The sequence below is a fragment of the Prionailurus bengalensis genome, chromosome A1 (genome assembly GCF_016509475.1).
Source record: "Prionailurus bengalensis isolate Pbe53 chromosome A1, Fcat_Pben_1.1_paternal_pri, whole genome shotgun sequence".
NCBI lineage: Eukaryota > Metazoa > Chordata > Mammalia > Carnivora > Felidae > Prionailurus > Prionailurus bengalensis.
In genome coordinates, this window is record NC_057343.1 from 218,435,751 (window position 1) to 218,724,108 (window position 288,358).

The window sequence follows — 288,358 nt, forward strand, 5'->3', positions numbered from 1 at the left end:
ATAAATTTATAACCAACTAAAATCACGAATTTGGATAACTGTTTTGTTCTGTTAAGGCTGTCTAAATTTTCCTTTATTTTATAATCAAATAATAAAATTGAAGATATTTATAATATATATTTATAATTTTTTATAATTTATAATTTATAATTTTTATAAATCATAAATTTATAATTTATAATATTAAATTTATAATATTTCACTTAAATGCAATTCTGAATTTATTCAAACTACAGTTAAGCTATCTTAGGGTTCTGAGAATTCCAAGAGGGTATTTCTCACATATTTTATTAAGTGAATTTAAATTCATTCGATAAAATGTCCTTAAGAAAATATGTTACAGAAGAAAATATTGAGTAGGAATGGCCAGGAACAAAGGTCTGTTGTCCAGTCTCCACCCATAGATCAAAAACATTAGATCAGTGTATTAAAATCCAATGCTCAGATGAGAGGTCCCAGTATGTAGATTTGCTTTGGTATGACCCAGTGAGTGAATAGAGAGACACAGAAATAGCCATGGCAGGTCCACATATGTACTGAACACAGAACACATGGCAGAAATTCCTTCCCCAAGAACAAAGGCAGATAGCATCAGTTTTACAGTTTTAATTTCTCTCTTCCTTCTTAAAAAATTACACTGCAAAGTACACAAGAAAAGCGAGATTATATTCTATTCTGTTGTCTTAATTTTTTAAAATATTTTTTGTTTCTTTATTTCTTTTGAGAGAGACAGAGACAGCATGATTAGGGGAGGGGCAGAGAGAGAGGGAGAGAAAGAATCCCAAGCAGACTCCGTGCCGCCTGAGGTGGGGCTCGAACTCATGAAACAGCAAGATCATGACCTGAGCTGAAACCAAGAGTTGGATGCCGAACCGACTGAGTCACCCAGACGCCCCTCTGTTGTCATATTAATAGAGGTCAGTTATATTAAAAACCTTTAAACACCCTGTTTGTTAAAAGCTATTTAATTGTTATGTATAGCACTTTCCAATCATACATTATAATTTTAGCATATCTGTGGCATGTATGGAAACTGAAAGCTACAATAAACATTTCCCCATCAAATAACCTAATGTGACATGAAAAACATGTTATTTTGACAGGCAATGCATGTTTATTTCACATTCTGTTTCTGAGATGAGCACATTCAAAACGTATTGCTCTTCACCAGACTGGCATCCGTAAAATACATCTTTGACTATCTCTATGTGTCAGATACAAATCAATATAGTCTTCTGTTTTAAGAATGTATATATGTTTATAGGATGACCTTCATTATTGGAAGTCCTAAATAATTTTTTTATAAGTTAGAAAGAATGAGCTTATTCTTACCTGCATAGATCTCCTTACTGTTAGAAAATGAACTCTATCCCATGAAGTTTGAGGTTCAGACCTTATTTGCCAGATAGAGAAACTATCCGGTTTACAGGTTTCGGTTGGATGCAACGAGACTGGGAGCTTCAGTTAGAAGTAGCTTCTGAGGAATGCCTGGTGGCTCATGTGGTTAAGCATCAGATTCTGGATTTCGGCTCAGGTTATGATCTCACTTTTCATGGGTTCCAGCCCGGCGTTGGGTTTTGCACTGACAGTGCAGAGTCTGTTTGGGATTCCTTCTCTCTCCCTCTCTCTTTGCTCCTCCCCCAATTGCACACCCTCTCTCTCTCTCAAAATAAATAAATAAACATTAAAAAAATTAGAAGTAGATTCTGGATCTTTTCCTTGACGTATTTCTAATACTTGCTCCTAAATTTGCTGCACGATGTATTCTTCCACACCTTACCATTTTCTTCTCCCACTGAACCTCTTATAAGCTCTGTCTGGACCCAGGGTATTGTAGACTGATGGCTCTGTGCCTTGCTATTTCTGCAGCCTAGTCGAGTGTGTGGGTGTAAGGCCAATGAAGCGAATCAATATTTTATTAAACCCATCTTTGTAGCACCGATTACCAAGAAAGGTAAGAAAACTATGCATGTATCTATTTTGCACGTTTGATCCATTATACTTCAATATGGTTTTATTATTATTATTATTATTATATCATTTCTGCACGATTCTCACAACGCGAATGAAGTAGTTTCAAACAGCAAACATTCATTGTGTGGTTCAGGGGTCGAGCGCTTTGGTCGGCCCTGGGCTCAGGGTCTCGCTAAAGCTGCAGCCAACGTGTCGGCTGGGCTGTTCTCATCTGTAGGCTTGACTAGGAGGGATCTGCTGTCGAGCTCATTCAGATTTTTGACAGAATTCACTTAACGTGTGCCTGAATGACCAAAAGCCTCAGCTTTCTCAGGGGCTGCTCAGAGTTCCCAGGGGGCCTCCCTTGCCGTGTGAACTTCCTCAATACGGATGTTTACTCCAGGAAGCCAGCAAGGAGAACCTTTCATTCTAGTCCATTGAGGTGGATTCTGGTGTATAACATAATGAAATCATAGCAGTGGCATCCCATTTCCTTGGCCATGTAATGTAACCACGTCGAGGGATTCATTAGAAGTCAGTGAAAGGCCTTGCCTGCATCCAAGGGGAATGAAATTACATAAAGAGACAGATAGTAGGAGGTAGGATATTAAAGATCACCTCAGAGTCTGTGAGAGGATTATTTTATTATTTTAGTAAGTTGGTTGGCTAGAGTTCTATTTTTTGTTTGTTTGTTTGTTTGTTTTTAACTCTCTGGTAAAAAGGACTGCAGATTATGAATCAAAGAATTCAAACAAAGTGTGTGGTCCGCTGCTACATCAAGCCCGTAGAACTTCTTGTGTGATTCCATGGCCAGAAGAAGATGAGAATCAAAAGGGACACTGTTCCAAAAGTATCCATAACTGTAGCACCCACAGTGTTTGTAGGCCTATAAATATGCAAAGATCATTTTATAAACAATGCAGAAAATAGTTCTGCCTTCAAAATGGGGATGTTTCATTATTAGGTTTGTCAAACTTCTATAGAAATACAAGATGCTGTTGTGGTCATAGGAATGTCAATAAAATTTTACATGCTGGTATTTTCCTGGTACTAAAAAAGAATTCTTATTGCACAATTTTTGTATTATGTGACCTATTTCAACGTATCTACAGATCTCAAAAAAAAAAGATAAATAACAAAAATATCTTTGTCTCAGTCATTTTTTTTGTTTTTTAATTTCAGAGGAAATTTCTTTGAGCTTAATTTTGTGACTTGACATACATTTGGCAGCAGGACAAGGTAAAAATAATTGAAATAATGTTGGTGAATACGCTTGAATAATACAAACTGTTACTGAAAATAAAAAATAAAAATGGTAATAGCCAATTAGTTATCCTCAGTTCTCTTAGAATTTCATATTTTTCCCTTGAGCTTTTATTTTATGTAAAGCCATATTAATTATGCTAGTTACCCAGCATTGAATTAATTTATTGATTGTAAATTCACTTGTCAACATAATTAGTATAATACACCTCTACATTTACTGCTCAGTTAGACATATAAACAGTTTTCTTTAGAAATTTAGCTCGACTAGCTTTTGAAGTTCTAAATATAGAAAAAGGCTTTAGCAGAAAAATGCACTCAGAGAATCAAACAAAAATCTATGTAATTATTCTCAGTTGAAAACAAGGATGTTTACCTCTTTACAGATACAAGTATGAAGACAAGAATTATTAAACTACTAATGAGCAATCATAGAACAGGGGAGAAGAAAACGGGACATTTCTCTTTACTATTTTCTCCTAACAGTGAATGATAGTCAAATGACCACTTTACAAATTGGAAGAGGCATTTGGGCATGTGCTTGATGGTGAATGAGTACAATACATAGATGGCTACAGCTGTTTCCTTCTTAACACTAGGCAAAGTGCAATGTTTTCAGATAGAAAGAGCCATTAAGAAAACATTGTCCCAATTTCAAAAAAGACCAATTGTAAATTACCTTCATAGTGTTATAAACACAAGAGAGAGGGCTTTCTCAATGGATCAGATCATGTGTAAAAGACGTTTCTCTTCTGTCACTAAGTACCTTGTTATTTGCCTAAGTGTAGCCAGCTTGGGATATCACAGAAAAACTCTGCATGTGACCTGATGAGGTTAAGGGGATGGGTCTTTTCCCACAGCTGGTGAAGGTAACAAATGAATATAAAGGTGCCATGTTTGACTACATTCTCTACAGGCTTTATGGTGTTGCTTTCAATTGTCTAAATTTATTATTCTTTCATCAGCCTTAAAATTCGTGTCAATATTTCACCTTTAAGAAAGTATTGAAAAGACATTATTTTGAGAGTATTGAATTATGTAAATTCTCATTTCCACTTTCTCCTTTCTGGCAACTCTCCTCCTTCCTGGACCTCCCAACACACACTCATTATACCTCTGCACTGGTAAACTGGAATCATCTGGAATCATCTTGTCTGCTCACTTGTGGATCTATTTCTAGAAGATAACAAGGACTACCAAAAGATATGATAAGGCCACCATGATTGGTTGAAAAAAAAAACTGCTGAGATCAAATTATCTGGAGTGATAAAAGACTTGAATTTCCAACATCTTTAATGGATTTATTATCAAATGATAGAAAAATCTTAGGAAAAATTTTAATCTAAAATGGGAAATTTCATTCAATATATGAGCAAATGAGGAGAATGCTTGGGGAGAGAGAGTAATAACTAAAATGAAGATATACTAGTGGTTCAGAGTCATCATCATAACATTTTTAAACAAAACATCATTAAATTTCTAAATAATATGTGCGTTCTTATTTCTTATGTTTTTTGAATGAATACATCATATCCTTACTGCAGATACTCAAAATTAAGCACAAAGTCCCCAGTTACGTGCTACATGTGGACATTACCTGTATTCACTCAATAATATATATTCAACGAATATTTAATGGCCTCTTCCTTTATGTAATATATTTTGTCTATTTCTCCTGAGAATACAAAGATGAATAAAGTATTATTTTAAACAAAATGGTCTCAAAAACTTGTATGGAAATAGAATATTATACAAACAACTATTGTATTTAACAGAATACATTAATTAAGTATACTGCAAAGTACCCTTTGGAAGCCCAAAGCAGGTAGCAAAACTTTGGTCTGAAATCGTCAAAACAGACTTTTGGAGAAATTGATGTTTGCTTTTAGCCTGGATAGTGAATTTTAATGTAAGAGGAAGGTTAAATTTGAATACATAATGAAATACCAACTTAAATTTTTAAGTAAGGAAGAAAATGTTGTAGCCTATCTTTATGTGTCTTTCCCATGTAAGCAGGCTTAAAGATAAGCTATTATATTTCAAATTGCTGGCTTAAGGTATGAAAATCAACTATTATGGAGGTTTCTACTTTAAATTCAAATAAGGTTTTAACTTTTTTTTTCTCCAAATTTTGTCTTTCTTTGAAAGCATATTGCCTGGTCAACCCTAAAGACTGATAGATCTTAATATATCTGGGCTCCAGGATTTTTTAAGGCAGGGTAATTTTATTTATTTATTTATTTATTTATTTATTTATTATTACCTCATTTGCCATGAAGTTCAACATCAGCTTAATTTTCAATAACAATGTATGACTGTATGCATCCAAGTGTATTGTCTGAACTTTTTTCTCCTTTTTAAAAAAGCCACGAACCATGGTTGTGAATATACCTGAATATAATTATCTTTCTATTTTGAAACATTTTCATTGATGTGAAAATATAAAAACTAGGATGTCTATTCATCTGTCAAAAACTAGGTTGTCTGGGACGATCCTGATTTAGGTTTGTGATTTTTGAATAATGATTACTTGCATCCCATTTCACTTCTGGAAGTGGCCTAATTGAGACAATTATTTGATCACTCCAAATAAAATGAATGAATATGTGCCATCCAGTCAGCTGAATGATATGCATGAGACATACCTTGGCCACTATCCAATCCCACCTTCCTTTCTTTTCTACATTAAAAAATATATGGAAATTACAGACATACAATGTTGTGGATTGAAATGTGCCCCCTCCGAAACAGAATGGTGAAACTTCCTTTATTTGTGAATGAGAGTTTTTTGGAAGTAACATCTTTGAGGTGTAATCAAGTTAAGATGAAGTCATACTGGATGAAGCTAACCTGCATGCAATGACTGGTGTCCTTTTAAGGAGAGAGAGAGAGAGAGAGACACATATAAAGTGAAGATGGCCATATAATGGTGAAGGCAGAAATCAGAGTGACCCAGATACAAGCCAAGGAATGCCAAGGGTGGCCACCAATGACCACAAGCTACAAATAGGCAAATAAGCCTAGCACCTTTAGAAGGAGCATGGCCCTGCTAACACCTTAATTTCAGACTTGTGGCCATCAGTATTGTGAGAGAATAAATTTCTGTTATCTTAAGTCACCTAGTCTGTGATACTTTGTTACATCATCCCTAGTAAACTAATAGAATGGGTATGTCCATGAATGTCTTTATAGTTTATCATATGTACATGCTGATCACATAGAATATATATACACTACCATTTTCATAAATTAATGCTTTATATAAATGGAATCGTGTTGTTTCTATTTTTCTGCTATTTGTTTCCTGAAATACTATGTTGATTTATTTTAGCTAAACTGTGAGATACTATCTCTTTTCATAAATAAAAACATACACGTGTAAACTACAGGGCATATATCACTTCTGTTGTTCATGAATATTTATACTAGCAATTTATTGGTATTACAAATATATCTTACGCTTGTCTTTTTGTATATATGTGTGTACAAATGAGTAGGCAATGCAATTCTTCAAATTTATGTGGTATCCTAAACTGTTCCCCAAATTGGTTTAGTAATATTTAACCCCATTCAGGAAGGCATAATAAATCACTTTGCTTCCTGTTACTGCCAAGGTTAGCATTAGAGCAACATTCCCGTGGTCAACATTTCTTTCTCTTTTTGTTGCTTTGTTTTGATTGGTTGGTTGGATGGTTTTGCTGAACAGTTTTAAGTGAGGACTTCTGCTTCTTCCTTGTTTTAATTTGCAGTTCTCTGATAACTAGTGAAGTTCATATATTGATATGTTCATTGGGATTTCAGATATTTTGTCCTGTGGATTACATGATCATTACTTTTCCCCTGAATGCACCCCCCCAAAAAAGAAACAAAAGATAATCATGGTACCAGGGCTGGGGAAATTGCTGCATATGTATTCCGATTAAGAATGCTGGCAAGTTGGGGCTCCTGGGTGGCTCAGTTGCTTGTACATCCAACTTCAGCTCAGGTCATGATCTCACAGTTGGTGGATTTGAGTCCTGCATCGGGCTCTGTGCTGACAGCTCAGAACTTCAGATTGTGTCTGCCCGTCCCCCACTCATGCTCTCTCTCACTCTATCGCACTCTCTCTCTCTCTCTCTCTCAAAAATAAACATCAAAAGAAAAAAAAAGAAAAAAGAGAGAATACTGGCAAGTCTTTATTACTATATTTGGTAGCACATTTAAATCCTAATGCCTTGGGGGCGTCTGACTTCATCTCAGGTCATAATCTCACGGTTTGTGAGTTCTAGCCCCGCATCGGGCTCTGTGCTGACAGCTCGGAGCCTGGAGCCTGCTTCGGATTCTGTGCCTCCCTCTCTCTCTGCCCCAACCCACTCACATTCTGTCTCTGTCTCTCTCAAAAATAAATAAACATTAAAAAAAAATTTTAAATCTTAATGCCATTAAATTTTAATGTATTTTTTTTTTTATTTTCATTTGAGAATCTTCAAACTCTCCCATATGGCTCAGCTGCCTTTCTTATATACCAAAAGGGTATGTTGTGAGCCTAGGTAGGATAATGAGCAAAAGCTATCTGTGAAAATGTTCGAAAAAACCTGAGGATTATGTTAGTTATGTAGTTCAAATTAGCGGTTTGAAGCAATGATTGAAGTCACTTCGTATTTATTTTGGAATATTTAAGTTGAATAGTTCCTCTAAGACTGCTAGAAATATTAGTAAACCTCGTTCTTCTTAATTAGCCTCTTTGTATCTTTTATTTTCAACGTTTATTTGTTTTTGAGACAGAGAGAGACAGAGCATGAACAGGGGAGGGGCAGAGAGAGAGGGAGACACAGAATCTGAAACAGGCTGCAGGCCCTGAGCGATCAGCCCAGAGCCCGACTTGGGGCTCAAACTCACGGGCCGTGAGATCATGACCTGAGCCGAAGTCGGATGCTTAACCAACCAAGCCACCCAGACGCCCCATGTATCTTTTGACGACTCACATACATAGCAATGGAAATACTGGTTTTTTCTTCCCACGAACCTTTACAATTGAAATGCACGAATTGTTCTTGTTACTCACACTATATGTGTGTCATTTCCTTGACGATATGCTGACGTGTCATTAAGACTGAGATGGAGAGTATACGGATTAGGTCCCATGAGACTGAAGATCTCACTTGGCCAATTATCTGCAAATAAGTAAGCATTACCCCCCTCCCTTCTTTCAAAGTTTCTATGGCCTCTCATATACGACTTTTATAATGTAAAAACTAAAATAATATATTTCAACACCCATCTAATTATGGTTGAAATTTAATATTTTAAACATAACTTAACTCGATATTGGACCTTAATAATATATAGGAATTATATGAATGCAGAATGTGCGAGGTGCATAAATCAGCCTTTCTTTATTAGGAGGCAAGATTGTTGCACATTCACGCATTAATTAGACTAATGTATTTTAATTGTTTATCCTTATTTATTTCAGTAATTCATGGTGTTCACTACCCATTTTGTTTCCGTTTCAAGATGTACTATTACAGTGCAAAAGAAACATCTGTCTAGAGAACACTGGGTGATATGGATTCAAAAACTGGGACATATACTTCGTGATATGTGACATATTTTCTTTTCCACTCCCACCTTTCTGATTATGACTATGCCAGCAAAATGGCAGAAGAGAATCGATTATTTTTGTTATGGTGTTTTTAGACAAATCATAAATAACTTGTTATATATATAATAGTTCAAACACTTGTCAAAAGTGTAACACACAGATTTCCTCAACTTCCAGTATTAGCATAATGTGCCAAAAATATTTCTATAAACATGAAATCTAATGATAACAAACCCTCTTAGCATGAATTATGTGTAACAGTCATAATCAAGTGTCTGTCATAGAGATCACATCATGTTCATTCAGCACATGTTTATAAAATGTTTTAAGCCAAAATTTAATACTAGTAAAATGGCAATGGGCTTGAAGGAGATGGCGAATTACAAAGTGGACACAATTTTTGTATAACCAGACAGTTGAAGGCCATTAGGTATTCTCTATGGTACATATCCATATGCATACGCATGTACAAGGTAAATCCTACTAATCCATGAAAGAAGGGACTGTAAGAAAGGCCCAGAGTCAAAATAATAATGAAACTATTTAGAAAGGGAGGCTCAGTAAAGCGGCTGTACATATAATGGGCAAATAAATAACATTTACATTTTACTTGTATAGCTACATATGTTAACGTTACTTACTGTAGAGCAGTCTGGTCATATTTTATGAAATTTTTACATATATCATTGCAGAATTTGTTTTTCATAACTATGCTTGCAAGTAGAGTTTTATATCCCCTTTTGCTAGCTAATCAAACTTAGACACTACGTGGTACTAAGAGACAAAGTGGAGACCAGAACCCTGATGTCACATTGCAAAGTTGTTTTGCATTCTGCATTGCATTTGCATTGCTGCAAGCTTTGAGATAGGTATATCTACGTGTATATTTATATAATACTTACTAGCTAATTAAATTAATTATATGTATCTGTGTATATGTACATATGTATATCTAATTAATTATATGTATCTGTGTATGTGCACATATGTAATAAATGAAATCCTAAGTGTTTTTATGTGAATGGTGAGTTTGGAACATTCCAGTAGAGATCTGATATTTGTATGTTAGAAGAGAGAGCATCAAAATGCTGCCCTGACATTATCTGGATTGATTATGATATTTACACTGAAGGTCAGTTGCAAGTGACTTGTGAAAATAGACTGCATGACAAACAATAATAACAAAAAACAGTGTCCAAATGAGATCATTCTTTCTTGAGAAGCGAACAATAAATATTAAATAGGTGTGTTCATCGATACACCTAAGAGACATATTAGATAATCTTTAAAGCCCTAGGTTCTTCTGTAAAATGATTTTGCTTTTTGCCTACATATATGCTTGCAAATATACATGCTTCACATTTCCAAGAACACTCTCACTTAGCTACTATCTACTTGGTATGCCTTATTAACATTTTATTTCACTCTCAAAAGAAACCTGGTTTAGATAATAATTTATAGAGTTCCCCTACAAATCTAAAATATAGTCAAAACACTTTCGCCTTTAGTCATTTTTTATACCAATCAAAAAGGAACATTTAGTATCTTTTGCCTGCAATGTTGAAAGCAGTATATTAATTCTGAAATTTCACTAAAAAAGTAAAGCTTTCATTTATGACATATGATCGGAAATTGTTCTAAGACTGAATATTTTCAAGTACATTTTAAGGCTGGTAAACAACAACAACATAAATTAAAGTCAAAAGAAATTTAGAGAAATCAGATGACATATCTGATTAATATTTTCAAATCTGTCTTTTATATAAAAGATAAAAATAGATCAATGCTTGGGAAATACTTCAGTAACATGGAGATTTAATATTTCAGAAATAAAACAGAGTTTGGAAGACATCAAGTGACATCATGGTCAGTCATACCAGAATCAAGATTAGAAGTTAATTAGCATGACCTTGCCAATTTACTTTTACTATAGCACCCAGCCTCTAATCATTAATTATTAGAGTAAATGAGCCATAGCTATGTGCATTATTTTAGGGTATAAAAGGTACGGATCATAAGAAATTCATCATAATTAAAATCAAAGTTTAAATAAAAGAATCAAAGTTTAATATAAATGTGTATTTAAAAATGCATATTATAAATATATAAATATATATTATATTTTTTCCTGCATAAACATTTTCACTTTCCTCTTGTATATAATATGGTAACCTATAGCCTGCAATTGGAATGCAATATAAATTAGGCATTTTTCTTCCAGAACGTAATTATTTCTAAACACTATTCGTTCTTAGGAAGCCATATAATTTTGGTATGTGTTTTAATTTAAGTTACTCCCAGTCTGCTTCTCTTCTAATTATTTTAAAATGCTGCGTTGAGATTAATTTCAGTGGTACTAATGTATATAATTTAAGTGAAAACATGAAATCAAATTACCACAGGCTTATGCAATATTTAAGAAAAGCAGCTTAAATTGAGGAAAAGTGGAATTAGGTATTGCATATTATTGAAACGTACAAATTCATTCTTTCCTGCTGTGTTAAGTAAAGGGATTGGCATGAAATCTTTAGTTCTGAATTAAAGTGTCAGGGGGTTTTACATGAGCAGCAACATGAGTGAGCGAGGAAGGATTATCAAAGGAAAGAAACAATAGTTGGTCTTTAGAGAGCTTTGAATAAGGTTTAGTAACCACACTCCAATTGTTCCTTTTCCTTTTTGCAATATAATGTTTTACTGCTTGATATTTTATTTTGTAATAGTTCTATTTACCTATTTCTCCTTGTAAAGTATAGGAAATAGTATACCTTTTCTTCTATGTATATAATTGTGCTAATTTGATTTAGTGCAATGATTTTCTTTGGACTCATTTGAAACAATCTTTGAACAATAGCCAGTGTTGAGAAAAGAAGGTTTTTTTTTTTTAATTTTTTTTTTCAACGTTTATTTGTTTTTGAGACAGAGAGAGACAGAGCATGAATGGGGGGAGGGGCAGAGAGAGAGGGAGACACAGAATCGGAAACAGGCTCCAGGCTCTGAGCCATCAGTCCAGAGCCCGACACGGGGCTCGAATTCACGGACCACGAGATCTTGACCTGGCTGAAGCCGGACGCTTAACCGACTGCGCCACCCAGGCGCCCCGAGAAAAGAAGGTTTTAAAATAATAACAAAGCCAGAACAGGTAAGCCCAGAGGGACAGAAAGTAGATTAGTAGGCTGCCAGGAGTTGGAGAAAGGAGACAAGAGAAAGTAGTTGCTATTGAGTACAGGATTTCTTTTCGGGATGATGAAAATGTTCTAAATTAGATTGTGGAGATGTGTGCAAAACTCTGAATATATTAAAATGACTTAATTGGGACACCTGGGTGGCTCAGTTGGTTCAACATCCTACTCTTGGTTTTGGCTCAGGTCATTATCTCACCGTTCAAGTTCTAGGCCTGCATCGGGCTCTGCGCTGTCAGCACTGGTCTCTTGGGGTTTCTCTCTCCCTTTCTCTCTGTCCCTTCACCCCCCTTCTTTCTCTCTCTCAAAATAAATAAATCAACTTTTAAAATGACTTAATTAAGAGCAGTTGTACATATTTTAAGACTATATACTACAATAATATTTGCCTATTTATATAGTAAAATCATCAAAAAGTTTTCAAATGCTTATACCCTTTAAGCCAATAAATCCTCTCAAACTATACTCCAAAAACATAAATAAGGTAACAAAAATTTAGCTATAACTTTAGACTTATATTGAAGCCATACAAGTATTTGCACCACTGGTGTCTATGATGAAAATGTCCAATAATAAATAACAATAATAGTAAGGATAACAAGTATTATCTTTCAACTTTCACAAACATGACACATTTAAGGTTAGACCCTATATACCAGTGCTGCACATAACTTTTCTTGATATTTCACTCTATATATTGCTGTGAGCTTATAGGAGAATGTACAAAATAGTTTGAATAGTAGTTGCACAAAGTTCTATATTAAATGATATCCATTGAAGAGAGGGTCCAATATGCCTACTTTGATAAATGTGTATTTAATACATGTCCTAGTAAGTATTACATTCGATGAAATTTGAAGATTACTGTTAGCGTAAAATGTAAATGAAAAGGTTGCAAGTTAAGCTCTGGGGCCCAGTCTATATTTAAGCTTCTATATCTTCTGGAGAATAATTAATTTTCCCATCTGCTCCCTGACCTGGGATACTCTTGAGGAGGAGAGATGGTGGAGGCACCTTCAATTCTATGGGACGTGTATGGTCTTGTCTGCATTTAGAAGTTCTGAAGTGTGTTTAGCCCCTAAACAAGTGATATGGTAGTTTCTGTGTCTATCCTTGAGGTCCGTTCTAGCCTGGGAGTCCTAAGAGAAGGCTTCAGAATTTGAGGAGGACTTTTAGTCTGGAAGATCATATTTTTCAGCCTGAGGGTGAGGAGAGCTAATTTGCCCAAGACAGTCTTATTTTAGGAAGCGATAGATAAATTACTTATTAACACTCAGTAGTTATTTTAGCCTCTTCCTTTGCTATCACCTATCAGGTGCAAATGAAAGAAATATGTTCATCCTGTCAAGGCCTATCCTCTTGCCACTTTGAAAGCAGTTCATCTTCTCTGAGGCTTTTGTGTTTTCCGCTAAAATTAATCTAGTTACACCTTTGGTAGTCTGTGTTAATAGTCAGATATTTTTGGTGTACTATCCATCTTGCATTAGTTAAGACTCCTTATACAAGCCACTTCCCTCCTTCCTCTTGGAAACAACTCTACAGTTTATTATTGACTGGGTCCTCCTAAGGCCTTCCTCAGAGTCTGGGAGCCTTTGGTGGGTGTAGTACCTTCGGAGCCACACAAGATTTGACTCTTCTCCAGAGTCGTATTAAGTGTTCATCAAAATCTATAGTTTTAAAACTAACCGGTAAATTCAGGGAGGCATATAGGGGAGTGTTTAAAAAAAAAAGTGGGAGTTACAAAATTGGGGTTCCACGAATCTTATATAGAATATCTCAATCTACTCTAGGAAAATGTTATAATTGTTTGTCTTCTTTTTGTCACCAGTGAGAATTTATGGAAGTTATCCCGTTTTTGGTGACAGCAATGATAGGCAGAGGATTGTACTCACTAACCAAGAAATAACCTATTTATGAGACCAAATGCTTGCTCACAAACCATCAGCTTCTTATGGCACAAGAGTCTAAGTGGACTGTACAAATATTACTTCATCAATAAATTTTTTGTGTATATTTGAATTAACTAAGCATTTGGTTACATGCTGCACTAGGCTGGCTGGCTGTGAGATCTGTACAAGACCCTCCTCACTATCTAGCTAAAAGGAACTCTATCTCAGGCCTACTTTGCTAAAATCTAAGGCATAGCCTGAATTTGGGGGGACCCAGTAAGTTACCTTGGTCCACAATTTGGATCTGATGTGCAAGATGAATCCAGAAGATTCACAGTATGTTAAATACTTCATTGTGCAAGAAATCTGCAATTGGGAATAAAGTCACTTTTCATTTAGCATTACATGGCATATCATTTGAAGATTTCTCATGCTTCTTAAAGTAGGTATTTGTGTTTGTACTAAAGCCCTCAGTTGGGGTATTGTGGGTTCATCTCTCATAACAGATTTATAATAGAAAAATTATAAAAAGTAACTTTGAGAAATATGGGGGGGGGGTGGAGAATAATCTGACCAGGGTTCAAAGTAGTAGAGGGTTATTTGCTATCTGTGACCTCCTGGTTGCAAATTTTCAAATCCTGAGGTAACAGAAGAATGCTATGTTTTCAAGGTCAAGAAGACTATGCTGGTATTTTCAACTGCTTGTAAGTCATACATGTATTTTTAGTGTTGCCTTTGTATGTGACTTTACTTTCAAAATAGTGATTCAACTAATACTTTTTAAAAGACCAACATGGTATATAAATTTAAAAAATTATATAATCACCAAAAGTTTCATCTAAACTTTCTTATCCACATTAAAGTTCCTGCCAAAATTTGCATTTTAAGTAAGTACTGTTGATAACGTATATTTCTCATTCACTGAATTTCACATCTTGGATTACATAAAACTTGGCCTTTAAATATTAACCCCCAAATTAAAATAAAACAATAAATATTAAATAAAACAATAAATATTAAAACAATAAATATTAAATTAAACAATAAATATTAAAAATATTTTTAAAATATTAATATTAAAAAAATTAAACAATAAATATTTAAAAAATATCGTGAGAAACAGAAAAGTAAAGTGTTTGTCTCACATGCTCATTAAATATAGATTTTCTGTAGCCTGTCATACTTTTCTTTGATGTCAATGACTATGAAATCATATTGATCTTGATAAACACAAACTAATATCAGCACCGTTCATATTCATGCTCAATGTAAATTTATAGCTGTAATGTCTATTGCTTTATTGTGTATGACATTAGGTATCAGGCAAATATATGACTTTCCTTATTTTCTTCCTGCCCATGTTTATGTATTCCTCTCTACTGGTAAATTCTATCTCTCAGACATGGTAGCGAGCTGGTCTGAAATCCTATTGATCTGAGTTTTGATTTCACTTTTTCCATTTAGTCCACATATAACTTGGGTAAGTTATGTAATCTCCCAAAGACTAGATTCCTGATGTATAAAATGAGGGTAATATTAATCTTAAACCATGCCCTACCTTGGGAATAATAAGAAAGTAAAATATAAAATACTTGGCATATAATAAGGGCTCAGTAAATTTTATCTGTTATTATTTTTTTCTCCTCAAATTCTAGCTAAATATTTCCATCAATTCTTATTAGATACCCTTAGATGAGTGCATATTTTATCTCCTTAGATCTATAAATTGTATATATATATATACATATATATATATTTAATTTTTTTAACGTTTATTCACCTTTGAGACAGAGAGAGCCAGAGCACAAACGGGAGAGGGTCAGAGAGAGAGGGAGACACAGAATCCAAAGCAGGCTCCAGGGTCTGAGCTGTCAGCACAGAGCCCGATGTGGGGCTCAAACCCACGGACCGAGATCATGACCTGAGCCAAAGTTCGACGCTCAACCGACTGAGCCACCCAAGCGCCCCAAAAGTAAATTATATTTTTAAAAATAATTTATTTTTACCTGCCATCAGAAGTACCTAATTTATTGCTGTTTTATACCTATTATTTTATAGGTATATACCTATATTTTACACCTATTTTACCTATATTTTACACCTATTTTATATAGTTGATATATTTTTTCTTATATTCAAATAATGTAGTCATCAATAACATTCTCAGGTGAATGAAAAGTATTCAGAACAAATTAAATAACAAATATCCTATTCATTTAAGACTATAACTTTCAGAAAATGAGAGACTAAGAAAAGGATGTTACTCAAGAGTGAAAGGTGGGACTTCTAAAGTCATCCAAATATGATCCAGTGGTAGCCAGTGTTCAGGTTATCTGTCTAGGTAGTCATCAGTGATGAGCTATTGATAAACCTAGAATGTCAATGCCAAAGCCTTAGGGTCAGGATCCTTGCCTTTCAAGGAATACATTGAGAAGATTGCAATTGATGTCAAGATTTACAAAGTGAACCTAACCATGTTTGCTTTTCAAGGGAATCAAATAATACCAGGAACTGGTACAAAGCCATAGTGATTGTGAACAAATTAAATCTATAACTAAAGAGAAGAAAACAGGAAAATTGGGCAAACAGAATGGAGTCTGGATCAGCAACCTTCAAGTTATTTTTTTCCTTGAAACCATAAATGATTTTTTATATTTAATGCATTTTCAAGTTGACCCATGAAATTTTTATCATTGATGTAAGAGTAGCAAAGGATGTATTTCCCACAATATTTTAAATTGTTTTAATTTTACATCATTTCTAAATGTATTGAATGTAATAATTTCAAGTCTGCAATCACCTTTTGAAAGAATAAAGAAGCTCTCCTTTAACAGTCATATGTTTTGCATTAAATTGGTCTCTAACTTTGATTTCAATCTCACTTCTACAATGAATTTTTACAATAAATATTTTTATACATATGTTTATATACATATTTTAAAACCAAATGTATTGTAGATATTTGTATTTAAATTATTTATAATTTACATATACTTTCAAAAAATTTTACTATGCTGATAAGACTTTATTCTGACTTATGATATAGCATTTCATTTATTGGAGATTCACCACTGACCACAATAATATTATAACATTATAGATTACAACTTTTGAAAATGTTTATCATAAAAGTAAATTTTATTAGAATTGCAGCTAATTAAGATGTATGGCAGGATTATAAAAGCTTGTATAAGGATAATATAATTATCTCCTTGCTTAACAGTCCTGAGATTTTTAGAGTATAGGGTAATGCACCTGACTGAAATGCAAAAAATGTGCTTGTACCTGTGAAAATGACAGAAGCTTAATTGTGAAGGAGGCAGTTCGAATAGGTAATGGAGCTGTCAAGCAGGTCACACTAGGAAAAAGTACATACGGAGGTAAAGGATCTGGGAGAATATTACTTTAAAACAACCCGTGCATGAGTTTTCAAAATGCTTTTCCGTGATGCCGGAGGTACGTGTGTCATAGGATAAAGACCACCGTTTTATATGATCTATGTGATCTTTACCATCTCCGGTTCATTTGTGTGGTCATGCCAATTCACATTAGAGAAACACATGGCCATGGAATGGGAACTCCAAGAACACAAATGGTAATGTATTGATTAGAATGTTGTAGGCAGGGAAATAAATTAGCACCCTCTCCATTCATATTCAGGAAGCCTTAGGAAGAAGTCCCTGTATACCCACTCCTTCCTCAATTCAGGTGTAAGCATGCCAATGAACATATCCTCTGAGAATACCTCCTAATTATGTAAATTTAGTTATAAGAATTTGCTAGGGAATGTGGGAAATCACAATTTACCAAGACACTCCAGGGCCATTTAACAAAGAAGTGCCTTTGGTAACTATGGTTAAATTTTTATAGCCATTTCTTAAGTTTCACAATTAAAGAAAAAGCTGTTAAATACTCCATGGCTAATTACATACCATAAATAATACCTGGCCACTTTGATGAAATGTTTTCATACACATAGGTCTAATTGAGAGATACTTAAGTTGGTTTGTCTTGTTTATTTGTGTGTTAATTTAGTATATTTTAACTTCCTGGATTGTGTAGTTGATTTGAGAGCTTAAACTAACGTTATATACATCTTTTGCAAACACAGAAAGTGAACACAAAACTGGGTTTTTATAAATGTTGAATGCACTTTGAATTAAGAATCCTTGCCTTGCTCAACAGCTTACTAAAAACATAGAGATATTGTTCTCCAAATCACACTTCTTATTCATGTAAGCGTTATTCATGGGAATCGTTATAGTCTTCTAATATGTTCTTCCTTATGCTTTATAGATAATCCATTTTAAAAACATGTTTTTCATACTCAGATAGCCAGACCCTAGTTGGTCATACTGAATGAAAATCATTCCCTAGAAAATCAATTTTACTTACTCACAGTACCAATGCCAAAGACTCAAACAAACAAGGCTATTCAGTCGGTAGTCTTGTAACTTAATTAACTCAAGGAGATTTCATAGATTGAACACAATCACTTTTGTAAGTAGCGTACAGAAAGTGAGTCTGAATAGAAATTCTACATTTTTCCCCCAAGAATATATTCTTTAGAATCTTCTAGTAGTATCTTATCTACAATCTTCCAATTCCTTTAAAATTATATTCCATATTATCTTTTGTTAAAAAGAGCATAAAACATTTAAGATTTAAGCTCAATGTAATTTACTTTAAGTTTAAAAAAAAGACACTATTTGGACAAATATTATTTCCTTACTGTGAACAAAACCTATCTACTGATTTCAAAATAAAATAAAAATATTAATCTCAGCTTTAAACTCTTTATTGTATTTACAATTATGTTTAGGAATTTTACCATAAGATAATCATATAGAATTTTATCATTAAAAATATTGAGTGATACAAAGATATAGTTGAAATGATAAAAATATTAAAATTTTATCATTACCTTAAATATTTAACTTTAGGAGAATAAACCGAATTTTAAAAACTACAAGAATAGGCTTTATGTTACCTGCTGTGATGTTTTATTTCTCTAAATATGTCATATTTTTAAATAACTTATAGTTTTAATGGGTTTAGTAATAGGCACTATGTTTGTTTGTTTTTTCATTTTTGTTTTCTTAATCCTTTCTCAGTCTTTATTTATTGTTTTATTTCCTTTTTTATTCTGAACCAGCCTCTTCAATTACTATAAATCAAGTAAGGATATTAGCACAATTTTTAATAAATGATGAAATGGATGGAACAATTTGCCCAGAATGTTTGGATACAGCCCCCCAAACATTGGTAGAGGAATAGAACTCATTCCATTATAACTGGAAGAAAGAAGCACATCGTTTTGGGTTGGAGGGTCTAAGGTAGAAGCAGTTGCAAAATGACTTCAGTGTTGTGACATTAAAGCCAGAAAGACTAGGAAGAGATGTGCAGAATCAAATTTCTTGACATTTAAACATCAATAAGAGCCAACATCCTACAAGAAAGAAAACATCAGGAAATAATTCAGAGTAGAATTAGACTCATTAGATCAATGAATTTTAATCAAATGATGAATTGCTTTGGAGTAAGAATTTCTTACAACCTAATCAAGCTATAAAAAGTAAGGAGATTATATAAAAATAGGTTAAGTGCTTAAATTGATCTCAGGAACAGGGTATAAACACAACCCATTGACAGAGTATAGACTTTGAGAACTCTAGTATAAGAATGACTATCAATGGGGTTGTAATAGTTCCCCTTTTGTTTGTGACAAAATGGTTTATATGTCTTTAACTCTGTATCTCTTGAAATGTTCACAATTAGTCAAATTCCAGTCCACAAGAAGAAATACACACACAAAAAAAAGAGAAATTGGAGATAATGTAGTAAATTAAATTCTTAGAGTTTAGAAATCAGTTTATTATTTTCTAGTGCAAATGCCTTTTCATATTTAAGGATTTTACACACACAGACAGCCAAATGAAAATCCAATGCAAGTACTATTTTTTTTTAAATAAGCTTACAAATTAGAGCCTAACATTGTCTACATGATTTTAAATGTTTAATCTGCTAATTTGGTTGTGATTTTAACTTCAATGGTGTAAGAGATTGCAACATTCTAAACAATTTTGCAACTTTACAAATAGACATGCTTTTAGTTTAATTTCTTGAATTTCCTATGATTGCTTAGGTAACTGACAGGTTGGTTGGTAAGAAAATACAAAAGAGTTGAATAGGAAATTCAGACTGACAGAGATTACAGATGTAACCAGAGCCAAATCTTACCTGTGATTTGAAGATACAGTACATCAAAAATGCCAAATAGAGACATCTGGGTGGCTCAGTCGGTTGAGTGTCCCACTTTGGTTCAGGTCATGATCCAAGTCCATGAGTTTGAGCCCTGTGTCGGGCTCTGTGCTGACAGGTTGGAGCCTGGAACCTGTTTGGATTCTGTGTCTCCCTCCTTCTCTGCACCTCTCTCTCTCTCTCTCTCTCTCTCAAAAATAAATAAACATTAAAAAATTTTTTAAAATGCAAATCAGTCTTGCCTTGGAGAAGTCTGAGATAATCAAAGCAGCCTGTCATACAAGCCCATGCTTGGATATAATACTAATTTAAAAAAAAGTTCTTGTATTTACTAGGAGGTTGTCCATCAGGAACTTTACAACAGGAGAGAGACAAATGGGTAGTGGGTTCTGAGCTCCAGGTTAACATGTTTCTTCTTATTTTTTTTTATCAGATGCTGATTAGTAATTCTCCAAGATGTTTGAATTACATTAATAAATTCAATAAAATTATCTTATAAAGATTTATCAATTTTGTTTATGCAATTCAAACATTTGATGAAATTTAATTAATTAAATTTTAAAGAAATATTTATGATTCCCTGCATCCAAAGGCTATTTATTCAAATGTGCTGGACATATATCACAAAGTAACCTCTCTATTCTTGAGGAGCTAACACACAGTGAGTAGAGGGAGAAGGAAACAATTAAAAAAATAATAAAATAAACACATGAATTATAATTGGTAATTACTTTGGAAACTATTAGGCATTATAAATAATATCAGAAGTTCGGGCTGTGGTTGACAATGCAGCTACCTTATCACCTCAATTAATCTTTCAAAGACTTTTGAGTAAAGACCTGAAGGAGTTGTATACGTGTTGATCGTGTGAAAATCTGGTGGCAGAATGTTATAGTAGGATAACAGATCATGCAGAGATGTTAAGGAAAGACCATTCCTGATGTGTTCAGATTGGCCTCGTGGCAGGAGGAGAATGAAGGAGAGAAAAGCACAGATACTCTTAGAAAGGTAACAGGGGATCAGATCATTTCAAACATGAAAATAAGTTGCCATGGAAATCCAATTCACTTGGTTTGAAAAGAAAGATGTTTCACTTCTAACTATTTACTCCAAGGTTGAAGGATGCTTTGGACTCGGCATCGTTAAGAGTTTTGTGTTGTTTTGTTTTGTTTTCTAGGAAATGTCTTCATCTTTTTCCTGTCCAACGTCAGATCCCTTTTCATACACTGGATCTGTTAGAGGACACAAGACCAATTGAATTGACTTTCTAACATTCCTTTTAAAAATTATTTCCAAGAAATAAAGGCCTTATACTAATTTAAGTATCTAATGTCTGTAATAGAGGTTCCTATTTAAAAGATGATAGGGAATCTCCCTTTACAACTTGTTATAGTATATTTTAATTTTTTTTTATTTTTTAATATGAAAATCAGGTGTATTTCTATATTCCACAGCAAACAAATATTTTTTTTTTAATTTACATTCAAGTTGTTTAACATACAGTCTTGGCTTCAGAAGTAGAACCCAATGACTGATGCCTTACATATGACACCTAGTGTTCATCCTGAAACTTCCCTCCTTTAATGCCCATCACCTAGTTAAGCCACCCTCCACCCACACCCCCCTCCAGCAACCCTCAATTTTTTCTCTGATTTAAGAGCCTTTTATGGGTTGCCTCCCTCTCTGTTTTTATCTTATTTTTCCTTCCTTTCCCCTATGTTCATCTGTTGAGTTTCTCAAATTCCACATTTGACTGAAAGTATATATCGGTCTTTCTCTGACTGACTTATTTCCCTTAGCATAATATCCTCCAGTTCCATCTAATTGTTGCAAATGGCTAGACTTCATTCTTTTTCATCCCTGAGTAGTATTCCATTGTGTGTGTGTGTAATATATATATATGTTATATATATATATATATATATATATATATATTACATATATATTGTAGTATATATATACTACATATATATATACATACTATATATATACTATATCTATCTATCTATATACTACATATATACTACATCTTCTTAATCCATTCATCAGTTGATGGAAATTTGAACTCTTTCCATAATTTGGCTATTGTTAATACTGCTTCTATAAACACTGGGGTGTATGTATTCTTTAGATAAATTCCTAGTGGTATCTCATTGTGGTTTTGATTAGTATTTCCTTGATAATGAGGGATGTTGAGCTTATTTTCATGTGTCTATTTGCCATCTGGACATCTTTGGAAAAATGTTTATCCATGCCTTCGACAAAGGGTCATGTTGGAAATGGAACTCAGCTTCATAAAGCATCTTTATGAGGTCTACCACAAGTGCATCAGTACCAAAAGTAAATGAGATACCAGTGCTGGTAATGGGGTAAGAAAAGTGAGATGCCCAGGACCTAAAGTTTAAGGAGGCATTTACTTTCACTCTAAACTTACACTTCTTTGTTAGATTTTTAATTTAGGAATAAGTACCATCACCTCACAGACAGCAAAATTAGAAATTTTGTCCAGGACACATTTCTATTACTCCCCCATCCACTGAATAATGACGTTTAAATATTCAGATTTCCTGATCTCATTCATAAACGCACCTTTCTCTCAATCCACAGTATTTCAGCATGATTATTTCTTGTCTAGACTATATTAAATCATCTCTTAATTTATCTTCCTGTATCCAAATCATTCTTCTAAAATTAACTATCCTCACTTTGACCTACTGAACTGATCTTTCTAAAATGCACAACTAGTCCTTCTGCTCCCATCTTTAAATAGCTCCTTTTGGCCCAGCCAAGAAATAAAGTTCACATCATTATCTACTGCTGTTTACTCCACCACCTTATGTCTCTTAGTCTATCTGGGCAGTTCCCAAATGCACTATGCTATTTTTCTCATCTATGTCTTTGTTTTCATACTAGACATTTTCCTACCACTCAGTTCCTCTTGGGAGGAACCCACTAAAGTCTCAGAACTGAGGTCAAGCATCACTTACTCCATGAGGATTTTCCTCACCTTCCCCAAGCCCAACTCAAACTCTTTATTTATTCCGTGGCCTGCCCAGATGTCTGTCACGGCATGCTTTATCACATTTATTCTAAAATTCGAAGCTTCTTATGAGTCAGCACATACCTATTCTTTCCCTTTATTCCCAGTTTTGATAGAATTATTTAAAATATAGTAGTTTTTCAGTACGTGTATGTGGATGAATAAATACATATACTATAGTACAATGTAATATAAGCTAGGAAAAGTAAACCATTCCATTTATACAAAGTTTAAGTCATCCTTCACTCTCTCAGAATTTCCTATAAACACCTGATGTGAGCTTTGACCTTCTTTGAAAAAAAATGTTTATTCCTGAGAGAGAAAGAGAGAAAGTATGCACGCACCAGCGTGAGCAGGGAAGGGGAAGAGAGAGAGGGAGACAGAAGATCCAAAGCAGGCTCTGAACTGACAGCAGAGAACCCAATGCAGGGCTTGAACTCACTAACCGTGAGATCATGACCCATGCTGAAGTTGGCCACTTAATCGACTGGGCCACCCAGGCGCCCAGCTGGCCTTTTAAAGTTATGAGTAGATGAACGCGTTGTATTAATACAAATTCTTCCTTTCTGAAAGTGGCTCTTTTGGCACCCTAAAATTCATCTTTCACTCCAGGCCCAAGAGGCCTCCTTACTCTGAAGGTTTACCCTCTGGGATATTATGGAAGTCTCACATCCAAAATCAATTCTGCTCATGACTCAGCTAGGTTGTCAGCTAACAGGTTTCCCAAAGAGAGCTGTAAACCTAGCTCCCAAGATAGGTTCGAAGACTCACCAGAATTGTTTTCTTTTCTCTTCCTCCCCGCTGTGTCTACATAAATTCCACAGAGAGCATCAGTTCAACTAAAATTATAACTCCTAAATTATACATAATTTCATAATTTCAGCCCAGAGTGGCAATTACAGAGAATGATGCTGGCTTTTTCTATGCAGAGGCTGCCCTAGTCCAATTCAGTCACTCGACATTTCAGTTAGCATGTGCCTAAAACAATCAAAACTGAGCATATGTGACTAGCATTTACTATTGAACAACTTTCAGTCCAATTAACCTGAAACATTTAATTATATAGATGTAACGGTGTCTCTATCTCAAGGTAATCGAGAATAAATGGCGAGCTGTTCTCAGAAATGACAATGATAGTATTTTAACTCAACAAAAATGACATTTTTCTCAGTACAGTATTGCTCTCTTATCTATAATTAACATCTGTAACAGATATTCCTTGGAGAAATACAGCATTTAGTTATAATCCAAATGATTGCACATCAACTCATATTACACAGATAGAGATAAACACACACACATATTGAAAGGTAAAGCCTAGAGTCTGGCTACACCAAGTTGAATTTGCCCTGTTCCGGCAGATTTAGAACATTAACAGAGAAACAGACAAAACAGCATTGGAAACACCCTTAAAAAAATTTTTTTTAAGGAAATGTATGCTGTGTTTCACAAAGACATGTATTTCTGTTTGACAGAAACCTGCTGAATATAGTTGGTAGTAAGGTGCAAGTCTGAACTTGGAGGAAGTCAGCTTCATGAAAGACTATTTTTAGGTGAAACAAACATGGGCTTGTTTCAAGTACAAGAATACGAGGGAGATAAGAAAGAGGAGAAAATGGTTGAGGCTATAGAGTAGAATAATGAAATTAAAAAGACATTAGTGCACTAGCTAAAAGTTGAAGGTAAACCTTAAAAAAGAATAAAGAGGTGAAGATTTAAAGAAAAAGAATGTTCTAAGCAGTGATTACCTCATGTGAACCCCATTGCCCCATGCATGTATACACATCAAATGATAAAAATTTCCCCTGTTTTTCTCCTATCTACAGACTAGGGCATTCAAATAATCAAGAGTAAAGTTTCTACTAGCGGGAGTATGGAAGAAGTACAGAGATGACAAGCTTCAATGGCATCTAGAGTCAATGGAAGGGGGTTTTACCTCTTTCTTTGCTGACTACTTTGCATCAGACCCTACAGGGTGAGGGGATGACTCCATGCCCTGCTTGAATCAGGAGAGCATCACAGGTAAATGCAATGCAGAGAATCTCAAGAAACGAGAAGGAGAATGTATACAGACACTACTTTCCCTTTTAAATTTGATGTACTTTGGGGACACCTGGGTGGTTCAGTTGGTTAAGCATCCAACTTTGGCTCCAGTCATGATGTTACAGCTTGTGAGTTCAAGCACCATGCTGGGCTCTGGGCTGACAGCTCAGAGCCTGGAACCTGCTTCAGATTCTGTCTTACTCTCTGCCCCTCCCCACTCATGTTCTGTCTCTCTCTCTCTCTCTCTCTCTCTCTCTCTCTCTCTCAAAAATAAATAAATATTTAAAATATTTTTAATTTGATGTAATTGTTACAGCATCAACTTCTCAAGAGAGGTAAATTATTTTTAAAAATAAAAATATGGGATGCCTGGATGGCTCAGTCAGTTAAGTGTCTGATTTCAGCTCGGGTTATGATCTCGCCATTCGTGTGTTTGAGCCCCACATCAGGCTCTCTGCTGTCAGCACATGGAGCCTGCTTTGGAACTTCTGTCTCCCTCTTACTGCTTGTGCTCTCTCTCTCTCTCAAAAATAAACAAACATTAAAAATTTTTAAAAAAGAAAGCAAACTATTTTTTAAGCTTTTACATCTTCCTTCCTTTCCTCAATGCAAATTTGTGCTATCAAATAATATTCCTTTCCTGTTAAATAATTTAAATTTTTTAATGTTTATTTATTATTGAGAGACAGACACACAGTTTGAGAAGGGGAGGGGTAGAAAGAGGGGGAGACACAGAATCCGAAGTAGACTCCAGGCTCTGAGCTGTCAGCACAGAGCCCTACGCGGGGCTCGAACTCAGAAACCGCAATATCATGACCTGAGCCGAAGTCGGTCCCCTAACCAACTGAGCCACCCAGGCACCCCTCCTGTTAAATAATTTTAAAAGAACTTTCACAGAAAAAGTAGACATAAAATTTAATTGAGAAAATTAATTTAAAATATTGTCTATATTTTCCAAAGGGATACATGTTACAAAGTACAAAATAATAATAATAATAATAATCACTACCTTCTTTTAATATAAAAGAGGCACTGAAAAAATCAAGGAGAAGTGATCTTCAAAGATAAATTAGACATGCTTCTTCATAATATATGCATACATTTTACTTCTGGCACTATATGTTCACAATGTTAAGATAAGATAAGATAAAGTTCTTATTTTAAAAAAGAATAAAAGAGTGAACTGTTAAAAATCCCTTTCTGTCTGAATCAAGAAGATTGAATTAAAGGTATGAGATAAAGGTGTTTCTAAATCATACGAGTTGTTTGGTTGGAACCATTTTTTTTCCTGGATGCATTTTTTAGACATGATAAGAATTTATATTAAAACGAGTTGTGAAAAACTGTGTAAACATCCCTAAGTGATTAAAACACCATTTAGCTTACCACAGACTGAAATTACAGTGTAAAATGAATAAATGTTAAAATATTATATACTTTTAAAAATTTTTTAACGTTTATTTTATTTTTTGAGAGACAGGGAGATCAGAGAAAGAGCAGGGGAAGGGCAGAGAGAGAGGGAGACATAGAATCTGAAGCAGGCCCAAGGCTCTAAGCTGTCAGCACAGGGCCCGCCCGACGCTGGACTCAAATCCACAAACACGAGATCATGACTTGAGCCTAAGCTGGACACTCAATCAACTGAGCCACCCATGTGCCCCAAAGTATTATATTTTAAATCTGATATACGTCAGATTAAAATACACAGAGAGGGGTGCCTGGGTGGCGCAGTCGGTTAAGTGTCCGACTTCAGCCAGGTCATGATCTCGCGGTCCGTGAGTTCGAGCCCCGTGTCGGGCTCTGGGCTGATGGCTCAGAGCCTGGAGCCTGTTTCTGATTCTGTGTCTCCCTCTCTCTCTGCCCCTCCCCCGTTCATGCTCTGTCTCTCTCTGTCCCCAAAATAAATAAACGTTGAAAAAAAAATTTTTTTTAAATACACAGAGAAATGGAAGAGTATTTTTACAAAAAAGAAAGGCATAGTATTTATTTAAATGAAATGTGGTACAAGTGAAATTAGCAAAATTATTAAAAGTCAGATGAGATAGAGCTTGATTACTCTTCTACTTCAAAGTTGTTTAAATAGAAAATTTTACTCAAACACTCACCAATTAAGATACAAATGTCATTTTGAATTATATATATATATATATCTATCTCACTTAGATAACATTCAAAGACATATAAAGCTCAAGACTATCTAGTTTAAGATTACATATGTATGTTGCACAGTTTTTTTAAATGTTTATTTATGTTTGATGGAGAGTTGAGGGAAGGGCAGAGAGAGACAGAGACAGAGAATCCCAAGCAGGCTCCCCACTGTCAATGCAGAACCTGATGCAGGGCTCAACCTCACAAACCTAAGATCATGACCCAAACTGCAATCAAGAGTCATAGGCTTAACCGACTGAGCCACCATAGGGCTTAACCACCCCTATATGTGGTAGATTTTAAAAATTAATTGAGGGGCACCTGGTGGCTCAATCGGTTGAGACTCTGACTGTTGATTTCATTCAGCTCAGGTCATGATCACAGGGTCGTGAGATCGAGCCCTGCGTGGATTCTCTCTCTCTCTTCCTCTGCTCTCTCTCTCTGTCTCTAAAGTAATAAGTAAGTAAATAAATAAATAAATAAATAACAATAGAATAACATAAAATTTAGCAAAATTGTTATTTCTTGAATAACATCATAAATGGGTGGGATTAAGCAAGGATTACAAAACAAAGACATACTATAAAAGAGGGGTCATAGATGTGGCAAAAAGAGTATTTAGAAGGGCGTTGGGCAATAATGTCAATTCTTTTAAAGAGTCAAGTAAGGTAGGGAGTTGGAAATCCCATCACAATGAAGTTGGTTGGAGAAAGAGAAGTCTTAGTAAAAGGAATGAAGATTGAAGGCGAATAGCAATATATTAAGAAGTGATTAAAAAGTGATGTAGTGGCTTTAGCCACCTCCCAGTCTAATTTAGACTATAAAAGGGTGAACAGTTCTTTTGCATTAGGGGAGAATTTGAAGACAGATGGCAACTGGTGATGTATAGAAAGAGATCTCTGGGAAGTCTTTATAGGACAAAGTCCTCAGTATAGATGAACACCCGGTCTCTAAACATAAATAAAAATAAATGAGGAAATAATTGATGTGGATTATGTTTTAACTTCTATCTCTCTGTCTCTGTCTCTAATATACATATGTTAGAGTACATACAAGTTTGTGCAATCGGCCCTGGCCTATCTCAGGGGCGATAGGCAGGGGTGCCTGTCAGCCCTGCTACAGCACACAGCCAACAGGCCCAAGTGGACTTGGTTCCCTCCCTGGCAAGGGGCTCCAGCTGGAGCTTGGGGAGATGCTGGTCCCCAGGAAGATGTCCATCAGTCCCCTGGAGAGCTGGCTGAGCATCCATCTCCTACCCAGAGTAGCTGCTGGTGGCCCAGGAACCGTGGCTCCAGCCCAACTCTGTGAGTGCCCACCTAGCCAAGTGGGGGAACAGGCTGAGCAGGGGGTAGAGGGGGGTCTTGGATGCACCCCGGATGCAGTGCAAAAATGTACTGAAGATTCGCCACCGGAAGATGAATCATCACAAGTACTGCAAACTGGTCAAAATGGCCCGGTTCCTGCGGCGGATTTCAGAATATTTTGTTCACCACAGCAAAAATGCTACAATCCTTAGCAGTCACTCTTGATCTCTCCCTTCACCTAGCAAGCCCATGACCAACACTACTCTACTTTTTGTCTCTACGAATTTGCCTATTCTGAGCGTTTCATATAAATATTTTATGTCTTGACTTTTTTCACTTAGCATAATGTAGTCAAGGTTCATTTATGTTGTGGCATGTATCAGGGCCTCATTTTTTTATGGCCTATGTTGGTTTGCTAGAGTTCTTATGACAAAATGCCACAGACAGGATAACTTAAAGAACAGAAATGGATTTTCTCACAGTTCTGGAGACTGGAAGTCCCAGATCAGCGTGTCAGCAGAATTGGTTTCTCCTGAGGTCTCTCTCTCCTTGGCTTGCAGATGGCCATCTTCTTCATGTGTTCACATGGTGATTTCTCTGCACATTCTTGCAAGGAAACTTCCTCTTCTTGTAGGGACACCAGGGTCCACATTAATGATTTAATTTTAACTCACTTATCTCTTTAAAGACCTTAACTCCAAATGCAGTTGCATTTCTAAGGTGATGGATAGGACTTCAACACAAGGATGGGAGGGGACACAATTCATCCTCTAACGTGGTTGATTAATATAATGTTGTCTGGGGGCATGGGGGTGGCTCAGTTGGTTAAGCAACCAACTTTTGGTTTTGGCTCAGGTCATGATCTCATGGTTTGTGGGTTTGAGACCTGCACGGGGCTGACAGTGTAGAGCCTGCTTGGGATTCTCTCTCTCTGCCTCTCCCTGGCTCTCTCTCTCAAAATAAATAAATAAGCTTTAAAAAAATGTTAAAATATAATGTTTTCTGAATAAACCATATTTGTTTTCCTTCCATTGAGTGCATGGGGGATGGTTCCATTCCTTAGGTAATATAATTACTGATGCTAAGAACATCTGAGGGCAAATTTTTGCATTACATTTTTTGCAACTTCATATCTGGGTAGTAATAATTTCCTGCTACTCTAGGTCTTGATAGAAGCCTGGATAAGAGAATGCTAAACCTCTCATGTGGTGTTTTGGTTTTTATTTTCATTAAACTTAATTTTTTTAAAGAATAAAATTATGTTTTATCAAAATATCAATTTTAAACACATTTAAAATGTGTTTTTGAGATAATTAAGGACAAAATAAAATTTAAAAATATGACAATGATCACATATATGGAATTTAAGTTCATAGAAACTGACTTCATAAATTATCTGTAAGCTTTGTTAATAGTTTCTATGCAGAATCTTTTTTACTTAGTTATTGTCATTTTCATTTTATCTTAGATGGTTATATTTAATTTAATTTATGTGATATGTTTAAGTGACCTGCATGAAAATGTTGTAGGACTCTTAACACTATTTATAATAAGCTACCACAATGTTAAGTGCCTATTAGCAGCTTAATAGCTACTTTAATGATATAGTGACATTTTTAAAAAGTAAAATTATCAGTTAATGTCAAAACAGGAACATTTTCAAATATAATTTAGAGAGGTAGTGGGTTTAATTTTTACCTTAAAAAAATAATAGTGTATTAACTTCTGAATACCTTGTATTTTTCTAACATGTACCAGATACATTAATTTACAGTAGGTCACAGCAGAAAGGTGGATTATGTAAAATGCAAACACATTTTTTCAAATTAATTTATAAATACAAAATAAGAAAAAAGAGTGTTAGAAATTCTACTAAGGTAATTACCTGAAACACTGATGGCCAATCAATTCCTGTTATTTATTGTTTCTTATTTAAGGAATAAATCTATGTATCTATCTGTTCATACCATAACCATTTTATAAATTATAAATATTACTATACAGATATGGCAATTTAGATTGCTTACTCATAGTTTAGGTTTTCCTTCATTTTTTTGAGAAAATTTAACTACAAACTTGTATATTTGACAAAGATTACTTTGTCTCCTAATAATTTTAGACAACGTAAATAATTAGGCATCAAAATATAGGGACAGAGCAGCATTCAGAAACTCAATGAATACATGAAAATGACAGAGTTGGATACAAGGTGTACTTGGGGCATATGCACGGGTGCACAAATGAGCATCTAGCCCAGGGAATCTAGAGAATGCTAACCAAGTAGAGTGTACTTAAGTTTTTGGCAACTAGCATAGACTAGGCATAAAGGAAAAACATTTGGTTATGTAAAAATTATAAATATAGTCTGGAAATAGAGAAGGCCTTCGGATAATTGTAGTTAGTTCATTGTGCTAGTGCTAGGGCATGTTGAGAAGCGATGGGAGATGAGGCAGATAAAAAACATTAAGCAGGACTCATGAAAGGTTATGTCAAGCTAAAGAGTATAAAATTAATCCTAAATGAGAATAATTAGATAATTTTCAATGGGACATGTCATAACGCAATCTGCATTGTTTTCTTGATTTATATATTTTTCATCTGTCCATCCATCCCTCCATTCACTTATCTTTCCATTCATCCATTGACTTACCTACTTGTTAATCTGTGACCAAATACTCCCCCCCCCCCCACACACGCACAGTGAAGAAGAATATGAGATAAAATTTGCAATTTAGAACAAAAATGTAGTGACAACTTTGGAAAATAAATGATAGAGTTACTATTTTATAAGCGAGGGAGTTGACTTTTCTGTGGTTTCCTATGGATGGTGAAATAATACCACTGGGTATGTCTTGAGGCCACCTTTGTCTCTGGTATTTGTAACTCTTTTCAATGACAAGAAATGTATGAAACTTGTAGAAGTATTATCCATTAATGAAAAGAAGTTTGCTATTAGCTAATTCTAAATACAGAAGAGAGGGAGAGCCATTTCTCTGCTTTTCATTCTTTTCACTGAAATCGTCTCCAATAAGCATCAGGTTCTAATGAGTGCCTGAGAGTGACTTTCTGTGGTATTCATCCCATTTGCTTTTCTCGGCTTCATTGTCACTTTTAAAGGGGAGAAAAGAAGCAAACTTTTACCTTAGGTCGTCTTAAGATAGCCTTAAATAAATGATTGAGAAGTTCCAAGAACATTAGTAATATCACTGCAATCAGATAATGCAAGATTTATATACTACTCTGTGTAATAGTCAGAATGATGTATTACATGAGTACTGTAATTGAGGGGCATAAATATAGAGTTCTGGGAATGAGTTTAATTTGATCACATAATTTTAAATGATGCACATTAATAATTAATGTATTATGCTCAAATATAACTTGAGTTATATAAATTCCCACAGAAATGCCATACTAAATGATCATGATTAGCATTACCTTAATAAATATCAAATAAATTATTGTCAGACCAATTACTTTGAAAGCATTCATGATTTATAAATACTGCATAGAGTATGTCAATAATTAATAAATATTTTTAAATAACTGTTTCTTAGTATGGTAGAGTGTTTGCACAGAAGGCCACAATAATTCCTCTTTCCCTTTGTAATGTAACTTTACGGATTCTCCATCAAAGATTGGAGTCTATTTTTTCAGTCCTAGAACTTGGGCTGGCTTTGTGACTTGTTTTGCCCAATGTAATGCTACAAATTGACTCTGGAAATCTCTGGGCCTTGAATATTTGCTCTTAGCTTCATGGAATGTTTTCCTGAAATAAAAAGGAAGATTCTGCCTCTCTTAATAGGGGAGGCTGAAAAGTCTGATGGAGCAAATGCCAATGCTAGAGGAGCTAGAGTAATGATATTTGACCACCCGGCCACGGGTGAGTCACAGGAGAGACAGACTGAAGTGTCAGCTGAGCCCAATTTAGTTGCTAAAAATCATGAGCAAATGATAGAGTTGTTGTTGTTTTAAGGCTCTAAATTTTAAGGTGGTTTCATATTCAGCGATATAAACAGATAGACTTGAGTAGCAGGATAAATAATCATTTTCCATATTCATCTTTATTTTTTACAATCAACATAGATAATTCAGGTTTAAAGGGAAATAAATCAGACAAAAAAAATAAGATAATACAATAAACTATTTAGAACAGACACTGATGTTTGGGAGCATTACTGTGTGCTCAGGATATTACTAAACGTGTTTTATATATATATGTTGCATAATACCATATAACATAGACATATAGATATTATTATCTATAATATGGAAAGCTACATTTAGTTTACTTACAGAGAGAGGAAGACATGGTAAACATGAACCAATGTCACAAAACTAGAATTGAAAAATAAGCCCAATTGTGTTTGATTTCAGAAGATACCTTTTTCTCAGTAAAGCATAGTATAAATTCAGTAGATAGTTAGATAGTTAATCAATAGATTATTAACTAATAGATAGTTAACTAGATAGATAACTAACCAATAGATAGTTAATCAATAGATTATTAACTAATAAATAGATTAATCAATAGATATTGTGAAATAATAGAAAAAATATATATATTTGTCTCTGTCCTGCCTCCTGGCACAGAGATCTTACAATCTTTATAATTTCCTACGTGATAAGAGTACTAGGAGTAGGTTTTGTTCTCAGAATTGATCTTTAATCCTAGTTCCTGACACAGTTCATGAATTCCTTGGTATTTCCTGGGTGACAGGAGTGGTTTTTGTTCCAATGAGGTGGCCCTCGATGGGCTCCTGGAAAGCTCCAGGGTGGGGGCTGGTCACCAGAAACATTAAGCCCTGATTAGAAGCTTTGAGCTTTCAGCCTTACCCCCCACCCCCTGCCCATCTTCTAGGATGGAGAGAAAGCTGGAGATTGAGTTCATGATTGATCATGCCAGATGATGGGAGGGTTTTGGGGTGATGGCGGGGGGGGGGGGTGGTTAGTGAGGTCTGATTCAATGTCCAAGAAAGAATTCTTGAAGACGTCTGTGGGGCAAGAAAGTGATTTTACTAAAGCATGGGCACAGGACCCATGGGCAGGAAGAGCTGCACTGGAGTTGTAGGGGGAGATAAAGTCAAGAGGGAGTTTCCAAAGAGAATTTTATATGCTAAAGACCTACTGGAGGCCTAGTTATTATTAAGCTAAAATTGTTTTTCCCTCCAGCAAGGCATTAACATTAAAATAGTAGGGAGTTCCTGCTGGACTTTGAGCTATGATGGGATTGTCTTTTTCTAGTAAATTGATGGAGACTCTTACCAGTTTAACCATTTTTTTTTATGTCCTTTTTGTTTTGGGGTAGCCAGGAGTGTCCAAGGAATATCATGTATGTCCCACCTTGGGGAGGGTGCTACTAGCCTGCACTTTGACCTCAGCTTGCCCCATGCTCCCTCATCAATGCTTATATGATGAAGCCTTCATAAAAGTCCCAAAAGTACAAGGTTCAGAGAGCTTCTGTCTTGGTGAACACAGCCTCCAGTAGGGTGACCAGTAGGGTGCTCTTCTGGCTGTTCACTGTATCCTTGGTCATATTCTCTGTTATATAGTAAACTGATAAAAGTGTTTCTCTGAATCTGTGAGTTGTTCTAGCAAATGATCGCATCCAAGGAAAGGGGGTCATGAGAACTTCCAATCTGCAGCTAAATCGGATAGAAGTTGTGAGTAAGCTGGGGACTTACTACATGTGTTGGGGTCTGCAAGTGGAGGATAATCTTGTGGGACTGAGTCCCTAACCTGTGGGATCTGATGCTATCTCCAAGGAGAAGGTGTCAGAATTGAGTTAAATTGTAGTGACAGGGTTCTTGAGCAAACGGCTAAGAAAGGATTCTTGAGATTTCCTTGGTGCAAAAAGGTGATTTTACTAAAGCGTAGGGACAGAACCTGTGGGCAGAAAGAGCTGCCCTGGGGTTGTGAGGAGTGACTGATTACATACTTTCAAGTTATTGTGGGTTAGGGAGAGTGTACGTCTCCAAGGAGTTTGAAAGCAAGACTCTCAGGACCTTGAGGGGCTAGCTGTTGTTCAGATAAGGTCACTATTAGTCTTTAATAAAACAGAAACATTAAGGAAGTAAGGCAGCCATGAGTTCCTTGAGCAAGGTCACGCCCCGCATGATTCAGGTGTCTATCATTGGGCTGCAAGCCATAAGGAGATTTAATTTCAGCTACATTTCTCTTGCCTTTGTTTCCCCCACAGTAGGACACCATGCTGGTGTTTACAGAGAAAGGCTTGTTGTGGGAAAAAAACCCACATATCTGGTGTCAGAAGTATTGTGATGTGGTAGTAATGATAGAAGATGGGATTCAGTGAGGCAGAGACGGAAAGATTAGAGCCTGAGGTCCCTGGGTGGGGAAAAACACCTATTTTGGAACAATGTTGGGAGTGCCTGACTACAGCAAGCCCCTTCAGGCATAAGGTTTTGCTTAAGAACCTAGTACCCCTCAGGTTCCCCTCTGAAATTTGACAAAAGACCTAACTATGACCATAGACTACCCCTTATACTGTGGAAACGAGCCAATTAGAAAAGGACAACCCAGCCCCTAGAACTATCCAACCAATAAAGGTAGAACCTGAGAAGGAACAAGGGGGAAGGAAAGAGGGAGGGCTGACCAGAACCTTAAAAAACAAGGAACTTGCTTATAGTCCTTGGGCATTTGTTTTTGAATGTTTTTGAATGTCCCCACTCTGTAAGGAGAGCTTCCCTACTATTCTTCCTTTCTAACCTTATATTCCAATAAACTTTTGTCTGCTGCTGATTTTGCATCTACCTGTTCACTCTTCGAAGCAATGAGACAACGAATCCCGGGAATTGTGGTAAAAAATCCTGCAACAGTAATGTAAAAGTAAAAGAGAGGCATGCCTGGGAGACTTAGTCAGTTAAGCACTGACTTCAGCTTAGGTCATGATCTTGAGGTTCATGAGTTCAAGCCCCACATCGGGCTTCGTGCTGACAGTTCAGAGCCTGGAGCCTCTTCAGATTCTGTCTCCCTCTCTGTTTGCCCCTCCCTCACTCATGCTCTGTCTTGAAACAGAAAGAAAGAAAGAAAGAAAGAAAGAAAGAAAGAAAGAAAGAGAAAGAAAGAAAGAAAGAAACCCAGGCAGTTTGCTAGGTTTTTCACATTTTTAGCATTGCTGCATAATAGCAATTACATGTCAGGTGATCCTACCAATTTATAAACTCACCAATAGTACATGAGTTATTATTATCTCAATTTCCTGTCAGCAATTAGTATGATGAGTAGCTTTTAATTTCTATTCTGACAGTAATTAAATATCAACTCATTTTTAACATTTTTCTTTTCCTAAATGGTGGGGATATCGAGAATCTCAATATTTTTTTGAACATGCAGGTTTTCTTTTAAAATTTTCTCAATAGAAATATTTTCATCAAGAAGTTTTTTTTTTATTCACATTTAGTAGTTAATCCACATAGGAATGATTTTTGTGCACAGTATGAGGCAGAATAAAATTTTCTTTATTTTTACTGCATTAGATAGCCAATTTCTCCAATATTACTAGACTAGCTGTTTTCAAGTATATTAGTGTCTATTTCCCTGTAACAAATTTTCCAAAAGTTTAGGGGCATAAAGCAGCACACTTTATTATCTTATAGTTCTATAGGTTAGAAGTCTTACACACATCTCACCAGACTAAAATAAAAGTGCTGGCTAACTGCATTGGCAGGAAAATAGCTGTGCAACGGCCTGCTGTTCAGACATGCCTCCCTCACACTGCCACCTACAGGCAGAAATGTCTAGCGCATCCCTGTGGTTCCTAAATGAAACCCTAACCCTTTGGGCCCACCCAGGAGCAGGCTCTGGAATCACTTTGGCCCAGCAGCACCTTAAAACCTGTTTATATCCCTTTATCTGGTTTCAAGTGATGAATTCTTACACATGGAACCAAAAGTGTGATCCTTTTTTTTTTTTTTTAAGAGATGGATAAATCAGTCTTTAACAAAACCAAAAATGCTTCTTTGTGAAAGTGTTGAGAAAACAAGAAGGCAAGCCACAGGGTAGAAGAATATATTTGCAAATAACATATCCAAGAAAGGTTCTGCATTGAGAATATATAATAGACCCTCAAAACACAACAATAAGGAAACAATACATAAAAAATTGCTAAAAGATACAGACAGCATTTCACTAAAGAGGATATAAAGATGACAAATCAACATGTAAAGAGATATCCAATATTAATCATTAGCCCTTATAGAAATGAAAACTGAAAAAAAAAATCCAAAACACATGAGATGCCAGTACATGACCAGTAGAATAACAAAAAAAATAAAAATAATACTGATAATACTAAACACTGAAAAGGGTGTGGAGAAACTAGAATTCTCAAACATTGATGATCAGAATGCAAAATTGTACAGATGCTCTGGAAGACAGTTTGGTGGTTTTTATAAAGTTAAACATACACTTCACAGCGTGACCACACAATCCCACTGCTCACTATTTAACCAGAAGTAAACTTATACCTATACAAAGAAATTCACCTGAAGATCTGTAGCATATTCATATTGCTGAAAACTGGAAACATCCCAAATATGTTACAAGAGGTTAATAAATAAACAAGTAAAATACTATGAACAATGGAATGGAATAGAATACCTTTCAGTAATTAAAATGAGTGCGTTTTTCATAGACGCAACAATCTGGATGGATCTCAAATGCATCGTGCTGAGTCAAATAAGTTGGTCTCAAAAGGTTGCATATAAACTGTATGGTTCCACTTATGTTACAGCTTTGAGAATAAAAAAAAAAGCAAAAATTAGAACTATAAAAATTGGGAACAGGTCAGTGGTTGACACGGGTCATGGTGGGAGAATGGGATGAGAATAAAGGGATAGCACTAGGTTGCTTTTTTTGAACATGCAGGTTTTTGAACATGCAGAGATGATGGATCTGTTCTACATCCTAACTCTGGTGGTAATTTACATGAATCTATACATGTGTGAAAATGCATAATTTTTTTCACAAAGCAGTCCATTTTAATCCATGATAATTAAAAAAAAATTGAAAATGAAAAATAAATACAGTATGTCAGATCAGACATTTAGGTCACCTTGTTGAAATGTTAGTTTTGGAGTTAAAGTTGAAGCCATTTATTCCTCTGGATTCAAAGGCTTTTGTGAAGAAAGTTTTTAATTAGACTAATGGTTTGCGATTGTCTGTTGTGAAGTTTTAGCCACAAGTTCAATGATCTTGAAGCCATTCTTTTGTTTAAAAAAAATTTTTTTTAGTGTTTATTTATTACTGAGAGACAGAGAGAGAAACAGAGCGTGACCAGGGGAGGGGTAGAGAGAGAAAGAGACAAAGAATCCGAAGCAGGCTCCAGGCTCTGAGCTGTCGCCACAGCGACACTGAGTGTGAGATCATGACCTGAGCCAAAGTCGGCCGCCCAACCGACCCAGGCCACCCAGGCGCCCCTAGAAGCCACTCCTAATAACAAAAAGGTTGGGAGATTTAAAGAGCAGAAGAGGTGAGGATGGGATCTTGAATGGAGGTATAGATTCTGTTAGAGAAAGCAATTGCTTCAAATCCCTTATTATGTAAACATTGTCTATTTTTTTTTTTAAGCTACAGTTTTATTTTTAGATTATTGGTCATTTTCATAACTTACAGTCAAAAATCAGGAGTGATTCTTTTTAATTTGTTTTATCGTTCACTTCTCTTATTTTAATTTTTAGGCTGAAAATTAGGTTTAAAATACTTTCTAGTTTCTCTGAGGATTGGGAATGCATGTGTCTCTAGTCCTTGACCATTTGTCTTGTATTCTTTGTTCATTTCTAATTCTCTTTATTTTTAAGATATGCTACTCTATTAGCCCCAAGCTTTTTGTCTTAACATCTATGTTTCGTTAATGATAATGCCAAATATTTATAGCGTACCTGTAACCCACCAGGTGGTCCTCACAACACAGATAGAGGCATATAATTTCAAATTGTACCTGTAAAGAAACTGAACACACACACACAAATATTTAGAATCGATAGGTTTTTAGAGAAAATATAAAGCATATTTGGGTTATAGCAAATCATTTTCAGTCCTCTGTTCACAGATGTATAACTAGGATGCTATTATTCTAGATTCTTTATAAGACTTAGAAAAAATACATTGTTTTTTTGTTTGTTTGTTTTACCAGAGAACTGGAAAAAGAAAGTAAAAACAAAGCAAAGCATAGAACTGGAAAAAGAAAGTAAAAACAAAGCAAAGCATTCGTCTAAGAAAAATAAGTGTTAAAGATAGTATAGTGATTAAATAAATTTCACGTACAAATTTTAGTATCTTTCCACTACTGATCTGAAGTCCAAAATACGTTCATTTTGTAACAGCTAAACCTTATTCCGTGAAAAAAAATTAAGTGATGTAAGGTTGCTGAAATCAGGATGAGCTAGTGCATTTCTTGAGCAGTTCAAATTGAGCTTTCTAAAATCCTCTAAGCAGTTCAAATCTAAAAATAACCTAAATTATTCAGATCTTTAATAATGTGCAAATACAATTCCATCCTTTCTAAGCTCTAGGTATGTGATAATTCCTATCATTTTTCATTAAAAGCTGTTGGATTTTGAACATTTAGAATTCTAATCTCATTGCCACAAAGGGCTGAAATGGCACTTATATTGATCTCAAAGGAGATCACACATTTCATGGGCTAAGAGGAAGGAAGGCACTCCAGGAGTCTTTGGAGGAGAGAGGAGGGGGAGAGAAACACCACCCTTATATCATGAGGAAGATTCTGTCTGGCTAAAATGTTTGGGCATCTCCAGTACAAGATATCAAAACAAAACTTTATAAAAATAATTTATTCTACTTTGATAACTATAAGTTGTTTTTGTAGTTTGCCCTCAAGAAGGTTGACCTTTACAAGACTATTCTATGTTCTAACCTAAAGAAAAACTAAGAACTACATGCATAGTATATTTAATAATATTTGACAGTTTAAATAAGAGGGAGAAAAGTGTTTTCTACACCTGAAATCAAGAGATTTGAGGAATGTAATGTTATCAATTTAAATGAATAGGAAAGGGGTGCCTGGCTAGTTCAGTCGGTAGAGCCTACGACTCTTGATCTCAGGGTTGCAGGTTTGAACTCCACCTTGGGTGTAGAGATTGCGTAAAATAAAATTTTTAAAAAGAAATAAATAAATGGATAGGAAAACAAATAACGCTCTTTGTCAGACATAAATTTACTTTACAATGATAGATCCTTGAGATGTAGCAATTATGTAACTCAAATACGGTTTTGATGGGAAGGATGAACTCAGGAAACACTAAACTACAGAAATGACAGTAATCACAGAAATCACAGTAAAACACGGAAGATCATCATATTATCAAACTTAGAAAGTATGTACATTATATCTTTTTATTTTGAAATTTAATTGCACTAATCTTTAGCCAATATATGAGTAATGTATTTATATTAGGAAAACATTCTTTATGGTTACATTCCTGAGATTAAGATTCACACTCCTTATGTTAGAAGCAACTTCCCTTACTCTGCCAACTTTCAAAACTATGATTCCACTCTTTTTCAAGAATCTTTCTTTCTCTAACTAGATGAAAGGTAATGTGAGGCCACCATAAACTCGGTACAACACAGAAAAATGTAGTCAATTCAGCTTGCCTGCAATTTTAGTGCCTTCCGCTTTCAAACCATGGAAACCTAAGTACTCAGGAATTTTCCATTTCAGTTAACTTTTGTCAGCCTTGTGATGTGGCCTCATTCAGTTAGTACCTATTATTGACTTACTATTATGTGTCTTCTAGTATTGGGCACAACCTACATGATTAACAGTGGTTTCTCTTAGCGTCTTCAAATATTACATAGCAAATATTATGCTTTTTGAAATATTCTGAGTACATGAGGAGACAGGGATTCTAACCGTCTCAAACATTGATCAGAGACCAAACCTTTGCAAATGTTTCAATACTTCTAAATGGGGAGTTCAATGAACCTTTACCATAAATAATATTAAATTGGTATGTTTGTTACAATGCAGATTTCTGGGCATCACAATAAAGGGAGTAAAGGGGTGGATTCCAGAAATCATCTTAAAGGATTATGAGAACCCCATGAAACACTTGCCAGAAATTAACATCCTAATCTGTGACCGGATAGGACTGGTGGACTGTAAATTCAGGACCTTTAACAGGAGTCACCCAAAGAAGTTTACCAAAGTGGTTACAATTTTAAAAACTCCCTAAATGACTGACTCTCAAAATATCTTTCCATTCTCTCCCTCAACCATACACACATTTACCAAAGAAACTGCCTTTCTCTTTGTGAGAACCGCTGCTGTATTTGATTCATAAGCTTCCCTTCACCTCTAATATTCTCTGGTGGTTCCTTGTCACAATTTGTTTTGCTTAGAGCAAAAACAATGGACATGGACATTGCAAAGACATTTCTATCGCAGATTAGTTAAGATTCAGAGAGATTTAGTGGGCAGGGATCAGGGTTTGGGTTTAAACCACTCACTGACTCTGTGACCTTGGACAAATTACTTAACCTCTTTGAAACTCAGTTTCCTGTCCTTGGAAGTTGAATAATGGTACCTAGCATTCAGGTTTATTGCATTGATTTCACAAGATAAACTACAGGGAGTAGAACTGCAGTGCCTAATACATAACATGTCCTCAAAAGTAAGTTATTTTTATGTTTATTATTATTATTATTATTATTTTACTTTTTAAAGAGAATTGTTACTCATCAAATTGCATGACGCACAACAAATACATAAACATGATTATAATCCATTCTTGAAAAATGACTATAGTGTTAATGATTTGCGTTTTCTTCTATCATCTATCTAAAAAACTACTTTATTGGGGCGCCTGGGTGGCACAGTCGGTTAAGCGTCCGACTTCAGCCAGGTCACGATCTCGCGGTCTGTGAGTTCGAGCCCGCGTCAGGCTCTGGGCTGATGGCTCGGAGCCTGGAGCCTGTTTCTGATTCTGTGTCTCCCTCTCTCTCTGCCCCTCCCCCGTTCATGCTCTGTCTCTCTCTGTCCCAAAAATAAATAAACGTTGAAAAAATAAATAAATAAAAAATAAAAATAAAATAAAAACTATTTTATTTTCAGAGCTGACATCATTATTACTTTAAAGTAAGTACATACCTGGGAGGCGGGTCTCATCTAATTTCTGAGAAAGTTTTCCTTTGTTTATCTTTTCACCCTGCCTTTCAGATTAAGTAATTAACATTCTAGTGAAGATCTTATAATTCACATATTAATTTAGAGTCAGAGGCTCAAATGCTGTCAATATCGAAGTCCTATTCAAAACCAGAACCTTGCACCCTGTTCTAGGGAAGACTGATTCCCACTGCCCACCGCTATTCTTTTCCGAAGGTAACAGCGCATTTTCTTCCGCCTCCCATATACATCCCCTCTGATATGTCATGTTTTGCAGGTCTGCTTGTATCCAGGCCCTTGATGTCCCCCGTGGACCTCTGTGAGCTTCAGTTTCGAGAGTTCCATGTGATACCTTCTATCGACAATTTTTGGCCTTAGGGTACATCTCAATCAGAAGCCCGGCAGTCCCTCAGACCGTAACGTTAACGATTCTTCATTTTCACGTTCGGAGGGACACATCACATTTAAATCACTGTCTGGATAATTCTCAGGCTACGTTGATCTGAAACGTCTTCATACTGCGTATTGTTCAACCCGGCTCTACATTTTTTGAGGAGTCAGCCCTGGGAACACGCGGAGAAAGGACAGAAACCCATTTCACCAAATTGAAAGGCCAAACTGAAACGGGTGGCGGTCCAGTAACAAGTAGAATGCTTGGCTGAGCAGCATGTTGACAGTGACGATGGCGGCTGTGGTCCAGAGGGCACTGTCATCGTTCCTCAAACAGCCTGTTATGGACTAAAGTTTGTGTCCCCCTCTGCCCCGCAAAATTTGAAGCCCCGACTTCCAGTGTCATGGTGTTTAGAAGTGGAGCCTTTGGGAGATAATTAGGTTTAGATAAAGTTATGAGGGTGGGGCTCCCATGATGGGATTAGTGTCCTTATAAGAAAAGAGAGACCGGAGCTCTCTCTGTCTCTACCATTTGAAGACACAGAAAAAAAAACAAAACAAAACAAAAACCCAAAAGACATCCATCTGCAAATCAAGAAGAGGGCTCTCACCGAACACAGAATCTGCTGGCACTTTGAATCCTGGACTCGCAGCCTCCAAAACTTTGGGAAATAAATGTCTGTAGTTTAAGCCACCCACTCTGTGGTGTTTTGTGATGGCAATCTGAGCTGAGACACAGTTTACCCAACATTCAGACATTTTATGGTCGATTTTGGCTCTTCAGTATGCCCTTGCCTGAAATGCACTTTCTGGTCCCTTCACCTCTCCAAATTCTGTGAAAAATTTTTCTTAGTTTAAAATTCACATATAAGAATATTCATATCTCTTCTGAATAGAAGAGGGGTCCTAATCTCATTTGGAGGGGTCGTCTCTTCCCTGGTTTACTGCAATATCTTCTGACCTGGTCTTTCGGCTTCTCCCTTCATCACTCAGTCTGTTCTTAATTCAGTCGAAATTATCATGTTAAAACGTTAGAACGTATTCTTTTGCTCAAAGTCCCCCATTGTCCTCATTTACTATTCTGAGTAAAGACCAGCTTCTTTACATGGCCCATATGTTCCGTCACTGCTCTCTGTAAAATGTCTGACTTCGTCTCCTACTACTTTACCCTGCACTCCTGCATCCAAATTAGACCCCTTCATTTTTGTGAATATTCCAGGTGTTCTGCTGCCTCAGGACCTTTGCACCTGCTGTCCCTGCTGGCTGGAAGGCCTTTCACCCAATTACCTACATATTTTGTTCCTACCAGTTCCTTGTTCAAATATTATCTTTTCAGTGAGGATTCTCCTAAAGTCTATGATGAAATAACCCTCCACCAGCACTCCCTTTCATCTGCCTGCTTTATTTTATTCCTATCAGGTATATGACATATTCAACTTAGTTAATTGTTTATTGCCTGACTTCCTTCAAAATACAAAAACGTAAAGGAAGGGATTTCTCTGTATTGTTAGCTGCTGTATTTCCAGAAACAATGGGAGATAATGAAAAATTAGTACTGAGGAAAATTTACTTTTAATTCATGATCTGCTGAAAATGCAAAAGCAATTTACTCATCTTCCCGATCTGATAAACTTGTGTCTCAGTGAAAAATGCTTTTGGCTGAAATTGCCTTAAAACATACCAACTGGACAAGAAAGTTAGGGCTAACGGTGCTGCATATGTGACAGAGGGGTTGGGGGTACAGAGTCTTTCCGTCTTTGCACTCTGGCCTCCTCAGAGCATAAAAATGTCTACTTTTATGCTTCCTATAGGGCTGCATAAGACTTTTTTCTGTCACATCCATTTCTTTTCTAGGATGTAAATATTTCTATTGTGAGCAATAGGTAAAAGCTCACTCTTAGACCAAACACATCACAAAAAGAGTAAGATAGGTTAGATAAACTTTGAGTCATCTTGTGGAGCTAGATGCCCTGACCCCAGAACAAAAGTGGGAATCTCTTTGGAGGAGGATAAGGCATAGCTGTTAGGTAGATAACCTACAGTGTCTGACAAAACTTGTAAATATTACGGCTCACTGATTGGTCGGTTGTGGGTAAAGATTGACGTTCATATTTGTTTGAAAAATTTGACCAGGGGGCACCTGGGTGGCTCAGTCAGTTGAGTATCTGACTCTTGATTTCGGCTCAGGTCATGATCTCAGGATTGTGAGATCAAGCCCCGTGGTGGGCTCCATGCTGGATATGGAGGCTGCTTAAGATTCTCTCTCTCCCTCTCCCTCAGCCCCTTCCCTACTTGCATACATGCACGCACTGGCTCTCTCTTCCTCCCTCTCAAAAAAAAAAAAAAAAAAAAAAAAAAAAAGAAAGAAAAAAAGAAAAAAAAATTGACCAGGACCCACTTGGTGATAGTGTCATTCAGTAATCCATCAAATAGCAAGTCTGGAATGGAAGAGATTTGCCTAAGATATCCGTAGGGTACCATGACTGGAAATTGAAAAAAGGAGGTCTTGATACCAATGAAATCAACATTGCCACTAGTTTTATGGCATTTATTCCATGCAATTTATTGACAATATACAATGGTGACAATTTGGGTTTGGGTTTTGAGTCGGACAGGTATGCGTTAACCTTAACTCTGCCACCTTGGAACTACGTAAACTTGGGCAAATTACTTAACTTCTCTGGTGTCTTAAAAAATAGAACGAGAGATCCAATCAGTACTTGCCTTTCAAATTTAATGAGAAAGAATGAATCAATATATTTTTCTAAACATGGAGAAATCAAACACAAATAAATAAGCAGTAAAAATCCTGGAATAATTATTAAAGCACTTCAATGCACAACTTAATCAGTAATCAGGGTTTAAAATCTGTGTTCTCATTATAATTTTGCTCTGAGCACTGAATATATATTATGATCAGTGAGGTGAATGTTTTATTCTAGTCAAAATATTATCATATATTAGAGAAACTGTAGGACATAGGGGTCTTTGTTAGTAATGCAGTTACAGTTTATTTTCTTTGTAATTTTTGGGGGGTAGGTAACAAATTACAGATTACAAATGGAAGAAGGTTTTATTTTTGTTTTTGTTTTTTGCAGTTACATTTTAATAAGTGGTCTTTTGATTGTTTTATTACCTGTGCATATGTGTGTAAGAGGTAAAGTTGCAGAGGGGAAACACAATTGATTTTAGAATTCAGAGAGTTCTGAGTTCTAGTCACTTTTTTCTTGTTCCTACCTATACATGTGTGGTAATTCAAAATTTCTGCATTTCAGTTTCATCATTTTTACTCAAGACCTTCAGATTATGACCTTCATCATTTTTAAAATGGGGAAGAGAATTCTATAAATCTATTCATCTATCCAGATCTATTTGTTTATTATCTACCTATCTATATCTATAATAAAGCACCCCAGCATATTGTAAGAGTCGAATAAATTGTAGCTTTTTAAATTAATTACATTATTTCATATAGCTGTATTAACAAGAAAATCCATGAAGACATATGATAATATTGACAGCAATAATCATAACAAGAATTAAAAATATTTAATGGACAGAGATGATAGTCTGTTAACTGGGAATAAAATATATTTTGAAGGGATTGTTCTCAAAGATTATTTTCATAATTAATTTATAACTTCATGAAAACACCTGTTTTATTCCATCTGACAACTTAGGATGGGCAAAAACTTAAATGATTCCTCTCTCTGTTTCTTTATCTAGGTCACAATATCTGGCAGAGAGTAAGAACTCAAACGTATTCATTCTTTTTCTTGCTTTCTTTTTTTTTTTTCTAGCACATTCACCCTTGCTACACTCAGAGCTTTGCTTGCACTATTGAAACCCAGGTGTTGCTTATCTAGAGTTCCATTTGTTTCAGAATATTGAGGAGAGTTTTGTACAATTTGAAAACTTCACAATTTTGCCTCAATAAAACCCAATGGCAAAGTAATTTTAAATAGCTATTGTATAAACTAATTGATCTAATTACTGATACTATAAGTCTATTAAAATAATTCTGATATCCCCAATGAATTCTATGCAATTAACTGCTTAACTATTTCATTTTAAATTCCATATTAAATTTTAATTAATAGCTTACATTTCATGTGCCTTTATATAATTACATGATAAATTGTGCAGGTTTTGATCTTATAGACAACTTTAAACAGATGTTAAATCAAATTAGTTAATAACTGAAATGAGTTCTAAATGATTGTCTTCTTCTTCTTCTTCTCCTTCTCCTTCTCTTTCTTCTCTTTTCTGGTGTTTTAAATTCTTGAGGGCTTAGGTTTTTTGACTAGAGTTCTATTATAACCATTTTCTTCAAAAAATAATTTACATTACAAATATTAATTGAATATCCAGAACAACTCAAGTACTTTTCTGGGAGATGAGTGCAAAGTAAGAAAAACACAAGGTAGTTTCAAAGAGTACAGTAGAGTGATCTAAGTTATTAGAGTCAGAGAAAGCTTTGGCTCGAGGGTGAACATGAACTCCCTGGATGAGAGTGGAGAAAAGGGAATTCCATTTGGAGAAAAACTGAGAAATAAATTACTTGTCAAATACTGTAAATTACTAAATAAAAAACAATAATAAAATAAAATTTGAATTAACATGGCAGAAAGCTAGAAAGATAAGAGGAAAGTGCACGGAGGCAAGTTGGTAAATATAGGCAGAGAAAAAGATGAAGTCTTATGGAACATGTTAAAGATTTTGGAGTGTTTATATTAAGCACTTTAAAAAAGTTACTTCTTTTTTTTCTTCTTCACTACTATCAGGAACAAGACAGGGATGTCCACTCTCACCATTGTTATTTAACATAGTACTGAAAGTCTTAACCTCAGAAATAAGACAACTAAAAGAAATATAAGGCATTCAAATCAGCAAGGTAGAAGTCAAAATTTACCTATTTGCAGATGATGTGTTACTCTATGCAGAAAACCTAAAAGACCCCACCAAAAAATTGCTAGAACTGATACATGAATTTAGCAAAGTCACAGGATATAAAATCAACGTATAGAAATCTGTTTCTACCCACCAGTAATTTCTACACACCAATAATGAAGCAGCAGAAATAGAAATCAAGGAATTGATCTTATTTATAATTCTGCCAAAAACTGTGAGATGACTAGGAATAAACTTAACCAAAAAGGTAAAAAGATCTTTACTCTAAAACCTATAGAATACTTATGAAGGAAATTGAAGAGGACACCAAGAAAGGGAAGAACATTCTGTGCTCATGGATTGGAAAAACAAACATTGTTAAAATCTCTTTAGTACCCAAAGCAATCTACACAACTAATGCAATCTCTATCAAAATACTACCAGCAGTTTTCACAGTGATAGAACTAACAATCCCAAAATTTGCATGGAACCACATAAGACCCCGAATAGCCAAAGCAATCCTGAAAAAGCAAAGCAAGGCTGGAGGCCTTATATTCCAGACTTCAGGCTATAGCACAAAGCTGTCGTCATCAAGACAGTATGGTACTAGGGCAAAAACAGACACATAGATCAATGGAATAGAATAGAAAACCAATACATTGACCTACAACTATATGGCCAACTAATCTTTGACAAACCAGGAAGGAATATCCAATAGAAAAAAGGCAGTCTCTTTAACAAATGGTGTTGGGAAAACTGGACAACGACATGCAGAAGAATGAAATTGGACTACTCTGTTACACCATACACAACAATAAATTAAAAATAGATGAAAGATCTAACTAGATGAAAGCTAGGAAACCTTCTAAATCCTACAGGAGAACACAAGCAGCAACCTCTTTGCTATAGGCCTTAGCAGTTTCTTACTAGACACATCTCTGGAGGCAAGGAAAACAAAAGCTAAAATGAACTGTTGGGTGAGGCTTCCTTCTGCACAGTAAAGGAAACAATCAATAAAACCAAAAGTCAGCCTATGGAATGGGAGAAGACATATTTGATAAAGCGTTAGTATCAAAAATCTGTAAAGAAGTTATCAAACTCAACACCCCCAACCGAATAATCCAGTTAAGAAATGGCAGAAGATATGAATAGCCATTTTTCCAAAGCAGACATGCAGATGGCTAACAGACATACAAATATGCTCACCATCAGTCATCATCTGAGAAGTAGAAATCCAAACCATGATGAGATGCCACGTCATAGCTGTCAGAATGGCTAAAATTAACAACACAAGAAACAACAGGTGTTGGTGAGGATGTGACATTGCACTGTTGGTGGAAACGCAAACTGGTGCAATGACTCTGGAAAACAGTATGGAGGTTTCGGAGAAAGTTAAAATAGGATACCCTATGATCCAGCAATTGGACTACTAGGTATTTGTCCAATGAAACAAGAATGTATATTCAGAGGGGTACATACTTCCCAATGTTTAAAGCAACATCGTCAACAATAGCCAAACTATGGAGAGAGCCCAAATGTCTATCAGCTGATGAATGGATAAAGAAGATGTGGTATATATTTATACAATGGAGTATTACTCAGCCATCATAAAGAATGAAATTTTGCATTTGCTATGAAATGGATGGAACTAGAATGTATTATGCTAAGTGAAATAACTCAGTCATAAAAAGACAAATACCATATGATTTCACTCATATGTGGAATTTGAGAAACAAAACATATAAACACATGGTAGAGGGCAAAAAAAGAAAAAGAGAGAGGGAAACAAGCCATAAGAGACCCTAAGAGAACAAACTGAAGGTTGACGGAGGGAGGTGGGTGGGTAATGGGCTAGGTTGGTGATGGGTATAGGAGGGCACTTGTGATGAGCACTGGGTGTTGTATGTAAGTGATGAATCACTGAAGTCTTCTCCTGAAACCAATATTTCACTGTATGTTACTAACTAGAAATTAAATTAAAATTTGAAATGAAATAAAAATAATTGAGCAAATAATGGGAAATGTGATTTTACTTATGCTATATTTTAAGTTTTAATCAGAATATTACCTAGTAATCCTTTAAAATATCAAAAATTGGGGGGAAAGAAGGCAGAGGGGTCTTGTGTAAGAGCGTTCAGATTTTCCAAAAGTAGCTTATTCTCTTTGTTGAAAATAAGGGAAGGGATGTGACTTTTCCTAAGTAATTTACATGAAGGAGTTTGTACTTCTAAATTATTTGTCTCTTTGAAATGTATGCAAACTTGTTTATAAAACTAAATAAGCCTCTTAGCAGCCTTACCACCCACGAATATCTTTCTCAAAGAAACTGGAACCATCTCTTTGAGAAATAAGCATCAAGGAGGATGCATCCCCTATCTCCTAGTTCTCATGGGTGGGTAGGAGCCTGACTTCAGCAGACGACTTGCTTCTAAGTTGCAAAACTACATTCTCTCATAAAGATACAGAAGTTTATTTTTCCTGTGGAGAAAACCAATTAGCTAACACAGATGGTCACTCCAAATACCAAGTGAATTTAGGATGAACTGTTTGTGACAAATGGTGCTGTGAAGTCCTCTCACTTAAGGACACATATGTAATGGTCTGTAACTTGTTGGCTGTTTAAAGGGGTGGGATTTCTTTCTGTCTTAGCCTGTGATGCACATCACATTCTAGCCCAAGGCTTAGTCAATAATAAACTTGGTTCTTTCTCTTCTACACTTGTGGAGAGGTTTTATGGACTGGGAGGAGATTTTGTTTTTAATTATCTTTTCCCAAAACTTGTGACTCAGTGGATCATACCTGACAAACAACTGGTTAATGGCATTTCTTCCAGAAGATAAAACTCCTCAAATACTCCTTTATGACATATCAGTCCGTACGGGTTGCTTTCTAGGTTTTGTACATCGACAGGTATCCATGATATCCTTTGCCTGAGCAATATAATATCAGTTTCTGTGTACCTTTTCTCTGCTGTAGTTCAGTTTTACAAACAAACAAACAAACAAACAAAAACAATCAATCAGTCAATCCATTAGTAAATAAGTACATCCGATAAGTCATGTCTTTGGTCCCTAGTAGACATAATCTTCAATGCTGGTTCCCAGTGTTCTGGACTTGTGGGAGGGTTTGGAGGTATTAAAATTCTTCTTGAAGAATACGCTTCACTCTTCACTCAAGAATGATCTCACTCTTGCCCTCAATTTACTACCTTCAGTCAATCCTTACCATATAATAAATGAAATGCTCTGATTTCATTCACCATATTTTTCTTTCGTCTGTTCTTTAACTATGTATGTGTAAAATCCTAAGGATGGACTTATTTTTCACTGGCTTCTTTTGATAAAAATCATGTTTTTTTTTCATTGAGATATAATTAACATATAAACATATTAGTTTCAGGTATACAGTATAACGCATATTGCAAAATGATCATCACAATAAGTCTAGTTAACATCAATCACCAGTTACAAATTTTTTTTCTTGTGATGAGAACTTTTAAGATCTACTCTCATAGCAATTATCAAATATACAACTATATTATCTATAGTCACTATGCTGTACATTACACCCCAAGACTTATTTATTTTGTGATTGGGAGTTTGTACTTTCTGATCCCTCTCACCCATTTTGTCCACTCCCAACCCTTCACCAGTTAGTTCTCTGTATCTTTAAGTTCCATTTTTTACTTTTTGTTTTGTTTCAGTTTTTAGATTCCACATATACATGAGATTAAATAACAAGTGTTGGTGAGGATGAGGAAAAAAGGGAACATTTGTGCACTATTGGTGGGAATGTAAATTGGTGCAGCCACTATGGAAAACAGTATGGAAGTTCCTCAAAAAATTAAAAATAGAACTACCCTATGACACAGAAATTGCACTACTAGGTATTTATCCAAGGGAAACAGGTGTGCTGTTTCAAAGGGACACATGCACCCCTATGTTTATAACAGCACTATCAACAATAGCCAATGTATGGAAAGAGCCCAAATGTCCATCGATGGATGAATGGATAAAGGAGATGTGGTATGTATACACACACACACACACACACACACACACACACATGCAAAATGGAGTATTACTCAGCAATGAAAAAGAATGAAATCTTGCCACTTGCAACTATGTGGATGGGACTAGAGGGCAATATGCGAAGCAAAATTAGTCAGTCAGTGACAGGCAAACATCCTATGACTTCATTCATATGAGGACTTTAAGACACAGAACAGGGATGAACATAAGGGAAGGGAAGCAAAATAATATAAAAACAAGGAGGGGGACAAAACAGAAGGGACTCTTAAATGTGGAGAACAAACAGAGGGTTACTGGAGGGGTTATGGGAGGGGGGAAGGGCTAAATGGTTAAGGGGCATTAAGGAATCTACTCCTGAAATCATTGTTGCCCTATATGCTAATTAATTTGGTTGTAAATTTAAAAAAAAATAGAATTAAATAAATGATCCAGCAATTCCAGTTCGGGGTATTTATCTGAAGGAAATGAAAACACTTGCTTGAAAAGATACATCCACCCCCATTTTGACTACAGCATTATTTACAGTAGCTAAGAAATGAACAAAATATGTGTTCATTGATGGATGTATAAAGAAAATCTAGTATATGAATACAATGGAATATTATTCATCCATAAAAAGAAGGAAATCATTCCATTTGCAACAGTGCAGATGGGCCTTGAGGGTATTATGCTAAGTGAAATAAGCCCAAGAAAGACAAATACTATATGATCTCATTCACATGTGAAATCTAAAAAAATAATAGTATTTTTGTAATTCATCCATGGTGTTGGCTGTATTAGTACTGGTTTGTTTTTTCTTTTTATTGTTTTTATTTATTTTTATTGTATGACTATAATTTCATTGCATATCTGTTCTCATGTTGATAGGCATTTGGGATATTAACAGTTTAGGGACTTAGGAGGAACGTTACTATGAATATTTGTACAAGCTTTATAGTGGTCATGTTATTTACCTTGGGTAGATACATAGAAGCGAAATCACAGGGTCATAGGGTAGTTTTTAACCTTATAAGAGCTGCCAAAAATGTATCATTTTACATTTTCTAGTAAAGACAGAAGATGTTTCTTTCTATTCATAATATTCTGAATTTTTTCCCTAATTATGCATAAATGTTGAATTTTCTCAAATATGTTCCCTTCATCTTTGGAAATAATTTCGTGTCATTGTTTATCTTTATTCTGATAATATAGTGAATTATTTTAACTTAATTTCAAATGTCAATGTAATTTCGTGGGATAAATCCCACATGGGGTAAATCACGAGGCATTATACATTTAATATATTGCTGTATTCAGTTTGCTGACATTTTTTTTTAAGAACTTTTTCCATCCAGTTTTATAATGGACATTTTTGTGTGTAATTTTCTGTTCTTGTATTTTTTCTTCAGATTTTGATACCACAGTTATTCTGCACTTAGTCTCATAAAATGGAGTGAGAACTGTTTCATCCTCTATTTTTTAGAGTTTCAGGAAGATTGATGTATATATATGTGTACACATACACATATATACATATATACACATATATATACACACACACACACACATATATATATATATACATATATATTTTTTTAAGTCTATTTTGAAACAGACAGAGAGAGCACATGTGCATGGGAACAGGGCAGGGAGAAAAAGAGAGAGAGAGAGAGAGAGAGAGAGAGAGAGAGAGAGAGAGAATTCCAAGCAGGTTCTGTGCTATCGGTGCAGAGCCCAAAGGGGGACTGGATGGATCTCATGCACGGTGAGATTATGTTCTGAGCCAAAATCAAGGGCTTGATGCTTAACAGACTCAGCCACCAGGTGCCCCAATATTTTTTCTTTCTTAAATGTTTAGTAGAATACTCAGTGAAGCCTAGGGGCTTAATGGTTTTGCTTTTAATTCATTTTCTGTTTCAGCATTTTTATTAATCATTTATTAAAATTCATTTGAACAACTCAGTCTAGTGTTTGTATTTTTCTCTTTTTTCTCTATTTTTTTTTAAGTTTTACTTATTTTTTTTTGAGAGACAGAGGGAGAGAGCACAAGCCAGGGAGGGCAAAGAGAAAGAGAGACAGAATCCCATGCAGGCTCTGCACCATCAGCACATAGTCCGATGCGATGCTTGAACTCACGAACCTTGAGATCATGACCTCAGTCGAGATCAAGAGTCGGATACTTAAACCAACTGTGCCACCCATGTGACCAGTTTTCTGTTTTTCTTTAAATGTTTATAAGATAGGTAGTAATATGTCCCCTTTCATTTCTGATATTACTAATGCATGTTTTACTTCTAAAAATTGTTTAGTCTCTCTAGTTATAAATTATATTCACCTTTCAAAGAACTAATTTTTAGTTTTAAATCTCTTCTCTGTATTTGTCTTTCTCAGTTTCATCTATAATTTCTTTATTTCAATTATTATTTTTTTCTTTCTATTTATGTAGGACTCAATTTGCTTTTTCTTCCCTACTTTCTATAGATTGATTGATTTTAAACTTAAAAAAATGTTTTTATATGAACAGTGAAAGCTATAGTTTCCTTTTCAACACAACATTAGCTACATCTCACTGATTTTGCATTTTTCTTTCTATTATAATTCAATTTGACATATTTTCTAATCCTCCCTGTAATTCCTTCTTTAACCATTTATTTAATTTTCTTCCTAAAAAAGGATTTTTCTAGATTTCTCCATGTTAATGACCTCTAATTTAATTTTGTTGTGGTTATAGATACCTTTGGAATTAAATGGCTAATCGTTTTAAAGTCTATCATATGATTTTTGGAGAGAAACATTCCAATTGCAGTGGTAGAAATTATATTTTCTATAGTTTTAGCTGTGGTGTTAAAAATGTCAAGTGGCTCAAATTGATTGATAATGATATTCAAATTCATAGTTTAAATTTTTGGTTGCATGTTTTAACAATTACTGAGAGGTTGATAAAAATTCTTCAACCGTGAATGTGAATTTGTCAATTTGCATGTTTAGTTTTGATGGGTTTTCTTTATGCGTTTTAACTCTATTCTCAAATAAATACATATTTTTATCAGTTTTATTTCCCAGACAAATCACTCATTTGTCATGATGAACCATCATCTGTCTTCATTGTCCTGAAATGCACTTTTTCTGATACTGGCATTTCCATTCTAGTTTTCTTAGGCTTATAATTTGTCTGATGAATTTGTTATTTTTTACTTTGAAAACTTGTATTTTTGTAGTCAATGTGTACTTCTTCAGACAGCAGAGAGCCACATCACGCTTTTTATTCCATCTGGCCATTTTGTTTTTCCCACCATGATGGTTCATGTTCATGTAATTACTGACATGGTTTTGTTCAAGCTTATCCTCTTGCAAACGCTATTTGCTCTCGTGGTGCCTCTTTTCTAATTTTTTCTAATTCTAGAAGGAATTCTACACCACTTGGCTTCCTAGACCTTCATGATTCCCTTCAGTAGTTTCTCCTCATCTTTCTGCTCTATGAAGAGTGTCCGGCAGAGGTCTCCCTGTGATGCTACAAATAGATAGAGGGTCTTTAGGTGGAGTGACCACTTGAAGGAGAATCACTGCTTCAAGAAAGATCTGCATTGGGATTTGTGTAAGAATCCTCTGAGTGAGTGTTAAAGCCCCTGAGATTTGGGGATTGTTTATTGTAACAGCCGGTATTATGTTAATACATCACTAACTATATTAGAAACCTACTTTAGGGGCCACCTGGGTGGCTCAGTTGATTAAGCATCCAACTTTGGCTCAGGTCATGATCTCATGGTTTGTGAGTTTGAGCACCACATCAGGCTCTGTGCTGACAGCTCAGAGCCTGGAGCCTGCTGCAGATTCTGTGTCTCCCTCTCTCTCTGCCCCTCCCCCGTTCATGCTCTGTCTCTCTCTGTCCCAAAAGTAAACGTTGAAAAAAAAGAATTAAAAATACTGTGAACTAAAAAATGCTAACCATCATCTGAGTTTTCAGCAAGTCGCAAACACTGATCACAGATCACCACGATAAATATAATGACAATAAAAAAGTTTGAAATATTGCAAGAATTACCAAAATGTGGCAAAGATATAAAGTGAGCAAATGCTACTAGGAAAAAAAAAAAACGGCATTTATAGACTTGCTTGACACAGTTTTGCCACAAACCTTCAATTTGTTTAAAAGAAAAAAGAAAAACAGCAATATCTGCAAAGCACAGTAAAACAAAGCATGATGGAATGAGGTATACTTGCATTCATTTTATTGCTCGATTGTTTTTTCCAGCTTTGGCCTCTGGGGCTCTTTCAGTTAGCACCTGTGTCCCTTTGACATGTATCCATCCTTTGTGGGTTTTGTTGTCTGTTCGTTTGTTTTTAAGTTTGCGCTCTCTCTTACTTTCTGGCACTACAAAATGCTCCCGACTCATATGTTTCCTGCCTTAATCCTAGAATCAACCATTTCTCCAAGGAGACTTGGTTCCTTTTTACTGGGGGTTGCTACTAGAAACCAAGGTCTGGGAGCACTGGGGTGGCTCAGTCAGTTAAGTGCCCGACTTCAGCCCAGGTCATGATCTGTGGTTGGTGAATTGGAGCCCCACGTCAGGTTCTGTGCTGACAGCTCAGAGCCTGGAGCCTGCTTCAGGTTCTGTGTCTTCCTCTTTTACTGCCCCTCCCCTGCTCATACTCTGTCTCTGTTTCTCTCTCTCTAATATATATACAAACATTAAAAAAATTATTAAAATATTAACCTTCCTTCCGCCCCCCCAAAAATTTAGTTCCTTTGAGATGTCCCTAGAGTGCACCTTTTGTATGCCCACCTAGCCTACACCCTAGCCCATCTGCCCAAAAGCCTATTCCTTTTTCATCTTTGAGGTTCGCATCAAGATACATTTTATTTCCCTAAATATAACTTAAAGTTGAATTTTTAAAGTATCCTCATGTTCAAGTATGCCAACCATTTGGAAACATAATAGTTTTATAACTATTACAGATAATTAGTAGTGTTTTAATGTGACACAAGGTGTAAATACTGCTGTCTTATGTTGAACACTGTTTACTGCATCTTCCATTTTTATACAGTATAATTAATTATCTCATTCCAAAACATCTTATTTAAAAAAAACAAAGGTGAGTCTTTGCCTCCTGGCTTGTAAGATATTTCAAAAATTCTCCTTGCACATTCTTCATTCCTTGAGGAACTGATAAATCCCATTTATCTGAAAATGATATCCAATCTCATAATTAAAAAAAAATGGTGTAGTCTATCTAGATTTCACATCCTTCACACTTTTGTAAAGTAATGAAATCACCTTTCAGAATGCCTTGACATAAAGCTTTTAGAGGAGTATTGAATTTTCTCCTGCTGTTTGTGTGCCCACAAAGATATACTTAAGGAAAACATGGGAGAGAAAAAAATAAGTATCCCACTTGTTAAGACCCCTACTCTGAAGTAAGGCAAATGCAGATTAAAGGTTTCTTTTTCTATTTATTGGTGTTGTGACTTAAGAGAATTTGTTTGACTTCAAGGCCCTCATATATATAACAGAAAACGTGACAAAGAACAAACATTTTTTGGTGAGGTGAAACATAATAACAATCCCCAAGTGGCTCATATACTTCCTAGAACAGATGAGCAGGTAATTTATGTCTACCATTATCGTATTTTATGAAATGATTTTTCTTTAGTTTACATCAAAATGTGTTCTTGAATATAGCTGTCAGATGAACAGGAGCAAAGATTCTCTTTTCCCCATCACTGCAACCCCCCACACAAGGGAACAGCACACCTGTTACAGACTTTCCATTTCCAAATAACCATACCACCAATAATCTAATAAAATAACAAAAAACTAAAATATTAAATATGTGTAACCGTTTCATTGAATGCATTGAATTCATTGTGGATACACAAATAGAAAATGATTTTTGTCTCGCTTTGGCTCTCAGATAGGTAGTTCAAATTACCCCTTCCCACTCCTTTAAATGTCATCTTGGGCAGATGTGATAGCTTTCTGTTTAGTTGAAGCTTTTCTAAGCAAAGCTTTTTCCAGTCCAAAGTTAAACTCCAATCTCACATCCAATTCACAATTTCCCCTGCCTCTCAGTTTAGGCCACTGAGATCCTGGGACTAGAGGTGCCTCAATAGCCGTAATTATTCTTTTACTATAACTTTCTCCATCTTCTGGTTTGTCCAGAGTTGAGAGGAAGAGAAATAAATAAAGATGCATGTTGTAAACAGAATAATCGTTCCCCCAAAGAAGTCCACATACAGATCCTTGGAGCCCGTGACAATGAGCCTTACCTGACAAAAGGTATTCTGAAGATGTGACTGAGGTTACAGATTTTGAGATGAGATTATCCTAGACTATTTGAGAGGGCACAATCAAATCACAAGGGCCTTTAAAGGGAGAGAAGCTTTCCCATCTGTGATCAGAGTTGATTTAGTGGTGCCTGGGTGGCTCAGTCGGTTGAGCATCTGACTTCGGCCCAGGTCATGATCTCGAGATTCCTGAGTTCCAGCCCTGTGTCAGGCTCCCTGCTGTCAGCTCTAAGTCAGTTTCAGATCCTCAGTCCCCCTCTGTCTCTGCCTCTCCCCTCTCATGCTCTCTCTTTCTTTCCCTCTCAAAACAAACAAACAAACATTAAAAAAAAAGATGCTTTAAAGAAAGAAGGTTGAAGAGATGGCTTTTATATAAGAAGGGTGTTATGCCCAGTTCCTTGTTCTGAGATGTAAAGTATTTGGGGAAAAGACTGGAGAGAGACTTCTAGGAGATACATGCTGCCTCCAGTCGAATGCTCGAGAGGAAGGAGGAACATCAGTCTGATAACTGAAAGGAACTGAATTTTGCCAATGCTTTAATAACCAAAAATGAGATTCTCTTCTTAAGCTTCCAGAATGAAATAAGGTCTGTTGACACCTTGATTTTAGTCTTGTGAAATCTATAGGGATTTCTAACCTATATAACTATAACATAACGGATATGTGTTGTTTTAAGCCACTGGGTATGAGGTAATTTGTTTCAGCTATGATAGAAAAATTACACAGGAGATAACTAACACAGCTCATGCTATTTATAATTCCTTCTCAGCTGTCCCTGCTTCACATAGCAGGCATCGAAATTCCAAATTATCTTGGGATGAATTTATGAATTTTCGGATCCCTCAAGGGTCTTCTCTGCTTCAGAATTTCCTGACACGATGCAGTATTAGGCAGAAACTTCTTGACCATATTCTTTCAATTTGTCCCAGAGCACTACACTGGTTCTTCACCTTGGTTGGCTACTTTCCTAGGAAGAGTCCCATCAAAATTTTTTGAGCCTGGTTATAGCCCAATAGTGTCACTTGACCTACAGGCAAATCTTAATAGTCTTGCCTTTCATACACTGAGGGCAGAAGATTCCATGGCCCCAGTGATGCAATCTTGCTTTTCCCCTGGTTTAGTGCAGAGGTGGGGGACTGGGTAGGAGAAATACGACAATAGTTCACACTAGACCCCAAAATTCCATGCTGCACTTTCTTGACAAGCCCTATTTTTATGTTATGTAAGCTGGTGTTGGGGAACTGTTGTGGGTAATGCTCACTGATATGAGTTGGCAATTTACATTAACTTGAAAGCCCCTTTCAAGTTGTCTCCAGTGCTCATTTTTTTCTTTTTTCTTTTATTTATTATTTCTTAAATGTTTATTTATGTTTGAGAGAGAGAGAGAGCATGAGCAGGAGCATGAGTGGGGGAAGGGCAGAAAGAGAGGGAGACACAGAATCTGAAACAGGCTCCGGGCTCTGAGCTGTCAGTACAGAGCCCGATGCGGGGCTTGAACTCACAGACTGTGAGATCATGACCTGAGCTGAAGTCAGATGCTTAACCGACTGAGCCACCCAGGTGTCCCTTGCTTTTTCAAACAACCAAAAAAAAAAAAAAAAGAAAAAGAAAAGGAGAGAAAAGAAAGAAAGTAATGAAGACAACACCCAAAAAGCAACACAACATCACAAACTTTTACACATGAATATGTGTCATATATATATATATATATATATATTAATTTTTATGCATTTATTTTGACAGAGAAAGCTGGGGAGGGACAGAGAGAGGGAGAGACAGAATCCTAAGCAGGCTCTGTGCTGTCAGTGCAGAGTGTGACATAGGGCTTGAATTCATGAACCCTCAGATCATGACCTGAGCGGAGACAAGACTTGAACTCACAAACCCTGAGATCATGGACTGAGTCGAGACCAAGAGTTAGATGCTTAACCTACTCAGCCACCCAGGCGCCCCTGTAAATGCGTTATATTAATATTGTCTTTAAGTGTATTTTAAAGATAAAAATTATACAATTAATATAAATATGACTCTCTGATTCTTTCTTTCATCGTGGCCTCCTTAGTATTCTTAATGGCTACACAGGCTGGAAAGTGGAGTCTGAAACTAAACATTGGTCAAAAAAGGGTGATATTAAACCCAGGTCTTTCCTCAGCATCATATTTTATAAGTTCTTCCTCCACATAACAGAAACATAAGTACCCTTCCGAGCACCTTTCTCTGGCCTCATGAGAAGTGATAGTAAAAATCACAAGATATCTTCAGGGACAACCAACCATATTGAAAAATGAACTAGAAAACTAACCCATAGTTGCCTCCTTTACCATAGTCACGTGAATGCAAGCATCACTGGAAACTAATAAGCCATTTTCACATTTCCTTTAGTAGGAAGAGCTCTCAGTTTGTAGGAAAGGAGCTTTCCAGGAAAGAGTGATAGAATGAAAAGAACACAGATTATAAGAATTAAATAATTCGTACAATTGTAAAGCTATGTTATTGGGCTCAGACAAACCTTTTTCTTTTCTTTCTTTTTTATTTTTTCCCCCAAGATAATTCCTAAATTCACCACTGGCTTGTACCATCTTCCACAGAAGATGGAAAAATTCACTCCAAGAATGAGGGGTGCCTGGATGGCTTGCTTGGTTAAGCGTCTGACTTTAGCTCAGGTCATGACCTCACAGTTTGTGGGTTCAAGCCCTGCGTCAGGCTCTGTGCTGACAGCTCAGATTCTGGGTCTCCCTCTCCCTCTGCCCCTTCCCCACTCATACTATGTGTCTCTCTCTCTCTCAAAAATGAGTAAACATTTTTAAAAATTAAAAAAAGAAAGTTGAATCCAGGCTTTTACGAATTGCTCATGTGAGCTGTTCTCTTTGGCAGAAACTTAAGAACCCACATAAAAACCCTTATACACATTTTTTATTATAAAAAATTGAATTTTTAAGCTACTTTTTCATTGTCTACTCCTACAAGATGACTACAATGAAACTGAGTAAAACAATTTTCAAAGGCAGTAATAAACTTGTCACATAAATGGATGATGTAAAAATTCCATTTCATTGGCTTTAAGATTTTCATAACTTTCTTGTCCAGGAAGAAACCAATATTAGCACTGCTGGGAATCAAACTTCTTACTTGAAAGAACAGTAGAAACGGCAGCAAAGACTGTGGAAAGATTGAACATGAAAGGGAAAGATTTAGAGAATCAATCAACAGGAAACTGTCCAACATTCTTTCCCTGAAGAAAAACCAGCATATAAACCTGCTGTCTTTATTATCTAGCTTGGAGCAGCTCTCTCAGTGGGTTGAAACTTTGTTTACTTTTTTATTCCCTCTACCTTTCTACCTGCAGCTAATTCCTGGCAGGATGCCATCAGGGTATTTAAACCCTTTTAGATCTATGTCAGAAAAGAAAGAGCAGTTGACTGTATTGAAATAGATAGTATTAAAGCTTCCTTCATGTGAAACAAGGTTAAAAACACACAGGGGTGAAGATTAAGCCATTTGGGAGATAAATGTGACAAATTTTCAAGATTCTATAATTTTTAGTCCTTAAGAAAAACTTAATGGTGTCTATATGTTCTAGGTTATGTTAGGCTAAACTTAAATCTTTATAACATCATGGGAAAAACTATAAAACAGTTTCTCATGGTTTTTCAAGTTATCTATAGGACTATTGACATATGTTACAACAATCCTTCACTTTTCTTTAATGTTCAGATAATATCAACAAGGCTGCTAGCGGTCTAAGAAACAGAAATCCGTTGACTTGTGTGAGCCTGCTATTGTTCCTCTATAATAGGATAAAAATATGTACTCATATTGCATTTCAATACCAAAAAAGTCTTGTGTGTGTGCTGTTTTTTTTTTTTTTTTTTGTATAACTTAGCTAATGATTCTTTGTGACCACCCCTCTGACTTTTCCGAAGTAATGGTAGGATTTGCAATAGACAATTAACTATAGCTGAATTCTTTCCAGTTGGCACATGTGTATCTTCTCAGTTTAATATATTAAAGAGACATATTTGTCTCTCCATTTCTGCAAGGATTTACTCTAAGTTATACAAGGCTTCCTCTCCCAGTATCAAACTTTAATGCTTAATCTTAATGATTATACATGTTCCCTTTGTTCACAGCTTGAGCAATACCATTGATCTCTAGTCTGGATTTACCAAAATATGGCTTTCTTCTTCTAGCAATACTGTATAGTGAAAGGGATCAAAAAAGGCACACTTAATCAATGATGTCTTATTCTAAATGATATATATGTTCTGCTTTAGGTTCATTCTTGAAGAAGGGCACAAAGAAATTGATTTAAGGGCAGGGCTGGAGCAACTCAAATTTGTTAGCTGAACATATTGTTCAGTGTAGTAAGTTCATTATAACCCTTGTTTCCTCATTATTCACCAAAAGAAAATAAAAATAGAATGCTAGTGACTTTCTTCCAATCGGGAAAACAATTCTTACAAATAGTATATATCCGGGACATCTGGGTGGCTCAGTTGGTTAAGCGTCTGACTTCAGCTCAGGTCATGATCTCACACTCTGTGAGTTCGAGCCCCGCATAGGGCTCTGTGCTGACAGCTCAGAGCCTGGAGCCTGCTTTGAATTCTGTGTCTCTCCTTCTCTCTGTCCTGCCCCCACTCACACTCTGTCTCTCTCTCAAAAATAAATGAAAACATTAAAAAAATTAAAAAAAATAGTATATAACACATCCTATATGACACCAAGGAAAAAAATTCTTTAACTTCAATTATTTTGGGGGCACCTGGGTGGCTTGGTTGGATAAACATCTCACTTTGGCTCAGGTCATGATCTCGTGGTTTGTGAGTTTGAGTGCTTCATGGGGCTCTCTGCTGTCATCACAGAGCCCCTTTTGATTCCTCTGTCCCCCTCTCTCTGCCCCTCCCCTGCTAGTGCTCTCTCAAAAATACATAAATCATTAAAAAAATAGATTCAATTATTTTTTAAACTTTACAGAAGAGCAGGCTCACGTGAGTTCTACCATCTATTTAGGAAAATTTATTCATCTGGGGAATAAACACAAATAATTTATCCACCAGAACAGTTACCCACCTCTGAATCATTTATTAACTTTTGGTTATTTTATTTCCAAAGTAGAAAAGCTCTTATAGCAGACTCTGGAGGCAAAATATGAGTAAGGGTGACAATATATTTCATTTAAATCTTACATCTAGGCTGGCAAAAGCCTGGTTCTATTTGTGCATGGTGGTCTATTCATTCATGTATTAGAATTTGCTCACTGAAAAGATATTTTTAACTTGTGGGGAAATATGACCAAATACTTGTTTGAAAAAAGACAATCTGGTAATTAAAGAAAAGTGTATGTTTGGTGGTTTTCCATTTGCAGGAAGGTATCAAACTTTAAACAATTATTTTATTGTAAATGTTAGGCATTTTCAACTCCTTCCTTTTTTACTCCTTTCTGCATTTTAGTGCAAAAACAAACACCAAATTAAAAATCCATCTAGGCATGGGACACCTGGGTGACTCAGTCCATTAAGCGGCCACCTCTTGATTTAGGCTCAGGTCATAATCTCATGGTTTGTGAGTTCAAGGCCTCTGTCCTGTCAGCCTGGAGCCTGCTTGGGATTCTCTCTCTCCCTCTCTCTCTGCCCCCATCCACCTCTCTCAAAATAAATGAATTAACTTTAAAAAAAATCAGTCTAAGTAATTCTGTAAGTCTATGCTTGAGATTCACAAGACAAAATAAGATTTTTTTTTAAACTTCCATATACCTTCAAACACGGACACGCTCTAGTGTTAACTTAGATACAACTTTTCAGGAAGCTATCAATTTCATAAGGTAAGCTGTTTCACTCAATATTTCAGTACACGCTTAGTTTTCTAGCATGCCTAGAGACCAAAAAATAAATATCATAAAATTGATCGGAGTGGAACTGATGTCACCAAAATGGAGACACAGGAGACCCCAGCCTCCTGTCCTGCCACAGAGATCAACAGTTAGCTCTCCATGAACAAAAACCGCTGTGGGAGAGATCTGGGGTCTGAGACAACCAGGAACACAGAAAGCGGGGGCTACTGGTCGCAGCCACAGCACGTGCAGTCATCGTTCATTGTGATCAGCTGTGCGGGCAAACCCAGCAGATGTCACCACTGATGACAACGGCAGCTGTCAGAGCTGTCACAGACCCACTGTTGTTTTCACTGGTCTTGCCCCGCAGGGCTTTGCATTTGCCGATGCAAACGCCCTCCTTCTTCCCTCCCTCCCATCCGACTGGAGTCCGGGAACTGCATCCACAGCCAGCGCAGGCCTCTGTGTCTGCTCAAGTGCAAGATGCCTTCACATCTGGCCCCCAGATGGGCGTGGACTCAGGGATAGCCTTTCCAGCTGTGCACTTTCATACCAGCAGTCCGACATCTGTCACTTTCCTCCACTGCAGTGTGCACACCTGAGGGGAGAGTGTATGACCACGGGAGAGCACACAGACAGCCGAGGCCTTTAAAGCTGCCTGTCATTGGCCTGTCCCACTGAGCTCACCATTAGCCACCCCCTGCTGCCACGCATTGGCACATCCCTGTCCTGATTCTTATCACCAGACTCCAAAGCAGTCTGCATTCCAGGAGCGGGGTTGGGAACCACAGCCACAGGGGAACACACTAAAAGTCAGTGTCTCTTTAGTTGTCTATGAGCTCTTACTGGACCCTGGCATTTGCTGCCAGCCCTGGCCGCCACCACTTTGCATGTGTCTACAACCAGCTGGCCCCTCACCCCATGCAGGCACCTGCAACTGGCCCCCACAGATGAGTGCGTGCACACCGCCAGATCCGGCTACACCACTGCCTGTCCTGGTCCCTAGCTGCTGGACCTGGATTCATTGCTGTGTACCCCAAGAGCCCTGGTCTGTGCAGACTCTGTGGTCCCACCATGGTACTCTCCAAGAATCACGCTTTGATTCCGTGGACCGCAGCGGCCTGAGCCAGAGACATCATGCCCCACTGGACCCAGTGCTGCCACATATGCTCACACCTGGTGTCCTCCACCACCAGACTTAAAGTCACAGCATCCTCCCAGTGTGTCTTTACCCACAGGTGAAAGTCTCCCTTTACTGAAGGTAGCCCAAAAACTCTGGAAGAGGTGACTGCTTCTTCAAGTGGGCAGACACCTATACAAGTTTACAATGATCGTGCAGAAATCAGGGAAACATGACTCCACCAAAAGGATAGTAATCCTGAGTGACTGAACCCAAAGAAATGTAGATCCAGGAATTGACAAAGAATTTAAACTAATTGCTCTACAAACGCTCAGAGAACTAGGAGAGCACAGATAAGCAATTTAACAGTAACAGAGAAAGAATACAAGAAAATGTGAAGACAGAGTGAAAATATAAAAGAGAACCAAACAGAGCTATTGGAGCTACAGAAAACAGTGACTGAACTGAAGAATTCAACAGAAAGTCTCAACAACAGACTTCACCAAGCAGAAGAGAGAATTAATGATTTATAAAACAGATAAGTTTTTATTATCCAATCTGAGAAGCAAAAAGAAAAAGAAATGAAAAGGATTAGAGGGGTGCCTAGGTGGCTCGGTCAGTTAAGCATCTGACTTTGGCTCAGGTCATGATCTCTGGGTTCATGCGTTGGCGGGTTTGAGCCCTACATCGGGATCTATGCTGTCAGCACTGAGCCCGCTTCGCATCCTCTGTCTCCCTCTCTCTCTCTCCCCTTCCCCTGCATGCACATGCCTCTTTCTCTTAAAAATAAATGAACATTTAAAGAAAAAAGAATTAGAGAAAGCCTACTAGACTTATGGAATATCATTGAGAGAAATACCGTATTCATCACTGAAGTCCTAGAAGGAGCAGAGATGATTATAAGTAGAAGGTTCATTTTAAGAAATAATGGCTTGGAAATCAAAGTTCATGAAATTAGTAAGTCACCCCAAAATTTCAGTCCAAAACAATCTTCTCTAAAATAGATTATAACAAAACCATCTAAATACAAAGATAAAGAATTTTAAAAGCAAGAAGAGAAAACTATCTGAAAGCATCTCCCATAAGGTTATTAGCAGATTTCTCAGCAGACACTTTGCAGGCCAGGAGAGAATGGGGTGATATAAACAAGGTGCAGAAAGAAAGAAACTGCCAACCAAAAATTCTTACCCAACAAAGTTGCCCTTCAGAAATAAAGCAGAAGTAAAGACTTACCATAATAAACAGAGGCTGAGGAAATTCATCACCACTAGCTCTGCCTTATAAGAAAAGCTGAAATGACTTCTTCAGGCAGAACTGAAAAATAAAATAAACATTTAAAAAATTATAAAAAAATAAGTAAACAATGGATAGATCCTAAAGACAAAATCAACAGAAAATGTTGGATTTGAACCATACTTCATAGAGCAAATGGACCTAGCAGATATATACAGAACAGTCCATCCAATAAAACAGAGTGCCCATTTTGTCTAGTACACGTGGAACTTTCCCCAGAATAGATCATATTCTGATGAAACAACACAAAATCATACTTAACAAAACAAGTCTTCGCAAATTTAACAAGATGGGAATAATTTGAAGTATTTTTTTTCCTACCGCAATAGTGTGAAACTTGAAATAACAGGAGGAAAGCTTGAAAATTCACAAATGTGTGGGAATTAAACACCATATTTCTGGAAAATCAAGTGGTTCAAAGAAGAAATCAAAAGCAAAATAAAAAAAAATACCTTGAAACAAATGAAAATGCAAGCATGACATACAAAAACTTAAAGGAGGCAACAAAAGTGGTTCTAAGAAAGAAGTTTACAGTAATAAACATTTACATTAAGAAAAAGAAAGATCTTGGGGTGCCTGGGTGGCTCAGTTGGTTAAGCGTCCAACTCCTGGCTTTAGCTCAGGTCATGATCTTGCCGTTGGTGAGTTCGAGCCCCAAATCTGGCTCGGTGTTGACAGCTCAGAGCCTGGAGCCTGCTTCAGATTCTGTGTGTCTCCCTCTCTCTACCCATCCCCCACTCATGCTCCTACTCTCTTTCTGGCAAAAATAAAAATTACATTAAAAAAGAAAAAAAAAAGAATAAGAAAGATCTCAAATAAACAATTAAAATTTACACCTCCAGGAATTAGAACAAGAAGAAACAAAGACCAAAGTTAGAAGAAATAAAGAGATGAGTAAAATAAGAAGAAAAACAAATGAAATAGAGACCATAAAAACAATTGAAAAGATTAACAAAACTAAGAGCTGTTTATTTTTTGAAGATGGTATGATCTTATATGCAAAAATCTGAAAAAAATTCATTATAAAAATGTTAGAACTAATTAATGAATTTGCTAAAGTTGTATGAAACAAAATCAACAAACAGAAATAAGTTTCTACACTTACAGTAAAACGTGAAAATTAAAGAAAGAAAACAATATTTACAATAGCGTCAAACAATACTTAGAAATACATTTAACCAAGGAAGTGAAAGATTTATACATTGCACATGTAAGACTTTGGTGAAAGAATTTGAAGAAGACAGAAACAAATGGAGAGATATCCCATGTTCTTGTTTGGAATAATTATAAGTAATACAATGTCAATAGCATCCAAAGCCATCTGTAGATTCAATGAAATTTCTATAAAAATTCCCATGACATTTTTCAAAGAAATCTCTCTCTCTCTGTGCTGACAGCTCAGAGCCTGGAGCCTGCTTCGGATTCTGTGTCTCCCTCTCTCTGCCCTTCCCCACTCGAGCTCACGCTCTCTCAAAAATAAACAAACATTAAAAAAAAACAGTGAAAATAATAGAATATGCCCATAATCTTTTTTTTGTAGCAATTAGTATTCTAATACATTTTTCTAAGCACTATATATATATATTTTTTTTTCAATATATGAAATTCATTGTCAAATTGGTTTCCATACAACACCCAGTGCTCATCCCAAAAGGTGCCCTCCTCAATACCCACCACCCATCCTCCCCTCCCTCCCCCCCCCCATCAACCCTCAGTTTGTTCTCAGTTTTTAACAGTCTCTTATGCTTTGGCTCTCTCCCACTCTAACCTCTTTTTTTTTTTTTCCTTGCCCTCCCCCATGGGTTTCTGTTAAGTTTCTCAAGATCCACATAAGAGTGAAACCATATGGTATCTGTCTTTCTCTGTATGGCTTATTTCACTTAGCATCACACTCTCCAGTTCCATCCACGTTGCTACAAAAGGCCATATTTCATTCTTTCTCATTGCCACGTAGTATTCCATTGTGTATATAAACCACAATTTCTTTATCCATTCATCAGTTGATGGACATTTAGGCTCTTTCCACAATTTGGCTATTGTTGAAAGTGCTGCTATAAACATTGGGGTACAAGTGCCCCTATGCATCCGTACTCCTGTATCCCTTGGGTAAATTCCTACTAGTGCTATTGCTGGGTCATAGGGTAGGTCTATTTTTAATTTTCTGAGGAACCTCCACACTGCTTTCCAGAGCGGAATATGCCCATAATCTTAAAAACAATATCAAGTGAAAGAAAAACAAGTCTCAGAAGACTATATTATATTATATTAATTATATTATATTAATTATATTGTATTAATTATGTTAGATTAGATTAGATTAATTATACCATTTCTATAAAGCTTACAAACAAGGAAAAATAAACATTTTATTTATTGAGCCAATGAGCATATGTGATTGAGGTGAAACTCTTTTCCAAAAAGAAATAAAAAGAAAGAAGAAATAATTAAAATAATCAGATTAGTTACTTCTGGAATGCAACCACAGAGAAGGATCAATGAGGGACACACAAGGAGTCTGAATGGTTTCTCGTAACATTCTGGTTCTTAACCTAAGTAGTTCATTTTATTATTAAGTCTAGTATACTTTATATCTATGGCATATTTCAAATAATACCTATAAAAAACTTAGAAAAACTTGGGCCCAAAATAGGATTTATAATTAATTATTTTTTCTTAATATAACAACAAAAACACAAGCAACAAAAACAAAAACAAGTGGGACTATATCACACTGCTAGCTTCTGCACAGCAAAAGAAACAATCAACAAAATGAAAAGGTAAACTACAGAAAAAAATATTTGCAAATCATATATCTGAGAAGGCATTAATATCCAAAATATATAAAGACATCATACAACTCGATGCAAACAAACAAATCAATAAAAAAAATAAGCAGTGGAACTAAATATACATCTTTCCAAAGAAGACATACAAATGGTCAACAGGTACATGAAAAGATACTTGCCATCACCAATCACCAGGAAAATGCAAATTAAAACTACAATTAGATATCACCTCACACCTGTTAGATTGGCTGTCGTCAAAAAGACAAGATGAATGTTGGTGAGGACATGGAGAAAAGGGGACCTTGTGCACTGTTGGTAGGAATGTAAATTGGTTACAACCACTATGGAAAACAGTAGTGAGGTTCCTCAAAAAATTAAAAATAGAACTTCCATATGATCCTGCATTTCTGCTTTTTGGTATATATTCAAAGGAAATGAAAATAAAATCTTGAAGAGATATTTATGCCCAATGTTCATTGCAGTATGATCCAAATAGCCAGGATATAGAAACGAGTTAAATGTCTGTCAACAGATGAATGGATAAGATATGGTGTATATATATGATGGAATAGAGTTCAGCAATAAGAATTAAATCTTGCCATTTGCAGCAACATGGATGAAACGAGAGTATTATGTGAGGTGAAATAAGACAGTGAGAGACAAATACTGTATGATATCACATATGTATGGAATCTAAAAAAGCTGACCTCATAGAAACAAAGTAGAATTGTGGTTACCAGAGGCTGAGTACTGGAGGAAATTGTGGGATGTTGTTCAAAGAGTGCAGACTTCCAGGGGTGACTGATTGGTTCCGTTGGTTAAGCTTGGCTAAGCGTCCAACTCTTGATTTCTGCTCAGGCCATGATCTCTCTGTGGGACTGAGCCCTGCAGCAGGTTTGGTGCTGACATCACAGAACCTGCGTGGAACCCTCTGCCTCTGCCCTTCCCTCGCTTGCAAGCATTGTCTCTCTCTCTCAAAAACACATAAATAAACTTTAAAAAGAAGGATACAAACTTTCAGATATAAGATGAATAAGTTCTGAGGATCTAATGTATAACGTGATGTTTATAGTTAATAAAACTGTGATAGGTACTTGAAAGTTGCTAAGAGGTTACATTTTAATATTTCACTACAAAAAAATGATAAGCGACGTGATAGAAGTGTTGGCTAACACTATGGTGGTGATCAATTTGCAATATATGTGTATTAAATCAACACATTTCCACCTTAAACTTACACAATGTTATATGTCACTTATATCTCACAAAAGCTGGAGGAATTAGTTACCAAAGTTTTAGGAAGTAAAATAGACTGCTTATTCCACTACCGTAGACCATCAGTAATTATTTTATTTTCTTCTAGTCTATTTTTTCCCTATGTTTGTTATAAACATAATCCTACTTAGATCAGTTTCCTGCTTCATAGCTTCATGGAATGTTTAAAAAATCATACCCCTGTATCTTAATGGGCACATAATTTCCATTTGGGTTGATGAAAAGACTTGGGAAATAAAAAGTAGTGATGGTTCCACAACATTGTGAATGTAATTAATAACACTGCATTGTACACTGAAAGAGATAAAAATGGCAAATTTAATGTTATATATAATTTACAACACGGAAAAGTATGTAAAAATCAGTCAGACATTTCTCAATTTACAAATAAATCAAATTTTATGAATCGATGTTAGAGACATTATAACTTTAATATGCATAGACAGCAAGATCCAGATTGTGGTAAGAAATTGATTACATTGAGAAAATAGCATGATGATTATGTCTTCTCATACATGAATTCAGTATGAGTTTCTTTGCAAATTTCTCCTTCCTATGAATAGGTCTTGTAGCTGGGTGATTTGAGACGGGCTAAGTTATGTCTCCTAAAGGCATCAAGGTTTAATGCTACCTCTCACTTTCCTCAGAAGTGTTTCAGCGATATGCATGGTTCACTCAGCTTAATGATCTGGGACAATGGGAATGTGCACATCTTGCTTTGTGGCATTCTGCAAGTAAAACATTCATGAGTATTTTGACATTCATAACTAAAATGAGGCGGGTACCACTGTTTTTCTTCTTATAGAAAACTACTAAGCATAAACAGGGTAAATTAAGACATATATTTTAATATACCGTACATCTGTCCCGGATCTACTTCAAAAGGTGAAAGCTGAACAGAATAATTTCCTAGCAGTATATCTTAATCAAGATTCATTGATTTGTTTTCTGCTTTAAAACATTTTAAATGGCTCACTTTCAATATACCAATGAATCTGATATTGCCAGTCACAATTATGCTATGAAAGAAATATAGATTAGGAAACAATCACAGAATTGCTTTTCATTATTCTTCACAAAAAATCTTAACATCAGTCAGAAATAGCTTTGAGGTTAAAAAAGTGAGGCATGTGATAATGCAATACCAGGGTTTATGTTTGTTATTTAAAAATAAAACCGGAACTAATGGAAATGTAAGATCTGGAATAGAACAATTCTGGATCACAGAATTGTAGGATGTTGAATGATTCTGAGGCACAATTTCTCTGTTTTTTTAACTAGTATTGTTCAAATCACATTTAATTGTTTCCAAGATGAGGAGATATATAGGCATGACTACAATAACTTCAGAAAAATCATGTATGTTTTACAAATTCCTTTACTTTTATAACAAATATAATTTAATCCACTACCACCAAAAAAACCACCTTATTTTAAATTATTTGAAAGCATAGAATAAGAGTTTTCTTCTTTTCTGTTTGGGAGAACATGTCAGCAATAACATAAATGAACACAATTGATTTAATATGTTTAAAACACAAACGTATTCTATTAGCATGAACTTCTATTAAGCTGTTATCTTGAATTACTTATCAGTATCTCTGTTCCTGCTTTTAATATTGAGTACTACGCAAACAAGACCAAAAAAATCTTTTATATATTAGCTATTTGATATATCCATTAAAGACTACAATGCTCTATGTCACATGGTATATTTAATTTGTTGTTTAAAATTCCAAGTTCTTGGGGCGCCTGGGTGGCTCAGTCGGTTAAGCCGCCGACTTCAGCTCAGGTCATGATCTCGCAGTCGGTGAGTTCGAGCCCTGCGTCGGGCTGTGTGCTGACAGCTCAGAGCCTGAAGCCTGTTTCAGATTCTGTGTCTCCCTCTCTCTGACCCTCCCCCGTTCATGCTCTGTCTCTGTCTCAAAAATAAATGAACGTTAAAAAAAAATAAAAAAATAAAATAAAATTCCAAGTTCAGCAATCAGTAAACCACTTACCATCTAAATAAATGATCTTGGGAAGGTTGAGTGAGCCTCTTTACCTCAGTTTAAGCCATTTGTAATATAGGACAATAAAAGGACACACCCCTTTTATTATGCTATGATTTTTAAAATCCTGTGTGTGTGTGTGTGTGTGTGCATTTAACAACAAATATTTCAAATTATGATATGACACTTGATGGTTATTATTAATTACTGTACCCAGAAAAACAAACAAACAGTAATACTAACAGAAACTGTACTATCTCAAATAAAGTAAAATAACTGGGAAATACGCAAAAGCTAAAAATTAATTCAGGTCCTTATAACTTGCATTTTCAGTCACAAGTCTCTGCTTTGGTATAATAACAAGTACTAGGAGATACAATATTTCACAAAAGACTTTTTAAGAAAGTATTTCTACAAGGACCTCAAGAAATGAAACCAGTGCTGCTCTTCATTATAATGCGAAATGTTAACTTTGTTGTAGAAGAGAGATCTTGAAAATTATGGAACAATTAGGAAAACATTTATTTTCTTCTTCAGTGATTTAGATTGTATATGTGTGGCAAATTAATGCTTGTCTTGAGAGATAAATGTGTATGAACATTTCAACAGTTGTCCCCTGGGGCAATCTAGAAAAATAAATTGACCTCATGTGTGTGTAAATTAATATAATCTTTTAGAGTACAAATATTTTGGCCCCATAATGCTACCTCTAGGTGATATACAAGGATATTAATTCCCTCAATGTTTCTAGTAAAAATTTTTAAATAATTATATAAGCAAATAATTTTACATAAATTATTATATACCCATACTATGAAATATCTTCCTGCCATTATAAACAAGGAAGTGGAATTATGCATCTCTACACCTTGCAAATTTCTATGTAAAGAGATTTGTAAGCTTAATATTAGGAGCCAAAAGCAAATTTGAAAGTGAAATAGTATTATCCCTGTTGTAGACAAACTCACATACACATAGACATTCCAAAACTCTAAAAGCAGGGGCACATGGTTGGCTCAGTCAGTTGAGCATCTGACTCTTGATTTCAGCTCATGCCATGATCCCAGAGTTGTGGGATCAAGCCCCTATGTCGGGTTCCCCACTGAGCATGGAGCCTGCTTATGATTCTCTCTCTCTCTCTCTCTCTCTCTCTCTCTCTCTCTCTCTCCCTCTCTGTCTTTGTCTCTCCTCCTCTCTGCATGTCTTCCCCACTTGCACTCCCTCACTCTCTCTAAAGAAATAAATAAGTAAATACATAAATAATAAACAAAGGATAAAAGGTATTGCAATAATATGTGTATACATCTGCAGATATGGAGAAAGTATTTAGAAGGTTATAGATGTTACTGATGACAGCTCTTACCTCTGAGGAGAGAACTAAGGATAGTTTAATACAGAAGGATTAATACAGAATTTAATTTTATCAGTACATTTGAAAGTAATAATAGAATAAATCTACTACAACTGGCTAGAGAAAGTTCTAGTCAAAAATTCTCCCTAAAATTTATTTATAGAAAAGGAGTCAGAGCAAGAAAAAAAAATGCATGTCCCCTGGTTCAATAGGCTTCCCTGAAGGGAGCAAAATGGGCCTAGAGTTGCGTTCATTTCCAACTATCTAATGTGACCAAATAGGGTCAGAGAATTGTAATTACCACCAGAAAGGTCATGGAGGGTCACCACTTGATGAAGTGAAGAAGGAAATGAACAAGGACTACAGTTCCAGGGGAAAGGAACGAGCATGGATACTGCAGAGCTGGAGACACACAACTGCATCAATAAATACAGAATTTGAGGGACATGCATCATTTGAAGTTCTCTTGCAAACCTACTATATATGATTATATTGTGTAGCACACCTGACTACCTCTTTAAGAAAACCTACGTGAATGACCCACCATTTAATGAGACATTTCCTTAAGTCAATACTTTAGTTTTCATAAATGCAACTTTGTGTAGAAACCAGGGCTCTTTCTATACCATTGCTCATTGGGATTACATTGTGTCTGGGTGTAGGGTTTGAGATCTTGGAGTTAAATTGTTACAGTGTGTTAATACTCTGGCTTAAATAACAGATTTTCTATTTTAATTTAGGCTTTACATTTCTAATTTTGGGAAAGTTATTTAACCAACATACTCAAGCTGTGACTATAAACTCAAATAAATAATGTGGAGAAGAGGTACTGAGTTTGCATTAATCGTCTATTGCCCCAATCATATAGAAGCATTTATTTCTCATTGTCACTGCTGTTGGCCGGTGGGATTGGACTCCCAGCTGTGGCTTGGATTCAGGTCTCTGTCAAACAATGTTCTCTTCATGATAATAGTAGATTAATTTGGAGACCTTATTTGCATAAGCACAATGCAAGTCATTGTTTGCAGTACATGTTCTATCATCCTTTTGACCAAGGAAGAAATGATACGGCTGAGTCTGTCATTACTGGGTGGGGAAGTTTACCTTTCCTATCATGATGGAAGAAAAAAGTAAATATTTGGGCTATGGTCATTCACATTTATACAGGACTTAAAATCCTGTCGCTGTTGAAACTTTTGGTTTAAAAATAGTATTTAAGGAGTGCCTGTGTGGCTCAGTCTGTTAAGAGTCCAATTTGCCTGGATGGCTCACTCAGTTAGGGATCCAACTTCGACTCAGGTCATGATCTCACGGTTCCTGAGTTTGAGCCCCTTGTTGGGCTCTGTGCTGACAGCTTGAACCCTGGAGCCTGCTTCAGATTTTGTGCCTCCCTCTCTCTGCCCCTCCCCCGCTCACATTTCTTTCTCTCTCTCTCTCTCTCTTTCTCAAATACTAAATATTAAAAACAAATCAAAAAAAAAAAAGAGTCCAACTCTTGATTTCAGCTCAGGTCATGATCTCAGGGTTGTGAAATGGAGCCTTGAGTTGGGCTAAGTATTGGCCTTGGAGCCTGCTTAAGACTCTCTCTCTCCCTCTCTGTCTCTCTCCCTCCCTCTACCCCCTCTCCTGCTCACACTCTCTCCCTCAAAAAGAAAGAAAGAAAGAAAGAAAGAAAGAAAGAAAGAAAGAAAGAAAGAAAGAAAGAAATACAAATGAGATTAAAAACAATATTTAAAATTTTGATACCACCCCCAACAAAAGGAGAAAAATCAGTAAATAAAAAACAAATTTTGTAAAATAATTTATTAATTACCACTTGGCAGCATTAAAGAGAGAATTATTTCAGAAGATTAATTTCATGATACTCCAAATTTATGAAAAGAAAATTTCTATGCATGCAGGTATAATTAAAAAATATTATAAAAGCACTATATATGTTTGAAAATAAAACCATCAACTTTTACAGTTGATTGATTCTAAAATCCGAGTAATTCATACCTTTAATAGACAGTGAACTTGATCAACATTGTTCTAACTAAACGCACCAGTAAACACCAAGATAGTATCTAAAGCCAAAACACTAAAGGTAAAATTTAAAGTACCTGAAAATCAAGGTAAAATTTGAAACTAAAGTAAAATCTATATTTAAATTGTAAGTCATGAACATTAGGTAATACATAATGCAATAGTGTTAGCAAATTGTGTTAATGTCACAGCTGCCAACCTGCCCAGTTTTTTAATAAAATAAATTAAGAGATTCCATATGGATTTTATATTCCTGTCTATTTTCAAGGTTGGATGAATGAGAAAAGAATATTTTTTACATGTAATGAATATTTTCCAAGGCCTTGGAAAATACAAAGTTTTACAGTCTCAGACAATTTAGGGTTCATATTGATTGAAATTGTTCAAAAAAGGGTCAGACAATTGAGAGTAGAAGCAGAGCTTAAGAATCAGATGTAAAAGAAAACCATTGTGTGCGTGTCAAACAGCCATCCATTTAGATTTAGACTTGTCAATTAAGCTTAAGAACAAAATGACTAGGTTGACAAAGATGGGGGTTATTCGTGAACTTAGTAAAATGGACTTTCCCTAACTAAGGCTGATGTGGCTAGAGCCACTGCTGAGAATGGACAAGTCCAAAGCAAAGATCAATCCAACTATGAACAGGCAAGGGGATCATTTCTTAGGGTATCAGCAGATATCATTTGTATATAAGTCATATTCAAGAACTTTTATACTGGACATGGCAGAATTTTCTTCTCACTTAAATAGAAACTTTGCCTGGTTAGGTATTTCCATGTTCTGCCAGTAATACTTCTGTTTCTAACTGGAGAACTAACTCATTTTTGCAGTAAATAAAGGTTAAAAAAAATGGGCCCACAGTCATTAAGTCCAGGGATTTCACTACATTCCAAATCAAGCTGCAGCATGTGGCCTGAAGGAATGGTAGAATGGCCTTTGAAGATTTAGCTATAGTGCCAGAATGAGGATAATGTTTTAGCCTACCGAGGAAAAGCCCTCTTCAATGCGGTAGATGCTCAGAATCAGTGATCAATACATAGTTCTGTCTCTACCAGTTGGGATTCACAGCACCAGGAATCAAAGGGTAGAAATGGGATGGCTCCTCTCACTATTACCCTTAGTCGAGGAAAGGAGTTATACTGGCCAAAGTAAACAGCCCTGATTACCAAAGGGGAATTATATTCCTTCTACTCACTGGAGATAAGAAATTTGTTTGGAACGCAGGGGATAACCTCAGCCTATTTGTTTTCTTCTATGATGATATTTAGTGGAAACCTACCCTGATAGGGAGCTTTGCTGATGATCAAGAGCCATTAGGAAGTAATATTTAGGTTGCCCAATTAGGCAAGGTACCAGAACCAACTGGGTTCATAGGAACTGATAAAAGGAATAAGAATGAGGAGTTGCAATCATAAATATCATAAATAAGTTATAATCATGTGACCAGTTGCAGAAATGAGGACTTTAATGATTGTATTTCTGCCTTATTTTAATATAGATTTATTTATAAATATATTAATGATTTTTCTCCTTTTTTTGTGTCTCCTCATCCATACTTTGACATTCTAACATAAGAATAGTTGAGAATAGTTAACTTATTCATGTTTCAATAATCCAATGGTAAGTGTGTTTCATCTAGAAACAAAATGCACGTAACTTTAAGAAGAATAAATTGAACTTTGAGACATTGCTTCATCTTTTGGAAAGATGATTAGTGTGCGTGTGATTTTGTTAAAGATAATCGCATTATAAGGGGCGCCTGGGTGGCGCAGTCGGTTGAGCATCCGACTTCAGCTCAGGTCACGATCTCGAGTTCCGTGAGTTCGAGCCCCATGTCAGCTTCTGGGCTGATGGCTCAGAGCCTGGAGCCTGCTTCCAATTCTGTGTCTCCCTCCCTCTCTGCCCCTCCCCGTTCATGCTCTGTCTCTCTCTGTCTCAAAAATAAGTAAACATTAAAAAAAAATTATAAAAAGATAATCACATTATGAAGACTCATTTAGATTATGATAGTGATGACAAGTTTTGAAGAATTTAGGATATGAGTTTTACATTGTGTGTAAATGCATTGATAAGAATAAATTGTTCACTTACACTTTTATGATATTATAAAACATTTTATTGAATTCAATTATTTTCCTATTAATTATATTTACTCATATTCAGCAAGGCAGTTTCATTTCATAATTGTGTCAATTAATTTCTTAAAATTTAGAATTTTTCTGTTTCTTGGGCTTCCTTTATTCCTTTTTATTTTTTTAATTTAAAAAATGTTAATGTTTATTTATTTTTGAGAGAGAGACAGAGAGCATGAATGTGGGAGGGGTAGAAGGGGAGACACAGAATCCAAAGCAGGCTCCAGGTTCTGAGCTGTAGCACAGAGCTGGATGTAGGGCTCAAACCCACAAGATGCAAGATCATGACCTGAGACTAAGTTAGACGCTTAACCAACTGAGACAAGCAGGTACTCCTGGTTTCCTTTAAAAAAATACTCTAACTCTAAGGTGGTTACCTGTGTAGGGATTTATGCCAGTTTATTTGCATTTGGTTGATTTTTCTGAACTCATTTGTATTACTGCCTGTGTTTTTGATGCATTTTATAAGGAATTCATTTATTTTATAATTTAATGTGGTTTCTTATTAATTTCCATTAGCCATTATATTAGAGTATGAATCTTGATTACCAGAAAAATTGTTAGGCTTTTCTCCTTATTACATATATTTATAAATTAATACCAGCATATGTCTCTTTAACTAAACTTTTATATAAAGTTTGTACAATATTTCAGTACATCCAAGAATCCAATATTATGTATTCTTACTGAATTCTAGCTTGCAGTATAGTCTATTCATAAGGAAAAAAAATCCAAGAAAATAGTATTAAAATTTGCAGATTGAAAACTACTTAGTGCTTTGTACCACTAGGATGCATGTTAACCAATAGTATAACTTACTTAGAAATTTTATTTTATGTATGTAGTTTAATATCAGGTAAAACAAAATTCTACTGTTTATACAGATCATAAATCAATTTAAAAATATAATTTAAAAAGTCAAGATTCTGGTTAAGTCTAAGGGTGAAGGACTAGCACAAAGGAGGCTTTGTGGATGATGAATTTTTTCTAATTATTGACCTAGGCAGTTACAACATAGGTGATAACACCATACCTATTGATTAAACAGGAAATTTTATGCATTTCTTTGCATCTATGTTATATTGTACTATGCATATAAGAAGAAAAACTGTAATTATTATTACTAAGGATAACTTGGTAATGTTTGTAATTTTATAACTTAAACTTATTTTTATTTGTTGTACAATATTAATATCTCTTTTGAACAGTGTTACTATATCAATATTTCCTTCTTGAATTTTAAAAATTAATTTTAATATTATATGAAATACATAATTAATTTATGTTGAATTTATAATTGTTCTCGCATATATACTGCTCTAAATATACTACTCACATGTTATTTTATGTTGATTGATGCATAATATTCTATATTTTATATTCATTGAGTTATTTTCTCTAGCCTAACTTATTAATACATTATAACAATTAAAATGAGAAAATTATTGTTTAGTATGAGCTTGTCTTAAAATTGAGTTATTTCCTCCTTTCCTAAATATTAATTTTGATTTATTTAAATTTTATTAACACACTTTTCTAAGGCTATAGCTATCTAATCAACTAATATGACATACTCAGTCATTTTTTCACAACACATTTGACAAGGATTTGATTGATATTTCAGCATTTCAATACACAGCTTAGAAAACTTGAAAACTCTACTTACAAAATACATGGGGATCATTATCTTAGAGGAGATTTATAAACTTTTTATTTAAGTTGTTGCTTAGAGATAATTCATTTTAAGAGTTAGAAGTAGGGGCGCCTGGGTGGCGCAGTCGGTTAAGCGTCCGACTTCAGCCAGGTCACGATCTCGCGGTCTGCGAGTTCGAGCCCCGCGTCAGGCTCTGGGCTGATGGCTCAGAGCCTGGAGCCTGTTTCCGATTCTGTGTCTCCCTCTCTCTCTGCCCCTCGCCCGCTCATGCTCTGTCTCTCTCTCTGTCCCAAAAATAAATAAACGTTAAAAAAAAAAAAAATTAAAAAAAAAAAAAGAGTTAGAAGTAGAATTTGGGACTATTTGTTCTATAAATTATATAAAATCATACGTATTAATGGGACAACTATCTTAGAGACCATCTCAATCAGTGTCCTCCATTTAATAATGAGTAAAGCAAGATCCAAAGAGACGAAGTGATTTTTGTAATTACTACACTAAATGCAAGAAAACTGCATTTTAGATTAGTAATAATTTTTATTCAATAGATATTACCTAGCAGATGAGCATTTGATACATGTTTTATTCTTCTTTGATTAAGCCCCGAGCATTCTGAAATAGTTGAGAGCAGTGTTCTCTCAGATATCCCAATGCAGGCCTCACCTAAAAGTTACCGGTTTAATGAGCTGTCAGCAGTTAACCTATTTCACACATTCTCTGGGACACCATTTTAATAGAATAGTAAGTTGGTGAATCCATAGGGAGGTTACTATGACAATCTTATGGAAAACCAGTAGAATAGAACATTAACAGATAATATAGGATAACTATTAGCCAACTTCCTTTAGCCACTGAAAAACAAGATTAAGGTCAAAGGATTGAAAAATATAAGCAGATTAAATATTTTCTTTCAATTTTTGTTTAGATATTTGTTCTTCATTATATTCTGTTTGCCTCGATCTCAAACTGTGCCTAACATCTACTAGATAATTCTTCAGTGCCCTTGTTTTCTGCTTTAATTGACGTTTTTAAGTAAAAAAAATGTATCTGGCTTAATTTGAATAACTTAATTATGTAATAGACATGAGGGAAATGAAACACAAAATATTTATTAGTTACCAGTAGAAAAAGTTAAATGACTGAAAAGCAGATTATGCCAATTTATATTTCTTTGGATTGTATATAGAAATACACATAGGCATTCAAGTAGGTTTTGACAGTTTTGTGACTAGCAGATAGTGGACAAAAATCATCAATTTTGTGTCAGAGAAAAAAGTGAAACACAGAGTGAACAATCTCTCCATTTCAAAGTATTATATTTAGAAATCAAACATCTCTCCTTGATATGACCAATTTTTGATTGAGAGATACACAAAATATATTGATAAGAAATATCTTTGCTTAGTTTCTCATTTAATGAACACATTTTCTTTTATTTTTAAAGGGCGGGCCTATGCCGGCCGACTCCATCTTGTTCTGTGTCCTTCGCCTTGACCACGCCTCCTCCCCTGGAGTAACCTCCCGCTCACCCGTTCAAACTTGCTCACCAGTTCAAACTTCCTGATCAAAACACGCCCGGCGACCTTCCTAACAGGACTCCGACCCTTCCCCAGCCAATCGGCTAAGGACACAGCCATTACCTCACCAACTGTTCCTAGACCCCAATAAAACCTTTGTGCTTTTGAAACTCGCTCATTCTCCCTAGTATCTCACCGCTGGTCAGTGCAGGTAGGGGATTGAGCTTGAGCTAGCTGGAATAAAGGCTCTTTGCTTTTGCATCGGACTCGGCTCCCTGGTGGCCTTTGGGGATCACGAATTCTGGGCATAACAATTTAAAATGTAGAAACTGAAATCCCGTCAAATTAAGTGTAACTAATATCAGGTCATTTGCCATTGATTTTGGAAATTAAGTGAAATACAGGGGACATGATCCAAAATTATAACAAACTTATACTGGATAATGAACATCTGATTTAGATTCTAAATATCCATTTTATAGCTATGGACATATATAGTAACATGTTCTCTGTCATAAGACATAATATTTACTCTGTTAAAATTTTAAATATTTAATAAAGATGCTATTGCAACCTTGTTCTTCAAGTGTACTAACAGAAATTAACACCATGAATACTTTAAGTGGTAATTGAAGTAAATAAGGACAGAGTTAAATATAATTTTCTGTGTCTTTGACTTAAGGTCTTAAAAATGTCCCCTCAGTTTGCATCAAGATTTTTTATGTATCAGAATAAAGCATTGGCTGCAAATTTTTTTTTTTTCTACTGTATTCTTGTAGACTATATGGTTTAGGGAGAAGGGTTTGTCATGTTCAATTTCAAATCCCTGGTAATGTGGCAAAATGCTAGTCAAAATGATCATTAAATAAATGTGATGATGGATTTCATTGTTTGAACACAGCTTAACCTGGGATTCTTGATAAATGTGAAATAAAGCACGCTTTACATTTTGACAAATATTGAGGTAAACAAATATAGAATTTACATATATACACACACATATATACATTATGTATATATTATATATACATTATATATATATACATACATACATATACAAATCTATAAAAATATACATGTACATCCAGTATATATATGCATATATATGGCATATAGATTATATGAAATTAAAATTGAATTTTTTTATTAATGGTCTTTCTACCCAATTAAATGGTAAATTCCTTTATGCAAGGGAGGTACCACATTTATCTATTGTTCAGTTGATTTATCCACTCCTTCCATCTCTCTATTTTATCTGTCTAATTACATATGTGTGTAATGTTTGTATGTATGTATGTATGTATCTATCTATCTATCATCTGTCTATCATCTATCACTTACATATCATCTGTCTACTCATCTATCCATCCATCCAACCATTCATCCACTGTAAGGTATACTTCCTGGCCTAAATTCTATACTAAATAAATACTGTATGAAATGAGGAACCAATGAATAAATAAATCATTAAATGAATAAATGAATACATTATCTGACTAAATTAATAATTTGGAAAAAACTTAACATTTTTCTTCTAAAAAACTGAAATACTAAACATTTATCACTACATGACAAATATAACAATATGCTTATATTTTTGAAATATAAAATTTTGTAATGGCAAAAACAGTCTTTAGACTATAGTTAAAGACTAAAAAAAGTTGACACAGAAGACAGATGGTAAATATTTATGTGTGTGTGTAAAAGAAAGAGGGGAGAGAGACCAGAAAGAAAATCTGCACAAATCTATGTTTAGCATTTCCTATACTAAAATAATTGAACAAAATTGTGGATATTTTTCACAAAGAATTCCCTATGATAATTAAATTATCTATTTAAAATGTTTTTTACTATACTTTTATATGTGTATATAACAGTATAGTTTATATATATACATAATATATATACACACATATGTATAAATATAGACACGTGTGTATATATAATGTACACATATATATAATGTTGATGCTTTGCTTTGTAGCCAGTTATTGGGACTTTCTCCTTAAAAAAAAGAAACTCTTTACTTGTTATATAGAATTAGCTTTGTATATGTTCCTGTATTTTCAGATACCTCTCTTTATTTCTTCCTGCTTTATTTGTAATAATATTATATTAGATATCCATTACTGGGTAGAAAATTACCAGTGGCTTAAAGCAACACACATTTATTAGTTCAGACTTTATGTGTGTCAGGAGACTAAGCACAGCTTAAGAAATTCTGTTTATTATCTCACAGGACAATAATCAAGCTGTTAGGCAGCCTCTGTTCCTTTCTGGAAGTTTGAGGAAAAATCTGCTTTCAACCTCTCACTTTGTTGGCAGAAACCGTGTCCTGGCATTTGTACAACCGAAATCTCAGATTTTTCCTGGATGTTAGCTGGAGACCACCCTCAGCTCCCGTAGGCCACTCACAGTTCCGTGCCACATGGCCTTCTCTATAGACAGTTCACAAGATGATCAGCATGAAAGCAAAATTCTAGGTAAGTCACCAGCAAGACAGTTTTATATAATGTAATCCTAGGAGTGACGTCCCATGGCCTTTGTCAAAAGAAAGAGATTTCACTAAATTGTCAATAAAGTAAATATTATGGTGTCTGCCTTAGATTCTGTCTGCCACAATGATTTGTGCTCTTGTATGAAAGTTTTTCTTTTAATACCCCAGCCTAGACAATTTTGTTCTTATTTACATGTTTTGTATTTCCTAGAACACATTTAAAACTTCAGGCTGTTTCAAGTGTCAAATATGAGGGTATATTTTATTGATTTTCCAGTCAGCTTCATGTTATAACCCTTAAGCATCTGGTCACATATTTTTATTTGAAAAATGTAATTTTAATTATTCTTGAAAAGCAATTTCATATTCAATATTTTAATTTAAAACAAGTCACATCGTCTTAGTTTAAACCAGGAAAAACTAAAAATCTAATCGATTCTTTGTCTGTGAAAACAGTTAAACTTAAAGCTTTAAAAATGGAGGAAAAATCCAGAATAATTAATACAAATTTTCCTATACTGATTTTTCTAATAAGTGGCTTTAATAATACTACATATATAAACAGTAGTCCCGAACAAAATATGTGTATTTTACCCTCAGCAATGAGTAAGCTTCTCTTAAGCTTTCCTTTATTTAATCTTGAGTGTTTTGTTGATTATGTATGCATTAAGCATTTTCATGCATATTTTAAGATAGTGGGCTCCAAGCCTTTCTGTTTGAATGAAGGCAAAGTCTCAGCATGCATGTACAGGTTTATAAAGATTTATATAAAATTGTTTTCTTAATTAAATTTTTTGTCATTATAGCTTGGCTGATTTTTACTCATTGAACTTTGAGAATCTGTTTGGTATACAGTGAATGCAAAGAATTATTTTACTGTGTATTATCATAGAAGTTATAACCATACTAAATTTGACACAAGCCATATGGAGACAGAAATTTCTTACCGCAGACAGAAATGTATCAAAGAATATTCAAAATATGTACTAAAATCATCTTGCTGAAAAATTAGAATTCTGAATGTTTCCATTTAGATTCATGAAATGTTTATTAGCAGGAGTATTTTGGGAAGCACCTGAGTGGCTCAGTCGGTTGAGCAACCGACTTCAGCTCAGGTCATGATCTTGCGGTTCGTGAGTTCAAGCCCCACATTGGGCCTGCTGCTGTCAACCTCTCAGCGCACAGCCTGATTCAGATCCTCTGTCCCCCTCTCTCTACCTCTCCCCTACTTGTGCTCTCCCCAAAATAAATATTAAAAAACAGTAGTATTTTTTCCTGTATTACTGATAAATATTATAAAAATAAAAATGTTAAAGTTGACTAAAGAGTATAGAATAGAGACAAAGAAGGAGGGAGAGATTGGTATCTGGCTTTATGATTAGACTCTAACGCTAATGTAAGCCTCCTATGAGGCGGCTATACAGTGAGTGCTCTATAATGTGAAGAACAGACACACGTAAGGCCTCTAGTATGGTACCCTGGAGACCCTTTTGTGGGAGCTGGAATATATTGGAAATGTCTAGGCATTTAGCCAGCTAAAGTTTTGTCAACATATTTCCGGATGGTTATGAAACTAATTTGAAATTGAGCAGAACGATTTCTAGCAATTCTGAAGCATATCTAACCTCTTGAGAGTGAGGACTGAGTTGTTTTCAATGTAACATTGTAAATATCTAGGATACTGCTGGCAATTAGTAGCTGTTCTGTACATGATTTCTGACTGAATTGATACTTATCTTCTATTTTCTTTTTCAACACCTCTATACCTTTTTTTAAGGATTAGTAATGCTGTAGGTGCAGGGGTGCTTTGAGCTTCTAAAGAGTAATGCACTTCCTCTCCAGAGGTGTTTATGGGTGACATCTGGATATTAGGGTAGCTCAACAATAACTGTTTCTTACAAGAAGAAGGAGGAGAAGGAGAAGGAGAAGGAGAAGGAGAAGGAGAAGGAGAAGGAGAAGAGAGAGAAAAGAAGGGGGAGGAGGAGAAGGAGAACTAGGTAGAGGAGGAGGAGGAAGAAGAGGAGGAAAAGAGGTAGAAGTAGAAATAGAAGTAGTAGCAATTGGAATTCTGAAACGGAGGATAAAGGAGTTAACACATACCATGTAAATTAATCATTACAGATTGCAATTTTCTGTAGTTAAAAAAAAAAGATCTATTAGTTATAGCACCCCAAATGTTAGCTGCTTTATTTACTATGATAAAAGAAGTTTAAAAAATGTTCACTCTTTAGGTCTGCCTTACTAGATGTATTTTTTTTTTAATAATGAATCTAGTTGGCGTTCTTTTTGTTGTTGTTGTTTTAGGAAATTTGTGTTCTTGAATGTAATCATGAATTGACCACTGTTGACGGAAATATAACTAGCCCTTGCTTGGGCATACATTGACATGTATGGTGGGGTAATGTGTCCCATGTGCTTTAGTAAGACAAATGGAAATAGAACAAAAATTTTTAAAGGGTGTATATATATATATATATATATATATATATATGTGAGAAGGGAATTTCTCTAAAAAAAAAAGAAAGAAAAAGTGTTTCCAATATAAAATATCACTAATAAGGGATTCACTTCTTAGAGACCTTTTATGAATTTAACAAACTGTCCCTGTTTTAGAGTCATGCCAGGTCAGGGAGGCTATCTAATTACTACAGATACAGTTACAGATCTATGTCTGATTCCTTTTCACCACCCAGTGGAAACAAAATGCAGGTCCTTCCTATAGATCCCATTCTATCACATCACCTGTGTTTCTATTAAATAAAATAAAATGAAATTCTGAGGCCTAGACCAGCATTGGATTGAAGGGAAGAGAAGGGGATAGTAAAAAGGAATTGGAGCCAGTTTTATAATGTCACTGTGCCCACCGTCGCTCAGAAAAATGTGTACTTCTCTCTACTTGTTTACTTTAAATGCCTGAGTGCTAAAAAAAAAAAAATTGCTACCGTTATGCTGGTTGAATAGGCTAAGAATAAAGTGAAAGTTGGGTGCTTTTAGTTTTCTTCAAAGTGATAATTAACAAACTTGAGGGATTTCTCTTCTATAGCTACAATATCTCTGACACTTTATTTTTGTCTACAGTGGAATGAGGGAAACTTAGATTCATAGAGAGAACGTAGAAAGTGCTAGGTCCTTTCATTCTGTTTTTGATTTGACAGAAGTTGAAAACAATTCAGAAAATAACTTGCTCTTCTTTTGAAGGCACTGATATCAAATTTCGGAAGCTCCCCTGATAACATATCCCTGTTTTACCATTGACATCATGAAGAAAGTCATTTGTGCAGTCAAATAAAAATTGTGTTTATTAATGCACATTTTATCCCTTTACTGGACTCAAACACTAACTAATATTCTCCTCTACATGTACCAAATATACATTAACTCAAAAAATTGTCTTTGCAAAATTAAATTTATGGTTTTGCAAATATTTTCAGTTCATAGGATATACCGAGGAACAATAGATGCTATTGAAGGTGAAAATAATTCTATTCTAAAAGTACCATTTCTTAAGCTGAATATTTACAATTCACTTAGTCTCTGAGTTAAAAGAAGTTCACTTAATATCTATTTCTGCTTTAGAGTGCTATTATAATAATTAAATGAAATTGCATATCTCATGTCTGATATTTCAATTGTGTTCAGCATATCATGTCCCTAGTCCAGTTTGTCCACTTCTAATGGAATCAACATATTAAAAACTGTAGTCAAACTTGTTTACTTAATGGGGTGCACGGGTGGCTCAGTTGGTTGCATGATCAGCTTCAGCTCAGGTCATGATCTCATGGTTTGTGGGTTCGAGCCCCGCGTTGGGCTCTGCGCCAACAGCGCGGAGCCTGGAGCCTGCTTCAGATTCTGTGTCTCCCTCTCTCTCTGCCCCTCCCTTGTTCATGTCCTGTGTCTCTCTGTCTCTCAATAATGAATAAATGTTAAAAATAAATAAATAAATAAATAAATAAATAAATAAATAAATGTCAGATGCTTAACCTACTGAGCCACTCAGGCACCCCATTCAGAGTATTTATTTTTAAGTAATTAAATAATAGCCTTCTCAAGTCTTTTCTATAGTGGCTGACACCTCTTGCCACATTTTGGATACCTTAATTCTCATTAGCTGTGGAACTTATTCTACAAAATCACACAATCTGATCAATACAGATAAGTCAGGATATTTGATACACTTCTCTAACATTTGAGGTTTGTTGTTTTGTTTGGCCCAAAATGACAGTTAGGAGACATTATTCAAGGTACCATCCTTCAGTGTAGTTGGTCTTCTTCACTGAATGGAATGGCATTATTTTATATATTTATTTTAAGTTGTATTTACTTTGACCTAAATATTCCATTTACCAGTTTGGGGTCTTCATGTTAGTATTTAAACAAGCTTTAACCCATTCCAGTATGAATGATTATGGCTAAGGACCAAGCTGTGTATACCAGAAATACAGCAGGATAAGAGTTAGACCTAGAGTTGGAGAAATTGAAAATCACAATGTCCTTCATATTAGATAATGTAATTAGAGTATGTTACAGGCAGAGACTCTGTATAATTATTTTGACATCTACCAAGCTTTTCAGAAAAGCAAGGACAGAATCTTAAGGAATGTGATTTTAAATTTGCAGAAAATTAGAAATAACATGTAAAGGGGTATAGTCCCTGGATGACCCAGCCATAATGACCATTTGTAGAGTTTCAAGTAGCTGAACACCCATGTCTTGTTAAACTTTGTTGATACCTATTCTTATTTCTTTGTTTCATTTTTAAAATGTATTTGTTTTAGAAGGAAATATGGGAATATCAGACCTGAGAGATCAGATACAATTAAATGAATGAATGCATGGATTATTGAATTTACTAAATCCTTAGAAGCACTACACTTATATACTTCTTGGTTCTCTTAATTTTACTCTCACTTCTACATTGGGATAGTATCAACTCACAGATTTTTGGAAACTGAATGATGGTATACATGAAAAGGAATGCATATATTCTCTGATACCTTCACTCATTAAACAAAGATTTATTGAGTAACTACTGCATGGAAATCATTGCTCTGTAGGCTTGGAATATATTAGTGAACAAAGTGAATTTACAGTCTTTTGGGATACTGATGACAGTGACAATGATGATGATCATCATCATCATTATAAAAATAACTAACAACTTTATAATGATTAATATGTGCTAAATAATGTTATAAATATTTTATGTATAACTTAGTGCTTCCATAAAAACTATGAGGTAGGTATTTTGACTTACCCCTGTTCTATAACTGGGGAACTGAATATGGTAAGATTAAGATACTTGCTCACTATCACGGAGTTGGTAGGTGGAAGAAGTGATATCAAAGCTAGAGAGTGTGGCTCCAGGGCCCGTTCTTAACCATAGACCCACCATACTGCCACCTAATTATACTGAGTGACTAGTAGTTAATTCTCTCAGTGTGTTCTCTGAGGAACTTTAACACCAGAGAATATGCTAGTGGGAATTCAATGTTTTACTTGTACCCAGGGAAATGATAGAAGAGTTTAGACAAAAATTTAAAATAAAATTTATTTTCAGCACGAATTTCAAATCTTTTGGGACTAAAATAATATAGAATACACTTGATTGAAGGGATTTGTAAATATAAAACTGATCAGCCACAAGCATCCTTACATATTTAGTCAAACACCCTTAATTTGTAGAAGAGAAATCTGATTACTCTAGAGCCTAATTAACTTCCCACAATCATTGGGATATATGGTGTAGGTCTTGGACCAGGATGCTTGGACCAGGACAAATAAATGATCAGTGTTTTGTTTTTTGGTTTTTGTTTTTTTTCCTTTTTGAGAAAGAGAGAGAGTGAGCCTGCATGCACGAGCAGGGAAGGGGAAGAGGGAGAGGGAGAGAGAAAATCTTAAGCAGTCTCCAACACAGAGCCTGATACCACAACCATGAGATCATGACCTGGGCTCAAAAACAAGAGTTTGAATGGGGCACCTGGGTGGCTCAGTTGGTTGAGCGTCTGACTTCAGCTCCGGTCATGATCTCACAGTTCATGAGTTTGAGCCCCACGTCAGGCTCTGTGCTGACAGCTCAGGACCTGGAGCCTGCTTTGGATTCTGTGTCTCCCTCTCTCTCTGCTCCTCCCTTGCTCACACTCTGTCTCCCTCTCAAAAATAAATAAAAATTAAAAAATTAAAAACAAACAAAACACAGGAGTTTGATCTCACAACCATGACCTTATGACCTGAGCCAAATTCAAGAGATGGACACTTAACTGACTGATCCACCCAGGTGCCAGTGCCCCAAAGTTTAGTGCTTTTGCACATTGTTCTACACCTGTTGATATTTTTACTTAAGTATAATTTATAAATGAAGAGTTTATTTAATTAATGTATACAGACACAGGTACAAAAAATATATTCATTATTGTGACTTGGGTAATGCACAAATCCAAAATTTTAGTTTATAATTTAACAATTCAAGCATTTGTTTTTCACACTGACTAAAGAGTCTTTGTTGAAAGTAACACTATAAATATTATTAAATATAAACTATGCATAATATCTTTGCTAAAAACTGGAGGTAGAATAGCAAAGAAGTTGGGAAAATAATAATTAAACCAACAGTATAAATTGCTTCGACCACACAGCGAAAAACTGAAATAAAACTATCATATTTTAATAGCATAATTCCTTTGAAAAAAATCATGTGTCTTCTAGGCTATGATATTATCATTAGTTTTTTTTCTATTCTTACAGATTTAAACATGTAAATCTATAATCTGATTCATTATGTATTGATTATCTTTAGTACATACAAATATTGTCCTGTATACATAAACATACGTTTAAAGTAGACTCTTGTTCAATTAACGCTTGATGCATGCACAATGAAGAAAACCATTAATGAAACAAAAAGGCAGCCTACTAAACGAGAGAAGATATTTGCAAATGATGTGTCTGATGAAAAGTTAATATCCACAATATATGAAAGCCTATACAACTGAACACTGAGAAAACAATCCAACTGAAACTTGGGCAGAGGATCTGAATAGACATTTGGCCAAAAGACACCTGAAAAGATGATCAACATCTCTAATCATTAGAGAAATGAAATCAAAACCACAATGAGGTATCATCTCACACCTGACAGAATGGCTAAAATCAAAAAGACAAGACATAACAAGTGTGGACAAGAATGTGGAAAAAAAAGGAATTCCTGTACACTGTTGATGGGAATATAAACTGATACAGTCACTGTGGAAAACAGTGTGGAGTTTCCTCAAAAAGTTAAATATAAGAATACTGTCTGATCCAGTAATTTCACTACTGGGGATTTACCCAAAGAAAACGAAAACACTATTTTGAAAAATATATGAATCCCTATGTATATTGCAACATGGAAACACACACACACACACACACACACACACACACACACGGAATGGAATATTATACAGCTATAAACGAGAATGTGGTTTGCCATTTGCAACAACATGAATGGACCTAGAAAGTATCAGGCTAAGTGAAATACCATATTATTGCACTTACATGTGGAATCTAAAGCAACCAAATTATTAAACAACATGCAGAATCAGACCTGTAAATACAGAGAACATACTGCTGGTTGCCAGAAGGGAGGGGTAGGAGGAGAGGAAAATGAGTGAAAGGGAGTGGGAGACACACGCTTCCACTCATGGAATGAATAAGCCATGGGAATACAAGGTACAGCATAACGAATATAGTCAATGCTATTGCAATAACGATGTATGGGGACAGATGTTAGCTATACTTGTGGTGAGCATAGCATAACATACAGAATTGTCAAACCACTATGTGGTACACCTTCAATTAATGTAACATTGTGTGTCAATGATCAATCAATCAATCAATCAAACCACGTGCATGAAATGAATGTATTTTCAAGTAAAATTTAAATGGATATAAAATATAACTTTTTATTGCTTACCAAGTGTATGTTTTTCTTCAGCACGAGAATTATATTTTAATACATTACATGAAAGAAAAATGAGCAAAACATGTTTCTTTTCAAAATAATTTATAATGTTAAGTCATGCATGAGTGTAATGAGATTAATAATAGAAAGTTTAGATTTACTCATTCTCTGGGTGATAAATCATGACAAATCATTTAGCTCTGATGCAGTAAAACCATGTGATGCCTGAGAAAATGGATGATACTATTTAGAATGGTTCATGTCTAGTTGAGGTAAAATTAAGTCGGAGTTTGTTAGCTGTGTTCTAAAATTGTTTTATATCGATAGAAGCCTGGTAACTTTGCTTGTATGTATGTATGCATGTATGTATTTATTTATTATTTACAGAGAGAGCATAAGTGGGGGAGAGGACCAGAGGGAGAAAGAAAGAGAGAGGGAGAGAGAGAGAGAGAGAGAGAGAGCAAGGGAAAGAATCTTAAGCAGGCTCCACTCTCAGCCTGGATCCAATGGGAGGCTTGATTCCAAGACCCTGGGATCATGACCTAAGCCAAAATCAAAAGTCAGACGCTTAACCTCCTGAGCCACCCAGGCGTTCCAAAGTCTGGTAACTTTGAATAGAGTGTAAATCATATGAAAACTGAAAGCTCTCTCTGAAGATTCCAATAGCACAGATGAAGAGAACACTGTCAGCTAGTATCTCATACAATACATGACTCCTATTGATTGAGCACTTACATGAAACACATCACTAGCCCCAACAATTAAGTTAATATATAAAAATAGACATAAAGAACATGAACTTTATTTCCATTTCAACATGTAAAGAACTGTGTATTTATTGTCCCTGGGTAAACTGTTATTTTGATTATGTTTTGTAACTTTATTTTCATAATTGTTATTATAAAGTTATATAAACACCTGGTTCACAATTCAAAAGTCACAAAGGGATTTCTCTTGCTTGACTCTGCCTTCTACACACCTAGTAGATTCTTCTGGAAATTATCCAGTTTACTGAGCGTATAAGGTGGTCTTTAAGAAATGCTTAGATTGTATAAAGTGTAGAGTGTGTTTGGATATATGGGTTGTGATCATAATTGAAGTAAATGCTCAGTTTTAGAGCTTAATGAGAACAAAGTTTTTGTTTGTTTACTTTATTTTGTTTATAAAGATCTTATATAACTGAATAATTTTCATGGTTCTGCATAGCCCATAATAAGACTCCTTTAATTACAAGAATGCTGAATTTCTATGTTGTTTTTAAATATTTCATTTTATAAAGTATTCATATTGGCATCAATAGCTTAAAAATATGAATTACTGGTTTTTATATTATTTTATTTTTATCTATCAAAGCTGAGTGGATTTTTAAAAATTATATTTAATATATTTAATTGTAATGTATTATATAATTGTATTATATACATGTATACATATTATATTTATATATTAATAATTATATTAATATTCATATTCTGTCTAAAGATTCAGTTATTCTAGCTTCACTTCCTCTTTTTTTAAGATGTTATTTTTAAGTAATCTCTGTACCCAGTATGGGGCTCAGACTCACAACGCCACGATCAAGAGTCACATGCTTGGGGCTCCTGGCTGGATCACTTGGTTAAGCATCGGACTCTTGATTTTGGCTTAGGTCATGATTTCATGGTTGGTGGGTTTGAGCACCAGGTCGGGCTCTCCTCTGAAAGTGAGGAACCTGTTTGGGATTCTCTCTCTCCCCCTCTTTCTCTGAACCTCTCCTGTTCTCTCTCAAAATAAACTTAAAAACCAAAAAACAAAAAAACAAAAAGAACAGAGTCACAATCTCCACCAGCTGAGCCAGCCAGGCAACCCCTCTAACTTCACTTTCTGGTATGTATTTACTTTCCATTGCACATATAATATAAAGAGTATTTATCAGTTTTTAATGGATACTGAAATAATGATAGAAGATTAAAATCACATACAATAGTTACACCATACCCATCATAAATCAGAAAAATTGTTACCATTGTTAATCATCTGACTTCAACAACATTTCTCAAAATGAAAAAGCTGTCTTGAAAGATTGCTGAAATTGTGCACATCTGTATCTGATGGTTGGAAGCGATTACAAATAATGTTAAAAGTAACACAAAGACTTCACTTTAAACTGAAATTGGCCTGCAATAATTGAATATGTTAACCACCATTGTACAGTTATAGGTTTAACTTTATAAATATTGCAATAAGAGCTGATTGCAGAAGTTTTATATGCTTATATGTGGACTTTGGCAAACAGTAAGGGAGATCTTTGCCACTCTATTATGGTGCATCAGATTTATTGAAGTACAAATGTTCGGAGAAGAGAATCAAATTATGAAACATTCTTTCATGAAAATTAAAACATTGTTTTAAGTTTAAACTAAGAAAAATAGGATGTTCTCCAGATAAGTTAAAATAAAATTCTCCCTTACTACTTTCTGGTATCCAATAAAACCTTGGTTTGTAAGCGTAATTCATTCTGGAAACATGCTTGTAATCAAAAGTACTTGGGCATCAAGGTGAATTTCAATAACCATTGGGTCAGTTGTGATCATGTGACATTCAGCATCGCATACTAATATTGCGAGACATCGCTCATTTATCAAGTTAAAATTTATTAGGAATGTTTGCTCATCTTGAAGAACGCTTGAAGCACAAATTACTCACAATCCAAGGTTTTTCTCTATACTCAAGTGCCGCTTTCTCAGTGAGGACTGTGTAGGGCAGCATTTTAAACACTGCAACCCTATGTTACTTTCCTTCTTTTGTTTTCTTGTGTACTAAATTCTGCGTCGAACATTATATCTTTTCCATCTCCTCCTTCCCTTTCTACTTCGCTCCCTTTCTTTCTTCCTTCCTTTTCTTCCTTCCTCTCTGTCATGCCATCTAGAATGCAAACTACATTGGGGGTAAGCCTTATCTCCCTTCTTGCAGCTGAGGCCTTATAACTTACCTGACACAGAGTTGGCACTCCATAAACACATGCTGATAGAATCTAATTAGTGCCCACAATTGCACTAGTTTATCCAAACCTCATGAGCTTCCTTTCTCAGGTACCTAAGTTTCAGCCTGGCTGTCTCCAACACACAAATCAGTGTGCCTATTCATACTAGTACACATTAGCGTTAACTACGCCTCGAGCAATGGTGCTCACACTGTGTCTAAAAACTCTGTGCCACTTACTAAGAGCATAGGTCCAGTGGCACTCTTCCGAAAGTTCTGCCTCAAGATGTTTGCATAATCTCCTGACCCAGTGCTCCAGGGACTATCCTAAGGGGCTTAATATTAATGATTAAGATCGCTGAGCTCTGGAGTGTAGACTGGTTTCGAAGAACTGGAGACTTGACAAATTTGGTTTATGCCCTGTTTACCATAATTATTCTAACTTCTGACACTTGTCCTGACTACCATGTCAAAAATAAATGGCTTTCTATTCTTTTAAGCAAAGGGAATTGGTGTTCAATGGCAAATAAATCAGAGTTCCCTATGGTTTGAAATGTCAGACTATTTGGCTCCACATCAGTGGTTCTCGTGGATGGCAGCAAGCTAGGATTACTTAGGAGGCTTTTGAATTTCAGATACCCCAGGCCTCAATATTCTGCAGTTTCACTCAGGTATCAATAGTGTTTAAAACACCACAGGTGATTTCCATGTGCAACAATGATAAAGGACCATTATTCTATCCCTGAGACATCATTCCAATCACTAAGAGCTCATTCTTTTGGTTTTTTTTAATATTTATTTATTTATTTATTTATTTAGAGAGAACACACTAGTAGGGGAGGGGCAGAGGAGGGCAGGGCGAGAGAGGGAATCCTAAGTAGCCTCTCCACTATTAACACAGAGACTAATGTGGGGCTCAATTTCACAAACTATGAGATCTTGACATGAGCAGAAATCAAGAATAGGATGCTTAACTGACTGAGCCACCCAGCACCCCAAGAGCCCAGTCATTTTTAACCAAGGTTGGAAAACTTACTAATAATCAATGTTTTTGAATCAATTACTGGGGAAATTTAGCCACACACACACACACACACACACACACACACTTCACCTGGACCTGATTCCTAGACCTCACAGAGCAAAAGCTGCAAGTTACAAGAGAGTCAAACAATAGAAATAGAAAGTTGCTCTGTTTCCTGGTTAAGCTTGAGCCAGTCAAGGGGGCAAGATTTTGTCTTCTTTTTGTTGCAAGTTATAAAATATTGGGAGAAGTCACAATTCAACACTACTGTGATTTCTTATCTCTAAATATTGCTCTATTTTAGTGGCCATCAAAAGATGCCTCTCTGGCCTTTGGTAAGTAGAGAATTTGAATTCTCCAACATTTAGCTCCAGCAGAAAAGACCCTGTGTCTGATTTTCCCACTGATATATCCAGTTCCTAGAATAGTGTGTGACACATAACAAGCTGTGGTGAATCAAATAGAAATCTGGCAAAGGTTTAAATAGCAGCTTAACAATTTTACAGGCTAAAGGCACTCCATCCCAGGATTTATAAGACAGTATTATAACCTTGCATGCTGTCACAATACTGAAAACAATTCAAAATGCCTCCCATTCCTGGTTTGGGATTTACATGCAATCCTCTTTGAGGTCAGGTATTGTGTCATAATTTTTCACTGCAGGTAATGAGGGGTACATTGTCTTCTAGAAAATACAGAAAAACACCTCCAACTTCATTATATGAAGCTAATATTACTCTGATATCAAAAACAAATAGGATACAAAAAATGCACGCCAACATTTTCCTTAAATATAAATGCAAAAATCCTTTTCAAAATGTTATTAAATATAATTCTGCAATGTATAAAAAGAACTCTAAGCCACGATCCAGTGGGATTTAACCTAGGGATACAAGACTGCCTCTTATTTGAAAATCAATTAATGCCATCCAGCATATTAACAGACTAATAAAGAAAAACACAGGATCATATCAATCAAAGAAGGAAAGTCATTTTACAAATCCAACACCCATTAATGATAAAAACTCTTAGAGGACATATAAGAAAACGTTCTCAATTGACAAAGGGATACTATATAAAACCTGTAACGAAATCATACTCAATGGTAAAAGATTGGTTGTTACCCTCCATGATATTAGAAACAAGGCAAAAATATCCACTCTTGCTGCTCTCATTCAACAAGATGTTGCAAAGTCTAGCCAGTTCAATAAGACAAGAAAAGGTAATAAAATAAATACAGATCTAAAGAGAAAAAAAAAAAACTGCCACTACTGGCAGAAGACATCATTGTTTATGTAGAAAATTCCAATTGATCCAAAGAGAAGAGAATAAGAAAACCTTCTAAGCCATAAGTGAACTCAGTGTGGTCATAAGGTACAAGATAAACATAAAAATCAATTGTATTTCCACATATTACCACTGGACATTTGGACAACATAAAGTTAAAATTATAATACCATTTACATGAAATGTTTAATGCAAATTTAATAAAACATATACAGGTCTTGTATGCTGAAAACCACAAGATGCTAATGAAATAAAATAATAACTAAATAATAATTAACTGGAGGGACATATCCTACGAATGGATGGGATGACTTAATATAGTAATGATATCATTTTTTCTCAAATTGATGTGCATATTTAACCCAATTCCTATCAAAATTCTAGCAAAATATTTTGTAGATATAACCAAGGTTATAAAATTTATGTGTAAAGGCAAGGAATTAGAATAGCTAAAATAATTTTGAAAAAGAATAAAGTGGGAGGACTCAGTCCACCTGATGTAACAACTTATTACATAGTTACATTATTCAAGATGGTGTATCAGTAGAAAGATAAGTATATAGAACAATGTAACAATACAGAACCTGGAAATAGATCCACACAAATTACACACAGTTGAATTTTGACAAGATACAAAAGGAATCCAATGTAGAAAGGATAGCCTGTTCAACAATGGCGTAAGAGCAAATAGATATTCATACGTAGAAAAAAAAAATGACCTATGAGCCTGGTTGGCTCAGTCAGTTGACCGTCGGACTTCGGTTCAGGTCATGATCTCACGGTTTGTGAGTTCAAGCCCCGCGACCGGCTCTGTGCTGACAGCTCAGAGCCTGGAGCCTGCTTCAGATTCTATGGCTCCCTCTCTCTCTGCCCCTCCCCTGCTTACACTCTGTGTCTCTGTCTCTCAAAAATAAATAAACCTTTAAAATTTTAAAAGAAAAGAAAATGACTTAAACTTTAACAACAGCAACAAGATAATTAAATGGATCAAAGAATTAAAGATAAATATACAAATGTAAAATGTAGAGAGAAAAGAGGAGAAAGTCTTTGAGAATTAGGACTAGGCAAAAAATTTTTAGATATAACACTAAAAGCATGACCCATAAAAGAAAAAAAAAGGGGGGCACCTGGGTGACTCAGTTGATTAAGTTTCCAACCATGGCTCAGGGCATGATCTCACGATTCATAAGTTCAAGCCCTGCATCGGGCTTTATGCTGACGGCTTAGAGCCTGGACCTGCTTTAGATTCTGTGTCTCCATCTCTCTCTGCCCCTCCCCCACTCATGTTCTGTCCCTCTCTCTCTCTCAAAAATAAACATTTAAAATTAAATAAATAAATAAATAAATAAAATGGTAAAAAAGGATTTCATCAAAATTAAAAAAAATTGCTTTGTGAAATACCCTGTTAAGGGTATGAAAAGCAAGCTACAGGAAGGGAGAAAATACTTGCTAACTTCATATCTGCCACAGGACTAGTAAATAGACTCCATGAAATTAAGCCTCTTTACTTAAGAGTGAAAACAAAGAATTCAATTAGAAATAAGCAAAAGGAATGAAGAGACATTTCATTGAGTAATAGATATGGATGGCAAATCCGCATGTGAAAGATGTGCAATTTCATAATTCATTAGAAAACTGCAAGAAAAAAAAGAAATCCACAGTGGTATATTTCTCATATTTATTCAAATGGCTAAAACAAAATTTAAAAAAAATAGTGAAACTGCAAATGCCAGAAAGGCTGCAGGAGTTACCGGATCATTCATATATCACTGCTGAACACCTAGAATGATAGAACCAGTCAGAACAACAGCTAAATGCTAAAAACGCAACTATCACGTGGCCCACAATTGCACTCCCTTGTATTTATCACACACACACACACACACACACACACACACAATAAAAGCATGTATCACACAAAAAATATGTATACAAATGTTTATAGCAGCTTTATTCATAATAGCCAAAAGGTGGAAACAACACACATGTCCTTTAATGGGTGAATTTTTAAACAAGCTATAGTACAACCATACCTTGGAATGCTCTTCAGAAATAAAAAAGGAACCAATGAAGAAGCATGTGAAAATCTGGAGGAAGCCCTAGAGAATTATTCTGGGTGAAAAAAAAAAAGCATTAGCAAAAGGTGAGATACAGTATGGTTCAATTTATATACCATGAACAGGATCACAAAATTATGGAAATGAGACAAGATTAGTGATTGCTGGGAAATTAGGGTGTTGGGAATGCAAGAAAGTATGTGTGTGTCTGAATGACAGGTATAAAGGACCATATAAATAATCCTTGCAGTACTAGAAACATCCTGTATATTTACTGCATCCGTGTCAAAATCCTGGTTGTGATAGTGTACCATAGTTTGCAAGAAGTTACCTTGGGAGAAAGTGGGTAAAATGTGTACAAGATCTCTTTGCATTGTTTCTTAACACTACCCATAATTCATGTGGTTTTTTGGTGCAGTAGTAAATAAGGTCGATTCCTTGATTTCTTTTTTTGCTGCTTCACTATTGGTGTATGGAAATAAAACAGATGTCTGTACATTGCTTTCCTTTCCTGCAACTTTGCTCAATTCATGTATTAGTTCTAGTAATTTTTTGGTGTAGCCTTTTAGGTTTTCTACACAGAGTATCATGTCATGTGAGAATAGTGAAAGCTTGGCTTCTTCTTTGCCAGTTTGGATGCCTTTTATTTCTTTTTGTTGTCTAGTTACCGAGGGTAGGACTTCCACTACCATGTTAAAAAACAATGGTGAAAGTGGACATCCCTGTCTTGCTCTTGACTGTAGAGAAAAAGCTCTCAGTTTTCCTCATTGAAGATGATATTAAGCGTGGGTCTTTTGTATATGACCTTGATGATGTTGTGGTATGTTCCTCTATCCCTACTTTGTTGAAGGTTTTTATTAAGAATGGATGCTGTATTTTGTCAAATGCTTTTTCTGCATCTGTTGAGAAGATCGTATGGTTCTTATCCTTTCTTTTATTAATGTCGTGTATCACATTGATTGATTTGCAAATATTGAACCACCCCTGCAGCTCAAGAATAAGTCCCACTTGATTGTGGTGAATAATTCTTTTAACGGACTGTTGGGTTCAATTTGCTAGTATCTTGTTGAGAAATTTTGCATCCATGTTCATCAGGGATATTGGCCAGTAGTTCTCCTATTTAGTGGGGTCTTTGGTTTTTGAATCAAGGTGATGCTGGCCTCCTATGAGTTTGGAAGTTTTCCTTCCATTTCTATTTTTATAAACAGTTTGAGAACAATAGGTATTAACTCTTCTTTAAATGTCTGGTAGAATTCCCCTGGGAAGCCTGAGTTTTTGCTTTTTGGGAGATTTTTGATTACTGATTTAATTTCTTTGCTGGCTATGGGTATATTTAAATTTTGTATTTCTTCCTGTTTCAGTTTTGGTAATGTGTATGTTTCTAGGAATTTATCCATTTCTTTCAGATTGCCCAGTGTTTTGACATATAATTTTTCATAATATTCTGTTTGTGTTTCTGTAGTGTTGGTTTTGATCTCTCCTCTTTCATTCATGTTTTTATTTATTTGGGTCCCTTCTCTTTTCTTTTTGACAAGTCTGGCTAGGGATTTATCAATTTTATTAATTCCTTCAAAGAATCAGCCCTTAGTTTCATTTGTTTGTTCTACTGGTTTTTCTGTATCATTTATTTCTGCTCTAATGTTTATTATTTCTCTTCCTCTGGTGGCTTTAGGTTGCATTTGCTATCCCTTTTCTAGCTCCTTTAGGTGTATAAATATTTTCTTTTTAAATAATATCTACATCCAACTCACAATTTTATAAACATGGGGCTCAAACCCACAGCGGCCAAGATCAAGAGCTTCATCCTTCACCAAGTGAGCCAGCCAGGCACCACCCCTCCTTTGCAGCATCAGACTCATTTCAGGGATTCAAATTTTTATCATAGTTGATAATTTAATGGGGATAAAAGGTAACTCTTGGGTTACCCAGTAATAATAATTATGTTTTAAAATATGCAGATAATCTTTACTTACACTGCATGTTGTATTTTTACGATCTTTGTTAATTTTTTTTTTATCGTTGGCTATGTGCGTGTATGTGTGTTTATGGATTTGAAAGTGATATTTATTTTGGTATTAGAAGTCAAATACGATTATCTAAAATAGATGAATAAAAATATTTTCCAAAAGAAGAAATTATATACATCCCTAATCATATAAAATACATTCTTTAAGTTCCTTTTTTAAAATTTTATAACACATTACTCCAATTCTTGGAATAACAAGACTGTCTACAAAAGTAAGACTAAATAATCAATAATAAACTCTCTATACGGGAAATTATTCCCCATTCAAGCATTCCCTGTTCATATCCAATTTTCCTAACCCAGCGAAGGATAGAAGGGTAGACACCTAGTGATATTTGGACACAATACAAAGACAATCGAAAAAGTGAAAACATGGAGGATTTACAAAAAGCACTTTATGAATGATTATGTTTAGACATCAAATACAAAGATCAAAAGGAAAAGATAGAGTTTAGTTTGTGCTCATAATCAGTTAATTATGTTCCCTTCTGCTAAGGAAATTCAAACTTAACATGCACAAATTACATTACAAATCAGTGGGAAATAACTTGCATTAATTTACCCCTCTATGGAATTATATTAAGTATATATCATTTTACCCAGAAATTTTATAAACAGACATATTAGTATTTTAGTTTTGAATATGTAAATCATGTATACGTTATGCGCTTGCTTTCTCTTGAGGAAGAGTCATCTGCGGCGTGTTACTAGGAATAGAAGATGAGCGCTCCCGCCCCCTACAACTTAGTATCATCATCATCAGAGGAAACGACGCAAACACTGGACGGAACAACGCTTTACTCACACGGGAAAGAGGTAGACCAAGATCAGCTTCAGTAGTGGGCATGTCTCCGGAGTCCAGGGGAGTCCCCTGGGCAGCCAACCCAGGGCAATTGGGCTGCATACACACCTCTCGTGCTACAGCAGAAGGACCTTGTTCCACTCCCTGCAGGGAACAAATACAGCTGGTTGACTAAGTGCCACATGACACACAGGCTTCAGCAGAACAAAGGGACACTCCTTGAGTCTGAATAAGGTGATAAATCCAGCACAAAGCAATGAGAGCTCTCTCCTGGTAAGGAAGGGTTCCAGGCCCAGCACCCATTCTCATGTGCCTGAAAGAAAGTCAAAAGACTCCACCAATGAGACTGCCTTCCCCAACACTTTCATGGGGATTTTACCTCCTCCATATTTTTACCTTAGCACTAAAAATAGAATATAACCTTCACAGAGGACTCCACAGAGAAGTCATTAGATAATGAGAATATGAATCATTCTCTAGTCATTTATAACACAGCAAAGAGGCCAGAAAACAGAACAGAACAAAACCCTAAAATAGCAAAGAGAAGTCGAGTCAACCCAATTATTTTTATATTAAATGCATACTTGTTATAAAATATTGAGTTACCTGATTTATACATCTTGTTTTTACTCTTCCCAAAACTCCTAAGTGTCAGAAAGGTAGGTATTTTTATTGGCACTTCTTTGGAATGAAAATTGGAATTTGGATCTATTCCAACAATGTGTTGGAAACATTTTAACCATAAATTGCCTCTCAGGCCCTTACTCATAGTTACTTGCTTTCAATATCTAAATGTTGTACTTTGCTTTCCCAGCATATAGCCTCTATAAAGTAATGAAGTAGAATTTGAAGGTGGTTTCTTAAAATCAAAACCCTGCTTAGTAAAAAGAAAAACACTGAATGACAAAAATTAGAAATTTATTTGATCCAACATGGATATATAACAGAAGAATTTCATAACTCAATGGTGTTCAAATAGACGAGGATTTACTTAATATGTCCACTTTAATATGGCTTAAAGTAAACATTGTAGTATGGCAGAAAAAAATTAATAACAGCATATCATGATGGAAAATGGATTATGTTCAATAATGTTGAGTGATAACACAAAATGATATTTTATCTACTACACCACAGTAAAAAATGTTGGCATTTATAGACCAAGCTCTGGATTCACAACTACTTCTTTTAAATAAAACCTGCAATTTTTGCAACATGCTACATATTATCAAACATTTACTTTATACAAAAATTTATAGCTGAATATGTGCACATCGTATGTAGACTATTGTCCATAGATTGGATTTCAACATCTATTAGTTTAAGTTTGTCTATTAAAACTTGTAACAATTTCCCTAATGATGAAAATAAAAGATTTCATTGCAAATGTATAGGCAATTGCTCTTATACAAGGGAAGAGTTCAGACTCTTATAAGAAATAGCTTTATTTGAGATTTTCCTACATAATAGTTAATAATGTATCATGGTTTCTTTATTGTAAGAATGTTCTCCTAGTCATTTATCTCTTGTTTATCATTGCATCTGTAACATCAAAATCACTCTCCCACAATTACTGAAATCACTGTATATATCTTAATGTAAATCTAGTAGCTACCATTTTTTGGGGTGATTTCAAGTTCATTTTCTTGAATAAAATTTACTAGTCCTTATCACATACTAAGAAAGAAACTTTGCATATATATAAATTTAAAATGTACATCTTTTGCCCACAGATATGTAAATTAGCTGTGAAAAAGCTATTGTCTAAAGTATAACACAAACACATAAACATTAATTGTTGACTCACTGGTAGGATTTCTTGGTCATTAATTGCATAGTATTTATCTCTGTTAGTATCTTCATTTAGACATACATAAATATTTACATAGGCATCTGCAATCCAAGTGCAAAATACCATCTATTTAATTGGCAATATATAATTTTGAAACAGTGAGAAATAATGTGAACAGCTTAAATTTTATTTCTTCTCCAACAAAAGATTACTGAGACGTTACAATCTTAATATTTTGTTAGGAACACAGCAGTTAATAAGCATTATAATGAGTTACCCTCATGAGTATAGATGAGAAATAAATAGGTCAGCAAACTAAATAAATGGATAGAGTTTTGCTACTGTGTAATGGACTAATATGCACCAATGGACACAATTAACATACTAAATATGTTGTAGAGTAAACTTAAAATAGAATGAAATTCATCCTTCTTGAATGCATTCCTTTTTAGTATGAATTAGCCCTTTTCCCGCTCAGTGGAAGCAGATATAAATTTCTCCCTGTTCTCATTACCCGCTGTCCTTTTCCACTAGTCCAACATCCAAGGCTAGTATGCATTTTTTTAACTACATGACAAAGACTATATACTTGCTAATAATCTAAAGAAATAAATGTACTTCCCTCCAGATATCATTTAACGATTGTTCAAGCATGGATAAGATATGACCCATGAGACTGTAATCTTGCTTACTACCTACTTTTTCTTTGAATGGTACAAGAAACAATCACAGAACAGATTGTCTAAAAAATCTGTCTATATCCTTGAAATAACCAGCCATGTCCACAGATGACTTAAATAAGAAGAGATGTAAATTCTTAAGTATGAATTATCTTGGTCATTCATTAAGTCATTCATTTAGTGAATATTTAGTGAATATATCTGTAATAGTCATCTAATTTCTTTTTTTATGTTTATTTATTTTTGAGAGAAATAAAGAGAGAGAGCACAAGTGGGGAGGGGCAGAGAGAGAGAGAGAGGGAGACAGAGTTCAAACTAGGCTCCAGGCTCCGAGCTCTCAGCACAGAGCCGAAGCAGGGCTTAAACTCACAAGCTGTGAGATCATGACCTGAGCTGAAGTTGGACGTTCAACCGACTGAGCTACCCCAGGTGCCGCAATATTCATCTAATTTCTAGTGTTGCAAGAATAAGGGAACAAGATTCATGGAAATGCCACTTAAAAAAAATTTTTTTTAAATTATCTTAAATATCGTCTGTTCATGATGTTTTAAATTATCAATATAATTTTAGATATGAAACACTTTGTTAAATGTATTCATTCATACTTAAGAATGCTTAGGGAAAAAATGCTTACAAAACCTTCTATTTGCCAAGAATGATGGCAAACACTAGAGATATGGAAGTGAATTAAAAACAAAAACAAAAACAAAAAATCTTTTCTCTCTGGGAACTTACCATATGGTATGGAAAGATTATATGATGAATAAATTAAAATTTCATTATAATATATGTGGGAAAGTTATGAATTCCATTGAGAAAAGCAGTGCATGTTAATGGAAATGGGTGTGTTAAGAAAATTTCTCTCATCCATTCATTTAGACCTTCATTTAGACATTCATTCATCACATCAAAATATATAAACCAGTAATCAGAGCACGTGGGTGGCTCAGTGTGTTAAGCGTCCAACTTTGGCTCAGGTCACAATCTCAGGGTTCATGAGTTTGCGTCTCGCATCGGGTTCTGCTCTGACAGTGAAAAGCCTCATTGGGATTCTCTCTCTCCTCCTCTCTCTGCTCCTCCCCAACTCATATGCATGCAATCTCTCTCTCTCTCTCTCTCTCTCTCTCTCAAAATAAATAAATCAACTTAAAAATATATACCAGTAAATATGCAAAGTACTGAGATATTACAATAAATGAAACAGCCAAAGTTCTTTGCCCACACAAAGCTTACAATCCAAAAAGAGGGACAAAATAAATAATTTTAAAAAATAGCATGTTGTAGTGACAGGTGAAAGAAAATAAAATAGGAAACTAGGAAAAGGAAAAGGAAATATGTAGAGAAGGGGCATGAGAGGAGGATGGCCATGGGGGTCTCATTGTGAAGATAAGTTGATTAAAGATTTGAATGATGTGTGGGAACTTGCAGGCAGATAAGTGAGGTGGTGGGGTGCCTGGCTGGCTCAGTCAGTTAAATTTCTGACTTGATCTCGCTGTTCGTGGGTTCGAGCCCCCATGGGGCTCTGAGCTGTCAGCCCTGACAGCTGTGTTTCGGATTCTGTGTCTCCCCCCTCTCTCTCTCTCTCTCTCTGCCCCTCGCCTTCCCCTGCTCGTGCTCTGACTCTCTCTCTCTCTCAAAAATAAAATAAAATATTAAAAAATGTAAAAAGAAAATGATAAATGAGGTGGAAGGAGAGTACATACCTTTAATGTTCAAAGAATAGCAAGGCAGCCAGACTGGCCGATGTAAAGATCTGTAGAAGTAAGAGGAGATGGTATGAGAGGTAAATGATTATGTGACGAATGTTTATTTCCTACGGCTGTCGTAACAAATTAACAGAAATGAGGGGCTTCATCCAAAACAAATCTATCCTCTTTCAGTTTTGGAGGTCAGAAGTATAACATTAAGGTGTGGGCAGGGTTGCATTCCTCCGGGATGCTTCAGGAGAGAACCTACTTTGCACTATTTCCAATTCCTGGAAGCTGACAGCATCCCTTGGCTCATGGCCTCTTTCCTGCTTCACTTCAACGTTTTGCTTCATGCCAAACTATTGTTTCCACTATTGCATTTACTTTTGATTGACTCTTCATCTGTTCCTTTTATCAGGAGCTGTGTGATCACACTGGCACACCAGATTATCCAGAATAATCGCTCATCTCAAAATCCTTAACATGATCACATCTGGAAAGAGTCCTCTGTAATATAAGATAATATTCACAGGTTTGAGGTGGTAGGATACGAACATTTTTCAAGGGTGTTTCAGTATTGCTTAGCCTATCACATGGGTTCTTATAGTTCATAATATATTTTCACCTTTTGCTTAGAGTACTCTTTATATACAGGGATTAGGGAATGCCATTTGGCAATGTAACATGATAGAGATAAGGAATGAAGCCACACGGATGTCTGTAGGGAAACTATCAGGCCTAGATAACATCAAGGCAAAGAAACAGGTGTGAGCATTACTCTAAGCTGAGAAACGGCAGTGTGGCTGGAACACAGTAAGCTAGTTGGAGAACGGTAGAGGTAGAAATTATAAAGGTAGATGTAGTAGAAATCTGGACAGAAGGCTTTACAGACCATTTCAGGAGGCCTGGATTTTACTCTCTGGATTTACTTATACCAAGTATAAATGGTATTGTAAGCCATAAATTAATGAGATCTTGAAGAGAATGAATGCAATCAGAGAGAAGGAAAGTTCTTTAGCTGAGTTAGAGAATTCCAAAGTGTGAAGGCTGGGAAATTAAGGAAGAACCGTCAAAAGAGACAAGACAGAATAACCACAGGGTAAGGAAGAACCAGGACTTAGAAGAACTTAGAAGAAAAGTGAAGAAAGTTCCTCAAGACAGTGGGGGAGGTGAGCACTTATTTCAATCATTGCTGAGAGTTTAAATAAAATAACTGAAAGCTATTTTCAGACAGATTAATTCTGGAAGATGTCACATGTGGGAGAAATGGGCAGGAAGATCAACATCTATGTGCCTTTCCTACCTCTGGACAAATCCTGATCTTCCTCAAGGAAAGAGTAATTGGTGAAATTCCCAGCACTAATTTAGCAGTGGAATGAGATAAATTTCCTCCTCTCTACCCACTCCATCATCCTGACATTCTCTTCCACGGACATTTATCCAGTTGTCTCTTAACGACCAATGGGCCCCTGGGAGACGCGAGACTTACCACGTGAGGATGGGGATCAAGGAAGGAGGAAGACTTCCAGCAACGAAGTCACCAGTTAGAGGAGATATTTGCTACAGCTGGGAAGAAGATGAATTGTTCTCCCATCTTCAAGAAGGAAAGCACCTCTGGGCTCCAGGATTTCCCACCACTAAGTCTCTCTCTAAATACATTCATACATGAATTTTACGCAAACATATCTATGTGAACTTGTTTGTATAAAACTGATCAGTTCTATTTTATTTCACAGAAAAGAGCTCTTCTCTTGAATGAAATAGGATTTAATTTTCATAAAAATAAAAAAAAAAATCTGTTAAGTAGTAAAGGCCTCATAAAATGTATAGTGGTCAAAACCCAGTGCTATAGCCTTTGAAGGAAAATCCCCATAAGAACTGCTCTACTTTGCCACCTACCCTCCTTGGATGAACTGCATATTTATAAGCTTAGTAAAACTGAGTCACATAACTCCAAAATATTAGACTCCACATAACTATTTGCAATATCTATATTTGCTATATCTATACCGAGTAGAACTATTTGTTGTAAGTAAATTTGCTACATATCTGCAAATCATGATGCACCAAATAGCAATGGCTCTTGTTAAAAAGTAAGTAAATTTATATAAGTTTAAATGATAAAACCCTTTAAATTATAATATGTTATTCAAACATCAAACTACTGCCCCTCATTTAAGAGAACGAGCAAGGGGCGCCTGGGTGGCTCAGCCGGTTAAGCGTCCGACTTTGGCTCAGGTCATGATCTTGTGGTCCGTGGGTTTGAGTCCCTGTTTCAGATTCTGTGTCTCCCTCTTTCTCTGATCCTCCCCTGTTCATGCTCTCTCTCTCTGTCTCAAAAACAAGTAAATGGTAAAAAATAAAAATAAGAGAATGAGCAAGTATTTAATATTTAATTTTGATACTTTAAACTTTTTTTAACAGCAAATAAATTACAAAACAAATATTTTCCTTAAATCCTTAAGTTACATATTCTTGTAACTCAGGAAATTAAAAAATGAGTCTCCCTTTAAAGAATCTGATAAAAGGGTTGGCTGTTCCCCTGAGAAAATGGTGCATTCACACAAAATTCTATGTGCAATTACACAGTTAATATATTCCTCTGAAATCCAACACCAGATCCTCTCCAGGAGCTTTATCCCTCCATAGGCTCCAGTTAAAACCTCCTGACTCGATTTTATTTGCCTCATATGTTTAATGTAAATGATTTTCTTTAGAGAAAAATTTAGATGTTCTTCCACAATTAATATGCGTTGCCTTTAGCATACCTTCTTTTTATTCCTAGGAAAGGAAGAATATTTGAGGACATAAAACTTAGTGGAAAGCATTGTTTTGTTTATTACTCATCGTATCTTCTTGAGATTAGTTTTGTAAATCAATATATCTGCACTAGAAAATGTATCTGTGTTTATTGTAAATCAATACACTGAAAAAATGTATGTTGTTTAAATGCTGATATCCAAAGCCTCAATGCATCTGCCTATTTTGAAGTATTAGGATATTATGAGTACATTAAAAAAAAAATAGTGCATTAATGTAAAGTAAAACTGAAAGGAAATATTGATTTTTTTAAAGTTCAGGTTTATTAAATAGCCTTGGGAAAATGTAAGATCCAATAATACAATATTTATGAATTAAAGTATAATGGAAACTGATATCTACTAAATTTTTATATTGTGGTTATATCCATTTTACAGTGTAAGAGCTTGCAACATGATTAGCAAAACAAAGACAAAGACTGAGTGGAAAAGTCAGAATTGCTTATTATATGAAGCATTCAATCACACTTGGAATTATATTTTCTTTCACTGAAAATTTTTGAAAGAGACAAATATATATGTTTTTAATTCTTGAAATGTAAACATTCACATTACGTTTTCTTTTATCCTTAAAAACAAGGAAACTCAGCCAAACATTAATATTTGATAACATTGAAAAACACAGGGGCGCCTTGGTGGCGCAGTCGGTTAAGCGTCCGACCTCAGCCAGGTCACGATCTCGCGGTCCGTGAGTTCGAGCCCCGCGTCAGGCTCTGGGCTGATGGCTCAGAGCCTGGACCCTGTTTCTGATTCTGTGTCTCCCTCTCTCTCTGCCCCTCCCCCGTTCATGCTCTGTCTCTCTCTGTCCCAAAAATAAATAAACGTTGAAAAAAAAAATAAAAAAAAAAATGTTCCCCAAAAAGGATATGCAATTAATAAATTAATATATGTGTGTGTATGTTTATACATATATGTGTATATATATGTGTACATATATGTACATATAATATATGTGTACACATACGTATATATATGTGCATGTATATATATGTATGTATATATACACATATGTATACGTATGCACATACACACATGCACACACACAAATAACTTTTAGTTGATAATGTCTAGACCTTTAAAAAAAAAGAAAACTACAAAACAGGAATATTTATATACTGATTTGTTGGTACACAGATTTCTATGAATATCTGTTAACCTTGTAGAAGAGATCTTTAAGACTGCATCGTGACTTTAAAAACTTACAAAATGAACCCTTTCATGCAGATGATTTTTGATGATTTCACAAGGACAAATTTTAGTCATTTAAAATTCATCAGTAGCATCTTCCTAAGATCCATCAATAGTGTGGTGATGCAATGAATTCATTTAAAATGAACTAATCATAAAATCACACCATGATGAAATACATGTCTCAGAATGGCATACCCACGCTTTATTTAAATGAAGCACAGTCATCCAGAGTCACTAAAGGTGCTTAGTTTCTGAGATGAAAATTGGATTTAAATCTAAATATCCTTATTTACTACATTGATTCAAATATAATGATAAGTCAAATATAATGATAAGAACATGAATCAATAAATACACAAACAATAAAGTCCAACAGAATGCTAAAAAAGGATAAGAATATGGAAAGAAAAATTTCCTCAAAATAGCTAAAATTATAATGAAACTCTAGTATGTTGTTGGTAAAAGAGTAAACAAAGAGACAAAGGGAATAGGAAAAAAAAGAAGAAGATTTAGTCATTTTAACCTCTAAATCTGCTATTTACTCAAGAAGCATTACAAACGCATTAGGAAATTCATTCAATAACTGTTATTAGAAAATTAGCTATCCATGGTGAGAAAATAAAGTTAGAGCCACTTATACAAATAAAACAACATTTCCAGATAAATTAATGACATAAATGTTTAAATGAAAATTCTTCAAGTGATATCTAGAAAACGGATACTATATTTGTGATATTGAGTAGAATAGAAATTGTTTAAAAAATGAAAGCAAAAAGATTAAAATAAAGATTGAGATAATTAGTTCTATATTAAATACTCTTTCCCTGAACAACAAAAGATAAAATAGGTAAGGTTAAAATATAAATCACAAACTGAGGGAAGATGTTTCAAAACATATAACTGAAAAGGTACTATTATCCAAAATACATTATAGAATTCAGGCAAAGCAATAAGAATTTTAACAACTCAAAAATATACAAAGGATAAAATAAAACACAAAGGTGAACGTTCTAAATTCTTAATTATGTGAAAAGAGGTTTAATTTTTTTCCTTTTAATTCCAGTTAATTAACGTACATATGTTTTCTATCAGTTTCAGGTGTAAAATAGAGCGATTCAAACATCTATACATTACCCGCTTCTCATCAAGAGAAGTGTACTCTTAATCCCCTTCACCTATTTCACCAATCCCCCACCAACCCCCACTTTGTTAACTGTTTATTCTCTACAGGTAAGAGTCTATTTTTCCATTTGTCTCTTTCCTCCCGCCCCACTTTGTTTGTTGGTTTTGTATCTTAAATTCCACATGAGTGAAATAATATGGTGTCTTTCTCTTACTGACTTATTTCACTTAGCATTGTATTCTAGACCTATCCATTTGTTGAAATGGCAAGACTTCATTCTTCTAATATTCATATAATATATATTATATATTAATTATATTATAATTATGTATCACATATATAATCTTTAAACATCATCTATTAATGGACACTGGGGTGGCTTCTATAATTTGGCTATTGTAAACAATGCTGAAATAAACAAAAGGGTACATACATCCCTTCGAGTTAATGTTTTTGTATTATTTGGGTGAATATCCATTAGTGCAATTACTGGACTTAGAGTGGTTCTATTTTTAATTTTTTGAAGAACCTCTGTACTGTCTTCTGCACTGGTCATAACAGTTTTCATTCCCACCAGTAGTGCACAAGGGTTTTCTTTGTCTCCACATCCTCACCTATAGTTGTTTTTTCCTGTGTTTTTGACTTTAGCCATTCTGAGAGGTATGAAGGGATACCTTTTTGTGGTTTTGATTTGCATTTCCCTGATGAGGAGTGATGTTGAGCATCTTTTATGGGTCTGTTTATTGTGTATATCTTCTTTGGAGAAATAACCGTTCATGTCTTCTTCCCATTTTTTAATTGGATTATTTGCTATTTTGGTGTTGAGTTGTATATGTATATATATATTTTGGATACTAACCTTTTATAAGATATGTCATTTGCAAATATCTTCTCCTATTCATCAAGTTATCTTCTAGTGTTGTTGGTTGTTTCCCTTGCTGTGTAGAGCTTTTTTGTTTTGATGAAGTCTCAATACTGTATTTTTGCTTTTGTTCCCCTTGCCTTAGGAGACATATCTGGAAGAATGTTGCTACAACCAATGTCAGAGAAATTACTGCCTGTGCTCTCTTTTAGGGTTTTTATAGTTTCAGGTCTCACACTTAGGTCCTTAATCCAATTTGAGTTTATTTTTGTACATGATGTAATAAAGTGACCTGGTCATTCTTTTGCCTATAACTGTTCAGTTTTCCCAACACTATTTGTTGAAAAGACTGTGTTTTCCCATTGCATATTCTTTCTTTCTTTGTTGAAGACTCATTGACCATATAAGTGTGGGTTTATCTGGGCTTTCTAATCTGTTCCATTGATCTATGTGTCTATTTTTGTGCCAGTACCATACTGTTTTGATCACTACAGCTTTGTAATATACCTTGAAGTCTAGAATTGTGAGACCTCCAGTTTTGTTTTTCTTTCTCAAGATTGGTTTGGCTATTCGGTGTCTTTTGTGGTTCCATACATATTTTAGGACTGTTTGTTCTAGTTCTGTGAAAATGGTGTTGGTATTTTTATAGGTATTGCGATAAATCTGCAGATTGCTTTGAATAGTCTAGACCTTTTAACAATTTTAATATACTTAAATTGTTTAATAATTTAACAGTATTTGTTCTTCCAATCCATGAGCATGGAATGTCTTTCCAATTCTTTGTGTCTTCTTAAATTTCTTTCATCAAAGTTTTATAATTTTCAGAGTACAGATCTTTCACTTCTATGGTTAGTTTTATTCCTGTTTCTTAGTGTTTTTGGTGAAATTGTAAATAGGATTGTTTTGTTAATTTCTCTTTCTGCTGCTTCATTATCAGTGTATAGAAATGCAACGATTTTTGTACATTGATTTTATATCCTGTGATATTGCCCAATTTATTTATCAGTTCGAGTAATTTTTCGGTACAGTCTTTAGGGTTTTCTATATCTCTTATCATGTCATCTGCAAATATCGAAAATTTTACTTCTTCCTTACCAATTTTGGATGTGTGTGTGTGTGTGTGTGTGTGTGTGTGTTTTCTTTTTGTTGTCTGATTGTTGTGGCTAAGAGTGAGAGTGGATCCTTGTCTTGTTCCTGACCTTAGAGGAAAACCTGTGAGTTTTTCCTATAAAGCCTTTATTATTTTGAGGGATGTTCCCTCTAAACCTACTTTGTTGAGGATTTTTAACATGAACGGACGTTGTAGGCTATCGCATGCTTTTTCTACACCTATTGAAATGATCATATGGTTTTTATTCCTTCTCTTATTGATGTGATGTACCACACTGATCGATTTGGGAATATTGAACCACCCTTGCAACCCAGGAACAAATTCCACTTAATCATGATGAATGCTTTTTTAAATGTTTTGGTGGATTTGATTTGCTAATATTTTCCTGAGCATTTTTGCATCTCTGTTCATCAGAGGTATTGGCATGTGGTTCTCTTTTTTTTCTGTAGTGTCTTTACCTGCTTTTGGTTTTAAGGTGATGCTGGCTTCACAGAATGAATTAGGAAGTTTTACTCAGTCTTCTAATTTTTGGAAAAGTTTGAGAAGAATAGGTATTAACTCTCCTTGAGCTGTTTCTTAAAATTCTCCTGAGAAGCCATCTGGTCCTGGCTTTTTGTTTGTTGGAAGTTTTTGATTACTGATTCAATTTCATTGCTGGTAATCAGTCTGTTCAAAATTTCTATTTTTTCCTGCTTCAGTCATGGTAAGTTATATGTTTGGAGGAATTTATCTTTTTCTTCTAATTGTCCAATTTGTTGGCATATAATGTCTCATAATGTTGTCTTACAATCATTTGTATTCCTGTGATGTGAATTGTGATGTTGTTTATTTGAGTCTTGCTGTCTCTCTCTTTCTCTTTCCCTATCTCTCCTTATGAGTCTGGCTAGAAGTTTGTCAATTATGTTGATCTTTTCCAAGAACCATTTTCTAATTTCATTGATATGTTCCATTGTTTTGTTTTGTTTTGTTTTGTTCCTGTATCTTATATTTCTGCTCTAATCATATTTATTCCTTTCCTTCTGCTGGTTTGGGTTTTGTTTGTTCTTTTTCTAGCTCCTTTAGGTGTGAAGTTAGGTTGTTTATTTGAGATTTTTCTTGCCTCTTGTGGCTATATGCTTCCATCTTGGAACAGCTTTTGCTGCAACCCAAAGATTTTGGATTGTTGTGTTCTCATTTTCATTTCAATCCATGTAGTATGTTATTTATTTTTTGATTTCTTGGTTGACTCATTCATTGTTTAGTAACATGTTACTTAACCTCCATTTGTGCCCTTTCCAGATTTTTTCTTGTGTTTGATTTCTAAATTCGTAATGTTGTGGTCACAATAAAATGAATGCTATGACTTCGATCTTTTTAATATGTTGAGACTTCTTTTGTGGTCTAATATGTGATCTATTCTGGAGAATGTTCTATGTGTACTTGAAAAACATATGTATTCCTCTGTTTTAGGATGGAATGTTTTAAATATATCTGTTAAATCCATCATCTGATCCAGTGTGTCATTCAAAGCTACTGTTTTCTTGTTGATTTCTGTTTGGGGGGTCTGTTCATTGATGTAAATGGCATGTTAAAGTCCTCTACTATTAACATATTATCAACTAGTTGTTTTATGTTTGTCTTTAGCTGTTTTATGTATTTGGGTGCTTTCATGTCGTGTGCGTAAATGTTTACAATTATTATATCTTCTTGTTGGATTTTCCCCTTTATTATATAGTGTCCTTCATTATCTCTCATCACAGTCTTTGTTTTAAAGTCTATTTTGTCTAATATAAGTACTATTACCTCAGGTTTCTTTTGACATCCATTTGCATAATAAATGTTTCTCCATCCCCTCCCTTTCTTTTTATTTTTTAAATTTTTTTTAAATTTTAATTCTGGTATAATTAACGTACAGTGTTATATCAGTGGCAGGTGCATCCCTTCATTTTCAATCTATATTTTAGGTCTGAAATGAGTCTCTTAAAGTCTGCATCTATATGGGTCTTGTTTTTTTTCTTAATCATTCCCTCACCCTCTGTTTTCGATTAGAGAATTTAGTCCATTTATATTCAAGTAATTATCAATATATATGCCATTTTAGTATGTACTTTGTGGTTGTTTTGTAGTTCTTTTTTGTTTGTAGTTCTCTGATTTTTTTTTTCTCTTTCTTTCATGGTTTGCTGGTTTTCTATAGTTATATACTTAGATTCTTTTTCTTTAGTTTTTGCATATCTATCACTGGTTTTTGATTTGTGGTTACCATTAGGTTTGCATCTAACATCTACATATAGCAGTCTATATTGTGTTTATGGTCGCTGAGGCTTAAACCATTCTTTACTCCTCCCCCACCGTGTTTCAGGTATATGGTGTTATGTTTTACACCCTTTTATTGGTGAATCTCTTGACTGACATTACAGATATTCTTATTTTTACTGCTTTTGTGTTTCCTATTTTTCTTACGCTTATGTAAGGTCTTTCTTTTCCACTCAGAGTTCCCTTTGACATTTCTTATAGAGCTGGGTTAGTGGTCATGAACTTCTTTAGCTTTTGTTTGTCTGAAAACCTGTTTATTTCTGCCATTTTCTGGATTATTTATGCAGATGTGAGCATTATCTAGTTGCATCTGTGGGACAAGGTGAAACGAGGGTCTTCTTACTCTGCCATCTTCCTAGCCTCTTCCAAAAAGAGGTTGAATCTTATGCATAATCCATATTAAAATGCCTGACAACTACAAGAATTTCACTAATATGAAACTAGGTAATCCTTATGCACTACCTAACAAAAGGATACATTATTGCAACCACTTTAAAGCCAAATTCTTTTTTTTTAAATATTTTTAATGTTTATTTATTTATGAGAGAGAAAGAAAGAGAGATGGGAAGAGGCAGAGAGAAAGGGAGAAAGAGGATCTGAAGCAGACTCTGCACTAACAGAAGAGAGCCTGATGTGGGGCTCGATCTCCAACTGTGAGATCATGCCCTGAGCTGAAGTCGAATTGCTTAACTGACTGAGCCACCCAGGGTCCCTAAAGACAAATTCTTAATAAATTTAGATATATTATAAATTCTATTTCTAGTCATACACACACTGTTCTAGAGAAAAGATTCTATCTAAGTTGTTTCTCCAAAAGAAAAGATTCTATCCAAGTCGTTTCTCCTGATTTACTTCCAGTAGTAAAGTTAATTGGTTAGAAAACTTAATCCATTTGTAGAGTTATTTCCCCTTTGCAATATAATGTAACATGTTCACAGGTTCCAGGGATTAGGACGTGGGCATCTTTGGGGGTTATTATTCTTCCTACTACAATTATTCCAAAATTAACTACATTTTTTTGAATGCGTATATCACTGTCAAATCAATGAAGAAAAGTAGGGCCATCATTTTCACTAAAGTTAGGAGAGTGATAACTTCTAAGGAGGAAGGTAAGAGGTGTAAACAAGGGGGGGGGCAAAGTGGTGCAAACCTCTCTTTCTGGCAATGACTGATTTCTGAAACAAAAGTTACACATGGCTTCATATTGTCACTGCTTATCCTGCATCAGTGAGTAGAGTATTGAAGTTAGGTATGTTCTACAATTTAAAATTATCAGAATTTTTTCTCCCTTGTAATTCTAAAGGTTACTGTTTTTCAAAATCTATTTAAGATGACTACAAAATAAGAAAGCCCATACACACACACACACACACACACACACAGAAGTCATATTTTATGTACACAAAGGTCTATTATTCAATTAAACCAAAACAAAATGAAAATATCTGGAGCAAATGTATTGGGTTAATTCCGCTTTCACTTCACTTTCAATCTACACCATGCTTTGACCCCTGTGACACAGGAGTGTGGCTTATATCAGCTTGGTTCCTTTGCAATCTGGTTTCAGGTAAGGTCTAGAAAATGATAGGTACTGACAGGAGATTAGGAATTCAGTAGGTACAGTGAGGAAAAAGTATTTTTACTATTTTATTTATTCAATATTTGAAAAAATAAAACACACAGGTATGTTATTTTGTTATATATAAAAAGCTCAATGAGTATGATTGAACATGAAAAATCATTATTTGTGGTTGTTATTGTTCCATTCATTTATCCTTCTTTCCTCCTCCTTCCCTCTCCTCTTTCTCCTTCTTCTTCTTCAAATTCTTTTCCTCCTATGGGGCACCTGGGTGGCTCAGTCGGTTAAGCAATTCGACTTCAGCTCAGGTCATGATCTCACAGTTTGTGGGTTCGAGCCCCACGTCAGGCTCTGTGCTGACAGCTCAGAGCCTGGAGTCTGCTTCAAATTCTCTGTCTCCCTCTCTTTCTGCCCCCCCCCCCCAAGTTCTCTCTCTCTCTCTCTCTCTCTCAAAAATAAATAAACATTAAAAATTTTTTTTAATTCTTTTCCTCCTCCCACTTCTGCTTTTCCTTCCATTTCTCCTCCTCCTCCTAAAGCTCCTCCCCCTCCTCTTCCTCCTCCTCCTGCTTCTGTTTCCACTGCTTCTTCTCTTCTTCCGTAGTTTTCCTTCTGTTCCTAATTTTGTTGCTCCCACTCTTTCAGGGAGATATGATTTTTCTTACTGGTCTTCCTTTGAGCCAAAGGATAAAAGACCAGAGGACAACACAGTTGTATCAAATAATCTTGCATTGCTTTACAAAACAGTGTACAAAGAAGTGCTTTCTAGAAGCCACTGTAAATAAAATTGTTTTCCCATTCCTACCTCCTCTGCATCCTTAGCTTTATTAATGTCAAACAGTAATCTAATGTATGAAAAGAAACAATAGGAAAAAACAACTATAAGTTATCATTGAACAGCTACTGATACCCTTTTTCATTCTGGCCATGAGTGAAAACATTCACTCCTACACATGAATTTTTAGGCACAGTACCATGAAACGGTAAAGGAAGAAAATACTCAAATGAACATTTGATTGTGATAGAACATCACATGCAATCTTGAATCTGAATTGAACTGTTCACATTTTTTTTCTTTTCCCCTGATTATTATTCAAAACTTATTACCTTTTATACTTCTCATCTGTCAGAGTTGAGGGAGAAAGAGTAAGAGAACCTAAGTTTATAGACTGCAGACAGTTATTAGATTCTGACGAAAATATTTTGACTTTTTCATCTACACATAGATTTTCATCTACACTAGTATATATGTATGCAATTATTATTGCAGTATTTCCATGAAGAACTCTACATATGAGAGACTTTATGTTATAAAGACAAAGTATACTGTCTCTGAGGTCAAACTGCCTGAACTCAAAGCCCAATTATGCAAATTCTTGACCATGTGATCATTTATAAGTAATCTAACCTTTATAATCTCATGTCAGTCATCTATAAACTTGGGTGGCTCAGTCACTTAAGCATCTGACTTCAGCTCAGGTCACGATCTCACAGTTTGTGAGTTCAAGCCCTGCATCAGGCTGTCTGCTGTCAGCACAAAGCCTGCTTCAGATCCTCTGTCCTCCTTTCTGTCTGCCCCTCCCCCATACACTCTCTCTCTCTCTCTCTCTCTCTCTGTTTCTCAAAATAAATAAATATTTAAAAAAAACTTGGGATAATAATACTGACTTTAAATATTTTATAAGCCTTAAGTTATATACATATAATATCTTTTAAAATATGTAGACTAGGGGCGCTTGGGTGGCTTAGTCTGTTGAGAGTCTGACTTCAGCTCAAGTCATGATCTCATGGCTGGTGGGTTCAAGCCCTGCATCAGGCTCTGTGCTGACAGCTCAGAGCCTGGAGGCTGCTTCAGATTCTGTGTCTCCCTCTCTCTCTGCCCCTCCCCTGCTCACACTCTGTCTCTCTCTCTCAAAAATAAACCTTAAATTTTTTTAAAAGTATATAGACTAAATTAAGCATTCATACATATTAGTTATTAGTTTATGGCAAAAAGAATAATCTATGAAATTTCAATGTATATAAAGCATACTTAGATTTCTTGATGTAATTAAATGTGTATTTGTATTGTATTTACTCATTTGTTCTTTGGCTTTTCTAAAAATAATTGGAAGTTGATAATAATAAAAGATCTATGAAATAAAACATTTAAAATAAAAAATTAAGTCTTTAGTTCTTTAGGGTCACTGCCTGTATTTTCTGCTAAAGTTATTTAAAGGGTTGGAGGTAATAAATTGTTAATGATCATAATCATATGATCCAGATCATAGAAACCAACTAGAATTTAATTTTTAAATGGACCTTAGAATGTTTTATTGAGTTGATATACTTTCACTCTTTTGATTCTATTGCACATCAGTCTTCATGGTGTCTGTTTTATATTTGCATTGGTATGGCGTGTCGAGAGAGGGGTAGACTAGAAGAATGTTTTCCACTTCTATCCTTAATTCGTTTTCATTTCTACAAATTTTTGTTGAAAACCTCACTGACTGCTGTCCTTTTAACTTTGTTATTTGAGAGCATGTTTTAGTTCTGAATCTGGCACACTGACTCTCTAACTGGATTCTACGTTTTCAACTATTGCTATTTATTTCTATATGCTATTTATTTCTATATTTATTTATTCCCATTCAAAACATTATTCAAAATAAAAGAACTAAGTAATAGTCATATATTGTGGATACTTTATTGGTAAGAAAACTGGGTCTCTTAGAAACCCGAGATTTAGTAACTAGAAACGCAGAGGCTAAAACAGACCATTGGAATCCAAATCTGTTCCCTTTCTAGATAGTATGCTCATATGTAAATGCATTCTAATGCATAAGAATGTTATAATAACTCAATTTTATTATATTATTGTACTTATATTATCCAGCATAATCTGTGGTCTGCTCTGAGTTGATGTATTTCATTTGCTTTATCCAGCATTGCTTATATAGCATTGCCCCTTACACTAAGTTATCTGAATGAACTGTTTCACATTATGCTCTGATGATGGCATTAGTGCTTTGTGTCTCTTCCGGGTATTGCAGACTCAAAAATATAAAGCTCATTAACATGAAACAGCTCCCTGAGGAGATATGCTATGTGGAATTCAATGTTTACAAACATTTATAGCCGTATTAATCTAAAAAGTTGTCCATTAGTTGGCAGTAAATCAGTGTGATTTGCATTGAAATATGCTACTTACCCTTAGTGGCTATGCAGCTATATATATATAATATATATATATTACATCTGTAATATATATAATATATATATATATATATATATAATGTGTGTATAACTTAGGATGAAACAATTATGCAATATTATATTTTAAGTTAAAGAAATCCACCAACAAGTTGAGCGAAGAATACATATTTATTGCCATGTTCAAATCTTTGACAATTTATGTATTTGATTTTCAATAGTGTTCCCTAATTCATATATATTTTTTAAAACTTACCTTAATAAGTATTACTTTGAATTCTGAGACAGACTTAACATAATCATTTTAATCCTGAATGGTAATATTCCATCTATCTAATTTCAGTGAATGAATCTAGTTACAACACAGGAAGAAAAGTCAGGATTTTATATTAAGAATTTTATATTAATCAATGTATTAAATATGGGTTAACATAGCCAATGTGATCCGGTTTCACTAATTTATTCATTTATTTAACAAATATTCATTAAGTTCATAAAATGTGTCAAGGTCTTATAGTAGACACAATGTGAGAGGAAGAAATGTCTTTATTTTATAATTTACATGAAAAGGAGGCACAAAAATAAAAACTAAGTCAAAAAATAAAGGACAGAGAGGAAGAGGGTCTTTGGAAAAGAAAAAACCTATAACCATACAAGAACTGCAACAAATAAGAGGTAAATTGTTTTCATAATAACTTTTCCATTCAGGAAAAGCAAGAGACACTGCCTTCAGAAAACCGCATTCACCAAAGTGGAGAGAAATGTAACATAAAGAAAAGGAACTCCGGACTGCCGATGGTAGTGGGTTGAGGTTGAAAGCCCTTACAGCAACAGTTGTGATCTAGCAAATGTGATCATGCTTAGGAAAATCAGGATTGAATATGTTGCATGTTTTAAACATAAACAAAGTCAAGTATATTAGAATCAACTTGACTAAAGAAAGTTACAGTGTTCTTTTATTAGATCTTACAGTGCAAATGACTACTTATTCTCAATTTTATAAATGCAATCATATCTAAATTAAAATTGCTGCAAAATTACCAATATCAAACTTCTTACAAAACCACATGGTTTGCAGTTACATGGACTTTGGTTCAAATTTCAGATTACTATTATCTGAGTTATGTTGTTCTTGGGCATTTGACCAATCTCCGTGCTCCAATCTCTTACAGGAGGACAAAAATATCACCTCTCATAATAATAAGGGGAGGAAATAAGATCAATTATAAAACATCTAGTATAGTGTCTGATATTCAAAAAGCACTTTTTGAATGTTGATTTTTTTTTTCCTTTCTTCTTCATATGCTGTGTAACTGAGAAGCTTATTTGACCACCAAAATATGTGCTTCCTTTTCAGATTTGTCACTTGGAAGTATTTGCTCAATGAAGGACTATATTCTCCAGATCCATTTCTATTTGTTATGGCCATGTTGATAGTTCTAATAAAATAGGGTTAAAATGTTGTGCTCTTCATGGCAGGAGCATTAAAAATCAGTGTTCCGGACGTCTAGGTTTAGTTTCAACATGTAAAGAGATTGGAAGTTATCACTTCCATTCTAAACAAAGAAACAATAGCAACAACAACAACCAAAAAAAAAAAAAAAATGGACCCATGAAAGAATCTAAGGTGCAAGGCAGACAGTGATACTGAAATCTGGGCAGAAAGATGAATAGCAATAATCAACACAGATCTATTTACCTGCAGCAGGACTTTCTGGAGCCGTAAACTGTAAGGTACAGTTAAATGGGAACGTTGTGAAATTGCCCTGGCTGAATATGTACTAACAAGAACGTGAGAAACTCCTCAAAGCCACAGTCTTGTGGGTGAGTAGGGAGGCGCCTACCCTACACAATTCTCACTTTAGAGTCAAGAAAAACATTGTGGGTCTGGTTCATGAAAGGGAAGAACCTTTATAAAATATGTCCAAGTAGTTCTACAAAACAAAGTCCTACTATATGTGGGAAAAGATTTCACTAGGGCCTTCTAGGGGGTAGGACATGTCCTTAAATCCTGTACTTTTTTACTTCCTGGTCTTATAGCTGGTGAAAATAGTTATACCATGCTAAAACTTACCAAAAACAAAACCAAAAACAAAAGCGTGAAAACTGTATTAATTTCAGAAAAGCAGGTAAGATAATACCTTTGTTGCAGGATTTTTTTTTTTAACCTCAATACCCAGGATTCATTGTCTCTCTACTTTGAAGAATGAAGAGGTGGATGCAAAATGAGCAGCAGGCAAAAGTTTATTAGAGCATAAGATGAGAAAGTAAGAATAGTAAGAAAGCTCTCTTTGCAGAGAGGGGGCATTTGAAAGTGAATGCCCGCGACAATAGGCAAGGGTCTTTGTTTCATAAGGTTCTGGTCACCTCCCCATCTTCCCCCTTGTTCCTGCTCAGTTCCTACCTTCACTGGTTGGATAATTCTGGGTGCTGGATTGTTCACTTTTGATTGGCCTTGAGTCCATTATGTGTGGAGTCAGACTCTGGTCATACTGCCCCTTGTGGAACATTAGTTTTACGGGTTACTTATTTTAGTTAGGTATTTTGATTGTCAAATTCCTGAAGGGAACCTGAGGGGGAAGTGGGTGGTTTCTCTTACATTCTTAAGAGAAATCGTTTGGTATCGTCAGAGGCTCCCAGTGTTGTCCCCAAATATGTGTTCTTCTCCACCCAGGAGGAAGAACTCAGGTCCTAACTTTTCCCTCTCTGCCTATTATATCGTGTCATTTCCTGTTATACTATCTTAATGAAGATATACCCATTAAACATGTTAGGCTGTTACAACACAATACACTGGTTGTATTATTGACTTTACTGTAAAGTCACAAATAATATTGGTCAAAATATATAGGTGGTATCTGTTTCCCATAGGGCAAGTCCAGCGGTAGGCAGTCCAAGACTAACATACCATCAAGCTCCAAGCTTGTTTTCTTCTCACCCCAGCAATTTCATCACATGGGCCTCTTTCACTTTCTGGACACGAGATGGTTTGCAGTTCCGGTCACAATGATGAGGAAGCAAAAGGCAAGCTAACACCCTGCAAACACCCTCCTTCCAGGTAGGATATGTGTGATATTCCTCAGGAAGTCCTGACTGCCCAGGCACAAAGATAAGGAAAGAAGACAAATAAATGGTTAACTAATAGAGATCACAGTCATGCAGGACATGAGTCTCCATCCGTTTACAAATATCTTAGTAAATTATAGGAAAAAGGCAATAGTCTTATCAATAGTCTAATCTCCAGTAACCTATAGACTTAGTTTTCTGGAGCCCCCAAATCACCCTTCCTCCATAGTGATGTGGGGAAGAAAGACAAGAAGGAAATGGCAGGTAAAATTCAATATCTTTATAACCTGTAGCCCATTAACAAATACTTTAGGCTAATATGAAGTATAGCATTTCTCCAGGAACCCCCTACTGTCCTAATGTTAATGCCTTACTAGGGGGGAAAACAAGCTTAGCTTGATAATAGCAAGTCCCTTGGCATCTCACGAGTCCTCTTTAGGTTTTGAAAGTCCGTCTGGAGACCTCCCTTTTGCCTTTACCTCTGTGAACTCCATAGTATATATCCAGTCACTCCTCACAACCCCGGTGCAGCTCTTTCTACCCCTGGGTCCTGTCCCTGTGCTTTAATAAAATCACCTTTTTGCACCAAAGAAGTCTCAAAAGTCTTTCTTGGCCATTGGCCCCAGACCCCCACCACTCCAAAACCCCATCAATAACATCTATTTCTAAGCAGGAGGTGAAAGAATGAAGGAAGACCAGCACAGGTAACAGAAACAGACTATTGGTCCTGAGTTAGTAAACTGAAACTATCCTAGCATTAGGTTAAGTTGAGGATATAGTTAGAAGCAAAATTAAGAATTGCCTTGTAGTTTAAGGTGAAATATGACAATAGGTAAACTTTATTCTCAGTACAATGTGAAGCCATCTAATGATTTTAAAATGAGGAATTAAATTACCTCTGTTATATTTAAAAAAATATTCTGGTTTACTATGTGGGAGATGAATTGATAGTAATAAATGGAGACAAGAAAGATAAAATCAGATGATATTAGAAGTGATTAGGGGCACATGGGTGGCTCAGTCGGTTAAGCATCTGACTTTGGGTCCGGCAGCGATCTCACAGTTCATGGGTTCCAGCCGTGCGTCTAGCTCTGTGCTGACAGCTCAAACAAACAAAAAAAGACATAACCAATGATGGTTTGACTACAGTCTCACTGATTGAGAAAGAGAGATGGAATGACTTGAGCACAGTTTGGATGAAGACTTTATAGTATTTGTTGAGAACTGGATATAATAAGCATTTTAGTGGATATAATGTAATGAGCAAAGTGGATGAACAAAATGACTCCTACCTTTTGGTATGATCTAGCTGGTTAATTAAGTGAGGGGGGTGGAGGGAGAGACACATTTGGAAGAATGCATTATCAAAATTCTATCTTGAACATGTGAAATTCAAGATGGCCTTAAACTTCTGAGCAGCTGTATGCAGTTGTAAATTACACATTGACTTGGAACTTGGTAGTAATCTAGAATGGAGATGTACAACTTAAGAATTATCACCATATGCATGTCTTCACCGTTTGAGAATATATGCAGTCATAGGTAGGTAGAGAAAGACCTGGGATCAAGCCCCAAGAGACCTAGTGTTTAGTAAACACATAATGAAGGAGAAGCTCATAGGAGTAGACTCATAAGGTGTAGCCTTCAAGCTAGAGGAAAACCAGGAAACTGTTACAGAGTCTATTTCAGGAGAATGGTGAATGAAGCAATGAACCAAGTGATGAAGTTTTGGGATGATGGTGGGGGTTCGTGGAGTCCAGAGCTGACAGCCAAGAAAGAATTCTTGAAGATGTCTTCGGTGCAAAAAGGTGATTTTATTAGAGCAGGACCCGTGGGCAGGAAGAGCTGTACTGGAGTTGTGTAGAATGACTGGTTGTATACTACGGACTTGGGAGAGGTAAAGTCAAAGGGAAAGTTTCCTAAAAGACTTCTGTATGCTAAAGACGCACAGATTACTGAAGACCCAGCTATTGCCAAGCTAAATTTGTTTTTCCCTATAGCAAATCACTAACATTAAGACGGTAGGGAGAAACATTTTATTTTGCCTGCCTTAAGTATTTGTCAGTGGGCTGCAGGTTATAAGGAAACTTAATTTTACCTGCCATTTCCTTCTTGCCTTAGTTCCCCCTAGCACTATGGAGGGGTGATGTCAGGGCTCCAGGAAACTTGAGTCTATACATTTCTGGAGATTAGGCTTTGATAAGATTGCCTTTTTCTTGTAATTTACTAAGATATTTGTGTATTGATGGAGACTCTACCAATTTAACCATTTGTTTTTGTCTTTTCCTTTATCCTTGGGCAGCCAGGAGTGCCTGAGAAATGTGGCACATATCCCACCTGGGGGGAGGAGGGTAATGCTGGCTTGTGCTTGGCTCTCAGTTTGCCTTATGGTCCCTCATCAAAAGGGCTCAAGAAAATGCAGATTTAGTACTGCATTTTGGGCTTGGAACCTGGTAGAGTTCTATCAATCTGTATAAGAGTATCTTTGTCTCCCAAATTCACAGTCACAATAGGAAAGAAATGGCCCAGTCAAACTAAGATACTGTGTGGCAGGCTCATTTATTCACAATAGGACTAATTAGAAATCCGCAAGTGGGACAGACACTGTGTGAACCCAGGACTAACAGCAAGCAGAGCTGTTACTACCCTTAGGCCTAGAAGACTGAGGGAGTGACTGATGGAAGCAAGGAAGGATCTACAGATTGATGCTGGACCAGTAACTTTGCTAGAATAGCTAGGTAAAGAAACAGTGAGCTAGGTACAGAAATTAATAGTAAGCGTTTGCAAATTTTGATGGTAATTTGATAGAATAATTGTGTGTTTGTTGCACCTATTAATAACAGTGTTTTGGATTATCTGGGGAAAAAAGAGCAGTATCTTTGAAAGGGTAGGAATGAAAGTCATTTTTGAGAGGGATACAAAGGGATTTGAGAAAGCAGAAATGAGTTAACAGATCCTTATAGAAGTCTTACTATGGAAAGAAACAAGAAAATAATAGACTAATAAGGGAGGCTTGTGGTATCCAGAGACTAATGGAATTTTGTTGTTTAAGTGGTTAGTGTTACTGTTTTTATTCTTGTCACTATTTTTTGTTATTTTAAGATGGAATGGCTGGGGCACAGTTTTAGGATCCTGGGTTGTTCCAGTAGCTAAGGAGAAACAGATAATGCACAAGAGAGAAAGTGTAACCTGTGAGGTCAATAGAGTCACAGATTCTACATGGAAGGGCAATAGTCAAGAGTCATCTAGAAAACAAACACGTTAGGGCAAGACTAAAGGTGGAGAAAGAATTCCTAACTAGTGGAAAGTGATAACTTTCTAGTGGCAGCATAAGGCAACCCACAGGAACTAACCCACAGGAATTATTATGAGGTATGGGGAAATGCAGGTCGTGGGACAATATCAGGCAGAATTGCATATGGTATGGTAAATATTTTTGACTTTTCCTGTGGGTAACTAACTAGTGGCAGCATAAGGCAAGCTGACAGGCCGCAAACACCCTCCCCCACCGCAGGTGGGATATGTGTGATATTCCTCAGCATTCCTGGCTGTCCAAGAACAAAGGAAGGGGGGAAAACAAAGGGTTAACTGATAAAGATCATAGTTCTGCAGGACCTAAGTCTCCATCACCCCTCCACAGTGATGTGGGAAACAAAGGCAGAAGGAAATAGCAGACAGAACTAAAGCCCATTGAGAAATACTGAAGCCTGGGCAGAGTAAAATGCTGCTCCAGGAACTCCCTAGGTCTTAATGCTAATGCTTTGCTAGAGGGAAAACAATCTTAGCCTGACAATAGCCAGGCCGCCAGGATCCTGGGAGTCTTCTTTAGCATATGAAAATCTCATTGGCAACTTCCTCTGGACTTTACCTCTCCCAACTCCATAATATAAAACCAGTGTCTCCTCCTGGTCCCCACGCAGCTCTTTCTGCCCACGAGTCCTGTCCCCATGCTTCAATAAAATCACCTTTTTGCACCAAAAATGTCCTCAAGAATTCTTGCTTGGCGACTGGCTCCGGACCCCACGAACCCCACTGTCACCCAAAAAACTTCATCAGAAAGGAAATAAATATTAAGATAACTTGGGATAAACGTTAATTGAGGATTTGAATAATAGTAGAACACAGGGGAGCCTAGAACTCTAGGTTCTGGGGTGCCTGGGTGGCTCAGGGGGTTAAGCCATCTTACTTGTGATTTCACAAGTCATGATCTCATTGTTCTTGGTATCATGCCCCGTGTCTGGCACTGTGCTGACAGCACAGAGCCTGCTTGGGATTTTCTTTCTACTTCTCTCTCTGCTATTCCCCATTCATTCTCTCTCTCTTTCTCAAAATAAATACATAAACTTAAAAAATTAATAGAACCTAGAGTATTATTTTTTTTTAATTTTTAATGTTTTATTAACTTTTGAGAGAGAGACGGACAGACAGACAGAATATGAGCAGGGGAGGAGCAGAGAGAGAGGGAGACACAGAATCCATGAAGCAGGCTCCAGGCTCTGAGCCATCAACGTAGAACCCCTCAGAGCCCTACACATAGACTCGAACCCGTGAACCACGAGATCATGACCTGAGCTGAAGTTGAATGCTTAACCAACGGAGCCACCCAGGCACCCCAGAACCTTGAGAATTATTATGAGGTATGGGGAAATGCAGGCCATGGGACAATATCAGGCAGAATTGCATATGGTATGTTAAATATTTTTGACTTTTCCTGTGGGGAGACGGTTCCACATTCATCTCTGGCATTCCACCATAGCTTGCAAAAGGGCACTGGTTGCCTCTATTCCACATTTTCTTTGCAAATATGTGGGCAGGGAAATAGTGGTCATGAAAAAAAAACACAACACAACAAAACAAAACAAAACCTGAAGCGGCAGAGAGGACTGAAATGCAGGAGATATGGTAGAAGAGCAACCAAAGAAAAAAATTATAAAAACCTTCTTAAAATAAGTATCAGCAGCGTTCAATGCTTCCTAGATCCAGTAAGATGAAAACTAAGTGAGCCATTCAATCTTAGTAAACAGGAAGTGACCAGAGCCATGATACTGGTGATTAGATCCAAGTGAGTTGAGGAGTGAGTTTTGAATAAAGGGCAGGTGAAGATTTGTAGCAATGTTTTAGTGGAATCAAACAGCTAGGAATGCATGTCTAAGAAAGATAAGTGTTTGAAAATAGGAAAAAAAAGAGTATATTTTTATGCTACAGAATAACATCCCTTAGAACATTTGAAAAAGTAAAAGACAAGGAATAACTGTAGGTCAATCTTTCTCAAAGAGAATCTTTTGAAATGGAAGGGAAAAAAGAGTGGGCAGAGATGCAGCATAGTTTGTGGAAAATGAAGGAATTCTAGATGTAGAAACAAAGCTCTTTTAACGAGAGTTAAGATGGTTCTGCCACAGGGAAGTTGAGGAGGTAGTTGGGAATTGCAATTTTGTATGGAAGCCAAGTCACCATGATCCAGGGCAATAGTTGAAAGTGTTTTTCCATTTGCATTCCAAAGAATCCCACAGCTGATCGGAACATTTGAACAGTGGAGTGATAATATCAAATATTCCAAAAGACAACTGAAGGATTTTCTTGGGCAGGAAAAAAACCAGACATCAACAATAAGACATCATATCTTTAATCTCTTATCTAACCATACTCTTTTAGAAATTCATGAACTCTTCATAGGACAGAAAGGAAGGGTAACCACTTTTGAGAAAGTGGTCCCTGGAGGTGCGCATCTCTGAAAGGCCCAGCTAATTGCCTCCGAGTGTTCCTCCAGGCTGACAGCAGTAAATCAGAGAACATTTGGATGGGATAGCAGTGCCAATTCCCTCTGGCTATAAAAAGTTTATTAGATTAGATGATTTAAATCACTTTTCAGCTAAAAGCATCTATGATTTATGTAGATTTTTCTTTGTATTCTAGTCCTTGTATGCTCTTTGAGTCTATATTCACTACTCAATTGTATGCTCCCTTAGGGCAAGGAGTAGGTGCTATTCATTTTTCCTCAGTCCAGAAGGACTTTCTATTTCTGTGTGTAAAATATATGTTCACAACCTAAAATCATAGACACAGTAGCAAAAAAAAAAAGGTGTTTGATAAAGAACCAAAAATGTATTTTCATCAGGAAAAAGCACCCAAATAATATCAAATAGTCATCATTTCTACTTTAGAGCTGGAAAGGCAAAATTCCATGGAAGTTTGAGATGGAATGTGCCCCCTTTGGTATATCTGGCACTTTCAGAAATAATTGAAAGGAATTCAGAAGGGAGAGCTCAAAGTGGCCCTCAAAGATTTTACAGATGACCTCTTTCCATGGAAATAGTGTTAGCCAATAATTTTATATTGCATATGTGATATAGAATTTGTGTAGACTTTGATATTCCTTTATTTGTGATATTAGCACCTGCTGAAATAATAAATGGCTGAGACAGATTTCTCATGCAATGTCAGTGATCCTTACCTGTAGAGCTGCTATAAGGAACTGATGAAATTGATTGGTAATTGCTTTGCACCAAATTTGTCACAAGATGAGCATGTACCAGCTAGGGCTACCATGAGAAAACACGACAGACTAAGTGGCTCAAACAACAGAAATGTATTTTCTTGCAGTTCTGGAAGCTAGAAGTCCAAGACCAAAATGTGGGCAGTTTCTGCTCTGCTGAGACTTCTCTCCTTGCCTTGTAAATAGCTGCCTCTCCCTGTGTTGTCACATGGCCTTTTTTCTACACATATCCCTAGTATCTCTAACTCTTTTTATAAAGACACCAGTCATAGTGGATTAGAACCCACCCAAGGGCTTCCATTTAATTTAATCATCTCCTTGACTGCTGTATCTCCAAATATAGTCGCACAGATTAGGGCCTACTCATATGATTTCATTCAAACTTAAATACTTCTTTAAAGGCCCTGTTTCCAAATATTACATTCAGAGAGTCTGGAGGTTGAGCCTTCAACATACGAATGTTGGGGGATACACAATTCAGCCCATAATAAATTTTATTATCATTATTATTATTATTCAAATAGTTTGGCAACATTGCTATTCAACTGCCATAGCTAGGTAACGAGCTCCAAAGTGTTTCTTTAAGTTGTAAGGAGTTTGTTTCCTTTATATACTCTGGTGTGAGAAATCATTTCAAAACATGGTGGCTTAAAACAAACATTTTCCTTCACAATTCTGTGTATCAGGAATGTGGAAAAGGTTTGGCCAAAATGGTAGACCTTTGTCAACATTGTATCTGATGAGTTAGTTTTTAGAATAGCTGTACACTCATAACTTTCAGTCTCTCTGTCTAAACCATTCCACATGAAGTTCCATCTTCCAGGGCTTTTCCACGTGACTTGGGCTCCTCACAACATGATAATCACAGGTAGTTGGTCTTCATACATGATAGCTGGTTCCTAGGGCAGGAAGTGGAAATTGCCAGACTAGATAAGAGCTATGCCTGGACCAGCACGATCTCACTTCTGCCATGTACTGAGGATCTAGGCAATCACACAACCTGCATAAATTCAAGAGAGTTAAGAAATAGATTACATTTCGTGGTGAGAAAGAAAGTCAAATTGCAGAAGAGTATGTGGAATGGAAATGTTTTTGTGGCTATTTTTGTAAAATTGGATGGGCATTAAGTGTGATTTGGGATGATTTACTACAGTGGACCTCTTCTGAAAGGAGAAATCCTTCCAAAAATAGCAGCTGACTCTACAAAGCAAAGTTGCAAGTACCAAAATGAAATAAAATAGGCTTATTTTAGAATAACTAAATCAGTTTTAATGAAACCCCTTCAGTTTCTAATCTTTTGCTCATGATATTTTCCAGCTTTGAATTTTTCTGCCCTTCTTTTGCATGTGCACACACAAATACACACAGACATGAACACTACACAACACATACACACCCCCCACACACACACATGCACACGCACACACACTATCTTTTTCTTAGCAACTTCGATTTATCCTTTAAGTGTCAACTTCCCAAAACTCTCAAGTCTTACTAAGAAAAGGTTAATTGCCTCTTTTCATAACATTTTCCATTGAATTTGAATAAAAATGCAATTTGCTTGGATTTCCTGGAAGACTTGAAGGTCTGGAAAAAGTTCTCTATTACTCATCATTTTCTCTCATTTTTCCCAAAGTGACTGGAATATACTAGATACTCAATATATATTTGTTGAATAATTGGAAAAAATGCATCAAAGTACCATAGCATGGATTAAATTTTCCCAATGGTTTAGAATAATGTTGGGTAATGGAATATGGAGACTTGATTCCACAGCAACTGGCTTTTGTATCGAAACTAATTATTACTATTTGATTTTGACTTTTGAAAATAATACTTCTACAGTACAAGGATTATTTTTTTAAGTGTTCATGAGTTAGTCTAAGGCTAATTATCTGAAACTCAGGGTGGATCTTAAAATATTTTAAGAGCTTAACTTTTTGCATTGAAATAGTTTCAGTCGATATTTCCATATCTTCTATAAAATAACATATTTCAGGATATTTATTTTATTTTATTTTTTATAGGTTTTTAAAATTTTTATTTATTTTTGAGAAAAAAGAAAGCGCGGGAGAGGGGCAGAGTGAGAGAGGGAAACAGGATCCAAAGCAGGCTCTGTGCTGACCCGAAAAAGCCCAATGTGGAGCTCCGACTCACAAGCTGTGAGATCATCACCTGAGTCAAAGTTGGACGCTTAACAAACTGAGCCACCCGGTTGTCCCTATTTGGGGATATTTAAACAAGAAATGGGGTTTTTTATGAAATAAATAGCAGATAGAGTAAATTTCTAAATTTATACCACACTTTTCTTTTAAAATCACTTCTTTAGAATTAGTACAAACATCTATTATCACTGAAGAAATATCAAGGGATACAAGCAAGAAAGAGGAAAACAAAAGTGGTACATAATCTTATCAAATGTTTCTTACTTATCAATAAAATTTAAATATATATCCATGTACACAGTTTTTCATATGATATCAAACAAAGTGGTTTATACAGACTTTCTGGACTTTTACAATATGGAGCAGAGAACAGACTGCCACAAAGAAATTAAATAAAAACCAAAGCATTAAATGTATACATCCAATGCAGGAAAATTAAGTATTTTATGGCTTTATTATGCTTGTATAACACCTTTACTGACATATAGCAATACTGCTTAATCTCAGGTCTAAATCTTTAACATATCTTTTGTTCATCTGTGTAACAGAAAAACAATCTATAAAATGCTCAGAAACTCCACACTAAGTGTGAGGAAGTCAGAGGCTATGCCACAGAGTAAGAATTCATGTCCCTTCAAAGGTCCTTCTAGTTGGACTCAGAACTAAGTTGACATGAGAGTTTGCCCTGCCATTATAGATGGGTCACTCATGTAACATTTATTTCTGTTAATAACTTTTATTCTAGGAAAGACCCCCAATTTAGATTTTTCTGCATAATTAAGGGAGGGACAAAAGTTTCTCTTGAGCCCACCACGTCTCAGGTCCCTTCAGCACAAAATAATCCACATGCCAAAGTGGCACATTCTGGGGAAAGAGGGTCCTGTCCTGAACTTCTTTAGTTATATGTTAATTAAAATTGAGAATTGCCTTTATATAGCTAAGATCTCAATGTTTAACTTATTTTTAGAGGTTAAAATGTTATAGAAATGTTAGTATGGGGGGCACCTGGGTGGCTCACTCTGGTAAGCATCCGACTTCGGCTCAGGTCATGATCTCGTGGTCTGTGGGTTCGAGCCCCGCGTCGGGCTTTGTGCTGGCAGCTCAGAACCTGGAGCCTGTTTTGGATTCTGTGTCTCCCTCTTTCTCTGACCCTCTCCTGTTCATGTTCTCTCTCTCTCTCTCTCTCTGTCTCAAAAATAAATAAATGTTAAAAAATTTTTTAAATAAAAAAAAGAAATGTTAGTATGGAAACTTCCTTTGAAAACTTGGAAAAGGTTTTCATATTCTAGATTTGTGTGATTTGAGAGTGCATCTTTTTTGGAAGAAAATGTGTTTTACAGTTTTGTTTTTTTTTTTCCTCAGTTAATATTCAAGGAAAGTTTTCTTTAAAATTTCATGGGAGATGTCACCTATAATTTTCCAATATCTCCAGATCAAGACAGTCTTTGAATTTCTGTACTTGATATAATTGACAACACATTTCACATAATGCAAATCTAAATTATTATTCAACAGTGATAAAGCTAGATTGAAGGCCATAATTAACAATGGCCATATGAAAGAAACATTTGAAGATTTGGTAACAGTACAAACATATTAAAACATAGTGTTCTTTTGATTTTATAAACAACTTTGATGTAACACAATTCCCTTCTATATCACATTTTGATTGATGTTTTTCATGAAAAGAAAGTAAAGTAAGGGCTTTATCTCCTAGAACCATTTAAGATAATATTTGACTTCCTTAATTTCGTTCACCTTCAAAGTACCTTCATTGATGTAGTGACTTGATTGCAAGTGTTAGTAGTGTTAAGTTTACGATATTATGCATCCCATTTTATATAAGTAAAAACATTTCCATTTTAAATTAGTTAAAATCTAGAACTATTTGTTAAGAAGTCAATTTATAACACAGTACAAGGATTGTGTGGTTTTAGATTATCTTATCACACAAAGGCAAGACAAGTCAGTACCCCTCCATCCCTGACACCCTATACCTTTGGGTTAATGAATATTCCTCAGTACTTTTGTTTGCAATCAATAGATTTTGTTTTTTAGAGCAGTTTTAGGTTTAGGTGGTGGAAAGTACAGAGAGTTCTCATAGACTCCCTCACCACCTACCTCCCACAGTTTCCTGTATTATTAACACCTTATGTTAGTGTGATATATTTATTACAATAAATGAGCCAATATTGACATGTTATTATTAAGTAAAGTTCATAATGTACATTAGAGTTGACTTTTTTATTGTACAATGAGTTTTGACAGATGTATAATGTATAATGACATGTATCCACCATTATAGTGACCAACAGACTAGTAGCCTCATTACCCTAAAAACCCCCTATGTTCCAAGGGATCACCACCACTCACCCAGCCCCTAAAATCCTTGATATTTTTGACTGTCTTCATGGTTTTGCCTTCTTCAGAAAGCCATACAATTGGAATCATACAATATGTAGAATTTTCAAACTGATTGCTTTCACTGAGAAAGACGCATTGAAGTTTCTCCCTGTTGTTTTGTGGCTCGACAGTTCTTTTGTTGTTGTTGTTATCTCTGAATAATATTCCGTTATATGAGTATACCACAGCTTCGTCACCGATTGAAGTATATTTTGATTGCTTTGAAGCTTTGGCAAGTATGAATACGTATTCTATAAAACATGCAGGCTTTTGTTTGGAGATAAATGTTCAATACCTTTGGGTAGTAAAAGCAAAGAGTGCAATAGCTGGGCCATATGGTAACAGGAAGTTAGACTTTGTAAGGAAGTGCCAAAGTGTTTTCCAATGCGGTTGCCTATACATCCCCACCAGCAAGCAAGGAGAGAGTTCCTGTTGCTCCACAAGCTCAACAACATTTGGTGTTGTGAATTTTAGTTATTCTGATAGGTGTGCACTGGTACCTTGTTTTAATTTGCAATTCTCCAATGATAAATGATGTTGAGCATCTTTTCCTGTATGTACTTGCTTTCTGAATGTCTTATTTGATGAGGTGTCTTTCTAGATCTCTTCTCCAGTTTTTTAAATTGGGTTGTTTTCTTAATGCTAAGTTTTAAGAATTATTTGTATGTTTTAGATACCCATCCTGAATCAGATATATGTTTTCCAAAGATTTTTTACTAGTCTGTTGCTTGTCCTTTCATTCTCTATATCTCATCTCTATAAACACATATTCTTTTTATTTAAGTTTAATTGTGGAAGGAAATGTTTAAGGTAAGGTACTCATTACCATTATCCATAATAACTTACAGTTTAGAGAGACAGCTGGTTTCCATGTTGAAGCTAATTTGCTATATGAAGACCAATTTTATTTAATTAATTAATTAATTTTTAAACTTCTTTTAAGTTAATTTTTATATATTTTGAGAAAGATGCAGACAGCAAGTGATACAGGGTCAAAGAGAGAAGGAGGCAGAATCCCAAGCAGGCTCCAACCTATCAGTGCAGAGCCTGATGTGAGGCTCAAACTCACAAACGATGAGATCATGACCTGCTCAAAATCCAGGAAATCTCCCTGTGGTCCCCAGGCATTCCTTGTAAATTTTAGCCCGTGCTGCCTTGGCCTACTTTCTAGTGATGTTCATAGACTTTTCTGGAGTACATGATGGTAATATGTACTGTACCTGGATATAGGACCTAGGGTTCTGGATCTAGGGTTCTGGATCTAGGGTCTATCAAATGTTTCTCTATCACCCTTCATTTCTTCCATCTGAGCTTCTGATACCATGAGATACTTGCAGCTGTGATGCTTGGTTTTTTCTTGCTCATATTTTAAAGTTTTGGGGGATATATTGTTATGGAATGTATTAGTTTCCTATGGCAAATTACTATAGCAAGTTACCATAAATTTGTGGTTTAAAACAATACAAATTAATATTTTACATTCTGGAATACAGAAGCCCCAAATCAGGGGTGCCTGGGTGGCTCAGCTGGTTGAGTGTCCGACTCTTGATTTTGGCTCAAGTCATGATCTTGCGGTTTGTGGTATTGACCCCTTCATCAGGCTCTGTGCTGACAGCATAGAGCCTGCTTGACAGTCCTTCTCCCTTTACCCCTCCCCTGCTAACCTGGGCATGCTCATTCTCTCTTTCTCTCTCAAAATAAATAAATAAACATTTAAAAAAAAGAAGCCCCAAATCAGTTACCTGGGTTAAAATAAAGATGTCTATCAGGTTTGTTTTCTTTCTGGAGGCTCTAGGGCGATTCTGTTTTCTTGCCTTTGCTGGCTTTCATGTCCTTCCAGAGGATGACTACAGTCCTGAGTTCATGACTCTTCTTTCTAAAACTCTTGCTTCTAGCATCACATTTCCTACTTCTGTATCAGATCTCTCTAAGCCTAGCTTTTATAAAATTACTTGTGATTACAGTTAAGACACAACTAGATAATCTAGGAAAATCTCACCACCTTTAGACCCTTAATCACATTTCCAAAGTTCCTTTTGCCATATAAGGTAACTTCCATCACTTCCAGAGGTTAGGACACGGTATCTTTGGGGACCATTATTCACTTTATCATGTGGAATTTCATTGCAGATCTCACCTATGAATTTTTGGGTTTTGTAACCTAATTTATACTTTGTCATTTTTATGAAAAATTTGTTGGGGTTCAAATATGTTCTGACTCACATCTTTATCCATGCATCTTGTTCCTTTCCTATTTATTTAATGGAAATTATTTATAATCTTTCAATAAATTACTCCTTTTCTTTGGACAAATGAAATATTTACCTAGCTTAGTTCTGCAATAACTGAAGAAAAAATACTATAGAAATATAAATAATAGAATGGACAACTCATTTCATAAACTATTTTCCTTTTTTTTTAAATAAATATAAGGTTCAGGACCTCATATCTTGAAAGGGAAAATTTAGTTAATTTGTTTTATACACATTTATAAATATCAGGATAAGTCCAAAAGTATTACGTATCAGTAGATAATAATAATAGTAAAAATAATTATTATTTAGTTTATATATTCTCAACATCAATACAACTTTAACTTTAGGTTATTATTATCCCAACAACTAAGGCTAATAAACCTTATTTTTACATTGTTCATAATAACAAATGTTTTTTTCTCTATATCTGTAGATAATATCATTTGCCTAAGTGCTGCAAAATAATTTTGTCAGAGAATTTTTTAACACCTCCAAATTTGGTAATTTTATGTAGGAAATGTTTAATATTTAATAGCCCAACTGCCCAAGTTACAAGATGTGAAGTAACCATGTTTAACAACTGGGGAGAAGGGGTATAAACTAACTATGTAATACATGATAAGAAGAATGCACAGTTTCTAATAGAAAACTTGTCTACACATAGTAGTAGCAAAAAGTCATTCAGTCAGTTAACTTGCAGCAATGGTATTACAGATTTCTGTATAAATTAGCAAACTTTGACTCTTTTTTTTAATGATTATTTATTTATTTTGAGAGACGAAGAGAGCGTGTGAGAGCGTTTGAGTGAGAGAGTTCTTCCATCTCAGCCTGTGTCATGATGTTTACAATATTTTCCACCAGGTCATCAATGTGACTAGTCATGCCATCAATTCTTCCAACGATCTGGTAAGACACTGTCTGAAATTTATCTTGCATCTGTTGCAGAAGTGTCTGCACCACCAAGGTAAGATCGTGCATAGCCTTGGGGTCAGTCTCTACCACCTTGCCGCTTCTCAGCTTGGTGGTAATGTCTCAAACCATCTCAAGCCGAGCGAGGACAGAGACCACTTGTGTGACTGTGGGGTGTGTGGTAACTGTAGTTTGGCTCCCACACAGGAAGAGTCTGAAGGTCTTGCACTCCCCTTTTATGGTTGCTCCTGTTTGTTTTACTTGTTTTTAATAATTATGTTAATTTATTTGTTGTTCATTTCCTGTCTCCACCATAAGGCATCATCTCCATCAGGGAAGTCTTTGTCCATCTTGCTTTTTGCTCCATTTCCAGTGCCTAATGAGTATTTATTTATCAATAAATGAGTGAATGAAGTGAGCATTAAGAACATATTGAGAGGTGAGTAACCCCAAAGCTATCCTATGCAGATCATAGTACTGTATTCATTCCATAAATATAAAAAATTCCCATGTTTGACCCCAACATGGGAAACAAAGTGAGGGCAGTGGCAGGGATGAAGCTGGCAGGTTACTTGACCTTACTTTTTTTTTTCCAGATTAAGTATTTTCCCCCTTACAAACTTACTACAAAATTATAGCAAGCAAACCATTTTGGCCATTGAACCTTGGGCTCTAAAACAAATCCTAAAACCATTTTACCTTTCAGAGTAAGGTGATTCATTTAATACATTGCTTAATAGAAGGTCACAAAGATTTACTATGCTTTCTAAAAGTTAAATAATTTAAGTTCTCACATTTATGTCTATCAGCCATCAAAATGGATCATTGCATACGATCTGGAGTAAGGGTTCAACTTCATTCTTTTACATAGAATATGTAAATATCCAGTTTTGCTAGCACTATTGGTTTGAGGCCTTCTTTTACCTTAAATTGTCTTGACACTTGCATGAAAATCAATAAAGTATAAACATATGGGTTAATTCAATTCTATTTCATTGATACATATTTCTTATCTATATGCCAACACAACACTCTGTAGATTTGTATTAAGTTTTGCAATTATGAAATGTGCATTCTTTGACATTCTTTTTTTAAAAATTCTTTTAATGTTTATTTTTAGAGAGAAAGAGACACAGAGTATGAGTGGGGAAGGGGCAGAGAGAGAGGGAGACACAGAATTTGAAGTAGGCTCCAGGCTCCGAGAGCTGTCCGCACATAGTCCGACATGGTGCTTGAACCCATGAACCATGAGATCATGACCTGAGCTGAACAGCCTACTGAGATGGCACCCCTCTTTGACATTCTTTTTCATGAGCATTTGGCTCTTTGAGGTCTTTTTGCATTTACATGCATGTGAATTTTGAAACTGTCTTGTCAATTTCAACAAGCTAGTCACGTGGATTTTGATAAGAATAATGTTGAATCTATAGATAAATTTGGGGAGCATTTTCCATCTTAACAATATTCAGACTTTTTATCCATGAACATGTAATGTCTTTCCATTTAGTTGGGTCTTCTTTAGTTTCTTTCAACAATGTTTTATATTTTTCCATGAGGTCTTTCGCTCCTTTTGTTAAATGTATCGCTAAGTATTTTATTCCTTTATGTGCTATTTAAATGGAATGCTTAATTAATTTCATTTTCAGATTGTTCATCACTACAGTACAGACACTCAAGTTATTATGTATATTAAGTCTTGAAAACTTGCTAAACTCATTTAATATTTCCAAACTTGTGTGTATATGTGTGTGTGTGCATGTGTATGCGTGTATGTGTGTGTGTGTGTGTGTGTGTACATGTGTGAATTTCTTAGGATTTTCTATACACAAGATTATGTAATCTGCAAATATAAATAGCTGTACTTCTTCATTTCCTAATGATAAACCTTTATTGATTGATTGATTGCCTAGTTGCCCTGGCTAGACCCTCCAGTGAAACACCAGACAGAAATTGTGAGAGCAGACATCTGATTTCAATAGAGAATCATCCAATCTTTCACCATTAAATATGATGTTAGTTATGGAATTTTAGTAAATGACCTTCACCAAGTCAAAGAATTTCTTTTTTCTTCCTAGTTTGGGTTTTATTATATAAAGATATTGGATTTTGTCAAATGCTTTTGCTACATCTATTGAGATAGCCATGCCATTTTTTCTTTATTATATTAATATGGACTATTATATCAATTGATCTTCCAGTATTAAAGCAACCTTGAATTCTTGGAATAAATCTCCTATGGCTATAATATATAATTCTTTTTTATATGTTGCTATTTGGGGCTTGCTAAAACTTTGTTAAGAATTTTTTTGTCTATGGTTGTAAGTTATACCGGTCTATAGTATTTTTTGTGATGTCATTTTCTTGTTTAAATGGTAAGGTAATAGTGGCCTCATGGAATGAGCTGGAAAACTCTCTTCCGCACTAATTTCTTTTCCTTAAATGTTTGGTAGAATTCACATATGAAACCATCTCGACCAGGATTTTTCTTTGTGGGAATTTTTAAAATTATAAAATAAATATGTGTCCTAGTTATAGGTCTATTGAGATATTCTATTTCATTTTGAATTGTTTTTGGAAGTTAGTGTCTTTCTAAGAATGTGTCTACTTTACCTAGACTACAACAATACCTTGGAAATATCACCTGTTCAAGTCCAGATCACCATAATAAAAGAACTATCTCAATAAAGTGTCAAGTAAATTTTTAGGTTTCCTAGTGCATGTAAAGGTATATTTACACTATACTGTATTCTATTAGGTATACAATAGCATTATGTCTAAAGGAATATGCATACTTTAATTAAAAAATACTTTATTACGGGGCGCCTGGGTGGCTCAGTCAGTTAAGCGTCCGACTTCGGCTCAGGTCACGATCTCGCAGTATGTGAGTTCGAGCCCCGCGTCGGGCTCTGTGCTGACTGCTCAGAGCCTGGAGCTTGTTTCAGATTCTGTGTCTCCCTCTCTTTCTGACCCTCCCCCGTTCATGCTCTGTCTCTCTCTGTCGCAAAAATAAATAAACGTTAAAAAAAAATACTTTATTACTAAAAAATAGTAGCACTTATCTGAACTTTCACGGAGTCATGATCACTGATCACAGATAACCATAACACAGAAAAAATAATGAAAAAGTTTGGAATATTGCAAGAATAGCCAAAGTATGTCACAGAGACACAAAATGAGCAAATGCTTTTGGAAAAAATGGCATCCATAGACTTGCTCCAAACTTCAGTTTGTAGAAAACTCAGTATCTGCAAAGTGCAAAAAAAGTGAAGTGCAATAAAGTGAGGTGTGTGTGCATCTAATTTCATTGCATAAAATTTTCATTGTGTTCTCTTATATTCCTTTTTATTTCAATGAGATCAATAATGATATCACCTCTTTGATTCCTGATTTCAGTATTTGATATTTTTTTCTTTTCTGTTATTTTTTTTTTTTCACCACTATGGATTTTCTACTGGTTATTTCTTTAAATGAAGATACAATTTTTTCTACTGATGACATTAAAATAACTAATCCCATTTAGCACCGGCACTAACCAGGAGGAATTATATAGGCCACAGCACTGAGCAGTAGTTTAGAAGTCCCTTGCTATGCCAGATGTTAATCTTCTGTTTCTGAACCATGGAGAGGTCCAAGGATACTCAGAAGAGGTTGGGAAGCAATCCAGGCACTTGGAGAAGCAGTTAGTACCATCTGGTACAAAAGTTTTTCAATATTTTAATGACTGGTACAGCTGTATTTGCACTCACCTACTGAATAGCAGTCTTATTTATAATTCTCAAGACTGTTTCTTGATGCAGCTTTCTTTTTGTTGTGAGTCCTGGAACTGGGTAGTAGTAATGCTTAGATAATTCTACCAATATAATAAAATACCCCTGAATCTCATACTTTAAAAGGCAGGATTCTACAGTATATAAATTATATTTCAATAAAACTATCATAAAAATGTGTTAAAATAAAAATCAATGAATTTTCCATGAGTTCCAAATTGAGAATATTAATAATTAGTATGAACTTAGATCATTTTGGTTTGAAAGGTGGCCTATAATTTCTAGGTTTATAATTAGATTGATCTGTTTCTTAAAGAGGTAAAGGTAAAAATAATTTAAACATTTAAGTATTATTTTAAATGTCTCAAAACTCTTTTTGCAACATTTTAGTATATGAATGTACTTTTAAACTCTACACTATGCGTTTGGTTTGACTCCATAAAAACTATAGAGGTCTTGGCAGTAAATCACGTTTAAGAAGCTCTAAGGTGTCTTCCAGAACTGTGAATGATTTACTTATAAAAGGATGACATTTAACTATGCACCTTTTGAGGGTCCCTGGAGTAAAATGAAACACTGTGTTCTTTGTTGATCTTATTTGGTACCCCTGTGGAGATTAGTGAAAAATTATTATCTTTCTTGACTTAAAGAGCTATTTCTTATGTTAATGGTAAAGTGAAAGTAACATACCTCATATGGGATATAAAAAATGTTAACTTTTTTTTTACCCTCAAGGAATTATAGTCAGTCATAAACTAGGTAAAAAGGATGAGATCATTACTTAGGTTGGAACCATTTCAAATAAAAGAAGACATGAAACTTGCGTATGTCAAGATTTTTGAAAAGTTAACATTAAACCACACACTTTAAAAAAGTATTTTTAAGAAGTCAATTTAATCTTATTCAAGTAAAAATGCATAAAATCTGAATAATTTCCCATATTTGTCCTGGTGAGTAGAAATAGAAAAATCATAAAAATATTACGTTATAATACCATTATATTTAAAAGCATGACACATATATGACTTGACTATTAATTAAATTAAATTATAAATAGTAGGTGAATTCCTAAATTTTAAACTTTAAATCATTTGAGTGTAATTCTAAGTTATCGAGTGATAACTTAGTACCATATTAATAATTTGTCACTCTTTTATTTATAACAATAAATCAGACGATTATTCCAATACTTATGTTTACTTTTTTCCTGTAGATCTTGAAGCAGAATTCCATAGAATCAGTATTATCTTATCATCTTCATTATCGTCATCCTCACTGATGTTTATTAATCCCTATATGTACAATTATATGTGATTTACTGTAGTATCATCTGATATGATCCATGAAACCTTATATAGTGACTTGTCTCTTCACCGTTTAACTTTCTTTAAACCAAGTGTCCTTCTTATTTAAAAATTAATGGTCTGGAAAAGAAAATCAGAAACTCTGGATTTCAATTCAAGCTCTCACTTTCTCTAGTGTAATGGCACAGTGCCATCAGCCTATCATGTACAAATGCCATGTATAACACTAAGTATTTTGTAAATTTCCTTCAGTCCATAAATTTTGACTATGTATCTCATTTCCTACAAAAACATTTCCAATATATTGACTCCTACAATCCAACTGACTTCATATTAGATAAGCTGCTAAAGTGTCATAGACAAAACTAAGTCTGAGACAAAATTAACGAAGGTATTTTATTCATAAACTTGCAGGGAGAGAAGCTACCTAAATCACTTTTGTTTCAGCAGGATTCAAAGGTGTTAGAAAGGAGAGTCGATTTTAAAGAATAAGAAGAGGAAACGCTGAGACAGTTTCTGGCAAGTGTTCTAGGAGTTATTTGCAAGTGGAGGAGAATTTTTAATTACTATTCAGATACATTTAGCAGTCATTAGTTGGCTTTAAGAGGGCAAATTTGTTGGCATTTCAAAAGCGAGAAGATTGTTAAATGCTAGGGCCCCAGCATTTTCTGTGACTCGTCATTTCTTGGAATAAATGGTGATGAATGTGTGTTTGTTGTGGTCAGACTGTAATAATGGTCCTTGAGGGGAGGAGGCTACCATGACAGGGAATTTCTCAACAGAAAGATTTTGACTACAAATTTATAAAATCAGAATCATGAATAGGGCAATTGATTTAATGTCTCATACTTTTTTAAGTGTTTATTTACTTTTGAGAGGGAGAGAGAAAGAGAGAGACAGAGAGAGAGAGAGGAGGGACAGAGAGCAAGGGAGACAGAAGATCCAAAGCAGGTTCTGCCCCCAGAGAACTTAAAGCCCGATATGGGGCTGGAACTGAGGAACGCATGAGATCATGACCTGAGTCGAAACCAAGAGTCAGACACTTAATTGACTTAGCCACCCAGGCTCATACTTAAAGTACATATAAAAATTAAATTAGCAGAGGATAGTTTTAAAATTAAAAAAATAAATAAACAAACTGAATTCCAGAATACCTGGGACATGGGGTGAATTACATTGGGAAAATAGAAAGTTCTAATTTTTACCCACCACATGAATGTAAATCAAGACTATATTTACTACACAAAATATTCTTAGTGACATTTTTGTATTTGCCATATTTTGTATTTGTCACATGCACTAATGATTTTTGGTTTAAATTCATAAACTGTTTGCTCATTGGTTAATTTGGTTTATTTTTCCTTGCTTTAACCTTTTCTAAATATAATTCAGATTTCACCTTTAATCTCCATAAATGATAAGTGAATTTTCTGTATAAAATATTGTTTTCTATTTTTTAAATAAAACAACTTAGAACTATTTTTTCTGGTATTGTCATTGCTTTAAAACCATTACATCATACTTTAACATTTAGTGTATGTGTAACGCATGAGCACGTGAATCTACAGCTAAACCCACGAAAAAAACACCCGTGATCGAGCAGTGACTTGCCAGTATCATTTCTCTTTTCTTCCATCTGACTTTCACTAGGCTTTTTACAACATCACCCACAGAAATTTAAAAATTTTTCATGGATACATATTTAAGAATATAGTGAATATTCATTTTCATTGGTGTCTTAAAAAGCTCAAATAAACAGGGGCACCTGGGTGGCTCAGTTGGTTGAGTGACTGACTTTGGTTCAGGTCATGGTTTCACAGTTTGTGATTCTGAGCCCTGCATCAGGCTCTGTGCTGGCAGCTCAGAGCCTGGAGCCTGCTTGGGATTTTGTGTCTCCCTCTCTCTCTGCCCCTCCCATGCTCATGATCTGTCTCTCTCTCAGAAATAAATAAACATTAAAAAAAATTAAAAAAAACTAAACATCATTTGTAAATGTAAGTCTTTAGATGAATGGAGTTTTTCATGTTTTAAATTAATATTTTGCATTTTTAAGTGTTGTGAAGATGATTTCTTTTTTTGCCTAATTTATTTGTATAATTTTCACCTTCAAAGGATGCACATTCAAGAGACTGTTGTTGGATTAAATCTCAGACTTTTGGGTAAAGCAGATGCCCGTAGGAATAAAATCTTACCAACACATTAATCCATGATGGCCTAATAGCTATACTGAAACTTTCCTATTTTAGGGCAAGATGGCGGCTTATGGAGGACGCTGGGCTCACCGCGCCTCCTGCTGACCACTTAGATTCCACCTACACCTGCCTAAATAACCCAGAAAAACGCCAGAGGATTAGCAGAACGGAGTCGCCGGAGCCAAGCGCAGACAAGAGGCCCACGGAAGAGGGTAGGAAGGGCGGCGAGGCGGTGCGCGCTCCACGGACTGGCGGGAGGGAGCTGGGGCGGAGGGGCGGCTCGCTGGCCAAGCAGAGCCCCCGAGTCTGGCTTGCAAAAGCGGAGGGGCCGGGCGGACTGTGTTCCAACAGCAAGCGCGACTTAGCGTCTAGGAGGACATAAGTTAGCAGCTCTGCTCAGAAAGCTGGAAGGCTGGAGGACAAAGGGAGGGAGAGCTGCTGAGCCTCTGGACGACAGAGCTCAATTTGGCGGGGAACAAAGGCGCTCGCCAGCGCCATCTCCCCCGCCCATCCCCGAGCCAAAATCGCAAAGGGAACCAGTTCCTGCCAGGGAACTTGCTCGCTCCGCGCAAACACCAAACTCTGTGCTTCTGCGGAGCCAAACCTCCAGCAGCAGATCTGACTCCCTCTGGATGCCACAGGGTCCCTCCTGAAGTGGATCACCTAAGGAGAAGCGAGCTAAGCCTTCCCCTCCTGCCCCTGTGCACCTTGCCTACCCACCCCAGGTAATACGCCAGATCCCCAGCATCACAAGCCTGGCAGGGTGCAAGTAGCCCAGACGGGCCACAACACCCCAGAGTGAATCCCGCCCCTAGGAGAGGGGAAGAGAAGGCACACACCAGTCTGACTGTGGCCCCAGCGGTGGGCTGGGGGCAGACATCAGGTCTGACTGCGGCCCGCCCACCAACTCCAATTATACACCACAGCACAGGGGAAGTGCCCTGCAGGTCCTCACCAAGCCAGGGACTATCCAAAATGACCAAGCGGAAGAATTCCCCTCAGAAGAATCTCCAGGAAATAACAACAGCTAATGAGCTGATCAAAAAGGATTTAAATAATATAACAGAAAGGGAATTTAGAATAATAGTCATAAAATTAATCGCTGGGCTTGAAAACAGTATACAGGACAGCAGAGAATCTCTTGCTACAGAGATCAAGGGACTAAGGAACAGTCACGAGGAGCTGAAAAACGCTTTAAATGAAATAGAAAACAAAATGGAAACCACCACAGCTCAGATGGAAGAGGCAGAGGAAAGAATAGGTGAACTAGAAGATAAAGTTATGGAAAAAGAGGAAGCTGAGAAAAAGAGAGATAAAAAAATCCAGGAGTATGAGGGGAAAATTAGAGAACTAAGTGATACACTAAAAAGAAATAATATACGCATAATTGGTATCCCAGAGGAGGAAGAGAGAGGGAAAGGTGCTGAAGGGGTACTTGAAGAAATTATAGCTGAGAACTTCCCTGAACTGGGGAAGGAAAAAGGCATTGAAATCCAAGAGGCACAGAGAACTCCCTTCAGACGTAACTTGAGTCGATCTTCTGCACGACATATCATAGTGAAACTGGCAAAATACAAGGATAAAGAGAAAATTCTGAAAGCAGCAAGGGGTAAACGTGCCCTCACATATAAAGGAAGACCTATAAGACTCGTGACTGATCTCTCTTTTGAAACTTGGCAGGCCAGAAAGAATTGGCACGAGATTTTCAGGGTGCTAGACAGAAAAAATATGCAGCCAAGAATCCTTTATCCAGCAAGTCTGTCATTTAGAATAGAAGGAGAGATAAAGGTCTTCCCAAACAAACAAAAACTGAAGGAATTCGTCACCACTAAACCAGCCCTACAAGAGATCCTAAGGGGGACCCTGTGAGACAAAGTACAAGAGGCATCGCTACAAGCATAAAACATACAGACATCACAATGACTCTAAACCCGTATCTTTCTATAATAACACTGAATGTAAATGGATTAAATGCGCCAACCAAAAGACATAGGGTATCAGAATGGATAAAAAAACAAGACCCATCTATTTGCTGTCTACAAGAGACTCATTTTAGACCTGAGGACACCTTTAGATTGAGAGTGAGGGGATGGAGAACTATTTATCATGCGACTGGAAGCCAAAAGAAAGCTGGAGTAGCCATACTTATATCAGACAAACTAGACTTTAAATTAAAAGCTGTAACAAGAGATGAAGAAGGACATTATATAATAGTTATAGGGTCTATCCATCAGGAAGAGCTAACAATTATAAATGTCTATGCGCCGAATACCGGAGCCCCCAAATATATAAAACAAGTACTCATAAACATAAGCAACCTTATCGATAAGAATGTGGTAATTGCAGGGGACTTTAACACCCCACTTACAGAAATGGATAGATCATCTAGGCACACGGTCAATAAAGAAACAAGGGCCCTGAATGAGACATTGGATGAGATGGACTTAACAGATATATTTAGAACTCTGCATCCCAAAGCAACAGAATATACTTTCTTCTCGAGTGCACATGGAACATTCTCCAAGATAGATCATATACTGGGTCACAAAACAGCCCTTCATAAGTTTACAAGAATTGAAATTATACCATGCATACTTTCAGACCACAATGCTATGAAGCTTGAAATCAACCACAGAAAAAAGTCTGGAAAACCTCCAAAAGCATGGAGGTTAAAGAACACCCTACTAAAGAATGAGTGGGTCAACCAGGCAATTAAAGAAGAAATTAAAAAATATATGGAAACAAACGAAAATGAAAATACAACAATCCAAACGCGTTGGGACGCAGCGAAGGCAGTCCTGAGAGGAAAATACATTGCAATCCAGGCCTATCTCAAGAAACAAGAAAAATCCCAAATACAAAATCTAACAGCACACCTAAAGGAACTAGAAGCAGAACAGCAAAGGCAGCCTAAACCCAGCAGAAGAAGAGAAATAATAAAGATCAGAGCAGAAATAAACAATATAGAATCTAAAAAAACTGTAGAGCAGATCAACGAAACCAAGAGTTAGTTTTTTAAAAACATAGACAAAATTGACAAACCTCTAGCCAGGCAAAGGGAGATGACCCAAATAGATAAAATCATGAATGAAAATGGAATTATTACAACCAATCCCTCAGAGATACAAACAATTATCAGGGAATACTATGAAAACTTACATGCCAACAAATTGGACAACCTGGAAGAAATGGACAAATTCCTGAACACCCACACTCTTCCAAAACTCAATCAGGAGAAAATAGAAAGCTTGAACAGACCCATAACCAGCGAAGAAATTGAATCGGTTATCAAAAATCTCCCAACAAATAAGAGTCCACGACCAGATGGCTTCCCAGGGGAGTTCTACCAGACGTTTAAAGCAGAGATAATACCTATCCTTCTCAAGCTATTCCAAGAAATAGAAAGGGAAGGAAAACTTCCTGACTCATTCTATGAAGCCAGTATTACTTTGATTCCTAAACCAGACAGAGACCCAGTAAAAAAAGAGAACTACAGGCCAATATCCCTGATGAATATGGATGCAAAAATTCTCAATAAGATACTAGCAAATCGAATTCAACAGCATATAAAAAGAATTATTCACCATGATCAAATGGGATTCATTCCTGGGATGCAGGGCTGGTTCAACATTCGCAAATCAATCAACGTGATACATCACATTAACAAAAAAAAAAAAAAAAGAGAAGAACCATATGATCCTGTCAATCGATGCAGAAAAGGCCTTTGACAAAATCCAGCACCCTTTCTTAATAAAAACCCTTGAGAAAGTCAGGATAGAAGGAACATACTTAAAGATCATAAAAGCCATTTATGAAAAGCCCACAGCTAACATCATCCTCAACGGGGAAAAACTGAGAGCTTTTTCCCTGAGATCAGGAACACGACAGGGATGCCCACTCTCACCGCTGTTGTTTAACATAGTGCTGGAAGTTCTAGCATCAGCAATCAGACAACAAAAGGAAATCAAAGGCATCCAAATTGGCAAAGATGAAGTCAAGCTTTCGCTTTTTGCAGATGACATAATATTATACATGGAAAATCCGATAGACTCCACCAAAAGTCTGCTAGAACTGATACAGGAATTCAGCAAAGTTGCAGGATACAAAATCAATGTACAGAAATCAGTTGCATTCTTATACACTAACAATGAAGCAACAGAAAGACAAATAAAGAAACTGATCCCATTCACAATTGCACCAAGAAGCATAAAATACCTAGGAATAAATCTAACCAAAGATGTAAAGGATCTGTATGCTGAAAACTATAGAAAGCTTCTGAAGGAAATTGAAGAAGATTTAAACAAATGGAAAGACATTCCCTGCTCATGGATTGGAAAAATAAATATTGTCAAAATGTCAATACTACCCAAAGCTATCTACACATTCAATGCAATCCCAATCAAAATTGCACCAGCATTCTTCTCGAAACTAGAACAAGCAATCCTAAAATTCATATGGAACCACAAAAGGCCCCGAATAGCCAAAGGAATTTTGAAGAAGAAGACCAAAGCAGGAGGCATCACAATCCCAGACTTCAGCCTCTACTACAAAGCTGTCATCATCAAGACAGCATGGTATTGGCACCAAAACAGACACATAGACCAATGGAATAGAATAGAAACCCCAGAACTAGACCCACAAACCTATGGCCAACTCATCTTTGACAAAGCAGGAAAGAACATCCAATGGAAAAAAGACAGCCTCTTTAACAAATGGTGCTGGGAGAACTGGACAGCAACATGCAGAAGGTTGAAACTAGACCACTTTCTCACACCATTCACAAAAATAAACTCAAAATGGATAAAGGACCTAAATGTGAGACAGGAAACCATCAAAACCTTAGAGGAGAAAGCAGGAAAAGACCTCTCTGACCTCAGCCGTAGCAATCTCTTACTCGACACATCCCCAAAGGCAAGGGAATTAAAAGCAAAAGTGAATTACTGGGACCTTATGAAGATAAAAAGCTTCTGCACAGCAAAGGAAACAACCAACAAAACTGAAAGGCAACCAACGGAATGGGAAAAGATATTCGCAAATGACATATCGGACAAAGGGCTAGTATCCAAAATCTATAAAGAGCTCACCAAACTCCACACCCGAAAAACAAATAACCCAGTGAAGAAATGGGCAGAAAACATGAATAGACACTTCTCTAAAGAAGACACCCGGATGGCCAACAGGCACATGAAAAGTTGTTCAGCGTCGCTCCTTATCAGGGAAATACAAATCAAAACCACACTCAGGTATCACCTCACGCCAGTCAGAGTGGCCAAAATGAACAAATCAGGAGACTCTAGATGCTGGAGAGGATGTGGAGAAACGGGAACCCTCTTGCACTGTTGGTGGGAATGCAAAGTGGTGCAGCCGCTCTGGAAAGCAGTGTGGAGGTTCCTTAGAAAATTAAAAATAGACCTACCCTGTGACCCAGCAATAGCACTGCTAGGAATTTATCCAAGGGATACAGGAGTACTGATGCATAGGGCCACTTGTACCCCAATGTTCATAGCAGCACTCTCAACAATAGCCAAATTATGGAAAGAGCCTAAATGTCCATCAACTGATGAATGGATAAAGAAATTGTGGTTTATATACACAATGGAGTACTACGTGGCAATGAGAAAAAATGAAATATGGCCTTTTGTAGCAACGTGGATGGAACTGGAGAGTGTGATGCTAAGTGAAATAAGCCATACAGAGAAAGACAGATACCATATGGTTTCACTCTTATGTGGATCCTGAGAAACTCAACAGAAACCCATGGAGGAGGGGAAGGGAAAAAAAAAAAAAAGAGGTTAGAGTGGGAGAGAGCCAAAGCATAAGAGACTCTTACAAACTGAGAACAAACTGAGGGTTGATGGGGGTGGGAGGGAGGGGAGGGTGGGCGATGGGTATTGAGGAGGGCACCTTTTGGGATGAGCACTGGGTGTTGTATGGAAACCAATTTGTCAATAAATTTCATATATAAAAAAAAAAAGAAACTTTCCTATTTTATAATACAAAATGAATGAAAGGAAAGTGGTCATTTCTATTATTTAGCTTGTTTCCTAGTTGGCAGTATTATGGGTAATTATGGATGTAATTTTAGAAAATGAATTGTTAATTCCTTTCAAATCTTAATCATAAACTTTCAAAATTGCAACAAAAACTACTTAATGTGGTTATTTGAACCGAATAAAACTCTGCTGACTTGAACTTCACAATTATCCTATCATTGTTTTTAGGAACTTGTATAATGTTCTAACATTATATAATGCTGAAAATCTTAAAAAAGAATATTTCAAAGGTCTTCTACATGCCTGTCCACCCCAAAAATACGATATTAAAAAATGCTTTTAAACTATTCTAAGTTCATATATTTATAATATGTATGTGAGTATAAAATTTATTTAAAATTTTTTTTTAGTATTTGTTTATTTTGGAGCTAGACAGAGGGTGAGTGGGGGAGGAGCAGAAAGAGGGAGACACAGATTCCGAAGCAGGCTCGAGGCTCCCAGCTGTCAGCACAGAGACCGACGCGGTGCTCAAACCCACAAACTGTGAGATCATGACCTGAACCAAAGTCTGACACTTAACCAACTGAGCCACCCAGGCGCGCTAGTATAAAATGTATTTAAAACATTGAAGAGGGGTGCCTGGGTGGCTCAATCAACTGAGCAGCCAACTTCAGCACAGGTCATCATCTCATAGTTCATGAGTTCCAGCCCCATGTGGGGCTATGTGCTGACAGCTTGGATCCCGGATCCTGCTTCAGATCTGTGACTCCCTCTCTCTCTGCCCCTAACCCACTCGCATTCTGTCTCTCTCTCTCTCAAAAAGTTAATAAACATTAAAAAAACTAAAACAAAACAAAACAAAAAAAGCTTACTGAAGAATTGAATTGTATGGGTTCCTTCACGGATTTCACATTATCTACCTACTATTTCAGATATATGAAACATACAGTTACTATTTTCTTTAAAGTCCATTGTAAATGATATGCATATTTCCAACTTAACTTCACATGCAAATTTGGTAAATTAACAGATTTATCGTAGAGAATACTATTCATATTGGCAATATTAAATTCATATTACACGTTTTATACAGAAGAAATATTTTATATTAGAATATGCTATTTTAAGGGAAAATCAATCATAAAAATATTGAAATTACCAACTGGACCAGAAATCCTGCATGTGATTGAGAGGCGATATAAACCACAAAATGATAAAAGGTTTGTTATTTTTAAATTTTATTCATTTATTTTGAAAGAGAGAAAGAAAGAGAGCATGAGCAAGGAAAGGACAGAGAGAGAGAGGGGGAGAGAGAGGATTCCAAACAGGCCCACACCATCAGTGTGAAGCCCAATGCAGGGTTCAATCCCATGAACTGCAAGACCATGACCTGAGGTGAAATCAAGAGTTGGATCCTTTTTTTTAATTTTAATTTATTTTTTTAATTTATTTAAAATATTTAATATATTTAATTTTATTTACTATCTAAGTTAGTTAGCATATAGCGCAACAATGATTTCAGTAGATTCCTTAATACCCCTTACCCATGTAGCGCATCCCCTCCTCCCACTATCCCTCCCAACAACCCTGTTTGTTCTCTATATCTAAGAGTCTCTTATGTTTTGCTTCACCTCCCTGTTTTTATATTATTTTTGCTTCCCTTCCCTTATGTTTTTCTGTTTTATATCTTAAAGTTCTCATATGAGGGAAGTCATATGATATTTGTCTTTCTCTGAGTGACTAATGTCGCTTAGCATAATACCCTCTAGTTCCATCCATGTAGTTGCAAATGGCAAGATTTCATTCTTTTGATTGTAGAGTAATACTCCATTGTATATATATACCACCTCTTCTTTATCCATTCATCCATCGATGGACATTTGGGCTCTTTCCATATTTTGGCTATTGTTGATAGCACGGCTATAAACATTGGGGTGCATGTGCCCCTTCGCAACAGCATACCTGTATCCCTTGGATAAATACCTAGTAGTGCAATTGTTGTGTTGTAGGGTAGTTTCTTGAGGAACTTCCATACTGTTTTCCAGAGTGGCTGCACCAGTTTGCATTCCCACCAACAGTGCAAAAGAGATCCTCTTTCTCTGCATCCTCCCCAAAATCTGTTGTTGCCTGAGTTGTTAATGTTAGGCATTCTGACAGGTGTGAGGTGGTATCTCATTATGGTTTTGATTTGTATTTCCCTGATGGTGAGTGATGTTGAGCATTTTTTCATGTGTTTGTTGGCCATCTGGATGTCTTCTTTGGAGAAGTGTCTATTCATGTCTTTTGCCCATTTCTTCACTGGATTATTTGTGTTTTGAGTGTTGAGTTTGTAAGTTCTTTATAGATTTTGGATACTAACCCTTTATCTGATATGTTGTTTGCAAATATCTTCTCCCATTCTGTCGGTTGCCTTTTAGTTCTGCTGATTGTTTCCTTTGCTGCGCTATGATTAGGTCCCAGTAGTTCAGTTTTGCTTTTGTTTCCCTTCCCTCCGGAGACGTGTTGAGTAAGAAGTTGCTGCGGCCAAGGTCAAAGAGGTTTTTACCTGCTTTCTCCACAAGGATTTTGATGGCTTCCTGTCTTATATTTAGGTCTTTCATCTCTTTTGAGCTTATTTTTGTGTGTGGTGTAAGAAAGTGGTCCAGGTTCATTTTTCTACATGTCGCTCTCCCGTTTTCCAGCACCACTTGCTGAAGAGACTGCCTTTATTCCATTGGATATTCTTTCCTGCTTTGTCAAAGATTAGTTGGCCATACATTTGTGAGTCCATTTCTGGTTTCTAGGTTCTCTATTCTGTTTCATTGATCTTGTACTGTTCTTGTGCCAGTACCATACTGTCTTGACGGTTACAACTTTGTAATATAGCTTGAAGTCCGCAAGAGTTGGATGCTTAACTGACTGAGCCACCCAGGCACCCCAAGAGTTTTTTTAAGAGTAATTTAGTTTGTAGACAAAATTATTGGAACAAAATTATAATTGCTGAGATTTATAAAACATCTTATCTATTAGATAAGAACTCTTTTAGTCATCCATATTAAAAGAAGGAACAGATAAACTAAGTAACCTGTCAAAATTCACATAGTGAGATGGCGGAAGATCAGATATTGAATATTGACAGGTTTTTTGCAAGTCCAACTCCAAAAAAGAGTTAGAAGGGCCCTTTATAAAATTTGGATATTGGCATGTTATAGTTTATCTGAATGTATTAGTCTGTGCTTGTGGAATGACATTCTAGGAGAGGTTCTGATATGACTGGAAAACTTTGTCTGTATATTCATGTTTAGAGATTCATAAGACACATGTATAGAATAAAAACTCTGTGATGCACTGAGTTGATGAAATTATGTCAGCAACTGCTAAACTTATTTCAACATGGAGAACTGTTTTCATGGAATACATGGGAACACAATCACTAGGTCAATAATATTAATAATAATTTTTAAATAATTTGTACCTGTTTTACCCTGCAAACATAAAGAACTAGAATATAGAGAAAAATATAGTTTTTACTAGTCTCAGTAAAATATAGTTTTTACATAGGCGTCTCAGTATTGAGAGAAAAGTACCCATAGAAACTAAAATGATAGATCAGTAGAGCAAAAGATAGATTCATAGCATAAAAAGTAATGAATATGAGTAATAAAGTAGAATGATGTAGTGGTTAACATTACATGCAAGATGCTCACATTTTGTTCTTTCACTTATAAGCTGGTCATATCTAGCTGCTTATTCTCACTTTGTTCAATGCGGGTCTTTAAATTTCTTTTCATAAAGTTATTCACTTCATTTTGGTTCTAATGGTATTATTCTTCATTTAAGATCCACTCTTATTTATGCCTATTAATTTCTTAGACTAATCAGTATTTATATCTTCCTCTATCTTAAGTTTTTTTTTTTTTTAACAGCTTCTCATGTCCCTTTGGTTTTCTCACACACACATACCCCATCCTGTTGTTATATGCAAAATTTAAATTCTGGGTTTTGATGGATATGCTTTCTCTTTTTCATGTCCCTATCTGTGGTGCCCACATTTGAGGAAAATTTGGTTATAAACTCATGGGTGCAAGTGCAGTGTCTTTCAGGAAACTATTTATCAATTACTTTTTTTGCAACCAGTTGCCCAGAGGGAAATCTGATGTCTTTCTGATTTATGTTCCTTAGTATATGACCTGCTTTTACTATCTGGAAACATTTAGAGTTTTCTCAACATCTTTACTGTTAGTCTAAATTTCACTCTAATGTATACAGATATAGAAATTTTACTTATTGTCCATGTTGGTTATTCCATGGACATTTCCATGTGAAGAGGTGTTTCATCTTTCTTAAAATTTGGAGATTTTATCTTCATTTTTTAAAGACTGTCTGATCTCCATTTTTATGTTTCACTCTTGCTCGAATTCTTATTATTCAGATATTGGCATTTCAACTTCTAACTTTTTTATCATTTAGGTTTCATTTTATATTTTCTCTTTTTCCTCTCTTCTTGCCCTTTGGAGGCAAGTTTCAATTCGATCTTCTAATTTACTAATATATTTTTCAAATGAATAAAATCAGGTGTTTGTCCCATTACCTTAATGTGTGTTTTCTTATTACATTTTTCAGTGTAGTATTTCCATTTTGGTCTGTCCAGCTATTTTTCTTCTGATATGGCTAGTAGTTTCTTTTATTTCTTCCAATAGTTCTGATAGAGTTCTCAGTGTGGTCCAGTGTGCCTTTTTAAAATAGCTTTGTACTCTTCAGATGCCTAATTCTGATTAATTCATGGGCCACTCAAGTTATTGATCATTCTACCTATTAATATGTGTTGGTTAAAACTGTTGAGCCTTGATCTGTGTGCACGTCAGTGACTTTATGTTGAAGGGAAGTATACACATCAGTGGAGAATTCTAGCAAACACTCCTGCTTATAACAACTGCATGGGTGATGACTCCTGTCAGGGATTCATAGGGAGAAATATCAATGGGAGAAGGTAATTTTTTTTTAGATTTAAATCTGCAAATGCAGGAAATTGAGAGAAGGAAGTGATGAGAGATTGAAAGTCCAAATGCAATGATCACCGTAAAGAAACACAGAGATGGGGCGCCTGGGTGGCGCAGTCGGTTAAGCGTCCGACTTCAGCCAGGTCACGATGTCGCGGCCCGTGAGTTCGAGCCCCGCGTCAGGCTCTGGGTTGATGGCTCGGAGCCTGGAGCCTGTTTCCCATTCTGTGTCTCCCTCTCTCTGCCCCTCCCCCGTTCATGCTCTGTCTCTCTCTGTCCCAAAAAATAAATAAACGTTGAAAAAAAAAAAAAAAAGAAACACAGAGAGAGACAAATGTCAGGATTTAAAAAGCTTGCCTCATATCTTTCCTGTCAATATTGCTTCTGCCTGTAGCTACACTCCCTTACAAATATACACACCAATTCGAAATAGTCTTCCATTTGCCCCACGGGTTTTCTGAGTTTGTTAATGTTATTGGTGGTGACTATTTGGTGGGAGTTTCTGAATTCATGTTTCCATATCCTTTGCATATTCTTTCAGTGCTAATTTGGAGAAGGTACCCAGCAGCCCTTATTTTTTACACATCTTGTGAGGAAACTAGATCTTAATTTACCTTCAGATTTGCAGGTTCATGTAAATAGAGTGGATGTGTGGGCACTCAATACATTTTAAATTAGCTGAAAGATCTTGTTGATATCAATTTTCTCATGGTAAATATGTTAAGTATTAAGGTATTACATTATTAATACATAACATTGGATTAAAGAATCCCTCTTAGTAAAATAAATAAATAAACGAATAAATAACGTTCTTAGTAATAAATATCTTTTAATGATCTTAAAAACTTTGGGAGCTTTAAAAACATATAGAATGGTCACTCGGTCATCTGGGAAAATTTTAAGAGCCAATCTCCACTCTAAATCAGTTTTATATTCTAATAGACACATTTCTTTAGTGATATGGAGACCGAAAAAAGTCTCTTCTCTTCAGATACAGTGAAAATGCGGTATAGCTTATAGATCCTTTATTAAAATAGAATTTAAGTGTCTTTCATATTGCAATTAACAATGACACTATAAAGGGTGGCCCTGAAAATTGGGCAAAATCAATGAACCATACATTATAAGATTACCCACAAGCAAGATAAAGTTTTCCATTATGTAAATAAATCAGTGCATCCATGTGTGTCATTTATGATTTTTATCCAAAGTGCAAGTATATTATTATGCAATGTTCTTTCACAAGATAAATAATTTTCCCTAATATTCAATTATTTAAATAAAAGTATAACTCTGGTTTTCAAGTTCACATGGACAGTAAAGACAAAATACAGTTAAAAGATAAAAACAACTTTTGGAATATGCGATATAAAATCACAACTTGAATGTTACAGTAGTAGTACTAACAGTGATACAATATTTCAAGTGTAGAAATCTGCTCCAAGGGGATTTAGCTTCTTTAAAAATGTATCTGTCATTTTCCATTATATCCGATAGCCAAGCACTTCATATATTCACTATAATCATTCTGTTTGCAAAATACTTCATTCTCTATAACCACTCTCATTTTGATAACATAAGGTGATATTACAGGTGATATAACATAACTGCATAAAATATTGTTTCATTTTAGAACTTCAGAACGACTGCTGTAGAACATCCAACATAATAGTGAACAATACTTATGGAAATTATAACACCCTGTTCACAAACAGGGATAGGTGAATCAGACAAGTGGAAGCTTAGTCTCCTTTCTGCATAGCACAAAATAATTAATCTTCAGAATTGCTTAACTAAGGGAACATGTAGAAAAAAATAACTTTTAGCATTCATAACTTAGGTTGTTATGATTCGCCTGGGTGTGTAAATTCTAATAGCCCAAAATGGCTCTGGAAACAATATTGAAGCCTGTTAAAGATGTAGAAGTAAAGCACTAAGGCCTCATATCTCATTTGTTAGAATTCTTTTCAGCCCTTTCGTGGTTCTGTATTCTCAGTATTAAGCTCTTCTGGTAGGGCTTTCTTTCAGAACTAACAAATGAAATTCCATTGCCTGGGCTCGAGAAAGTTGCTAGGGCAAAAGAAAAATCAGGAAGAGAAAAGGAGTGAGTATTTCCTTCTCCCTTGTGGCTGTGGAAATGCAGACACTATTCTGCATCAAGAAGCTAGTTTTGATAAAGCGATGAATTGAGAAAATTAACAAAAGCTCAATCTCACTTGCTTTAAATGTGAATAGTTGTATGAATATGTATAATCGTGTTCAGGTAAGTGTTTGATAAACACATATTTTAAGCCAAATATTTCACAGAGATTGTTGCTATGTGCTCCAAAATACAATCTTTAATCCATAAATATCTGTGCTTCTATTTGGTTCTCTTCCTTAACTAATAGTTGCCATGTTAATAATATGCAGGATTCCTGTCTGTATTTTTATAAGCATTTGTAAATTTGTAAAATTCCTTTATAAAACCAGAGAAGTAACTAGATTTACCATCCCTCTATGAATGAAAGCATAAACTATGACTTAGATAGATTCCTTTATAACACAAATAATTTAAAAGTCTTTCACATTTAAAATAAAAAATAAAAGACTCAATATAAATGGTGGCCCCAAAACTTGGACAAAATCAATGAATTGTGCATTAGTTGTTAACTGTTGGTTTTTGACTGTCTTTCTCTTTTCAACAGTATTTAGATTTTCTTTGAGACATCCTTGTAACCATGACAGCTAAAATATACACTCCTTTAAGGATGGGCCCTACCTATTCAATCCACCGCTTTATCCTCAAACAGTTATCGCAGTTTCTGACACACAGAAATGATTTACTAAATTTTTATTGGAAAAAAAATGAATCCTGTAATAGATAAATGATAGGTCATTGCGGATTTGGTATTTGAAATGGTACTCCATACTGTGTTGCATATATAGAAAACACAAAATGTTTAAAATAGATGGATAGATTATAGTGCTTACCAGAATTAAATGGGCACCTTAGGTCTGAAAATAAAGTTAGAAAAAATATTTTGGAGACCCTTGATTTCCAGACTAAAATAGTTTTGAACTTTGGTATATATGAGCAAAACACTTCAATTTCTATTTTGGAAATCAGTAACTGTTAAGTAATATAGAAAAACCAGGGACTAGAGTCAGGAAGCTCCATTAAATTGGTAATTAAAGTATAAATGTATTTAATAAATTCATTTTTAAAAGCTAAAATAATTTCTCAAATATATTGCTATAACATATACTGTAGTAATAATTAAATAAAATGTAAAATGTATAAACTGAAGCCTTACAGAGTCAAAATAAAGAAAAATTTATAACTCATCAACTTATAATAACCGTGAAATTTTGGGGACATAGCTAAAATCTCAAGGCAGTTCAAACTGTCTTAATATCTGAAGCATAAAAGCCAGGAGATGACAGATTTTTCCTTGTTTAGAAATACTTTATCTCCAGCTCTTATACTAAATGTGGAGCAATTATGTATTAAATGAATAAACAATTGTTATAAAATTTGAATATTTGTTCCTTGTTCCAGGAGTTTCCAATGAGCTTTTACTAAAATATCAGACGTTTTGATTTGCCAAGACAAATACATGCAATCTATAATATCCAGAATCAAATTCTTCAAAATCTAATTATAAATTTATTAATGAGTTACACATACTAAGAATCTTAACATGCAGAACACCTTGCTTTCATTAATTTAATCTACTTTATGTTAGGCGAGGAGGCCCCGACTAGTCTGTGCTACTTCTGTTTGTCCCTCAGGCATGTATTTCTTCTAATCCTTTTAAAAATGTCTGGAGGTTTGTGGGTGAAGATAAGCCTATTAGCCTGAATAATATTTAATTAGAAGGTGGCTTAGGCTTTGTAGTTATTCTCCGATGTATGGGTATCAGAACTGGATATCAGCATAATGTGGAGAGTATGTACCAATAAAGGCAATGAGCACCGGCCTTGATAAATCAGGAAGTGGGTTGTGTTTTGGTGGTTCCACTTTCTCAACTTAACTGCCCAAAGCGGCAAAATAAATATTGCCTGTAAAAGACTTGAGTTCAAAACTGGAGTGTTATAACTTGTGATTCCCTAAACCAATTCAGTTCCCCTGCTGGTGGCCACAACTAGGACTAATTTATTGTCAGGGAGCCTTAAGAGGTCAGTAAACGACTTGAACCCAATGGGCAGTTGAAAGCCCACTTCTCAGCACATAAAACCTCCTAGTCCAGGAAAATCTGATCCAGTTTGATACCACAAGTCACTCACTGCATTTAAAAGATCATATAAGACAGAAATATCACACATTTAAGCAATTAGGCTATTAAATATCTTACATAAAGTAGAAGTTTTTAAATATGGTGCTCTACTTCAGACTAAAGCAAATGGAAATTGGGTAATTATAATCACTAAGCTCCAAGGAAAGTGGCATTTAGTCCTCCACAAGTACACTAAAATACAGAGAAAAGCAATTTTGTTAAAACTGAAAGAGATATGTACAAATCAAAATAGAACATCTGTAAGTGTGACTGAGGCAGTAAAAAAGGAGGATATCCAATGTCCATGAAACCAGGAACGAGACAAAGAAGAATGTTGAGTAACCAGACAGAAAAGCTTAGTGCAGGGCTTCTCAATCCTAACACTATTAACATTTTAAGCCAGAGAATTCTATGTTGTGAAAGGCTGTCCTGTGAAAACAGCAGTATCTCCAGACATTGCCAAATGTTCCATGGATGTTGAAATCACCCCTGGTTAAAAATCAATGTCTTAGAGAAAGGAGTTATGCAGTGGATTAAAAAAAAATCCATCCCTCTTTTTTTCTTTTTTTCTTCCATTCCTCCTGCATAATAGTCAGGAATGAATCAAACTCAAGCTGGGCAATGGATACACAACACTAGTAATACATTATGTCGCAACAACTAATTGTATACAATAATGAGTATAGGCTTATTGCTAGACTGCTTATTAGTTTTATTTTAACCTTACAAGACATGACATAACTATGATTTTGCCCATATTTTATAAAGATGAAAAATAAGGTTGGTAGGTAATTATTCCCCAAAGTCATATACCTAGAAAGATGATTATATATATTTGTCTGAATTCAAAGTCTATGTATAAGGATTAGATTATGTTGCTTTGTGTTTTTTGTTTGTTCCCTACTCCAAAAGGGAGCAGTGTATGAACACCTTAGACATAATGAATGAGTCAGAGTTGATGTTAGTCTGTTATAAACTGTTAAAAAGAGTAGTCTCTTTAGGACTCACAAGAAGAATAATCAGGCTTCTCCTGATGAACTAGTTTTTTCAAATCTATAAATACTATTCATTACCTACATCAGCAATGTAGGAAACTCAGAGACAAAATCGAAGAAAAAAGTTTAAATTTGATTTTTTCGGATTCACATTACCTCTGGCTTCATCATATTGGCTGACCATATTTTTCTATTTGCCATTATTGCTACAGCTTAATTTTGTTGTATATTGATATGTACTTTTTGTAAGCAACATCAAAACCACTCTTGGAATCTATTCAAACAAAATGGGTTATTTATAAATATCTAAGAAGTTCAACAGCATAGGTTGTGGTGCCACACAAACCCATGTAAAAATCCAAAGTCAGAGGGGTCCCTGGGTGGCTCAGTTGGTTAATTCTGACTTCAGCTCAGGTCATGATCTCACAGTTTGTGAGTTCAAGCCCTGTGTCGGGCTCTCTGCTGACCCATTAGAGCCTGGAGCCTGCTTCGGATTCTGTGTCTCCCTCTCTCTCTGCCCCTCCCCTACTTGCACTCTGTTTCTCTCTCTCTCACAAAAATAATAAGTAAACATTAAAAATTTTTAAAAACTGATTGTTAAAAATCCAAAGTCAGTGTAAATTTAAATAGTCTTTAAAACTTCTGTTTAAATACATTGAACAGTTTCCTCATTCACAACATAAATACAATTTCCACTATGTTTTTTGTAGATTCAAATGTATAACAATATTTAATACACAGAGCTTAGTTCCAGCCACACAGAAGACCTTCAAAAATTGATTGGTGTATCTCCATTAATTTTATAGCTTTAGTGTTTATATGCGGATTAAATAGAGCATCTATGATTAGGCCATTATTTATTTATTTCTATATGATGACCAGTTTATTCACTCAAGCAAGTGGCTAACCCAGTACATAATAGCTAGCTGTTCACCTAACAGAAATAGTGCCTTGATATGAAAAAATAAATAAATAAATGTGCATCTGAAAAATTACCTAGTGTCAGATTACTAATCGGTGTTCTCCATCAATAAGTAAGTTAACAGACATTTATGGAGCATTTCAAATATGGGGAAAAATTGACCTGAGTGAGAATAGGTTCTTAATAAATATTTATTACAAAAACAAAAATAAATTGTTTGGTTGTTGAAATGGATGAGTAAGTCTGATGTGTTCATTTGTCTCAAGAAGTTTATTTAAATTAAGATTATTACACTATCCGATAACCACGGGGGCCCATAATGTGCCTAACAATTGTTACAAACTATAAAAGTTCTAGGAGCTTTGTTCTATAGGTCTTTCAGCACAAACTCTATCAAGAAGGTGAGTTTTACTTAGATTTTGAAAACTGGATGCATAGATAAAGTGAGAGAATAGATGATAATGTTCTAATACGAAGGCTAGAATAAAGGGCAGAGAAGAAAAAAGAAACAGAAAAGATGGTAGAAGACTAATATTCTAAGAAGGTAGATAGAAAATGTATAATCTGATGGCATTTTGCCAGATGATATGAGTATCTGTAATGCAATAGGGGGGGTGAGTTCAGAGGCAAGAACAGTTTAAATCTATTGCAATTATCCAAACATGAAGTAATAAGTGGCTGAACTAACCAAATGGCAGTAGAATAGAAATGACAGATGTATGAGACACTGCACACGATGAATCAACTCTCCTCTTTTCAATCTCCAAAATAGCCCAGATAGTTAAATATGCTGATAATACAAATTTATGGGAGTGGTAAACACAAGGCAATATAAATGAGAATTTGAAAGGGACTGGAATGTTTTGATAAACAAGCTGGTTGGCGAACACATTTAAATGACAGCTCCTATGAAGAAAAATATCCTCAATAATAATTAAGCCCCACCAAGAATTAATGGTTTTATTCATGCAAGAACAGTGCTTGTCTTATAAGCAATAGAAACCCATAGTTACATTTATCATCCACAGAAAATAATACTTTCCACGTTTTACAATTTATAAAATACTTTCACATACATTAATTTATTTGATATTAAAAGGTCACTGTAAGGAAGACATCATTTATATTTTGATGTATATTTTGTAAGTACGATCATCCATTGCTTGCATTGTGTGGCCACCCCATAACAGGGGCATGCATTTGAGGCTGTGCAGAGAGGGTATTGTTAAGCATAAATATATTTGCATTTATATGCTTAAGAAGGTGTATCAGTTATGGTCCTGCTGGGAAAAATATGTCATTTGGTGAGTTTAAAATTTGAAATGTGTACAATAACCATTGGCTAATAAAAGCAAGGAGTTTTTTTCTCAAAGGCAGGAGAAGGGGGAAGTTACATGATTCCTAAGGAAACTATGTCCTCTAGGAAAGAAATGCAACTAACCTGTGGAAACCTGGAAGGGACTGAACAAGGACATAAACAAATCATTCTTACCCATCTCCTATACTCTGATCTCTTTAATGGCCAAACCCAACCATAAGGCAGAGGCAAGGGATCTGTTAACCCAGCCTGTGTGAGTCAACCTGTGAGGACAAGGGAAGGGTACACCCACATGGCAAGTGGCTCTGGAAGGCAAAAAGAAAATACACGACAAGAATTGGTGGCATGCTTTTCAGACAGAGTCAAAACAACTGGAGTCAGTTACAGGACATTATATGTGTCTTCTCCACCCATAGCTTCATTCTAGGCAAATAATCGAAAGCGGTTTCACCTGTAGAAGATCGCTCTGATTAATTTCATGTTTTTCAAGTGAAAATATCTTGGCCTGACTTAATTGGACCAGAAATATATATGAGGCTGAGCATGAGTGAAACTATTTCTTAAGTGACTACGTGTTCAGCATACCGCCAAACTGATCCATAGTTAAAACACTGTGTGTTTCAATAGAAAGAAATTTCTTCAAATTCTGAGTAAATTCGGCATAAAAGTGACTAGGAAATTTTCCTGATTCCAAGAGTCTTTGTAATAGTATTGTACAAATTGGGATGCTATTTTCCCTTCTGTTATGCATTTGCAGCAGAGTCCAGTTTCCAGAGATGATTTAGGCATGACTCATCCTTTTACCATGTGTGAAGTTAATTAAAACATAGGACTTTAATAGAGTAGTTAAGTTCATCAAGTTATTTCTATAGCTATTTCATAAATAGTTTGAATATTCAAAATGTCAAGACCATGATAAGATTCTCTAGTGATTCTCAGACAATGTGGCAGACAGTATTAGCATTCACTAAAACATGGAGTTGGGCTCTCCTTTGGTACCGACCACACTGCATTTGGATCTATCATGTGATTGTCTTTGACCATTTAATCGTGAGGATAGTGATGTGTGTCACACCTCTCAGGCACCATTTAAAAGTAAGTGCACAATTCAAGTTATTCTCCCACACTGGGGTGAACGTGGGGGTCCATCACCAAGAAGGCTACATAGCATGAGATGGTGGAGACGATATCAGCTCTGGCACACCCGTCTGATTACAACGAGCAGAGCACTCCCTCCACTGACCAACATTAGACACGTAGAAAGAGTGAGAATTAACTGTTGTTTTAAGACCCTGAGATTTGGACGTTTCTGTATAAACTAATCAATTGTCTTTTTTTTAAATGTTTATTTATTTTTGAGAGAGAGAGAGAGAGAGAGAGAGAGCAGGAGAGGGGCAGAGAGAGAGGGAGACACAGAATCTGAAGCAGGTTCCAAGCTCTGAGCTGACAGCACAGATCCCAATGTGGGGCTCGAACTCACAAACTGCGAGTTCGTGACTTGAGCGAAAGTCAGACACTTAACTGATTGAGCCACCCAGGCTCTCCATAACCAATTGTCTTCATTGAACTGCTATAACGAAACACAATAAACTAGGTAGATTACAAACAACAGAAATGTACTTTTTACAGTTCCGAAGGATAGAAGTTCAGGACTGTGGACAGTCTACTTTTCATTGTGTGCTCATAATGGCAGAAAAAGAGCTAGTTAGCTCTTTGACTTTTTCTTCCTGAAGCACTATTTGCATTCATGAGGGATCTACCTCATGACCTAATTATGTCCCCAAAGCCCCATCCCCAAATGTCATCACACTGAGGTTTGGGTTTCAACAGCTGAACTGGGAGAGGGGAGATGGGCACCACTTCCAGTCCATGACCGCAATCTTGCACGATACATTCTCTACCAGGAGAAGACTGTAATTCTTAATATTGCATATGAGTCCCTTAATATTTTACCCACTTCCTACTTCTTGTAATCTGCCAGAAAAACACTATTCTTCATATATACAGAACAACTTTAAGTCTGTCAGTCATGTTATGTTTGTGTCTCTCAGCACATTTCCATTCACGCGTGAGCCTTCTACTGAAGTGCATTTCTTTCCATCCCTTGCCTCACTGACTCTTGGTGGTGCCACTAGGTCCCCTCATTCACACCAAAGCAGCGCTATCCTAGAGCTAGTCCATCTCAGTCCATGAGAACTGGGAGTTAAATTTTCCCCAGCTTTGCAATCCAGTTTTCAAATGGCTTAAGAATTAAATTGTATAAGTTATCGTGAAACAAATTGCATTAACAAGAAAACATCTATTCAAAACTCCTGTTCTTCTTCCCCCAACTTTACTATTTTCTATGTTCTTCAGGTTATTTATGTCTATTTTACCTGCATGTTGAAAATAATTATATGTTGTATTGCTATGCATCTCTTCCCAACTCGTACTTTAATGACATCAGTTTGGCAGTTTGAAATCAGTCATGGTGGGAACATTCACACCACAGATATCAAAAACATACTACAGAACAGGGATAAATTACAATGTATTGTCTAGGCTTAGGAAAGTTGGAGGAAATGCTAATGAAGTAGGTTGAACTTCAAAGTGTCTGCAGTTATTACATTGTAAATACACACAAATACACCCCACAATGCCGAAAAATATATTCTCCCAGTATTCAAAAAAAATCCAGATTAGCAAAAAGTTATTTGCATCCTGATGAATAAGCAGAGTTCTGACATTTTCATTGTTTCACTTTTTCTTACTTGTTAACGTAAAGAAAAGTGTAAACCAACATTCTAACTGCACTGTATCTTGACAGTCAGTTGTTAAACATTAACCAGCACACCACTACTTTCCTCATTTAGGAAGTTTTCCTTTATAGTCTTCTTTCAAGAATCTCTTCATGATAAGGGCCCTTGGGTGGCTCAGTTGGTTAAGTGCTTGACTCTTGGTTTCTGCCCAGATCATGATCTCAGGGTTCATAAGTTCAAGCCCCACAGAGGGCTCTGTGCCAACAGTGTGGAGCCTGCTTGGGATTCTCTCTCTCTCCCTCCCTCTCTGTGTCTCTCCCCCACATGAGTGTGCACTCTTAATCTCTCTCTCTCAAAATAAAGAAATAAACTAAAAAAAAAATTCTTCACAATAACCTGTTATGGACTGAATATTTGTGTTTCCCCAAAATTCCTGTGTTGAAGTCCTAACCTCCAAAAATGACTACATTTGGAGATAGAGTCTGTAAGGAGGTGAGATAGGGTAAATCTCATAAGGATGAGGCCCTAATCTAGTAGGGCTGGTGCCCTTATAAGAAAAGGCAGAGGTACCAGAACGCTCTCTCTCTACTATGGGAGGACACAGTGTAAAAGCAGTTGTGTATTAGCCAGAAGAGATCTCACCTGGAACCTAATTGGCCAGCACCTTGATTTTGAACCTCCCAGGCTGCAGAATTGTGGCAAATATATATTCGTTGTTTAAGCCACCCAGTCAATGGTATACTAAACCCTTGGATTGTGAGTAACTTGTTCTGCGAGTGTTCTACAAGATGAGCAAAGATTTCTAATAAATTTTCACTTGATAAATGAGTGATGTCTTGCCATACAAGTATTACGTGATGCTGAAAGTCATATGACCACAGCTGAGCCAGTGGTTCTTCCCTCTCTCTCTCTCTCTTTCTCTCTCACTATGGGAATATGGGTGATCTTCTCCCATGCTTGTATGCTCTCTGTCAGACCCCAGCGTTTGGCAGAAATCAGTGATTTTTCGGAATGTTGGAAGGTGCCCACAACTGGCACTAGTGTATTTTTTGTCACTTCTAAGCACTTCTGGACAGCCCTTTGCTTTTCCATATAAGAGTAAGCTTAAGAATGCTGTGCTTCATTCTAGGTCCAACTGCCTGCAGATGGAGACCCTTTCCTCTGCTGCCTTATTGCCAGTTACATTAAATACCGCAGATGACAAGAGTTTATTAATACTTTACTGTATTCAACATCCATTAGTGATCGTGAAAGTCATCCTACACAATAGCCCTCCTCTCTTCTGTCTCCCTCACACCAGCCATGAAGGTTTGCAAAGGTAAGTGCAGGTTAATTTATTTTTGTTTATGTTTTGTATTTTCTTTATTATTTTATGTCATATGGCAGTATTGTAATCATTTTTATATGAATATTTTGGAGTTTGGACAAATCATCTGAATCTCCCTCATTTCTTATGGATAAATTCGCTTTGATATACAAGTGTTTGGGATTACAAACGTGTTTCCAGAACAAATTATGCTCACAAACCAAGGTTTTACCATATTTTGTTATGGCAGTCTGGCCAGACTAAGATACTAACCTAATCTGGGCAAATGTACTTCCTAACTGTTCTCATTGCTCCCTTGCATACTATTACGAGAAAACCTATTATTCTCCAGTGTAAATGTTTCTATTATTCAAAGACAGTTCAAATAGCTATTGATTATATACCATGTAGTAAGTGTTTCCTAGATGCTGGGGAACAAGTCTTAAACAAGTTAAAAAAAGTTCTTTGTTTTTAGGAGGCTTATGCTCTAGTGTAGGCAGACAAAATAAACGAGTAAGATCAATAAAAATAAGCTCACTTATGGGAGTGATAAGAAAATAAAGTAAAATTAGGCAATATTAAAGAAAGTGATTATAAAGAGAGGGAAATTTACATATCTGGTGGTGATGATTTGTTCTTTGAAATGAACACCATGGTTTGCTCTCTGGATTCCTAAATTTCTGCTTTCAAGAAGCAAATAGTCCTTTTGGTTTCTGAGCATATTAGAGACTGCCTTTTAACAGCTGAGTATCCCTTGAAACATTAACCTTAGCTGAAGTGAGTTGCCTCTGTAAAGGAAAAACTCCCTTCCTCGTGGCCAGCATACATCCAATGACTGGACAATAAATGGTTGAAGGGTCCTGGCCTCCTTGTCTCAATTCAGACAATTCTGCTTGGTTATCCTGGTTTCAGAGCTCCCTGCAAGATTGGTTGGAGCTTTTGTATTACTGCATCATCAGCCAACTTTTTCCTGTATGACTCCTTCAGCAGCTGATTTCTTCCTCTGCCCAATCTTGCTTCCTTAATTCCCCATAGCTGTTAATCCTGAAAGTATTTCGCTTGGATTACTTGACCTTGATTAATCACTGACCAGCTGACCAAGAGATTCCCTTCATTGGTGGTGGGTGGACCATGGACAGACAGCTCTTGGTATGGGGTGGTGTTGAAATGTACAATTACTAAAACTTCCATGGGTGGTGAACTAAGATCACACACCACTGGAAGAAAACTCACTAGCTTGTATAAAGTAGCAGGTATCTTGAAATATAGGGAAAATTGTCATCATTAGGACAATGTAAGTGGATGGCTGTTACTGAGGACAACTGATGTAGTGAAGAAGGTTAATAAAAGATTAACCTGACAATGATTGATCAGCAATTAAATACTAAGAGTGGATATCATGAGAAGTCCTGGAAGCATATAAGTAGACTCTCAGGAAGCCAGAGTGCAGAAAAAGCTGAGCATCAGGCTTATAACACTAGAAAACAGCTGAGTTAATACATTAGAAAACTTCTGAGAAGGTTGAATTTTCTATCTAGATATATCTGCGATACAAAGTTAAGGCAGTAATTAGAAGTGGATAAGGGACTGAGATATTGTACGAAGAATTATGTACGAAACAGTTAAAAAATCATAAAGCTCAAAGATGTATCATACCCCTTGAGTCTGCGGAAGTGCCCCAATCTTATCAGTTAACTGCTAAAAGAGTTGAACTTATGTGAAGAGAATGCCTTATATGACAACATATCACGTGCTTAGAATCTGCCCCTACTTCCCTACTTCCCGTCCTGACCACCAGAACAAAACCAGGATGAAGATACAACATAACCCTGTTTGGGAGGTACAGAGCAATGCTGAGAGCAAAGGAATTAGTTCCCAAAATGGGAGAAATAACAAGCCACCATTTATCAGAAGAAAGTGAGAGAATTTGGTTGCGATTAGATTCTGAGAGTACTGCACCAAGGGGAACAAAACATAGATAAGGAAACAGCTATCACATTAGGAGTACTCTCTCTCCCAGGATACAGTAGTAAATACTTAGGCTAGTACTCTCAGAGATAGTGCTAACTCATTACTAGGATTGGTCTTAGACATTTGGAGGAAGCAAGTGAAGTAGGGATTCCATAACTGCTATGGCAGATGTTATAAGCATGATTAAAAATACTTGGAGATGTTGTTAAAAAGTACAAGCTTGCAACTGGAACATGAATAAGTTCTGGAAATCAAATGTACAGCATAGTGATTATAGTCAACAATGTTGTATGTAATTAATGAAATGAAGTGAAATGAAGCAAAATGAAATGAAATAAAATAAAATAAAATAAAATAAAATAAAATAAAATAAAATACTTGGAGAAATGAGAATGTAGAAGTGAAATTATGTGCAAAGCCAACAAATCGTTTCATGGACAAGCCCCAAAGGATATTCCATTTTCTAAAGTAATAAAAAATACAATAGTGAGTGAGGGAAGAATATCACTGAGAAGTTCAGAGGTTTCTGTCTTCTACAGTTTAGGACTGAGAATGGAAACTGTTGATAAACAACTCTTGTTCTGTGGTAGCAGTGAGAGTGATCGTGTCCTGGTATCTCAGAGGCTAGATGGCAGCACTTAACCATCAGAAAAAGGTAAGTACAGGTTTCAAGATGAGAAAGGGAGGATGAAAGGGAAAGAGGTGACTCATAGATAACTACGGAGATAGTTAACAGAATACAATGTCAATTGGGGCAAAAATTATGGCTCCAGTCAAAGAAAGAATTGCTCAATCTACCAAACTTAAGAAAAATAAAATATAAAAAAATGGAAAGATAATGGGGCTGAAAATAGCCACTCCAAATAAAGCCATATACTTACCTCACCCAGTACTTCAACCATATTGTAGACTTGGAACCCACCGACTGAAAGAGTGGCCAGTCCCTTAAGGTAAAGAAAAAACCTGCAACACTATGTAAAGTGTATATGGTCATAGTTCTTCCTGATAGGATCCTACAGGTATTTAGGTAACCAGCACTAGGAAAAGAGCAATGCCCAAAACTTTTGAAAACTGTTCAGCTCTCAAAGGGCCCAGTTGACATCGATAACCAGAGATCCTACTGTTAGAATATAACTAATGGGAGTCCAGGCAAGAAATAGTGTGTTGGGACAGGTTGGGCTCACAGTAGGTCCGTTGGGTTCAAGGACTTACAGCTATTTCCACTTTACACACACACACACACACACACACACACACACGCACAGACTATATATATATGTATATATATATATATATATATATATATATATATATAATTTGCATGGACATTGGTAATAGTTGGAAGAAAGCCCCTACTGATTCCTTGGCTAGTAGGATAAAATTTCTAGGCAAGTAGAAGCATCAGTAAGTGCTATTATATTATTATAGATATCAAAAGTAATATAGTATTGTAAAACAGGGATAAAAATCAGAGATTGAGGATTCTTAAAGACTTAAGTGAAACAGGTGATATTTCCTATTAAATCTTATTGGTAATTTGCCTGTCTGGCCCTTTCAAAAAACATTCTGGAGAATAAAGGTAGATGAATGTCAACCCAAGGAAATCATAGATCCAATTATAGCTTCTATTCCGATATAGCGTATCTGCTAAAGTAGATTGGCAATACCGCAGCTATATGTTAGGTGGATGGACATTGGCCCAGGAGCTGCAACTTTTTTCCCCATTCCTACGATAAAACTATAGCCTCAAAAATTACATTCATGTGGAATACATAGCAGTGTAAATTTATATTAACTCTCATGCCCTCTGTCATAAGAGTCAAGAGATCTCAATCAACTGAACATGACAGAATATCACATTGTTCCACTGTAATGTAGTGAGTAGATTAACTGATCAAACCAGAAAGCAGCAAGCATGTTGGGACAGAAGTCATGAGATAAAACATACTGTTTTAGGTGCCATGGAGTATGCCTGGCCTCACCTCCAAAATAAAAGACAGATTATTGCACTTACTCCCATCTACCATAAAGAAGGAAACAGTGCTTAAGTAGAGAAATAAATATTTTCTTGCTAATATTTCAGGGTGAATCATTGTATATTTTGAGAAGAATGGATTATAACATACAATAATGGAAACTTAGAGATCAATTATTACAGAATTCTATTTTAAAAAATATTGAGGAGATGTCTACAATGGGAACAATTGGAGTGTAAAGAATTGGAGAATGTGTGATACATTTTAGGGGCTTAGCTGAAAGGCTTTCTATTATATTTGATGTAGGAGATCAGAATAATAAGAGACCAAGGATGCTATACAAATTCTTAAATTAGTGAATTCTGTAGATAGAAATGATACCCAATAAAACATAGAAGACTTTTGAAGAAATATTTAGAGCATTTTAAATCGAATTTACTTGAGGAACATCCAAGTGAAAATAATATAGAAGAACTGAATTTCTAAATCTGAAATACATACATACAAAATATGTATACATATATGATGTGGAATCCATGTGGAATTCTAAGCACATATTCAGTATTGAACCTCAGGAGCCTGAAGGAGCTCACTTTATTTTGTGAAAGAAAGGAGTTCAAGAATGACTTTTTAGTTACTGCAACAAAGTCTGATAAAAGGAATAGAATGAGCAAGAGATTCGAAGACAGGAAAGCCAGTAAGAGAACAATGCAGTGTTATGGAATTCAAGACAGATAGTATGTTTAAAGATAAATGGAATAATAAACTATATTCAGTATAGTTGACAGGTGGAGTAAAATATGAACAAAAGTCTGATCATGGGACTTGACATTGAGAATTGCACTTGCAAGTTCAGTTCAATGGGAGGGATAAAAAGTCAGATTATAAGCATTTAGAGAACAGTCATTGAGTGAAGTCGAATTAAAGACAGCAATGACGATTCTTTGGAAGCATTTTTCTTTAAAGGGACAGTTGATAAAATTGGAGCTATTGATATGGGAGGTTGTCTAAATGTCAGGATAAGAAAACTTTCCAATTTTGCTTCTTTTCAAATATGGTGAACCAGGACCTGTTTATTTGCTGTTTGAAATAATCAGCAAATAAAGGCAAACAAAGGAAGAGGGAATAATTATAAGAATCATGTCCTTTCAACACCTAAATGGGATGGAATCCAGAGAAAAAGGGTGGAAGCATCATAATTCCTATTATCGTATTAACAGGAAACAAATCAACTGCAAGTTAATGGCCATCCTCCTGGCTATATTTTCTGTAAGACAACACAAATCATTTTACTGTGATATTATGTATATATAGTTCAGTTTTATTACTCTCTATGAAACCCACACTTAAGGAAACCCACACTTAACATTTGGTCTTTATTCTACTTCCATGGATTTTATTTGTCTATAGTTCCTCTGAACAAGCAATAGTATCCACCTACATATATCAACTCACCTCATGTCACCAGTAAAAAGTATAGTCTTTTTTATTCTCAAAAATGTGTAAGGTCTTTTTTCTACTTTCATTTTTTCTTTCTATTTATTGCAGTGTGTTATTGCTTCCGATTGTTCCTCCAGATATTTGAATATTTATTCTGTTTGCTTGCACCATATTCCATTTCACAGCACCCCTCTCTCCCCATATATAATAGAGTCACTATAGAAGACTGTCCCATACAAGTGATTTGTAATGAGCGAGGCCTTCACATGCATGCACTATTTTCTAGGATCTCACTGTGGGAAGCCTTTCACTTGCCATTCAATTTTGTGCAAGACATATTGATGTCAAAGAATAATGTTTTCTAAAAAGTTAGACTGTCAAAGTTGGGAACTTTCCATCTTAGAGAAGAATGGATAGACAACCATTTGACTAAGTGGCTTAGTCTAAAATGTAATCTTAGAGATTTATACTACAAGTGTAGTACAATATATGAAGACTCCGGGTTTTTTTATATGCTCTTCTGGTAATATAACTGTTCCAGCTTTCGAACATGGTAAACCCTCCAAAAGACAGTTGACTTCACCTTTGTTCACAGTGAAAACTGCTTCTTTCTCTCCACAGATTTCTGATTATCCTTTAAAAAATTAGTAAAGAACTAATTTTGCAAACAAAAAGCACAGGGCTTCTTCCCTAATACATGTTTTATAGAAATAAAAGATTTAAAATAGTATATTATCCATCATTTATTAAATTTGTACTTCATGACTCTTCAAAAACATTTGCTGAAATACCACTTGTTGTTACGTAAACAATTAATGTTATTTAAATAAAGCATTATCTATAGCCTTTATAATTTTATTTGTACATTTATAGTCATCCAACAAAAATGTTAACATTAATTTCACAGGGAAAGTTTGAAATTTCAAAAACATCTATAATTCTAAATATATTTGAGGTAGTAATGCTACACTTTCTGACAAAGTTATTCCAACTATACCAAATATCATCTAATATCAAAGTGAGATAAGTTAATTTTAGTCAAAAAGATGTGCAGTACTCTTGTTGAAGTAAAGATATTTAAATGGACCAATATAAAAAGTTGGCCATCAAAGATCTGAGATTTACACTAACAAGAAATGCCCTGGATCACTGAATTGTCATTAGTTTTACAACACATAAAAAGACATTTATGGCATAATACGTTGTTATTATGTAAGTTCAGATCACGTTTTGGATGTTCATTGACTTTATTTTCCTGGTTTTCATTCTTTCCATTCTCTTTGTGGCATATCTTATTTATCTTTTCAAAATCCCAATGAATGTGGTATTCCTTAACTGAAGTGATATCCTCTTTACTATTCTGAACCAAGAAAATCTGAAGTGTTGGCAAACTTAATGATTTTGAGTTTTTAACAAACACTGCATTCAATTTTAATTCCAATCAAAACGATCCTGGTTATAATATTACATTACAACTAAATAGAGGAGCAAATATCAATATAAATATTTGAAAGTGATTACATGATTCTAAATTTAATTGGTATTGGTATGAGTGAGAGTGTGTGTTTGTATCTTACTCTGTGTCTCAGATACTAGGAATACCATATTACCTGCCATCCATGTATGATAAACTTTGTTCAGCGATCCCTTTGAGAACAGTTCTCTTACAATACTTTTAGGAGCTTTGCTACGATACAAGAAAAAAAATGATTTGCTGGCATAACAAAAATCATGGAAATTTTTAAATGTGATGTTTCCTAGAATTCAATCATAGCTGAATAAATCAGACAGTATAACGTGTGAGGGAGGAAAAAAGCAATATTTAGTATCTCCATATTCTTGGTATATTAAAAAATGATAGGTTTATATCTTCATCCCTCACTATACTATTAAAAATGTATTACTCCTTAAAATTAAATATGTCTTGGAAAACTCTTTCTTTGATTGTTATACTTGGTGAATTTGAGCTCAATTTAATAACTTACCAACCATTTTGTGTGAGGTTACATAACTGAGAAAATAAAGATGTTTCTAACATTCTCTTCTACAATTTCAATAAAGAAGAATTCCAATTGATGTGAGTGATAAATAAAACTAATACTATAATACTAAATTCTGTGCAAAAACTCTTTGCTAGGTTAAATAGGAAGGAATTAGGTATTTTTAATGCTTCAAACTTTAGTAAAATTTAATAATCTGGCCTAAACATACTTGCAAGGGCTATTTTTGCAATCCGATTTTCTTTTGAAATTGACATATACTTTAACTTAATATTGCTGAAATTAAGGGTAATTTCTACAAATCAAATCATTTTAAAAATAATTCAATATTGTAACAATATTTATTACTAAATCCCAATATGAAATTATCTCTGAACAAGAATAATTTTAATTCAGTGTGAAATCTTTTCTCCTTTACTTTAAAATTTTTTCTTTCTGTCTTCTTTTCTCCTTCCTTCCCTACTTCCCTCTTCCTTCGTTTTCTTTTTTCTTTTCTTTTCTCTTCTTAACAAATAATTTAGACTTCTTGACAGCAAAGAGGATAGGTAGCCAAGTAAAAACTGTATGGAATATGAAGAGAAAATATTTATTGTAAGCTAAGTTGGCATTAATTAGATACAAGGTGACTAGGACAGGACATGGGCATGTGGAAATACATGCAAGTGAGGAATCAGGGCAAAATCAAATAATTTCATGAGCTAGCATTGATGGAGTGTGATCTGCATTGCATAAAGGTCATATTGAAATGTGGGCACAGATTATAACAAATCCTGGCACTATTACAAGGATTTTTTTTTTTAAGAGATAGAGCATGCATGCAAGTGGTTGGGGGACAGAAGGAGAGGGAGAGAGAGAGAGAGAGAGAGAAAGAGAGAGAGAGAAAGAGAGAGAGAGAGAGAAAGAATCCTAACCAGGCTCCATACTCAGTGGGGAGCCTGATGCAGGGCTTGATTTCACAACTGACCTTGAGATCATGACCTGAGTCTAAATCAGAAATTAGGAGTCAGTCCCTTAGCCGAGTGAGCCAACCAGGCACCCCAAGGAATTATATTTTTAATATGAAAATATGAATGGGAAAATCAAAGTATTATAAGAAGGAAAATTACAAGATTGTAATTTTGTTTTAAGAAAATCTCTGGCTTTGGGGAGCCTGGGTGGTTCAGTCAGTGTCTTCTTGATTTCGACTCAGATCATGATCTCCCCATTTGTCAGTTTGAGTTCTGGGTAGGGCTCCACGCTGACAGTACTGAGCCTGCTTGGGATTCTCTCACTCCCTCCCCCCCCCCCCATATGCTACCTCTGTCTCTCAAAATAAATAAATAAATAAACTTCTTTTTAAAAATTAAAAAAAATTTTTGAAAAAATCTCTGGCTCTCTTATTTAGTAAATTATACAGTGCCTATGGAAAGGCACTATAAATTGCTATAAAAATAGGATGGTTTTGGAGACTAAAATATTATAGAACAACAATAAAAATGCAAATAAAACATTAAAAATAATTTCAAAAATAGGCACATATATACATACACATAGGTATATACACATTACAGTATTATATTTCCTTCATAGAGAAATAAAATTATTTTCCCTCTAATGAGTAAATTATTGTAACAAGTATTTCAATAATTTATCTAAATAGGATTCTCATTCATGACATCTACAAAAACTGTCTATTTTCAGTAATTTCTTATATCACCCACTACTGTTCCCAGTCTACAAGCAGTGTCTTACAATCTTCAAATTTTCTCTTTTTCTTAATTTGCTATATGTTCAGTCAAGAAATCCTATTGAATTTCTATCCTTAATAGATTTTAGTTGTGTTTCTTTTGTTCATTCACCTTGGTGAATTAGAACAGATGCATATTGTTACATACTATTTTCCATAGCTTCCATAATTATTGATGGAATTCAGCTAGACTTCATGTCTTCAGTTCCACCACTTAAAAAAAATTCAATGTTTATTTATTTTTGAGAGAGACAGAAACAGAGCACAAGCCGGGGAGGGGCAGAGAGAGGGAGACCCAGAATCTAAAGCAGGCTCTAGATTTTTAGCTCTCAGCCCAGAGCCCAACTTATGGCTCACATTCATGAACGAAGAGATCATGATCTGAGCCAAACCCAGACACTTAACCAACTGAGCCTCCCAAGCAACCCATTAGCTCTACCACTTGTCCACTCTGTCTTCCATGTTACTGTCAGTTGAGTATCCAAAACACAGACCAACACATCTGTCTCCTATTTACACCCTTTCAGTTCTCTTGCCTTTGTAAATAAGAATTTTCATAGTGTGTTCTGTTTATTATTGTCTTGAGCTCCCTTAACTCTTCTTTTTAAGTGTATTTATTTATCTCGATGGGGCAGAGGCAGAGGGAAAGGGTACGAGAGAATCCCAAGCAGGCTCCACACTGTGCATGGAGCCCAACGTAGGGCTCAGTGACACAACCCTGAGATCATGACCTGAGCCGATATCTAGAGTTGGATGCTTAACCGACGGAACCACCCAGGTGCCCGAGCTCTCTTAACTCTTTAGCTTTGTATTGTCACTATTCTTCCCATACCTGTGTTTTGGTAATATTAAGCTAATTGCACTTTACCTACTAGATAATTGTTTTGGCTTTATTTCTTAGCTCATGTTCTTCCTTTGACCAAAATCTTCCTTTACTTCTTTCTTATTTCATTTGGCTAAAAGATACCTATCCTCTAAGGTTCAATTATAAATATATTCCCCTCACAAAATACTTTAAGAACCACTTCAGATTAAGTATATTTTCTATGTGTGCCAATAGAACCTTAGAGCTACAAGTGAAGCTGCTCGATATCTTACTAAATAAATCACAATGCAATTTTAAGCACCCTTAGGCCATTTTTTTTCTTATCACTTATTAATATTTTGTAGACTTCTATCACTTACATCCTTTGAAGTCTATTCTGAATCAATTATAAGTGCACAAATATCACCCTTTAAAGTACCTTCAAAATATTTCTTTTAAAATTCATAAGACAAACACAAGTCCAACTTTATGCTTGCCCACAACCCTGTTTGCTAGTGTTCTGACATCTTCAGAAAGTGTTTCCTGAAAAAGACAGCTGAGACACTGTTTAATAAGAGAAGAAGGAAAATGCAAGTTTATAAAAAATGAAAACTCCTGCAGTTAGAAAATAACCTCTCTATTCTTTGCAGCCTGCTGGGCACACAGATAATCTCTAATTTACACTGTTGTATTTTTGAAACTATATCCTTTTTCCTAGGAGCTACGCATTCTTTGGTAGACTTCATACTAACAATCACAGATTATCTATATATAATATCCTAAGGTATACCCCTGAAGTCCTCTGAAAAACCCTAGATTGCATGTAAAGTTTTATATCTCCATGATCTCAGTAAACCTAGGTCCTTCAAATTTAAGCATTAAATAATGAAGCACATCATAAAATGAGACAAAAGAAGTGAAACTCTTCTTTATTTTGGATAGCATGGCCTGTTTAAAATAATTTTGTTAAATATTTTACTAAACTAGAAAAAAGGCTCATTGCCATAACATCTCAGTTGTAAGATAAATTGAATTTTAGTTATATGTTATTCTGGCAGCCTTTAGTAGCCTAAGATCCCTTCAACAACCTGTTACTCACAGAGACTTGCATTTCAATCTTAAGACCATAGCAGTGTTTTATGGATTCTCTATGCCAAATCACACGGAACCTATGAGAGCAAATAGGGAATTTATGACAGTATAGCGATGGTCAGTCAATAAATCTAGACTTTTGCCCTGATAGGCTTTTGAAAGACCAACTACGTTGGGCAGTGTCTTCTTATTGCATACATTTCCTGGTTGACAAAATGCACATTTTAAAATTGTAATCAGCTTACATAAAATATCCTTTTTCTTTTAATGTTTATTTTTGAGAGAGACAGAGTGCAAGTGAGGGAGGGGCAGAGAGAGAGACACACACACAGAATCTGAAGCAGGCTCCAGGCTCTGAGCTGTCAGTGCAAAGCCTGATGTGGAGCTTGAACTCACAAACCATGAGATCATGACCTATGCCAAAGTCAGATGCTTAACTGGCTGAGCCACCAGGAGCCCCCAAATATTCTTGTTTCTAACCCTCAAACTACAACTGAAGAGACCTTAGGTATATTAGACATATATGACCTAAGTCATATATTAGATATATATGACCTTGATACTTTTAGAATATCCACATGTTAAAATGAGTTAGTGCATAATGTAAGGCAGATTTTGGGGGGCACTCAAGTCACTTTTTTGGCAGTAACATAATGAGGCATGTTGACTCATGTAATTTTTTTTGCAGTAATATGCGACTTTCACATCAAGTTTATTGTTCACATTTCTGTGAAGATGATTGAGTAAATGACATTTATTAACATATGAAGATCTATATCTTCATAAAATTTTGGTCATTACTTTTCTATTTGTTTTGTGAGTTTTAAAAGTATAAGATGGTATAAGTGAAAGGCTCAGGAAATAAGGTCTGATCTGTCATATTACCACAAAAGGTAATCAATCAATGAATTAAAAAATACTAAATGTCAGAAATGGCTACATAATACTGTTTTACCATTTGATACTTTGGAAAACTGTGTTTTCCATTCTGTATTACATCAATAAGAAAGTCTTTCTCAGATTTAATATATATACTGATAGAGTTAAATATACACCAATTATTCTACAGTACTAATCAGGAAGAATATTATTACTTTTGTATAAGAACGAATTGTTGGACCCAAAATATACAAAAGCCAATATTGAGTGTATAAGCAATAATTTTGTTTTACTGTTTTAAATACAATCTTCCTATGGCACTAAGAGTGGGAAATGACACATATAAGGTAATATATGAAAAATACCAAATAAAACATTTTAAAATAGGAGATATGAGGTTTAATAGACCTGCCATAGAGAGTTTGGCAACCTCTGTATTCTCATTGTTGCCTTAGTACATGGAGTCAAGGATCTGAACAATTTTTTTTGTATAATTAGATCTTTGTGCTTTTACCATTGTGTACATGAATCTAAACTTAATTCTTTAGACTAAATATATATTACCACAATTTCCTTACTTATGAATAGAAGAGTGTAAATACATCTGTGAAAAAAAAGTTTCAAATAAGCATTTTTGCTTAGTCATTAACACTTTGTGAGGCAATACAGCTGAGATTCCATTTCGTTTCCCTACTCACATCTATGTAATCTCAGGAAGTTACTTTAATCATCCCATGCCTCAGTTTCCTCAGCTGTAATAAAGAGTAGTTATACCTAACCCAGGTTTTCATGAAGATTAAATGATTAATTACTGGGAACATTTTGTGAACAGTTTGTAAATCTCAACAAATTGAAATAATGTCAGTGTTTCCTTTCTCCTTGCTGAGGGTAATTTAGCTCAGTCTCAAACATTTAAATCATGAATTCTTAACTTGAGGTCTATGAGGTTTGTAGGTAGAAATCAGGGGTCTGTGAATTTGGCTTAGAAAAAGGTACATCTCTGAAATCAGATGCTTTTATTTCTCATTATACTTTTGCCTATCTCTAAAAATTCCATTTATAGTCTCATGATTGCAAAATCATAGTTGTTGTTTTGATCAGGGAAATAGCAATGATTGTCATTTTGCTGTCTACAGATGCTTGTGCAATAAAAATGGCCATCTATTGAGTTATTTTTCACCTAGCAAAATCATTTGGTCACAGAACACTTAGATTCTGAGTTTTCCATTGCTTGAGCTAAACAGAGTTGTTTTGCAGTGTTCCCCACTAACTATCAACTATCTGTCAATAGTATGTAGAAGGAAGGTAATCGATGACGAGACTAGAGTTTAGTGTGAGGCCATTGCAGTCTACACTGATCTGTCTTAAACTACAAAAATAACTTGCTTAAATTAATAAGTTTTCTTATTTATTCTCTTAGGTGAGAAGTACATATATTACAATATAATTTGTAAAATATGTTAGTAACTATTTCAATATATCTGCCTTCCTTTTTAATACTATGCATTTGCATTTTATTTAAATATTTAAAAATATTATTTTGACAAAGTAGTCAACAGACATCAACAGATTTCCAGACTGGGCCATCACACACACACACACACACACACACACACACACACAGAAATGGTTTCAGAATAGCTCTTCTAAGTACTTTGTACAAGCCCAAATGAACCCTCCTTCATAATTTGTTCAGTTATCCCCATACAGTTAATAACAGTAGCTATTATTTGTCAAATGACTTACTGTGTGCCAAACAGATACTTTATATATACTCTTCTAATAAATCTGCACAACACTTTTGCTATTTATTATCATCTGCAGTTTAAAATATAGAGCAAAGACTTTAAGTAAAAACTCAAGGCTATCCAGAAATCATGATTTTCTTACAACACAGTTTTTCTATATATACTCTATTCCTGTTTTATTTCTCTGTAGCTGTTTGGTCCTTATTGCTTTAATCAATTGTGAGACTCCATATTATTTATCTCAACATGCCTTGTGGCAATAGGCAATAAATCGGTATTTATACATAGTGGGTACTCAGTACATATTTACTAGACAAATCAAAGCATAGCCTTTACTTTAAAGAGGGGAAGGGCTAAAAAAAATTTAAAAAGTAAAGAGGAGAAGCAAAGCTAAAGGAAAATAATAAAAAATGACAAAAAATAAAAAACTTAAACTCATACATTAAGTATTTACAAATTTGAATATTTTTTATTGTTAATTCATTTAGATTCTGTTACCTATTCCAAGTTGGTTTTTTTTTTTTGTCTTTGTTTTTGCCTTTTGAACTTATAAGACCTTAGAGAATCATTTCAGAAATATAGGCCAGGTCTCTATATACTTATTTCTTAATAATACCATTTCCTTTTCCAAATAAAATAAAGTATGTTTTCTTCACTACATAAAATTTCTATTAACAAAATATAATTTTACAAAATGAGTTATTCTATTCCTAGATTCAATTTATTTTCTCAATTAGCCTACTTTTCTTTCTAGGATTTCTTTCTAATGCACTTAATGTTAATAATATATTAGCCTTTCTTTTTTCTAGAAGTAATTTCTCAATTGCTCCATAGGAAGCAAATGTTTTTCTTTTTTTTTCCTTTTTTTTTAAGGACACTGTATAAGAGGCTAAATAAAATCACAAAGTTGACACAATCTCACAAACTTTGATATTAAGTCTCAGAAACCCTATCTTCTGGTATAAACAGCATATTTTTCTAATAATATTATTTGTTGATTTATTTGCTTTGAACTGATTACTGTTGAGCACTTTAAAATATATAATTTAAATTAAGCTTGGCAAAGCAAAAACAAAAACACTATGCTTTATTCTTTCTCAAACTTTTCACACTAGGAAACTACAGAATCAGTAACTTTAAAAAATTGCTCTGGTTTATAAAGTTTATAGACTTGGTAACAGCCTGATTTAGAGACTATAAGTTTTGTCTTTCACAGACCAATCTTTACTGAGATTCTGACACAAGCCAAGCTTTGCTGTGTCCTTATTAAAAACCTGTTCTTCATTTATTTCTCACATAAAATAGTGGCAGAGTCCTTAAACATTTTCTTTCTCTTCTTCTAGGACATTTCTCATGGAATAATTGTTGAATGTGTTCCGTGATCCAGGCAGTGGTCTAATTGCAAGGGATAAAACAATGCACAAGGCACACCCCATTCCCATGGAGTTTACACTTTAGAGATTTACTCTTTAACCAATGGATCATTTAGAAGTTTATTGTTTACTTTCCACATATTCCTACATTCCTGTGATTACCTTCTTTTTTAAAAATTTTTTTTCTAATGTTTACTTATTTTTGGGACACAGACAGAGCATGAGTGGGGGTTGGGCAGAGAGAGAAGGAGACACAGAATCCCAAGCAGGCTCCAGGCTCTGAGCTGTCAGCACAGAGCCGGACGCGGGGCTGGAACTCCTCAACCACAAGAACATGACTGGAGCCAAAGTTGGACGCTCAACTGACTAAGCCACTCAGGAGCACTCCTGTGATTAACTTCTTTTTTCAATTTAATTTAATTTTTTTTTTAATTTTTTTAAAAAGTTTATTTTATTTGAGAGAGGGAGAGAGCATGAGCAGGGTAGGGGCAGAGACAGGGAGATACAGAATTTGAAGCAGGCTCCAGGCTCTGAGCTGGCAGCACAAGCCTGACACGGGGCTTGAACCCACAAATAGTGAGATCATGATCTGAGCCAAAGTCGGACGCTTAACCGACTGAACTACCCAGGCACCCCAACCTGTGATTAACTTCTAATTCGATTTTACTGTGGCCAACCAATCCACTTTATATAATCTGAATCCCTTTAAATGTATCAACACTCATTTTATAGTATAATAAATGGTAAATATATGTATCACTTGAAAAAAAAAAGTGTTTAGGTTTTGGTTGTAGTGCACTATAAACACCAGTTAGACCAAGGTGTTGTTCAGATATGTTTTTATTTTTATTTACTTATTGTTACTAATCACTGCCTGGTGGTTATATCGATTGCTAAGTGGCATATAATCTTTTACTATGATTGTGGAAATGTTTCTTTATTTGTCTCAATTTTATGAGTTTTGTTTCACATATTTTGAGTTTTTTTTTATTAAGCATATAATTTGATAGTTGTCAGGTTTTTTTTCTGACGAATTTTCCTTTTCTTTTTTTTAAAAGTTTTTTTTTTAACATTTATTTGTTTTTGAGACAGAGAGAGACAGAGCATGAACAGGGGAGGAGCAGAGAGAGAGGGAGACACAGAATCGGAAGCAGGCTCCGGGCTCTGAGCCATCAGCCCAGAGCCCCACGCGGCGCTCAAACTCACGGACCGGGAGATCGTGACCTGAGCTGAAGTCGGACGCTTAACCGACTGAGCCACCCAGGCGCCCCTCCTTTTCATCACTATGAAATATTCTTAGCTCTGGTAATACTCATTTCACTGAGTTTTTTTTTCTGAGGTTAATATGCCCACCTCAAGCTATGAATTCCTTCTTTTTTGCTTTCTCATAATTTCTCTCTATTTATCTGCAACCCAATTCCAATTGTGTCTTTAGGTTTAAAATGAGTTCCTTGGACACCTGGGTGGCTCATTTGGTTGGGTGCAACTTTAGCTTAGGACATGATCTCAAGTTTTGGGAGTTTGAGCTTTGTATCGGGCTCTGTGCTGACAGCTCAGAGCCTGGAGCGTGTTTCAGAATCTTTGTCTCCCTCTCTCTCTCTCTGCCCTTCCCCTGCTCTCTCTCTCTCTCTCTCTCTCAAAAATCAAATAAACATTAAAAATTTTTTCAAAAAAACAATAAATAAAATGAGTTTCTTGGAGGCAGTGAAAATTTACATCCAGCTTTTTATTTTCATGCTGTCAGTCTCAAATAATCTCTTTCTTTAGTCTTTAGAAGCTGAGTTTCTCTCCATTATAATTTCCATCCAGTTGAAAAACTTCCTTCAGCACTTCTTGTTAAGCAGTTTTATTAGTGTCATGTTTTTTATTCCTTAAAGCGTCCACTTCACTTTCATTCCTGTAGTGTGTATAGAATTCTGTGTTGACGGTTTTTTCTTTCTTTTCCCTTTCCTTTATTTTCTTCTTTTACTTTTCTTTCTTAAGCCATTCCAAATTTTCCGTGTATACAATTTTTCATTTTTTCCAGTTGCTGGCAAGATTTTTTTGACAACTAAATTACTACTAAATTAATACTAAAATATTAATTAATTAAAGTGTTTTACATATCTCCTCAAAATGGCATTTCCTTATATTTGTATTTTAGTAGTTGGCTTTATGAATATAGGCATGTTTTCTTGAACTTTATCTTGCTTGGCATTTTCTTAGTTTCTGACTTTGTAAATGCATGATATTCACTATACTTAGAAGCTTTTGTACATTTTTAAATATGCCTCTAATCTTTTCTTCTGATATTCAGGTCACCATATTTTAGACTTTCTACTATTATCTGACAAGTTTCTGAGACTCTCTTATTTTTTTTTCAAAATTTCTTTTTATTCTCAGTTTTTTTTTTCTTTACGATTCTATGCCAGGTAATTTCTACTGATCTTTTTTCAGGTTCAATGATGTTTCTCACTGTGATGATCATTTGGTTATTGAGTTTCTCCAGTGAAATTTTCCATTTTGGATAATATATTTTCTATTTATGAAATTTTAATTTGGTGCTTTTGTACCATCCCTTTATCTCAGTTACATTTGTAATCTTTTTTACTCATCACAGGTGTGTTCTTTACCTCATGGAGCAAAGTTAAATAAAGAGCCGCTTTAAAGTCTGATAATTCCACTCTGTGGGACTTCTCAGGGTTGACGGCTCTGATGTTTCACCTTGAAAATGGCTCATGTTTTCCTAATTTTTTAAATGTCAAGTGATGTTTGAAATGTATCCTAGATATTTTAAATATTATGTTATGCATGCTCAGGTTCTGTGAAAATCTTCTGAAGGATATTACTGTTTTTGTGTTAGGGGACAACCAACCCAATCGCTTCAGTCAATGATGACAGGTCCTATCGGCTTTTGTGGGCAGCGGTTCAAATCGCAGTAACTTTCTCTAAGTCTTTTATATTATTTTATGTGTATCATGGAAAAATAATGTTTCAGGGGGTAGATTGAGATTTGTGTAAATTCATGTGCAGATTTAGACGATTCTGTCCCCAGGTCTCCTCTTGGAATTTCATTTTCTTCCGTGATCCGCAGAGTATTCTTTCCCTACTATGTTTGGGCAGCAAAGTTTCTATCATTAAGTTACAAACACCGATGCTCCATCACTCTGTGACTGGGGAGAAATGTCACAGGGAAGAAAAATAGTTAAAATCACCTCATTGACAGTTGCTTCTCCAAAATTTGACCACCTTCCAAAATAAGGCCATTTTTCTTTCTTTCCAGAGTTTTATGGCAAGTTTTTCAACATTCATTATTTTATTTTTAAAAAAAATTGTTCAGAGTTTGTAATTGCAATTAGAATGATGCATTAATTCTACGGGGCTTTCACTGCTGTACAATAACCAGGATCCTAGGGAGTGAATTTAGTTTTGTTTTTAAGGTTGATTAAAATTTAAAATAAACCTGTTAAGTCCCCTCTTGGATGATACCTCGCTTAATATAAGTCAGAATTTTTTGCAATCCATAAATGTGTTTGAATTGGCAGGTTTTATAATATTTACTTAGCGTTCATATAAAAAAGCCAGATATAGGTTTAAGTTAGTCTTGTTGACCTATATTTATATACATATATACATAAAAAATAAAGCTCTTAATTATGTTCAACTTGGGTACACATTTATCTCATAGATCCTTGTCTTTCAATTTATTTTTTATTATATATTTTGTAGTTGTGAAAGACTGTTATTTATCATTAATTCTCTAAACACTTAGGAAAGATTGTGAATTTCATATATATAATTACATTTAGTGGTTTTACTAAGTTTTAATATTTCAAATACTTTTAGTTGATGATTTCTAATTTGTTTTCTTTGCCAGGTAGAAAATTGTATCATTTAAATTACTTTTTAACAGACTTAAAAATAATTTTATTTTACCTTTACATGTTGTATTTGCCTTTATGAAATCTATTGACATCATAATTTACATTTGTTTAAATTTCTTATTGAGATATATTCATATTAATACATAGCTTTACAGTGACGTATTCTCTCATATTAGGGAAGAATGTTCAGTCTCCATAACCAACGCTTCCTTGATACAACACTTTATCATCTATCCACTGCTCAATTTAATCGGCTCAGAAAATTCATTGATTAGTTGGAAAAGAATAATTTCTCATAAAAATATCTCATTCCTTTTTTATTTGAGGTGGGAGGTCCTCAAAGTCCATATGCTCTGCCTAGCTCTCTAGCCCATTGTAAAAGGACTTTTCCTGAGGAAAAATCTATTTTTATAGCATCCCTTTTAAACACATTTATAAGTTTTCAATTCTCAGCTCTCATATTTTAAAAACTTCTTGCTTACAGAAAATCACTAATAGAGTACACATTTAGTTTCACTTCTTTTTCTGATCCAGTTTCTCATTTGGTTCAGAACTTGGGCATAGAAGAGGGGCCTTAGTTACTGATCTCCTTTTAACACCAGTGTTTTATTATTTTTAACCTATTGTACTATTAATCCTCTGAGTTCTAATTAATCATCTGTGTTATATTCTAACTTTTTTTCCTCTATAGTCAAGAGAATTTTATTTATGTTGAAATCAAAACAGAATTGTGTCTTCTTACTTTTTGAAATAGCTGTATGGCCCTCATTGGTTATTTTTTGAAGATTTTCAGGTGTTAAGTGGGTTATTATATTTTCTTCTCAATCTTGAGTCAATTCCGATTGTTCTCAATTTAGTATCATTTTTTTGTTCTCAAATTATTATATAAGCACCTCTGAGTATCTGTAAGGAGTCACCATCAATCTTCCACACCGACCTGGGATGTGTAAAATAGAAAAGTATGCTATTGGTCTAGTGTGGAAACATCCTAGAATAATAAATTCAATATAGTCTGACAAGGTGTAAATTAGTGTTATAGAGAGTTGTTATAGTGGTGACTATTTTTTTTTTCTTCTATCAATAATACAGTCATATTTTGCATGTTTAACTCTGTAAGTCAATTTGAAATTCAGGTTAGTAACAACTTTCACTGATTATAAATGCTATTTTGGCTTGGCATTTTTCATTCTTTCAAATTAAAGCAATGGAAACTAAAAATCAAAGCATTTGATGTGTTGAAATTGCTCTAAAGTGTGCATAGTGATTAAAATCACTGAAAGGCTTTACATTTTATGAGTACTCCACTGTGGGAGCACTTCAATAATTTTAAATTACTCTTCACTATACAAAGCAATTTAAATTTATTGGAAACGAAATCTGGAAGAGTTCAAATTCTGGGCAATGTTGTGCATACAGCTTGAAAATTACTAAGAGCATTTAGTGTTTTTTACAAGCACTCCATTAAAGGTGATCTGAGCTTTGGCATGGAATGATGTAGAAAGATAAGGAAGTCCTAGAGTCACTCTAAATTCAAATCTAATCTGGAAAACTGAAGTTCTTTGATAAGTAATCCAATTTTTATTTCACTCTTCAAATATCCATATAAAAATTTAATGTATGAAATATATCTTGAAATATATTTGTAGAAGTCTTATTTTCCAGAACTTTCACAATTCATTTCAGGAAAATTAGTGGAATACCACTGATTGTAATTTGTAATGTTCAGACTAATGGCGAAGAGAAGTTTAGCAGCATTCTTTTTCTATTAAAACTCAGCCATTCCTGGGGCACCTGGGTGGCTTTGTCAGTTGGGCGCGACTTTGGCTCAGGTCATGATCTCGCAGTTTAGGAGTTCAAGCCCTGCGTCGGGCTTTATGCTGACAGCTCAGAGCCTGGAGCCTGCTTCAGATTTTGTGTCTCCCTCTCTCTCTGCCCCTCCCCTGCTTGTGCTCTGTCTCTCTCTATCTCAGAATTAAATATTTAAAAAAATTTTAACTCTGCCCCTAAATGATTTTACTGTCTCTACTATATGTTATATCAGTATATGCTACTATAAGAAAGTATAATATTATAATACAATATGCATTCATTTATTGGTATATTCATTATTTCACTAAAAAACAAGTTGGATATAAAATTAAAAACAGTGACTATTTTCTTTGCAGGTATGACTATCTCTTAGTTAAGAACTGGGAGCCTTAAATATGAATAACATTTTCAGGGAGGGATACAATTTTCAGAATGATAATGTTTGAAAAAGTGAGTTTAAGAGCATGCTATCTTATGCTTTACCACTATTTTAATAGTGTGTTTTCTCTCCCTAATGTAACTTCATACTTACATACAAAGCATCATGCTGCATAACAGTAACGGCAGTAACTAATGCAAGTTTTTGTCTACAGATTGTAAGACGTGCCTTTTAAAAATGGACCTACCTATGCACAATATCATCACTAACCTTAAAGAATTCTCTTGTTTCACCTTAGTGGAGAAGTCGGCCCTTAAGCATTTTGTCAGCATTTCAAGAGTGATGAATAAGCTGGCTTGAAGTACTTCATGCATGCATTTTAATGATTAGAAGGGACTATAATTCTCCTTAGTCTACCTCAAGTTCCAGAGGAACCTAACTCCTGAAACTGAACCTGCATTATCTTGTAGGCATCTTTATAAATGAATCTAGAAATGCTGTTCACAGTATTTGCCTCCAGTGACATTCATCCTAATTGAATTGTAAATGAAGCAGTCAGGGTGTAAACCAACCTAAAGCTTTCTTCACTCCTGAAAGGCAAGGAAAAGCCTTAAATATATCCCTTTCATTGTTAGTGACCCTGAAATGACATTGAGAATTGTCCATTCAGGCTTCTCTTTTTATGGGAAGAGCTTCATTTTAAATCACCTGTATCTTCAAGACATTCACTACAGTGTCCTTGAAAAAAAAAAGTAACTTTAGAATCAAATTCACATGAAAGTGAAAATACTACTAATGTGATTTATTTATAAAATAATATCCAGTAGTTATTAAATTATCATAAGTAACCACAGGTTAAGTGCTTTGACTAAATTTGGAAGATGCAAATACCTCTCAAGGTGTCTGGAGACGTCCAGATTTATCTTGCGACTGATTTCAGGTGAACAGTCTCTTTTAACACTTTACGAATATGTTCATCAAATTGGCAGCAGGATTGAGAATCCATTATGTTTCTAAAATACATATATTTCATATGTCAGAAATCCAGCTTGACATCATACCATTGTGATAGGAAGAAAAAAGTGAATACATTTTGACTCAATTGGTTAAGGAATAATTTTCATCTACAAACAGAAAGTGATTAAAGTGAAAAATAACTAACTTATGAAATACTTACTGTGGTTTTTGAAAAATAACAATCATCATTGTTATATTTTAGTGCGCAGAAGACTCAGTTTGATGGAGAAGGGAAGGTAGTTTAAGAACCATTAATATCTATAGGCCAATTCCTGGCAATTGAGGTTCCCTTACTTGCCAAACTGGACTATGTTGACTAGAATTGACTTGTACACTCTTGTCAACGCAGCCTAACCTCTGGCATTTTGGCAACGTTAACAATTGAAATAATGAAGATACCAAATACGAAGGTGTCAAAGGGTGAGAGTTAATGAGTTAAATCCATGGATATAAAGAAAAAGTGGGAGAATCGAAAAAAATGAGAGAGGCATTTGACCCTAGTTAGAAAAAAAAATACTGTGACGATTCTTCCGTTACAGTACAATGAGATCCTGGGGAAAGTATGGTTCGCTTTAAAGTTATTTATGGACTAATAAATTAAAAACAGAAAGGAATTAGGTAAAACTAAAATAAGAAGTGCTCTTGGCTAAAGTCTATCCTGCCAAAATTTATACATGTTGAAGTGCTCACCCCTGTTACCAGTATAGCATGCTTTTCCACTTAAAAAATTATAAGGAAAAATAAATGGCAAAGAGCACAACTTGAACAGACTGAACAACATCAGAACTAGAGTCAGATATGGCAGAAATGGTGGGTTTAACAAATTGGGAACTAAAACAAACAAGGAAGCAAACAAAAACTATGATTAATATGGTAGAGATTCCAATGGAAAAGGTGGACAACATGCAAAAATAGATGGGCAATGTAAGCAGAGATGGACATTCTAAGAAAGAATCAAACAAATGCTAGAGTTCAAACACACTAAATGTAAATGAGAATGCTTTTGATGGGAAATTGCCTTTGATGGCCTTAATAATAGACTAGACATGACTAAGGTAAAAAATCTCTGAGCTTGGGGATATTTCAGTAAAAACTTCCAAATCTGGAAGGGAAGAGAAAACATACTAGAAAAAAAAAAAAGAAAAGAAAAGAGAGAGAGAATATATAAGAACTGTGGGAGAACTACAGAAGGTAGAACTGTATACAATAGGAATACCAGAAGAAGAAGAAAGAAAGGAATAGGGAATTTGTTGCTAGTAGACTGTTTTGCAAGAAACATTAAAAATTATTGAGAGAGAAGGACAATAATAAAGATCAGAAACTGAAATCTTTATAATGACAGGAAGAGCATCAAAGAAGAAATAAGTGAAGGTAGGATCAAAACTTTTCTTTTTTTTATTCTCAATTGATATTAAGAGATATTAAGAGAATTAATAGGCTAAGTAAACATTAATATTAGAATTCACCCTTATGCAAAACAAGGAATTTTTTGATTCTTGCTCTAATCATAGAGAATTTAAATAAGGTTAATTTATTTTATTATTATTTTTTAATGTTTACTTATTTTGAGAGAGACAGTCTGAGCATGGGAGGGGCAGAGAGAGAGGGAGTGAGAGAGACTCCCAAGCATGCTCCATGCTGAGCAAAGAGCCGGACACAGGGCTCAATCCCATGACCATGAGATTATGACCTGAGTCAAAATCAAGAGTTGGACGCCTAACTAACTAAGCCATCCAGGTGCCCCAAAAGATACTTTGTTTTAAAGACTACAGTTTCCATTTAATTTACATTTTTCAGCTGTTTAAAATACTCCCCCCACTCATGACAAGACATTGTTATTCCATTTTAGTATTTAAGAAATTGAGGTTCAGTAACACCAAACGGTATGCCTAAGTCATAAAATCAGGGGAGCTAAAACTTTGAAACCAATCTGCATAACTTCAAAAGAATTGCTTTTATTCTTTGTTGGCTCTCTGAAGGATAAGACTTGCTGAACTATTGACAAGTTTGGGAAGATACTTCACACAGTACAAAAACACTTCTAAAGTTCACTGGAAGTCAAGTATCACAGTACAGACCCCTAAACTCTTCTTTCTGATGTTTTGTTTGAGGAAGATAAATATTACTCAAATAATGTTGAAACACAGTATGTAAATTGAGGGCATATTACAAAAGACAGAACATGTTTCAGGCATAGACATTGCTTTGATAATGTCAGGAACAAGTCCTGATGATAAACTGATAACCCAGAGTTAGACATACAAAAATTATGTTGCATAAAGTAGTGATAAACCTTACTAGATGTGGACATGTCAAATTTTGGACATACTAAAAATGTGCTCTATTCAATCATTCTGCTGTGAAGAGTGCCAGTCAATCTCAACTTACAGACAGACATGGCAGAACTTGCTTATACAAAACATTTCTTTCTGAATTGATATGGTGTCCTATTTCAGTGTCATATCAAGTTCCTGTAAAGGTGTCAATCCATAGACTCTTAATTCTGATTAGTTGAAAAGTCTATCTTTCTGCCATTCACATTATTTTGATCATCCTGCTTTATACTAAAGCTTAATATCTAGAAAAGCAGTCCCCTTCCCATTCTTTCTCAATATTTTCTAGCCAATTATGGCTCTTTTCATATTCTGTATAAATGTTTCAATTAGCTTGTAAGTTTCAAGGGTAAAATCATTTAAAGATATTTATTAAAGTTATCTTGAATTTATAGGTTCAATTGAGTACATTGAAATTTTTATGATATTTTAGCATTTATGTAAATGTTTTATCTTTCAAATAATTATTTTTTAAAATTTTTTATTATTTATTTTTGTTTAAATTTTTTTTAACGTTTATTTATTTTTGAGACAGAGAGAGACAGAGCATGAATGCAGGAGGGTCAGAGAGAGAGAGGGAGACACAGAATCTGAAACAGGCTCCAGGATCTGTACTGTCAGCACACAGCCCCACGCAGGGCTCGAACTTACGGATGTGAGATCATGACCTGGGCCAAAGTCGGACGCTTAACCAACTGAGCCACCAGGTGTCCCAAGTTTTTATAATTTTTGAGATGGCTTTCACAACTTTTATGAGGTATATGTCTATGTCCTATATATGCATAATATTTTTGCTGCTATACTCTACTGATACTATTCTGTAAAATTACATTTCCTAATTGGTTCATGGTACATGTAAAAGTTGTTGATTTTTTTTTAACATTTATTTATTTTTGAGACACAGAGAGACAGAGCATGAACGGGGGAGGGTCAGAGAGAGGGAGACACAGAATCTGAAACAGGCTCCAGGCTCTGAGCTGTCAGCACATACCCTGACACGGGGCTCGAACTCACGGACCACGAGATCATGACCTGAGCCGAAGTTGGCCGCTTAACCGACTGAGCCACCCAGGCGCCCCAAGTTCTTGATTTTTTTATGTTACTTTTTATGCAACAACATTATAGCATTTTGTTAAAATGCTAATTTGTTTACCTCTTGGGATTTTATGGAAAAGAGTATTATCTTCCAAATACAAATCATAGCATTTTTTCTTAAAATATTGTATTTTTTTTTCTTAAGACATAATGTTACCTAGCCAGGAATTAACATATATGTTCATATTATTTATATATATTTTATATATTTTTAAATTTTAAAATAGCATGTATTAATTTAAGCAAATAGATCACATTCTTGGGCGCAAAGAAAAGTAAATGTCTTCCTTAATGAGAAATTGTCTGAGCACGATTTCTGGTGATATTTACCTTTTTAAAATCTTCTTGAATATACTAAGAGGATAGATTGCAGGTTAAGAGCTCTTAACACACACATACGTACATACACAAAAGAACACAAGGGAATTTTTGGAGGTAATAAGTATGTTTAGTGCTTTGATTGATGGTGGTTTCACAAGTATTTACATATGTCCAAACTCATCGAAATGTAAGCATAAAATTATGCAGTATTTTTTTTACCTACATTATACATTCTCCAAAAGCCTTTTAAAAACCAAAATATTACAAAAATATTCTGTACTCTTTAATGCCAGTACATCTTTAAGATTTCATCATTTTCTAAAACTGGAAATTACAAAAATTAACTCAAGAAAAAGGAATAGATAAGTAATAGAGTAAGCTGAACAAAAAATATTCTTATTTCTATTTTTTTAAAGTTCTAAAACCAGAGTTTAACAAGTGAGTTATCTCAAATGTCTAATAAATAGAAATTACATAGAAATGTCTTTTAAAAAGAGACTAGTGTCAAAACACCTAAGGTTGTTACATATACAAAAAAGTATTATGTATTTGCCTCCAGGCAAAAAGTATATAATTACCAGCAAATATTTTACTAAAATGTTAGTTAAATTATGTACTTTAAGTAGAGTTTATTCTGGAAATAAAGTAGTAAAACTTTACTTGATATAATGAGCTGAACTATAAGTTACTAATAAATATGGACCAAAAGGGACTTATATAGTATTATTTGAAAAGTAAGTTAGTATTCTTTTTAAATCATGAACAAAATCAGCTCAATGTTCTATTTAGTGAGAAGGTTTTATGAGTTGATTATCTGTCTATCCATTAACTGTTCTATCAACCGATCTGTCCAACCATCATTTGGTTTCATATAAGAAATAATTAAGATAATAAAGTGTATGTTCTTTCTATATTATACTTTTACATGACCAATATCAGAACATGATTTTTTTTAAGTCTGTGCAAAATGATGTTAGAATTTATCAAGGAAAAAGGCATTTAAATAAAAAAGAAAAATAGAACACAAAAAACACACACACATACATATTCACACACACACACACACACACACACTTAAAACACAGACCATCATCAACAACTGGACCTTTGAATACATAGACTAATAGTATTTCCTAGGAGACAAGAAGCTCATGTATTGAGAGAGCTTAAGAAAACATCAAAGATAAGTAATGACATATAAATTTAGAGCCTATGAGGTATGGTGTCCTGGACAATGACACATAAGCTATTAAAAAAAAAAAACACCTTTCTGGAATTCCAGTGATTAGAGTGGAGATGTTCCATGACTTAAAATACTCTCTGCATTGGAAGGGGTGATTCCATGAACTGTGCTTAACAAACATCATGTATGATCCTGGGTAGGCGGTACATGTCTATAAGGATCCAAGCAAAAGCCCTCAGTGATGTGTAAGATCTCTAATTCACATGTGTATGATTTCACAATCTGATCTTAAGTGGTAGCTCATGTATTTAATGTGAAATTCACACATAGCTCACCTGTAGTTCAAATGTAGCTCACTTTGTAATTCACATCTTGTCTTCCCCTGCTTCATTTTGACCAACATGTATTAACATCTATTTCCCAGGTCACCACACAACTTTTCACTAACTGTTAAACTATTAAACACATTTTCATGTTCTAAGATTCAGTGTTCTAAAGAGTCTGTATTCGATATCTCATATTCTATAATATTCAGCATTCTAGGATTTTAATTTGATATCTGTTTATACATTCCATTTTTCTCATGAAATTTTCCATTTGTCTTTTATTTCCTTTTGCATATTAATCAACTCTTTTGGATTGTGTGCTTTTAACTCCGAAATAGGGATTCACTTTTGCTCTGTTTCTATTCATGATGAATCTTCTTCGTGATTTTTTCCCCTGTCTCATTGAGCTTTTATCTCATTTTTTAATTGAACTTCATGTTAAGTATGAAAAATCATAAAGAATTGGTGGTTGATAGCTACAAGTAATCTTGATCCAGTTAGAGCCTGGGATGATTTGAGTCTGGGTTTCAGCCATGTGAGGGCTGCTCATTTCCCTGTTTGCTTTACTCTCAGGATATAGCATTTCAGAAGGCTCAACTGAAACCCTGTGGTGTTTAATAAGGCCTCTTCTCTTTGCCTGTTTCTGAGTTCCAATTTTTATGTCACCAGCACAGCAAGACTGCCAATATTTCTGCTTAGATATTTAGTATCTCAGCTGCTGCTTTCAGCATGATCTCTAGTCCTCCTATTCCTAAAATTATATTTTTATCTGGGTTCTTGGTTTCTGAACTTTTGGCTGCCTTGGCTGCTCTTCAGTGTCCTGAAATGTCTTTATTTTTATTTTATTTTTTTTAACATTTATTATGCAGCTTTTGTAGTTGTCCTCAGTGGAAATGTTGCTCTGACAAACCTAGTTTGTAATAGCCAAAATGGAAGTTTTGTTTGTAGTTTCTTTAATCAATTGTTTTCCCTCTTTAACCAATTAAAAACTATTTTTCATTTCCTTAAAAATAAATGCAGTTGCATCATGTATACTGTAACTGTGTTGTGGTCATTTTTTTTTCTGTTACAATAAAGACTTTTGCAAACTAAACACAACAGAACAAAAGTGAAACTAAATAAAACCTTCCATGGTAGTATTTGATTTTCCTGGAGTTGAGATAGTTGGGGATTAAAAAACTGGCTTATCTTATATCTTATATTGAAAAGATACTCAACAAAATAGAATATAAATGATTTAAAAATTAAACCTTTGTAATATCTAAGAAAAATATAATTCTGTCCCAGGGATTGCCCATCCCCAGCATGATCTATTTTCCTTTCCTCGAACACACAGTTCAATTAGATTTCCATCCCTCTTGCTGGCAAGTAAAACAGTATCAATAAATTTTAGCCAAAAGAATGTGCACAGAATAAATATACGATCGCTAAATATTTACCATACATTTTTTCCACTGTCATTCATGTGAGAGGTGATTTGGAGATAAGTGGTGGGGCTGATGACTGCACAAAATGGAGCATGGCCACCCCATGTTACCATCTGTAGAGCAGCGAGTGCGTTGACCGGCACTGAAATATAACATGAGCAAAGACATAAACTTTTATTGGGTTCAGATCCTGAAAGTTGGGAATACATTGTTCTAACACTTAGCACAGTCTATTTATATGATGTATAGGATAAATACCAAATATTCTAAATCAACTTACACAGATGCTAATATTTCTCCATACTTCTTCAGAATTGTGGACTAGTTCCAAATATTAATGCTGAATTAGTCGTTCTAACAAAAATATCAATGTGCCAAAATATAAAGTAGAATTCATAAATGTGCTAATTAACATAACAAGTATTGATTAAGCAGCTATTATGTAAGAGGTGCAATTCAAAACATTAGAGATTTGGCATGAAAAATAAAACTGTCATTCTAGAAATTATATTATTTGGGGAAATAGGGGCTTTGAGAGTCATATGTATCAGAAAACATTTTTCTGAATTAGAAACTCTACAAATTTCTTTTTAAAAAAAATGTTTTCGGGGCACCTGGGTGGCTCAGTCTGTTAAGCGTCTGACTTCGCTCAGGTCATGATCTCACAGTCCATGGGTTTGAGCTCCGCGTCGGGCTCTGGGCTGACAGCTTGGAGCCTGGAGCCTGTTTCGGATTCTGCGTCTCCCTCTCTCTCTGCCCCTCCCCTGTTCATACTCTGTCTCTCTCTGTCTCAAAACTAAATAAATGTTAAAAAAAAAATTTTAAAAATGCTTTCATTTATTTTTTTAGGGAGAAAGAGAGAGAGAGCACGAGTAGGGGAGGGCAGAGAGAGAGGGAGACACAGAATCCGAAACAGGCTCCAGGCTCTGAGCTGTCAGCACAGAGCCCGATGCAGGGCTCAAACTCAGAACCGTGAGATCATGACCTGATCCGTAGTCGGATGCTCAACTGACTGAGCCACCCAGGTGCTCCAGAAACTATACACATTTTATAAACAATGTGTTTAAATGAAATAAAAGTTTCAAAAAATTATTTCTAGTCATCTATGTCAAAATAGATACACCATATAAGATGGGTTTTTTTTAAGCTGTTGGTGAGTTTCAACATTTTATTTAACGAAAGATAAATGTAAGTCATCTGTTTGGTTATTTTGAATATGAGAAGATATTAAAAATATAGTGATGATATCACTCTTATTTTTGAGACCACCACAATCAGTGTCTCAACTGAAGTGCCTCTTTTCTCGGATTTGTTTTCTGAGAATACTTTTGGCTGAATTGAAAAAACTAGGGCTCAGATTCTAATCAAAGCAATGTAATAAAAATACATGAATCATTTGCAACTTTAGAGTTGCATTTCCTTAGCTGAATAACCAGCACTAGTGGGTTTTCTGACAGAGTATTAGTTGTTCAGGTACATTTCCCCAAGTATTTAGCTTCTATATTCATAGGTTTCTCTAAGTTACATATACATTTTTAAAAATATATATTGCAAAGAAACAGAATAATGGAATTATAACTTAATGATGCATTATCAGTGTTCAATATGCAATCTTTGTGAAGTACTTTTTAGCTTTCTTTGTCATTGAAGACTTTCTCATTAGATGATTTACCAGTGTGGGCTCTGCTTGAAAAGACAAAGTGACATTAATAGCAAGTCTCCTTTTTTTTTTTTTCTTCAAATGAAATCAAGTAAAAGTGAAAGAGAGAAACAAACATATGTAACTAGGACTAGAATTAGATATGGCCAGGAGAAAGAAGAAAGAAAGAAAAAAAGAAAGAAAGAAAGAAAGAAAGAGGACGGGAGGGGAGGGGAGAGGACGAGAGGAGAGGAGAGGAGGAAGAAAGGAACGGGAAAAAGAAAGGAAAACAATAGCTATATAGAGAGACAGACTCTTCTTTTCAAGAAGATATGTCATTAAGGAGTTTGGCTAACTGAAACGCTTTCTTGGGACAGACCTTGGCCAATGACTGAGCAAAGCAGTAGTAACAACTATCCTGACTTTCTTGAGTGACCTTCAGACAATGACTGTACAAGTTACCTGTTCAAGGACCTGACCATTCCATCCAAGGCAGGACTTTGCTCCGGAATTCTCCTTGGGGCTGGAAGAGACCACCATGTCTACCTTGTGGTTTGAGGACTCCCTCATACATTCCTGTGTCTTGCCTACTTCATTGCTTAGGCCTATTCCCAATATATTTTGTGTGTGTGTGTGCCACTATCTCTCTCTCAGGACCTACTTCCCAGAAAAAAAAAAAAAAAACAACCAATCACAATCACTTTTGAATTAGAAGGAAACAAAGGCCTATTAAAATAAAACTTATTTCAGAGTTTCATTTAAGGGATTCGAATTGAGAGGAATTAACTTTCCTTATTTTTATGTTCTGACATCAACACAAGAGGTTGAAGGCTTGGTTAAGTATGCATTGGTATTATGTTTGTATCAATTTCAGTATTTCCGAATGAATAAAAACAATACTAAAATTCTTGATGTCTGGTGAGCCTTGTCCTAGCTTATCACTGGTGATGTTATTTTATTTTTCACATCCTTAGATTGCGACATTATCTATGAACTGACACTTTTTGACTGCAAACTAAGTAAAATGGTATGCAAAAATGATTATTGTGATAAATTTCCACTGTAAATAGACCAAGTGTTCAGAAAAAGAGAAAATATGCACACATGTAAGACTAGAAAATGTTAATATTATTTAAAATTAAACCCATAGACAGAAATAAAATAAGCAATTCAAACTTTATAATTTCATAATTTTGCAAAAAATCTGTCACATAATGCCAAATACCTCTACATCTTGGCATAAAGCCTAACTGATATTTATCATATTAGCCAGAGTCTCTTTTTCAGAGGCGCACAATAAAAGACAAATTAATATCTAACAAATACCAGAGAGAAAGAATCTTGGATCTAGTTTTAAAATGCAGAATCCTAAGTCCAAGAGCGCTAATGCCTCTCTTGACACTGATAGATTCATATTGATAATATTTTAGATTTCATCACATTTGTCCAACTAGTGATTTGAAACATACTGATAACAGTAAGCATTGGTTGTATGAGAAAGCTGGGAATCTCGGAGAAGGAATTTCAGCAGTTACAATGGAAATAGCCCAATTTCGCCCAGCACTAGATGCTCTTTCACTCTACTACTGTAAAACTTCAACAGCGGAGAAATAGACTGAAGGAATTAGTATTGATTCTCAAACACAAGTATCAAGTTGTCATGACAATGAACCATAGCTACAATTGTGTTCTCATTAGAAATGATACAGCAAAGCTCCCACCTCACAGCACAGCCACAGCGGCTTATTCTGCTGGTACCCAAAGCCGTAAGAGAAGGATGCAGTCAATAAAAGCTTTATATCTTGTCTGGATGCCAATTGCAAATTGAATATGGACTAGAAAATTGACAAAAGTGTTTGTCAACCCTTATGACCTGTGCACAAATTGTCAGATTGATACATTCATCTTGGGCCATCTGCTCTGAATCTGTTCTGCTCCCCCCGCTCCAGAAGTCAAACGGATTATCCTAAGTGGTTGTAAAATGTCATGTGAGATTATTTGGGTAAAACAACGTGATTCTACTACAAAAATAATGATATAATAAATGCAATAGGTTTCAACAGAGAATAAATTCATACACCAAAGTACTGTAAACAAGATAATTCACATTTGTCCCACCTGTACATTAAAACAAATAAAAAAAAGAACATCTGCTATACGATGATGGCTAAAGTTTCATAACTTATATCGGTGTGTCTGAGCACTTTCACTTATGCACAGGCTATCTGTAGATGCAAAATTACTACCTTAAATGAATGCAAATATCGTTTCTTTCTGTTAGTGAGATATACATGAACTTGTCTGATAAAACCTAAGTCGAAGGAGCTTATTTTTTCAAAGGTAATTATATTTTTAAAACCTAAAGTTAAAGGTGTGCTTCTTCAATATCTCTGATTACCCCTGTTCTAAAAGTTCCATCTTTGACCAGGAAAACATTTCAGAGGTCTCTTAACACAAGCTGATTTCGGGGTAAAGAGAACAGGATCACATTTAGCTTGTCAATAAAAGCAAATAAATACCTTGACAGAGAATAACTCCGTGCTGAAAATTGTGAGTGGCAGTGCTGTTATTGAAAATAAAATAATGTGAAATCTGATTTCACTTGTGTGTCAACTGTGTTTCTATATTTATATGACAATTTTTTTCCTAAGCCAATTTAAAATACTTTGGATTTCATTATGTTGGAACTTCTTACTTTTCACATTTTTAGTATCTTCCGAAGACACAAATAATTCAGTATTTTAAAATGGTATTTGAAATGGAAAATGGGACATGTATTTATTTTGATTAATGACTAAAGGTCCAAATACCATGTTATTCGGAATGTTGCTAAGATAATTTCCTTTTAATTATATAGTGAAATTAAAGAGATACTTAATGAGATAATAGATACATTTTTTAATAATCTGTTTTCTCATTTTAGCTTAAGCTTAAATAATGCACTATTATTTGCTTTTAACTACCTCTAATGATAGATTAAAAGCATAACTAATTGTCCTTCATGATAATTTTATTTAGTTTAAGGAGTATTTCCAATTTTTTTCTTTCTTTTTTTTTTTGGTTTCCTTAAAGGAAAGAGTAATAATTACTTGATTATATGTATTTTTAAAAGCTAATTAAATACTTTGTACTTCTAAATATTTAAAGTGACACAAAAATGATTGTTTTACTTTTCTTTTTTAATGATTTCAACATATGTTTCCAAAAGAAAAACATGAGACAGCAATAAATTAAAAGTCCACTATATTTAAATCTCACATATTAATAAAGTATTTTTAGATGAAAAAAATAATTTGGTTTCTCCAATGATGACCTAATGAAGAACACTGAAATAAGACGAAAAATGGAAATTAATAGATTTGCTACAAAACTTTTAGACAAATGTTTTCCTTGTTGGGGGAAAAGAAAGGTAGCATTCTTTATTTCTTAAACATGATTTTTTCCTAATTGTTGCCTTGTCAACTTTATGCGTTGAGATATTTATTTCATTAGATGGAAAAGATTAATTATCTGATCATAATACATTTTGATGCCTCCACTGAGGTAAGCATGAAATAATCATTTGTTTCCTTGAGCTCAAACAGTGAATCCCTCTGTGAACTAAGTCAATTCTTCCTAGTAGATTACTGCAAATTACTTTTAATTGTGTGCATCTATTGAATTATAAGGCAATAATTCAGAGAAAATGAGTGTTTTAAAAAGTTTTATGATGTGTATTACAAACACTTTCCCAATTCCTCGTTTGGCATGATAAAATAAATTTTTACTGAAAATGCTACATCTTCCGAGAAACCTTTTAATTATAAAATAATTCCAGTGGGAAAAATAATTTAAGCCAGTTTACTTATTCAGGACACACATTCCTTCTCAGCCCTGTGGCCTCACTGATCTTGCTTCAGTAACTTCAGCATCTAAAGATTAACAGGAAATATTCTTTAATTCATCATTTTGTTACCATCACCTTGTTAGGTTCTTGGAATACAATGGTTAGTCAATTATGTGTTTCATTTTTTAAAAAATGAATGAATAGAGAAGCCTAAGTGGCTCATTTAAAAAATGAATGAATAGAGAAGCCTAAGTTAATTATCCGACTCCTGACTTTGGCTCAGGTCATTATCTTACAGGTTCCTGAGAACGAGCCCCACATGGTTCTCTGTGGGAACAGCATGGAGGCTGCTTGGGATTTCCTCTCTTCCTCTGCTCAGCCCTCCCCTGCTCTCACACACAGGGTCTCTCTCTCCCTCTCTCTCTCAAAAATAAATAAATAAACATTTTTAAAAGATGAATAAATGACTGAATGAATGAGTATATGAGAACAACCTTTGATAGTGCTTATATCTGGTTAAGAAATTTAATAAGACAGCCTAGAAAACATGAACTTAAGGGCGCAGAAATTAGGACTTTGAGAGGAAGAGACTTCCTTTGGTCTTGTAACAAATGTTTTCCTCAACTTAGTATCGCCAAGAGATGTGTGCATAAGGAATAATGAGCTACTATCTTAGCCCATTAATGAAGCATAATTTGTACCTTCTTTTTTAAAATGTTTATTTATTTTTTTAATGTTTTAACTTAAAAAATTTTTTTTAAATATTTTAAATTCTTTTTTTAATGTTTATTTATTTTTAGAGAGAGAGTGTATACAAGTGGAGGAAGGGTAGAGAGAGAGAGAGAGGAGAGAAACTCAAGCAGGCTCTGTGCTGTCAGCATAGAACTAGATACAGGGTTCCATCCCACAAACTGTGAGATCATGACCTGAGCCAAAAATCAAGAGTCGCACACTTAACTGACTGATCCACGCAGGCACCCTGCAGCATATTTTGTAACTAATTTTCTTATATGTTATTGTGATAGTTGCTCCAATCAGGAAAAACAAAACAAAAACAAACAAACAACAAACCTGGTGAACAGAAGGTCTGTTATTTACCTCAGTACCTCTCCTGTCAACCCTCAACTCTTAGCAACCTCAACTCTAAGGATTAGGAGGTGACAGAGGGAGCTTCCTTGAATAGATTTTAAACATAATTTGTATAATTTGTTCTGTTACTAAGCATTATTTAAACCTCAGTTCCTGGTTCTTGGGTAAAAAAGAGGATTGCTTCTCTTTTTGATTTTGAGACATGACCAACGTTGACAGAAGAATTGGGACAAAATGCCTTTCCCCCTGCCATGAAATGAAATGGTTCTGGAAGCACTTCCTGATCCAGAGGAGCTCACTGACTGTTTTACGTCCTCTCCTATAATTAATGTAAAACATTCAAATTCTCTCTCGTAAACAATACAACTACGTTACACGTTTACTACGTTACACTGTTTTACACGTTAGTAAAACAGTGATATCTCTGATCTTAAAATGTCTTATCCAGCAAAATGGGCCCTAAGGTCTCCTGCTGGAAAAATATAGCCGAATCCCAAAGGTCTAATTGTCAGGCATAGTGTAAGGTAAAATTAAAGCATTTGGAATTATCTCACATCGAATAAACTGGAATCCCACGTTAAATGTATCCAATAGATTTCATTCATAATGTATTCATGAAGCAAAAAAAATCTAATGTTAAAGAGCTATTCATCCAGCCATTCAGTTCACAGATGTTTTATTGGATGCCTCTTATATATGAGGCACACTTCAGAGCACAGAGAAAGAATGTTGAATAAGATACACACATTTTTACCTCTCTTCAAACTTATAATCAAGCTAAAGAGACAGATAATTAACAGAGGGGAAAAAGCACAAGGGATTTTCACACAGTCATTAGCTCCATGTTGAAACTAAAAACATGGGAAATGGTAACTGAGGGTCTGAGAAGACTTCTCTTAGGTGGTGATATGTATCAGAGACCAATATAGTAAAGGGTTATCTATGAAAACATGTGGGTGAGGTACATTCCTACATGAGGTTACAGCTGTTGCAAAAACCCTACGACAGAAATTAGTTTTCTTGTTCTGGAAGAGAAAGGAGTGAGATGCTAGAATACACTAGTGAGGGAGAAGAAAAGGAGTAGAAAGTAAGTGTGGAGACATAATCAGGGAGCCAATGGATCTATGTGTAACAGAAGCAGTTCTGATAAATAATTCAGTAAGCCTAGCTGCTTAATCGTGCCTCAAGTGAAAAACTGTTAGGTTTCTTTTATTTTTATTTATTTATTTTTATCTTCCATTTCAAGAAAAGCAAAGCTTTCTGGGAGAATCTGCCTGGGGAGTATGCAGTACTAGTCTGAGAACCAAGAGAAAGGAAATGATTAGATCCAATTCTGCTTATGCATATCATCTCTGAGGCGAGTGGTTGGGGACCAAGTCAATGGGTAAAATAGACAGACTGAGGCGGAACACCTGCTGTATTCTGAGGTTTTCTATTTTGGAAGAATCCTAAGCTGGCAGGATTTCTGACATCTGTAGGAATTATCTTATTCCATAGTTTGAGGTAAAACTGGGGACTCTATATTCTTGGGTTTTGCTTGACTAATGAGTGCAAAATAAACAAGCATGTGTTTTACGTTTAAATGTCAGAACTGTTCAATTGTTACAGCCTACGAGGCCAGATAAAACTCCCCCCTGTAATTTGGTTATGAAGGAAAGCAGAATATGTCACGCCAACATTTGCCTCTTTAACATAAAACTTATTTTGAGCTGAAGGCAATTAAGAAGCAGTAAATGCAGAAAAAGCTCCCCCTTTTGTGCCTAAAGGCAGGAACGAAATTCCCCTTTTATTTGAGACAGACTCTTATCAACCCAAAGACTGCACCAGAGGAATCTATCTCCAAACAAACCTCATTAAACTAACCCTTATCAACCCCTTATCTTTCTACTTACTTCATCATTTACTACCCCCAGCTCAAACTTCTTTGTCTTGTCAATTTTTCAAAAATTTATTGTCTCTTTCTGTAACAGGCATAAAAGCTTCCTGATCTGATCACTTCTCCAGGTCTCCATTATCTTGTGATATACATGTAAAAATTTAACACAATTTGTGTGTTTTTCTTCCACTAATATCTTTGTCAAATTGATGTTCAGGTACAGCCAGGGACCCTAATAGGGCTGTGGAAAACTTTTTCCTTCCCTACAGACACTTGGCCCTTTTACTGAAGGGGCTGAACAAAACCCGATTGAATCCTTTTGCAATCTCCTGAGTCCGCGAACACCAAAGCCAAACTGAATATGATGAGAGAGACACATTTTTCCCATGACTCCTATATTGGCTCCAGAATAATTTGAGACAGGAAAGAAAAAAAAAGTTCTCTATTTCCACCAATCTTTACTGGAATTCCTGTAAATCAGTGTAACAGTGTGCATTAATATGCAGTGTGTAAAGTTGGCTGAGCAACAAACAAGAATAACCATTTATTCTGTGTATACATTGGAACTTCGGTTTTCACCACATGGCAGGAGCAGGGTAAATGAAATAAATTCATATCTAAATATCTAAAATATTTAGACTATATCCTATTTACATAAAAAAAGATGCTAAAATATTTGCTTTGAAAATAGCATCAAATTGGTAAAATACCACTAAGTGAGTTATCAGAATACCATGTGTAATTTTCAAAGTAGGATTCCAATGTCTTTTAATCTACAAGGAGATATCAAATTAATCAAGAGTGTAGGTATTTGAGAACAGGTTTGGTAAGAGGCTATCTTTGGTGAAATACTGGGCTATGATTCCTAGTCTACATAAGGAGTGTACTGAGTGGGGCTTCAAAGACCACTAGAAAAATTCATCTATATGCCTCCTAAAATTTGGACATATGTATCTCCTCTGAAATTTGTGAGGACACACTTTGGAGTTGTGTTTGATATATAGTTTGCTTCTAACCAAGAGACAATCTGAAGTTGCTTGCAACAGCAAAACACAAGGGGCTCATAATATGGGCTGGCATATGCCCAATTTTGAGAGCTGGTTAAGTAGCCCATGTAATATTCTTTTTTTTTTTCCAATAGTCTCAGGCCTGGAGAGGAATGGTACCAGAACAAACTACAACCAGTGAGGACCAATAGAATCTTTATCTGTCTCCCACAACTTCTCTAATTTCTACATGATAAACTGCAGCCCCTCCCTACAAAACTGCAGAAGTGCTTGGCTCAGGATTTAAAGTTGTTGAAAGAAGACACTGGGTGCTAAAGAAGCTTCAATTTGAGATGCTAGCCCAAGCCACCAAGGTGAGTTTCTAAATCAGGACAACATATGCAAGCTGCACAATGTCTGTTCTTAGTTCAACCGTCACAGTATTAGAATGGATGCTATTTCACCTCTGCAATCCAAATGGCAAGAAAATTGATCTTGTGGTGGACCCCAACCCAGAACTGTACAGGGAAGGATATTTTTCAAAGTCAAATTCCAAGTTAATTAAGTTGATACACGAGAAAGGGGCTGAACTCCCTTTTGATGGTTGGCAGAGTGTTTGCGTCCTGGGGTATTGTCGCCTTTCTCATTTCCTTTGGTTTCCAGTGAAAACTTTCTAGTGAGAGAGGAATTGCAGAGCTATAAGAAAATCTGCCACACTCCATTCTGTGAAAGCAGATGAAAATATTTGAGCCATGTGCTCTTTGAGAAATTGTGGGTCTCACTTTTTTTTTTTTTAATTTTTTTTTCAACGTTTATTTATTTTTGGGACAGAGAGAGACAGAGCATGAACGGGGGAGGGGCAGAGAGAGAGGGAGACACAGAATCAGAAACAGGCTCCAGGCTCCGAGCCATCAGCCCAGAGCCTGACGCGGGGCTCGAACTCACGGACCGCGAGATCCTGACCTGGCCAAAGTCGGACGCTTAACCGACTGCGCCACCCAGGCGCCCCAATGGGTCTCACTTTTTAAATGCAACTTGATGTCTTAATTATGATATTGGACACATATAATTACCAAATTGATGTTGCATGTTTGAGTTACAATGTGACCATTATTAGAAAGATATGATTCTTTGAGAATGATGAAAAAAAATTATGGGAGTGTCCAAATTTTTCATTAAGGTACAGGGAAGTTATCATTCCGTCCTGAAAAAATTTTAAAGGCAGTATGAAATCAAAAATAAAGTTTCTCCTGTATTACATTTACAGAAAGCACACTTCATGCAAATACTTTATACTGAATAAAAATTTAATAATGTTAACATCATATTTTCTAATTCACCATGTACTTACCAATATTTAGAATATCAATAACCATTCCAGCCTTTCAAACAATTTGAGTGGATATCGAAGACTCAAAATAAAGTGCCATCGCTTCCCTTACTTTAACCATCGCTTCCCTTACTTTAAGCCGTCTTCACTTTTGAGTACTTTGGGAAGATTGGTAGAGAGGCCTTTAAAATCTATAGATTACCTTTTGCTAACAGAGGGTGTTTAAAATTCCACCTTCTATTTTGAACCTCCTTAGCTAAGGTTAGTACTGGATCTGGAAGCACTAAACTGCAGATAAAGACAAGAACATTTTTTACATAAGAAAGATGACAAAATAGAACTTACTTTTCTAATACCTGGTTTATCAAGGAGTGGTTGATATTTTTAAAATACTCTAAAGTAATTAAAGGCTAGTAAAACATCTAAAGCTTTATACAATTTAAAACAGATTTTTTTTAGCACTTTGTAAAGAATATATTCCATACAGTCCTGAGGTTAGAACTGTTATTCTGGCAACAAAGACTGATGCTGGAATAAAACTACTTGGTAATTGTACCTGAAGACTTATGTTGTGAAGTTTCAGCTAATTACTAGGAAATATATCTTTCCCTCTCTATAGCAAGTTTAACTGATTCTTTTTAATTCCCAAACCTCTTTTTCACTGAGACCCAACATAGTCTTTCCTTCTCACAGTAGATATTAAAACCTACACTAAATAAATGCTTCTAAGACATTAAAGAGAAACACAGAATTATGCAACCTCACTTTCATTAACATGGTCACCTTCATAACTGTTTAAAAGTAGTAATTTATCCCATCATTTAAAAAGTTTAAGTCTTTATTCTGCTAAATTTTGTAACCATTCTTTTATTAGATAATGCCTCTAAGGTAACACAAAGGCTTCGGTTGTCAAATATAAATGAATGCAAATAATAGATTTTACCCAGCACCAATTCCAATAATTATTCAAGAAATCAAAGAATTTCTTGTAGGCTTTATAAGCAAATACCATTTGAAGATGAAACTTTTCTTTTCCCCCTTCCTTTGAAAAGTCCAAGCCCCTCAGACAAAAGTCCATAAAATACCCTTTCCTTCTACAATAGGATGCATTTGGGTTTTGGATTTACCGTATAAGTTTCTTTCCATAGAAATGTGGGGATTACTAAAGAGCCATTTCAGTTATCAGGCATCTCTGCTTTATAATCCATTTGTTAGTTTGCATGACTAGCCCCCATTCTCTGGCCAGCTATGTCCTCTGCAATTCCCATTCCGCGTATATTTAAATAAGCAGTCTGGACATGCTTTGAATATATTGCTAAAAACACCTCACAGATAAGAATTTTTCACTTATTAATATTAGAAGTGAGCTTACCAGGAGGCCTAGCAGTAGCATATTTGTAAGGATGTTTGATTAGATCTTCCATTTTTTTCCTTTCCTTGATTTTTTGTCATACTTTTAGAGAGAGAAAGAGCATGAGCAGGGAAGAGGGGCAAAGGGAGAGTGAGAGAGAACTTAAGTAGGTTCACGCTCGACGTGGGGTGGGGGTAGCTCCATCTCATGGCTGTGAGATCATGACCTGAGACTAATTCAAGAGTCAGAGGCTCTTGAGCCACTGAGCCACCCAGGCTCCCCCAGATCTTTCCTTTTTCCAAAGTATTCCATACTGTAAATTTTTTGTAATTTCTTTACTTCAATGAAAATGCGATGATACTTTGCAAGTAGAGACATGCTTAAACATAGTTCTTCCATCATAGACCTTATCGATTCATTTGTTTGTTTTATTGTGACAAAATACATATAGAACATATATCATTCTAACATTTATCTTATCTCACAAAGCTAAAGCTCTGTGTGCATTAAACAATAACTCCTCATTGTTCCTGTTCTCCCATAGTCCCCGCTTCTAGCAAACACCATTCTATTTTCTATCTCTGTGGGTCTGTCTATTCTGGTACCCCACATAAGTGGAATCATAAAATATTTTCCCATTAGTGTATGACTTATTTCACTAAGCATGATGTCCTCAGGTTTCACCCATGTTTTAGCATGCATCAGAATTTCATTCTTTTTTAAGGCTGAATATTGTTCACCATATGCAAAAAGCACGTTTTGCCTATTTAGTCATATCTCCATGGACATCTGTGTTGTTTCCACTTTTGGGCTGTTTTGAATAATGCTGCTACAAATTTGGGTGTACACATATCTTTTCAAGTTCCTGCTTTCAGTTCTTTCGAGTATATACCCAGAAGTGGAACTGATGAACCATATAATTTTATGTTTAATTTTTTTGAGGAACTCTCATACTGTTTTTCTCAGGGGCTGCACCATTTTACTCTACCAGCAGTGCACAGAGTTTCAGTTTCTCCACATTCTTGCTAATATTTGTTAGGTTCTCGGGGTTTTTTTGTGTTGTCTTTTTTTTTTTAATGACTGCCATTCTAGGGGGTATCTCCATGTAGTTTTGATTTGTAATTTCCTAATGATTAGTGATGTTGAGCCTCTTTCCATGTGCTCATTGGCCATTTATGCATCTTCTTTGGAGAAATATCTATTCAAGACCTTTACCCATTTAAAAAAAAATTTAATGTTTATTCATTTTTGAGAGAGAGACACAGAGCGTGAGTGGGGGAGGAGCAGAGAGAGACACACACACAACTTGAAGCAGGCTCCAGGCTCTGAGCTGTTAGCACAGGGCTCAAACCCATGAACTGTGAGATCATGACCTGAGCAAAAGTTGGACCCCCAATGGACTGACCCACCCAGGCGCCCCCAAGACCTTTACCCATTTTTAATTGAGTAGTTTCTTTATTGTTGAACTGTAGGAGTTCTTTACATATTCCAGATATATAGAGGTATATAAAACTCTTCCTCAGAGACATGATTTGCAAATATTTTCTCCAAAGTTTTTTTCTTTAAAGCACAATTTTTTTTAATTTTGATGTAGTCTAATCTCTCTATTTTTCTTTTGTTGCCTGTGCTTTTGATATCCTATCCTAGAAATCATTGTCAAATCCAATGTCACGACTCTTTTAGAGCACAAATTAACAAGGAGTAACATATCCAATTGTTTTTTAGTATTATGACATTTACAAAACCCATTGATTTCTTTAGATAAGAATTGTTAATGAGAAAATTTTAGTATTGGCTACACCTACAGACAGTAATGTATATGGAGATCTTCACTATAATACCATCAGGAAAGGCAATATTAATAATAATGGGTTCTTGTTAGATTATTTTAAAGGTGTTATGTGATAGTGTAAGCATATATGTATGATTATTTATTTACTTTTGAGAGGGAGAAAGAGTGCAAGCTTAGGAGGGGCAGAGAGCAAGGGAGAGAGAGAATCCCAAGCAGGCTCCATGCTGTGGGCCTGCCCGAGGTGGGGCTCTATCTCACTGACCAGGAGGTCGTGACTTGAGCCTGAATCAAGAGTTGAGTGCTTAACCAACTGAGCCACCCAGGTGCCCCAAGAATATATTACTTATTAACATCATTTATTATCATATTTCTAAATTTTTGCTATTACTAAACTATAGCTCTAAATTACTCACTGAATTCACATATGCCATGGCTTTATTTCTTTGAGTAGGAGTTAACTTGAATAAAATGTAATTATAAAAATGTAATTTTCTTATATACAAATTTATATATATATAAATAAAATGTAATTATGAAACCTAATTTGAGTTACATTCTAAAAAAATACCTGGGTCTTACTCCTCAAAACTTCTAAGGGATGGATGGATGGATAAAGAAGATGTGGTATATATATAATGGAGTATTTCTCAGCAATCAAAAAGAATGAAATCTTGCCATTTGCAATGACGTGGATAGAAATAGAGGGTATTATGCTAAGCAAAATTAGTCAGTGAGTGAAAGACAAATATCATATGACTTCACTCATATGAGAACTTTAAGACACAGAACAGATGAACATAAGGGAAGGGAAGCAATAATAATATAAAAACTGGGAGGGGGACAAAACGTAAGAGACTCTTAAATATGGAGAACAAACAGAGGGTTAATGAAGGGGTGTGGGAGGGGGGATGAGCTAAATGGGTAAGGGGCATTAAGGAATCTACTCCTGAAATCATTGTTGCACTATATGCTAACTAATTTGGATGTAAATTAAAAAAATAATAATTTTTTTTAAAAAACACACACCCCCCCCCCAACAAAAACCCAACAAATAAGGTCTGAGAACCTGTCATATACCAGATTAGACAAGAAGACATAATAATTAAATGTAATGTGATATTCAGCATGGAATCTTGGGGTAAAAAAATAACATTGTGGAGACAATAATGAAGTTCAAATAAAGTCTGGATTTGTGTCAATAGTAATGTACCAAAGCTGGGTTTTTTGTTGTTGTGTGCCATGATAATGTCAGATGTTAACAGGGAAAAATGAGTGACAGCTACCTGGGAACTCTCTGTATTATCTTTGCCATTTTTCTGTAAATCTAAAGATAAAATAAGGTAAAAGGTTAATTTTTTAAACCTTTACATACATATATATATGTATATATGTACATATATATATATATACATTAATGATATATATGACCATGAAAAATTAAATAATAATTTTAGTAAAATTATCAATTTGGCAGAGGTTTCTTCACCATTGTCTGTTTGAAAATACCAGTCCATATAACTAGTTATCTCAATTGATCAGCTTGGCATGAATATATAAATGGTTTATCTTGTAGAACATATAAGCAATATTTTTTAAAGCTAGACATTCTATAATGTATTATTGGAAATTTATTTTGACTGAGGACCATTTAGATTAAAAATTAGCTTAACCCTTTTTTCTATTAAGTGTAATGTTACCAAGGCTCTGCCATATGAAGCAAAAATCTTGTGGTTTCTATGGTTGAATGCTTGCTTGCTCAAGCAGATCAAAGGCAATATATTCTGAGAAATCTTTTGAGTATGGGAAGGATTAACTCCCTTACAGGCACATACATCTGTTAAACAACTCAACTCTCAGCGAATTCTATCAATTCCACCTTCTCTAACTTCAGTTCTGTAATTCATTCAAAAGTTTTAAACTGTCTTCAAGTAATTATACTGTATAAGTGCACCAAGCCCAAAAGCTATCTGTACATCATTTTCTAAAGTACATCCTGATTAATCAAACTCTAAAATAAGTAAATTTAGGACATATATCACATAGATATACACATACATTTTTCATATATGAAAGTTTGTATACTAATCAGAAAAATAAGATGATCTAGAACTAAATTTAAAATAAAAGGATATGAGTGTTGCCAAAAGTTTAGTGGTGGGGGAAAAAACTATTCAGGAAGGAATGATTGAATGACCTTCCAGTTTTCTCCATTTGTATATGTGTTTAGTATGCTGCTGGTTTATGTCAGGTCAGCAGAGAAATACTCATGCAGGCTGGCTGAATTTTATACTCAGCCTCTATAGGCATATTACCTGCCTCCAAGATTTTCTTTTTTTTTTTTTTGTCTTTGTTTTTGTTTTCTGAGTGGCTTTTGATGCAATGTTATTAAGAATGAGTAACCACTGTGTTTAAGGTAACCTCTGTATATTTCATAAGAATTTTGTCAAATATAGTTTTATCAGTCAGGGTACTGCTTTTGAATAGTTGTACTTTTGCAGTGTCTTTGTATTTATCCAACAGTTATGACAATTGTGTAGCTAAATAGGTCGGTTTTTGTTGTTGCTGTTTTGTAACAAGATAGCATAAAGCTAAATTTTAACCCATTCAATAAAATCACACTATGCATTTTAATCCTTTTCCAATCTGTAGTTTATGTCTCAACTTTACCTTTTCACCTTATTTCCTCTCAGTTTTAATACTTGTTATCCTGTTTGGTGTTTATTTTCCTGCTTAGAAATAACCCTAGGCTCAGTCTGCATCTTTTTTTAAGAGAAATGCAAGTTTTTAATTAAGTTTAAACATTGTAAACTCTAGAGATCCGACATTTTCCCTCCTTGTGAAAGCATGTTTTTCCACATAGTTGTTAAAAGACTTCTGTTATCTGAATAAATCAAGAAACCTATAGAGGTTCATGAAATGTTTACAAAAACAAGAGAATTTTATATACAAAATTCACACAAAGCTGTCAATGCTGTTCTTTGTTAAAAGTAGCATGTTTTAACCTTTGAATGAGAGATAACAATTTTAAGATTTTCTAAGCAGATGGAGTCTAATAAATAGTGTCTCTGAAAGCAGAGGTTAATTTTTGGGAGTATAGGCATGAACATAGAAACAAACTATGGTAAACTTTGAAAAACTTTGGTCTTAGAGTTAGCACAAAGTTTGCAAGCTAGTGTTAGAGTTCCTTCATAGCTTTCTCAAAGACAGAAGTCACAGATCTGATAGAATTGAGCTTTTCATGAGCCAATCAAAAATGGCTAGCCTTACTGACAGCCTAATTATGTTGGCTTTTGCTTATTTGTTTTGCTGTTTTGTGTGTGTTATGTTGTGCATGTTTATCCCGAGGTTGATATTGAAGAGAGTGGTTAGATACTCTCAAATATTCGTGAAATAATCTAAAACTCTAATTGCAAGATCAGATAACACTTTTTACCAAAGAGTTCTATGCTCCAATACACTACTTCTTAATGTCAGAAAGAGGGATTTGTTTCAGATTGATCATTTTTATTGTTGAGTCTTGTGCAGAGATGGGGAATATTCTCAGATATTCATTTTGTTAATCCTCTGACTTTTTTTTTATCTTTAAGAGCTCTTTGTTATTTATATTGATCTTATAAATCTTTCTTTGACATACTCACTTTAAAATAGTCAAAATGAATTTACTGTTCTAACCTCATACATTGAAGGGATTTAAAAGAGGTTCTGAACATTTCATTAAAACTGCTTACTACCTACTTATATGTATGACATATTCATAATTTAAAATAATAAAAGAATACAAATGTTAACTATAAATACTATAAATTCTGGGACACATCAGAAAAGATGATATTTTTTTTCTAGATCAATTTTTCTATGATTCTTGGTATTTCACTTAAGATCCATTTTAGATAAAAGAGATAATATGGAAGAAAATACATTTTACTATAATTCAGAAATCATAACTAAGTACTGTGGATCCAACTGGTTAGAAACTTGTTCCTGGATGGTACAGAAATGTCCAGTGTGGTTCTAGTAAAATATCCTATGTATACTGGGGGGAAATGGAAAAGAGGTCAATTTCTACTAGAAGGGGAAGAGTTTTAAAAATATATGAACATTACAAGAGATACTAAGTGAACTGCCTGATTAGGATAGAAGATACAAGGTAGGTGGGCTAACTAACCATAAAACTTTATGCAAATCGACACTTCATGAGAAGTTCACAAAGCTCACTACCTAGATTCTGACCTCAGGGTCTTCTCAACCCTTCCGAATATATGTCAATATAAAAGGAGCATGAATATTAATTTCATATAGATTCTTTCAGGCCAGTTGACACAGAACAAGAATAACATTACACATTCTCTCCCAAGAAGCAGAGTATTTAACTACTATTCATGTTTCGCCTAATGTTAAATGTCAGGGTTGGGAAGAATACAAATATACCAAATGTGGTTGGAGAGGTATTTGGTATTTTTCTAGTGATTTAATTTGCTTTTATTTTACTTTCCTATTTCTTTCTTGTGCAGATCACTTACAAAAATGAGTAATGATGGGGATGAGCAAAAATTTAGGATGATTGTCAAAATGGAAACTTGGATGTTATCTCTCCTGAGGCTTCCTGATATTTCCTTCCTACTAATCATAATGTGAGCATGAGTTTCGTCTGTGTGATATTTCTTCTCCCCATAGTGGAAGTTTTTCTCATCTATTCACTCTACACTCCTCTTAGCAAACCCTATGGGACATAACTGGTCCTAAAACTCTGTAGTTCTTGCAATTTGCGATGTACAATATTAACAATTTTTTGGTCTACTATTTGGAGTACAGACTCAACTCTATAAAAAATAGGAAATATCCCATTAGGTAGCCTACAATAATAGAAATATGGAAGGTAAAATGCAGAAACGTATGTGTAATAATTAGAATGGTTATATTTTGCTAGATATTCAATTATTTTTGCTGAAATACTGAGTTGTGAAAATCATTTGGAAATTCTCTGAAATAATATCGTACTACAGATTTATTGACATATAATTTCTTAATCTAGAAAGAATGTCATACTTTTGTTTCACAGCACTTGACATAATTGATATTAGATAACAATTTTTTGTTTGTCTTAGGGTATGTCTAATAAATGAATTTTGAAATTCAATACTAAGTATGATTTCTTACCAAAACAAAGACAAAGCCTCACTTTAGGCACAATAAAAACTTGATGAATTCAAGAACGAATGAATGAATGACCACCATCACATAGTGTAAAGTCTAGCACAGGAAACATGAATAACTAGGCAAGCAGCAATTTTGTGTTACATGTGTGCAGACAGAAATTTGAGGGTTCTGCGGGAGTAGAAGAGAAGAACAACACACACTATCAGATTAAAGACCATTATTGTTAGTTATACAGGTGAAAGAGGAGTGTGTTTGGGAGGACAGATTTTTTTCAGGTCAGAGGAGATATTTGCAAAAGTCCCTCAGTGAGCTAATTTAAAATACCTTCTAGAAACTGAGCATTGACAAAGGGACGGTCAAAAATAACTAAAAAATAAACAGGATATAGGAAATTATGACACCTTTCTATGCAGTCTTCTCTTCACTAGCTGATTGAACATATGTTGATGTTACTTGGGAATGAGATTAGAAGTTTATAGGAAAGCCAGAAGAACATGACGTCATGTTAAAATATGGAGTGCTGAGTACTTCTGAGAAGTGAATTAAGGGCTGATGATGATCATGACACATATCCAAAGATATGCCTTCAAAATAGTTCTCCAGTATCATAAATGTGTGCCATTAAGATGTCCATATTTATAATGGTAGTGAGTCGAGATTAAGTATGTGGAAAGTAAATGAAAACAGCTCATGTATGCATTTTTCAAAATGTTTTAGTGGGACAGAGTTAAAAGAATAGGCAGAGAATAGAAACAAACATAGGATCAAAGGAGAGCTATCTTGTTTTTCCATAGTTGGTTTTACAAAAGAGATGTGAACTGTGCATGTGTAAAATAATATTGGAAAGAGTCCTTAAAGATGGCAAATGGCACCATAAAACAAAGAGAGGGGAATAAAAAACAAGTAGGAACATGATCCAGTTAAGAGTTATTTGGATTAGACTGGGAAAAAACCATCTGTTTTATTGTGAAAATAGTATCAGTGAGAAGGACCCGAACATGGACAGATAAGCTCATAAGTAGATAGGCTGGTAGTAAAAAGGGGTATGCCTGTGTGTGTCTGTTTTGCTTTTATTGTTTTTTTTTTTTAATTTTTTTTTCAACGTTTATTTATTTTTGGGACAGAGAGAGACAGAGCATGAACGGGGGAGGGGCAGAGAGAGAGGGAGACACAGAATCGGAAACAGGCTCCAGGCTCTGAGCCATCAGCCCAGAGCCTGACGCGGGGCTCGAACTCACGGACCGCAAGATCGTGACCTGGCTGAAGTCGGACGCTTAACCGACTGCGCCACCCAGGCGCCCCTGCTTTTATTGTTTTGAGGTAAAAATGGAAAGTTGGCTGCTGAAAGAGAAATATGGGGGAGGAGAGGTTTGGGTGAAATGCAAAGATGTGCAATAACCTGTGTGGAGCCTAAGAGAGATGAGTAAACAGAGAGAGGAAAAAATTGTCTTAGATTTAAAATTTCTTTGGTGTTGGATATCATGAATTTATAATAGAACCAATCTTAGTGCCTGAGTGATTTTCTTTAACAATTCTTTGCAGCTTGAGCATAGGCAAGGGAATGTGATAATATCCAAAATATGTAATCAACTTATACAATTGAACACCAAAAAAGCATCTGAGTGAAAATGGGCAGAGGATGTGAGTAGGCATTTTTCCAAAGACATACCGATGGCCAACAGCACATGAAAAGATGTTCAATACCACTCATCATCAGGGAAATGCAAATCAAAAGCACAATAAGATATCACATTAAACCTGTCAGCATATCTAAAATCAAAATGGCATGAAATAACAAGTGTTGGCAAGGATGTGGTGAAAAAAGAACTCTCGTTCTCTGTCGGTGGGAGTGCAAATCGGTTTGGCCGATATGGAAAACAGTATGGAGGTTCCTCAAAAAATTAAAAACAGAATTATCATATGATCTAATAATTCCACTAGTAGGTATTTATCTAAAGAAAGAGAAAATACTAATTCAAAAAGATATATGCACCCATGTGTTTATTGCAGCATTATTTACAATAGCCAAGATATAGAACTAACCCAAATATCCATCCATGGATGCATGAAAAAAGAAGTGATACACATATACAACGGGTTATTTTTCAGCCATAAAAGAGAATGAGATCTTGCCATTTGCAACAAAGTGGTATATTTATAATTGGAATATTGCCAGAAAGGTGGAAAAACGGTGGTACAAGCTGGTTTCAAGAAGAGATTGGACAATAATCTGATAGAGGGAAACAAAATCGTCAAGGAAAGGAGGCTGGTAAAGGGACTAATCATTCCCAGGCAATTCAAAATGGATGAAGTGGGTCAAATGAGAGAGTAAATGTATGTGAGATTTCTGTGGCAGAGTCTGTATTGTCAAATTTAGTGTGTATGAGGATAATGTACTGAGTCATCACAAATATTAAAACTAATGAGGTTAAATGTCATTTACCGGCATGACTGCCAATGGGACTCTGAGTCTGAGATAAGGACTAACGCAGTATAGTGTGTGATCTTTTAAAAGTCGTGGATGTATGAGGAAATAGTAGAAGTCCAGCTAATGTCGGAGAAAGTAAAACCACCGTGCAGTGAGAGATGTTTGACCAGGAAAAAAAATTTGGTTTGGTCAGTGAACAAGAGATACGGGATATGACTCTTGATGAGTTTATAATTCTTTTTTCAAGTGTTAGACATAGTGGAGCTTGGATGAGCGTGACCTCATGTTTCTGGGTTTTGAAGTTTAGTCCTCAGAAGAAAACCTTGTGATGTTCACTCCAAACTCTGTGGCTCTAGTCTCAAGCAGAAAGAATGAAAACCACCACAGTATTTCCCATCTGTTCAGATAATGCTACAGAGAAAATTTAAAGCCATGATACCCTTAAAAATCAAAGGTCTGGGGGCACCTGGGTGGCTCAGTCAGTTAAGCATCCGACTTCAGCTCAGGTCATGATCTCGTGATTCGTGAGTTTGAGCCCCATGTTGGGCTCTGTGCAGACAGCTCAGAGACTGGAGCCTGCTTCATGGATTCTGTCTTCCTCTCTCTCCGCCCTCCCCAGCTTGCTGGCTCGCTCGTTCTCTCTCTCTCTCTCTCTCTCTCTCAAAAATAAAAAACATTAGGGGCGCCTGGGTGGCGCAGTCGGTTAAGCGTCCGACTTCAGCCAGGTCACGATCTCACGGTCCGTGAGTTCGAGCCCCGCGTCAGGCTCTGGGCTGATGGCTCGGAGCCTGGAGCCTGTTTCCGAGTCTGTGTCTCCCTCTCTCTCTGCCCCTCCCCCGTTCATGCTCTGTCTCTCTCTGTCCCAAAAATAAATAAAAACGTTGAAAAAAAAAAATTTTAAAATAAAAAACATTAAATTTTAAAAAAATTTAAAAAATCAAAGTTCTGTTTAAGTTTATGTTCTGGGCCATTTCACTTAAAATATGTATACATATATTATACATAATAAACCTGGTAATCTCTATAGGAATCAATAACTAAACATTTACCTTGGGTAAAATACTAAAGCTCCCTCTCTCTGCTGCTCCCCTGCTTGCTCTCTCTCTCTCAAAATAAATAAATAAATAAGTTTAACATCATCACATTTACGTCATCAAGGGACACCTGAGTTGTTCAATTGGCTAAACATCTGACTTTGGCTCAGGTCATGATCTCACGGTTTGTGGGTTCAAGCCCCGCATTAGGCTCTGGGCTGACAGCTCAGAGCCTGGAGCCTGCTTCAGATTCTGTGTCTCCCTCTCTCTCTGTTCCTCCCCAGCTCTCTCTCTCTCTCAAAAATAAATAAAGAGCAAAACAAAAATTAGAGGAAATAAAAATATAAAGCAGAGACTACTTTTGCTTTCATGGAGTTCACAATTCAATTTGGGCTGACAAGATATATATTAAAATATAGAGAATGGTTTTCATTCTGATAAATATTGCATAAATAAAGTTTCTATGTATATTTCACCGTTCAATATGGAAGCAGAGTACAATGGAAATAACTTAAAATTAAGATTCAGAGCACTGACTAATCAACCAAGTAGCTCTGTGACCTTGGGCAGGTTACTTACATGCCCATATAGAAAAGAATATATAATTCATGACTTGAAAAATTTTTGTAAAGATTGTAAAATAATGGGTATAAATTTTTATTTTAGTGTCTTGGAAATAAAAGCCATTTAACAAATGATGGTTCATATTAATGGCAATTAAAGACTACTATGAAATGAATTGTAATATTTAAATAAGTGGATTTCTTACCATATGAGCACATTTATTATTAGACAGTAGTAGGCACATCATATAAAAAGTTTTTGAAATGTTTTATTATTTCAGAATTTATATAAATGCCATGTCCCTCTTTTCCCTCTATTAATCTTATGTATCATTATCACTTAGTTAAATGTGTTCATTATTTGATTGTAAGTCTAATATTGTATAAACATCGGCTGAATCACACTGTTTGATGTCAAACAAAAATCATAAAATTGTAACTAACCTTTGGAAATCCTAAGAATATGTATATATATATATATAACTTTTAATGTCAAAGGCTAATGGTATAAGTTGGCTCAAATGGTCATTAATTAATATTTGTGTCAGTTTGTAGATCCAACTGTCAAGAAGGTGAAGGACTTTTACCTAAGTGGAGACATATCTTACACAAATAATGACTGTATCCATACAAATTTCTCAGTGTGCATTCAAAGGATTTCACGTGTCTAGGATGATGAGGGAAAGAAAGTCAAATAGAAATAATCATGAACATACTTAGTTTATAAGCTGAGAATAAGATTCACAGGTGAATTAAAACTGTTTTGTATTAGCATCAAAAAATTTAAATTATTAAATACAATTAAAAATTTATTTTTTTAAAAAATTCAAAAAATAAATTATTAAAATAAACCAAAGTACATAATAATTATGGCTTGGAGATTTACTCGATTTTACCCTGTACAGTGATTTCAAACAATAGGCAATGTATCTTCTAAAAAATATTTATTTAAATGCATAATATTGAATATATTATTGTGAAAGGTAGACACTTTTAGAAAGGAAATAACTGATTCATTTTTAAATTTGTATGCATAAAATTTTTTGCATAGTTAACTCTACTATATCACGCATTTTAGAATAAAAAGAAGCATTCAAAATAAAGATGATAGTATTTCACAGACTAACGTAAAATAGCAGAATTTGGAGCAAAAGAGACCTTAAGAAGAGGTATTTTCATCTACTTTTTCACTATTAGGCATAAATCCAATTTAGAGTTCTTGGTCGTTGATGCCTAAAGTAATACGCCTGCTAGGTATCCTGGGAATCAATCAAAGTTTCTACTGCCCTTGTAAAAATAATGACCCAATAATGAATATTCAAAAGGTACCAGAAGTCACTAACATATCTAATTCATTTTCTTTTTAAATCTGAACAAAATTTTGTTTATGCTTAGAGAAAAAAACTGGAAAACCTGAAAGAAAGTAATATGTAACATTCTAGATTCTAGCATATGTTTGCTTTTGAAATTTTGTACCAAACCAACTAGCTGCCAGACAGGTGAAAGCTATATTTGGCAATAAAAAATAATTTACACTTAGGAAGATATGTGTTGATGCTAACATTTGATGAACAATGGATTTTTATTTCCAGGTTTTGAATCATATTCACAGTGCATCTAGTTTCTATTTTGCAGACTTTTTTTTCTTTTAAATCCAGAGAACATTGGGTTTGTTTTCAAAAATAATATTTTACTTACCTTAAACCACTTAAACTAATGTGACAAACCTTTTTCCTTATTCATTTTGTGGAAACTGCTACATATTCCAAATGTATTGCTTTGCTCACCAGAACACAACAAACTGAATATTGAAGTGAAAAATTCTCTCCATTACATTCTATTCAATTATAGGAAAACTATGAAATTATAATTATGAACATATTGTGAAATAAAAAACTGTATTGATTTAGATTAAGACACATATTCTAAAATAAGATGCATAAATATTTTAATGATGTATTATTCTTTCCTGTGTAGCATCTTAATGTTTCATAAATAACAGTAAATTTTGGTTAAATTGGGAGTATACCATTTTTCACATCTTTAAATATAGGGAATTACCTGCAGAAATTCATGTTTCTCTTATCATATGAATAAAGCAAGACTGCTAGGTCGAAATGCCGAAATAGACATTCAGTTTATTATACCACATGAGAAGGCAGTTACATTTAGCTTTAGATATTCTGTCAGTTGATTTTCTATGACTGTATTTTCCCCTTCAGGTGGGCATTTGTGTACATATCAGGGGCAAACTGGGAGGGTGGAGAGCTAATGAAAAAAAAAACATATACCTTATCTTCCTGAAGTTAAAATATCAAACTGAATTTTTTTCACTTTCATTTTAATTCAAACTCTACAATAAAAGATTTTGAATTCTCTATCAAGAATAAGGAAACGTGATGCAGCTTGGTTTAGGGATACCACACACACGGTGGCCAAGGTCTTTCCATGTCAGACAGAAGAAAGGTCTACACTTCTCTCTTCTCTTTCAATCCACTGGTTATAAGTATGCAGGTTAACATGGGGATGAAAACATACCATTTATGGTAAGGATCTTGACCTTGTAAACTGAAGTAGCAAACTTAGAAGGTGGTGTAGATATTGCTGAACGGGTAAGCTCTGAACATTGACAGCCAGGCAGCTTCAATACTTTGGAACTGAGATCTGTAGGCATGTTATTTAACCACCTGGTACTTTATCTGTAAAATGGATGTAATCTTACTTGAACTTTCCTCAGAAAGGTGATATGAGGATGAAACAATTTATATGTTATTTATAACAGTACCTGACATATAAGAAGCAATTGCTGACAGTGAGTGATTATTATTTTCTTAATTAGCTAGTTTGATGTAGAAAGTAAAGTACCACTGTCACACCTCAACGTGAATCAGAATCGCATATGATTTTAGAACTACCATTTTTAGTTAACTGTACCCATATTCACAGGAGGCTGAAGTGAACTCATCAGTTAGATTAGAGGAAATCGGTAAATTCATTCAGAAGAGAATAAAACAAGTTGAAACTTGGTGTTACAAAGTCATACGAAAGTTGCTTCACTTTACTTTTTGAAAGCTATGTAGACTGTTTGAAGAGATATCCTATGTCACCAAATTTTATTTATTTTTTAATCTCAAATAGGTAGAAAATTCAAATAGCTTACAAGTTAACAGCACAGGCAAAATAAAGGTCAATTTCAAAATATTTTCTCTAACATTATAATATAGAATATTTCCTAAAAGTCCAAGATTAGAAACAAAAGAAGATAAAAGATGAAAGCATAACTTCTTAATATTCCTGTCTAAACTATATGTCTGTGTGTGTATGAATTTGACATGTTTTACCAACGCCTTCTATAAAAAAATACAAGCTGTCCAACGAAACAAAAAGAATTTCATGGTAATGCTCATTGTGTTTAACAAGAATTCCAGAAAGCACAACACTATACTCTGAAACTAATCCTCTCATATATAACCTGGGATTTCTTTTGCCTATATATCATTGCACTCAGTGATATATTCCATTTTTTCCCTGCAAAACGTTCCACACTATTTCTTTTCAAAGATGTATAGGTGTGTGGTTTTAAAAAATCAATATGTGTGTGTACGTGTCTAAATATATGTATTCATCTAATGCTCACAGTCTTTAGTTACCATCCTACTTGTTTTTCAACATTTAAAATCAAATTCCTGAGCACGTGTGATCTATAACTGCTGCCCTAACCTCTTAAGAGCCTGTCAGTTTAGCACCAGGAATCTGTGATCACTAATGAGCAACTTTATCAAATCCAACAATATTTATGTGTCTTTCCTTCCTTAACTGCTCATAGCACCTTACTCGATTATTTAGAATTCAGTATTTAAGAAGCTGACTTTGTCACACAACAGCCTTTATCTTACTCTTAGGAATGTTACACAACCTCTCAAGATATACATCCCTCATTATTAAGGAAAGAGATAATTCATACCCCATACAGATATTTAATGTTTGTTTATTTTTGAGAGAGAGAGAGAGAGAGTGTGAGTGGGGGAGAGGCAGGGAAAGAGGAAGACACAGAATCCAAAACTGTCCCCAGGCTCCGAGCTGTCAGCACAGAGCCCAACGTGGGGCCTGAACTCACGAACTGCAAGATCACGACCTAAGTCAAAGTCAGACGCTTAACCGACTGAACCACCCAGGTGCCCCGTACATACAGATATTTTAAGAAATAATGAAATTTTTCCAGTGCCTAGAAAACATCAAATGCTTAATAAATTGAAGCCATTATAACTATTGTAGTTTTTGTTTATGTTATTGTTGACCATATGATTTACCTTTGAAATTTTCCCTTTGGTTTTTGTGATGCTAATTCCTCCCCCCCAACTCTTCTTTTAATTTATAGTTTTTTCACAACACCTGTATGCCTATCACACTATATCTGTGCTAGATATTTTGTTGTGATCTTTCCAGATTCCCTCTCAACTATTTTGGAAGCAGCTCCATGGCCTGGAGCTCTGACTTTAATTGATAGCCTTAATGGTCTCCCTGGCACTGTGGCTATTAGTCGGGTTTAATAAGGTCGGGTATGAATTCTTTTACTCCCCCTACTCCAGTCAGATCACTATATGTTTACTGTGTCCCTCCACCTAAGGCCACAGCTTTAGAGGCAGTCCTATTCCCCAAGACACTTCTTCCTTTTTCTTTTCAGATCTATGGTAACAGAGTGCCCCACTATCAGTGTCCCTGGGGACCATACTATTTCTTGCAGTTTTCATAGTTCTCCCTACACATTTAAGAGACACAGCGGGAGACAGAGAGAATCCCAAGCAAGCTCAGCGCTGTCAGCTCAGAGCCCATGGCAGGGTTTGAACTCACCAACTGTGAGATCATGACCTGAGCCAAAATCAAGAGTCTGACGTTAAATCGACTGAGCCGCCCAGGTGCTTCATAAATAGCTCCTTTCTTAAGCAATCATGTTACCTATTTGAAAGTGCTATTTCCAACCGGAACTTTGCAACATAGGGAAATTGGTATCGGAGTGGCACACAAAAATAGACCTCCCGAGGAGGTGTCGGATCAGTCATCTGGGAGTGCCATTTATAATCTACTAGTTGGCAGATTTCATGCCTAAATTCATGGCTGTCTGGAGGAAGGGAGGGTGAATGCTGAAATTATTTTGCTTTTTCTTAGAGAAAGAAGATAAAAGACCTAGATGAAAATGTTACAATGGAACTATGATGCAGTGCTATGATACAGTTCCTATCCAGCTACCTCCTAATATAACCTCTAGATAGCCTGGTGATTATACCTTCTACTTTTTGTTAAGGAATGCATTGAAGAGGTGGCCACTCATTTTACTAGAATGATCTATGGTGGGAGAAGTCCAATAGGCAGAGATGAAGGTGGATGAAGCCACGATGAGATTGTATTCCCAATATTCATGGAAATGTTGGGACTGGGGTAGAAGCTAGGTTTTATGCTTATCCAAGGGAACTTTAGAGCAAATGGGAGAACAAAAGTAGTTGTCACAGCGTTTTCACTAGCAGGGATCGGATAATGGCTTCTTAATAATGGAATCTGTATGAATGAAATGGATGGGCAACTGCAATCCTGTCTGGTATACCTAATCAGAAAGTCTCAGTCTGTAGAGCAGAAATCTAATAGGACATCACGCATTGGATGTAAGTTGACCTTTCCAATCATAAAGTTGAACATGTAAGGCATGTTCCATTACAAAATAGAACCGGCAAAGATTAAACCAGACCTGAAGACAAACTGCATGAGCCAAGGTTCAGACGAGTGGTGTGCTGGTTAGTGTTCAACAACTAGCTTCTTAGCTGGAGGTGGTAGGAAGCCCTAACTGGCAGCATTTGTTAGTTTCTATAATATAATACTTTCAACTTGGTCAATACCTGGAGATAGGAAGGGATGTATGTAATTGGCTCATGGGAGCCTACGCAAGGCATCCTGAGCACACCTCTGGGTTAGACTCCTATGATACATGCTAAATTTGGCCTCCTGGTAGTTTCCCATTGTCAGTTAACCTAGGACTAGCTTACAGATTGATGGAGTGTTCAATAATCAAATATATCAGGGGTTGGGAAACGATGGCTTGTGGATTAAATCTGCTCTACCATCTGTTTGTGTAAATTAAGTTTTATTGGAACACAGGCACATTTGTTTATATATTTTCTATGGCTGTTTTTGTGCTCAGACCCACAGAGATAAGTAGTTGCAATAGAGACCATATGAACCGCGGAGCCTAAAATACTCTCTACCCTTTACAGAAAAGATTTGCTAATTCCCAAAGTAGGCTAAAAACAAAACAAAACAAAACTGTTTTAAAGTTTTGTAGATGCCATTCAGCCTTTTAATCCCGCCACTTCAGTCTTGATCAAAGGTTATGGACAAATTTGTCATAGTAGCAGAAATGGAGCTATGCACGGGCTGATCAAGATGTTGCTGAGTGTCTCGTTTCCCTAAAAAATTGGCCAATATTTAGCCCTTCATATGACACTATTCTTAGAGGGTTCAGACATTACGTGTTTTACGTTGGATCATGGACAGGGCAGCGGTTTGTTGGCCAAAACACACACGACTTTGGTTGCAGATTTGCCTTCCTTGCCTGCAGTGTCTTTATCATCATAATCATCATTTTTGGAATTACAGAATACCAACCAAAGGTCTCCACTGTGGAGACTACCTCAGAAAGCCAGAGTCACTATTCTAACAGTCCTGATTAAAGTGCAGCTAATCCAACAAACACAGGATGCTAAAGTTTCAGATCTTACAAACGTACAGGATTAAGTCACGTCTTCACCTACTCCATTCTGCTAAGGTGCTAGCAGAATTTAAGGATAATTAGAAAAGAAGGAAGTTATCATTATCAATTTAGACTTTGTGTCCAGATACAGAAACAGGTACCAAGACAGCTCTATTTCATTTAATTATTTCCTTTTCCTCTTTTGTTTCCAATAGCTTATATGAAAGTCACTGGTGATTAACATTTTAAGATTGAAGACAGAATATGAATTAACTGATATTACCATGCAACATCTGACTCTGTACGTGATGCATGTTAGGAAAAAAAAATTGTTTACCTCGGCACAGCACAACAGTTGGTAGGAATCGCCTATGCTGGATTACTGCCATTTGAATCTTCTATCACGATGCTCCAGTTTTCTTTCCTCTCACCTGCTATGTCCAGTAAAGGTAACTTTTCTGGACTTCATCAATGAGTTACCATGACCCCTAGCTTTCAGGTGAGTTTGCCCAATAGAATTATTGGCAGATCAGAAAGTAAGAAGAAAGTCAGACTGTTATAACTATTCCTACAATCCTCTCTATGCCAGATCATTATGCATTGGGAGACACAATTTTGTAATATTTCCAAATTCCTATAATTTCTCTCTTCCCTGATTAGAGCTAACAGGATTCTGTCTTTGACATTTTGTCAGTACCCTTCAGTTATACAAGATACGTCAAAGAGCAAGAAAAAAAAACTTAAGTAAATAAATGAAAGGGATATTTTAATATAAATTGTGCAGCTAGCTATATCTTATTTCAGATACTATGGAAATCCTTATGGTGGCCATCAGTGACATAATTGCCATAGTTCCTGCCATCATTGACCAGTTAATGCACAAGACAAACTTTAAACAAGTCTCAACCATGCTGTGTATGGAGCTGATTACCTAGAATAAAAATGGAGTCTATAGATCCAGTGATGAGGTCACTGCAACAGTCCCAGCAAGAACTGATGTATAAAAACACAAGCATACTTGCTAATATTGGTATTGCTTTACAATGTCCTGGCAAGTGCAATAAGGTAATAGGTGTATAAATATTGAAAATGAGACAGAGTTCTTATATTTAGGTGATATGCTTGGCTATGTGTTATCCCCAGGAGATTCAACAAAGACAATGTTAAAATTGAATTCAGTAAGGAAGTCAGTTGCTATCTGAATAACTTTCCTTTTTATGGAAAACAAAAAAGGTACTACAGTTAGAATATACTATTCACCACAGCAAAGACGGCTGCAATACAAAGGAAAGGGAGCTGTGCACTGTGAGGAGGGCTGGGTAAGGCTGAAGGCTTGACAGAAACAGCCATGGTCTGAACTCTGTGTGCTTGCTTAGGAAAAGCAGGAGACATTTTATGTTTTACTTAGAGATGATAGCATAAAAATGAGAACCAACTTGACTAAATGAAAAAGGTCTTTGATTAGAAGATTTTCCAGTAAAAATGATTAATTCTTCCCAAATAATTCTGTAAGTGTAATCAGATTTAGATCAAAATCTCTAACCCAGCTCAATCACGTTCCATAGTTATATTGATTTAGGTTGAAATATGCAATGAGCTATTTGCCCTTGAGCATTTGACTAAATTCTCTGATCCAATCTCTTACATGGTAAAATAACCTTTTGGGGTTATTAGGAATGTAAAGTGTAAATGAGATCACATATATACACTATCTAGTATAATGTTAGAAACTCAGGAAGTGCTTTCTATATGTTGATTCTGTCTTTTCCTTCACAAGCTTCATGAATGAGAGACCCAACTGCCTACCAAAGCCTGTGCTTTCCCTCACAGACCTGTCTCTAGAATGTAATTACTCAGCCAGGAACTACATTCCCCAGATTTTCTATCTAGTTGGAGTCTTTTTAACCTTGACAGTGGTTCTTGTAGATAGACATATCACCACACAGGAATTCTATTCTGAATAGGAATGTTAAAAATCAGTACACTTGACTTCCAGTGTAGCCCCAATGTGTTGGTTCTTGGAAGTTGTCATTCCTGGACTCACAACAAAGAAAAAGAGGAACAAACTAACATCAGTGGCTTTTGTTGGATCCACTGGAAAATTGTGGTCACAGGGCACATGACAACCCCAAAATCTGGAGAGAGAGAGAGAGAGAGAGAGAGAGAGAGAGAGAAATGAATGCAGATAATCACAGCCAGAATGTTCTTGCCAAGAGCAGAAGATGCTGGAGCCACAAACTAGTATGAACACTTGAACAGCAACACTGATGAATTCTAGAAGTGGAATGTAGGCTATTAGGAAACTGAGAAGCTCTGGGGCTCACAGTTCTAAAGATTCTTATACTTCTGCAGGTTTATTGCCAGGAACCCAACCAGGTTCTCAAGCGGAATCCCCAAGAATAACCCTATAACTCCTCACAGAGTAGCTATTTTTGAACTGCCTAGAACATTCTGTGAAAAAAAAAAAAGGCCTACTCACTGGGGCAAAATGCTTTACCAAAGCCTTATTACCTAATTGTGCTCCCTCTAAACTTTCTGTCAGGATAAGATGCTTCTAAAGGTCACACACAGGAACAATGTTCCTCTGAAATACTGCAGTTTAATCATAACATTATAAAATCCTTCCATGTTCTCCATACCTTAGTACCAAATCAACAAAGTTCAAGTTTAATGATGGCAATTGCAGATGAAAGAGATACAAAGCACTGACTTTATTTAAAGAGGAGTTCTTGGTGAACTAGAAGACAAGGAGGCATACAAACACAGGATGTTATGGGAATGTTGAAGCCTTTGGCATCTACAGCTACAATGAACATTAACTACAGGCACGTTCCTAGCCAGCGAAACTTAAAACCTTCTGTTATAAAGACTTTAACCTAAATTGCTATTACCAAAATTCATTATGATCAAATTTAAACACAAATTTATAAGACATTCCAAAAGACAAAAAAAAAAGCCTGAAGAGAAAAGGAAATCACCAAAACCATATTCATATGTGGTATATATTTTGGGGTTATTGGACAGGAAATTTTAGATAAGTTATAGAATATGTTAAGGATTCTAATGGAAAAGTAAATAACATGTTAGAGTGGATAATGTAACCACTGTTAAGAGAATGAAAAAAAACCAAAGACTAGGAGAAAAATCATTGTAAAACATTGATATATAATAAAGTACTTGTATCCATAACTCACAGAGAGTTACCCGCATGTCATAACTCACAGAGAACTCTTAAAACTCAACAATAGAAGAAAAACAAAACAACAACTTAAAGATCTGAAGAGGACAAAAATTTAAAGAGATGTGAACCAAGTAGAGATACAAATGCAAACAAACATACAAAAAGATGTATGATATTTTTCATTAGCGAAATACAAATTAGAGCAACAGGGATACAATGACACACCCAACAGAAAGGCTGAAATAGAAAAACTGACAATACCAAATGCAAGTTGAGTATTCAGGGCAGTGGTAACTCTCATGTCCTGGTGGCAGGAATACAAAATGGCACAGCCACTTTGGAAAGTAATTCAGTGATTTCTCACTAAGTATATAGTCTTGCCATAGGATACCTCAACCAAACTGCTTGTCTTTTACCCAACTGATTTTAAAACTTATGTCTATACAAAAACCCACATGTCACTATTTTATGGAAGTTTTTCACAATTGCCCAAAACTTGACCCAGTCAAGATGTGCTTTAATAGATGAATGGAATTGCAAACTATGGTTACATCCATACAGTAGAAAAATTTTCAGTAATAAAAAGAATTGATTTATGAAGTCACTTAAAGACGCGGGTGGACCTTAAATATATATTGTCAGCTGAAAGAAGCCAGTCTAAAAATACAATATATTGCATTATTCCAATGATATAATGCCTGGCAAAGACAAAACTATAAAGACAGTAAAAAGTCAGTGGCTGCCAGGGGTTTGAAGAAAGAGAAGGAGGGGTTGAATATGTGAAACACAGGGGATTTTTAGGATGGTGAAACTATTCTGTGTGATAATGTAATTGCGAATAAATTATACCATGTTTGTCAAAGCCCTAGATTTTTATAACACAAAGTATAAACCGTAATAAGTGAACATAACAATCATTTAAGATGTTGTATGATCTCAGAATAGAAAGCAAAATAATCTGTCTTACAAATACATAAAATGATCTCCTGAACAAAGTGGGGAGGAGACAGGGACGTGCTGACCGATTGACCTAAGAAACTTTTAAAAAGAATGAATTCTGTAAGACTGAAAGAAAAGTAAATAGGGGCACCTGGGCAGTTCAGTTGGTTGAGTGTCTGACTCCTTTTTTTTAAATGTTTATTTATTTATTTTGGCGGGGGGAGGGGCATAAAGGGAGAGAGGGAATCCCAAGAGGTTCTTTGCTGTCAGTGCTAGGCTGGACCCCATGAACCATGAGATCATGACCTGAGCCGAAAAGCAAAAAGCCAATGCTTAATGGCATGCCAAGCTTGGGATTATTGATTTCGGCTCCGATCATGATCCCAGAGTCATGGGATCCAGCCCTGCACCTGGCTGAGCGTGGAGCCTGCTTAGGATTCTCTCTCTCTCTCCCTCTGATCTTCTCCCACACTCGCGTGTGCTCTTTCTCGCTCTAAAAATAAATTTAAAAATTAATTAATTAACTAACTAATTAATTTAAAAGTACGTAAGCCCTGTCCTTTTGTTGATGGAGTTATTTCTCATCAGTGTACAGATCAAGTACTGTTATACGTGTACTGATATTGAACAGTTAAATAAATACGTGGGAGCCAGATTTCTTACTGTTGATGTGAACGTTCACAGTAAACATAAGAAGGAGGCTTGAAAGATCCATGTATTAAGGGGATGAAACTGAGAGACCGGTATAAGCTCATTTTTACCTTCATTAGACACAGATGTAGAAACATTTTTATGTATGTGTTTATATAGAGGTTAATATGCATTCACACTTTGTTTGCTTTGTTAGCTTACAGAGTCAGGAAGCAACAAGATTCTAGCAGCAATGAACACACTCGAATCAAAATCTTGGTTTCTAATGCTATTCTGCAATAAAGAAAACCACTGCTCATTGGAGAAATGACTGATATTATAAGTAATAAGCAAGTAAGTAAATACATAAATAATTATAAATAAATAAGTGTTGCATTTATATTTATTAGATATTATATATTAGATTAATTATAAATAAATAAAATTAACTGATGGAAATATACCAAAGGGACACAGTAGGAACCAACTAGAAGAACACTCAATGGCCAAAGCTAGAAAATTTGAGTGGGAAAATTAATAAAGAAGTAATGGGTTATAACCCAAAAGATAAAATAAATATCTATTAGGTCATGTTGATAAATAAGTAATTGAACAAATATGCGTGACAGAACAGACAAATCTCTCATGCAGAAGAATTATACATATTCTCTCAAGAAGAGAGAGTATAAGCCTCCATTCCATAAGTGTGAGCTGTACCAAGTTACTTCCCTCCAAAGAGTAAAAATGGAAAAGGAAAAAAAGTAACTTTATAGTGTAGAAACCTAACAAACACTACCTCAGACAGGTGATTAAAGTCGATATAATGGGGCGCCTGGGTGGCGCAGTCGGTTAAGCGTCCGACTTCAGCCAGGTCACGATCTCGCGGTCCGTGAGTTCGAGCCCCGCGTCAGGCTCTGGGCTGATGGCTCAGAGCCTGGAGCCTGTTTCCGATTCTGTGTCTCCCTCTCTCTCTGCCCCTCCCCCGTTCATGCTCTGTCTCTCTCTGTCCCAAAAATAAATAAACGTTGAAAAAAAAATTAAAAAAAAAAATAAAGTTGATATAAGCAGTGATAAATCATGTGGATAGTAGATACTCTTGACATGACATAATGAGATAGACTTTTACCTCTGTCCTCTTCCACCTTAAAATCCGTAACTCCAGTCTAATCAGAAGAAAAACATCATGTAAATTACAATAGAGTAGTAGTCTATAAAATACCTGAGCAGTCAAGGTTATCAAAAACAAGAGATTCTGAGACATGGTCACAGCCAAGAACAGCCTCGAGAAAACATGCAAATAAATGTAATGTGGCATTCTGGATGGGATTATGAACAGGAAAAAATATATTAGATAACCTGAATAAAGTATGATTTTGGCTGATAATAATGTATCAATACCAGTCCAGTAGTTGTAACAAATTCTATACTAAAGTGAAGTGTTAGTAGAAGTAAAGGTAAGTTAATAGAAGGAAGTAAGTAGAAGTAACAGTACAGATAAAAGGGTGCAAGGTATATGGGAACTTGCTGAAGTATCTTCTTAATTTTTCTGTAAATCTAAAACAGTTCTAAAGATAAATGTATTTAAAACAACAACAACAACAACAACAACAACAACAACAAAACAACAACGTGTCTAATGCTGTTAACCTTGTTAGTTAACAGAGATCTTTTGAAGGTCTATGAAACCACAGAATGAAAGGAACCTCACCTGAATCACCATGCAGGCATCCCGCAGGAATCCTGCTTGCAAACGTGCATTATCACGTCAGCATGGAGTAAATGTCTATTGTGTTATGCCATGAAAATCATGGAATTTATTTGTTCTAGCAGCTAAAGTCACTCTATGAGATACAATCTTACTACGATATTCACTTTAATATATGGTATCTGGTTTCAGATTGCAGATACTAAAAGGTAAGAATATATCCAATAACTGAGTAAATGTATCTGGATGTAAAAGATTAAAAAAACATATATTTGGTATTTATTTGATGTTTCAAAAAATAAAATTGAGCCAGTTTTATAAGTTAGGTAGGCACCATATATTAGTCACTGGGGATATAGTGATGAACACAGAAAACAACTGCTCTTAACCGTTAGGATTGCAAAGTCATCTGGAAAAAAGAAGAATGTGGAGCTAGAGAGAAAGGAAAAGAGGAAAAGGAGGAAAGAAATGATGTTAGAAAAGAGAACAAGGGCCCCGGAGGAATTTTATCGTGAGTAATTCTTGAAAAGGAGACAATACAAAAGTTAAATCTAAAGACTTTTTTCAGGGTGTTTCTTCCTCAGATTTCTTGTGTCACTTTCAAAATGCAAAAGCGTTGATGTTCTGAAATGAAAGAGCTTTAAACAATATCAAGGAATATTTAAATATTTACTTCCTTAAGATTTTTAGCACATGTTGGCATATCTGCAACTTCTAGAAGGAAAATAAATGTTGAATGGTAGTATACAAGGGATAAGGGAGAAAAAAAATAGTTCATCTTTAACCTACATATGTGGGTCTCTCATAACATAGGCTTTTAATACCCACATTTCATTAATCAAATATTGAAATACCTACCATGAAGGATTTGACATGTTTTTAAAATCATTTTAAATAGGCACATATCTAGGAAATAAAATATATATCATTTTTACACAGCTCTGGGGTTTTTTTTTCCTGCTAATAGGAAAAAAATGATTTCCTCTAACTAGAGCCATATTTCATATTAAGCAAACATGTAAAACAATTTGCCTATAATATCTAATTCATTGGTAAAGGTTAGTTTATTTAAGGAAGTGACCTGCCAACTTATTTAGAAAATCCCATTGTGACAAAAAATAAGTTGAAAATTCGGGGTGCCTAGGTGGTTCAGTCCTTTAAGCAGATGACTCTCGATTTCTGCTCAGGTCATGATCTCAAGGTTCATGTGTTTGAGCCCCGCGTCAGGCTCTGCTCTGACAGTGTGGAGCCTGCTTGGGATTCTCTCTCTCCCTCTCTCTCTCTCTGCTCCTCCCTGGCTCGTGCCCACACATGCACTTTCTCTCTAAAAATAAATAAATAAACAAACTTTTTAAAGTTGAAGAAAACTAAATCAAATAGCATATATTAGTGCGTATAGAAACTGAAATATGATAGGATGATTAATCAACATGTGAAAAATTAACTTTAACTTCTACCCTACATTAGATTTTTCATGACACGTGTCACTGTATAAGAAAGGTTGTCTGTGAATAAAGAGTTTTTTTATTGCATTCTTTATTTTACTTCATCTCTTAATAGATCCTTTAAAAATGGGAATCCGTAAGTTATTCATGGAATTGTTAAAGTGAAACATTAGGGTGCTTGAGTGGCTCAGTCAGTTAAGCTGTAGACTCTTGATCTCAGGGTCATGAGCTTAAGCCCTGCTCTGGGGTCTACACTGGGCATGAAGCCTACTTAAAAAAAATGAAAGGAAACATTAAAATACTACTTAAGTTTAGGTTTCTCAGGAACTTGCTCTAAGAAAGAGAAATCACTGAGTGAACTTTTTTCTTGAATCGCTTTTATGAGCCCTAATACAGACAGTGTATCTGAGTAAGTTCAGATAAATTTCCCAGAAAAAGAAAAGAATGACCTTACACAATCAAGAAAATGAATAATTTTAAAAATTTATAAGCTAAAATATGACAGTAATTTTCTCAAGCAGTCAGGCACATTGCCCTCTTATATTACCGGGCCCAATGAATTATGAATGTTGGCTGAATAAAAAGCCTGAGGGTGACAACAGGAGCCACGTTTTGTCATTTGCACTTACAGAATGTCTACTGCCCTAGCTGGATTTCGGAATCTTACCATTATCACTGGCTGCTAAGGACGTTGGGAAATACATGACGAGTACTTCGGGGGTGGGGAAGATGAAATACTAATTGCTAACCATGATAATGAGCTTAAAACGTGTAGACAAGTTAGTTTTTTGAACTGCACGAGCAGCCAAGCTCCTCAAACTCCCACTGTCTTAACCTATCCGAACACATGGAAGCAAAAATCAAAATGAAAATGCACTTTTCAGCAGACATCTCAGCTGCAGGAATTATGAGTGGGAAGGACAGGTGTTCTGAGAGATTCTACAGTGCTTCCGTTGCTAAGGAGACCACTTTCATCAGTTCAGAAAGGCTGATAACCTGGACTTTTGCTGCCAAAATGGTATCAACACAGGTTGGAACTGATATAAACACGCATACACAAACGAAAAGGACAGAGGGAGTTTTAAAAATAACTCAATGGTAAGGTTGCATTGAGAGATAATTGGTAAAATGTTTGTATATTAAAGGAGAATTGTGGCATAATTGCTAAATAATTTGCAGCAGATTAGTCTGCGCACATAATTCCAAAGTTAAAGTATAAAAATAGACAAAGTTAATTTATGTCCATGATCTCAGGAGCAAACAGTGGTAAGGGAACTGATGACGTGTGTGTTTAAAGAATTCATAGCAAGGCCCAAGTTATTTTTTACATGATGCTAGTTACATAAAATAGAGAAAGGTAAATAGTAGATAATTTTGTTAGATATTAATAGATCCTAATTAATAATTTCTCATGCAAGTTGTAGATGAGACATAGAAGCATCTTTGAATGATGTGATATTAATTGGTGGTGTGAGGGGCAAATATGATTAATATTGCATATGTCTCACCCAAGTATTTTATGTTTATAAAAGGTTTGTAAACGTATCACAATCATCTTTTTGAACCATTGAACTGTTGCTTGAATGATGTACTGTTTTTTTTCTTTACAGCATCAAGTAACATAAAGATGTGTCTGCGAAAAAAAAGAGGAAGTGGCAAGCAAATCTGAGAGAAAAACTCTTCCTTCTCAGGTTTGATTAGTGCAAGATTTCCCTTTAAAATAGCAAGGAATACTATCAAAATTTAATAGTTGGAGTCTAATAACAAAGTATGATTATATTGTATTACATTGTATTGTATTGTACTATATTATATAACCTTTTTTGTGGAGAGAGACGTTGCATTTTTCACTTTGTGCCATTTTCATCATAAAGTCATTTGTTTTAGAAATAGTTCTATAACTTTGGCAAAGTTTGACAGGCCTGTCACAGCTGCAGATAATGGTATGATTTGATATTTATAAAGTATCAAGCTTTCTAGAGATACATGTTTCTAGTTTCCATGACAATTGAGGAATCACTAGAGCTGATTTTTATTTATCTTCTTTTACTGGAATCAAATAGTGTTATTTATAGGGCTGTTTTTTAAAAACCTGTGACAATTAACTCTTAAATTAACTGTGTTATAAAATTAATAGCCCTTTGCCTATTTATACAGTCAACAAACATATCTCAAGCCTATACTTGCAAAAACCAACAAAAACAATTCCATGTTTAATTTAAATGCTCAGGTGGAAATCACTCCAACTCTGATGGGATTTTTTTCTTTTTTCTTCTCTTTTATTTTTTTTTTTCTTTTCCTTTGTTTAATTTGGTTGACTACTACTTGGCAACATGAAAATATTAACTGTAAACCACTTTCTAAAGTTGTTGTAAGAATTGCATGTGTTTATACATGTACAGTATTTATAAATGTGCTTTGCGTGTATTTCAGTGCTGTGTAAACATTTTTCCCTATAATGCAAGTTCTGTGAAGGAAGAGACTCCTGAGAATACCTGGCAGATACTAGATACTCAGTAAAAATTTGTTAATTGAGAACATTTTGAGTTTATCAATTATTTTTCTTCTTATCGGTTTTAAAATAACACACGTAAAATAGGAACCTCACATTTTGTACTAGTGGTCTTCAAACTGGGAAAGCTGCAAGTTGGCATTTACACTCAGACTCTCCCAGCTGTGTGTAAGTAGGCATGGATAACATAGAGAATGAATTTTCAGACAGCCAACTATAGTAACTATTCCATGTTACAAAAAAAAAACAACAAAAAAAAACAACAAAAAAAAACAACAACAAAAAAAACAAAACCTGCCTAAGATGACTTGGCATTTTTTTCATTTCCATTTTACGCAAAGAAGGTCTTTATTTTTCCTATCCCAATTAGTACCATGGCCTATTTCCCTTCACTTAAAAATACCCCTTGTTGTATAAAAATACTGATATTTTATTGCTTAAGTTGTTCCTGCTGTGGTCATTCGGAAATCCTTCAGCTTGGCTCCTAGGTTTTTTCAAATGTTGTCTTCTTCCTTCTTCCTCTTTCCCCCTCTTCTCCTTTCTTCCCACTTCCCCTCCCCTCCACTTTACCTCTACCACTCTCCTTCCTCCTCCTTCCTTCTAATCGTGTTCTTACTTTCTGGAACCAAGAGATGTTCCAGACATCTTGTATTATGTCTGCCACAGCCCTCGAATCAACTACCTCGACAAGGCGCCCGGTTCCTTTTATTGGATAAAGATGCTCAAAAAACAATGTAAAATATTAACATTCGATGAAGGAAGTTGAGGAATAGAAGTGATGTACAAATTTGTAATGGCCATGAACCTAAATCATTTTTAAGTAAAGCATTAAAACATTGATGTTGACTATCCAAAACTTTAGACATAAAACAAGAGGATAACTGGATGAACTCAGGAAATCGCACTGGAGTACACACAGATACAGGCAAGGATAATTTGCTCTCTGGGAAAATGTTTCTTTGAATTTGTTATTAAATAATATTTCAGACACTGAAATCACTTGATAATTTTTAAATCGTCTAATCGAAAATATAACCTGAAATGTTACAGTGAATTACAAACATGCATTAACAAGGTTTGCATCCATGAGCAAGTTCATTTCAGCATGCCTTTGACTGACTGATAAAAGCTGCATGCTCAACTTCTCCTTTGGACGAGCTTCACTAGCATACCGATTCCCTAATAAATGAGTCAATTTTTGACATATGCTCATTCTATTTTTATTTTTATAAGACTCGTGGTTTTAATTTTTTGAAAATTAGATCTTAATATAACAAACCTTTCATTAGTTAAGGCACTATGAACCCATTAAAAGTCTTGTCTGTTTCGTTTTTATACATAATTTGAATAAGGGTGAAATTATCGCTTAAAATGTAGTGTTTCAATCTTCATTGATATGTTACAAATTCACAGTGGGGCAACAGGAGGGCTGAAATTTAAAAATTAATTTACTTGCCTTTTTCATTCCTCAAGTGAAATGTTGTCAAAGGCTGAAATGCACCCGACGGAGAGGTCTTTGTGGCTAATAATAGGATCTGTAGGCACTATTGAAGAAAATGTATTTTTATATCATACAGACCCAGTGCTGTGTCTGCTTATTGTTGAAATAGATTTCAAACTATAGTCATCATAGCGATGCATATTAATGCATTAATTTCATTGAAACCTTATAAATAATCTCCCCAACTTTTCTTTCCGGAGAAACTATTACAACCCTGTCAAGGTACTATGTATTCTCTCTTAGTATAGTATGCATAATAAATTTACTTTTATTTGCACATTGTATTTTCTGGTGGAGTTCTCAAGGGTCAATGCATGACATTCTGTGGAGGTCGCAGTGAGATTCAGTCAAGACTTCCCTATTGCCATCATTTCGAAAGGACTTGTCACTCCCGCGAATGAAAGTCACACACTGAGTTTAAGTTACAATAAGGAATTCCAAAATACTTAGTTCATTTTATCTCCTAAGAAATAGAAACTTTTTTAAAAAGTATTTGATTGAATGACTATATTTCAAAAATTTTATGCTGGGAAAAAATCTGTCTGTTTCTAACAATACTACCATCTGTCTTTCTGTCTATCCTAATCGTCTGTTATGAGTTTAGGGGGAAATAGATAGGAAGAAGATCCGCAGAGGGCTAATGGTCCATTGTTCTACCATCCCAAAGGACTGATGGGATCCTAAGATCTCTTTGGATCAGTATTCTTTATACAGACTTTGCCTTGAGTTAACTTTATATAAACATATAGACACTTTCTTTAGTTGTATCAATTATTTCCATGAGAACTGCTTTATGTAGTTTCACCTGTCCAGCTCCTGAGTTCACTGGATACTCAGTGTATAATGACTTATTTTTAGCCAGGTTCTGAAGACATTAGATTTACACAACACACTTCTGATTAATGTTATTGCAGTTATGGTAGGCAAACCTTTCTGATAGGCATAATTCCAACAGGCAAAAATCTGAAAATGCCTAAGATATTTGGGGGAAATTTGTTCATTTGAGAGATGATTTGGAAGAGAAAATGGGATAGAAATCTCAGAGGAAGATTCTCTTTACCCACTTAAAAGAGACACCACATTGATCAATGTAAGAAATGTCCTCTTTTTTTCATTTATGTACATTGGGATACATTTATATACATTTTTTTTTCTGTGAATCATATAGTTGATAAAGTTGTAAAGACACCTGTTATTGTTTAAACCACCTGTAATGTCTTTATCTCTCTTTTTTTAATTGTTTGCCAATTTTATTTTTGCCAGCTTTATTGAGAATTAACTGACACATAACATGATGTAACTTTAAGGTGTGCAATATGTAGATTTTGTATATATATGTACTGCAAAATGATTACCACCATAGCATGAACTAATTATTTTGTCTCTGCACATAATTACTAATTCCTTTTGTGGATGAGACCATTTAAATCTACTCTCATAGCAACATTCAAGTATATATACAGTATTGTTAGTTATAATTACCATGCTACATATTAGATTTGTTAATACTATAACTGGACATTGGTATCTTTTGACCAGTATCTCCCCATGTCTCCCCCCCTCTCCCTCAGTCCCCACTAACAATTACTCTACTCTCTGTTTCACTGATTTTGATATTTTTAGCTTCCACATATAAGTGATATCAGAGAGTATCATATATCTTTATATTTATTTGTCTTCATGATTTATTTCACTCAGCATAATGTCTTCAAGTTTTATTCAAGTTCTCGCAAATGACAGGACTTCCTTCTTTCTCATGGCTAAATAATATATGTGTGTGTGTGTGTGTGTATGTGTGTGTGTGTTTGACATCTTCTTTATTAATTCATCCATTGGCAGACACTGAGGTTGTTGCCATTGGCTATTATCAATAATGCTGCAATGAATATGGGGATGCAGATATCTTTCTGAGATCCTGTTTTTATTTCCTTTGGATATACCAAGAAATGGGATTGCTGGGTCATATGGTAGTTCTATTTTTAATTTTTTGAGGAATCTCCCTATTTTTTTCCACAGTAGATGCAGTGATTTACATTCCCACCAAAAGGGCACAAGTTTCCCTTTTCTCTACACCCTCAACACTTGTTAACTCTTGTCTTTTTGATGATAGCCATTCTAACAAAAGTGAGGTGATATCTTGTTGTGGTTTTGATTTGCATCTCCCTGATGATTAGTGATGTTGAGCACATTTTCATGTATATTTTATACATCTTCTCTGGAAAAATGTCTGTTAAGTTCCATCGCCCATTTTTAACCAGGTTGTCTGGGTTTTTTCTATTGAGTTGTATGAGTTCTATATATATTTTAGATATTAATTCCATACCAGATATGTGATGTACAAATATTTTATCCCATCCCATAGGTTGCCTTTTCATTTTGTTGATGGTTTCTTTTGATGTACAGAAGTTTTTTAGTTTCATGTAGTACAACTTCTTTATTTTTGCCTTGATTTTGCTTATGCTTTTGATATCATATCCAGGAAATCAATGCGAAGACCAATGTCAAGGAGCTTTTCTCCTGTTTTCTTCTATGAGTTTTATAGTTTCAGGTCTTATATTTAAGACTTTAATCCATTTCAATTTTATTTTCATGAGTAGTGTAAGATCAAAGTACAATTTAATCCGCATACAGTCCTCCATTTTTCCCAGCACCAATTATTGAAGAGATTATAGTTTCTCCCATTAGTATACTTGGCTCCCATTGTGAAATATCAGTTGACTGTATATGCAAGGGTTTCTGAGCTCTTGATTTTGTTTTATTAGTCTATGTTTCTATTTTTAAGCTAATACTATATTATTTTGATTATTGTAGTTTTGTAGTGTAGTTTGAAATCAGGAAGTATGATATCTCCAGGCTTGTTCTTCGTCATTACAGTTATCTTGGCTTTGAGGTGTATTGTGGCTCCATAAAAAATTAGATTATTTTTCTATTTCTTTGAAAGATTCCATTGGAATTTTGATAAGGGTTTCATTGAATGTATGGATGGTTTTGGGTAATATGGCTGTTCTAACAAGACTGATTCTTCTGACCCATGAACATAAAGTACCTTTCCATTTGTTTGTATCTTCTTCAGTTTCGTTCACCAAGGTCATGTAGTTTTCAGTATAAATTTTCCACTTCCAAACACACTTTATACCTCAAGGAACTCAAAGAAGAAAAACAAACTAAGCCCAATGTTAGTAAAAGGAAGGCAATAACAAAGATCAGAGCAGAAGTGAATGAAATAGAAATCAGAGACACAACAGGAAAGATCAATGACACAAAGAGCTAAATTTTGGAAAAGATAAACAAAATTGATAAACCTTTAATTAGAATGAGAAAAAAAAGGGAGAGGACTCAAATAAATAGTATCATAAATGACAAGGGATGAGGAGACATTATACCTGATACTACAAATATACAAAGGATCCTGAGAGAGTATTACGAACAATTATATGCTGACAAACTGGATAACCTAGAAGAAATGAATAAATTTGAAGGACATAAACCTACCAATCAGGACCATGAAGAAATAGAAAATCCTAACAGACCAATAACAAGTAAGAAGATAGAGTCAGTAATCAACAATTATCCAACAAAGAAAAGTCCAGATTTCACTAGTGAATTCTATCAAACATCTAGAGAATTAATGCCAATTCTTCTCAAACTCCTCTAAAAACATGAAGATGAGGGAACACTCCCAAACTCAGTTTACAAGGCCAGCATTACCTTGACTCCAAAGCCTGATGAGGACACTACAAGAAAAGAAAATTACAGATCAACATCACTGATAAATATAGATGCAAAAATTGTCAACAGAATATTAGCAAACTGAATTGAACATCACATTACAAGGATCATACATCATGATCAGTGGGATTTATCCATAAATCAATAAATGTGATGCACATTATTTGAATGAAAGATAATCATATAGTCATTTCAATAGAGATAGAAAAAACATCTAACAAAATACAATGCCTTTTTATGATTAAAAAAACCACTTAACAAATTGAGTATAGAAGGAACATACCTTGACACAATGAAGGCCATAGATGACAAACCAACAGCAAAAATCATAGTCAATAGTGAAAGATTAAAAGCTTTTCTTCTGATGTCAGAAACAAGACAAGGGTAACCACTCTCACTGCTCCTATTCAACATAACACTGGAAGTCCTAGCCAGAATAATAAAGCAAGAAAATGAAATAATAAAAAGCATCCAACTAGAAAATAAAGTAGTAAATTTTTTTGTTTACAGATGATGTGATTTAGAGAAAATACTAAAAACAGCAGAAAAAACTGCTAAAACAAATCAACAAATTCAGTAAAGTTGTGGAATACAAAATCAACATACAGAAAACTGTTGTTTTCCATATACAAACACCAAAACATCAGAAAAAGAAAAAAAGAAAAATTCATTGATGATAACATAAAAAACCATAATACTTGGGAATAAATGTAACTGAGGAAGTGAAAAATTGATTTCTCTTTTTATGTGTTGTCAAAATGCATCTTTCTACAACAAAGCCCTCTCCCTTGATTACGCAGGAAGTAGCTTTTCACAGTGGTAATTTTATATATGTCTAGAGTAAAGTCCAGGTACTTCTTATATTGTTGCAATTCTTTTCTTATTTTGCCTTCTTGGAGAAACTTTGGAGATTAGATAACGTAAAATAGTTTTCTATCATTATATGTATACTCTGGGAATATCGAGTACAAATAATCTATATTTTCTAAAAAGTTTAAAGAGTAATTCTTCCATTTTTTCCCTTATTGGACCCATACCTTAAAAGAAAAATTTAATAAAGGATTAGTAGTGGCCTTCCTTGCTAGGTAAGAAAAAAAAGAAGACACTTAGATCCTTTGGTATGAATTGTAGAATTTTAACAACTTTTGATATAAGAATAGTTTTATTTTATTAAGGGTCAAGTTAGTATTTCTCATAAATAGACAATATTTTCAAAAAAATTGAATAATTTCATTTTAGTTTTAAAATATTTCATGTCATCTAATAAATTGTATTGCCATCTAGAATTATGTTAATACATTATTTTAGTTAATTATATTGTACACATGTATTTTTTATAAAACAAAAGCAAATATTTTAATTGTATTCTAGCTATTACAATCATTGTTATAGATTTGTGCACATCTAAACTCACATACCACACACCCAGCACACTGGCATATTAAGATTAAATAGCAAGTTAAGATTAAAACAAAGGTAATAAACGGTAAAAAATCGTTTAAAAATACAATTTGAGGCCACAATCCAAATCTCAAATGTTAGGTAAAATCGTTTATCCCCGCCTAGGTTTATCTTGCTTTAAAATAATGTATTCAAAAGAAGTAATTATCATTTTAAAAATAAAGTTAGTTTAATGTTAATGGATTTATGCGTACAGGAGAATTTATGAATGTTACACATTCTTACATGGAAGAATAAAAAAGTAAATTTAAAGTTTGTATTGTTTCTATACAATGATAAAGGTTTTTGTGCCCAAAAACAACAATTTATTTTTATCATGAAATTATACTGCTAGGGTTTCAAACACCTGGCATGCTCCCAATTTATTTAGCCAAAAATTCCTTATTAAAAAACCTTGCTAATTATTATTGTTGCTAGTTTCTGTTTATATTTAATTTTTCCAGGAACTATTGTCTTGCTCTTAAGTATGATGAAATAAAGAAAATTTTCACCTCTTAATGTTGGTAGATCCTGCTCCTGGACTCCTTGGGGAAGCTATATGTTAACGTATACCAAGGTCAAAATGACTCAGGAAAACCTGTAAGTATAGGCTCTGTTTTTGTCCCGAGGACACATTGTACAACTGCTTCCTTGAAAAAAATAACCAAAAAGGAGCGTTCCAAACATTAAGATAAGAAAAAAGAAAAAAACCCCCTTGGTTCCCATAAGATTAAAATCAGACAACCTTGCCTATACTAGAAGCTAAAGATAAGGTCTGCAACTTTCTGAAATGTCTTAATGATTTGTGACCTTTTATGTAAAAAATGTATATAATCCTACACCAAATGCTCCTTTCCTTGAGCACTTTCTTCTGTGTGAAGATTGTGTGCTCTGGGCAGCCTTCCAAACCTGAGCTGGAATGAAACTCCCTTTCTGTTAGAAATTCTAAAAGGCTTGTTCAGTTTAGGTCAACAGGTACTATGATAGTTGTTCTTATCTTGTCTCCTCACAGTCCTTCTTGATTTTGCCTATGACAAATGAATTTCCTAGATTTTGAATAATTAAATATTTATTGACTACTGACTCTACTCTAGATAGAATAAGCCCTCTATAGCCTATCTTTCTTGCTGATTATAACTAAACTCTCCGGAGGAAATCTAAAGAACTCCCTTAAAACTTAGAAAATCAAGCAAAAATTGGCAGATAGGGAGGACGACGAAAACTTGAGGAAGTTGGGACATCTGGGTGGCTCAATCAGTTAAGCGTCTGCCTCTTGATTTCCGCTCAAATCATAATCTCATAGTTGGTGAGATCAAGCCCTGCCTTGGGCTCTGCACTATCAACAGAGCCAACTTGGGATTCTGTCTCCCTCTCTCTCTGCACCTCCTCCACAGTCTCTCTCTCACAAAATAAATAAATAAACTTTGAAAAAAAAAAAAAAACCTTGAAGAAATAACTCATGCAGAGGTGAGCTACCTGGTTTTGGTTTTGAGGTTTGTTTTGTTACTTATTTTCCCGTACCTTGAGGTGAGATCCTAAAAGAGCTATGCTGCACAGCAAAACCCAATGGAAACATTCATTTTGGCCAGAGAACTATGAAAAGTGCCCCTGTGCTCTGAACAGTTTAGGGAGAATCATCATCTCCTTCTTCTTCTTCTTCTTCTTCTTCTCCTCCTTCTTCTCCTTCTTCTTTTTTTTATTTTTTTAATTTTATTTATTTTTTTTTAATTTTTTTTCAACGTTTATTTATTTTTTTTGGGACAGAGAGAGACAGAACATGAACGGGGGAGGGGCAGAGAGAGAGGGAGACACAGAATCGGAAACAGGCTCCAGGCTCTGAGCCGTCAGCGCAGAGCCCGACGCGGGGCTCGAACTCCCGGACCACGAGATCGTGACCTGGCTGAAGTCGGATGCTTAACCGACTGCGCCACCCAGGCGCCCCTTATTTTTAAACTTAAATCATGTTTGGATATCCTGGAATTGTCATCAGTCTATACAAAGACAGGCTTCTTTATTTTTAACTTTATTTATTTATGTTGAGAGAGAGGGAGAGAGAGAGAGAGAGAGAGAGAGAGAGAGAGAACCAGTGGGGGAATGGGAAGGGCAGAGAGACAGGGAGAAAGAGAGAATCCCAAGAAGGTTCCATATTTGTCAGTGCAGAGCCCTACACAGGGCTCAAAATCACGAACCATAGATCATAACCTGAGCTGAAATCAAGAGTTGGATGCTTAACCAACTGAGCCACCCAGGCACCCCTGATTTCTTCACTTTTTGAAAGGAAGAATTGAAAAAGTAATTATGTTTGTTCAGCATTCTCTAAATTTTAATTAACTCAAATTTAATGTGGTGCTCTTTCATTTTTCAAATTTAAGGAAAAAATTATCAATAAATTTAAATGACTGTCATTTTTAGAAACATAGTCATGTTCATGTACAATGAATAACACAAGAAGTTTGCTTGGGTGTCTGCAAAACTTAGCACATCCAGAAAGTTGTCTCAGTTGAAACCACTAAACCTTCTGAAGGTACTGTATCTGATCCCACAAACTCCTAAGGATAATGGCTTTGCCTTCAACTGTGACATCTTATTCACTTGAAAGTTCCTCTCATTGACAAATTTTAATCTGAAACCAAATACTAGAGGGAATTTAGGGTAATACAGCACATCAATACTTCATCAGTGGAAGTCCTTTCACCAAAGATAATTTCCTATTAGTTGCAGTGTATCATGAACGAGCTGATAACATCCTTAAAAATAGTTCAAGACAATTAAATTTTTATGGTATTTTTATCCATTGAAGATATTATTACACCAAAAATGAAAATATTAGGCAACAATTTCATAAAATTGGTGAGCTAGAAATATGATTAAATAGGAGTGCCTGGGTGGCTCAGTTGGTTGAGCATCCAACTTCGGCTTGGTGTCTCTCTCAAAATAAATAAATAAACATTAAAAAATAATTTTTTAAGAAATATGATTAAACAAAAACAAGATATTTTTTTCTAAAAACAAGATTATTTCTTAACTCTTCTGCACTGTAATTCATTAAAATCACAATTATCATTTTGATAATTACATTGCTATTCAAAAATAAATTATAATTTGAGCATTTAGGAATTATCACTGAAATATACATATATCATATTATAAATCTCCTCCAAAATGTATATACATATATTATACATATAAATTATATAAATTATATATATATTACATATATACTACATATTCCTCCAAATCCAATCCTTAGATACAAGAATTTATAAGCCTTCATAATTACTTATTTTCTTTTTTCCCTTTTATTTAAACGACATATATATGTATATTATATATAGTATTATATATAATCTTTGCATTTTTCAAAACAGTAATATAGTTTGGCTATTTCTGTAAATCAGTACATACAGATATCAATATTCGTGAAGGTCACACACTGTATTCAGTATTCTATTATTAACATATATAAATTAATGTAACTAATCCTTTTTTAGTAAGCATTGGGGTTGAACTGTTCTTTTCCTTAAATGTTACAGAGTAAATACTGATAAATACATCTCTGTATATTTGGCTTCATTTACACATTACAAATGCATAAAACTTTTCATTGAATAGAGTCTCAAATTAATGCAAAATTATAGAATTTAAATGTGAACACATTTCTAATAATTATTTTACTGTGTACTCTATAAGTGGAGAAACCAGGGATGTCAATATAAGACTTTAGAAAGATAGGATAAAAATAAAAATAGGAGCCCCTGGGTGGCTCAGTTGTTTAAGTATCCTACTCTTTACATCAGCTCAGGTCATGATCTGACAGTTCCAGAGATAGAACCCCATGTCAGGGTCTGGACTGACAGTGCAGAGCCTGCTCCAGATTCTCTCTCTACTTCTCTCTCTGCCCTTCCCCTGCTCGTTCACACTCTTTTTCTCTCTCTCTCTCAAAATAAATAAATGAGTATTTAAAAATAAGTAAATATATATTCAAAAATAAAAACTAAGAGCTAACATTTTTATTGTACTCACTCAATGACTTATATTCTCTAAGGGCTTACAATACCTTTACATATATCAGTGCAAAGAATCCTTACAAGGAACCTGTAAAATAGACATGCTATTATTAACCTCAATTATAGAGGACAAAACCGAGGTGCAGAGTGAAGTAGAAGCAAGTATTGGTCATAGTGAGATTACTAATAGTCCCAATTGTGGCAACAGCTGACAATGATATAGTACTTATATGCCAAGCATTGTTTTTATAATTTCACTCAGTTACCCAATAACAGATAATCTGTTCCGGTAATCAGAATCAGTGAGATAAAAATCATCATTATGATTATTTTACAGGGAAAAGACTGAGGCCCCATCCTACACATGCTTTTATGTGATCTCTTGAAGGATATGGATCAATTACCATGTATTACTCACATCATCAGCATTATCATCCAGAGAAGGCATAGCTTCACCCATTTATTTAATAAATAGTTCCAAAACACCTATGGTACATGGAACTCTTTTTGTTTGGGGCTTTTGGACTACTGACTACTACTGTCGACTACTGTCGTCATTCTGTATGAAAAGTGGGTGAAAAGGTATATTAAAATTTTATACCAATTTAACTACTTCCATGCAGATTATATTCAACTTGAGAAGTTTATATGTTTTCTAATTACTCGTAATACTCTATCTTATTTATAGATATTTATATTAATTTTCATAGTGTGCATATATAGATGCCATTTATTGTGTAATATAAAAATCACAACTATTAACAGCAGGGCTATTGGGTTTTTTTTCTCTGAAATATGAGGCTATGAGAGATACAATTTTCTCAATTTTGGTTCTTTCTCTTCTATCAGAATTGTAGGAATTGCTTATGAAGATATATACAATGTACCTTAGATTCTAATCCACTAATTTTATCTATTCTGGAAAAGAAACGTGGATTGGTTATCTATGTTAGGAGTCCATTATAATATTTTTATTGATAGGTCAAATCAAACTAAGGAAAATTGTAGTAACATGAATTTTGTTGATCTCAAAGGCAAATTATCTTACATAGGATTGGGTTTTCTTAAAATCAAATGCTAAATTTGTGTCAAAGAAATCAATTTATTTGAGAAGAAAAAGTTAAAGTATTTATGCCATGAAAATGTGATAAAATAATAACAGATTGATGCTTAAAAGAGTCTAGGCATACACAGAAAATATCTTCAACCATATGTTTGTGTAATGAAGCCAGAATATCATTCAAATTGTTTTAGCAATGAGGAGGGTATTGTATTTAAAACACATATTTCTTATTTCAGTTGAATTTAATTCAATAAACTTTATTTATTACTATTTACCAAACGTTGTGAGTTACTTAGTGAATAAAAGATTATACCTATTTAAGATTCTTAAACCTAGAGAAAAATATAATTGAGAAAATTATGAGATAAAGTGAAGGGAATAAAACAGCTAAATGAGAGGTAACTCCTCCTACTTGCTGTATTTTTATTTTATGTTTATTATTTTTTAAATTTTAATCCCAGTATGGTTAACATACAGTATTATATTAGTTTCAGGTACTTAGTACAGTACAGTGACTAAGCAACCATTATTTTTAATAGCTAACATAAGTAGATGGTTTTCCTGTGCCATACGCTTAGATGTACTACATATATTCCTTTCTTGTTCAATGTGAATCTTCATGTGAATCCATTGCTATTACTAGTATTATTGCTATTTTGTAATATCCTTATTTTGTAGCAAGGGATAGGAAGATTTGGTGATTGGATATATTTTCCATGGTTTCACAGCTTGTGGGTAACGGAGCGGGGATTTTAAATCTCCAACCACAGAGATTATAGAGATCTATAATCTGATCCAAATCTGAGGTATGAATGATACTTAGTGTGGAGACTGGTAGAATTGTTGGTTCTCTTGCTTGTGCTGATGGTGATGTTGAACAGTGCATGTGTAGGCGCAGTAAAGATAGCACATATAGAACAAAATAAATTTCAGGAAATTAAAAAAGAAATTTATAAAGATAAATTGTAGTATGTGCGAGAATGTAAGCATATTTTTTTATTTGAACATGAGGGTATTGTAAGATCAAGTTATAAAGTTTGGTAGTTAGGATGTAAGGTAGGCAATCTTTGGTCGTGAGAGCAGAGAAGACTGCAGTATAAATTCAAAGAAGTTTGATATTTTCCTTAAAAACATAGGAAATAACTGAAGTGCTTGAAGAAAAGGAGTGGAACAGTCATATCTGTGCTATTTATAGCACATTCTGATCACCATATGAAGAACAGATATTTTATTAAATTTACTGAGGTATAATTTATACACATTAAAATGCATCTGAATGTAGGCACTTGTGTAACTAATTCCATAACCCTAAATGTTCCCTCATGTCCCTTTGCAACCAAACTTACCCAACTTTAGGCCCAAATAATCAATTATTCTTAGTAGCCAAAACTTGAAAGCAATCCATGGAGAGGATATTGGATAAACAAACTGTAGTACATTATGCAATGGGATATTTTTAGCCACAAAAAAGAATCAACCATGATGCATGACACAATAAAGAAGAATCTCAAGAACATTGAACATGTTGCATGAAAGAGACCAGGCAAAAGAAAGCACATTTACATGAAATTCCCAAACATCAAAAGTGATTATGGAAAATAGAGTTGTAAGAATGCAAGACGGCTAATGTAAGGAAATTGTTTAGATGGCTGGACAAAAAAAGCTTTAATTATGGAGGCAAGGATAGGTTTTTTGGTAAATAGATTTGGAATATTAAATTTCCTGGACTGGTACAATAAATAAATAAATAAATAAATAAATTTATTTCCTGGACTTAGATATTACAATCAGAAATAAAAAACATTGCTTTGGAAATCAAGATACTTGAAATTCAGATTTGAAATTTGGTTCTACTATGTATTAGCCATAAACTTCTTAGAAAGTTGTATATTGCTGCGATTCAGAATTCTATAAACAAATGTTGACATAATTTTTCTCACTGAGCTTTCGTAACTATGGAGTGGCATGATATATTTTAGTGTTTAAGGAAGTAACTGGCTCATAGTGAACATATTCAAGTGTGTAGTAGTTAGATATTAAGATATTATTTCACTACTCTTATGTGTTTTGTTTTTGGGTTTTTGTTTTTGTTTTTGTTTTACCTTTTTAACAGCTAAAGAAACTTCTGCTCAGTCTTTAATGGGCCTCGAGAACTGGTGACATTTTCCATCCTCAACCTCTGCCTGTCCAGGTGAAATAGGGCCAGTCACTCCCTGCCTCCATTTGGAGGATGGGATCAAGCCTGGGGGCGGATCAGCAGGCAGTTTGTGGCCCCTCCAGCTTGATTTGAATGAGGCTGTCGTCCATTGCAAATGCCTGATCTAGTAACCTGCTCTGGTCGAGTCAGACCCTCCAGATCTTCTCCAGCACAGTATTGGGCAGCTTGGACTTCTCCATATCTCTCTTGGCCTTGATCGTCATTGTTTAGTTATTATCTTAGTGTTGACAGTGTTTGGAAGTAGTGAGTTGTCCTTGTCCACCACCTACTCTGTGTCATCAATGTCCTTGCCTGTCCCTTCACTGTATTCATGCCAAAAAGTCTGTTAATGTGCCATTCAAGGCACTGCCCTTCACAGTGTGGTTGGGCATCTGAGAAGCTTTCTGGAACACCATCACCATCAGCCCAGAGATGTCATTGGTCAGCAGGTCATCCGACATGTCTGGCAGGAACCTAGTAAAGTTCTGGGTCTGCAGGAGTTTCTGTATTTTGTAGAGGCTTGGAAAGTCACGAAGGAGCTCTGATGCTCATGCTAAACATTCTGGTACCCCTCTCCCAGGTTGTTCACTGATTCTTTCTTATTGCTTTCTTTATGGAAGACACTTTTTTAAATAGGAGATTAGAAGATTTCCTTTAAAAAGAGCAAGATAAATGCATCTGCGTGATCTTGGAACATCTGTCATTTTGGTGCACACTTTGGAATGGGAGGGGGTTGTATCTCTGCTTTCATCAACATGGAGAGATGGTAGGAGTCGGGTGTTTCTACTGAGATTATTAAAAAAAAAGCTGCATGAAAGTAAAATTTTGCAATTATTAAAGACCAAGGAAAACATTATCATTAAATTTCAGAGGCTCAATTTATGGAGATGTTATTAAAATTCTAAGCACATAACCATGTGAGATTAGCCTTAAGAACCAATGAAGAGCTAAAGAAAGCACATCTGTATATATGACCTAATTCATAATTTATTGCATAGGTTTCTTAATTTATTTCACTTGACTCATTGATGTTTAATAGACAAAGGTTGCTTATTTATTATATCAAAGTATTTCTTTTAAAAAAAAGAATTTATGATAATTCATTGGTCTGGACTCAGACCAAAAAGTGCCTTTAATCCCTTCATCAGATGGTCTATCTATGCTGGTATACACATTACATGGGAACTTCAAAATGCTCAAGTTTAGTTAAATATCAATAATAGACAATTTCATAGCGAGGGATCAAATTGCTAATTGTGCCCTTATAATTCCATTTAAATTGTTCTGTCCTGAAAGAAATTAATTATGTAGAATCAACTACTTGTAAATCCTGCTTTCATTTATGAATTTCTTTTGTTTTCCTATCATGTAATACATCAAAGCTATGAAGTCATAGGTATTTAATTTTAATATACATTAAAGTTTTATAGCATGATGGCATTCTTCTTATGTATTTTTATATTCCCAGAAATGACTCAGTTGTATTATTTTTAGTGTGCCCATAAATATCGAATGAACGTTTAATGAACCATTAACAGAAAAGTATTTATTTCCTACTGCCCCTAATAACTTTTTATCAAAAAAAATAATGAAATGAAAAATTGACAGTCCAATGGGAGTTTGATACAACATTGGAAAGCACAATACATTGTCAATTTACATGAAAAAAGTAATAACAGAGATGACAGTTAATGCTTTGTAAAAGATGAGTACATTCTCAATCAACTCTCAGAACATGAAGAATTATTTTAGGTCAATGTTGTGCCATGGAAATTCCTTTGATGATAGAAATGTTCTATAAGTCTGGATTGTCTAATATAATAGTCACTAGCTACAGGTGGCTATTGAGCACTTGAAGTGTGATTATCAACACTGAGGAGTTGGCTTTTAAATATGAATTAAGTAAAATTCAACTTTAAGTAGTTACATGTGGCTAGTGACTATTGTATTGGACAGAATAGTCTTACACTGATAATAGGAGTTATTTCCACACTGGAAAATTATCCATAGCAGGGATTAGTAACTATGATGAGAACCAAATTAATAGTATTTTTCATGTGACACCAGATCAGTGATCTGATTCCTCTTAACTTAAGCACCCAAGAGACAGCTGGCACATATTATACAAAGGTTTCTCACAAGTCTTTATAAGTATAACTTGTTCATATAATATGATGAGAAATTTTACTTTTTGAGAATGATATTGAGAATTTAAATGACTTGCCTTAATATAAATGCCTAGCAGTCTTTTTTTTTAAAACATTTTTAAAATGTTTATTTTTGAGAGAGACACACACACAAAGTGTGAGCTGGGGAGAGGCAGAAAGACAGGGAGACACAGAATCCAAAGCAGGCTCCAGGCTCTGAACTTCAGCACAGAGCCCAAAGTGGGCTCAAACTCACAAATGGTGAGATCAGAACCAACTGGGGCACCCAGGCACCCTCTAAATGCCTAAGAGTCTTAACTGAAAACTGAACAAACCCCCCTACCATTTCAACTAGACTTGACTTTTTCCCTAGACATTCTTGGTCAAAAATTTAAGGCTAGGAGTTCATGGATGTCTCAGTCGGTTAAGTATCCAACTCTTGATTCCAGTTCAGGTCATGATCTCACATTAGTGAGATTGAGCCCTACATTGGGCTCTGCACTGACAGCACAGAGCCTCCTTGAGATCCCTCTCCCCCTTATTTCTCTCTCTCTCTCCCTCTCTAGGAAGAAAGAAAGAAAGAAAGAAAGCTAAAGACCAATAAAATTTTGTATTTGATTCAGGGAAATCCTGTAAGCTATTATCATTTGCTCTTTTAGGCAAAAAGCTCTCCTAAGAGGAAAAATTCTGCTCACCTGAGAAAGAAGTTTGGTTATCAGAATACTTAAAACCATTTCCTGTCTTTGCTTATAATCCTATAACTTTTATGTCAAAATATTTCTATCCCCAGTAAGTACCTCACATTGAAAGACTTCTTTTAAACCCACTGGACAGGATGCAGACCATAAAAATTCTGGAAATATCTTATGCTGACTTCCCCTTCTGAGATCCACTAAGATTCTGTCAAGGTCTTTGTTCATCATACCTGCATTGGATTAACAATTAGTTTCTTTGATCAGAAAACTTTCTGGTGACCTTTTTAGGGAGTTAGCATTGCACAGCATTTCCTAGGAATTTTTAGTTAATAACTAAAATTATTAAAATTCACACTTTGTTCTTTCTGAAAAGGAATAGAGAGAATTGGTAAAGGCCCACATTCAAAATAAGCTATTTTATTTCACTTTCCTTCTCCATAAAATGAGAATACTAATACTACCAATAGCATATGGTTTTTATAAGGTTTGAATTAATTGATTTATAAGATTCACTTAATTTCCTCCCATATAAGTCCTCAAAAGACATTGATCACTTTTAATATTTATCCCAAAAAAGAAATATCTCATGAAATGTTAATATTTTCCTAATAGAGTGAAAAATACCATTAAATGTTCAGCTAAAGCAAGGTTTATATATTATTATATAATATAATATGCATTTATATTTTTAATAAATATATAATATAATAATTACAGTCACATATTACAAACCCAAAGTTAAGTAGAGCCTTTCTATTCCTAAGAAATTCATATATATAATCATATATATATTTATTTATTTGATATATAAATAAATTAGGGTTTCCTAGGAATACAAAGCCTCTACTTAACTCTGCATTTCAGCTATGTGCTCCAGTCCAGGTAACCAGAAAACTATACATTTGTGATTTGAGACCCTGGCCCAGTGCACAATAATGTTCCCCAGGAAATTCATAGGAGAAAAGGTGGTTGGAACGTGGCACTCCAATGCCATAATGACTCAACTCTTCCCTTTTCAGAAAAATCCTTGTATACACCGTGTATCAGAGTATTCTTCTATCAGAGAAAATCGCATTGGACAATACCACATTCAAATTTATATTAAGGTTATTAGTAAAATGTTGAAAATAAATGGGGAAAACTGAGGAATGAATATACTAAAGACTGGAACTGATTATCTGTACTGACAAATGAGAGAGTACGTTTCAATTAACATTTGCCAATTATGGGAAATCCAAATTCAGCATACTCAACACCTATATAAAATCCTTTAGGCCTATAAATTAGTTCCCTGGGACACATAGTTCCAGGAAAGTTTAACAGAGGCATCTATAATTGATGTGTTAGCAGTCTCACAGTGTGCCAGAGAGTGCATTTAGGTGTCACTGGGCTATTTCAGCACTGTTAGAGATGAACAAATTAACCAGCTGCAGATCCTATGGAGTTTCACAAAAAAGTCTATTTTAAGGTTTCATATACTTTGAGAAGACTTAGAAAGCATGTATGAGATTAAGGAGTTACACAGATAACGGCAACACATTTTATAATGCAAGAAACACCATCACTTACTCAACTATTTTTATCTATCAGTACAAGCTCTTTATCACCATAGAAACTCATGATAGCATTATGAAATTGTTTTATGCTTAGTGATTGCCTACATAATAATAGGTATTAACAGAGTTTAACTCTACTTAATATTGTTACAGCAGCAAAATATTTAATTTTTCAGGGATATATAGGCTCTAGTTTAGATATCAACATGGAAGAACATAATGCAAATTAAATGGAAGCTACTGTGGAAAGATAAATGAGCCCAGAATAAATTAATCTAAAACTTATGCATTTATACTTGCTCTTTCACCAAGTAACATATATAAGCCTTAATATTACTGTAGTGTTGAAATATATTTATCATGGTCTAAAGAATAAATGTTACCTTGTTAATATGACCATGAAAACATCATAATTCTGATAGTTGACTATCAGAGATAATTGTGCAAAGAAATTGCTTTTGTTAGTTAATCTTTGCAAGTGACAGAGTATTTTTCACAGATGAAAGAAATTTAAAAATAATTTGATTTATTATATTTCCAGAAAATATCAACTGCCAAAAACTAGTGACAATGTTTGAAGAAAAAGCAACAGAATACTAAAATGATACTTGTATGTAAATTAAAATAGTTGAACCATAATCAATAAAGCATCTCAAAACCCTAAAATTTGTGTCTTCCATCACCATAATTATTCCATGAAATATTATAACAATTGGAAAATGTCAATATTTATTAAAAAATGTATTTTATCTCTGAATATCTTCATATTACTTTCAGGGAATAATCTCTAGTAATTTGTTTTGCCAAACGTATATTTTTATATAATGTTAAAAATTTTTAAATCATTAGAAATCATTTAATAAATATAAACATTTTAATATCTTAAAACAATCAAATATATTTGGGTGCCTTTGTTATATGTCCACTTGGCTAGACCAAAGAGCATTTCCCAGAAATTTCTTCCCTGCTAATTTCCCATTCGGATGGATCATAGGAAAGATTCTTGGGTGTGATATTTGAAAGACAGAAGTGAGGGGCACCTGGGTGGTTTAGTGGATTTCAGCCCAGGCTAGTATCTCACCGTTCATGAAATCCAGCCCTGCGTTGGGCTCTGCACTGAGAGCATGGAGCCTGCTTGGGATTCTCTCTCTCCCTCTCTTGCTTGAACTCTCTCTCTTTCAAAATAAACAAATAAACTTAAAAAAAAAAGACAGAAGTGAAGAGACAGCCGTTTTATCAGATATATTGCTACGTATCTACTTGTTTATCTTATTAACATGACACATTAGCTGGCCCTGCAAAAACATCACCTGTCCTAGGATCTGCCTTCAGCTTCTCTGATTCTTGGTCCAGACATGTGCTCAGCTCTGTGATAAGGGCCTTGGTTTACACAAGGCACCCATAAAATCAAGGCAAGATACAATGAACTGACATCAGTCTCAGTTTGCTCCTAGGCTTCAGCTCATGTTCATGGGCTCAAACTTGTTCTTCCTTTTATTTACCTTGGGCAGGGCTAGAATGAGGCAAATGAGACACATAGGGCACATAATTTAAGGAGGCTTGCACTGTCAGGGTCATGCAGGGGCAGGTGCAATATTATTTTCAAATATTTCTTTCAAAACATGATATCTAATCAAAAATAAAAAAAGTTTTCAAATAAATAAAGCAGCATATAACCTTGTGATCATAAACTGAGAGAAATAATGGACCACATTACAATCAAACATTGTCTAATTATTCTAGATTTGAAATGTTGAGGATGCTATTAACACTTGTTATTTACATTTAAATTCAACACATTAATAATAGTAAGTGATCAACATGGCATACCCAATAAATAAGTCAAACTTAATGTTTTTGTTACATTATACCCGTGGAAGGGCTCTGACCTTCTGCATGAAAAATTACTGTACTTTCTCATTAGTATTTTAATCTTGCGGGGATTAGTTTTATTTCACACTATTATCTTTTTTTTTATTTTTTTTAACGTTTATTTATTTTTGAGACAGGGAGACACAGAGCATGAACAGGGGAGGGTCAGAGAGAGGGAGACACAGAATCCAAAACAGGCTCCAGGCTCTGAGCTGTCAGCACAGAGCCCGACGCAGGGCTCGAACTCACAGACCGCGAGATCATGACCTGAGCCGAAGTTGGACGCTTCACCAACCGAGACACCCAGGCGCCCCTTGACGCTATTGTCAAAGCCCACCAAAAAGCAATCAAGTTGTGAAAGATCCCAATTTTGCTGGGAACCCTCAGGACCTGCAAGAGCCTAAATCCTATCATTTTACTGTTTAACATACTGCACAGGAGTATTACAAGAGCTGGTGCAAGGAGCCAGTTTTAAGTCCAGGGAACATCTTTCTCAAGAACCTGGGAAACATCTGTTTGAAAGGTAAACATTGTAGGAAATAACTTCCCTATCTTTCAGTCTCCTTAGGAGGGCAGGAGCCTAACTTCAGTGTGCAACTTGCTCCCAGTGGTAAACCTCTTGTCCTGAAGATATGGAAGATTTACTTTTCTGCTGGGTAATGGTCAATTAGCAAACACAGGTTGTCTACAATTTCCCCCATCCCAGCTCTTAAAATTCTCCAGTCTTTTGTTGCAGTGCAGTTGAGTTCAATCTTTCTTTCTTATTGCAATAATCTCTTGAGTGAGGTTTGACTTTGTCAAGTGCTATACATTAACAATGTTGTTGGACAAGGTCATGGGGAGGACATGACCACTAGTTGACCCCAGAGTAGGACCCAGGCAATGGAAGGCTGCTCAGCCCCTTCCTCGTCCTTGTTCCCACAGTGGGAGCTGTTTAACGAATGCAGCCTTAAGGGAGCAAGCATATTGTTGAGAGCATCTGGATGGTATGTATGACTGAAGCCCATTAAAGTCTCTATATAAACTTAAAGTTCTGGAGGGCAGCTGAGGAGATCAACTCCTCATGCAGCTGTCCAAGACAAGTCTCATATGTAAGTTCTGTTGCATTTTGGACGGGCCACCAACCAATCTGGAATGGCCTGCCTCTACCTTTTTCTCTCCTTGCCCTCCATGTCCAAGGACCAGTCTCAGATTTCACCTAGGAAAATCCTGAGGTTTTGAACCAACAATTGTCTGAAAGTATTTTTCAAGTAATTTCTGAAAGTCTCCAATGACTCCCTGACTTCACTGTTTATAAGACTTAACTTAGGTCCAATCAGTTTTTAAGGCAAGTTGTATGAAATCTCTTTGAAAATGTTTTGTCCTATCACCTGGTTATTTAAAGTCCATTCTCAGACCTGAGATATCCATATAAGTTTGGATCCTTCCTGAGACATTTCTTTCCCCAATTATTGTCTTTTTCCAAGAGTTGGCTATTTAATGATCATCTAAATGATGCAGTCAATTTTATAAATTCAGAAGACTGGGATTACAAGCTCCCAGAGGAATTCTGCATTCCTCTGATTTTTCCCCTTTATTCTCATGAGTTTGGAAAAAAAAATTTTGACAATATATTTCAAACCTTCCCATGATGATGTGTTACAGTCAGCACACCATAGATTATTGACCTTAAAAAGGTATGCTGGGGAATAGAAAAAGGATTATTAGTTTGAACTGAAATTCCATCTTGGAGGTAGGAGTAAATGTGGGGGGAAAGCTGGTCCTTGGAGATGGCAGTTTCTAAGAATAGAGCTGTCTGAAGTGTTTTGTTTGTTTTCATATGTTTCACTAGTCTGCACCAGAAAAAAAAATCATTTAGAAAAGTCATTTTGCAGTCTAAATTAGGTTTTGATTTTTCTTCATACCAATCAAAAAAGGCTGACTGTTAAATGTTAGATATTTTGTTGCCTTTTTGTTCTAAGGCATCTATTAGTCTAAGTTTTATCAGAAGTTCCTCAAAATGGCATCAGAGTGCTAAGTTATTGTTGGTAAAAGTGTGCAATTTCAAAAGATAGAAGACCTATTTAGGATGATGATGAGAGTATATGTATAAAGCATGATTTTGCCTGGGTAGGGGTGAGGACTCAACTGAGAAAACCCTGTGAGAGCTGAGACAGTTGGAAAAAATATGTTGCTTTTAGATCTCATGTGTTTCTATCCTAACCAAATGCCAGCTGCCACCATCAGTAAGCCTTACTTGCTGCTGCTTCTTTGTAGATGGAATAATCAAAACCATTTCTCAGGGAAACAAGAAGAAAGAAAAGAGTCGATATAAGGTCTTGAGTAGTGACCCAAAGCAAAATTTTCCGAGGCACACTAGTCTATTGAGACAATCTACATACTGGTCTTTGGGGCTATTTCACATTCTTAAGCTTATTAAGCATATTCTCTACGAATAGTCACTTTCCCATTTTAGCAACAATATAAAATTCACAAATAAAAAAGAGAAACAATGATAGAAAATAAAGATATAGGCCAGATTTCATTAAGGGACATAGGATATAAGAATGCATAGGAATCTGATTAGATTCCTAAATTATACACTTAATCTTAGGGATAAAAATAAACAGCAACACAGTGTCTAAGAAAAATTTTCTAGCTTGTATTCAGCATAAGACTTTAGTTAAAAGCGAGGTGGTCTCTAACAGCCAAAGATAACAGAGTCTTACATGTGAGTACTATTATTGAGTTCATCAACAAAGGGAAACCAAGGACACACCTATTTTGCAACCAAAACAAAGTCTGTGATCAAAACCAAGTAATTCTTGGGGTGCCTGGGTGGCTCAGTCGGTGAAGCGTCCGACTTCAGCTCAGGTCATGATCTCACAGTTCGTGGGTTCAAGCCCTGCATCAGGCTCTGTGCTGACAGCTCAGAGCCTGGAACCTGCTTCAGATTCTGTGTCTTCCTTTCTCTCTATTCCTCCCCCGCTCATGCTCTATCTCCCTCCTTCAAAAATAAATTTAAGAATTAAAAAAAAAACACAAGTAATTCTCAAGAGAAAGTACAGCACAAACAATCCTTATGAGTGACCCCTATTTATTTGCCAAAGGTCCATTATTGTGACTTATAAATTACCCTATTGGAGGAGACCTATCAATGCTTTCTGACTACAGCAGGCCATGGATTTGTTACACATAAATACCATAGAAAAAAATGAAATATAAGAAAAATCGGTGGTTATAATTTCACAATGTTTAAAAGTCAACAAATCTAGTGAACATTTTGTTAAATTTGCTCTTTCATGGTAATACTATACCCATCACTGGGTCATATAATTTTTGCTTGATTTTTAAAAAATATTTATATCCCAAAATATGTTTGCCTGAAGCTTGGTAGAGAGCTGAAGTTTGAACATCTTAAGCTTGTCTGTTAACTCATGAGACAACTGAAGAATTCCTAAAAATTCTCCAGTATTCTTGGAGCAGTATTTTGGTTACTGGATGATAAAAAGAAATCTATAAAAATGAGGAGGCTGAATTCATATCTGATCTTCAGTTATCTGGACAGTAACATATCATGACTAGTATCTGATGTGTTGATTGGAAATTTTCCTCATCCCATTTCTGGCAAACCTCACTGATTATTTCAACAAGGGACAGGACAAATACTATTCATGACAATATGATACTTTGTCTTTAAGAAATTGTGGATGTCATATTAATATTAATCTTAATAAATCTTCATATTAATAAATCTTCAGCTCAAGCAACGTAGATTCCCAGCACTGCCTTATATGATTTTCTACTGTATTATTGTCCAACTATCACTAAGGATAAAAATCAAAGTAGATAGACAAATTATAAAAAAATTTCACATCAAAATCTCATTTTTTATGTTAATTTTGAGATAATCATAAATTACCTAAAAGAATATTGTTAAGAATGTGCAATTGTCTCTGGAAATAGATTTTTTATATGCCATCTAAGCACATAAAAATCATTGTCTTTGTGTCTTCAAAGCATTTGGTATCTTTAAGGAAAACTGATAATTTTAAAAATAATGTCTGCATTAGTTGATTACATAATTTGACAGACTTAAAAATACTGGAGACCTTCAGAGAGAAAATTTTTGCAGGCAGTTGTTACATGACATATTTGTAATTTAATTTTTTTTTTGTTTTTTGTGGGTTTTTTTGTGGGTTTTTTTTGCATTTCGGAAGCCAAACACAATCATAGTAATAGTTGTAAGTAGGGAGTTTTCTTAGTGTAGTAATGTAGTATAGTGCAGCAATAAACAAGTCATTTCATTGTCCTTTTAATGTTTTTATACTTTATAATTTTAGCAAATTTTGCATATTCATTACTATGTACCTTCAAATATTCTGCTACTGTAGCACCCTTTAGTCTGCCCTTCCTGTTTCTGTTAATTCTGTAGTAGTAAATAATTCGGGAATAATACTTAGCATCATTATTTATTTGTGAACAAGTATTATATAATATTGTTATTTTTACTATGTCTAATACTTAGTATGTGCCAAACCGTTCGTTGGGCAGTAATTGTTAGGTCTTCAAGTGTGAAACAATAAACAGATAAATTGACTGTTTGGATTTAATAACTTGAAGTGATGTCCTAGAGAATGATAGTGTTAAGGTGGAAATGATTTTAAAAATCATTAACTGATTATATTTAACTTTAACAAAGTTAAATAAAATAGGTCTTTTAATAGTATCTAATATTTAAGGCATGTTGATGGGAAGGCATTATCGAGTATTCTTTTGCTGTAAGCCCAGAGAAATGTGACACACAGATCTGCTTAGGTGTGTGTTACATGTGTATAGGGTTGGTCAAAGGGCTTGTGGACATTGTTTGGCTTAAGCTTGAAATGGGTTTTATTTTCCCCAATTGCTAAAAACTGGTTATTTACTGTAACACACTCCACTGTCATCTCTATTTTATCATACGTATGATAAATATCGTATCTATGTGATATCTCTTTCTATATTTCTGCTAATGTGTTTATCATCTACTCTCCATTAATTTATGTCTCATCATCTATCTATAGAGAGGAAAGTCCTAAATGGAGCTCTTAAAAATAATCTCAGCATTGATCATGAGATTTATTCATTAATTGATTATATTAATCCACCTTTTTCTCTTTCTTAATAATTTTCCTAGTTAATTGTCAATTTTACCTTCTCTATGCCTCTCCATTTTGTTCTCTAACATGTATTGCCAAGTTTACCATCTTAATTAAATCTCATCATCTTGAGTTTAGGCTCATTTTATAACCTGCTAACCAGTTAAGCTGCAATACTTTTACATTTAGGAGTTCCTGGTTGGCTCAGTTGGTTAAGCATCCAACTGTTGATTTCGGCTCAGGTTCTCATGGTTGGTGAGTTCAAGCCCTGCATTGGGCTCTGTGCAGACAGTGTGAGCTTGCTTGGGATTCTCTCTCTCTCCCTCTTTCTCTGTCCCTCCCCCACTTGTGCGCTCTCTCTCTCTCTTTCAAAATAAATAAATAAACTTAAAGAAATACTTTTACCTTTAATCTATCTTTCACATTACCAACAAAGTTTTATTTTTATATCATGTGTCAATGAGAAAACTTAAAACGCTTAGCATGCTTACATGGATATATAGCATGTTTTCCCATTTAATCTACCTATTCAGTATGATTTTATATATTTCCTTAATTTCACATCTTATGCTTTAGTCACATCATTTATCTATTTTGCTAATAAAACATTTATCTAAATCCAGTGAATAATTTCAGCAGGGGCAAATTACTTCTATTTTTAATGTGCTATGTAGTTTCACACTTCTGTGTGAAACTTATGCTATTTCATGTGGCTGGGGCAGCCTTATCCATGGTGTTTCCTCTTGAACAAGATCCTATAAATTCAAACTGTGAAAATATTTGAATATCTTGACGAAATTCAGTACTAGATCTTCTGGACATCCACTGTACTGTGATCTATTCCCAATTATGTCATTTCCTGCCTTATTTTACTTGCTAATTCCTTGTTGCCTCCATTTTATGAGATACTTTAGAGTTGGTAGTTAAGTTTAATTCATCATTACTGGTGCACACCCTGGACACTTCTTGTATCTTAAATACTCAAATATGTGTTTTCCTGAGTTTAAAAACTTGGACCATAATTGAAAAAGAATGCATTCATATACAAATTATTTCACATAACCACATATGATGACCCTTCTGGAATGTAATGCTTTTTAACTAACAGTGTAGTTGACATAAAGTATATCATTTTACTTATACTTTTTAATAAGGGCTTCTTATTTCACAGCAAGATGGAAAGAGCTCTTACCTCCTGATTCTGTATACAATATTTCTATCAATTCCTCTTCTATCATTAAACTGTACTAACAAACTATAAACTGATTGGCAGAAATTGATCACCCATGTGACTGTACATCTTCATTTTCAAGAAGTTAATATTACTATGTTAAATCTTTACTTTTTAACTTACAAAAATTTTTTTTAATGTTTTTATTTATTTTTGAGATAGAGAGAGACAGAGCATGAGCAGGGGAGGGGCAGAGAGAGAGAGGGACACACAGAATCCGAAGCAGGCCCCAGGCTCCGAGCTGTCAGCACAGAGCCCGACGCGGGGCTCAAACTCACCCTGAGATCATGACCTAAGCCAATGTCGGTCACTTAACTGACTGAGCCACCCGGGCACACCTTTATTTTTTCACCTTAATATTACTGAAATTGTCTAACAGTCAACGGCATTTGAAACTGCTATCAGCCCAGTGTCTGCCAAGTTGGCTGTTTTTCTTGGTGGGGTGGCTGCCCAGCTGTGAACTCCCAACAATTTAGTCAACAAACTAAGAAACAGTGAAAGCACATACATGAGTCCTAGTTGTGTGAAAATGTTCACCTGCAGGAAACATGGATTAAGAAGAACCAGTATCAAAACGTACAAATGGGGGCGCCTGGGTGGCGCAGTCGGTTAAGCGTCCGACTTCAGCCAGGTCACGATCTCGCGGTCCGTGAGTTCGAGCCCCGCGTCAGGCTCTGGGCTGATGGCTCAGAGACTGGAGCCTGTTTCTGATTCTGTGTCTCCCTCTCTCTCTGCCCCTCCTCCGTTCATGCTCTGTCTCTCTCTGTCCCCAAAAAAATAAATAAACGTTGAAAAAAAAAATTAAAAAAAAAAAAACGTACAAATGGATGTCAACAGCTTGGAAAATTATTGAAGATTTTTGGAAGGAAATCCTTAAACAGGAAACACCCTCTTTTTTTTTTTAAATAAATGCTGTATTCTCAGAACTCTTCATTGGACAGAGATAATACTGTGAGGAAAAAATATGTCTTATCTATCACTTTGACTTAAAAAGTGATTCAGAAAATTTAGACTATATTAAGTTTTTTAAAAAAACAACCATTTCCTTTCTCTCATTATCTACATATTTTACTTTAAAATGATATATTTTTAATACTTGTATCTACATAAACCAAATATATTTTTATTATGTATATTTCTTTAAATCAATGATATTTTGTGCTGGATAATATATGTGATAGTCTCATAAGCTTATTAAGCACTTATGCTATTCATTTTGGCAATAGTCCAGACTGTAAATGACATTACTAATAGTTACTTAGGCTTAAAGTCACATATTTGTATTACTATACACAATATATAAAACACACACTTGCACAAAACACACACACACACACACACACACACATAAATGCATATTTTAAAACTCATTGTGGTAAAGGTTTGGTTGAAGAAGCTGAGAGTTTTTTGCTGCAATTTTCTACCTGTGTCTTTGTTCTTTAATTTTTAGAATTAATATTTATCCTTAAAAATTGCCCTTCAGACCCAATGTTTATTCTCATAATTATCTTTCCTAATTCTAATAACAACATCAAATATTTTGGGTAGTTTGATTTTCCTTTTCCCAATTTTAGTGACCCCCCTCTGACAAGTTTTGTGTATGTTTTTATTATTGTTTTTTAAATCCCTATTGATTTCCATGGGTTTTTTGGAAGATTTTCTTTTTTAATCAGAATCTAACTCATGGCTTTTCTTTTTGCTTTCTGTTGACTTGGGTTAAAAATACTATCTCCAAAATTTAGACATATACAATCAGGTAAATGCGATGACTATTTATTATATGTTTTTATGAGAATATTGGGGTGTTTTATGGTAGTTTATCTATATATATGTGTGTATTGGCAATTTTATGGTAAAATATGTCTTTATTTGAATGAATATATCCTAGAGAAATATATACTTTATTTTTAAATTTTTTTAAAGCTTATCTATTTTTGAGAGAGGGGGACAGAGAGAGAGTGACTGGGGGAGAAGCAGAGAGAGAGTGAAAGAAGAATCCTAAGCAGGGTCTGCATTGACACAGTGCAGAGCCCGACAGGGGCTCGAATCCACAAACTGGGAGATCATGACCTGAGCCAAGATCCAGAGTTGGATACTCAACCAACTGAGCCACCCAGGTGCCACATAAAATATGTACTTCATAGAAGAAGATGAATGATAATTTTCGTTTTACAAGTGAGAAATTTTAATTTAAAGATTCAATTTTCTATTGCATTATCTTTAGTTAATTCAGTATACCATGCCCACCGATTTCAGAGGAGACCCTCTGGTACTTTTTACTTCAGTTTTTAAGTGTATGGCTTCAAAATCAGCAGTGGTTCATCCCTCGGGTGTGGCAGAGACTGCCTATTTGTTCTCCAACCCGCTTTAAAAAAAACCTTCTGGACAGAGCCAGATTATATCTCCCACTGTCCCGCCAGTTACCTGTGGTCCACGACTGGGCTGTAGCAAATAGAAAGTCATCAGAATCTACACAGGTCACCTCTAGGCTTGGGCCTAAATATTTCCAATACATGATTGTCTACCTTTTTTTTATCCACCATGCTGGCTGAATTTAGAGGAGTCAGAGTTCTAAAGCAGGGTGGACCAAGTGGAGAAGAGATCTGGGTCCCTGAATAGCCATTTGCAATGCCATCCACTTACCAGGAAAACCCCTTTTGAACTTCACATGAGTAAGAAACTCCTCTTGCATTAAATCAATGGATTTGGGGGTTAACTTATTAAAAAAAAAGCATTGCCTTTAAAAATTTTTCAACGTCACAGAATTATGTGTCCCTTCAATCGTCCTGTTGTTACTCGGAGCTCACTAAACATATGGCATAGAAGTAAGCTGGTCCAGTTTAGACTCATTCAATAGGGACTCTAACAGGAAACTAAAGAAACAACAAACCTAAAATAAGTTTGAAATTGAATATTTAAAACTATGTTACTTTATAAAACTTTAAAATATGATATTTATAGTCTAGCCATAGACTCCTCAGCTGGTATAACTTGCCAATCATATGGGTAATTCTATGTAACACGGATGGTTAAGTGTATGTAACAATGTCATCCAGTCATGCTCAAATTAAGACAAGTAACACTATTTTTTGTGGGTTTTTTTTTTGTTTTTGGGTGGGGTTTTTTTTTGTATAATTTTCAGGCTGGCCAAGAACTTCATTTCTTGCCTTTTCTTTGACCATAAGGACATTACTGATTTCTCTACTGGCTCATGGTTGAGCTGTATTTCTATTCAGCCACTAACATTCTTTGCTGAATTATTTTCTGACCTTCTTCACGACTGATTTCAGCCATGGTCATACTAAATTCTTAAGTGATCTTGAGAGTCTTCCTTTAGATTTTAAATGTGGCCTAAATATTATAATTGAAATAATTACAGCCTTTTTATATTGGGCAGAAATCTTACCTATACCATGTAAGTGTAATAACAAGCACATTGTTTGTGCTGGCTAATTTTATGTATCCAACTGAGTGGACCACAGAGTAGCCAGATATTTGGTTAAATATTACTCTAGGTGTGTCTGTGAAGGTGTTTTGGACATGATTAACATTAAAATTGGCATATTAAAGCAGACTGCTCTCCATAATATGCATGGCCTCATCTAATCAGTTGAAGGCCTGAATAGGAGGAAAAAAAAAAAAAAAAGCTGACTTTTCCCTAAGTAAGGGATCATTTTTTCCTCCCAAATAACCTTCAAACTAGAACAGCAGCTTTTTTTTTTATTGACTTCAAATCTGAACTGAAATATTGACTTTCCTGCATCTCAGGTCTGCTGGACTTTGGACTTAAAATACATTATTGGTTTTCCTGGTTCTCAGGCTTCAGACTTGGCCAGGGACTATACCACCAGCTTTCCTAGATCTTCAGCTTGCTAACTCACCCCGCAGATCTCAGGACTTGCTGGCTTCCATACACATATGAGCCAATTCCTTATAATATATCTCTCCCTCTTTCTTCATACATGCACATGCACACACACACACATGCATGCACACATTCTATTCTGTTTCTCCGGAGAATCCTGCCTAATACACTGTTATAGCACAATAATACTTAGAAGAACAACTAGAAAACACAAAATGCAAAGAGCAAATAATTTTTTGTAAAGGCAGCAATTTCTAGAAAGACAGTGAGAGTAATTGAATTCTATCAACAGAATAATGAGGAAGATAATAAAGTTCTCTTACTATTGAAATATTAAAGTTGTTTTGAAGATCTAAGAGATACTTGACTAGTGGAGAAAATCAGGCACTTCACTAATGAGCTTTCATAAACAAAGAAAACTATCAGCAGAAAAGAAAAAATCCAAAGGAAGTAAAATGTTTTTTAAAAAATATATTTGATTGCCATATGCTGCTTAAGTTTTTATTTCAAACTGTCACAAGTTAAATCTGAAACTCACCTGAACATCCTTCATTGCAAAAAAGTTAATAAATAAATCTGTTTAGTTTATTTTTATTCAACCATTTCACAAGTATTAATTTAGTGTCTACTGAATGCTGGGTACAGAAGTTATAACAATGTATGAAACACAGGATCTGACTTCAAGGGCACTTTAAAATTTGGTGAAGCAAAGTTACACAGGTTTGCCCCCACTGTCCAAAAGTGGAATGTTCTATGAAAATTTGCCTAAACAGAAATGGAGTAAAGTGAAGAGTATCCCCCACGTTCAGAAGTTCATTGCTACACTACATCACTTTTGTTGAAGACCTACAGTAGTTTTTTTTCACAAAAGCAAAAACCTTCTTTGGATTTCTTTCAGTGTCAAACACAAGTACCAAGGTGGGTCTTTTGTAAAAGTGAAAATGGTGCAATGGGAACTTTATGGAAAGCAGGGGGTACTTGCATTTAAAACATTTACCAGAAAAGTGCAGATAAAGTGTTATAGATGGTGCCATTCCCAGACATCATCGTGAAGTAAAAATAAAGAGGTAAACTCTACTAGTCTTGGAAAAGAGATTGAGAGGTTGAGGAAGACTCCCTGAGAGGCAAACGTATGTGTGTGGAGTTGATGAGAATAAACTCTCACTGGTCTGGTAGACCAAGCGTCTGAGTATAGGCGTTCAGAAAAACAGCAATATAAGAAAATACAGAGCCTTTAAAAAACACATTATGTTTGAGAGTCCTAAGTTGTGCAAAAGAGTATAGGTTTGAGAGGGATGTTAATTGTGGGAGACAAAGTGAAAATGTAGGCATCATTAAGTTTTTTTTGTATGCTATATATAAGAAACTCTTTTTTTTTTCCTATGTATCCACTCTAACCTTTTGTTCTCCCTGAATTCAATTTTGTTCCAGTCAACAGACTGTGAAATCGTGGACTGCAGAATGGCTGACTTCTTCCTTATGTATAAGAATGTCTTCCATTTCTTGGGTTTAGGCATTAGTGTGGATGACAATATTGGCCAATCATATTTGAAGGTAAGTAAACCAAGGAAGTCATAGCATCGGTTTTCTTGCTCTTAACAAAACGAATCTAAAACAATTGCCTTATGCAACATTACCTGAATTTCTGAAGCTTTTTTATTCCCTTTGATTTTTCTGGAAATGGACCAGTAATTTTTCTGTGCTCTCTTTTTTGTATCATCTTAATAAAAGTTTACAATGATTGTGAATACTATGTTTGGTTTTCCAACCCATTCACTGAAACTCACTTTCTAAACTGTTGCTACATATTTAGATGATTTGTAATAATAACATAGGACCTGTTCCTGATACCAATATTCTGACTTAGCAAGCATGGGCTAAATTATGCTGCAGAAATACCAACAATGACAACAAAGTTCTCAATGGATTTATGTAACAGAATTTTTGTTTGTTTGTTTGTTATTCACACACCATGTTAAATGTGGGTTGGCAGATAATCCTTGTGTGGGCCTGTCCTGTGCATTGTAGAATTCCTGGCTTTTCCTCATTACATACTAGTAGCAGCTACCCCTCCCACTCATTTGTGACAACTAAAAGTGTCTGTAAATATTCTCAAAAGTCCCGCAGGGGAGGAAAGATTTACCCCGTTTTGAGAACTATCCATCTAATCTCCCTAACTTCACGTCTTAAGCTATTAACCAGCATTGTATATTGCCTCTTGGAGCTCAGTATGTGTCTTTGATTTTGATATGAATAAATTATGAATATTATAATGACGCTAACTCTAAATGAAGGCAATAGTGCAAAATAGCTTAGAATTATTATCAGAATTTGCGGAAAATATGTGAAATTTTCTTGGTCTGATGGTAATCTTAATATCTCTAGCATATGCCTAATTAGTGATGGTAAAGAATTTCACCCAGCCCATTTTGTTTCATATTAGATTTTATTGGCACAATTAAACTGCTCTTTTCAATCCATAAAAGTCCATCTGTTTGTAGTCTAGAGGCAGGCACATCTTTCTCAAGGTCATTTTATGAATTGATAATTAACCTTCTAAATATAGATACTTCATTCTGAAGGTCTTTTGCCATATCTAATTAAATGAAAACAGCTACGTTTATATCTCCCACAAGAAACGTGGCTTACATTTATATTAACATTATGATTAAAATGATGTTTCCTTTGTTTTCCTCAAAATAAAATGGCGGATGGAAACAACATTTATTACGTGCCAACAAGAGTATTGTACCTGTATTTTTAATAAGGCTTTATTAACCATAAAATTGGTCTGAATCAGAGATCTATATCTGTATGTTCCAAAACAGATCACATAGAAAGTATTGAGTTGGAAAGACAAATGCTAAAAATGCAAACATGAAAGAAAGTCATTGGCTTATTGATATGTGGAATCTTAACTTGGCTTAACATTGAGAAGTTAGGACATTAATATTATATGCAATTGAGAAAAAAGTCAAATAGCACATATTTTGCTTAATTTTTAATTTTTTAAATTTTATTTAAATACAAATTAGTTAACATATAGTGTAATAACGATTTCAAGAGTAGAATTTAGGGATTTATTGCTTACATATAACACCCAGTGCTCATTCCAACAAGTGTCCTCCTTAATGGCCATCCCTCATTTGGCCCATTCCCGCACCCAATACATGGTCAGCACCCCTCAGTTTATAGGCACACATTAAAAAACGATTAACTGGGAGATGTGGAAGTCTGATTAATTGAACAACACAGTGAAATGGATCACATGCAGGAATTAAAATGAAGATATTAAGTAATAAATGCATTACTGTTTGACTATTAAGTAATCAAGCAAGGGTCTAATTACTAGAGAATTGAAAAAATACAGTAAAAATATGATGGGCCACAAAGAATACACTATTCTTTTGAAGTTTTGAATATTAAATGTCTTTATATACAAGTAGCCCTATATACTCTAACTTAATGTCCCCCCAAATTGATAAATGTAGGAACTTGAAGGGCTTTATACCACAGTTTCTTCATTGCTAAATTATCATGTCTATATATATCTTGCCGGATTTCTACAGATTTTCAAACTTACTTAAAGACAGTTTGGGCCTTAGGTTTGGTGGGGGTAAAGGTAGAGGAAAATAATAAGTGTAGTTGCAATGATTATAAATGTTCAAGACAAAGGATGTAAGTAATGCATTATATTTTCTTAGCTACTTGTTGGGTATAAAATGGGTAAATGTAAATTATTAAGTGTATGTTGACAGTATGATTTATATGTAAAACTTTTTAAATTTTTTTAGTTCTTTTGAGAACAATAATTAAACACATAAAATGTAGAAAGAGTATTATAATTCACCAACAATTACTAATGCATGTCCATTTTGCTTCATCTACATTCCTACCCAACTCTCCCTCCCCGCCCCCAAATTAATGTAAAACATTTTCAAGTTAGAGAACTATTTTATTTTATTCATATATATCTAAAAACAAAATGTAGCCTCAATAAAATTATTGCATCAAAAAAATAAACACTTCAGTATAAGCAATTCCACAGCCATTGTTCAAATGACAGATTGTATTATAAATCCATTTTTAGTTGCTTTTTTTAAAAACAATTTGAAGACTGGGGCGCCTGGGTGGCTCAGTCGCTTAAGTGTCTGACATCGGCCCAGCTCATGATCTCACAGTTGGTGGGTTGGAGCCCCGCGTGGAGCTCTGTGCTGACAGCTCGGAGCCTGGACCCTGCTTCAGATTCTGTGTCTCCTTCTCTCTCTCTGCCCCTCCCCAGCTCATGCTCGCACTCTGTCTCTGTCAAAAATAAATAAACTTAAAAAAAAAATTTAAACAATTCGAAGACAAATCTAAGTGAGATCTGTGCATATATTTAGATCATATTACTCTCATGTGTCTCTTTTTTTGGACATTTCATTTTTTTCTCTTTCATTCTTACCCCTAACCAATTCCTATTGTGATTATTACTATCCAAATGCAGTATCTTTCTTATTTTTTTCAAGTTAACTTTTGTGTGATTCTGAAGAATTTTATAGATGTTAACATTTACTTTAATTTTTTTTTAACCTTTATTTTTGAGACAGAGAGAGACAGAGCATGAAAGGGGGAGGGTCAGAGAGAGGGAGACACAGAATCTGAAGCAGGCTCCAGGCTCTGAGCTGTCAGCACAGAGCCCAGCGCGGGGCTCGAACTCATTGACGGTGAGATCATGACCTGAGCCTAAGTGGGTCGCTTAACCGACTGAGATACCCAGGCGCCCCAAGCATTTACTTTAAATTGATTTTTTTCTAGGTTTACTTACAATTCTTTCTAATCATATTTTTAAATTGTTTTTTATTGTACATGGGGGTTTTCTCCGTAATTCTATATTTTAGTAAGATTTTGTTTGCATATATGTAAACTATTGGTTTTATGATGTATATTTCATTACTATTACTTTAGGAAGTTTTCCTATTATTCATGGTAGTTTTTCCTTGATTTGTTCAGCCTATCACATCATCTATTATATTTATTCTTTTCTCTCAAATTCTATAGTTTATTTTTTTTCTCTTGTCTAATTGCATTGACACCTTTGCCATATTGTTTTAAAGAGCAATAAAACAGAGGGCATTATATCTTTGACTTTAGTAGAAAAGGTTTTTATGTTTCCCCATTAAATAGACAGAGATCTTTAGCTGAAAGCATATCATTCCATCAATTGTTATTTCATTTAGTACTTTTGCCATAAAGGGGCATTTTTTTATTTTTGTAATTTATGAAGATTATCATATGATTCTTCCTACATTATTATATCGATTACATTATAACAGTTAATGCTTTTTAAAATTTTTTTTTCAACGTTTATTTATTTTTGGGACAGAGAGAGACAGAGCATGAACGGGGGAAGGGCAGAGAGAGAGGCAGACACAGAATCGGAAACAGGCTCCAGGCTCTGAGTCATCAGCCCAGAGCCTGACGCGGGGCTCGAACTCACGGACCGCAAGATGGTGACCTGGCTGAAGTCGGACGCTTAACCGACTGCGCCACCCAGGCGCCCCCAGTTAATGCTTTTTAAACCCTTGGGTCTGTTAGGTGGTGGATGCTCCATTTAGTCATGATGTTTAATGTTCTTACTCTTTCAATATGCTATTAAATTCTGTGTGTTTTTATTTAATTTTCTTGAATTTATATTCGTAAATCATCATGGGTATATGGATCTTTTGGGAGTTTTTGACAACCTGGGGAACATTTTTATCATTTCCGAAAACTAATTTGGAAGTTTTCTTTGTCTCTAGAAATAGATAAAGTAATATTGGATTAATAGCTTTTTAAAGGTGTTTGTAATAGAGAGTTAATTTGGACACAACTAATACTTATGTGAGTTCTGGAACACAGTAACTAAAACATATGATGAAATTAATAATATGAGAATATAAAATCCTATGATTCAGTGTATAATGAACTGATCATATTTGTATACCTTTTTAAGTATAATTTTCTTCAAAATGGCCACTTTGGAAATATTAAGTACTTTTGCATGATTTCTTGTTAAGTGTTATTTAAGTAATTTTGGAATTGCATGCAAAGTACGTTTTACGTTATTTTAAAAATATGCCCATCTATTTACATACATAATATATTTAAATTAATGTCTTTTTCCCTAAGTTATTTATAATTAAGTCCTTCATTTCATTCATTTACTCAGGTATGCTTACCTTAATTCTATACACTCTTCACTAGTGTTATGTTGTGGTCATGTGATAAGCACAATTAGGATATTAAATGAAACTTGTATTTTGTGTTTCCTGCTTTGGAGAAACTAAATGCAGTATGAAACAAATTTACAGGCAACTCTATAGCTCCTAGCAGTAGGTGAAAAAACATAATGATACTATATTTCAAGTATCATATATTAATGAAATGATTCTCAAAATGTTAATAATTTAAGCAACTTGGTCTTAGGGGATATTCTGTTGGTACCAAGTTTGATACTTTGGGAAAGTCTAATACTATATCTTTTAGATTTTTAGCACAAAATGGAATATGTATGAAACCTTATTATTTTCCATAATGTATTAGAAGAATTCTCTCAAGGTATTTAAATGTGATTGCAAACTCAGGAGTGATGAAATCATGATTTGTAAATTTAGTTGGTTTGTGTTACAATAAAAGCTCCATCAATCTTAATTACTCTAAAGACTTTAGCCAAGGTATTTAACCTTTTCAAACTTTTGATTTTCAATCATGAAAAAGGTGACCCTAGTGAAAACTAGCTTATAGAGCTGGTGTAAGAAATAAATATTCCTGTCCCTTATAAGCAGTCTGCTGTTTGCAATATTTTTTCTTAAATTAAAAAAGCAAATGACTGATGAAATTTAAGCCCCTTATTCTAAGACCTCTCAAAACACAAGGATTTTTTTTTTCTTCGAGTGAATTCTGCTAATTCAATTGATACTTACCAGATTTCCCACAACAGATTTTTACCTTGGCCACATTTCCCAGCTCAGGACCCTCCAAGGACCCATTTGAAATAATTCTGTGAGGCAGATATTTGAGGAGAAGATCTAATAAAATAACACTTTGAAAATGTACAGCCCTAGTTATATCTGGGTTTGTTGTGAATATCTGGGGTAGATACAAACCATGCTTTTTCCCCTCTCCTTTCCTGATATTTAGGATACCTGAGACAGGAATTCTCCAGTGCCTCCCTTCTCACTTCGGCCATGAACACCTTCATGTACCCACCCGATGCGGGGACTTACTCTCCAGCTCACCTTACGTGTAACAGAATAGAGAATAAGGACTATTTTAATTCATTACAGAGATTTCTTTTTTTAATACAATTTTCTTCCATACATAGGAAACAAGGTTTTCCTGTCCAGCTATGGAAGGAATATGATGGTATTTTTATACCCACTTGAAGAATATATTGATTAAATGAACTTCTAATTAATTAGAATTCATTAGGGAGGAGTAATAATTAATTAGGTTCCCCTGGACCTCCTACGGTATAGAAATTAATTAAATAACAAATTAAAAGCTGCTTTTTTGTGTTTTCAAAATGGTATTACCACTTTGTAATTTTTCAGTAAATTACTTTCTTCTTCAGTAAATTGCTTTTGCTTCTTTAACATTGTACCTGGTGTAGAACTGAACACCTCCACCTGATTTCTAAATACCTCGTAATTTAATCTCCACTACAGAGATTCATACTTATTTTCCCACAGGGTATGTATAGATTTTCCTCTCAAACTTATATATTGCGCATTTTTGATAATTGCTCTAAAATTATTAAATCTGCATTTGTATTTTTTTCTCATTTTAGAAAGTAATATTGAAAAATAGTGTCTGCTAACTATTTTGCATAGTAGCAAAATTTGTACTATAGTACTTATATGCACTACATATAGATTTCACATACAGATTTCAATTGATGATGTTATACAATTATCACAGGAGATTCATCATGTGGGTTTTTTTCTTCAATTTTTAAAATATTTATTTATTTTTGAGAGAAAGAGAGCGAGCCTGCAGGGAGGGGCAGAGAGAGAGAGGGAGACACAGAATCGAAAGCAGTCTCCAGGCTCTGAGTTGTCAGCACAGAGCCTGACACGGGGCTCAAACTCGTGAACACGAGATCATGACCTGAGCGGAAGGCAGACACTGAACCACTGAGCCACTCAGGCACCCCCGTCATGTGTTAAAAAGAGAATATGCGTTATGGAATCATAACAATATGCATTTCAGCTCTGCTCTGTAAACATCTGAGTATAAAGATGCATGAAGACCAATCACCATATAATTACTTATACGTAGGTTACCTAAGGCTAATAATCATTACTTAATGGCCTGGGGGCGCCATGTGTATCTGTCTTGAAATAACACTGTACACGGTCACAGAAGTCCAATATTTAAATTGTCAAATGTGAATATTTGCTTCTTTTTTTAGATAACGAAAACGAAAATCTGTCATGGGCACACTTTCTAGTGGTGTAATCTAAGACCATTTTATTCAAACGTGCAGCATTTTGTCTGTGTGAAAATTGGTTTGTAATTGGATTAAAGAGAACCATTTTTTTCCTCTACATAAATTACCTAAAGATACAGAATACATAAATTATAAGAGAATAAAAAGTTCAGGATAATATCTTCTCATAAGCTATAACTTACCATATAGGAGTGAGATGATAAATTGAATTACTAAACAAAATTTCTTGATTTAACATTAGATAAGCTTCTTTCAGACTGTAGACCCCTGACCTAGTTTTTCTTAGAGCGTTTACTTTTAAAAACAAGTTGAAAATTCATTCTTTGCCCCTTTTAGATGTAAATCTTTTTGAAAGCTTCTTCCCAGTTTTGCAATCCAGAACTGCCTTTTTTAAGGACTTGGGGGAGGGTCTCCCTTCAAAATATAATCATCAAGGAAGATAGTGCTCCCCCCACCCTCAGGCTTTTCCTTTTTGTTCTTTCTTTTTTTAGATTTACTCTCAGCAATTTCCAAAAATGTGATAGAGTATTATTAACTACAGTTACCACACTGTACATTATATCCCCATGACTGATTTATTTTATAAACGAGAAGTTCATACTTTTTGACCCCTTTCACCCATTTTACTATCCTCCAACTACTACCAATCTGTTCTCTACATCTATGAGCTTGCTTTTTGTTTGTTTGCTTTGTTTTGTTTTAGATTTCATATAGAAGGGAGATCATACAGTATTTGTCTTTCAGGTCTGACTTACTTTACTTAGCATCATGCCCTCAAGGTCCATCCACATTGTCTTAAATGGCAAAATTTTGTTCTTTTTATGGTTGAATAGTATTCCATTGTGTGTGTGTGTGTGTGTAATGTATACATTAGTAAACATATATATCTATACATATCTATATTAATTCATCCATTGATGGGAACTTAACTTGTTTGCATATCTTGCTTATTATAAATAATGCTGCAAGGAATGTGAAGGTATATATATATATCGTTTTGAATTAGTGTTTTCATTTTCTTGGGCTAAATACCCACAAGTAGATTTTCTAGGTCATATGGTAGTTCTATCTTTATTTGTTTGTTTTGCTATTCCGTTTTGTGGTTTTAAATATAGTTTGTGTATTAACTACTTATCAGATAAATGATTTGCAAATATTTTCTCCCATTCAGTAGGTTGCCTTTCATTTTGTTGATGATTTCCTTTGCTGTACTGAAAATTTTTATTTTCATGTGGTCTCACTTATTTATTTTATTTTTGTTGCCTTTGCATTTGGTGTCAACTCCAAGAAATTATCACCAAGACCGACATCAAGGAGCTTGTATATTCCTGCCTTCTTTACCATTAATTACTTGACTCTAGAGGCATGGGTTTATTTCTGGGCTCTCTATTCCATTCCATTGATCTATGTGGGTTTTTTTTTTTTTTACAATAAAATGTTGTTTTACAATAAAACAAAAAAGTCAAATAAATGTTGTTAAATGATATAATTTTGGATAACTGAATTACAAGAAAAAACGTATTGCTCAACAAGATATAGTTCGGTGCATGTTGATTATCATAATAACAATATTTTCTTCTTAATGAAGATAATAACCTTGAGGATATAATTATTAGATACGTAATATTCTCTAAAAAAATCACCAAATGAAATAAGTTGAAGGAAAACAAGTCTTATTCCTGATCAGTTGACTTTGAGAAAGAAGAAAAAAATAGGAAGAATGTACTGTTTTTAAGGGAGTAAGGAGACAGCGGGAATAAGGAAAGTCATTTAAGAAGATGGAAGACCGTTATTGTGAGGCAGGAAAGAGACCTTGTTTAAGTCCATTATAAGAGCACATGTGGGTGTGTTTGAAAGGCTGCTATGTTACATACGAGTGGGAAGTACATCTTTGGCTGAAGTTATGCCATAGGTTACACTATAATTATTAACTTAATATTTGGTTAATAAATATTGAGCCTCTCAGGTGTGTATGTGTGTATTAATTGCTGCACACTTTGAGTAGTAGTATGTAGGAGTATGTTAAGATTCATGAGTCTGTTCATCTATGATACCCAGAAAGGAAGGAAAAAATGCTTACCAGCCAGAAGCTAGATGACTCTCACATTTCATGTCCTAACTAGAAAAATTCAAAATGGCAGTTTTTTATATGTTGGTAAAAGCTAAAATGTATTTTTTAAACTGTCTTATGGTCAAGCAAGAAATTAAAGCCTAGTGACAGTCAAGTACAAGAGAGAAAACCTTAAACTCTCCAGGAAAGGGGGAGGTGGATCCTCAACTCTATTTATCTAATTATAAAAAGCCATTTAAAAGTCTTGCTAAAAACCTGTTATTCAAAAGTGTGAATTTGTCTAGTAAAATATTAAGTATACATTGCGTTTATATTTTCCCCTAAATAGAAATATTCAGTATTAGACGGGCTGAATTCTTGACTAAGAAACATTTTCCATCTCTCTAGAGCAAGAACATAACTCCAGATAAGCAAAGTAAACCATTATTTTTATTAATTAGTACAACATGGATATAGTAGGGCAGTAAAACTTAAAACGTGTTTGAATTTCTAAAACAAATCAAACAACTTTAAAGAATCGTTGAGTTTATAGAGCATGTATTTATGCTTTTTTGGGAGTACAATTTCACCTTCCCCTTCCATTAGCTGTAATCAATACATTAGTTGATTCAATAAATACATACTGAGTACATATAATTTGACACAGTGAACATGGTCTTGACTATCCAATGGTAAACAAAATGCATACTTTTGATGCTAATGGTCCTTGTCATTTAGGGGAGACCAAGAATAATTTATTTATTATACACATAAATATTTTAAAATTGTAAGCTTTAAGAAAAAAAAAATGGATGCGGGAACTGTGATAGAAAGTAAGGAGAGGAGTGTAGTTCTCCATGTAGATAAAATGAGTGGGTAAACTTCATAGGGTTTCCTATCACACTCTACGGTGTTGACTTTCTGTTCTTTTATAACTTCTCTTCTACATTGTTTTAGTTCCTTTTTATCTTCTACTCTCCTTGCCTAGAAAATCACTTTAATTATTTTTTATTCCAGAAATGTATAGAGCTCCTAATGATATCTTAACACTTTCATATGCAAGAATGTCTTTCTATCTTCATTGCAGGAACAGCAACAAAAACAACAACTACAGCAAACATAAGTTTTACTCATTTGCTCAGAATAAAATTATTGGGAAATAACAGTTTACAATAAAGGAGAATGGGAACTCTTCGCGTTACTGTGGTATTTATTATTGTTTAAGAGTCTGAGGCCAGGGGCGTCTGGGTGGCTCAGTCTATTGAGCAACGACTCTTGATTTCCACTCAGATCATGATTCCATGGTCGTCGGATTGAGCTCTGGATCAGGCTCTGTGTTGGGCATGGAGCTCTATATAAGGCTCTCTAGATAGATAGATAGATAGATGATAGATAGATGATAGATAGATAGATAGATGATATAAGAGTCTGAGACCAACAAATTCTGAACTGACTAAAGAAAATCTCTTCCTTCACTGAAAACCTACAGGATATATTCCTTATTCTTATAGTTGAACATTTTATCCTGTTCAGACTATATGAGACTCCTTTTAGATACCACTTAAATCCTCTCAGCACCAATAACCAATGTTAAATTGATTCAGAGCAGATTTCACTTATTTCAAAAGGTCACCCTGCAGCATCTGGCCTTAGTACATCTTGCTTCCTGACTTAGGGCCTTTCCATGTGGCACAACAGTCATGTACGTGTGAACCCTATAAATGCCACGCTTGACCAATAAGGGATGCTGGACTATGGGCAAGGGTTCCCTTTTAATAGGCCCACCACTGCTCGCAGTTCTATGATTCACTTCCAAAGGCTCCACAGCGTGTCACGCAGGATTAAACTTCAGTTGTCGAATTGGAGACCAACTTCTTAAGTCATCCTCCGTATCTAATTCTTGAATTAATCTTTTTATTTTTGCTCTCTCCCTGTCCCACTTCTGTATCTCTCATCCCTGCTCCAGAATACCATTGGGAAATAAGTTAACTGCATGCGAGCCTTTGATTCAGGTTCTGCCTTGAGGGAAGGAGGGGCAGGCATTGGCCAAGATAAGTTCTCACTTTAGAAAAGCAGTTAAACATTTTGTTGTTTTTGTCATTTGCTATTTACTTATTATTTATTTTTGAGAGGCAGACAGAGACAGAGCACAAGCAGGGGTGGGGCAGAGAGAGGGAGAGACACAGAATCCGAAGCAGACTCCAGGTTCTGAGTTGTCAGCACATAGCCTGACATGGGGCTCGAACCCACAAACTGTGAAATCATGACCTGAGCTGAAGTCATACACTTAATCAACTGAGCCACCCAGGCGCCCCTAGAAGACCATTTTAAATTCAAAAACACCAAAAATTTCCCCTAAGAAATTTTGATCACTTATATTTGATGAATGTTTCTTTTCCATTGATTTGGACATTCCTTTACCACCCTTGTTTAGTTTGTCTAGATAAATTTTAGTCATTGTTACAAAAGGCAACATGTTTACCTTTTTTTTTTTTTTTGAGAGAGAGAGAGAGAGAGAGAGAGAGCATGCATGCAATGGGGGAGGGGCAGGGGGAGAGGGAGGGGGAGACAGAGAATCTTAAGCAGGCTTCGCACCATGGGCAGAGCCCTACACTTGGCTCAATGGCACAACCGTAAGATCATGACCTAGAAATCAAGAGTCAGAAGCTTAACCAATAACCAGCTGAGCCACTCAGGTACCCCAGACAACATCTGTTTAGACCAATGATTAATTACAAACAAAATGAATTGGCTTGCTGGTGGAATGGTCCTTCAAATCTAAGAGGGCAGGCATTGAAGCATGTGAGCACTATCTTCTTATTCCTCCTCTCTGCTAGTTTTTCTCCTTTGTAATTGTGCTTTATTTAAAGTAATCCTACCTTCTAGCCTTGTAACATTTCTCTGATACTATGATTACTATGGTTCAAGAGAAACTACAGTTTAGCCGATGTATGGAACCATCTTTTTTGTTGCTGTCATTGCTAATAGGCTTAGAACTGCAAGATCTGTTTGTTATGGAAACTACATCTTCCATATTCTACTGTGATTTTACTATCGTTCTTCCTATTTTCACATTTAGCTACTTTTTGGCAACTAGAATTTCTCTGAAGTTGCTAAGCAAGGTTGCACTCATTTGGAAGAAAGAATTATTGCAGAAAAAGGGTCAGAGGGGCACAAGTGCCCGTCCCACTAATTAGGATAGACCTGGGATTTTTTTATCTCTCTGTGTTTGCTAAGCACTGCTCTAAGTCCTTTGTATGCATAATCCTTTCACCAACTAATAATATAATCTTCACTTACACATGAGGAAACTGAGGCACAATAAAGTTAAATAATGTGACTCCATGTCACATAGCAAATGAAAAGTGGATCCTTGAATTGAGCAACATGGTCTGAATTCTGCATTCAGATACAGTGTGATTCCAAAGCTTATGTTCATTACCATTTCAATATCTTTCCCCGTTATCATATTGGTGACTTTATTGAAGGCTTATTGTGTTCTAGGCACAATTAGTAACAGATAAGATAATTTATAATGAAATAATTTATGAGAAAATTGCTGATGCCTCCTAGGTACCAGGAAATATATTAGGCACTGAGAAAGATGGGGTGAATGCCTCTGCATTCATGTTCCCTTAGGAATTATGTTACTCTTTATTCAATTCACTCCTGACAACTGCCACCATCACTACCTCATCCCGCTGTCATCTGTCTTTTATTTTACTGATAAAGTAAGCTAATCGGACCACATGCTTCCATTGGTCCACCTTTCAATTAATTCTCCTACCTGCAAAGATATCTTTATCAAAGCAATACATACACAATTACATTAGTCCCCTGAAATGATGCAATGCCTTCTCATTTACGTTTGTCTTTAAAACAAAGTCAGATTTTCTTAACAACATTCATAAGGCCTTCCATATAAATCCAGTGTCTCTCTAAAGTAATGTATCAACATTCTTACTCTCAGATTCTACCTTTTGGATAAACTTATTCAAATTCTGTTTCATCCTTTGTCAAATCCTCGGTTTGGGCACATACTTTTCCTTTGGTGGGCCGTGAACCTTATCAGAACAGGGACTAGGTATATTTCTAAAACAAGGCACCACAATGCCTGACACATATTAGGTATGTGTGGATATTTATTACCCAAGAGAATAAATGCCTAACAGCTAAACTCTCCCTTGTTATTCCTTTATTGATTCTTCAGGTTTTAGCTTATCTGTCACTTACTCCAGAAAGCTTTAAATCTCTTGCCCTGAACAATTGAACATACCTACAAGGGCCTTTTGTATTCCAGAAAACCAAGTGTTTCAGGTATGTGTTTCGAAGGGACACATACACCCCCATGTTTATAGCAGCACTATCAACAATAGCCAAAGTATGGAAAGATCCCAAATGTCCATCAATGAAGGAATGGATAAACAAGTTGTGGTATATACATACAATGGAGTATTAGTTGGCAATGAAAAAGAATGAAATCTTGCCATTTGCAACTATGTGGATGGAACTTGAGGGTATTATGCTAAGTGAAATTAGTCAGTCAAAGACAAATATCATATGACTTCACTCATATGAGGACGTTAAGACACAGAACAGATGAACATAAGGGAAGGGAAGCAAAAAAATATATAAAAACAGGGAGGAGGACAAAACACAAAAGACTTAAATATGGAGAACAGAGTGTTACTGGAGGGATTGTGGGAGGGGGGATGGGCTAAATGTGTAGGGGGCATTAAGGAATCTACTCCTGAAATCATTGTTGCACTATATGCTCCAGCTGCTGCCTGGCTCGGGGGGTGGGGCAGAGACCCACGGGGAGCTCCCAGGCTGCCGCACCTGGAACATGGTGGTGATGTCCCAGTACTTGGACTTCATCAGCTCCCCCCACGACGTGAGGTTGCAGTAGGTGAGAATGCCCCCGGGCTTCAGCAGGCAAAAGGCATGGTCCTGGGCAGGGGACAGTGATCAGGAGGGATCACCCAGGGCGGCCTCCTGCATCCCAGCGGGTCAGAGAAACAGGAAGAAGTGTCCTGTGTGGAATGGCAGGCCCCCCCTCCCCCGCTCAGCAGCTAATTTGGGTGTGAATTAAAAACATAAAATGAAAAAGAAAGAAAGAAGAAAGAAAGAAGAAAAGAAAGAAAGAAAGAAAGAAAGAAAGAAAGAAAGAAAGAAGAAAGAAGGAGAAAACCCAGTATTTTGTTCTTTTCTCGTTTTGTGTAGTTTTTACTTTTTAATGTGTAGAGTATATTTTAACTGGCTGGAAAATGTCAACTATCAACCTTAGTGTCAATATTCAAATATAGGATAATAGATATATAAATCCAGGCTGTTGTGTCTCTTGTCTATAAGGGGTGACCTTTGTCGGGCCCCGTGGACCAGTGCTACATGGATATTTGCTCAATATTGTCACATCTTCCAGCTTTGCAAAGTAGGCTGAGAATACAGACTTTCACTCTAATATCAGTTTTTAAATTTTGAGAATTTGTTCAAATTTTAAATAATTTTAAGCCAGTTTTCCAGTTTATAACTTCAAATGAAATTATACGAAACGCCTAAATATTCCTTCACATTCAATCCCAGTTGTTCCCTTACGTAGCTGTAGCATTTGGGATATCTCCTAGTATGAATTTTTCCCCTTTCTTCCTTCTGCTGGACTGAGAGCTCTGTGAGGTCAGGAGTGTACATAGATAGGTATCAATGATACAGATGTAGATAGTTAAAAATAAAGATACATTCACAACTTTAAATTCAGTGCATAGTAAACAGCTTAGAAATAGTAGATCCTTGATATACGTCTTTTAAAAAATTAGTTAAAAATTGTATTCTAGCCTGTCAATCCTGAAACATGTAAATTGATTATATACAAAATATTGATAAAAGGGCTTGAAATCTAGTAAACTAAATAATTTTTTTACCAATTATATAAAATATATACTTGCCACAGAAAGTGCAATAGTTTTACTAATATTTACAACTGTCAATGTGCAATTTACTATCCTTTTTAGGCTATGCAAGTATGAAAGAATACAAAAGCTACCCATCCCTGTCCCCTACTCTTTTTTTTTTTAAGACACTTTTTTTTTTTTAAGGTTATCTATTTACTTAGGGCACCTAGGTGGCTCACTCAGTTAAGCATTCGACTCTTCGATTTCTGCTCAGGTCATGATCTTGTAGATCGTGGGTTCAAGCCCCATGTCCAGCCCTCCACAGTGTGAAGCCTGCTTAGGATTCTCTCTCTTCCTCTGTCCCTCTACCTCCCCCACCCTGCTCTCTCTCTTTCTGTCTCTCTCTCTCAAAATGGATAAAATAAATTTTTTATAAAAAGTTTATTTATATACTTTGAGACTGAGAGAAACTGACAGAAATGAGGGGAGGTACAGAGAGAGAGAGAGAGAGAGAGAGAGAGAGAGAGAGAGTCCCAAGCCGGCTCCATACTGCCAACATGGAACCTGATGCAGGGCTTGAACTCATGAACCTCGAGATCATGACTTGACCAGAAATCCAGAGTTGGACACTTAACTGACTGACCCACCCATGCCCTCCTCCCCCTACACTTAAATGAATGAATCACTTTGAAACTTTAGCTTATTTCTTTTGGCCTAATTTTTGCAAGTGTTAAATTTATCATTTTTAAATATAAACCTTGTTCCACATCCCTGAAATATTATAAATATTGGGGAAAATGCAAAAGACCAGTAAAACAAAATCATAAATTAAAAAAAGAGCAATTTTCTCACAATTTAAACCACCTCTTCCACACACATACATTCCATATTTCTTCCTAACCACTATTCCAACTTCTTGGTTCTCTTGGGTTAAACAGAAGATGCTTTATTAGCTGCTATTGTGAGGAAGGAAATGCACTCTTTACACCATGAAATGTCATTATGTCTTCATTTCTAAGGAAACCTTTATATCTTCAGCTGTAATTAGTAGAAGATTCTTTCCGGGCAAAGATGATGAGAATCTCTTCTTCTGCCTTTCTATTGTAGAGCACATAATGGGAGAGAAGAAATAGGCTTCAAGCCCAGATACAGGGAAAGATAATGCCATGAGGTAAGCAAACAGCAACAAACAAAGAAAAGAAGTCTACCCGCCTCCACAGAAGACATTGATAGGATTTTACTGGGCTAATTTGACTAGTTGATTTAGGTTAATCTGAAAAACAATAATATATTTCCCGATTTAAGAACATGACGGTCTCTGTACAGAATACAGTGGAGTTAAGAATGACTTAGAACATGAAAATATATGCTCAAATTTACTTGCAAGAAAGAAGGAAATTTATCTTGGGCTAAAATGGAAACTCCTTGGCCTTTTTTCTTAATTACTCCATTGTTTTTTCTTTATAGGAAATGCAAACATTTGTAAGTGAATATTACCATGTATTTTTTTTTAACTTTTTAAAATTTATTTTTGAGAGACAGAGTGCAAGAGGGAGACACATAACCCAAAGCAGGCTCCAGACTCTGAGCAGTCAGTATAGAGCCTGACGCGGGGCTCGAACCCACAAACCGTCAGATCATGACCTGAGCCGAAGTCCCATGGTCAATAGACTGAGCCACCCAGGTTCCCCTCGCCATGTATTATTTACAATTGTTATTTGTATATAAATATATGAGAGTCTTAAATATTTCTTATATCATCAAATAACTTCAGATACTTCACACATTTTAATCTAAATGCACAATTTACAGAATTCCAATCCCAAGGAATTAACTGGTTACCACAGTAAGCAAGTTAGTCAAAAATGGAAAATTCATGAGCTTCACAAAAATCTTGTTTCTTCAAGCTAATATATATTTATTTAAGCTGCATTTCACTAATTCACATAATTGTTGAATAAAGTGTTTTATGTGATTTTCAATGTAATTTGGGCATAACTGAAAAACTGAGAAAATCTAGAGTGCATATTTGCATTTGCATGTAATAATGAAAATATATACTATTAGTCATGAAAATATATGCTATTAGCCATTATCATGTATAGAGGTTCCCACTCTTAATAGCATTTCAAGAAATTGGTCCTGTTCTGTTAAAATCAAGGGCTAGTTAACAACTTGTTATCAAATGGTAAAAGGTAAAACCATTCAGCAAGTTAAGAAAGAAAAAAAAAACATATCATTCAGTAAAATCAACAGGGGGAGTTAACATGGGCAGCAACTCCTATAATTACTTATATGGTTTTGGGATAGAAAATCAGAAGTACCTTTACTATTATAACATGTGTTTCCAGGCTAGTTTTATAAAATTTAAGCCTTCTGGATTATATTTTATTGGAAAGGCAATATAGTTTCAAGAGCAATAACTACGATTAATAATAATACTTTCTCTAGAGGTTGATATAGAACCATAATAGCAAAAGCAATACAACATATTTTGATGTATTTTTTTTTCCCATTAGGCTTTCTTGCACTGACAATGAAAAGCTGAAATGTAAGAATTTGGGATTTATTTGCTTATTTTTTGTATTCTATAATGAAGCCACTTTCTCTTTGAATACAGTAATTGCTCATTTATCCATTCAGGATAAGAATAGCTCTCTAACAATAATAGATCTCTGTCATCTTGACATAGCAGGGAATAAGCTATCTCTAGGCAACATTATATATATAAAGTTGAAAATGTTTTCAAAGTCTTTTCTTATGTTTCAAAATTAAACATATTAAATTCTTTATTAAAACAGGTGGAAAATTATAAATGTGATATTAACATAATCGAGAACTACTTAGGTCAGTAATTTTAACATGTGTCTTTATATTAAGCAATTAGTTGTATTGGGGAGATGCCGGGGGAATCATTGTTACCTGTAAGTGTTTATAAGTGTACGTTAGCCTCATCCCAATACAAAAGGTGACCATCTGAATATGACCTACTACAGCAACCTTTTAATTAAGAAATTTTTCAGACAATCCCATCAGATTTTTCAAATGGATATGAGTAAAGAATAAGATATGTGCATGATATTATTTTTTTCATTTTTTTTTCATTTTTATTTTTATTTTTTATATATATATGAAATTTATTGACAAATTGGTTTCCATACAACACCCAGTGCTCATCCCAAAAGGTGCCCTCCTCAATACCCATCACCCACCCCCCCCACCCCCCATCACCCTCAGTTTGTTCTCAGTTTTTAACAGTCTCTTATGCTTTGGCTCTCTCCCACTCTAACCTCTTTTTTTTTTTTCTTCCCCTCCCCCATGGGTTTCTGTTAAGTTTTTCAGGATCCACATAAGAGTGAAACCATATGGTACCTGTCTTTCTCTGTATGGCTTATTTCACTTAGCATCACACTCTCCATTTCCATCCACGTTGCTACAAAAGGCCATATTTCATTTTTTCTCATTGCCACGTAGTACTCCATTGTGTATATAAACCACAATTTCTTTATCCATTCATCAGTTGATGGACATTTAGGCTCTTTCCATAATTTGGCTATTGTTGAGAGTGCTGCTATGAACATTGGGGTACAAGTGCCCCTATGCATCAGTACTCCTGTATCCCTTGGATAAATTCCTAGCAGTGCTATTGCTGGGTCATAGGGTAGGTCTATTTTTAATTTTCTGAGGAACCTCCACACTGCTTTCCAGAGCGGCTGCACCACTTTGCATTCCCACCAACAGTGCAAGAGGGTTCCCGTTTCTCTACATCCTCTCCAGCATCTATAGTCTCCTGATTTTTTTCATTTTGGTCACTCTGACTGGCGTGAGGTGATACCTGAGTGTGGTTTTGATTTGTATTTCCCTGATAAGGAGCGACGCTGAACATCTTTTCATGTGCCTGTTGGCCATCCGGATGTCTTCTTTAGAGAAGTGTCTATTCATGTTTTCTGCCCATTACTTCACTGGGTTATTTGTTTTTCGGATGTGGAGTTTGGTGAGCTCTTTATAGATTTTGGATACTAGCCCTTTGTCCGATATGTCATTTGCAAATATCTTTTCCCATTCCGTTGGTTGCCTTTTAGTTTTGTTGGTTGTTTCCTTTGCTGTGCAGAAGCTTTTTATCTTCATAAGTTCCCAGTAATTCACTTTTGCTTTTAATTCCCTTGCCTTTGGGGATGTGTCCAGTAAGAGATTGCTACGGCTGAGGTCAGAGAGGTCTTTTCCTGCTTTCTCCTCTAAGGTTTTGATGGTTTCCTGTCTCACATTTAGGTCCTTTATCCATTTTGAGTTTATTTTTGTGAATGGTGTGAGAAAGTGGTCTAGTTTCAACCTTCTGCATGTTGCTGTCCAGTTCTCCCAGCACCATTTGTTAAAGAGGCTGTCTTTTTTCCATTGGATAGTATTTCCTGCTTTGTCAAAGATGAGTTGGCCATACGTTTGTGGGTCTAGTTCTGGGGTTTCTATTCTATTCCATTGGTCTATGTGTCTGTTTTGGTGCCAATACCATGCTGTCTTGATGATGACAGCTTTGTAGTAGAGGCTAAAGTCTGGGATTGTGATGCCTCCTGCTTTGGTCTTCTTCTTCAAAATTCCTTTGGCTATTCGGGGCCTTTTATGGTTCCATATGAATTTTAGGATTGCTTGTTCTAGTTTTGAGAAGAATGCTGGTGCAATTTTGATTGGGATTGCATTGAATGTGTAGATAGCTTTGGGTAGTATTGACATTTTGACAATATTTATTTTTCCAATCCATGAGCAGGGAATGTCTTTCCATTTCTTTAAATCTTCTTCAATTACCTTCATAAGCTTTCTATAGTTTTCAGCATACAGATCCTTTACATCTTTGGTTAGATTTATTCCTAGGTATTTTATGCTTCTTGGTGCAATTGTGAATGGGATCAGTTTCTTTATTTGTCTTTCTGTTGCTTCATTGTTAGTATATAAGAATGCAACTGATTTCTGTACATTGATTTTGTATCCTGCAACTTTGCTGAATTCCTGTATCAGTTCTAGCAGACTTTTGGTGGAGTCTATCGGATTTTCCATGTATAATATCATGTCATCTGCAAAAAGCGAAAGCTTGACTTCATCTTTGCCAATTTTGATGCCTTTGATTTCCTTTTGTTGTCTGATTGCTGATGCTAGAACTTCCAGCACTATGTTAAACAACAGCGGTGAGAGTGGGCATCCCTGTCGTGTTCCTGATCTCAGGGAAAAAGCTCTCAGTTTTTCCCCATTGAGGATGATGTTAGCTGTGGGCTTTTCATAAATGGCTTTTATGATCTTTAAGTATGTTCCTTCTATCCCGACTTTCTCAAGGGTTTTTATTAAGAGAGGGTGCTGAATTTTGTCAAAGGCCTTTTCTGCATCGATTGACAGGATCATATGGTTCTTCTCTTTTTTTTTTTTTTGTTAATGTGATGTATCACGTTGATTGATTTGCGAATGTTGAACCAGCCCTGCATCCCAGGAATGAATCCCACTTGATCATGGTGAATAATTCTTTTTATATGCTGTTGAATTCGATTTGCTAGTATCTTATTGAGAATTTTTGCATCCATATTCATCAGGGATATTGGCCTGTAGTTCTCTTTTTTTACTGGGTCTCTGTCTGGTTTAGGAATCAAAGTAATACTGGCTTCATAGAATGAGTCTGGAAGTTTTCCTTCCCTTTCTATTTCTTGGAATAGCTTGAGAAGGATAGGTATTATCTCTGCTTTAAACGTCTGGTAGAACTCCGCTGGGAAGCCATCTGGTCCTGGACTCTTATTTGTTGGGAGATTTTTGATAACCGATTCAATTTCTTCACTGGTTATGGGTCTGTTCAAGCTTTCTATTTCCTCCTGATTGAGTTTTGGAAGAGTGTGGGTGTTCAGGAATTTGTCCATTTCTTCCAGGTTGTCCAATTTGTTGGCATATAATTTTTCATAGTATTCCTGATAATTGTTTGTATCTCTGAGGGATTGGTTGTAATAATTCCATTTTCATTCATGATTTTATCTATTTGGGTCATCTCCCTTTTCTTTTTGAGAAGCCTGGCTAGAGGTTTGTCAATTTTGTTTATTTTTTCAAAACACCAACTCTTGGTTTCATTGATATGCTCTACAGTTTTTTTAGATTCTATATTGTTTATTTCTGCTCTGATCTTTATTATCTCTCTTCTTCTGCTGGGTTTAGGCTGCCTTTGCTGTTCTG